The 222,338-nt window shown below is 44.4% G+C and overlaps 1 protein-coding gene across 4 annotated transcripts; it reads left to right on the plus strand.

Moving 5' to 3' along the window:
- Positions 1–100,100: 100,100 nt before the first annotated feature.
- ARHGEF4 (Rho guanine nucleotide exchange factor 4) lies at positions 100,101–219,288 on the plus strand. 4 transcript variants are annotated; one of them, XM_066193984.1, is made up of 13 exons: positions 100,101–102,941; positions 106,695–107,033; positions 112,300–112,429; positions 174,935–175,074; positions 207,299–207,478; positions 210,129–210,311; positions 211,293–211,472; positions 212,069–212,301; positions 213,629–213,758; positions 214,554–214,685; positions 215,571–215,814; positions 216,440–216,517; positions 217,699–219,288. In XM_066193984.1, the coding sequence occupies exons 1-13, from the start codon at positions 100,365–100,367 to the stop codon at positions 217,854–217,856; spliced, it is 4,704 nt and encodes a 1,567-aa protein (XP_066050081.1). In that variant the 5' UTR covers positions 100,101–100,364; the 3' UTR covers positions 217,857–219,288. The 4 variants fall into 4 exon arrangements, with proteins under 4 accessions (XP_066050081.1, XP_066050082.1, XP_066050083.1 ...); XM_066193985.1 differs by lacking the exons at positions 100,101–102,941; positions 106,695–107,033; positions 112,300–112,429 and adding an exon at positions 119,913–120,190; XM_066193986.1 differs by lacking the exons at positions 100,101–102,941; positions 106,695–107,033; positions 112,300–112,429; positions 174,935–175,074 and adding an exon at positions 190,848–191,082.
- Positions 219,289–222,338: the final 3,050 nt, after the last annotated feature.

A 222,338-nucleotide genomic window follows, 5' to 3' on the forward strand; every position in this document is an offset into this window, starting at 1 on the left:
TTTTCCCAATTTGACTTTTTGAGGCTTATGTGGTTTCTGCTGTTCTCATAAACTACAGATTTGGTCATCTGCATTTAGGTAAACCGTGGTTTAAACTCATGGAGGCTTTCATCTGAGACAGCCCCGCATCTTTCATGGCAGCCAGTTTCTTCCCTTACTTGAAAGGCGAATGTTGCTTCAATGCAAACAAAGGCTGCACATTCCCCAGAACACTGTGTGGAGATCTGCTCATCCTGGCTTTTCACCCGCTGATATTGCTGATGTATCTGCATGCATGCCTGCTACCAGATGAATTCCAGTGGATTTCTTGAATTCTCAGTGGATTTTGCACAGCCTGAGCTGAGTCTGGAGCTTTACTCCTCTGGGCACACACACCAGTTAACTAGCACCATCTCGGGTATTTTACACGCCACACCTTCACTTCCATGCAGGCAGATGTCTGCTCTTTACATCCCAGTGGAGGCTTTGTTGGATGGCCATCCAGCAATGATTAACTCATGCAAGGAACAGTTTTAAATACTCCTGTGCATTTGTGAGTAAGTGCAAAGTGCTACAAAGCTCAGAGTAGTGTTCTGGGAAATAGTCCAGCCAGATGGAAACAGTCCATCAAATAGCACAAGAAGCCCAGTTACTTACGGTGCATCTCCCCCTTGTGCAGGTTAGGGGGGCTTTTCTGCCTTCTCAGATGCTGAATTAATGTCAGCACTACTGCAGGATTGCCAGCAGGTTCAAAATAATCACAGATATCATGTGTCCTCAACTTTTTGGGGGGGATTTCTCAGACCATTGAAGAATTCTGCCTAGGGCTCCCCTCTAGTTCCTTTTAGGATTTCTTGTAGCCAAAATACATTTTTTTACTCAAAACTCTAGTGGCTTTAGGCCTACAAATAGCAACAAATCAAAATCTTTTAGCAAAAGGCAGTGAGAAAGGCAGGAGAGACAACAGCTTCCCAGTAGATTTGCTGCATCCTGTTTTCCTAAGGCATATAAAGCTTGGGTAATTAAAGGGGAGAGGGGATTGAGGCCAGATTGGAGGATGAGAGGCCCTGGAATTTCAAGAGAGCCATGAGGCAGCTGCAGAAATACTGGAAAGTGTGTGGAGGGCCAGTGTTGCTCATGATAAAACTGGTACCTCTAAACAAGAGAGATGCTGTCTTAATGCTTCCTTCTGCATAATCAAGCAACTTTTGAGGAGCCAGGGCTCTTGTTTTAAACAGATTTCTCGCCATCACAATTGTGGCAGAAATACAGAATGTTCTGAAATACAGATTGAAGAAACCCCTTTCTGATGGTGGGAGGGGAGCCATTACCCTCCCGGCTTGTGGTCACTGAGCAGGAAAGGACAATGCTCTGGCACTTAATAAAGAAGTGAAATCCTCATCAGGAACAGACAGGGTTACATTCTCTTTCATGTCCTAAGCTCTCTCCTCCTGGAAGGATTGATTTCAGTCTCTCGCCTGTATCTAAGACATCATAATGAAAAAAAACTTTCAGTTAAAAAAAAGGCAGACAGTAGAAAAATCTCCATAGTGCTAATGAAGGAATAACTTGCAGTGAGAGGTGGCATGATTTAGAGTTATTTTTTTGCAAACATTCTAGACACCATTTATATTAGTGCCAGCTTAAAAGTGTCTGCTACTGTTGTTGCTAGATCTAGGTCTGATAAAGGGAAAAATAAGTTATGATAGGACTGAAATGGGCCTGTTTGAAGGTTTTATTTATATAGATTCTGAACAGTTTATAAAGGTTTAAAATGCTGTTTATTGCCATTTCAGTGGGCCATTCAAGTGAGCATTATAGAGCCCGTGACCATTCATTACAAACCTAAAACCTGCTTATATCAGCTACATACCCCTGGTAAGTAGTGTAAATATATATAGATTATGTACATATAAACTCAAATGGTAATCTATATGCAGTTAGATATTTACTATAAATCATTCTGAACTGGAGCTTTACCATGATACACAACGCTGAGATATCTGTTTCAGCTATACAAACCTGCTGGGGGAACACCAGGGCTGAGCAGTCAGCTGGATAAAATGGAGTTAAACTGAGCTTTAATTAAGTAAAATTGCTGGAGCTTGTGGAGGTGGAAGTGTAATATCAGTGCTGTGTTTGCTTCCCCACTTCAAAAATATACCACTGTAGAATCTGGCAGGCAAAGCATAAAGTTTAAACAATTCACTCATTGTGGGATACCTTCTTAAGCTAGATGATCAGGTACACTGACATCCCAGGACTGTTACCCGTTTGTTTTTCATACGTGAAACAGCTTCTCAGCTGCTTTACATCATGGTTCCCCTGTAACAACCTGTTACCTCACATTTCAATTCATTAGCTTTTAGCAGCTTGCCCTTCAAAAATCCCGTTCTTCTGAAATTTCTTGGCTTCCTCTCTACAGCTTCCAGTTATTAGTGTGGAATTGTTACCATTTCAATGTCAAACATGTTTGATCACTTAAATATCTCAGACTGTAGCTACTGAATGCTACAGTAGTAGTGAAGGTTATTAACAGGTCAGGGATAAGTCAGGATGGCTACAAAAACACTGCCTTCAAGATTTTAAAAGTTACTTTCTGAGCTGCTTTTGCAGAAAGTCTTATTACAATACGCTTAGAAACACATGGGACAATGAGGTAGAGGTGAGGACAATAGAAATAAAACCTGTGGGGTGCTTTGGGTGTTTGTTAGGCTTTTTTGTTTGAATAGTTGAGCACTTTTGTTTTGGTTGGTTTGTTCAGGTTTTTGTTGTGGGCTTTTTTTGGGTGGGGAGGTTTGTTTGTTTGGGGTTTTTTTTGAGGGGGCAGAGTTGGTTGTTTTAAAATCTTGAGATGGGCAATTATAGTCCTATCTAGAACTCTTGCAAGCAGCTGTTCTTCAGGCTGAACAGAACTGAACAGGGAACAAAGTCTTGGCTGCCAAGAGCTTACGTGCACTCCTCTGGAGTGTAATATGCTTCTGCTATGAATCTTTTAAAATTCAAAATAGCAAAACAAAAAAGATGGACCCATCCTTCTATATTACACTTTGTACTAATGAAGCTGGGGGAGCTGCTCAGTAATTGTATCTGGCAAGAAAGGCTGTTTCCAAATGTGAATCAAGATCAACACAAAACAAAAATTTGACTTGTGACTACAGGCTGTGAAGGGAAAATTACTTATCCCAGTGTGGTGCTAAAATTAATTCTTCATAGTTGCAAAAATTTCTCATCAAGATATAACACAGAGTTATTATTTTGAATACTTGTTTTATCTTATGATTTTGAAGCCATTTGAGATACTGACAATTATGAAAAGAAGCAAACCCAGTATCTGGACACTGCATGCAGATTGCTTTTTAACTCCCCATAAGGGTTCCAGATCATGGACCCTTAAGACTTGGTCCATATCTGTGTGATTTATTGTCCTGGACTGCTGTCATGGCTTCTGCTTGAGATAGAAATGTTGGGAATGAATGTGAATGCTGACTATCTGAAGGATGTAGTAAGTGGATCTTATTTTAACTATCATTTCATTTGCACTCCCAGGGTTGGAAAATAACTTAGGCAGACTTGTCTTTGTTGGTTCATATCTCTATTCACATCATGAATACCAAGGATTAGAGAAGAAATACTAGGGTTGAAAACCTCTCATGCAGAAACTTCTTAGTGGTCAGAATCAAAGAATTGGGAGGCAACGTAAAGAGAAAATAATATGACTGTGTCAGTGTGTGGCAATGTCATGTTCTTCTGGGAACAGACTAAGAGAAAATACCTCAGTAATATATGCAGTTTTCATTGGCCTCCACCCTTGTAATCTTCTCAGCTGACACTGTTCTACAAATTTATAAGATGCCTCAGTCATCTGCTTCTTGACATTTCTTTGGTTTGACTTCTCCTTTCCTATCATTTTCTATGTCAAGTGTTCTTTAGCTGTGTCTAGAATTGGCAGCAACAGTGAGCAGGCTTTTGGCACGGCCACAGCTGCTCCCAAACAATGGCAGTAATCTTCTCACCCCTGGGGACAGGAGAGCAGGCGGGAGCTGTGCAACTTCCCTCCCCACGAACTGCTCTGCTCTCATGCTGAGGGCTGAGCGGTGCTGGCTTGTCCCTGTGCAGGGGAGCCTGCCACACCCTGCCTGCTGGCATTTGGGTCCATGAGCGGTACCCTAATCCCCTGCAGCTGGGAAAACCCGGGGACTGCTGCTGAGGATTACTCAGAAATTGCGTTATGTCAGAGTGAGCACTGTGTGGGAATTGTAGGCTCCTGTTGTTGACAGCAGAGGGATGTGGCCAGGAGAAGTGAGCAGTGGGATGCTGTCCAACTCCTTTGCAGTTGCTAGAGCCAGCTTGCCTTCAACACCTGTACTCAGGATTGCCTGCAAGAAGAGAAATGGTGTCCCACTTTTATTCTCGCAAACTATCTCAGGAAGCTTTGCCTGTCCAATTCTTTGTATTTTCTCCTTCTCAAATTTGTGTGGACATGAAAAGAGAGGGAAATAGTGGCAGCTGTACCCATCAGACCAAGCAGGTGAGCTAGACATGGGTATATCAGACAAAAGAAATGTGTATGGTTTCTGCATTTCATTTGCCATTTCTTGTGGACAGGCTGTATATTGGGTGTGTAGCAATTTTGGTTTTACCTTTTGTTTTCTGAAACACCCATTATAATAGTAATATGTATGACTCAGGAATCCCTGTTAAAGTTATTGAGATTAGGTCAAGGTGATGTTTAATATGATTAAAGATTGTAAAATTGGTTGGTAAGCATTTACTGAATAACTGCCGTGAGCTGCTTGAAGGTGGTTCAGGATGGTGGAATCTTTGGGTGTTTGATCCCCTATATGCTAAAAAGGGTGATGTTCCAAGACACTGGAACTCTTGATTAATTCTTCAGCAAACCACACTGATGTCTTCCTTTACTCCTCTCTGTGGAAATAATTTGTAGAAAGTGTAAGTTTCTGCATGAAGTAACCAGTCAAGTTAATCCTATTTATTAAAAGAATGCCTTTTAGTTGTTGGTGCTGTTGAATTTTGATAATTGAAACAATTAAACCTGAATATTAAGTCTTTTCTAACTGTCAGTAGAGTAGGCTAAAGGTCTTTGAAATTTTTCTTAACGTACAGGTTTGAGCTGTTACAAAGAGGAGATGAGCTGCTTAATGTTGAACTAAAAATTACTTAATCTCTTGCATATTTCCTTCATGTTTTGGCCTATGGAAGGCCTGTTCATTATTTCAGAATGTCTTGGCTCCCAGCCATCTACAAGACCTCATTTTTCTTTTGAAATTTGTAGTCTTCACAAGCTTGGCATCTGTGATATCTCAAACAATGAATTACTGTGGCTGGAAGTCTCTGGAATTAAAAGCCCTCCTCTGTAAGAACATACATTTTTTTTTACAGAATTGGGATTTGTTCTGAGGAAACACAGTTGACAAAAAAAAGTTTTCAAAGATAACAGATTCTTCATCTTTTTCCCTCCTCCAAAAGAACTAAGTCCTGGTGCCGAGGACTTGCTCTTTAAATAAATGGGATCTTTCTCTCCTCTCTTGGCAACAGCAGGAGTATTCTTGTGCTGTATGACAAGGCTAGCTGGTGCTATATTTGTCTTGTAGCTGTACACACATTTGGTTGTTTAATAAGAGAAAGGCAAAAAGCCAATACAGTTTAAAGAAAGTTTATTCTACCACAGCCTGAACTTTCTGGGTTGGCTTAAAGACAAGGCTACATACTTGTGGAGGATCAGGGAATATCATTACTGATATGAAATTAAAGCTTTCCTGAGTTGTCTCTGGAAAGACCAGGGCTTTGTGGAGAAGGAGGGGGGCCTGGGGGTGTGACACGACAGGCGTTTTTAAAATGGAGTTCAATAGATGTTTGGGTGCATCAGCAGAAGAAGAGAAAGGAAGACAAGAGGCTGGGGAAGACGATATTTATAATGCTGGCAGTAGTGGTGTCCATGAAGAGCTGGATTTGGGGCAAATGTACCTTACCTGTTTGCCTGAACACTATATGAGAGTGCAATTCACTCAGACAGCGTACCTGACATGCTGGCTCTTGTTGCAACTCTGCAAGGTAAGAAATTTTAGTACAAGTCTGTGATATTTTTAGTTAACTTCCTATGTGCTTAAAATATAAATTGATCAAGATCCCTGCTGAGGCATTTGAGAATTCATTACTATGTACCATGCAGTTTCCTTCATGGTTTATTAGTAGCAGGAGCTTTGTAAATGTTGACATTGCACCCAGAAACAGGTGATCCAACAAGGGAGAACTTGTGGGGGCTACTCATGGAGTACTACACAAAGCAATACATTAGTAATTGCTAGCCAGTTTCTCTCTCTACACTGTTACACAATTGCAAAGGTTTCAAGATGATTTTAGATTATTTTCTAGGTGCAATTTCTTGTCATGTGCTTCGTTGATTTACATTAATCTCTTATGTTGGATGAGCACTGGAATGTATTTTAACCCTGAAAATGTAAACCTTATGAAAGTAAAGAACTGGGTGGGGATTTGGAACATTTCTGTCAAATATAATGGAGTTTTTGAGGTTTTGGTGGGACTTATTTTAAATTTGATCTGGCCACATCTAATAAGAATACTTTTGCCTCATGTATTACTGGATAGGGAAGCAAGAAGGCAATGAATGGACCAGGTATAAATGCTATACTTCATTCCATTTCATTCCTTGCAGAAAGCTACTGTAATGTTCAGATCCAAGCAAAGAAACATTGAATTCTACAAAAGGGATATGATTTAAGGTTTTAGGTTTAATCAGAAAATCACTGAGATATTTGAGCTTCAAACACTGCTGGTTACAATGGTGTAACAATGGCTGTATCAGTAAATTCAGAATGTGTAATAGGTCTTTGTTTCTCTGTTTCTGCATTCAGATCTTACCGTGGTAGGCATTTAGTTAATGGGAAGATCACCATACTGATCAAAAAAAATGTCAAGGCAATCTTTACTGGCTGTTGTTTTCTTCACAAGTGTGTGACAGAGGACATCCGTGGTGGTGATGATGGGGTGGAGACCACAGGAGTGGCACCAGCTGGTGCCTCAGCAGCAGCCAGCCCTCTCTTCTGTGTGCATGGCAGCTTTGGGGCAGTAGCTGCATCAGGTTTTTTGACAGCATAGCTATGCAAAAATATAACATCAAAATGTAAGCTGAACACTACTAACGGTGTTATGTGTTGGATTGCTGGAGAGCTTTGTTTCCACACATATTCCATATTTGTAGTGTCTTTGCTCTTGTCTGTATGGAGCGTTTATCTTGTGGTGCCAATTGCTTGCATTAGGGGGCAGATAGAGACCCTTTCATGGGATTTTTTCCTGTTATTTTTTCTGCAGGGATCTTTTGGGAGGCTGACTGAAAAGGGGTAGGAATCCACACAGCTGTGCGGGTGGAGTGAACAGCCCCAGGGCAGATGCCAGAGCCAACCTGTGAGGCAGAGTCCTGGTCAACACACACGTCCTGATGGTTTTGAGGAGTGCTGATCCAGGGTAGGGAAGGTTGCACCTTGTCTGGTTGCTGATTGGTTTGATTGGTTCTCTTGTGGTTTGAACTATTTGCAGCCATTGAGTTTGTAAGTTTTAAGAGACATACTCGTATTACAGAAAGAGGCAGAACCTCATTTGTGGCTACAAATCTAGTAGTTGGTCTGGGTGTGTGCAAAAAACTTCAGTCCCTGGGACTCAGTGCCTGTGCATAGATTTTTTTTTGTAGATTAATTGTGAAGTGTGCACAAAATGTCGAGTGGTCTGCAAACAATGATTTTGCACAACGTGCATGAGTTATCCTGTGGAATAAATGGTTGTTCCATTTCTTTGTGGATAGTTTCTTAGATGACAGGAAGAGTTTTTAAAGTACATAAGCTAGAAGAGATGTTTCTGTCTGTGATTTTGTGTGCTTGCACATGGCCTTACATTTGCGCAGTGCATTTAAGTTTTTTGTGTTGGGAAGGAACAATTCATACTACTATAAAGCTGAGTGAGGAGAGGTAAAGTAGCTTCTGTTAAAATCACTAATTTCTTCAGAAAGCTTTCTGAGAACCGTACAATGCCTCAGCTAAGCCAAGAGGATAATTAAACCTCTAATTTATTATTGCTTCTTTCTTGCTGAGCTTTTTTAAAGCCCGTTCAGATTTGAGACCCCACTTTCTTATTTCCTGACACTCTTCCATGACTTAAATCTCTTCCAAGTCCTAATCCATTCAAAAAGTGCTAATTTTTTGCTCCTTCCCCCTCACAAGAACAAAAGCAGCTCAGTGTTGCTTTTTCTCAGGTTCTGCAACTTGGCAGAACTCAGCAATCCTGCTGTAGTGGGAGGGGAGGGAAGGCCAGCAGCACCGAAATGGTGCTGCTGTGTCACAGAGGCACCCTTTGTAACAGCTTGTGTACATCCCCTATGCATCCAAATGCTTCCAGTTCTTGGCTACAGACAGCCCCAAGGTGCTCACGACCTGGAAAATATCAGTGATTCCTTACAACTCCTTATCAATGCTCCCCCAGAAAGAATTACGTGTCCTTTGTGTCAGGGAGCTCACCTTTCTGTAAATTAACACGGACAGAATGAGGAAGGACTGTGTTTAGCAGGTGAGAAACCAATCCGAGTGTGCTCTCGTGCCATTTGACATAAAGTTTAGTTACAAAATAATCAAATTCCACCAATGTGTCATGAGAACACATGCAATAAGCATGTCAGAGTTCAAGAAGCATCTTTGTAGACTGACACCTGGGAAATTTCCCACTCATGTTTCCCTGAGGGAGGCGTCCATTTTCAGGGGTCACTGTGACCTGTGGGGAGGAGGGAAGAGACTTCAAATCTTTCTTTAATTCAGATTTAACATAAATTTAGTTGATTTGATTCTCTGTTTCAATAGTTTACAATACTTCAGTAATGTTCTGTACCTCTGAATATCAAAACCAGCTGGTGACTTTCCTGTTATTTACTGTACCTCAAGCATTTTCTGTCAGCTCACCTGGTATTTTTTAACAGTCTAAAATCTATACAAAAGGAAAAATAATGGTGAGAGATCTGTCAAGATTCACTTTCTTGTCTTGTCTCTGTATTTTTGAGTACTGGGTTCTACTGAGCTTCCAACTACTCTGGCTATGAACTTCTACATGCCATGTAAACCTATGAGAATGGATCCCAGGTGAAAGATTAAACCACTGCCCTATGGTTTAGGACACAGGGACTTAACTCTTAGCTATTTCATAGATGTCTCACTCTGTGTTCATAATCTTGCTGTCCTTGGCTCGGCTCATTGCCTGTAAAGGGGTTAGGAAATTTGTTTGACTTTATTTCTTAATTTATTTTGATTTTTTTCTGCTGATTATAAATGCTGTAGGGCTGGACTCTCTTTCCATAATTATGGGCAATGGTAAGGTCAGCCTGTGCAACAGGCACAAGGGGAAAGAGGAAACCTGGTTTTCCTATAATATGAATGAATTTTCTGCCCATCAGCCTGTAATCATATAGGAGGATTACATGTCTTCTTTTGCCACCCCTTTGAGGGAAACAAAGGGGTGCAGGGAGACAGTTTTTAGCCCTTTCTTAGTTGCTGACTTCTAAAAGATCTTCAGTGATAGTGTGGCCACTTCTGGAGGTGACCCTTGTGTTTACCATACCAACAGATTGGAAGCTCCAAGACACAGGTGGTTTCTTCAGGAGAGAGTTTTCTCTGGATTCCAAAGGACAGCCCCTAAGAAAATGATCCAGTGAAGGGGGAGAGGACTATCAGACTTTAACTATTTTATAGGGGTTAGATGGAAGTGTTGCCTGCCAAACATGCTGCTGCTCTGGTTTTAACACTCCCCAGGTACTCTGTGAGAACATTTAACTACTGTAAGTTTTAAGCATGAGAACGTTGGGTCTGAAAAACCAAATTTGAGGTTCCTCTGTCTTGTTGAGTTCTTTTTCAACATGGCTTATTATGGTCAGGGGAAGATTTTGACTACGGAAGGAGCTGGAACTTGATGTACAGAATGTGGGACATGGGTTTAACCAGTGGACAGGTCACACTTGGACCAAAAATTCTGTGAGGGGACCTGGCTGACTCCCTTCACATCTATTTTCCAGCTACCTTAAGAGTTTGTTGGAAATTACAAGGTGGGTTGTTTTCTTTTGTTGTTGTTGTTTGGTTGGTTTTGGCTTTTTATGGGTTTTTTTGTTTGTTTTTTTTTGTTTGTTTTTTTTTTTTTTTGTTGGTTGTACTGTTGTTGTTGGTTGTAGTCTTGTTTGCTTGTTTTTGTTATTTGATATGCTTATGTGGTCTTGCTGCATCTCTAACTCCTTCCTAATAACTTTTAAACATTCTGGCAAATCTCAGCAAAATTTGAATGAGGTAGAAGTAAACAGAGTTCACAAGTAGGTAGTCGGGGAATGAAAATAGACTTAGCTAATGCTCCTCCTGAGGGAAAGGCTCCTTCATAAAACTGTCCCTTATTAAACGTCAGAAATTTTGTAAAATGGTTCCATTTCCACACTGGAGAACTGCAGAGCTGTAGGAAAGAGGACTCTGTTGGGTCAGCTGCTTGCAGAAATACATGTTTTCTCAGTAAAGTGTTTTTTGTTTGGCTATTAATGGAACTCCACTGAAGCCTACTGTTTGTCTTCAGTCCTCAGAGTAAAAGCCAAGAAGTGGCTTTAAGAAGTGCAACTTGAGACAGCTGAAGAGGGATGTTTTGCAGAGAGCTTTAAATGTTCCATTCCCCCTCTCTTTGGAACACTGACTTTTTAAGCTTTCAGCCAGAAAAATCAACCTCCTTTCACTCATTTGGTCAAAACTTCCAATATTTTATTTAGGGTCAGGATCTGAGGGCAAACAGTCTGATTAGATACACTTAACTCCTAAAACATCATAAGCTGTTCTATGGGGCTTGTTTTGTTTAGGGGTAATATTTCTGAATCTGTTTTCCTTTCATTTATGCTCCAATTTTCTGGATTCCTTTGGGCCAGAAATATTTGAACAGTCTGTTTTGTATTGGAATAGTACTTGCAGTGCTGGGTAGAGCTGAGTGTTGTAAAGAGACAAAGCAATGAAAGTGGCAAACATCAGGGGGGAAATTGGAATGTATTGAACCTGACAACGAGCTCGGTTCAGATGGGTTTCACATTCTGGGCAGAGATTCAGTTCTTTTTGGGCAGTGTAAACCATTCAGCATGTGCTGAGGACTTTGACTTCTTCCTTCCCCCACTGCAAAACACCAGGAATTGAAAAATTTCCAGTATCTTTAGTATTCATCAAACCATCTCCTGGACCCAGCTCTGTGCTGCAAGCAGTGTGTTCAGAGTGCAGGCTGTGAAAGACTGATGTGCGGAACGATTTCAAAACATTCTTTATAAACCTGGGGAGTGATTGCTGGAAAAGCCAGCCACATCCCTTGTTAACATCCTCGTTCTCTTAAAATTATCACACGTTCATTTACACAGGAGAATGTGTTCTATAGCTCCTTTTTGGCAGAACTGCCTTTCTCAGCTACCACAGTTCTCAAAAACACTACCAGTCGAGGCTGCATTATTTTCTTTATGCTGTTAATTTAAGCCCAGTTCCCATAACAAACCTGCAGGATCCTGCAGCACTGCAGCTCATGAATCAGGGCAGAACTTTCTTGCTGGATTGTGACTTGATGATTAGCTTAAAAAAACCTGACTGAAATCCTGCATGACTAACAGAGAACACAGGGTGGATTAAGAACCTGTAAGCAGATGACTGAGAACAAATTACTTCTTGTGCACTCTGGAATATTTGATGCTCTTCCTAGAAAGTGTCTCATTATTACAGAAATCTAAGAAGGTGCTGTATTTTTTTTTTTTCTCCTCCTGATGTTTTGTGTTGGAAGAAAAGCAGAACTGGTATTGGAAGGAAATAAAACTTCTCACTTGATGCTTCAAGTATGGTGCTCTGAATGATTATTTACAAATCTGGATGGAAACTGGCAGATAAGGAAGAATTTGAGCTGTTAAAAGCCTTTAATAAGGTGTTGCCAGATAGCAAAATGTATAAATACCCACAAGAATGCTTGGGTAGGGCAATTTTAAAATTTAAAATTCCCTTTGCCATTCAGGAGCAAGGAGTGAAATACAATTTCCATTTCTAAATAACAACAGAAGTCTTCTTTTTGCACACTGGAGTTCGATTTTTTTGGAAAGTTGCATTTGCAATGACAAAAAGTGTGTCTACGTGCAAAAAGGCTATTCTTTGTAGAGCCATCAATTTTCAATCATACTAACCCAAATTTCTGTAAAAAATATTGTGGAGTAATATGGATAATTAAAAACAAACAAAAAGCAAGCAACTCTTATCCCTTTGCTTTGAATATGAATAGATATATTGCATTTTTCCCTTAATCAAATGTAGGTTTTGTTTTATAGCTTTGTTTTGGATCAAATTAAGTGAGTTTATTTGTAGATTACAGAAAATAATATCACTTTGATTACAGTCATTATAAGTGGACTGTCATTTAGATTCTACCATAAGAAGTCCGCACTGCTATTTCCTTTAGCCATTCCAGCTGACTCTGTGTGTTAATATGAGTGAGGCCAACTGAGGCAGACGAGGTCAATATAAAATCCACTTATATGGTCCAGGTGATGTGAATTTATCCCCTGGACAGCACCTGAAGAAGCTGGCTAGTAAGATGTGTTGCAAAGCTGTTTACTAAAACCTCATATACTGATTAGCAACATACTCTGGTGGTGTGTATGAGACAGGAAATTAACAGGATAAAAAATACATATTTTTATGGCTCCTTCTGTCTTTTCTGTCTTTTCCTGGTAATTATCTTTGATATCATTCCCCAGAAAGCAGTATCACTGCCCTATATTAAATTATATGGGAAAGAATGTCATAGTCTTTTTTATACTTTATGTGTTCCTTCAGAGCTAAACTGAAAAGAACTGGGGGGCGAGAAATCCTGGTATTTGGAAAACATTTTGTGAATGTTTCTGTGCTGCCAAAGCAGACAGATAGCTTTCATGCTCAGACACAAAGTTATGGGGTGGGGCAGGCAGAAGGGATTAATGCTGTTTCCATATGAATAAGTAGGGTTTTTTTCTGGTATTATTTGCTGTAATCCTATTAGCACAATGGACAAGCCTAGTACAGTTTGGTAGCCAGTCTCTCCCAGCTGGAAGAGGGACCAGGCTCTTAAGGTGTGGTGAGAAGTGCGTGGGTGATAAACTAGAATGTGCAAAAAATATTAATGTCAATGCTCAGGAGACAGTAACTTTTGTAATGTTGCCAGTTGAAGTTTTCGAATTGGCATTTTTTCCCTTGAATTCCCAGCTCCTGGAGGTGTGTGACTGCACGAGGCTTTGATTTAAAAAAAAAAAAAAAAAAAGAAACACATTTTCAGGTGCTATAACTGCAGAGGAAAACTGAAATACCAATTTGCAGTGGAAAGTTCTTAAACAATGAATCTTTCATCCTTGGACTTGTCAATCATCTTTCAAGAGTTTCAGGGCTAGGATCAGCCTGTAAAAGATGCTGATTATAATAGCTGCTGGATTGACTTTTTTCTTTGCTTAGCCCAAATAAAAATTCAAAATGCATGAGTATAGCAGTATTCTTCAGAAAAGTGCAGGCTTTCATTTCACTTCCCACATAAATAGCAGGCCAAGATGCCCAGCAGTGAGAGAGTGCAAGGGGACTGACATCAGCAAAATGCAATGGAACCAGGAGAAAACCTCCTAACCCCCCCCCCCCCCCCCAAACCAGAGAGAGAGATTGAAAGGGTAGAAAAAAAAAAAAAAAGAGGAAAAAAATTTGCATTTTAGCTGCTAGAAGCAGGCAAAGGCTTTCTGAGCAAATCTGGACACAAGTCATCCTGGGAACTGTAGTGGTCATAAATGGTGGGAAGTTTCCCACTGTCCATCAGACCAGTGTTTGCCACTCTCTGAAGACAACAACTGCCTGTTGAATTGTGAGGGTGACAACACAGGGTGGCACCAATTTTAAAAAAAGTGATCTCACTGTGATCCCATGGAATTTCCAATCTTGCTGAAACCAGGGCCCTGCGTACATCCTTGTTTCCATGGATGTGTGCTCTTTTTCATCCCGCTTGCTTCCAAGCATCAGTCAGTCCTGAGGGAATGGAACCTTTGGCTCCACGGTCCTGTGTTCAGAAGTTCCGTGCAGAGTGATGTTTATTTTATGTTGGGGACTACTAATGTGGATCCCCAGGGGAGCAGCAGCAGGCTGGAGCCAGTGTTTATCCAAACCCTGATCTCTGGAAGCACAGACTGGGTTGATGTCCATCCCACAGCACCATCTTCCCACGTCTGCTCAATCCAAATGTACATTTCCAATTCAGTACAGTTCATCCTTTCCAGACTGAGAAATGTGCACGCTCCTGTGTGAGCACACCGAAGATTTGGGTTCACTCCTATTCCTGCTTCAAGCTTCCAACAGGGCCTTGGATAAACTGCTTCATCTCTGCCTCAGTTCTTCATCCTAAGGGAAAACTTGCTTATTCCCACCAGGATGTGTGCAGCTGTTTGAGAGGAAAGATGTGCCTGTGTGCCTTGCACAGCAAGTCTCTGGATTGGGCAGCAGCCTGCAGCTATCACTGCATTGCAAAGAGCAGGTGGAATGGGAAATGACCTGCTCATCAGCAGGAAAGAGGAAGTGAAATTTGAATGACGCCTACAATTTGCAAGTTAAAAAACATCCCAAATTAATGGAACATTTAAGTTTTCAGATTAGATGTATTTTAGAGTTATGTAATAAAAAAAATGGTAGGACGTCGCTGAGAAGCTTATGCAAATGTTTTTGGTTTTTAAGTGCCTTTTTTGGTGGTGCTCATGCCTTGAGCAGTTCCAACCTTTAATTACTTGTTTATTAATCCCTTTCTTCCACCCACACACACACTTGTAAGAGTTGCACAGGTGGAGGAGTAGACATGTCTGGAAACCTAATTTCTGTATCACTTGCCCCAGTAAATTTTCACTTCCTTGGAAATTCCATGTTTCAGAGCACAGTCCCACAAGCAGGGCAGAAACAGGTGGGAATATTGGTCAGCTGGAACTTGCTTACACTGTCAGTGCACCAAGAGCACTGGGACTTTACCACATTTTCTTTCGCTGTCAGAAAGTCTTTCCAAGAAAACCAAACCTACCTAGACAAGGTCAGAACCTGAGTTGTAAAATATACACCAGCTATGAAAAAATTCAGGGACTCTTCTGTTAAATTATCAGAGAGAAGTTGTTTCAGTCAATCAAAGGGGAAAGCCCAGGGCCTCAGGGCTGTTTACACGTTGTGTTTGATCCTGATATTGCTTTTCTCCTCCCCTGAACACCACCAGGAGTGAATTAGCATCCCATGAAAAATGCAAGGTTAGAGGCAGGAACTATTTTTATTTGCCAGTTCTTCAGGTTAAGTACAGAACTCAAGTGACTGGCTTATAAAGATAAAGTGTGCAGAATCAAAAATGTGTTCTTCAGAAATCTGATAACTTCATTTGTTTTCAAATATGTGATCCTTGATGATGTGAAATGGTTTAGAGGACGTTAGTAGTGGCTTTTTCTTTGTTTGTTTTATTTTCATAATATCAGAGCGAGGTTTCTGAAGCTGTTGGGGTTTATTTTAATGGTTTGCTACTGCCACTACAAAATGGTAATTTTTTATAAAAAAAAGAAACAAGCTGAAAGAACAGGCTAAAAATGAGCATGGAGAAAAGTAGATAGTGTTGAAGGCTATTTTAGAACAAATTTCAGGAAACTCCATTGTTCACGGATAAACTAATTTTACTTTAAATTAAAATCTATTTATTTGAACAGGTTCAGCTTCAAGAGTTACCTTGAGTTACAGGTGGTTCACTCTCCCTTCTTCTCATTTTTATGAACCCCTTTGCAGTTTATCCTAAAGCTCCCCAGACCTGCAGTGGCAGGTCTAAGAACCTAAGTTTCTGCTAGGAAGATTTAAAGCTCCTATAACCTCTATCTACCTAGATCTCAGACTAATGAATAAAGGCACATAATGGAATCTGTGACTCTAAGGTTGGATTTACCACCACTCAGGACTGTGATCAGTTTTTCAAGTTCTTCCATTATATTATTTTCTATCTTTCTTTAAAAATAGGGAACAACTCTTCATTTGGCCTTGGAAAATCTTAAAGAATATTATCACGTTATCATTACTTAAGTGAGCTTTTTGGGATGGAGGGGTTTTACTCCTGTGAGAGAAAGGTTATGCATAGACTACAGTGTTACTGTAGCTGAGACTCTTCCTCCTCATCTTAAAGATCATAGTTTCTCTGAAACCCATGAGGTGGGAAAGGTCCATATAGAAAAAGAAACCTGGGAAAATGTGTATAAGGAATGGGGTTTGGGATCACTGTTTAGAATAGAACATCAACTGGTTTTTTGTAAGGCATCAGTATTGGAGATGGGCAAAATGACTTAAGGCAGAACCTTCAACAAGAAAGTTCTATTTTACTTTTTCCTTTCCAATGCAAAGTTCAAGCCAAGTTCACTAAAGTTTGTGAACCCTTCAGCAACACTTGGCTAAGCTGCAAGCCCGAAATTGTATGTGGTTTGGGTGCAAATCAGGATTTGATCCCAAGCCACTTGAAACAGAGCACTTCTGGCCACATGTAGCTCTGTATTTCAGCCTTCTTTGCAGCCCAGACCTAGACTTGCCCAGAGGGAAGCTGTGGCTGAAGGCCCCGTGGATGGTGCCCACTGCACTTCTCAGTGGTTTTTCACAGAAATGGTGGGCGTTGTGTATTGTCCTGGATGTGTGGCTTGGGCTCCAGTTCAGCCAGAGGGTCATCATAGACATCCCTATGTCTAAACTTCAGAGCTGAAGGGGCAACATGTGCATCTCGCCCAGTTTTCTTCGGAATAGGCTTCTTCCTGGCGAAAGCCAACATAATTCCAAAGGGTGCCCATTTGCTCTCTTCCTTGGAATTGCTAGGAATTTTTCAAAAACTAACCTGTAAAGACTTTTTGTCCTGTAGAAGTAGATTCCTTCAGATAAGTCTAAAAGTTTTTTCAGTTCTATTCTGTGTAGTGTGAGGTCTAGGGAAAATTTCTTATAGAAGTCACAAGTTGGGTTCTGCAGGTCTGAGGGATTTCTTTGTGCCAGTAGCCACAATATGGACACCTGCCATGATGGCAGGGTCAAACCTTTGGTAATCCAGAATGATCAAATCTTGTCAGTGTTAAAGACTTGAACATCTGTGTTAAATAGCTAGATAAGATGTTATTAATACTTATTAATACAGTAACTAATTGTTATAAATGCTGAGTGGACTTTTACAAAAGTTATTATGGAGCAACTGTATTTTGCTGCCAAGTAGTAGTGCATTAATTTGTGACATTGGGTATCCTTTCCTCTTTGTTACACTGAGTTGAACAACCTTGAAACTCCAGCTAAACGAGTCTCCAAACTTTCTGAATTTGTATGGAATGACTAAGCTTTGGCTGAGAGTTTTCTGACATGGAGATGACTGTTCATGTCTTTTCCTGGCTTCCTTTTTTCTCTGTGAAGGGCAAGCTCATGAAAAAGGTGACTGGGAAATAAATGCCAGCAACTTTTATATGATAACATGAGCAGTAAGTCTGCAGTTCTTATGGCAAGGTTTTAAACAGTTGCCATGTAATCACTCCTTTCAGAGCCACCTCCTCATAGAGAATTATTGGGATATGCTCTGTAAGATGCAAATCCCCAAGGGCCCAGGTGAGGCAGAGTTTTTGGCTTTCCCAGTGAGAAAGTAAGGTTACTTCCCCTGTCACCTGTACCCAGTTGTCACGGGCTGCTCCCTTATATATTGCATCTATTGTCCCTTGAGCAGTGGCTACGAAAACGTGGATGCCCAGCCCTTTCTAGAGGCTACTGTTCAGCTGTAATTGTGTAATTCACTCATCTGTGAACACTTTTCAAGTGACACAAGCCTGATAGTTTTTAAACTTTATTTAACAAGCATTCAGAAAAGAGCTGCCTGATTTTTTTCTTTTATGGTCTCTACCTCCATCGTAACTGACAATAATAGAGGCAAACTTTGGATGTGGAATAAATTTTTGGAACTAGGATTGCACAGTTTAGAAACCTTTCAGTTTGTTGTTAAACTATCCAAGTGTGCTCTTGATGTGTGCACTTTGAAACTGTTTTGTTCCACAGTGAAATCTAGCATTCAAAGCAATTTGACATTGTAAAGTGCCATTTTTAGTATATTTTGATACAGGTCAACTTCTATTATCTCTTTTCACTTCCAAAAATTGCTTCTATTAAACCCCAAACAAACCTAAGGCTCTGATTTTACAGCAGTGATAGGTTATACAGGTAGTACAAGGTAGAATTTACTGCAACACTGTCTCTTCACCAATCTGTGTTCACCTTTGCTTGCTACCTCTGTCTGTGCTTTTTTTTCCAGACCAGTCTCAGCTTCCAGCCCTTGAATGCCTACCTCCCCTGCCCACCTGGGTGTTGATTATCTCAAAGAATTTCCTTTTTCCAAGTTCTTCTTTTCACACACAAATATTTCTATACCAGGTGTGACTTACACATGTTCTGGTGGCAGATTCCAGACTTCTTAAAGCAAAGTTCTCAGCAGAAATGTTATATTCTGCTAGACTTAATTACATCCAAGACAGTGTTAGTACATTCTCACAAGATAAACAGAATTTTTCTCAGAGAATGACTTGCACCAGGTACCGCCAAGCACTTTTAGCTGATCTGCTAAGCCATAAAGTGTTTAAGACTCGCTCATGATCTGACACTAGAGTTTTCTAATGCTTACAATTTAAGGAGTTACACCTGACTTATATCACTATGAAGTCAGGGCATGGTTGGCCATTTATATAAAGTTAGCCTCAGTGAGCTTCCAAAACTTTTTGTTTTAAAAATTTCTTCTGAATCCCTGTCCAGAGTGAGATTTTCATGTGGGAGTACCACATAACATGATTACTGATTTAGAGGGTGTGTGATTTTAAAGAGGAATGGAGCGGATATTAAAGCACACATACTAACTGGGGTAGTGGTGGGCAGGAATTCTGCTCCCATCCTTTTTTTTTGCAGTGTGTATGGATAGTTTCCTCCCCTCCCTCTTATACTGAGCTCCTCTCTGAGTAACTGCTTAGGTTAAATTAGGTTTTCCTTTCCTGTTTTAACTCTTAGCCTTTCCCCCTCTTCATTTAACCCACCCTCTCAGAAAGAGTTCTGAATACATGAAAAGCTTTTGCAGTGTGCCCTGAAGCATGTCTGCTGATGAAGCACATACAATGTAATTATGGATAGCACGATGCAGCATCATGAAGTGCCTTTGTTTACAACTTCTCTATCAGGAGAGTATAATGAACGGATTCACTGAGGAAATGCAAAAGCAGATGCCTTTGGCTGGCTCCTGTTGTTTTCTTTTTGGCAAAGACAGAGGGAGGAATCTGCTCTGGGACAACCCCACTGAAGTCAGATGAGTTACACCAGGCAGAAACTGGAACTTTTTTTTTCTTCTTCTTCTTCTTTTATTTTTTTTTAATTTTATTTTTTAATTTAATTTGTTGGGGTTTTTTTTGGTTTTTTTTTTTTTTTTAAGACCACAATTTCCAGGTCTCTTTTCCCTGACTGTCACAATTTCTCTTTCCACAGAAAGCCTATGAGAAAAGACTGTCTGCTTCTAAAAAGGTAGGATATCCTCTTAGTCACTACTAGCTAATTTCCTCAGCTGTATATGTTCTATATATATATCGACCAATGGATGTAATAATAAAATTAATATCTAACAATTTATATCTAAAGAAATACTAAAAAGCTAAAATCTTGGTTAGTGAATGGGACAGTAGAAACAGGTTGTGCTGTGAGAGGGATGCAGTACTAACACACCGCTGTGCTGCTTCAAGGGCATGAGGTGTGCTCAGAGCTGGCCTAGGCCAGCGTATGGGATCACCCTGAAATGTGTACTCATACCTGGCTTGTACTGTGGTGTAACACTGGGCAAAGCTTCTGGGGGCAGATGTCTGTGAAAGCACCCCATTTCATCTCTGTGAAATCTTTAGGGAAGAGAAACCTGTGGCAACTCACAGAATCATGCATATTTGCAAGTGATAATCTTTAAAGTTTATTAGGGTAAACGTGGAATTGCACAGCGTAATTACAGAAGTTAGCAGGACTGCTGCTGCTTTCTGCTTGCTCGTGCAGTGACCATACTTCTGGGTTTTTTCTTCTGGAGGCCTGAATGGTGCCTCTCACATAAAACCTGCCATTTACAATTTGCCTTTTGCCGAGGCTCCCTTTGTGCTCACACAAGGCAGCTGGCAGGAGCTCTGACCTCCCCGGAGCGGAGCTTGCCAGCACTGGCTAATCAATATTCAGTAGAGCTGGCTGCTCATTGCAAAGCCATTGATTATCTCTGGAAGGTCTCTCCCCCTGGGTGTCACTTTTCTTGCCTGTACCTCCCCTTCGCCCCCATTCCAGGCTCTCAAGTGGAAAGAGTGCTGGGATGGAAATGAGATTCCCATTCAGGATCTGAATAGTTTGTCGTCAGATGTCGAAACAGTCTTTCCAAAGAAGGTGATTTCCTCACTGCCAAATTTTTGTTTATACCAGTTTTTGTACTTTTAATTTCTGGGATACTTTTAATGATTGCAAGCTGTGGCACTAGGGAGTTGAAGCATTAGGTGTATTTGACTCAGGGAAGTTGCACTAAGCCTTGGTTTCCTGTGACCAAAGGAGAAAACCCACATCTTTTGCACAGCTGTAGGTGACCTGTCTGACCTCTTGCATGGAAGGGGCCAGCCATGATTTCATATACCATGCTATTCAAAAGTAAGTGAGCAGGGAGACTCATAGAAATGTAAAAACTTCACACAAACCCCCGTTTGCTGGTGTGCACTGCTCAGACCATACCCAATTCCCCTTTAACACAAGAGAGCAGGCCAGCTTGATTTGTGTGGCACAATACCTACGCATTACCCTAAAGTGAGCTTGGTAAAAATCATAACAAAATCTCTCCTTTTAAATGTGAATTGTCCACTTAAAGCTGTATTCAGTCATTAATACAGCAGTAGAGAACTGTGAAATAAATATGCAAGTCTAAACACTTGAATTCATTAGGAATAATAGAGTCCAGGTATATAGGTTGATACAAAAGAGTTACTGAAGGAATAGCTTGATTTGGTAACTTTGATTATAAATATAACATTAACAATCACAGCAGAGATTACAGGTCAAAAAGGCAAGGTCAGAGGTCTCAAAGGAGGGGACTGGACAGGTGGAGCTAAGAGGCAGAAGGGTGAAAGAAAGGCATTTGGCACAAAAGAATTGTATTCCTATTTCCATGACACTGCTCAGTTCAAATCAGTGCCCTTTCCACAGAGCAGAGACTGCACTGTGTTGTAAACTGACTGTGTTAGCAGAAGAATTGAGCTTGCAATTGATGGGTAGTAATTCAGTGTCCAGCTTCCTGCTTGTAATAAGGCTATTGAAAGTCAATAGCTCTCGAGCTTTATCCTTCTTGTCTCTTCTCAGTTTGTATTTGAGGCATCATTAATCCAAGCCAGATGCCTCTGTGTGAGCAGGAATAGAGTCAGCAATGCAAGTCAAAGCACAGTGGAAGTTACTGAGCCCATGAAGGTGGGCATCTGTTCTGCTCCTGCCCTTAGCACTGAGGGAGGAGCTGTTGCTGCATGGGGAGCAGACCTGCTCTGTGCTTCTGGCTTTGTACTGAATGCGCCTGTGGTGGCTGGCAGTGTTCACTGCTGAAGGAACAACACCCAGGCCACACCTGGTCAGCACCTTGCGCTGCTGTGTGTTCATCTCACAGAGTGGTGTGGGCTTTGTCAGGTGCTGATGGCTTAGCCCATGTCTCCAAGGGCTTGTTCAGCAGCCAGCACTGTGACTGTTACCAGCAATCTGCTCCTGTCCTCTGACACAAACCAGAGAGATGATGTCAGAGATGTGAAAAATAACAAGCTGGAATTAACTGGGGTTTGTTTAGCCAAGGGGGTCTGCTGTCAGCTCCCCATCTTCCTGAACAGGGCATGTGAAACAATGGACCTGCCTGACTGCCAGAGAAAGTTTGTTTAATCATAATTAAGGGGTTAAAGTGAAAGTGGACAAGGAGAGACAGTTCCTCAGCTGACAGAGAGGGAGGTGTCCCTGACACAGCAGAGGAGTGACTCCACATGCCATCCTTTTTCTCAGGAAGTACTTTCTTTTTGGTGTTAGGTGTCAGACCTCTGACATTAGTTAGTGTTTTGGCCATTGTCTGTAAAAAGGCTGCGTTGCTACTGAAAGGGGGAGATCCCTCAGACACAGTTTTGTAATAAGTTTGGAATCAATGACATTTACATCCAGTTTGTCATTCATTCATGTCAAAGACATTCAGCTGTCTTTGACACACCTGAGACATACTTGAAAGATGAGGTGGAGGGCTAATACTATGCCATGGTTAGAGAGTATTTATCATTGTTTTACAGAGGAAATCTTTACATGGAGCCTACAGTTCCCATTCCTCTACTTGGCAGAACCTTCCTGTCCCATTTATATTTACATGACCCTGTAGCAATCGCTGCAGTGCTAGAGGGAAATACTGAATGGAATGTGTTTCTAGCTATTGCTGCTGATGGAGCAAGGTAAATCAGCATTTTGGGACCAAGCTTCACACCAACCACCAGCAAATCTATCTGATGTAGCAGGAATATCTGTCCTGTAGCTCTCCTCATTTGTGCTTTAGGATGTAGTGTTTAGGGAACCAGACTTCTCTTGGGGCTGCAGTGACAGCCTGTGGGTTAAAGAGCAGTGACCTCGTTGTGAAACACTGTATATAAAATCTCCAAAGAGACATGAAGTGCCCCTGAAGCCATCTTATGTGTTTGGCAAGTAAAATGAAATTGGAATACACTCGCATTTTTCCTTCTGGATTCTTCATTATGCTGATTATCCCTACGAGCTGCACAGACATTCAAAGTGATAGAAAAGATAGATTTCATAATGATGACTGAGAATGTATTATGTTAAACATGAGAACCCTACATTTGTTTCAAGTTTTTTTTTTTTTTTATTTTTTGGGTTTTTTTTGTTTGTTTTTTTTTGGTGGAGAAAAAGTGTGTGTTTCTGTCCTGGCAGCAAATGTGGAAGGTGAACACAGGGTTAACTGTGTAAAATTTTTTTGTAAAGTCCCATGTCAGTGTGGTCATGGAGACTAAATAACTGTAGGACAGAGGACAAGTTTGTATATTCAGTGTAACAAATGAAGCATCCTTTGGAATTCATGAGTGTTGAATAATATTTTGAAAGATCAAGAAAACTTTTACACTGGCAACAGTGTTATAATTGCATTTTTTAAAATCCCTCCGACAAACAGACGTGAAGTAATGGCTGATATTTTGGGCTATGTGGATTTTCAGAGCAACTGTTCCCAGTGGCTGTCTGCAGACTTCAGACTGTTGTGCTGTTGGTTTGAACAAGTGATTTAGTTCATATTGGAGATAGCTGCAGTCCCTGAACTCATATGGGCCTCATTTTATTACAGGACTCTATAAAAAGCCTTAATATATTACTGCCTGCAAGCAATAAAACCCCAGCATCCAGAACTGTGTGTAAGGCCAGGCTTTGGCAGCAGGTATGTTGTGTGCATACTGTTACATACCCTGACACTGTTCTGTACTCACCTTTAAAAGGACTGGGCAGAAAGTACTGTCAGTAATCCTTGCCCCCAGGCAGTGGGCTGTGTCTACTGTTAGTGCAAAAGTCAACATTTCCCATTACAAATGAAATATATTTCTAGTAGATAGAGATGAGCCTTTGTCCGCATTACCAGATGCTGTCTTTGATTAAATACTAGTAAAAAGGCCCCCTAAATAATCTGCCCTCTGTGTTTGTAACCTGAATTGTGATAACAAAGGTGCTACTGATCCTTGTTGTCTTCCATTTTGAAGTTGTGCCATTGATGAAGTGTAATGTTGGTTATTCTCTGTTTGCTGTCAGTGCAAGCTCTGCAAACAAAGAGAGAATCTGGGTTCATTTGTCTGCAGTTAGAACTTGCTTTCATTCTGGTACTTCAAGGGCTGTTGCAGAAAGAGTGCAGCGGTGGCATGTGCATCTCAGTTCACAACAGGTGCAATTGTTGCATGCATTGATTACACTTCTCGGGCATTTGCTCTGCAGTCAAGAGAATGAGTTTGTTTCCTCGGTCAAATTTAATTTTAACATGACATTGGTATGTAAAAAATCCACCTTTAGCTTTCTGATAACCTGATTTAGCTTTCAAGGTAAAGCAGCACTTAGAAGATGACCAACCACATCCTTCGCAAAGAAGGAAAAGAGAATGATAAAAAAGCATTTGCTGTTTTGCAATTTTTTATGATAAAGAATAAAACCCAGAAGATAATGCTCTCCTGACTCTCTATAAACTATGTGCTTTTCTCAAAGTTCAGGAAAGCATAGTTTATAGAGAATCTGGAGAGCATTATCTTTTCCTTTAAACATGCCTGTACTTTTTTGTATAGAGTTGTGGGGGGGTTTTGTGTAGAACTTATCACCATGGTGCCCGAGTGCCTTCTCCATGCATTCAGTCTTCCAGTATCTTTTTGTGAGGTAGCAAAAGGAGAGTGAGGGCTGAATACAGTGAATTATTTGCTCAAGGTCATTCAGCAAGTCTAAGGCAGAACAAGGAACTGAATGCAGATAACCTAACACTCATATGTTGTCTATCCTTTACTTTAGGAATGAATGAATCCCAAAGACTAAAAGAAAACCACAATATTATTTCCTATAGCTATTCTCAGTCTAGATTGACTCAGGCCCAGGCTTTTCCTTGGCATCCATTCAAGGTAGTAGATAAAAGGCAGATGCAGATGTCTTCAACAGTGAGCCCCTGTTTACAGCATGACATTTGAGCTTGCATCACTGTCGCCTCCTTTTTTGTGATAACTGTTCCTGTGCTGTGTCCTCAGTGCCTGCCTGGTGCAGAGAATCACTTTCTATAGAAACTGCCTTGTGAACTGCTGGGCTCGTGGCCAGTGAGGACAAGGGGTTTTCCTGAGGGCAGCAGGGAGCTGCTTCCTTCACACACTGCTGCCCTGGCTTCCTTCAGCCGTTTGGGACCTGCTCCCCCTTGTCACTGCGTATGCAAGTAGGACCTCCTGCTCAGGGTGCTCCTCCTGGAACCCAGGAGCTCCTCCTGCTTCAGAATGGGGGCAAAATGCATTTCAGTATCCCCGCTTCACATCAGTGTTGACATGTCTGTCTGTGGCTGTGCTGGGCACCATATAAAGAGCACTGGGATGGTCAGGAGGAGGATTTCCTCCTGGGAGATGCCTGCTTGTGGTGGTGGTTTTCTCACTCTAGAGTTTGTAGCAAGAGTGTGGAGGTGCAAACTTGTCCTTCTTTCCATTGCAGTGTCCCTCAGTGGGGGCAAAGTGCATGGCTTAAAGATCCCTCATCTCCTCAGTGCTGTGCTGGCCTGGGATACGTAAGACTTTTTTTTTTTTTTTCTTCTCCCTGTGTTCCTGTCTTTCTTCAGGTGACAAAGTGAAAGATCCCTGGGGAAGTTGTGCTCCCAGCAGATACTTGCTCCAGGATGATTTCAAATCAGAATTTGTCCACTAGTTTTGAATTTAGGTGGCAAGTCAGGATACTGAGCAGTGTGACTGCACTGTAGATGGATCCTACAATTTCTACCGTTGATGCAGTGACACAAGAATATCAGTTTCAGTTTCCTTCTAAAATAAAACTAAAAGTGGTCTATGGTTTGCATTCAGGGAAGAGCAGTTGTATTCATAACAGAGAGGAAGCGAATACTAGAAATTTCTTGGTTAGGTGAAATTGATGAATAATTTCATACCCACTCTTAGTTGCCACTGGAACATCTCATTGCAAACTCAGGATCATGACTGCGATCCATAATCTGCAGGATATATTGCTTTAAAAGTTACATATATGAAGCTGTTAATCTACTATTTTCACCAGGTTTTCCTAGAGAAACATTTTTTGAGACTTTGTACTGTAAACAGCATGTAAAAATATATGAGGTACTTCAAATTGTAATTAGGAAAACCTGAGCTCAATCTTTGGAGGATGAATTGCTAAAGCACACATTTCATATTTTATTTGCTTGTTTGTAGCAAGAATGTTGCAGTTCCAGTCTATGTAATTATTCACGCTGTGTTGCAAAGAGAATAGGGAATCTGCTCTCTCCAAGCACTGATTTACAGTCCATTGAAGACTTCTGCTTTAGTGTACAGCAGGAGGTACATCAGGAGACAAACTTTAATCATCATCATGCAGATGAAAACATTTTGAAGGGTGGAAAGTCATTCAGAAGAGCCTTAGATCTATTGCACTGTTGAGACTTTGCATTACGTTTGTGTCAGTTTGGTGTCACCATTTTGCAGCACTGACCTGGAAGATTCTGCTGCAACAAGTCTGTATCTGGTGAGCATACTCATACTTTCTATATCTTGTTGATGTTTCTTCATTCCATGCTCATGTCTGCAGCATATCAGGGTAAAAATGAATTCAGAGTGAGGTTTTGCAGTAGACACCACAGAAAATACATGAAGATATATAAAGTTAGCTCCCTCAACCATTTGACAAAGAGAATCCCTAAGAATCCAGTGCTTTCTCCCTCCAGCACCTAGATTAAAGAATTGTGTTTTGGAAGTGGCCACTGCCCAGCCTTTCTAATTCACATATTAAACACAACACACACACTTTACAGATTGTTATGCACCACTTTCTGCTCTGCCAAGCTTCCCAATCATTTATTGACACTTACTGAAAGTGTTTGAGTGCTCAGAGTTTAGTAGGATTTTATTTTCCCATGTGGGGTTGGAATAGTTTTTATCAAAATCTGCATCCCAGGAGGGTGTGGTTATGTTTCTGTCCTTATGTGCCCACCAATCCATGTAAACTCAAACTCTGCTGCCATCACAACTGTGAAAGGAATGGGTTATTGGAGGTCCTGACTATCCCAAAATGGGCACTGGGGGAATGCAATTGTACCCAGTATCAGAGTTTACACTCCGACTCCTGTAATGGCAAAGGACCATCTTTCACAGTCCTGAAGAACTTGAAAAATCCCTTTTTAGAAAGTTTTTAGCTTAATTCCTAATGAAATGAAGCAGTTGAGAGGTCTGTGTCTCTCTGTCTCATTGCATAACCTTTTGAAACTATTGACAGTTTTTAACCAAATTTAAAAGAGAGTTAGTGGAATATCAAAGCTTTCTGCAAGTTTTATAAACACTGGCAGTTAAGGAATCAAGGAATATTCAAATTAGGGCTCTTACCAAGGGAACTCTCCAAATGTATGTTTTTATTGTCAAGTCCCAACTGGTCAGTCAGCATTTATGGGTGGGAACGGAGCTAATGTGGTGAGAAAGGGTATATTAGGGGGCAAAAATCCATAGGAAACCAGGCTCCATCAGTTCTGTCTCTTGGGGAACAAGCTATTGTGTAGCAGAGCACAGAGATGCTGCATAGATGTGAAACCTCAGTTACAGTTCAGCTTTTGTCTTGTAGTAAAAGACTGTAATGTGTAGAGACTCTTTCAACATTTGGACAGTGGAGCTGAACAAAACAGAGACCATTATATGCAATATCTGTCAAGACTTGTGAATGGTCTGTGTTAGCCTGCCAAATGCAAATGAGGATTATCCATTCATTTAGTCCAAGAGAGAAAATGATATAACTTCTTTGGTTCAATTACTTTACTGTGACAAATAAACAAGGAAGAGAGGACTCCAGTATGGCGAATGGTCAATTTCAGATAGCTGTAAGGGCTGTAGAAATCACACTGCTCTCGTAGTAAGCCTTATTTTACATTCTTTGCTCAGACACAGTCCCTACATCTTCAAAGTGATTGATATGTTCCCCCCACAAGGAGAAAATCTTGTAGAAAAATTGAGACCCAAGTCTCACTTCTTTGCCTTGGACTTTTGAGGCAAGGATATATTTGTCTTGGTTGGAACATGGGGTGTTCTCAGGAAGCCTGAGCTACCCTATTTTCTCTCTGCTGTATTTTCAGTCAAAGCACTAATGCAATTTTGTACATCTCTGTCATGGAGCAGAGACATTCCACTATTTCCAAACGCTGGTCATGGGTGGGAGTGAGAGGGATGTAGAGCTGAAAAGTGCTGGGTGGTTTCCAGCATGTGAGTCCCAAGCAGTTTGAAGATGGAGGCCGCAAGGAAAGGGTTCAGCAGCTCCTCTGCACCTCAGCTGAGTTTGTGAGGCTCACCTGAGGATGGATGGGCTGAGGAGAAGCAGACAGGCACTTGTGGCTGCTGATAAGGTTGATGTCTCAGAGATGGATGTGGTAGAGAAGAGTTGAGCACCCCCAGAGCAGCAGGTTGGATGCCATGGTGGTGCACTGCCCTGGCCACTCTCTGTTGCCCAGCGAGGATAGGCCCATGTCCATGTGGGGACTGAGCTGACAAATTGTGCCTGTTCACCTACAGGCAGAGGGTCCAGCTCAGCCCAGAGCTCAACAGACTGCTACTCACCTGAGCAACCTGCCCTACAAGCTGGAGGTTTCTTGGCCAAGTGTCTGTGCTTCCTGGCAAAGCCTCACATCCCCACCAGCACCATGCTATGGCTGGTCACTCAGCACAAAACCCTCTTATGCATCATACAGTGAGCACAGACCTGCAGTACCTGTAGCTTTAAGCAGGTTTCATCACAGTACCCTTCTACTGCAACTTAGTTTAGAAAATAAAAAATGAGATTTGTCACCTTTGTCTCACAAGAATGTTTTTTTTTGAAAGATAAAGGACTATTTCGGTTGAAATAGTTATTCCAAAAGCCTGATTTGGAGAGACACTTGGTGTGTGGTTCATCTTTCTTTCCCAACACTGGTGGGTTAGTGTCTTCTCCCAGACCTAGTTCCAAAAATGCTCAGATATTTTTGAAGGAAATGAAGTGAGGGCAGCTTGCCCTCTGCTGGCTGCTGGCACCCAGGCGTTGGAAGGAACTCCAAAGAGGGACTTTTGGAGATCAACTCGTGATCTGCCTAATTCTGCAGGAATATAAACTGGTTAGACCCAGATGGGTGTCGACATAAAAGCCCCTTCTTTAAAGTTACTGCTGTGGGAAGTGGAGTTGTCTGTCAGCAGCCAGCATGAGCAGTAGTGTAATTGTCCTCTGACTTGAACTTGAACCATCAGGTGTCAGCCTAGTACTGTCTCAAGGGTTTTCAGTGCTGAGTTACACCACTTATCTCCTTTCCAACAAGCTCCCTTTCTCTGCCCCACCATGCACACAAGAATGAGGGACAGGTGCTCCCTGCAGTGAAGTCAACAGCGCCTTCATATTCCCTTGGAGAGAACAAATGAGGGGAGAGATGGGTGAGTCAGGAATGGCCAGTACTGCTTCCTGCAGGTGGCTTCTTTTACGAGACAGTACAGCACACGCAAGCTCTGCTCTCCTCCTGCTCCCTTGACCAGTTGCAGGGAAGGTGACCAAGGGTGGCACCGTGCACTCAGGATTATATACAGCTTGTGCTTCCATACTCCAACTTGTCTGCTCTACAGCTCCTCTGCCCTTGTGAACTGGTTCTTCAGCTGCCCCAAATTTGTTTTGCCATGTCCTTCTGTCAAAAAGAAAAGCTGTTTCCATAACCCTTATATTTAATGCTGTGATGCTAATCCTGACATTCTTTACCTAAATCCAAATATGCATTGCTTTTACAATTTTAAAGGAAAAATACTTATCTTGGATCTTAAATGCCTAATGGCATCTGACTAAACAAGGCCGCCTTAAAATAGACCCCAGGAGGAAAAGATCCAACTGTTGACTTGTTAAATACCCAATTAAAACAAAACCCTGAAGAAATGAAGAGGTGGCAGTCAGTGATGTTACAGTTGCATAGGGATTGATAGTAAGTGGCATACATCCAGAAGAGGCCCACAGCAAAAAGAGGGAACCTGGCTGATGTGGAGAGTGGGATAAGGTACTCCAGAAACTGATTAGTATTTGCAAATGAAATCTAAGAGACAAGTGTGTATGTATTCTGTAGTTGGAGGACTGTTCATTGAATAATATGAAAGAAAGTGAAGGAGAAAGTAATTATGATGACAAGAAAGAATGCAAAACACTACTGTAATTTTTCTTTAGCTCCCTGAAGACTGCAGGTCTTTGTGTTTCAATGCATGAGCTACTGTTTGGCATGTTTCCTGAACCACTTTGTCTATTCATTTCTTGCTAATGTGAAAGTGCCCAGGCTCCCTGGAAAGGCAGCTTTGTTGGAAACCTTTCATTATCAAGGATTAGCTGTTTGGTAAACCTGTGTCCCCTTTAACAGTTTGACGGGAAGTGGCGACTAATGAAGGGCTCATTGTGGTGGTGCTGTGAGTGTGGGACGAGGCTGTTTTATTGCTCAACTTGCAAACCAGGGTCCTTTGTGCTCCCAAGGACTGAAGGGAAACTGAGTCATGCCCTTTGATTCTGCTGAAAACATGTGGTGAAAAATATGCTTTCCTTTCTCGGTGCTCTTGCCTCGTTTGTGGTCTAAAGGCTTTATGCACCTGGGAATTTTGTTGATATGTTACAGAATTATGTGTGTAGATTTAAAAGGGCTTGTGTCAATGCCTAGTACAGCTTACCTGAAACCTCTCCGTATGATACCAATATGAAAAATGGAAACAATACAAACCACTAAGTGCCTTTATTACCTCATAGTACGGCTGAAAAGCTTTTTAAAGAACCAAATCTGACCACCTCATCCTACCTCTAGTCAGGCAGAAGGCATGGCAGGCAAATAGAGGATTTACATCTTCACTGATAAACTTCCATACGTGTTTTATTTCTCAAGAGAGATCTATTGAAATACTTTATGAAAGTAATGGACTAGAAATCCATTCTCTATGAAAAATGTCTGAGTACAACTTAAATCGTGAAGAAATACTACTGAAAATCATCATCAGAGTCTGTGGTGTCAAACAGGATTCTTTTATCTCTACAGTAAATCTTTCTCACTGAAACTCCCACACCACTCATAACCCCAAGGGTGCCCAGTGTCTGCAAATGCAAAGGAGGAAAGAAAGGCAGCTCTGTAAAACATATAGGCAAGAAAACAAAGCCCTAGCCACAGCCTCAACCAGGCTCCATGTGTTTGGGGAGGTGAGTGTGGAAGCACCCAGGGAACTCTTAAAGGTCCAGAGACAGTTCAGCACCAGTGCTATTGGGTGGGGGAACCAGGTCAGTGTGGCACTGCTCATTTTCAGCTGAGAGAAGGCCCCAGGAATACAGCTTGGAGTTTGCTCGTCCCCTCTGTTAAAGCTAAGCAGGCCAAGTGCAGGGAGTGTCCCTGCAGACCTAGAACACAGGTGACACGGGTGGTTCCTGCCAAGGGAAGCGGCTCTGGGTGAGTGTTATTAGTTTTGTCTGTGCAGGAAGGGCAGTCACGTAACCCAGGGGTGTGTATGGGATTGGGGGAGTCATGGAAGAGATTGTGATCTAACACAGACTTTTGAATTCACTACCTGTCCTGCATTCAAAGGCTGCAAGAACACTGATCATGCACATAAATGTGGGTGGTGAGAAGTGGCTGCAGAGTGGCCAACAATACAGAGGGTGCTGCAGCCCACATCTCACTGTCCCACTTCCCAAGCTGTGCCTGACCTCTCAGCTCCACGTGGCTCCACCATCCAGTCATGTGGAACTGTATGAACGCATTAGGACTGTGTTTTATTTTTACTGGTGATCCTCAATAGTTTTTCACTGTAAGCATTTTATGTCTTGATGCCGAAGTAGCTCCGCGCCATTCATAAAGAGAGGAGACGTGGTACTCCTTTTATGCATTTTTGGTGTAGGTATATACGTGAGTTTAGGAGCCCAGTTCCCAGCACAGTTCAGGGCTTTGTGGTGGTGCAGGCGCACAGGGCACCACCAGGACACAGGACAGGAGCTGTGGCACTGCTGGTGACTGCCGGCAGCAGTGCAAACCAGGCTCTCCATCTTCAAACCTAAACACTGACCTGCCTCTTTATCCTGGCAGTCTTTCTGTCCCTCAATAAACACATAAAGCATAATGCCCCATTTCTAGGATGCACCGATGATAAAAGACATTCTAGAACCCTCCAACAGCCTGTCTCTTGGCTAAGCAAGGGGAAAACAGGATAAGAGAGAATTTTGACAGACGCAAACCTCATTCCTGGGTAAAACTGTGGCCCAAGCCTCTATTTCTGCTGCTGCAAAGCCACAGGCACTAAAACCTGGCCCAGGTCTTGGCCCCAGTAGTTTCTCCAGGAGCACAGCACCTCGGGGAGCACCACGGTAGGACCCTAAAGTGACAGCTCCTCACTGAGCACCCCGAGACCATTCCAACACCGTACCCCAGCTTACAATGCTCTCCCATCCACAGCAGTTAAAGAACCAAGACTGGAGCTACATCCTGAGACAGGCCAACAGTGTCACATTTTTTTCCCTTTGCTTTGTACAGCGAAAACAAGGCACCTACTTCCCACCAATCTCTTGGGTATGATGGTGGGCAGGGGACTTGGAGCAGGGGGATCCCACTGAAGGATCCCTTCTCACAGTGGGTCTGTGATTCCTCCTGCCATGCTGAGTGTCATTTGAGCTTGTCCCTTCACTGCTGAGGCTTTTCCTCTGTCTTGCTTGGTCTTGGCTTGCTTTCTTTCGGGGTGAGGGTGGGGGAAGAGAGGTACAGGGAGGTGTTGTTGATGTTTTTCTTTCATGTTTCTAGTGGAGCGAACTTGTGTAGAATCATAAAATGAGGAGAGCAAAAATTACTTCCGGCCCCACACAGCCCAGCCCCTCAAATGTTTGTGTGCCAAGTTTGAGCCTGTTGCTTGTTTACCTGTCCTTGCTGTCCTAAATGCTCATCCCTTCACTTTTAGTGGCCATGACTTTTGCCTGCAGACCTGGTGTGCCCCTGGACAGGATTTCTATCCTGGTTTTTGTCATTTGCTCTGTTGTGGATTGAGCTTCTGTGGTCTTCCTGAGGCATGACTTCAGAACCATCACCTGTGTGCAGAAGCTGGGGATGGGCTGGTGAGGGACTCAGGCATAGTGCATCAGGCATGGAGCTGCCCAATTAAAGATTCCGTTGGTCTCTCTGGAGATGAAATAGTACCAGCATGTAGCTAAACTCAGAGAGAAGGCAGTAAGAAAAAAAATTCTATTTAATTATTATAGTAGTTACAACTAGAAAGCCCCTTTCTGATTAGCATGGAAACCTTACATTTGGGTATTGCAAACATGAACCTGGTCAGTTTTGGAAGTACTGAACAGCAAGTGCTGAAACCCACTTGTCAGAAACCTGGTGCCCACATAAAGAGAGCTGCTGTGCTAAAGGGGTGTCAACACTCGAGCTCAGCCTTGAAAAGCTCTCCTGCCTCTGGGCAGGGGGCATCTGCTCAGGGCTTGTTGATCCTAGTTTGATCCTTCCAGGCTTAAATCACAAGCTAACCATACACAACCAGCGCCAAGGTTTTCCTGCTCGGGGCTGTTCTGCAGAACCCTCCACCAGAGGGCAGCTGGGAAAAGGAATGTGATGGGCTTGCCTGGCTCAGGATGAGACAGCAGCTAATTCGATGCTAATTATTATGCTTGTAACTTCCTCCTTAACCAGATGCAATCCCCTTCAGCAATTTTCAATGGCGTTATGCTTAGGGAATGCTTCCCACAATAAAAGCAAAGGCAGTGTTCTTTCCCAATTGCCCCAAGATCCATTCTCAGATGTAATCTGAGCTAGACACAGTACAATTAGTTATTTGTGTTCCTGAATTAGCAAAAGACTAAGCTTTAAAAATCCAATAATGCCTCTGAATGATGTGTTTGCAATCAGTTTATCCCTAAGTTCCATTAATTGCAGATCTGGTATGCTTTGTGCAGTCTAAGGTGAGAAGAGGAGAGGAGTCAGCAACTTTTTAGTCAGCAAGGCATCTCCTCTCGTTATGAATTATGTGGACCCACTTTGGAGCCACTTCTAGATATAAAAAGCCTATGGTGAAAAACTATTGTAGGATCACAAGTAAAAATAACAGCTGGTGTAGTCATACATGAAGAATATAGGGAATGGAGCAAAACTACTTGTGCTAAGTACTTATTTTGCCTTTCCCCGTGATGAAAGAAGCTACTCAGCTACGAGACTTGGTATCCATCTGCACTACCATATCCCACACTCCCTGTGGCCATGATGTGTGCTTTTGCTGGTGCATGGAACAGATAATCACTGAAGATTGAAACAAAAGATTCAGTGTTTTTCAAACAGAGACAAGTAGCAGCTCTGACCACCCCCTAATGACTAATCTCCATCTAATTGTGGGTTTTTTTTCTTTTCATGCTTTGTCTTTTGCAGTTTCTATCATTTAGTGTCCCTTTTATTTATACTGTTACTTTCTCTTGGGAGAGAGATTTGCTCCTCCATCTCATGTTGAGGCTGAATTCAGCTAAAGTCAATGAGATCTCTACTGCACTAATAGCAATTCTTACTGTGGAAATGAATTGGACTTCAGAGAAGCTGGAGTTCGATGATGCTGGCAATTGAAGTATTATTTCAATGTTTTCTTGTCTCATGTTTTAAATGAGAAGCTACACCACTCTATTCATCTGTCACAAAGGTAACAAAAACCTTGTTATGAGAAATTTCTCTCCCTCCAGCGATACCACTCATGTTAAACCTGGATGTTTATTATTTCCAAAGTTTTAATGAAGACCTTGCATTGAACTGAGAGGAGGGGTTATGTGCTCCCAGAGCTGAAGACATTCTGCCACTTGTTGCCTTCTTTGTAGCTTTTGACTGGGAGCTTGACATTTATGTGTCCCTATTAATTTGTGTGGCCAGTGTCTGGTGATCATGACAGACACAGGAGACAGCTGGCGGGAACACCATCTCCAGATGAAAATAGGTTGGAGACAGATGGATTTGGAAGGAATGGGAGGACAGGAACCTAAAAGAAAGACCAGTTAACCTCAAAGGCATGCAGAAGAGGTGAGGAACTGAATTCCTGTCAGTTTTCCAGACTCAGAAACAGCAGAAGATTCTTTCCTCCTGGAAATCCATGGTGGTACCCAGATGAAGCCATGGGTTCTGCAGTGGCTGGCTGCTGGCAGGGGAGCATGGGCAATTCCCTACTGGCCTGCCCTCGGTTCTCTGTGGACACAGCACTCTTTTGGGGCCTAACACAGTTGCTTGTTCCCTCTTCTTTGTAACCCAGGCAATAATAAACTCCAGTCTTAAGTGAGCTTTGTCCGTTGCTGTGTTGAGTGAAGCATGGGACTTGTGAAAAGCCATTTATGTTACACAGTTAAAGACTCTACTCAAATACGTAGTGTCACACCAGTCACCTTCCTTCTGGTGACTCTTAGTGTTTGAGAGCCTCATTTTGCAACCAAAGTGATGTTCCTTTAACCCTCTTTTCTATGAAGAGTTTTCAGTTAAATCAAGACAGCTTTTTTTTTTTTTCTTTTCTTTTTTTCTTTTCCCCATGGGTAGGTGGAGTGAAAGCAACAGTATGGATGACTCCTTGTTTTCTAAAGGTCAAATTGACTTTTAAAAATTTCTTCCTGTGTCTCTGCACAGGAGTGCCAAGAAAGTGCTGTCAGAAGGACTGCTGGAGAAACAGAAGAGAGTACTTCTGAGGAGACACAGTGCCACACTGAGGTGAGAGCCACTTCTGTTTGAGTTGGGACTTCATGGTAAATTTAATTTCATTCAGAAGAGCTGTTTGCAGGGACTGTAATCATCTGTGTTCTATCAGTTTAAAGCAAATTCTGTCTTCTTTATGTGAGGATATTTGAGCATCACATGAAGATGTTCAGAAAAATCTAGTTTGACATGATCCATACCAGCCTTAAAAGCTGCCAGCTGTCTTTAAAGAAATTTTGGAACATCCTTATATGGAAAGCTAATTTTATAGCATAATTTTTCCATCAAGCTCTGACAATACCAAATACACAAATGTGAGTTCACTCACTCCTCATATGTATTATGATATTGAGTTATGATAGGTTTTAAATAACATGACAGTACAATAAATTTTATGTACAGTGTAACAAAAGTTAATTTATTGATTCATCTTAAGACAATGCAACTTAAAGGTGTTCAGCCCTTCCTAGGATTGTCTCCCACATAGGTACAAACACTACAGCTCAAAAGCTCAAAGCAGCAGTGGAATTTTTTTTTTTTTGCATGATTATGAGCTATGGGGAGCTAGCTGTTGTTTGCATCTGTCAAACTATGACATTCCAGAACTGACTCCTTTTTTTCATATTAAATTGAATTGGATAAGTCGGTGTCTCAAACCTTGTACCTGGAGCCCTGTTTGATGCTAGTTTTACTAGTTCATATCATTAATTTTCGTGGCATTATGTAGCCCTGCTTTATGAAGTTCATAATGCTCCCAGAGCACTCACACCTTTCTGTGTAATTTGTGTGCCTCCACTGTCATAGGAGGTAAGTGCCTTCCATTCTTTGTGTTTGCTCTTCCATTATAGCAATTCAGGCAGGCACAATTATCCCCGGGTAAAAGTTGAAGGGAGGTGCACCATCTATGATAGAGCTTGTCTCTGCTGTGTCTTTTTGCATAATTGTTTTATTTAAATGCTTGGTGCAGTTCTTCCATTTTGCTTCTTCTCTGTTTCTTATTTACTACATCTCTGTACTTCCCAAAGCCACAGAGTACCTCAGTTTCCATATGTGTATCTTTCCTGCTTTCTCTAATTTGGTGTTTGTCTCTGCTGCCAAAAGTGTGGTGTATAAACTGGAGCAAAGTTTCTGAGGTATAAAGGATACTTACAAGAACATCTTATGCATTGTTCTTCTAATTTGAAATAAATGCACTTTACAGCACACCAAATGAACGTGGTGATGCAAGTGGGACCACAAAGCACCTGGCCAGGGAAGATCCATTCTGCTATGTTCCCTTCCTGCCCATGGAAGAGTTCACACTCTGTAGCTAAACTGACTCATCTTAAAAGGCAAATTGTGCTCTCTCTGGGGAGGAGGAGGTCGAAGGGCTGCACCTGCACTCTTGTGCCCTTCTCTCAGGGGGTCTTGGGGGGAGATGTAAGTTGAGAAGTCCAATTTAGAACACAGCTAAAAATGAAAAAAGAAACCTATTCACTGAATTCTGGGTAAGGCTAAGAGGAAAGCTTACCAGCCAGGGCTACCAGTGGTCTCTTGGCCTGCTTATGGCCTTTCCTAGCGAGCATCAATTCAAAGTTATTAATGTGCAGTCTCTTCATTTGGGTGAAATTTAAACTGCAATTTTCTCTGTCAGTTTAATACATGTGAATATTTTCCTAAACTCAGGAATTTCCTGGCTCAGATGCATAAATGTACCCCCTTTCCTGTGTTCTGAGAAGAACCAGAACATCAGACAACACCCAGGACATACTTACCTTTGAAAAGGCAGAATGGTAAAACTGGTTTCATAGAGTTCCTGTCTGAGAGAATACCACTCTTCAAACATCCTGGATTTTAAATGTTTCTGCTGCTCCCTGGGAAAATAAGTAGTAAAACAAGCTAGTGTGGATGTGAAACCAGTTACAAAAGTGAGTTGCCTACATATAAACAGTCTTGGAAGTGTCGGGTTTTTCACATAATGAAGTAATTTCTGTTTGCTTTTAACATGAGAGCTAATGATCCTTTCCTGCTGGAAAGGTGTAGCAAGTGTTTGGGAAGGTGAAGGCCTCAGTGTTCCAGTAACTGAGCACCTCCTGCTCACTTCCTCTACCTGATCCAGAAGGTGCTGATTTACAGGCAAGTTCAGACCTTGCAAACAGCACTGAGGATCCCTTGAGCTCTAAAGGAATATTCACATTTCTGACATGTCAAGAGTGGAGAAGAACACCGTTTCTGGTAAAAGCTGCCCATCGTATTTAAAACCTAAACGTTTTATGAGTCGTGACCCCCGTCTGAAAGTGGGGGTCCTAAAAGAAAACTGTGAAATGGCAGCTGAGATCACCAGCCACGTCACAGAGTTTGAATAGCCTGTCTCTAGTGGTCCTGTTTCACAGTTTTGGATTAGGCTTACAGTCTCTACAGATCCTCTCTCCACAAAATGAAATTCGTTATTGATTCAAACCCACCATGGCCCTTTATGGTTTACCAAAGTTAGGACTCATTGGAAACATTGTTTCGTTTATGTTTAGGGCTCCCTGAGCAAGCAAATTTTCCTGGAGTAATGCAGATTATCAGTGGAATGTATAGGAAAATTCGTATCTCATATCCCTTTCATTGATTTGCAGGAAATGGATGGAAAGGGCTTCAGCCATAACTCAGAGATGAGCCACATAGGCTTATGTGATATACAAAAAGTTGTGGAGAAATTTAGATTGTTTTTCAATCCTCCTTATTCTAGCTGTTGTTCAAGAGGATGTTACCTACAAAACCTGGGATCCTTGGAAGCAGAAACACAAATGCTATTACTTAAAATAAGAATTGCATGGAGTTTAAATGGAACCAAACCAGTCTTGTGTGTGGTTTGACCTACTGGTAGGAGAATAATAATCCATATAAAGAGCTGTGCTGCAGCTGCAGACTTGAGAATGATCAGGGTTTAAAAATGTGTAGTACAGACCACATTACTGTTGCCTTAATTAGCAGTTGCTTACTTGGAGATAGCATCTAAGTGGAGATACAGTTTCTTGAAGATTTAAAAAAAAAAAGAGCAGATTTATGCAAGGAAAGAGCTGTCCAAAGCTAAAATGATTTACCTGAGGAAGAGTCCCAGCATTACATGATTGGAAGCTATTTAATTTAAAGAGTCAGGAGGCACAGCTGTTTTTCTGTGTGGATGTAGGACCGTAGTCAATTAGAAAATCAGAAATAATTTTCCCAGTTTGAACTGGAAGTATCTAGAATTCATTTAATCCTGAATGACTTAGGTCAAATATATGAAAGCCTTTATTTTCTAGTACACAGTGCTTCATCACAATAGTTGGGAGGAGGGTATTATTATTTTAACAGTGCTTTCAAGACATGAAGCAACCTACTACTTTCCTGGTCTGTCAACGCTGTCCTAGGAAGTGGGAACTAAAGTGAGCTTCTGTTTGTAGGAAAGATTCTTGGGGTGAGATTTTCCTAGAAACCGGCACACAGCTCAGATGAGAGAAAAAAAGGTAACAAAATATTTTTAACATCAATTTGCAGCAAAGGCAAGATGGCAGATGGAGAACACAGCAAAAAGGAAGTTGGCTGCTTTCCACAGCACTCTACAGCTTTCACTGTCCTGGGGCTGTGCAACTGGTTCTCTGTGCATGGAGCAGATGGGATTCAACAGGCTTAGTCTTGTTTTTCTTGATGTTGTGACTCACCTGAGCTTTAGTATGTGTGATTTGGAGACCATGGTTAAACAGCAAGGAAGGAGAGGACATAAGGAATGAGACTCTCTGTAAGTTAGTGGACAGTCCCTTGTGGTCTGGTCCATAGCTGAGAATACAACTTTTCTAATTCCATATGTTCCACAAGCACATGGCTGTTTTCCTGGAACCATTTTCAGTCTGTGTCACACTTTGTAGGAAAGAACTGGTTTTGTGGCGAGCCAAAGGGAGCATCTGTCAGGCTATGAAACTGGTAGCTAACCCTTAATGGCTCAGAAGAAAGCTTTGTGTCCTGCCTTGACTTACAGCTAAATCACAGACAATCAAGCTGGCTCTCAGTCCAATTACTGATGCCAGGCACACACAATGTAAAACTTGGGATGCAGTGGCATCTTCCCAGTTTGGAACATTTACATTTCTTGCCTGAACTGCACTTTATGAGACAGCATTCTCCCTTATCCTGGTCTGCCCTGCTTTTACTGCTGGTTGGAAAGAGATTTTTGCAGGTTACTTCTACAAGACAGACCCAGAGCAGTGGACAGGAGAAGTGTTGATCAAAGCAGGTTTGGGGCTGACAGATGAACCTGTACAAGCTTGAGCTTGCAAGAACTTAGAACTGCCTTGGTGCATAGGCAAAGGCAAACCAAAATATTCTCATTGTCTGATATACACACTGGGAAAAAATTGGCCTATTATTGTAAAAATGTTTTCAACTATTCTTCATGGCTGATTTTTTTCTTTTTTTTACTTATGCCTTGAACTCTCAAAGGGATCTAAAATATTCAATAGCAGTGTTTCCAAAAGTAAAACGTGATGAATCCTCTATATTTGGATTATAGATTTTCCAGATTTTCAGCTGTTTTTATAGGAAAAAAAGGGTCTAACCAGAGAGCCTCATCCTCCCTGTTTTTTTACTGGTGTTGGTGTCTGGGTTCTCTTGGCTGTGCAGACAAAATACCCTGGCAGATGTGAATTCATTCAAGTGTATAATGCTCTGCATCTCTGACTTCCTCAATTGCTGAGACCATCGAGATCCAGTTTTCCTCTCTGGAGATGTGGTAATTATTCTAGTTTTAGCTCACTGTCAACTTCTCACAGATTTTTCATCTCTTGTTATGGAAGGTTGCCATGAAAAGGTTTCCTAATGACAATGCAGTTTTTGTAGCTGCTTTGGGAAACCAAAACATGAAAGGTTTTGTAGGTTGAAAAATGAAATCAGTTTTTTAGTTTTCATGGTTTAAAACTTTTCCCTGGGTTACCCTTGAGCTCTTCAAGTGCAAGGACTCTGTTCTTGGAAAAGTTAAGACACTGTAAATGAAACTCTGTCGTGCATGAATCTCAATGAGAACAATTAGTTGGTAAACTTAGCAAATTACTGGGCTTTTTTTTTCTCCTCTGCTATGCTGGAATCCACCATTATTGTAGAACTGCTTCTCTCAAAGAACAGAAATGGTTATGATATCCCTTTTCCATTGTCCCTCAGTGTTTGTTGGGACATCCTGCCATTTGGGCTCTTCTGGACAGGTTGTTCAGGGTGTTGAGAGCCCAGCATAGCAGTTGGCATAAATCGTGTCTTACCCTGTCTTGTCATTGAAGAGTGAGCAAATAGTTGGAGTTTCACAGCACCCAGAAGAAGGAATGAATGTTTCTGGCTCTCTGGATGTAGTAATTGTCCCCAGTCAAGGTGGTGAGGAAAGCTTTAGGAGCTTTCAGGAGTTGGGGGAGAGGTTAAAATTTGAATAGCCAGGTTTGTTGCTGTATATATCCATTAGTGAACATGGATCTCTGGCAATTGCAGATGTCTTGGGCAAGACTTCCTTTATTCTGCCCTTAAAGTCAGTGTGACAAGCCTGGGTATTTGGCCTCTTGGTATGTCACTTGACCCATCTCATATGTAAAAAGTTACTGTCCAAAATACCTCAGATTCATGAGTCTGGAAAGATATTAGTGTCAATTGACATAGGTCATGAGCTCTTATGGTCACCCAAACTGTTTCTGTTCACCCAAGCTTGACAGTATTTTACCAAACCGAAAATAATAAAGGTGTCCCAGAGAGGAAATGGAGGAAGACTGAAATTCCTGGTGAGATTGAAGATTAGCAGCATTACATGGTTATGATTAATCTCTTTCCATTCTACACATAGGAGGCTTGTTAACACTTTGAGTGCACACGGACTTTGGTAATCTCCAGCCACATCACTCCAGTGGATGCACCAAAGCTTTAGGGCACAGCAGGCAGAAAATCAGCAGCACAGATCCACCTGCAATAGCAGTTATTTTTCCCACAAAGAAATACATTGCAAGTGTGAGGTACTGCTCAGTGGCTAAGGGTGAATTCTTAGGTATTAATGTAATAGGTATGAGCTGCAGTGTCATTACACACATGGTTAATCCTTGGAGCACATGTTAAATATATGATGGTGACTTGGAACTGCTCAAAAATTAGAAGCATGAGGTTTTGGAGCCTGAGCCAGAGATCCCCACACATGGTGTGGTGCAGTATCAGTTTTGCAGTTGTATCTGCAACTTTTCAGCATAATCCATTCACAAATTTGTTTCACAGATTCATTAACTTGATCTTGAATGTAGGCTTGAGGAGCTGATGGTTACAGGAGCAAGTGAGGCTGGCAGTCTGTGAGCTTGCCCCTCCCTTCTTGCCACACTCTGCAGATCCAGCCTGCAACAGCAGCCCCTGATGTCCCAGGTGTCACCTGCCTGCCTGCTGCCTCAGACACTTGCACTGAGCAGGGAGCATCACTGTTCTGTGCTGTGACCTGGTGAGGGCTGCCTGGGACTGTTCTGATGCCTGACCAGTTCAGGATTCTAAGATGCTCAAGTTAGTGTGGGTTTGGGAGCTTTTGACACCTGCCCATGGAGGTGTTGCAATTTGCCATTTTTTTTGTGGCTCAAATGCCAGGTCTTGGCTTGCATAACAACTGGGAGCACCTTGCTGGAAGGAATTAATACTAGAAGTATTTGTCTTTAATTCTTACCAAATCCCATGCCATGCTAGTGAAGGGATGTATATTTCTTGTTTTATTCTGCAACTTTCTCACCTGTATTGGACTGCTTGTGTCTGGGGAATTCACCTCTTGGCAGAGGCTGAGCAACACCTGGGTTTTGCAGTGATGGGTAAGTGCCAATGCCAGCCAAGGAGTACGCAGCCAAGAGTTGGGGTGTGCCCAGTTCTTAGACATCCAGCTTGTTCTGTGGAAGGGTGGAAACATGTATTGCTTGGTTTCTCTGTCAATAGAACAAACTGCTGAGTTCTCTTTATAAAACAAACCGATTGCAAGGCAGAGTTTTAAAGATATTTGTGAAAAAAACTACCTACTCAGAAGACCTAAATTTATCATGAAGAAGTAAAAATCAGAAAAAGCCAGGATACCATCTGGATGATATAATACTGCAGAAAGAACACATGCAAGAGGGCAGACACAGTGAGTGAATACTGGAGTTAGTCTAGGAAACGTATACTGTGATTTCTTTAAAGATTGGTGCCATATCAACAAAGCAGGAAGCAGGAAAGCGAGTTGGTCATCAGTCTCTGTTAAAGGAATACAGAGCACTATTGTTTCTTTGTGCCTGTGTTCACAACACTTTGTGCTTACAGGCTCAAAGCCTTGACATGCATTTATATTTTCACTGGAAAGTGTAGCAATAGGTGACAATAATGTCATATTTGTCTCTGACTATACAATCTATTCTGTGTTGTGTAGCTATTGTCTATGTATACACGATCTAAATACTTGTGCTAGAAGTGAAAGCATACTTGTGTAAGTGTTGACACCTTGGTTGAAAATATGCTGGTTAACAAGCACATCATTTATATGTTAATCAAAGGAATAATTGTACCAAAAGTACAAGTGCTTCAGTTTTTTTTCCTCAGTTTTGAAGTATTTCTTGGCTGAAGAACTGACCCCCTTCTTGAATAACTAACCTTGTGGTGTCACCCACTCAGGAAGAAAGCTCTAGACTTTCACCCCACACTGATCAGCTGTGGGATCTCATCAGAGAAGCAGCAGTCTGTGGGGATTTCTCTGTTGCGTGTGCACTGTCTATTCCTGGAATGGTTGCCAAAGTGCTTTTCCTACAGACAAACCTCTCCATAAGTACTCTGCCTCACTTATTAAACTTTCTGGATTAGAAATCTCCATGTCATGAGCCTTTGAAATAATAACATTGTCCTAACCAGAATATATCACCTAATAAAAGAATACTGTCTGATTCCCTGTCTTATCAAATCTTCCTAAAGGCTTTCTTTGATCAGCTTCAGAACAGTCTGGCCCTCAAAACAGGACAAGGACTCTGATCTGAAAGCAATCTTTTAGCAGCCTTGATATTGCCTGTCTTGGTTTTCAGCCTCCCATCAGACTGATAATACCTACTGCTGCTTTATGTCTCTGTGTCCACGTACCTGATGCCTTGACCTTTGACACTGCAGCATTATCACTTCTGCTGTGTCACTGTCTCTCACCTTCCTGTGGGTGCCAGCACTTCCTCTGTACCTGGGGGGACGCAAAGACACAAAAATGGATTTTATGTCCAGTGTAGGGTGGGTTTGGGGCGATGGCTGGGATTCTCATTTGTATGACAGTAATACTTCCATCCAGGCAGAGGTTTTGATGGCACACTTGAATTTGATGTTAGAACAGCTAGAACTCTGAGACAGTTGTCATGAGTTCCTGAATAATTCTGAGAATAAAAATACTTATTTTATTTTTTACTCTGCTTCCTTATGCCCTGTCGTTTTCATCACCTTCATGTGACAAACACCCCTCTGCCATTCACCTGGCTGGGAGATTCTGGAGAATAGTGGGTGGAGAAGCCACTCATGCTGCATCTTACTAGCTGACTACCAGCAGGACTTCTCTCCAGGCACAGGAAAAAATCACAGGAGCCTAATGCTACCCTGCTTTTAGCTCTCCATTTGTTTGGTTTGTTCAGAGGGTATTCGGGGCAGAATTTTAGTTTGGGATCGCAGTACTTCTACTCTGGACTTCCTCTGAACTCAGTCAATTCTTCTAGAAAATCTGTTTGGAATTCATTTCACTGGCTTTATTAGGGTCAAAGGCAACTTTTGACCAATGGCTCATTTTAGCTCTTTTCTGCAAGGGATTTTTAAATGGACATGAATAAGATATTTTCTAAACCCATAGTAAGAGCTCCCCATTGGACTAGACTAAGAAGCATCTAACTCTGTGTTACCCATGACTCTGGTTTAGAAAAGAACTTCAGAGATCCAACCAGCTCTGAATTAACCTGGCCAGATTCATTGCGAGGCTCCTGGGTCTCACAGCCTGGGCTCAGTCTTGAGTGGAAGTAACAAACTGGAGAGAAAATACCTTCATCTGCCTGATGTCCCTGTGGGTAGGGCCCTGAGGAGGCAGAGGCAGCAGTGAGAGTCCTCCTTGTGGCAGCACCAGCAGCTCCCCATACACTGACAGAACAAATTCCAATCAGGCTTTGATCCACGACTTTTGCTGCTAAAATTTCCTTTATTGTTTTTCTTCAGAAGCTTATAATTCAAACCCACTCTTAAACTGTCTTATCACATAGGTCACTATCTGAGGAGGTCTAAGTGATGTCCATAAGAAATGGGATTTTGTTGGGCAGTGGTGGCCAGTGTTGGTGTCCAAGGATTTCTGGTTTAGCGGCACAAATGTTCATCCAGCTGAGAGCTGAGGCTGTGATAAAACACAGAAATAGCTGTCTCAGCTCCCAAAAGCTCAGTGCCCCATTATAAACCCAGAATCTCTTACCTTCTGTGAAGACAGAAAACTTAAATGCTTTGATTACAGGAGGGAAATTCAGAAGGATTTGAAGAGTCCTTGAACCAACATGTTAGGCTGCATCAAGAGGTATATTTTTATGATAATGGCAATCAAATGAACTGCCTGAGGGAAAATAAGCAATTACAGTGGAGATGAAAGTGTCTGCCATGATCCTTCAGAAATCAGAATACCTGTTTGGTCACTTCAATCATCATGTGAAGACGCTTGGTGTTGGCTGCTTGTGGCATGTCCCTTCTGCCCAGGTCAGCTTAAAGTTTTCACTCTTGCAGCTTTTGATTTCAAATTGCAGTATTTCAAAACCTGAGAGTTCGTGGATATAAATTAATGTTCCACTGAGCCATTTTAATGCCTTATTTAATAGAGTATGGTTACGTTCTTGCTGACATGAAAACAATGAAACCTCTAGGCTTTGTCTTCCAAGGGAAAGGCAACATAGAGCAAAATTGCTGTTCCTTGAAGGAATCTTACAGGGGATATGGTGCTCTGAGAAGAGGCAAGAAGGCAGGCTCAGTCTCCATCCTCACTTTAAGCTCTGCACTATGCACACAAGTCTTGTCACATTTGACCTTTGCAGACATAAAGCTGGAATGACTTCAACATATTTTCCAACATTTAGTTGGTTTGGAAGGCAGCCTGACACAATCAACAGAATACCCAACTATGTCAAATTAAGTTAGTGGTACATGAAGTAATCAAGTAGTTGAAATGAGGGGAAGAAAAGCCTCCCACTAGTGCTGCAGTGGAGTTTCAGTGTCACTGGTCTGCCCTCAAAGAATCCTAGCCTCAGTTTTCTGCAAGGTTTAGACAGGTATTTTTGGTTCAGGCACTCACTGCTGCTGTTCTACTGAAGGCAGTGTCACTTTAAATAGTCACTTTTGGCTGTGGTGGCAAAAAGCAAAAAAGATATTTTGTTCTGAGTCGAGTGATAGTTTTCAGCTGCTGTTCTTTATAAAGCAGAAAAGGCATGTGGATTTAGATAGTGTATCAGCAAGGAAAACGCCAACAGTGGTTGGCCTTGGGCACTTGAGGATTAACAGCTCTGTGCCTGTTCCGAAGAGAATCAATCCTCACTGACCACATGAAGCCTCAGAATCATACACTGAAAAAAATCATTGCCACAGTTTTGCAAGTGATGGTGAGTGATAAACTCCTCACTCTGAAAATGGACTTGATAGTAGTGAGCTCCAGATTGTTTGCTTTTAATGGGAGGGGATAAAACTGTGAGAGGTTAGCTATGAAAAGCTATGAGATAGCCAGTCTATCAGCAGGAGGCTGACATTCTGGAAAATGTAAAGTTTTGGGCACCAGAAAGTTTTTAATAGATTTACAAATCAAAGTTACTATCAAGGACTTCATCAGATGTAAGATTAAGGGGGAAAGAGGATCTTTTATGTGTTTGCACAGGTTGTAACCCAGATTAAATAAGGTTGCAGGTTCTCTCTAATGCTTTGAGGTTTGTGTGTAGTCATAGCACATGGTGGGATTGACATGAGCCAGCTGCCCACCCTGCCACCCTTTATCTCCCCCTTCTCAGTAGGACAGGGGAGAGAATAAGATGGAAAATGTCATGGGTTAGGATAAAGACACTTAAAAATTACCATTATGGGCAAAACAGGGTCAACTTTGGGGGAAATGGTGAGATATGGTGAGAAACAAAGTGGAAACTTCTTCCCCCACCTCTACCTCGTTCCTCCCAAAGTTCCCTCCTTCACTCCCAGCTTCTCCACCTCCCTCCTGACTGGCCTAAGGGAATTGAGATTGGGGTTTGTGTCCAGCGCATAGCAGCCCCTTCTCCTCTCAGACCCCACCAGCACCCAACACCAGGGCACCTGCTCCAGCCGGTGTTCTTCAGGGCTGTGAAAGGACTTAGGTAGCTCCATAATGATCTGTTAATCACACAGGCCTGATTGTTAGAAAGTTTATTGCAGTTTTTCTGGAGTTTCCACCGGCAGAGTTCCAATTGTCTTCAAGGAATTGCAGGTTAAGGGAATACTGTGCAATTTGCACATCCTGTGTGGTGAATTGTATCAACCCAAGAAATGCACCAGTCTGAGGGAATGGTCCCAGCTGATTTACAGAATGAATATCCTTATTTCTAGCCCATGAACGAGGAAAGCATGGAAGAATAGGGTGAAATGGGCAGTTGAACTTTAATTTCAGAAAAGATAACCAATGGAATGGGGAGTCAAGTCCTTTGGGCAGTGGCCTGCTTTGGCATGTTGTTTGTAAGAGACATTTCTGTGTAAATTAGAAATACTTGTAGATAAAAATCAGGCAGCAAAAACCTGCCTTTCAACATCTACAGATTCTTATTAAAAACCCCTGATTCAAATGTGAATAAAGCTATATTTTCCTTTTCATTTTTGAAAAATAAATCCCAAGGCACCATGGAGCTGGACTTTACTCAGTGGGCATTTCCTTTTGCTCAGAGTCTGATGTCAGGGCTTGGGCAAAGAATGTTTCACTTGAACCTTGTGAGCATAGCCTGTTGAGTCAATACCAGGAGAGGCATGCAGGAAATAGAAGTGTGCCTGCCACTTCTTGAATGATTAGGTTTTAAAAGAGTGAGAGTAATTTCAGGATAAATCATAAAAAGTAGTCTTTCAAAATTCTTTAAACTTAAATATTAACAAATCAAAGCATTGAAAAATCATGAGTCAGCCCCATTTTCCTCCAAAGAGAATTTTTGAAAACTAACATTGAATTTTTAGCTGTTTTGAGACTTTTTACTATTTTTATCTGGAGTTTCCCTTCCATAATTTGGGCCAAGAATTTACTTAAAAAGACTGCTGTGGGTCTGTAATATTGACATATGCCTATATTTTAGAGCTAAGATTTAGGGTAAAACACTCCTTTGGTCCATTAAGTCATAAGAGTTGACAGGACCAAACTTCACTGAAGCAGCATTGTCATTTGGCAGATGAAACCACAGATGATATTGCATTCATGCCTTGTGTTGCAATTTAGAAATTATTGCCCTGGTTTCTAACAAGTTAGGTGTGCTCTTCTGTGTCGCTGTGCGTGCTTAACTCACGCAGTTCCCACAACGGCAGAAAAATTGTGTACGTGGCCAATTATGGCTTCCTGCTGTAAAACATTTGATTTTCGCATGAAAAAAATCTGATTTACATGTATTACCCAAACATCAACATTCCTGTGTGCAGTGGACTAACCAGAAGAGTGGCTGCTGGGGGCTACAGAGGGGTTTGCAGCACAGCAAACCCAAAGCAAAACTTAAAGCAAGCCCAAAGTGGGGCAGTGCTTAGGGGGGTGATGGCCCAGAGATCCTGGACTGCGCAGGGCAAGTCAAAGAGCAAATTCAACCTCAGAGCTGGTGTTGGTGAGGGCTGGGGCATCAGCCATGCTGGGGGACAGCGTCCCCCTCCCACCTTGCTGTGCTGGGGGCACTGCACATTTCTCTGTTTCCCCTGCCTGTGCCAGCAGTGTGGAGCGTCAGAAGCTACTCTGGAACTACTCCTTTAAACCCCTTTTCCTGGTGGAAGGATTTTGGTAGATCACATATAAGCCATAGCTAGATTAAAAAATACGTGAAAACCTTCAGTGCCAGGCTGTGCCTGAGAGTTGCTGCACTGCAGAATGACCCCCCCTCTGAGAACTTGCTTGCACTCTGGGGTTGTCTTTAATTCTAAGTGCACTGTGTGAGGAGACTTTGCATAACTCTCAGCCCTGGCCACTACATGTCAGTGGATTCTTTGCTACGTGACATAAGTTGCATCTCTGTGTTGCTGAATGTTACTGAAGCACAAGTAAATTTTAAGGGACTTTAATGTTAAGCGAGAAAAAAAGATGAAAGTGCAATTACATTTACTTTCCTGCACTTCAAAAGACTCGTTCTGCAAATTTTCCTTACCTTTAAAGATAGGGACTGGAAAGCTCCCAGTGTGGGAGCCTTTGCTTTTAAACACTGCAGCAAGCGTAATACTCACTGGGTGAACTTGGAGTTGGCAAAAGCAAAAGCTGGGGGGGATGTACGGGAACATGTGCTGTCCTTTGTAGTTCCAGTTCTTTTAGAAGCACTCACAAATAGCTTTAGTTTCTTTAGCAAATACAATGGCATCATTCTGGGCATGCCTAGTGGAAGTGTTCTGGGGCTAGTAAACTGTGAACAAACCTGTTTGCATTGCTGCACTGCACAGCGCAGCACAGATAAGCCCTAATTGTTATGCAACTCCTTAGCATAAGCTCCTGGCATGGCTCATATGCTTCCCTTGTACTAAGACTGTCCAAAATAGCAACAAGAAAGCAAGTAACTAAAGACACAGCAGGAGTGTAGGAATTCACCCAGGCCTTGGATGTTCTAAAGATTGAACAATTCTTCATTTCAAGCCCTCCAAAATGCTAAGCATAATGTATTTTCTTCGGAGCTTCTTCAAGGTAAGCACTTTCAAACTTTTCCTGTTTGTTTGGTTTAGTTTTGTTTTGACAAGAGAGAAACTTGGACTTGAAGACTTTTTGCAGGAGTGTAGAAAGTAGTTTTCTTGAGAACTGATGCCCAGTAAGCAAACGCACTCACCAGGTCTGCAATTTGCTTTGCTGTGTTAACATCTGATTTGTAGACGGTGCTTGTTTGTTGCTACCATAAAAAAATAAACACTTGTGGATTTGAGAGATCCTTATATGATGGAAACCATGAAATTTATGTGTAAGCTGCATCCATCAATATGGAGTTGTTAGCAGTGAAAGATGCCTTTTATTAGACAAACCCAAATCTTCACTTCCGATTCTATTAAGATTTCCTGAAGTGTTTGTTGTGTTTCAAATGTGCCAAATTGAGCAATTGAACAATAGCATCACTGAAAATATTTTAGGTACAAAATGCATTATAAACTGTTGTCAATAAGTGTAAGTTCATATGAAACCACCAGACCAAGTATCTAATATTCAGTGATGGGTCTGCAACTCTCTGGGGACAGTTTCTTTTTCTGTGAGCCTAAGTAAGTTTTGTGAGAGAGGCTGTGCTGCTGCCTGCTGTTGGGCTGCAATAGCTGTGTGAGATCTGAGTCCCAGCTGTGGCTGTCACCCTGCTCAGGGTCACAGCGTGGGCTGCAGGTTTTGGTAGAAGCGTGCACTGGGAAATGCAGAGATGATTTGGAGAAGTGTGGGTCAAAGGAATGAAAGTTTAATCAGATTAGAGAATATTGGATTATTCTGAGATCTAAAATGTTAGAATTTGAAGCTCAGTAGAGAATTATGCTAACTTAGAAGAGAAATGGTTAAGAAATAGAATAACTGTAGTGGGATGAATTCCAGATTCTCATTATGTTGTCACTTGCACATTTGCATGCCAAACTGCTTCTTGATAAAAGTGTGCTGCAGGACTGTAGCTGCACTGGAAAGCCAGCAGTGAATCTCAGTGCAGAGTTGCTCTGTGGGGAGCAAGTGCTGTTTGTAATAAATATGAGAAAAAGCTTAATTTTGGTCCTAAGATATATAGCTACAATTAGAACCTGCAGCCACCTGATTGTTCATGGAAAACAAGTAGCACCCCTGAGGAGGTGAACCCCATTTTCAGCAGCCTTCCCTGGGGACATTGTATAGAACTGATCTTGAAAAACTGCTTGCATTGGGGTTGAAAATATCTACTTAGTTTTTTCTGAATTACTTTGTTCCTCTAAACACTGAATTCTTTGAGAGGTAAAAGTGAGGGACAGGAAAAACACAACGGGAAGGTTTTTCTCTGTTACTGGGATATGGCTATTGACTCATCAAAGTTGCATTCTTGCTGTTTTATCACATGACAAACCTTGACTTTCAAATACTTTAGCATAAATCATGCTGCTAAAGTGTATGTAAATATCCTCCTTTAACGTGGGAGAGTATATACTTCTCAGCACTTACAAGTGGATTTTTTTTATAAAGACCAGTCATCTGCAGTCATCAGCTTGAGGAAAATAGGACTGAGTAAAAGTCTTAGCTGTCAGCTGTGTTACGATGATTACTGGCTTCATCCTGAACCGTTTTATTGTAACAGCTTTGTGCCACCTCTGTTGGTTTCAGTTTGAGAAAGGCCACTTTGTGTCTGTGAATTTCATTCTGCATTCATTGATTTCAATCCAACAGTCAGCTAAGTTGGTCAAACTGTGTCTGAAATGGAGGAAAAATTAACATCATTCTAATGGCAGTTTCTTCATTGTTTTCTGTTAAGTGTTCTTGAAATAGAAAGCCTTTAATTGATAGCTGGCCAAAATACCACTGTATCTAGAGCTGTATTTTAGAGGTCCTGTGCACACCATGCTGCACTCTGATGTTCTTGTGACATGTTAGAATGACCCAAATAGCTTGAAATGCAATCTAAGGCCTCAGCCATGTTTCTCAATAGGATTTTAGCTACCAAAATCCCTGTGTTCATGCCTGGGAACTTTAGAAGTATCACCCTTATCAGACTGAAAAAAACCCCAAAACAACGACATAGGCTGGGCCAAATAGCAATAAACCTGCCCTTGGCCTTGAGATAAATGCAGCTATGGGAGAGTTAATTGTGGTGCCTCTGGTCTTCCTCTGGTCTTCCTTGTATCAGCACCTTTGCTGATGGGAGGAGCAGGAAGAAGTGGAAATAGCATAAACCTGTAAATTATATTAAAAAAGAAAATTAAAAATAGCATAAACTCTCTAGAGCTGGGGGCAAGACTGTGGGGCAGAGTTGGTAGGAAGGAGCTCAGGAGCCTCTGCCTGCCCCTGTGTCTGGTTCAAGGCTTTCCTAGCATAGGACTGAGTTTGCAGCACACAACTCCATCACAGTGCCTTTCAAGCAGACACAAAATTGCATGCACATCTGATCTTAGGAGGTTGGTTGTTGCATCTTGGCCAATCAATTTTTTTGCCTCCCATAATAATCAATTTAAAGGCCTAATATTTTTATTCTTTGATTCTCCCAAGAGAAATGGAAACAGGTTGTTGTTAATTGGAGTTGTCAATGCATGACTGCATGGGTCTGAGCTGATGATTCTTCTCACTTATTTAAATAATTCTCTAATTAAAATGTTCCATGTGACTGTTCATTTGGTATGAAAATATTTGGTTTTGACTGAAATTATGCAGAAATCAAAGTGTAACTCCTTATTGAATGAAAAACCATATAAATGGCTCACATAAGCCATAATCAGTTGGTTTTTTGAGAAGTGTGACAACAAAGTTTATGGAAGCATCTTCTTGCTTCCTTTGATTTTAAAACCAGAAGATACTGATTAATACTGCTGGTTTTTTTTATAATGATGACCACAGTAGGAATTGTTTTCATATGGCATGGGGCATTTCAAAATGGGCAGCCTGTTGCAGTCATTTCCAATTCCTCTCTAATGCCACTGGTACTGCAGTAAACAAGGCACGATGCAGATTTGCCACTAATACCTTTAATGCCTCTAAAATAGTACACCTATTGTTCTCTCTGAACCAAAGCTCCAGGCCACTAATACCAGCTAAACAGTTCCTGGCCACTTTAAAAGGCCAATGTATGCCTGAGCAGGGATGGCTGTGTCACCAGTTGCACACAGAGATTTTGGGGGCCCTGCTGCTGCTGTCACAGGAAGCAGCATTGCACAGCTGTGGAACATCCTAAATTTGGATCAGATTCTGCATCCAAAATCTTGCTCATTTCTCTCTCCTTGGCCATAACTATCGTTTAATTCTGCTCAGAAGTCTGTGTCATCTCCCTCGTTAGATTTGCAAATTTTAACTTTGGATCTGAACCAAACTTTTCTGGTTTTCTCTTCAAGCAACATACCAAAGTCACATTTACACAAATTGAACTGTAGAATTTGTTCACAATTTATGTGTTTCTCTGAAGGAACTTTTGTTATGACCTACGAAATCAAGGACCATATTTGTACTACTTTCAGGTCTTGCACGGGTCTCACTGGATATTCACCTATCCTAAAACTTCAGGTTCCCACCTAAACTTTGTGGTTTAGTTCCTTTTTTGTGACCATCAGTTATTTTCCTGGGCTAATCTGTTAGTCTCAGCCTTGGCACCTCTAAGATACCTGTGAACTGAGCACTAAAATACTGTCTGGTTATTCTGCTCTAAGGAAGGGCCAGCTCCTTTTTGCCTTCAGGAGGGAAAGGGCATGAAAGAGCAGAGATTTCTAAAGAAAAATGTTCATGAAAGAGCAGAGATTTGGAAAAAAAAGTCCTAATTTTGGTTGGACCTGTGCCTGAGATTTAACAGAGGCAGGGACCCTGCTGAATGGACATGCCCCTGGAAAGTCAGAATGTTTCTCATTGAAAATGTACCTTGTTATCTGCAGAAGCTTTGGTTCTGTTGTGTGCAGTTGTAACATTTCTGCTGCGTGGGGCATGTCTTGACTGTAATATATATGGCTGAATAATGACTGTGGGTATTTTAAGTTTTGTGTGGATAATTCGGGTTTTTCCTAAAATTTAGGAATGACTGTAACATGGAGCTGTTCTAAATCCGTGTTTATCAGTTGTTTGTCATCTAATCTGTGTGATGTGGTGTAGGAATGTGCTCTTGAAGCGTGCTCAGCTGTCAGGCAGGCAGATGCCACACAGGTATCCTAACCTGATCTTTGGCACCCTGTGAGTGTGTGGAGGTTCCAATCCCCTGGCCGCTGAGGCCACCCTGTACTCTGGGACTTCTGTGCACTGATGCTGCAGCTTTCTAAATAGCAACAAAAAGTATCAGGAACAAACAGAACTTTTCAGCTGCCTGGGAACTGCTTTCTTGCAAAACTGGCTGAAGACGACTGTCAGTGTTTAGTTAATGAACTTCTTGGGGCATAAATGAAACCAAGACAGCATTGAGCTGGAGCTAAAGTGACAATCCCAGAACGATGCCTGCAGCAACCCATACTACCTGAGTAACAACTCTGCAAGTAATACCAGAATACACACCTCTTCATTGAAAACTTAAAGAGGGTTGTTAGTGTCTCATTTAATATGCAAAACAACAAATTTGAATGATTGCAGATATGCTTGTAAGAACCCCTGGGTTGTATTGGGATGTAGAATGGATATTGCAGTCAGTGCTGTGAGTATTTGTTCTTGGAAAAATACAAAATGAATTTTCCTGGAGTTTTTAAGAGCTTTTAAAAAGACAGCTGCTTTAGGAGCATAGATTCATGTATAAAATGCCTCTGTGAACATCTTGCTTTCAAGGGGACTGAAGCAGCTGTAGACAAATATTTTTCAGCTGAGGTAACCACAAACTCTACATTTTGTCCAAAGAAAGTAGCATGCCTTGACTGAAGTGCATTTTCCACTGAGACAACCAATATGGTGGCCTGAGTTAAATTTTCCATTAATACCTTTGATACAAGGAGGAATGGAAATTCACACATTTTATCCTTGCAATGGCTTCCCTCTATAAAACATTGTGTCCCAATACTGAATTAAGCTGCAGAGTGTATGGCAAATCATCAGGATTGGGAATTCCTCATCCCAGACAGTTACATTGTACTTTCTTAAACCAAAAATGCTGTGCAGTGCATGGCACTGGGCAGTTTTCATGCAGAAAAAAAAAAAAAGCTGTAATATGGGAAAGAATGTGGTATCAGATGAGGGTACAGGAGATATCCACTTCTGTGTCAAAAGCAAATACATTGGTGAGATCTGCTTAAGAGTTCACATATCAGAAGAATAAAATTAGCCTGAAAAGACTATTGACTGAAAAAATGAATGAGGTTTGGATCAATTCTGGTTATTGGGTCAGGAAACAAGATGTCAGACAAGCTCTGACTGTTTTAAGGAATGAATTCATTTTGCCTGGAAGAGGCTTAAGGACATATAAAAGGAAAGCTAGTAGTGCTTTGTATGCAAACTATCTGAATAATGAAAAGACAGAGTCTCTGAAGCACTAATGCATCTTTGAGAGTAATAGAAACTGGAATTTATGGCAGCCAGGTAATTCCTGATTAGCCTGCCTGCATATATATATGTACATTAAAAGGGGTGATGCAAACACACTGTTGCTCATCTGAAATACTGCTGCAGGAGCTGGGTTGTCTTCATCCTCCATACAAGAGTGCTATTATCAGTCTGGGAGAGTGGAAGCAAATCCTGCATCCAAATTATTAACATTTGCAATTAATACTTATTTCAGTATATGGTAATGACTGTCAATTTTAAGGCAGGACAGATCCATGACTTACACTGCAGGGAATAGCCACTAAAATATAACAGTGGTCAAAAAGGTAACAATGGCTACAATTATAATGCATCCATTGACAGGAATTAACAAATATGTACATTTGCTCAGATGTTTAACTGAGAATCACTTTGACTTCTTGGCCATTGGGATCTGCTAGATTTTGCACCTCGGTTTGTGACAACACATCTTATTTGTAGCCTCCACAAGGACCACCAAGTCCAACTCAGAAAAGTACCCCCAAACCCAAACCCCAACTAACCAGCCAAGAAGCTTGGCCCATTAAGAAAGTACACGTGAAAAGTGATATCCAAGAGTGAAGAATGGTTTGCTTACAGGTAAAGTGCAGGGAAAATCCGGAAAGCCTTGGTCAGCTTTTGTGTAATCAAAGCTTGTGTTATGTTGAGATCGAGATTTCCTGCAAGGTGACCTTTGCTACCTTTTGGCCATTGGTAGAGTTTCCCAAATCACCAGAATGATGACATTGTTGGCTGTGTTCCAAAGAATTCAGGCTGCTTGGGAGCCACACTGTTTTTTTGCCTTCAGAGATGGAATCCTGCACAGCTAGAATAGGTCTTGCTGCTGAGAAACTTCCAGTAACATTACTGAGGTCATACAGATGAGTATGTAATTACTTAGATAAACAGAGTTTCAATTAACATGATTGCAATCTGCTAGCACTTAAATAGTGCTCCTTAAGAAAAGGATTTCACCCTGTACACAGCCTATACATGAGGAATGAAAATCTGTATGATTAAACCACACCACAAAGTTAAACATTACCAGAACCTATACATAGCCTTAGGTTCAACTTTTGACCCCACAAGAGTCATTGCCTGAATGAAAATCCCAGGAGACAAGGCAGGAATTTGCATCAGATTAGTTGTCAATGACAATGTTTTGTGGTTTTATGCAAAATGCAAGAAGATTAAAATAATGAACAGTGCCTTGCAACACGCAAGCACTCCTTGGCTGGGTCAGCCTTCTTCCTGGCACCTCAGCCAGCTGGAGCTGGAGCTTTTGGAGGTGTTTTAGATAATTAGCTGAGCTGCTTCACAGCTGAAGCAGCATCTTTCAGATTACACACATAAAAATACGGTGTAATACTGATTCTCTCTTCAGACTCCTCTCTTGCCAAGATTGAAAGTGGAAATTCAGGCAAGCCTTGCTCCAGCAATGAATGACTCCTCCTCCTCCTCCTCCTTCTTCTAACACTCCTCTGTGTCAAACCCCTCTGCTGAGCCAATTTTCTACACTGATGCTAAATAGGTAGAGGCTAATGAGCAATCTGTTACTCTTGGAAATCTCCCGTGGTAGGCGTGCCACAGATACACTTGGCAAGTTGAGGACAGTGTTGAACTCTGAGTGAAATGCTACCTGGTCATATATGTGACCTTCCTGTAAAACAGAGCAAGTGCTTTTCCTCCTCAGTGCAGTCTCAAAAGCATCTTTGCTTCCTGGTGCTAACAAATTCTCCTTTAAAAACAGCTTTGTGGTCATGGAGGGCATCAGGCAAGCCTTGCTTGCAGAGCATGGCTCTCTCTACTGGCTGGGATTCTGCATTTTCAATAGACAGCTTTCTGATCAAACTGGGGATGTGGCCAGTTTTCAGTACAACTTCAACAAGTCTCCTTGTAGTAGGTGAGCATCAAGCCCTCTGTATTCCCAGTGGCTTATTAAAGAGGTCAAGCATAATCATTTCAGAAGCAAATAACCAATACTACACAGAAACCAAAGCTCTAATAAACGCATTTTGAAAAGCAGCATCAGCAACAACAACAAATATGATGTATTTTCAGATGGATATTCAGAAATTAACAAATTAAGATTGGGTTAGAAATGGGTATTTCTACAGTTCTGGGAAAGGAAGAAAATCTTTAACTTTACACTGTGTCCTATAGTGAAGGTAAGCTGCTGCAGTATGCAGAAGGACTAAATTCTTGTCTGCTTCTCACATTCTAACTTATATATATATATATCTTCCAATTTTTAATTTGACATTCAAACGGCAAATATATGTCATTAAATGGTATTTAGGGTATTCTTTATGTATTTTCATGAGAATTAAGTTCCATGAGTTGAAAGTCTTAGAGACTTCTATAGCAGGAATTGTATCAAATAATGGAAAGATATTGAGATAGTTTAACCAAGTGTAAGAGTAATAAGATCATTTCAAAGTCAATCTTTTGTGCTGTCTAATAAAAGGGATCCCTCCATTGTTTTCTTTATTCTAGATTTCAGTTAATCAAATGCCATAATGCCCTGGCAATAAAACCTTACCAGACATCCCATGATAAAAAGATTCATTCTAGCTTCAGGAGACTCTTTTGAGACAGGTGCCTTTACATATTTGTCACCAATTACAATGAAGATAATTTTGTCCTCATTGGCAGTGTCTGTTCAGGAGGTGCAGACCCTGCAGGATCACCCCAGGCACCTCTCCTGCCCACAGTGAGGGGGGACAGCTCAGGGACTGATGGCCCAGCAAAAGCTGCTCCTGTGCCTGAGTAAACAACAAAACTGAGCCTGCATGGAGCCACCGCTGCCAGGCCCGTGCTCCTGATGCCTTGGGACCATCTGGGTAGCCAGAAACTGATGCCTTGGGAAGGCTGACCTGGAACAGGGACTGGATAGAGCTGGAGAATAAAGTAGAGATTTATTGAAAGGCCTCTAGGGTGCACCTTGGGCAGGACAAGAGCCTGACCAGGGTTACACCTAAGGTGGACCCAAAATGGTCACAAAATTGCTGATGGGTCACGAGATCTTAAATTTTTACAAGTTTTGGTCCATTTGCATATTGGGGTTTAATTGTCCAATTACAGCTCCAAGTTGTGAGGTCCCATCCTTGTTTCTCTCTTCAGTCCACTGTTGTTTTTGCTTTTGGGCCTGAAAGTTGTCCTTGTCCTCAGTAGGAAAAGGATTTGTTTTGTGTCCCTGCTCTGTGAAGAGAGCTGAGTGACACTGAATGTGAGCTCAGAACTGCACCCCTGGGCAGCACAGAATCTGAAAATATGAAAGCTAAAGCTTAAGGCATCACTCCCATCCTGCTGCCACCCTGCTTTTGGCTTCTGTCTGCAACTGGTGCAAGAAAAATAAGTCTGAATTTTGAAATTAACTCTCCTGAGTCAACCGCAGGTATTTTATTTTATTTTATTTTATTTTATTTTATTTTATTTTATTTTATTTTATTTTATTTTATTTTATAACAGCTGGCTCATTCGAGACGATATGTAAATGCTACCTTGTTTCTACCTTTTGACGAATCAAATTTTTTGATTACCTTTCACTCATTTATAAAGTGAAATAGTTTTCTGATCCACAATAGAATATTTATTAATCTTACAGGTAATGCCGTGTGGTTCCTGAATGAACATGGGAATTACTTGTAAAACTCCCTTTATAAGTTTCTACCAAAGCTAGATGTTCCGGGCTGCTCTAACAACATACAGATAACAATGTATGTAAATATGTAATATACAGGACGTCCGCACTCTTACATTGCTGTAATCAAGCACTGCATCCAGATAAAGTTCAAAGAACAAATCCTGTCTGTGTGTAGGAAAGCGGGAGATGGGGCCTTGCAGTCTCCGAGCTGTTGCTGTGGAGATGAGCAGTCGTGGCCCTGCTGTATCTCCACAGGCTGGGATTTTGTCTCTGGCTTTGCTGCCAGTGTAACAGAGCTGATAACACCCTGTTAGTGGAATCACCCAGGTGCCTGGAAATTTTTGTGCCTCTCCCTCTTCTTCTTCCTTTGCTTGCCCTCCAAACGCAACGGAGAATGGAGGAATGAGCCCCGTGTAGAAATCAGCTGATCTGCTCCCTCAGCTCTTTTTTCTCGGCGCTGCCCGTTGCATTCTGCCGGCTCGGCAGGTTCCGCTGGACCCGGCGGGCTCGGGGCTGTCCCTCTGCTTTGTTCGGCTCCATTCTGCTGATGCCGCGGGGTGTCTGTGCCGGGGGACAGCAGCCTTGTGCCTCTGTCTTCTCTTGGCTCTGAGGTGTAAGCTCCTGGAACCGTGTGCTGTACACACACAGCTCGGAAAAGAGGAAAAGAAGCCAAAGTCAGCTGGTACTCCTAGAAGTCTAACCTTATGTGAAGAAATAATTTAAGACTCTTGGTAGAATCCTTGGCCTTCCACCCTGCACCTGGCCTCTGTCTGGTAATGCATCACGCAGCGGGCGGTAAGAGCAGGGCCCTTCGCCCCTGTGTTTGCAGTGCTGTTTCCTTCCTGCTCTTGCTGGTTTGGTAATTTCAGCTCTCCATCATTCAGGCACCATAATGTAATATAACAGGTCTCTGCCAGAAAGCCTGAAAGAACTGTAATAATTGTTATTGGCAGTATCTTGAACTTTTTCTAATTAATTTCCTTTTTTGTCCATTTGTTTTTGAACCCCCGTGGCATTTGTTTCTCAGCAGGACTTCTGAAATAGGCCAGATTTTACCTTGCTTGCTGTTTGTTTATCCCAATCATGATGAAGGCTTTTGTAAAAGCAATTTATATCAGATCTTGGTGTATCATTCATAGCTTTCCTAAGGCTGAGTTTCCATGACAACTAATTAATAAAGATTAGCTTTTCTTATAGAGCGTAAGACTCAAGTACATCTTGTTTCGTGATGTAGATAATCTCTCGATCTTGTTTTGGAGACTGGGTCTTGTCACAGAGATGCCACAGGCAATCTGTTCTGATTTACAGCCAGACTTGGATGACCATTAGGGGTGAAATCTTTCAGATAGTTTTTATTTTCCCAGTTCTTACATTTGTCCATTTGCCCTTTTGTTTACCTGTCCTTGGTAAGTGGGAGTTCCAAAGCCTCTTTTGGTTTGAAGGACATGGAAGGAAACCACACTTTTAAACTTTGCTAACTTTATATTAGCTGAAGAACAATCTGGATCTACAGATAAATTATGTTAAAACAAAGGTATTTAGTTGAAATGCATGAAGCTATATTGCTAATAATATAGAAAGGTGTCATAACACTGTGTAACATAATCCTTACATTTCCTTAAGATAATTCTTAACATACTTGCTATATTATTAAAAGCTATTATTGGAACTTCAAAAACAGACTGGATTTGGAATTGCTTTCAGTACTAAGAAACAAATACTTAATTTCATACTTAAACTCTTCTCAACTGTGAAGTGGCTGACACAGCTGTTATTTTCAATTCATGGGAAAAGGGAAGACAGGGATCAAAGCTTACTTTTTCTTAAGGACTTTTGTGATCAACTGTGCTTGGGCAACATCTGCTGGGTGTTTCATACACTCTTGAGTGACGTTTGCCTGAATGGGAGCCTATTTAGTTTTATTGTAAGGGTGAGCCAGGGACAATCTGATGCTTTACACTTGATTTTACTCAGATATCTGACCAAACTGAAACTCATTTTGTTTGCTAAAACAAAGGGTTTTAGCAGAGAAGGCCTTTAGATGAAATCAGAGATGGTGTGCTTCTATCACGTGAGAATATAAGCTTTATGTCCACGCATTTCTTGTCTTTCTGGATCAAAACTCAACCAAACAAATAAGAATGTCTTAAGCTTTGGGTTTGATCTCTCTTTCTGTCTGTGCCTTACCTTTTTGAATCAGTGAAGTACTTCTTGGCAGTTATTGGAGGTTATGTCAATCCCATGCCAAGCGATGAAAAAATTCTCTCAGTGGAAACAGTGCAGGGCTCTGTAAGAGTGGAGCAGCACTCCAGTGACTACTCAAGAACTACTTTCAGCAAAAGGCTTTGCTTCATCTTGACTTGTGAACCTCCTTATTGGGCAGAGCATTTTCACAAGTGAAATCCTTTTTACTGCTGACTTTGGGTTACAGACTTGTTGGTTTGGCTGCATCTTTCAGCAAGCCAGCAGGTACCTGCTGCTGTGCTCTCAGTAGACTGAGCTGCATTTTGTCCATCATAAACCCTGTGACAAAAATCCAGTCTTAATGGGGCCAGAAAAAAATCTCTCCTGAATAGATTTATTTTATCCTTCCTTTAAAAGAGCAGGTTCTCACTAGGCTTGCAAGCAATAAGCAAGACCTGACTGATAAAACACTTTTCCACGTGATCTCTCTGCAGCCATTCAGTGCTGCATCAGATTTGCAAGAACAGTGCCAAGTACTTTGGTGCCCTACAAATGAGGAGCAGGCCCTTCAAAGCTGAGACATAAGCCAAGACCACCCACATTTAGGAGGGAACCTGCATTTGCAAGCTGAAAATTAGGTGATGCAGCATATGTCATCATGGGGCAGTGCATTGGGCAGAATGGTGATAACTGGCCTGAAAGGCAGTAGGGAAGGGAACTGTGAGAAATCCGTGGAGAATCATGTCATGAACTGTAGCACAAGGATCTGACTCTTGCCAAATTCTCAGCATCTGTTTGTCAATACATCAAATTTAGTCACTTCTTTGTATCATCAGTATTTAGACACTACCAGTGAGCAACAGAGGAGTAGCCAGGGTTGCCTTTCTGCAGATGAGCACAGCTGGATTGTGTCCTGCAGGGCCAGGAGCTCCAGAAACTGTCCTAGCCCTGGGTTTTATTCGCTGTGTCAGCCTCAGGGAGGGGGGCTGATGCCAGTGGGATGTGTTGTGGAGCCTCTGAGGCCACGGGGAGGATGCCATGAAGAACAGCTGCAGTACAAGAGAGAGAGCAGGGCTGATCACACCCAAACCTGCACCCACCCCAGGGCAGGGAACAACAAATGTGCTGCTACTTCCAGCTGCTCCTTGGATGGACTGTGGTCCAGCCTGTCTCATTCCTTGCTGTGCTCTCCTTGCCTAAGCAATACCTCTAAAATCCCTAACTAACATGCTAAGTATTTGTGTGTCTTGCCAGCAGAATTAGATGTCAGTGTAGGACACAATTATCCTAGAGGGAATTTAACCCCTGATTTATCTTAAACCTTACTCGTGGAACTCCAACGTAAAGAGCGGCATACGGTCTGCCAGTCTGTTGTGTTTGTTCTGGGTTTATGACACTGGCTTTGGGCTGATACTTTGTGAGGTGTCACTTGAAAATACATGAATCTTACTTCAGCTTCACAGTGCCAGTGACTATCATCCTCCTGTTCCCCTCCCTCATGCTTTCTGTTTCTATTTTCATACATCTCTGCTGTTTTAAGGGTAAACTTTCCACATGTTTTCGACTCCAGGAATTTGGTGTTTCAAAGGAATTCACACCAGTGCTTCGTGCAAAGAACCACTTGAGCTGAGATCTCTGAGAAAGTCCAGAGATTGCTTTCCGAGTAAGAAACATGCAGGAAATATTTTTTTGTTGACAAGATTATGTCCACTGCTGTTCTGGAGAGCTCATTCCCAATATTTGGAAATTTTGCAGAGTTAGAAGTTCTGCATCAGATTAGTTAGAAGAGAGGTGTTTCCTCATTTTCTAGATGGGTGTACTTATTCTGCCTTTTCCTGTGATGGGAGATATGTAACTTCTCCAGCTTTAAACATTTTAGACTGTTGGCATGTGTTCTGCTTCTTTTTACAGGGACCTTTTTTTCAATCTGATCAGTTTCTTGAACAAAAGTAAATAAAAAGTTTTGGGCATGAGGAGCTAATGCTAGGTTGAAGTAAAGAAAGGATCTGTAGGCACGAGTCACTTGCTGGTATGAAATTTGATCCAAAGTTTGTTAAGAAAGAAGAATTTCTCCTGCTGACATATTTAGACAATTTACATATGATTTTCAAATGAGACTATTTTCTGCAGTGAGGGATTGACAGGCTTCATTCCTATGCCTGGTTCATTCTCAGCGTGAATTTTTGAACAGCCTAAATTACTTAGACATAAATAGCTTTGACATTAATTAAAATATAACAGCAAATACAAAAATTGCCATGCATTCAGTATCAGCATGAGTTATTGTCTTCTGTGGGTCTGGCACCTCACATATTATCTCACCCTTCCAAATACCTTGTGCTTGGGAACAAGTCCTGGGGTGACCTGAATGCTCAGGTGACACCCTCCTGCCCTGAGGACAGGGAGGAGCTGGACGAGCCCTTGGCAGTGGCTGCTGCTCCTGGGCACAGGGAGCACCTGAGGCCTTCGAGCACAGAATATGGGCATCTGGAGCAGGAGCCTTGGGCAAAAGGTCTTTGAGGGAAAATGTCTTTTTTTTTAATGCATTCTTGTACAGTCCTGCTAAATCTAAGCGATGTTATTATCGACGTTTAAAAATGTACTGATCATCTTTAAAATGGCAGCACATTTGCCGGTTTTCACAGGTAATATTCATAGAAAATTTGACATTGACAACAAAATTTCTCCATCCCACCGTTTTTGGTTTTTTTTTTTTTTCTGAAAGAAACTTTTAATCATGGAAGTAGAATAACCTTTGCTCTCTGAGTACAGTATTCATCCCATTCCAGTGGCTCTCATAAATGAAGCTTTCAAGAAAGAAGAAATAAGACTTTTACTTCTGCTTCAATAGGGACCTTTTTTGCCCCAAAAGTAAGGGGAACAGAATACAAGGCTGTATTCTTGCAAGTGGGATACTATTAAACCCCACTGAAGCAAGAATTCAGCCTTGGAAACAACTGAGCCTTTTCAAATCTTGTTCTTAGTCACTTTCAGTCTTTGATACAGAGGTATAACATTATTTTAAAATTATTTGTAAATATTTAGGGCTTGTTGTACAACGTACACACGATACAATGTGTACATTGTAAATTTAAGCTGATTTCAGGAGAGTTATTTTTACCATGCTCTTGGAGAACAAGTCCCCAGACACTGGAAAGGAAAACTTCAAAACTGTAATAAGCTATGGGAAGAAAGGGAAGAATTTGAGAGCTGTATTTAACTGATTAAAATTACCAGAACTGTGTGTTTCCTGTGCTGGCTTGTGTGTATGTTGCACTGCTTTGTTACCAGTTTATTGGTGTATATCCCTAAGGCAGAAGTTGCTCTGATAAGGTGTGAAGTTGGTACTTTGCCCCTTTGGGATTTCCAGTTTATTCTTGCAAACATGAACTCAGTGAGTTCACCCTCCTTGAAAAGCTTCGTCTCCTTGGCAGCACCAAAGGGAGAAAAGGTGTTGGGAATGCCTTTACAAGCAGGGCTGCTCTCATTCTGCACATTCTGCTGCCAGCCAAGACTTTGGAGTGACTGTGCCCTCTGTGTTCTTGCTGAATCATGGCACAGGCCTTGGTACTCCAGCCAGCCTTTTCCTGCATGGATAGAAACCACTGTGCCACTTCTGGCTCTTGGTGATCACTGAGATGATTATAAATAGAGTAAATGTGAAATAGGCTCTCATGTTTTGAGCAGCAGAGGACACTGAATCTACTTGTTGTTTTTGAATAATATGAAGGAGGCTCTGACTACTGATGTTTCATGATCTGGCTGTTTCAAAGCAGATCATGCTCTTCAGATACCTGATTTTTAGATCACCTTTCTCTTCTTGCTGCATAGACAAACAGCTTTATCAAAGATGACTTTTGCATGCTGCTTGTTATCAAGCATATCCCTGCAGGAGATGCCTGTAAAGGTTTTCATCTACATGAGGTCTCCGTGGCTTAAATCATAACAGGGCTGTTAAAAGGGCTCTACTTGAAGAGCAGTGGTAGTATTTGTTTTATGTCTAGATCATTGCACAAAGTGAGAAGCTCCAAAGTGCTCTCAGTGCCTTTTATTCTGTTGAAAAAAGAAAAAAAAAGAAAAAAAAAAGAAAAAGTGCTTTGTTCCTCCTCCAACTTTAAGAGTCTCAATTACTTCTTCCAAGAACAGTGTATTAAACTGCTGGCTCCTAATCCATATATCTTAAAAACAGGTCCTTAGAGGACACAGTGCACGTGTGCTGGAGTTTGATGTACCAGTTTGTATGTCTTGGTTATGCTTTTCAGAGTCCCACAGACAACCTCAGCCTCAGTTTTGCAGATCTGTGACTGGAAGGGTGTGACCCATTTCACAGAGAATCTCCACATATGTGCTGAATCTGTGTTGCTTTTTTATCTTCTTTTCTGTTGGAGTCGGGATTAAATTCTTGAGAGATGTTGTTCTGTGTTTGGACTCAGATGTTTATTAATTCTTATCTGTGTTGCAGTCTCCAAGTTGTGAGTTCTAGCTAACAAAGTAAAAAAATGGCTCCGTATCTCTTTACGAGGCCTTTTAAGGATAAACTGTCCAACCAAGAAATGACACCTAAATTATTTTTACTTTTAACTCAATAACCAACCACCCGTGGCCTGCAATGCAGATTTCTCTATCCAGTTACAAAATTCCACCCAAACCCATGAAGAAAAAGGTGAAAAAGAAGGACTGGCCTATGCCCTAAAACCTCCATCTTCCTTTATATATATTACTATGTTATAAAACCTTGAACTAAGTTTTCCACCCTGTGATATCACACACTTCCATTCAAACTACACACCCACAATCCCAGTGCTGTCCCTCAATTTTGGAAGCCTTCTCCACAGCCTCAGGTCAAACAGAGTGTGTTCTCTATTTGGTGCCTGTCAGCACCAAAAGTTTAAAATTGTCAGTGCCCAGGGTTCCAAGAAATCTGGCCTAGTGCGTCCTGACTTGTAACACAGACAAGGGACGCACGGCTATTGGCACACACAACACATGGAGGTGAATGACCTTTCCTGTGAAGTTTGGGACAGAAATGTAAGCTAACTATCAGAAAGCACTGACAGGACTTGCATCTGAAATCCCTCTTCCCTCCACTTTAAAACTGAAGAAAACAGTGGAATGGTGTGATGTTTGGATTTTCATTTTTAGATTACTCCTTGAACTGTTTGGATTTTACGGTCAAAACCAAGGCAGTAGCAGCCCAGCTGCCAGAAGGGAATCTTCAGTGGGAGGTGGTATCCTATTCACAGCTGCCTGTGTCCTTTGGGTAGAATTCTTAATTTTATCCTTTTGCAGTCATCTTCCTTGCTCTATTCCTGTTGTCAGGGATATTGTGGAGGTCTTTTAGCACAGCAAGGTGCTCTCATTGTGGCCCTTCCAGTTATGGACAGCTCCCTATGTCTGTTCCGGGTGGTTTGTGAAGTGGGAAGGTGAGAGGGGATAAGAATGGATAAGTGGACCCATGTCCAAGTATAATGAGGTTTTAGCTGTTGGAAATTGATTGGTTACAACGAAAGTTAGCTATTTCAGTACATTTCTGGGCACTCCTGGGCCTGTATGGATTTGGCCCAGGGGATTCACACTCTAACATCTCCCCCGTCTCCTTGAGCCCTGAAGCCTCCCTTTAATTGCTTTATTAATCATTTGTTGAATGCATTGGAGTAAACAAGGCATCATTATCAGCACAATTATTATGATGACTAATATGTATAAACTCATTCTTAAAAACTCTTTCACCCATGATGTTAAATTTCAATTATCAAATAGTTTATCTAACCAAATCCCATTATCAATTCTAATTTTTGACACACCCTCCCTAAATTGTTCTATGCTCTTATGGATGGATTCTCAGTGATCAGATAAATTCATACAACACATCCCTTCAAAATCGCCACACCCGTGTCCATGTGCTGATAAGAAAAATCATTAAATGCAGATTGAATTTTAAAAAAAATATGATTGCACCAGTTAATCTGATTCTGTATGTAGAGTGGTAGGAGAAACATCCTTGACCAAAGATTGACCTTTTCCTATATAGTTAATTTTGGCACAAAAGCCGTGCTTACAGAACTAAGGATGTCCAATTCTTCAGGTTCACAAGATGCCTTTGGGAAGGTGAGGAACCCACCAGTAGTAAATATTGTAGTAACATAGTAGTAAATATTAGATGGGAAGTGATTCTTGGTGTTTCTCTGGGGAGCTGCTGCTGTGAGCCTTCAATCGATAGAAGTTTCAGGGGCATGTTGGTACATTAAACTAGCAGAGGCTTCTTGGAGTAATCTACAAAATGCAACAACTGAGACGTAATGGCGTCTGCTTGGAAAAGGAGAAGCTGCCACTGAAACAGCATCACTGATGGATGCAGGAGAACAGAACTGTTTATAGGGCTGTGGATGGGTCAGACATTTTGAAGAAGGATAGACTAGAGGCCAAATATAACCCTATGTGGTGTTTTTGTTTAGCCTGATCTTTTAAAAACACAGTAGAGGAGCCTTTCTGGCTTGGTCAATATGGTGAAAACAGTGTTGGCTTAGCTGCACTTCTGGTACTCATTTCTGCATAGCAAAGCCACCCTATCTGCAGAAAAACTTAATGGGCAGCCCATTTCTGCCAGCCAAGGCGATAGATAGGAATCTGGTCCTAAGTCCTGATGGAAGTGTCCCACATGGCAGCTGTCCAGACATAATTAATCAAATAGCTAATTAGCACCATGATGGTGATCAAGCAGCTGATTTGACACAGAGCAATAGGCTTTATATTTTGAGCAATGGGCTAAAATGTTGAGTTTTGTTTTGGAGCTTAGAGAAATTGTGAAAAAGCAAAAAAGAGAATAGTTTGGAGGGGATCCAGGGGAGGAGCGAGAGAAAGGAAATGTTGGCTTTGGCTGCTGTGGGTTGAAGCCAGAGGCAGAGGTACTGCCACAGTGCCTCCTCTGTGACAGAGCGGCGGTTTGGATGTGTGTGTCAGCCCATGTCTGAGGAGAGCACTGGAGAGCTCTGGGTGAACTTCTGATTACCTGTGCAAGAAGAGTGATGACTGACAAAAATGTTGGAGTGGTTAAAATGGTGCTGAGTTGGCTTTGGCTGCAGAGCTGTTCCTTGGGTTGAGATGGAGCCCTGCAATCCCAGCCACTGAGCCTGTGGTTTGCCTTGGAGCTCCTAACTCCCTCAGGATGCCTCAGGAAATGTTTCTGTTACTTTATGACTTACTGCTGCCACTCACAGCCACACAGCTGCTACAATGGGCACAGTGCAAGAAAAGAACAAGCCTAGGGTTGCCCGTGAGCACGTTTTTGGTTTGGATTTTTCTCTAGTAATAGAAAAAGGTATTCCTGTTGCTGATAAATTACTGGAAACCAAAGACTATGTGGACTCTTACTTGGAAGACCCACAAAAGAAGTGAATCTATCAGAGAAGTTGAGGAAGTGTTTTCTGGAGTACTGTTGCATAACCTTGCATGTTTTTACAGGCTGTATTTTGATATACACTGTGCTTTGGATGATTAGTAGCCCGTGTTGAATGTCAACTTTATGCCCAATACACTTCACCTGGAGTTGAATGTTTGAGCAAGTGAAATTCCACCAAATCACTCATGACTTGCACTCCTAAGCTGTTTCCCTTCTGCCAAGCCCCATCTTTCAGTATGTCAGAAAACTTCATAATTTTTACTCCTCTGGAGGGAAAGTTATTATGTTTCAGTAAAAAACCGCTGGGGTATTTGGGGAGATACCCAACCCCTTTATCAGCTCGGACTGGGGAAGTCTGTCTTCCCACCTTTCTTTTCCTTATGTCTGTCCCCAGGTTGCAATAATATGCATCAGGATTTGAGAGCAGTGGGATTCTGAGGCCTTGCCTCTGCCATGAAAGCAAAGCTGTGCTCCAGCTCTTCTGACCAAGCTGGCTTTGGAAGCTGTACGTGCTCATCACTTACCTCTGCTAGGAGGCAGCTCCAATGTGGTGCAGCTTGGAGCTGAGGAACTCCGTGGGGACGGAGTTACCCCTGGGGTGTGTGGGTCCCTGCTCAGGCTTCTACTCTGATGTCACACCATATGGGTCAGAATTCCCTGTGAAAACCCAATGAGGGACCTTTGTTGACTCCTCCTTTCCAGGACCAGGGGTATTACAGTCCTGTTTCATAAGATCTGTAAATTTGTCAGCGGGTCTGTGAAATTTTCTGAGGTGACTGACTTCCTTGTTGACTGTGAGGGTGGTGAGGCCCCAGCACAGGCTGCCCAGAGAAGCTGTGCATGTCCTTTCCTAGAAGTGTTCAAGGCCAGGTTGGATGGGGCTGGGAAAAACCTGGTCCAGTGGGTGACATCCCTGCCCATGGCAGGGGAGTTGGATCTAGATGATCTTGCAGGTCCAACCCAGACCATTCAGTGATTCTGTAGTTCCTCCATCTAGCTTCCTTGGCCTCCTGAAGGGAGAAAAATTGTGAATTTGGGACAGGTGCTCCCTTTTCTCAGTGGGCTGATCTCGTTCCACATGTAGAGTGTGAGCCTTTATGTGTGTACAGGAGGATTCTACCTGCCTCCGTAGTGGGGGAGCCCTACTGCTCTCTTTGCCCTCTGGAATCTACTCTGGGGTTCTCAAACTTGCTATGGCCAGGGATGCATTAATCTGTTCCTATCTGTGTATGGATATATGTTGTACTAGTGATTGGTACTATTCTAATAGTGACAAAACCTGAGTCTAAGCAGAAAAAGCAAAATATAGAACAGAGTAAATTCAAGTATCTAACTTCCAGCAGGCCAAGAGCCCTAATGTCTCTGTAAGGGCCTCCCAGGACTTCCAGGTGTGATGAAAAGCTGACACTTCTCCTCAGCACGAAGAAGGCTGGGAGAAGACTAGCCTGGCAGCTGAACAGGGACTGAAGAGTTACCTGATTCACTGCAGAAGGGGGGCAAAGGAGCCTGAGGTAGCCTGGAGTGAGACTAGGGATAAAGAAAATAGAGACATATAGGGAAGAACAGGTGAAGGGAGGTCCAGAGAGCCTAGAGCAGCTCCCCCCTACCTGGGGGAGAGGAGAATAAAGAAAGTTGAGTGCCTGGTGTGACAAAAAGTCCTGTTTTCCTTCTGTATGTCTTCTCATACCCTGGAGAACAGCTCTGTCTCTGTGGGTGGACAGCTGGTTGTAGAAAGCTTGTGCTTTCCCCTGGGAAGGGAGAAAAGAGCAGGTTGAACTATGTGTAGTAGCCTCAAATGAGCAGGTTTTCCACTCTGGAGGTCTCATCTGGAGCAAGCCAAGACAGACTAAGATAGGATTGACTCTTGAGCTTTTCCATGCATCACCAGGTTGTCAGGAGAGACCCCAGCGTGGGCACACAGCTGAGCTCTGTGTGAGAGGGACAAGGACTTTCCACAGTCAGGGTTGGCTTCCCTTTCCTCTTTGGTAGTAGAGCTCAGGTAGAGGAGAGGAGGTCTTTCAGGAGGGAAATACAGCGTGCATGGTATTAGGTCTGCAATGTTCTCCAGAGGTTCTAGTCCTATAAATTTCAAATGTTTATGTAGGTGCTGGGAAATCCTCACCTAAGTATCCTGAACCTCTTATGTCTGAATTGTTGGGCTGGAGTCCCTGCAAAGTTGTTGAAGGTAGGAGCGAGATTCCTGGGGTGTCTGTGGCTGGCTACAGGATTCTTCATTCTCGGTACCACACAGTTCTAGGACAAGTAAATACAATTTTACTGTGCCCGAATGATCCAGTTCTGCACTTCTGCTTGTCAAAATCATCTGTAAGAGGCAGTGCTGAGGGAAGAGCATCATTTCCCGAGCGGGAGCTGTGGCCGGGCTCCACCTGCTGCTGGTCGGGGCTCCCTGCACGGTGGCGCCGCTCATCACACCCCTGTCGGGATGTAAAAACCACGGCAGAGAGGAAAACTGTGTCCTTCCTGCCCCTGCACTTGCTTTAGGCTTCTCTCTCGTGTGCGTGATGTAAATGTGTAGCGGTTTCTGCAGATCAGTTGTCACCTGTATGTGTTAGAAGATTTGTACCAAGTCAAATGCCTGCTCCTGAAAACTGCCTGAGCTTCGCCTGTTGGCAGTCAGTCATCAGAGTTAAATTTTTGGGGTTTCTGACACTGGGCATGGAAAGATAGAAAAGCTGCTTTCAGTGTATTTCGCAGCATGAGTCAGTGGTTTTAATTAGTGCTGTTAAATAACGTTATTTGGTCTTAATACTGCTGTAGTTCACTGCAAGTATTCTTCAGAAATGCTCATAAAACACTTGGTGCTGGGCAAGAGACACGCTAAAGAGGAATCAAAAATATGCAATTCTTGTGCTAGTGTGATTTTGCCAAAAAGGAAAACTGTCCTTAAATGTTAACTATTACTCCTTCTTAGGAACTCCATGATGCTTTCACTACAGTTCAGGCTTTGTGCCTACTCACGAGATGGGCTTTCCATTTTGATTTCTTATCAGCCCTTTCTGCTGTCTCTGCATGGAGTATCAGGGCTCTGGATTATGAGAGTCTGGAAGCTGTGTAAACTAGATTGATGCATTGAGCAATAAATGCTATTTCAGACCACAAAGTGGCAGCATAAGCAATTTTATTCTCTCCCTCCCTCTTTCAGTTTTGTTTATTATACTACATTGTGCTTTTAATCATAAGCAGAGTACTTAATGGCAGCAGACTGGGCTGTGTACACCACAGTCAGGTGCTGGCTGGACTGCTCACATGTAGCTCAGGACTGAAATATTTTCAAAGCACTCACACTTGTTCTTCCAGTTCTGGGACTTGTTTGGGCAGAAATTTCTGCTTCAGTGTGGTTCTGGGTTCCTTTCTTGATGGCTACTAGTGAACGGGATGAAATGCTCACATTTAGTTTTCTTTGAGGTGGACTTGGGCTTTGAATCCAGCTTTTAACAGAGGAAAAGCTGGTGCATTAAACTCTGAAGTGCACAACCTCCTCAAATATTGTTTTTGAAGAGGAGCATTCCCTCTCTTCCCCCCCACCCCTCACTCCCAGAACAGAGTATATGTAAAGTGGGAAAGGCTGAATGTGTCTATCGGTGGAGTTGACTTATGTTCATTAAGAAAAGCGAATACCCTTTGTTTGCCCCATGTCTTTTGTACCAACCAAATAACACATTCCAGTGTTGAGAACTAGGATATGACGGGGAGAATGGCAAACCATAAACATTCTTGTTTTCTTACTGCTGTCTGCTCCCAGTCCGTTTTTTCTTTTTCTGCTTTCTGAAGTACGAACCACTTGTCCCTGGTTAAAGGACTTTTCCTCAGTCCCCTGTGCTGTCATGGTGCATTCCAGTCTCTGCAGTGACCAAGGGCTACAGTGAAAGTTTTCCCTGGAGCTGGGGAGAGTCTGGGATGAGTGAGTGGTTCTGGTGTGAAGTGCATCACTCCCACCCCTAAATTTAGTCTTTATTTGGTGTTGAGAATTTTCCTTTCTCTCTTTTATCTTCTGATGCTTCAGCATATCTTCTTTAGACCTTCTCATTATCTCCTGAAATTGCCCTGAATTCAGACAGATAATCTTATTCCTTGTCCATGTTTCCAAGAGGAAAGGGGGCCTTCGGTCAGCCTGAACACTGTAGCACCCTGTTGGAATGGTGGTGCAGCTGATCAAACAACTACACCACAGAAGGAATTTGGTTTTCTTTCCTGCTGCACTCATCGTACATTTCCATTTCTCAACTGAACCTATACTGTTCATTTTATACTCTCCAGTTGAAACAAATATTTCAATTCAAGGGGTTTTAAAATTTGGTTTTGTTCCCTGAATAAATGAATATAGACAATTAATTATTATCATTTTTAAATAAACCACAGTTGAGGCTAGGATTGCTTTTTGTCCTTGACCAGCAAAGCTGTGTTTCTATTAATTTTGAGCCCTTGCCAGTGTAATTCTGTCACCCAAGAAAACCTAACTTTTAGAAACTTGGCGTTGCATGAAGAAGTTATGCAAAGAGCAGGTTTGTAAAAACCCATGTCAGGAGTTTATTAACCACAGGCTTTATGAGTTATTGTTGCATTTTCATATAATCTCAAACTTCTGAGGTTTCCAAGGAACTGCACAAATGTCTTTGGGTACATACCTTTACCTCAGCTCAAAAGTAAAACCACAACTGCAGTGGCTCAGAGAGAGCTGAACATCTCCCAGGGGCTGGAGGATGAGAACTGAAGGATGGCTTCCAGAGGCCAGGCAGCTGCACCTTGCTTTTGTTCAGCTCCTAGCTATGAACGCAGAGGTGGCCAAGAGCAAAGAGCAACAAAGAGAGCAGTGTATAAATGTGGAGGGGACAATGTCCTTCTCACCAGCCTTGGGAACTTGCAAAAGCCCCATTTGGAGACAAAATGCCTGGAAACTGCTGCTGTGGATAGAGCAGATTACTCCCCTGTTTCTTGAGGATGTGTAAATCAAACTGCAGGGGTGTTGGCCTTACTGGTTCAGTTGGATTAATGTAGATCTGCTCTGTGGGTACTGTTCCCCACGGCCAAAAGTAGCTCCTGGCAGGCCTCATTGCAGAGTGATGGGGAGCAGGAAGATGCCACGAGCCTCCTCCAGGGGTGTCAGCTCTCTGACAGCCCCGTGGGGCAAAGCAGGGCTGAATTCAGAGCATGTCACCTCTTGTGCCATGCCAAGTGATGACTCTGTGTCTAAGCAGTTTCCTCTGAATCATCGCTGCTTTTTCTTGTAGGCTAAAGATAGCCCTTCAAATAGAAGCTCAATTTGAAGATAAAAAGTTGTTTGCCTTTCTCTCTGGTTGTTTTTTAGCAACTGATGTTCATCTTCTAGCAGTTGTCACTAGCTGCTAGTTCCTCTCCTCTCCTCTCCTCTCCTCTCCTCTCCTCTCCTCTCCTCTCCTCTCCTCTCCTCTCCTCTCCTCTCCTCTCCTCTCCTCTCCTCTCCTCTCCTCTCCTCTCCTCTCCTCTCCTCTCCTCTCCTCTCCTCTCCTCTCCTCTCCTCTCCTCTCCTCTCCTCTCCTCTCCTCTCCTCTCCTCTCCTCTCCTCTCCTCTCCTCTCCTCTCCTCTCCTCTCCTCTCCTCTCCTCTCCTCTCCTCTCCCCACCCTTATCACTTTCCTCCTTGCCTTCTCTGAAGGGTTCACCTGCAAGGAACTCCCTTAATTCCCTAGTGCTGATTACACAGCACTACTCACTGAGAAACACAAACACATACCTAATTTAAAATTTCCATGAAGCAGCCCCTCTGCATATAAACATGAGGTACAAATGTAGGATTTTCTCTTTTAGCATGAAATCTTCCATTAATCATAGGTTTTCCTATGAAGAATCCCTGGTTCAGAGGCTCTGTTGTTTACGACTGAAAATTGCACGAGGAAACTCCTGAAGGGCACTTCCTGTGATTCAGGGCTGTGTGCATGAGTGATTGAGGGGCAGAGACTTTGGGGAGAGCGTTTGTGTGGTGTTTGTAAGAAATGGGTGGCTTTGCATATGGAATGTGGATAAAGCTGCTTAAAGGCAATGGACCGGACACAGATTTAGATGTTTGGGTTTCAGAGAAGTCATGGAAATTTGTAGCTGCAAAAAAATATGGCTTAGTGTGCCTTTATTTGAAGTAGTGGCAGCAAGAATGTAGAGGCACTTTTAAAAGTAATGTTTTGCAGAAAGATGCACTCCGAGCCTTCCACATTTGTGCTCAGGATTGGGTTATATATCTGAGGTTTCTTGAAACTATTTCTGTCTGACAACAACCTATTGTGTCTGAAGATCCTTTGAAAAATTCTGTCTTATGCAGTAAGGGTAAGTCAGTATTCTAGTAGCAGAGAAACCAAGATGTAATAAATGCACTTAAACTCATTTTTCAATGATGTTATCAAAATGGAAAGCTGCATTTTGCATCACAGGCTTCAACCTGAAAAGTCTAAAAATACAAGAACTTTACCCACAAAAAAAAAACCAACCCTAAGGAGAGCTAACAAAGACCCATCAAGCATCTTTTGAAAAGAGAAAGGTGGTTTTGTTTGTTTGTTTGTTTTTTATTTTTTATTTTTTTTCCAGAGATTCAAATGTTAGCATCCACACTGGGATAAAATGCTTTTGAAGAGATTGAGGAGTAACTGTAGTGCCAAAAAATTAATATTCCTGTAAATGAATCCTTAAGTAAATATATAAATATTAAGTATATATTGATTTAAGTAAATTTATATAAGTGAATATGTCTAAAAATATCTTGTGGCATGGTTTATAAAGTTCATGTTGTGTTTGGTTAGTGTTGTGGATTCATTGTGGCAATTCACACTGGATTACTATACAAGGTTTATAAATAAGATGTGCTTCCCTCAGTGACCTGTCCTGATTAATTACTGGTAGGGCAGTAATTGATTTGGCAATATTCCCTGTCATTGCTGAGTAGTATCCAATTTTTTCCTTGTGTTTGCATTGTTGTGGCTTAAAATTTCTATGACACAACTGGGTGCCAAGTCAGCACATGCTTTCAGTCTGCCTTTTTAACATTGTGCCAGGCTTCTCTTGCTTTTATAGGAAAGAAAAGAAATAATAGTTACATGGTTACTCACTGGGCTGGGAAGGCTCTCACACTCTTGTTTCCCAAGGCCTTTATTCCCACGTAGTCACAACTTAAAGCACAGTCCTGTCTTGCAATACTTAATTTGGTGGAGCTTTTAAGGCTGCTTGAGAAAGGTAATTTCATTCAACTCCCAGTCTGTGAGGGTCCAGCTGTCTTCTCTTCCTGTGCCATGCCCTCCCCAGCAGCAGGAAACGTTTCAGCACTTACCAATGGATCCACTAAGTTTTCTGCAAAACAAAATCTTGACTTTAATCTTCTCGATACTCTGCAAGTAGAGGTGTTCTTGAAGCCTTAATCCCTGGGCTTCTCACTCTTGCGTTAACAATGGCATTGTTAGTCATGAGGAGGGAAAGAAAAAGTATCGGTCTCTGATCACTTTGGAGACACAAATCCCCGTGCACACATCAGTCATCAGCCTTTTCCAAGCCTGAAAACTGCCTCTGGCCTCTGACTTCTCCTGGTTTGGGAATAGAAGGAATGTACTTGGATCTGCTGCTCTACAGGAAATGTGTTTCATCTCACCAACTGTTGGCTTGGCGCACAGCTAAATTTTGGTTTTTTCTCAAATGAAAAGAATGACCCTATACATTTCAGATCTGTGAAACTTCTGATACCGGAGCTTTGAAAAGAAATGTTACAGGATACATGGCACATGTCATCTTCTGTGAGTTCTGGCAAGAACTTTACAGCCAAGGACTTGTTCAAAAATCCAAAATCTGTGGAAATGAACACTTTCATCTTGAAAGTTTTATCTTAATTTCTCATGCTTGTTTTACACATTAAAGTTGATAGCACAGATTCTGCAGTTATATCTTAGATAAGGTGGGAGTCCAATGTACACTTGACCACACTGATCTCAGAATCAGCCCTGCACTAAGGATCAGCTGGATTCACTGTTCACAAGTGGCCGCTGATCTTACCATCCATCTTGTTTATCTTTATATTAATTTCCTTATTAATATAATCTTATTTTTGAGTTTGACCTCTGTCTCTCACACTATAACCTAGAGAATATCTCCTAGCAATCTACCTTACCCTCTCCCTCTTATCTTTTCTCATCTTTCTCATTCTCTTTTTCTTTCTCTCTCTTTTGACACTGTGTGTTTTTTTTCTGGGAAAACATTAAATAAATTGTTGGTCTTCAGTGTGTGAAAGCAATACTGGTTTTTCTGTTTTCTTTAATGGGACACCCAATCAGGCTGAGCAGTGATGCTCTTTTGTCTTTATTTTACCTCATAAAAAAAACCCAAACAGGAAGATCTTCAGGTTTACCCCCAAACCATTACCATTCATCAAAATGCCAGCACAAGCACATCTAAAATATCTCCCTTCTATGAGCAGCTTTTGGCACTTGAATGTTAAAATGTTATCCCTTAATATTTCAGTATTGCAGCCTTCCTGCAGCTGCTTGGAGGGCAGCTACCATTCCTTCATGGTCAGGGCTTTTTTTCAGCTTCTTGACACTTAAAGTCATATAGGAGAAATTTGTATGTATGTACAATGGAAGAAAGAGACGAGGATATCCAGGAGATCCTGGGAGCACATCCAGTAATGCTTATGTCTTTTAAAAAATTATTCTATTTCTGTTTTCCTCTTGTTTCAAAGCCAGTGAATAGCAATGGATTTGCACTCATCCTGTGTCTGTGTTACAGATAGAAGCATTATGGCATAACATGGAGCAAGTCAAGGTAATGCTGGAAATCTGGCCAAGTCCAGCTGAATTTGTGTTCTTTAAATTGCCTTGGGTCCCTGCAGAGAGTTGAACAGTGAAGCAGACAGAGCATTCTGCTTTGGAAAGAAGCCATATATTCCAGTGACTAATGAAAACCAAAGAGGGCAGGGGTAAAAGCAGCAATTAGGACATGGGAAAATGTGTGGCTCATTTCAGAGTGTGAGGCTCCACTTGTACTTCGTTCAGTGCTGTAAGCTTGGTGCAAATTTCACTGTACAGTAACAAACCTGAACATTTGCCTTGCCTGAATTGGTGATCGTATTCCTAACACCATACACATTTCAACTGAACACTTCCATAAAATTGTGCAAGGATCCTTGGTAAAAACAGGCCTCAAGCAATTTCCTCACAATTCTTTTTTGGATTTGTAGAAGTAACAGAAGGGTTTTCTCCCAAGGGTTTTCTCCCAGAAGGGTTTTTCACCCAGGAGGTGTTTCAGCAGTCCCCAGCACTGCAAACTCACACTTCTTGTAAGGTGAACTCACTTCAGAAACCAAGAAACGCCTGATGAGTAACGAGCAGGATTTTCTCAAAGCTTCTAGGTAGGACTGTTGGAGCCACAATCTGCCTGCCTCATCAAAGAGCCTTTCTAGTGAGCAGCATGCTTATGGTGATAGCTCAGTGAAGCACAGCTGGTGGCTGAGCAGTGTTTCACCAGGGCACTCATTTGCATCGAGTTTGCCATGCTGTCTGTCTCTCTGAGGTGTCTAATGACCACTTGGCACGCTGGGCCCAGCAGCCACTGAAGAACTGGGACAATCCAAGGAGGTAGGTAAAAATAGAATTAATGCAACTCCTCCTCAGCAGTAATTAGTGGTATCAGCTCTTATGCTGCCTGGGCCTGATCCATTATTTGCTTTCTGTTAGCAAGGGGCAAGAGGAAGGTGGATTGCATGTGAAGGGTGGCTGCTGTCCCCTCTGTCTGATGCAGTGACACCAAACTGAATTACTGCATTAGGCAGGTAAGCCATTTAACAGGTGCAGATCTCCACAGCAACATAACATTCCTGGGAGCCGGCTCCACATATTTGCAGTCTTAAAACTGAAGGAATTCTTGCAGTTACAGGATAGTTGAGGCAGGTTTCCAGTTCAGGCTGTTGAACTGATATGGTGCTGTAGCAGCTCCTGCATTTAAGCAATGTAGGCATTTCTGGACTGTAACCAACAGAACTGACCTCCTCTTGTGCTGTGCTTGGTTTCCAGCTGAGGTGAAACCATGACAGTCTTTTTTGTTGCCAATTGTTCCTTCCAGGAGGTTTAGATCATTAATATTAAATACTTTGATATCTTACAGGAAAATCTTTATGGGACTGCAGTAACATCCTACTGTTGTGTCATGATCCCAGTGTTACTGCTCCTCTAGTGAACATCACAATCATTTTGTGATGAAAATCATTTTATGATAAAAAAATAATTTTGCATAAAATTCACAAGAGCACATTTGGAGAAGGCTGCCATTGTACCTTCATCTCAATAAACACTGGGAGCTGGAATAGACAAACACCTCTCAAGCTCACAGAGACCGACTCTATAGTTTGCATTTTACCAGTCCCTTGTATTGGTGACTGCAGCTCACTAGGGACAAAGCTCATCTCCTGCTGAAAACAGTGGGATTTAAAAAGGAGGTTCTGACAAGATCTAGGGTGATGTATGTGTCCCTATAGAGTGTTATATGTATATTTCTAATTTAAAAACACAAATTGTGCATATCAGCAAAGCAGGATTAGTTCTTCAAGAATACTGGGCATTGGAAACTTCATCTGCAATCCCTTTGGGTTTGTCCGTTTTTCCTGCAAATCTGAGTTTCCTTGGCTTTAAGTCATTGGTTTTTCTAGTTTATATTCCAATACCACTGAGGTTTCACAGTTTACACCTGACTGAGTGTCTTTCTTAAGGAAACCTGCAGGTAGATGTGTGTCATGGCTGGCTCAGGTAACCAATACCTCTGTACCTGATTGAACCTGAAAGGACCGGATAAATGTTGCATTCTCAAAGTCTGGCAAGTACTTCACTCCCTGACTGTTGAATTCAAACAGGCAATAAATAGGAAAAGCAGACAGTGAAATATTAGTTTGTGCCTTGAGCAGAGGAGTTACATACCTCAGAGATTTTTTTATACTGTTTAAAACGAGGAAAGCCTTGATGTTAGTCTTTAGATACTGTGTCACCCTTTCACCACGGAGACTGCAGCAGTTCTCAGAGAATTAAGTACTTTGGAAGAAGAGATCTGCTTGCTGAGAACCTTGAAATGAGCATCTCTGAAAACCAACAGTTCTATTTCTGAAGGCTTAAGCCTGGCACAGGGGAATATTTATAATAATTTTGTATGGCATCCAAAAGAAGCCCCATGCATTTTTCCACATCCCACAAGTACAAGGGTGTTTTTTGTCAAGCTGTGAAAGTAGCCAATACAGAAACAAACTTTGAGCTGGGCAGAGCTTTTTTCTTTTGGTGCTCTCAAAGTACTTGGCCTCAAAGTTGCACTGATAGAAAAAGTTTATCTAATTGTAGATCCTGGTATAAATTGATACAACAGGCTGCCCAGCTTTCTGCCATCTGGAATGTTGCTGGGAGCCACAATAAACTGCAGGGTGGTAATTCTTTCAGCTAATGTTCAGTAAAGAGGGGATTTGGCCTCATGGCAAATCAGACTCTTAATTTTAGTCTGAGACTTCTTGACTGAGAAAGCTCTGTTGCTATTACAAGTCACATGGAATCCTAACACTATTCGCAGCAATGATCTTTTTAATTCCTGAGCAGGAATACATAATATTAACAGGGTTGGTTGGGAATGGGTTGTTAGGGCAATGATCTTGCAAATACTGCTCAAGTGCTTTGTCTTGGAACAAAACCCCGGGAGAGCGCGATCCCTTTCTCCATTGCTCTGAAATGTGCATGAGTGCTGGCTGGATGTGATGGCATTTGGTACTGAATCTGTCTTCCCTGAGGCTACCCAACACTGAGGGCAGAGGCACAGAGACATTTCTTAAAATAATAGGCTCAGCTGATGTGAAACCCATATTCTGGCTTCTATAATTATTGTGTAGGTAATGCAGCAAGCTAGGATGGGAAATGGCTCAGAGCCTGTCCTGCGGAAGACAAAAAGCCAGGGGGGTGTGGTTAGGATTGTCTCAGTGGTGCATTGCCAAGCCATAGGGATCCAAATGTCCTTCAGCTGTTGGCAAAGTGAAGAGCATGCTCCACAGCCAAACTGCTTGGAGGACAGACTTCTGCATGAAATACCTGGGATTACTGGGCCAGAACTGGAGAAATGCTGCTAACACTACTACCAGCCTGTGGAAATGTGCAATTTCCAACCAAAGGGACTGCAAATACATCCTGTGACAACTCCACATGGCATTTAAATCCACCTCCCAAAATTAATTTGCTGAATTGGGGAAAGCACGTGAAATAAAGGAGATGATGAAAGAGGACAAAATCAAATCAATTAAAAAATAAATGCAGAATTTTTAGTGAAATGTGCTGTGATAAACATATCCATGTGAAAATTTTCATGTCCAGGAAGTCCTGAAGATATACAAGTTAGTGCAGGATTTTCAGCTCATGTGACATTCAGTCTGTATGAGTTGCCCTTGCCTGATCATGTTATAGTCATGAGCCTTGTTTAGTATGGTCAGACACCACAGAGCTGGAAATCCTAAAAAGAAAGGTTTTGTTCTTCAATTTTCTTTCACAAACTCATAAAATCCTAGCACCTTATTTCCAGGGAGGGCAAAGAAAGAGCTGTGTTCTTGGCTGTAATCAGTGGCAGCAGAAGCAATGCACTTCTGTGTGTTTCTGGTTCCTCTAGCCCAAGTGTGATGTCTCCTGGTACATGAGTAAGTGTGCAGTCACTCTCAGAACAGGAACAGAACTGGGTCAGCAGTGACAGAGAAAACACCTCTTTATGCAGGGCAGCTGTAATTAGTGTTGAAAACTTCATGTTCAGTCACACCAATGCAGGGCAAAGTAATGGTTACAGAAAGAAACTTGACTAAAATATCATGTTTGTCATTCAAGCTGGGGTTTTTTTCTTCTTTGTAATGTACTATGTTTGTTTATATTCCCAAGCCAACAGAGTTCAGGGTATGATGGAAAGCAGGAACATCTCATCTGCTTGCTTGGGTTTGTCTTGTGGCATCCTGGTTTGTAGATGAGACATTTAAGAATGGCAGCTGTGCAGCGTTTCTAATCTTCCCCAAAGTTTTTTGCATATTTCTGTCCCATCAGGATTCTTATCATGCTGAGGCATGAGGTGGTTTAGTCATGTTCTGACATGGTCAGAGTAGCTGAGGTTGTCGCCAGCCCTTTGTACCTGGTCAGTGTTGTGGTGTCAGTGAAGGCTGATGCCGTCCCTGTGGGCTCACGGTGACACAGGAGCTCTGGGCAGTGACAGCCTGTGTCAGCTGTGAGCACTATCAGCACTTGTGTCAATGGCATTGATCATGACGCCTTGAGAGGCTGCCTAGAACAGGGGCTGGACAGTGTTAGAGGAATAAAGTGGGTATTTATTAAAAGGCCTTCAAAAGACACACCTTGGGCATTACAGGAGCCTGGCCAGGGCTATGCCCAAGATGGGCTCTGGGTCATGAGTTTTCACACTTTTATAGGTTTTGGTCCATTTACATATTGGGGTTAATTGTCCATTTACAGCTTCAGGTTATGCAGTCCCATCTCTCAGTTTTCTCTCCTCAATTCAGTGCTGTTTACACATCTGGGCCTGAAGCTGCAATGGTGTCCTTGGTTCTAGGGCTGGAAAAGGATTGTTTTGTCTGACTGAGCTGTGAGGAGAACTTGCTTACACTTTGTATGAAGTTCAGAGTTATGTACTAATGCAGTACAGAATCTGGAAAACAAGAAAGGTAAAACTTAAGGCATCAATCACATCACCAGGATGTCCAGGGATCCGGAGTCAGACCCGGGTCAGATGGCACGTGTTTGACCCACTTCAGTGCAGAGGGTGAGAGCTCTTGATTTGAAGAGCTGGTGTAGTTCACACAAGGTCACTCTGCAACGCATTTCCTCCTAACCCAAGCTGATTACTTTACTTGACTTTCCATAGTTCACAGTAAAAAGTTCCAAATATTCATTTTTATAGGCAAATTTTCCAAAGGAGGCACCAAGATTCAGGTCTCCATGTTTAAAAATCTGTCCTTAAATTTCCTAAAGGAGGTTGGTTTTTGGCGTCATCCTATTTGAACTTGTTTCCTCCTTTGTGAAGTTAGAAAAAAGCCGCTGCAGTGGACAGATGGATCTGTAGTGTGTTTCAGTTAGCTCAATATCCTGCCCAGGAAAAGGTATAAAATGATGGCAAACATATTGTGAAGGTTCTCCTGAATATTCTGTCTGCTCCTCTCCAGTAAGAGAGGGCTTTTAAATAAGGTTGTTGTTAAATGTAGGGCTGGTTGCCAGGAGCTGGGCTGGCAATACCTTTGGATTACCTTTGGACTAGAATGTTTATTTTCAGAAGCAGAGCTGGGGGAAGGCAATTGGGTTGTTGAGCTGCTGAAGGAAGGGCCATGGGATGAATCCCTAATTTCCTATCCTGGCTTTGTCTCATTTATTGTCGAAAGCAGATCATGTCTCTGAGCTCCCTATCTCTGTGTGAAAAGGAGAGTACTCACCTAGGGTGGAATGATGCATGGGGGAAAGATGCTTGGTATGTTAAAGAATGTCTTGTTCAGCTCAGAGATAGATCTGTAACAGTAGGATTCAGAGTCCATCCCCTCTGCCTCCCCTCTGTATGATTATCCTTCTAGATAATCTAATATTTTAGGAAAGGAAACTTGTCTTCATATTCCTCCAGTGGGCATGAGCAGCAGTCTCCACTGAAGGAAAATCCTTGAAAATGTATGATGTTACTGAAACTTCACAATATATTAATATTATCTAATAATATCAGTATATTTTACTGATAGTTTTGTCCAGCTCTAATGAAGAGCCATTAAGAGTTCTACTTCACGGGATTTCAGACAAAAATCTTGTGATTACAACACAACTGTACACTGGAGTGTTCTGAGCAAAGCCATTGAGGCACTCTGGTATTTTAAATTTTGTGTAGCTTTTTGGGATGCATACCTTCATCTCCTTTTTTCCTTTAGCTTACTACCTTCAAGTCAGCTGACCCCATAAAAGCAGAGGACACTGAAAATTTTGAGTGGCAGGAAAGTGGGAAAAGTTTAGGGTTGTTTTATGAAAATAACCCAAATCTGTACAATTACAGAATCCCAGAAAAAGCTGAGTTGGAAGGGACCCTCAAGGATCAGTGGGTCCAACTCCTGGCCCTGCATGGCACCATCCCCCAGTCACAATTAATCTCTGTACAGTAAATCTTATTGCTAAAAGTGGGTCTGAGACTCTCCAGATTAATTTTAACATAAATCCTCCTTTAATTAATTGCTGGGAATATACGTTTTAAACCTCTTAAAGTTCAAGTCTTTGAAAAATGCAAAAGCTGTTAAGTATTTCAGCATTCCACCTCCACCTAAGCTTGCTGTGTGACCAAGACTTTACTGGACAAGCTAGTGTGTTCCTATTATAGGACGTGGTGAGGCAGTGGGCAGGTATAAATAAATTTGTGAGCTTCTCCAGTGTTGCTCAGGAATACTTTTTTAGCCAAATAATTTTTTTTATGTTGGCATTTTTGCAAAATTGATCAGTGCTCCTGACTCGACTAATGGAGTTGGCTGATTCATTGAGAAAGGATATTTTAGAACTGTGATCAGCTTGGTCTGTGTAGGGATTTGCTACAGAGAACCATTTACTTCTCCCTGATTGCAGATGGGGTGCACAGACCCCTCAGGTCTCTTTGGCTGGGATACAGCAGACACCCACAAAAATACAAAAAAAAAAAGGCTAAAAATCATTTCTTAGTACCACACATGTTCACAAACATCCAGGGCATTGAATCCATCTTTTTCTTTCCCATCATCTTTTCTGCAACACGTAAGTTGCAGTGTTTCCTGTTGCATCTCCTACGTGATTTCTGAAAAAAGCTGCAAAATTTAGGCAGCTACAGACTCCATCCTGAGAAAGAGTTGCTCATGCAAAGGGCCTCCTAGAGTTGTGCTGCTCTTCCATGCTCTGGGACTGTTGTCTGTCACTGCTGCTCAGGTCCTGCACACTCTCCACATCTGTCCTGCTGACACGGGAGGATTGTTTTGCTGTGAACATTGTGCTGTTAATTATTGCAAGCAATGTGTGTAAAACCATTAAACCTGGGATTTATGTTTGATTTCCAGTAAATATGTGACAAGCTTTAGTTTTAGGGCATTCAACAAACCCTTCCTAGCAGGGGAGACAGTCTTTCCATATCATCTTCTTATTTCCTTCCCATTTAATTTTCTCTTTTACTCACCTGCCCCTACCCTTGCTGCCTGCATGGGAGGAGCACTGTATTTCCTGCCCTGCCAGACAGCCTGGGCTGGAAGGCAGGAGTCTTTGGGGTGGCAAGTTTCGAGGCGGTGGGAATAGCAGTGGAACTTCTGCAGCCGTGGCATTGAAGACTGGGGAGTTCCCATTGCATCTTGCTGGCAACTGGGAAATCTCTCAGGTTCCTCGTGTCAGTGGCTGATGGTGACTTTTGGCTGATACAGATGACTGAAACCTGAAAGTTCTCCAAGGACTGTTCTTTCACTTTGGATGCGAAAGGTCAGAGGATTTTTTACAACCTTGATTTCAGCTAGCTCCTTCGAAGAAAAAATGAAGAAGATTTCAGGGCACATGAAGTCCAGACAGAGCGTGGTTTTACAGAGGTTCCCATTCAGGCAGCGGGAACAAATGCCAGGTGAAACTCTTACAAGCTTTGCTTCAGCCCTGCAAGAATTGGCAGCAGTCAGTGCTTTTGGATGCTGGCAGGAAGAGCTGATCCTGGATCAGCTGATGGACAGAGCAGCAGACCGGCGGATTCGGGAGAAGCTCTTGATGGAACTCGATACCTTGACTGTGGCCCAGGCAGTGGAGCTGGGATCACACGTGGAGAGAGTGCTGCAGAAAAATTGCCTTGGGTTTATTTCAGTTCTGACAAAGCAGTGGGAAAACTGCAGCAGCAACAGAAAAATGTGGAAGATAAGAAATTATAATTGCTGTAACCAGTGGTACTGCTGGAGACAGAGAAGACCTCCTGCCCTCACAACAAAATATGACCAAGAAAAGCAAAATCACTTCATCCCATTTTGTCACAGCCCAATGTCATCTGCACCAGTTGTGAGGAGACAGCAGCCGGGCTGGCGAGTGAGATGTCCTGCCACTTCAAATACAACCCCCAGGAGAGTCAGGAACATGCAGGTAGGCTGCTGATTGCAAAGGGCCTGGGACAGAGTGACAGAGATCCAGACACAGGCACCTGGGACCTGACCTTTCAAACTATGGGTCTGTCGTTTATGCAGAACTCAGCTAAGTTGCAGTCCTCCAGGTTATACCGCAGTACTTGGACACTTAAGTGGAAAACTTTCCTCTCTGGAATGAAGGTGTTACAGTGTTACGTGCTTGACTTTTGCTCTTTCTCTTTTGCAAGACTTAAATCTTGCATGAAGACTTTTGGTGAGGTGTTAACAATTGCAAGAGCAGTGTCTGCACTGGGTTTGGTGTATTGATGTGTTGGCTGGAGGCTTCTGCTAAAGGGCCTGGCAGAGAAGTGGTGTTATAAATGGAGTTTTCAGATTGGTACTAAAGGAGGCTCTCCACTGCCTGAAGAAAATCTTCTTAACACATAGGAACAGAACTCACTCCTGTAAGATCTTAGATTTGTAGAAATCTCCATTGCTCTGTAGTCACTGTGCTCTGAAATGGTTCTGTAATGGAGCATCAGATTATATGGATATCTGTAAGTAAAGATCATAAAGAATGACATGTAGGAAGGGGACAGGCCAATGGGCAGCATAGAGTTGTGTCTATATCTGAGGTACCTGTCGAATAAGATTGAGTCAAAGAAGTTCTGCTGTAACATCTCTCTCTCTCTAGTATTCTGCTCTATTTTACTCTAAACTTCCTCCTTCTATATAGTGGCAGAGGAAAGCAGGATCAGTTCCTATTTATCTTTCTTTCTTTTAATTTTTTTAAATTTTTTTTTATGTGTGTGTGTTTGGTTTGGTTGGTTGGTTTTCTTCCTTTCTTTTTCATTAAATAAATGATTTCATCACCTTTGGTTCTGATAATCACCTTCTACTTGGTTTCTCTCTGGTAGATCAGTGGATCTAAGCATTTGTGTAAGATAATGTAACAGGATTAGGAAGAAAGGAAACGATGATAAGGAAACTTGATCGAGCCAGATCCAATAAAAGGACCAATGTGAGCAGAAATGACAGTAAAATAAGAGAACAAAAAGCGTGGTTGATGTGGAATTAGGCTCTTTTCAAACAAGGTGATCATCTCTGGGCTGCACAGAAGCAAGCTGAAATAGTTCCTCTCTGAAAGAGTAAGAGGAAATACGGTTTGTGAATGGTTTGAAGACATTTCTCCCAGTGCTCCTTACTTTGTCCTTGCTGACTTCTGCCAGGAGCTGAACAGACAAGCTGCATCCCCTCACAGCTGCCCTGCCTTCCCCGAGGCAATTATTTGTGATTAGCTACCATAATGTAATTAAATGTTTAGATTGTCCTGAACAATTGAATGTTGTACCTCTAGTGCCTGTTATTAGTGCTATTCCTGACAGGTAATGAGAACATTATTGAGGCTAAAAACGTCGGGTACTCTTTGTGTATTGAAGCAGTGAAAAGGCTGACTGAAGGGAAATGAACTGTAGTGAGAAGTACTCTGACCTGAGGCAGTGCCAGCAGGATCTTCAAAGACTTGAAAATGTATGATTTGCATCTTTTTGTTTCCTTTTAAATGTCATCTGATCTTTGTGGTTAAGAGCAAAACTGAGCTCTGTTTTGTTAACCAAAGTTTACAGCTTTTTGGATGTTCATGCAGGTCTGTGTGCCATTTTTCTTGAACTGACCTTAAGAAAATATGAAATGAGACACAACTTTTGAAAGATTTTTTTTCCTGATCTTGTGATGGTTTTAAGCCAGTGCTGGGCCAAGCAAAATCATTAGGTAGGAGGCTATAGTTACTGTATTCCTGATTCTACGGTGCTGAAAGCTGGGTTTTGGCTTAAAAGGCATATTTCTCTGATCTGATAAGCTTCCAGATCTTTCTGTGCATTCAAGTTAGCACTGGCTAGGTGGATAATTGTGGTGTGGATTGAGTGACTGGACTTGGCTGACATCTCACTCTGCATTCCTTGCTGTGTGAAGTAATTTGCTGATACCTGGGGAGATGCACAGGGCGCTTTGGGGGCCTGGGAACAGCCAAGGAATGAATGGCTTGATATAACCATACCCCCTCTGCTCATGATCTTGCTGCTCTGGATTTTCTTCTGCAAGACCTTTTTCCCTTTTCTGCATGTTGCCAAGTTGGAGAAATTGTGTGTCAGGATTTATTAGAGCTTCTCTCACATCCTCTAACCTTACAATGTGGGAAGGCAGGTCCTTCCCACTGAACCAATGAACGACATGCTCTTGTAGGGAACACTTTCCAGGGGCAGCAGTTTCTCCTCCTTCCATTACAAAAAAATTAATTACTGCTTCATTGACGAAGTGTTGGGAAGCCCAAATGAACACTTGCTGCCATCCTGGAATCTCCCTTGGTGGTACAAAGGTATGGCAGGCCAAGGAGCAGTTCCTCCCTCCTGAGGAACTAAATGCACAGAATTTGTGTTTCTTGTGAGGGATATGAAATTCTTTCTGTCAGTGTAAGAATCTCCATAATATACATTTTCTGTGACCCAGAGGCACAACTCGGACTGTAGGGCAGATGTGCCTACGTGGATTGTGCCAAAGGACTTGGGATTTGCACGATTTCTGCCCCTTTGGATGCCTTTTTTGTCACACTGCGGTTTTAAGCTTTGAAATTAACAGCTGAGGTTATGAGGACTGGGTGGGATGTGCCATTTTGCACTGGGAAGTTTTCTCTTGGCTTAGCAACAGGCGTTCAGTCTTTTCTCATGTCACATTTTCTAGACTCCACCTCTCACCAGTGGACATCCTCGGGCCCCTTCTGAGCTCTGCCCCTGATCCATGCATGTGGGTTTCCTGTCAATCTGGATGCTGCAGGAGTTCCTTGCTCATCACTGCTCTTCCATGTCATGTCTGTTGACAATAGTGTCTCCCTCCCTGGCCTGTGTATTGTGATAAAACAGATTAATAAGCATGTACAAGACACTAATTACTGAATTAGTAGGTTACAAGGAGCCAGAAAAGATCATCCCATCTGTCCTACCACTGAGTCTCCGAGTCATTCCTGTCAGGTGTGTCTAATCTCTGCTTAAACACAGAAAGTGATGCTTCCATGCTATCCTCCAGGCTACCTGTCCCAGTTTTTCATTATCCATGCTGTTGGTGGTTTATTGATTTTCTTTAACTTCAATCTTATCTGCTTCAATTGAAATCCATTAAATCTTGTTTTATCCGTCATACACTCCAAGAGAAGATTGCTTCCTTGTATCACCAGTTAAAGACTGATTTCACACTGTTCACTCTCTCTCTCTCTCTGGGATGCACACTGTACTTTCAATCTTTCCCCATAATTCATCCTTAATAATCCTAGTTCTTATTCTGACTATTGCCACTTGCTCCATGTGTCCTGATGTAGGATACACCCCAAGCTGTCTTGAAGGTTCCAGCTGAGACCTCATCTGTGCCAAGCTCAGGTTCCCCACGCCCCTGTAACTACTGTAGCTGCTGTTTTAGCCACCTGCACTGTTAGAAGTGCTGCACTGTCAAAAGACCCCTGGAAACTATTTACACAAATGAGACAGGAGTCTTGTGGCAAAAGCACAGCTGGTAGTTACACTTGAGTCACTATATCCAATCTAAATCAAACTAAGGGACAGCACAAGAAGCCATCACTGGGATAAAAGGTTCCTGAGAAAAGGCAGGATCTTGGAGAGAGAAGGGGGCATTTTAGTCACAGCTCTTGTGGATTTTGAAAAATAAGGCCAGGCTTATGTGACCTCAGTTCATCTCATGAGTCAGGAGATTTCATTCCCCTGTGCCTTGTCACTTAATCTGGAATTACAGTGCAGCTCAGAGCTCTGGAGGTGTTGCCATTGTTACGCAGAGAAGGAACAGGGGTGAAGTCAGGTATCCAAGATCAAAGGAGATGTAAGGCATTAAGGTGGATACTGAGCAGCTCCATCAGAAAAAGGCACGGGAGCCATTCCCTAAGCCCCGACAGCTGCAGAGCCTGGTCCCACAGGCAGTGAGCTGCCACCCTGGCATGAAAAGCTTACCCTGCCCTGCCCTGTGCCACGTGGGCATGGAAAGGATTGAGCCTGTGTGGGACCAGTGCACCCTGAGCCCACAAACGTCAGCTACTGATCAAGCCTGCTGCTGATGCAGCTCTTGTGCCTGTTTGAAATCCCTGTAAACAGCCTTTTTACCTTCTGTTATGTGGGAAGAGAAGTGAAAACAGTGGGCAAAAAGGTCTTTGCAAATGGCACAGCTTCAGGCAGCTGAATCCGTGCTCTGCAATAGCTAAGTTTTCCTTGGAAGTTGTTATTTTATATAAGCTGGCATGTTATTTGATCTCTTCTGCTTTGAAAAGCTCATTGAGAAGATTTCTCTACAGCCCTGGCGAGAGGAGGAAGGGGGTGAGCAGACTGTTGCTACTGGAATATCTTGTGTCCCCAGCTAGGTTAAACTCAAATAAGATGTGAGGATGCAAAGTTATGCTGGGTTCAAGACACTTCATGAGCTCATGAGCAGGACCTAGCCTGTCCTTTTCCCATGTCTGAAAATCATCCTTCTTTCCATGTTCCTTATTTTTCTGCTGGCCCCAGATCTCATGTTGCCAGTTTTAAGGAGCTGCCTTTAGCTGTAAAATCTGTCCTCTGAATTTCTGTTGTGTAACACTTGCAAGAGTCCAGAGCCCAAATGCAGGGCAAATGTGTAAGAAACAACTACTGAAGTCAGTAGGGGCAGCTGAGGAGGGGAAGCCTCGTGTGTTTTATGCACATGGAGTGACACGGACCAGGAGTCAACCTGAAGATGAAGCACACGACAACAAAAGGAGGAAAAAGTTTTATCTGACTATCAAAAACCCAGGCTGACTTTGTTAGCGGAACCCTTACTTACAGCTGTCAAGAACATGCAGTAATGACACGTCTTAGACTGAGCCATATGAAAAAAACCATACTTCTGTTATTAATAGCTCACGATAGGGGGGCACGTTTCAGTGTCACTTGGAGCCCCGCTCAAATCACCTCAACAATGCAAAGCCTGGTACTATACTTTTCCTCCCCATTTGTTCTTTCTTCGTCCTCAGTATTTCCCATTGATGCCTTCTCTCTGCTGCCTCCACTTTGACATCATGCCTCCTTAAAATGCCATAGGAAAGAGCCTACAATTGTCCTAGGGGCATTTCTGTGCTGGCAATCCAGAGAGGCTCCAGCTGATGTATATACACAGCTTTTAGTCACATCTCTTTCCTTACTGTCTTTGAGGTTTTCTCCTCTGTTTACATGGTGTTCTGTGTGAGGAGATCTCAAACCTTCAGAGAGTTATTAGACCCAACAGAGAAATTAAAAGATAAAATGAATGAGCAGGGACTGAGGTGGTTGAATGTCTGACTCTGCCGCAGGTGCTCTGGTATGACTAGAGCAAGTAGTTTACCCTGAACCAGTTAATGAACATATTACTTCCTCCCTCTCCCCATTTCCCTCCCTCTATCTTACATGATTAAACACCTTGGGGCAGACACTCTCACCATGTTTATCCAGCACTCTTGGGTCACGGGCCTTGCAGCATCTAGGAGCTCAGCAGGCTGTGCCAGAGGAAGGGTGTTTGGTGTAATCATATTGCAGCAGGGCTGATAAAAAGGACCAGCATGACCACAGAAACATTAGTTCAGAAGCAAACAACATAATGAAGAGGGAGCTGCAGTGTCTGAGTGTTTTGGGCAATTTGTGGTGATGTTTCCAGTGATGGCAGGAAAGGCAGGATTTGGTATCAATCACTGCCTTGCATTTCCTGGGCTTCATGTAGGCCCTTTCCTTCTGAGTCTTCTTTTAATTAACATTCTGAATTATATTCTGCAGATTGAAATCCTGACTAAACAAAGAAAGACTGGTTCTAAACGTGGACTGAGTGGTTAGAGTGGTTATAAGATAAACAAGTCATGTATCTCATGGCCTTCAGCTTCCAATTTCACTGCAGTCCCATTATTGAACACTGGATTGATGGCAACTGAGGGAATATCAATGGATGTCTTGTGGCTACACCTATATGGACATACACACTTGGGATTTCTTGAGCCACTCTTTGCCTTTAAGTGGAGTCTTTTTTTCCCAATGGCTTTTTTTTCTTAAGAGGAGTTTGCGCTGTCTTTAAAATACCTGCTATCTTTGTACTCCTTCAATTCAATATTCCTCCTATAATTTCTCAACAGCACTCCGAAAAAAAAAAAAAAAAGAACTGAGTTGGAAAAATGTAAATATGTCTGTTGTAAAGTGTGGTCACAAAAATGCAGTTGCAGCAGGGTTGTGGTGGAAGGACACACCATCACAGCACTTGCTGCCCGGTCTTCTAGAGCAGAAGTCTCCATTTCTTTCACCAGGAATCCTTAGGGCTCCCACTCAGCTAAGGGCTCAAGCTCTTAAACGCTCTGAAGGGAAGCTACCCACGGATGTTGTGTTCATTTAGTGCAGAGCAGCAGGGCAGGATGACCTTTTAAAGGGCAAACTTCCACTGCTTGATGGATGTCCTGAGCTGCAGAGCACAAGAGCTGAGCATGGGCCCTGTCTTTGCAGGAGGATTCACACAGTTCCTAGGTAGGACTTTGGTCTGTGCACAGCTGAGTGGTGCTTCTTCCAGACAGCTTCAGCCTCCTGTAAGTGCACCTGCCCTGCAGAAAAGTTAATGGTAAAACTCACAGAGATAGATACACATTTGCTCCATGACACTGAGGCAGCACCTTCCCTGTGGCCAGGTGTGTTAGATTTCCATTTTAGTAAATACAAAAAGCGTTTCCACTGAGGCTTAGTCCCCCAGTTCATGGGAGCAGCCGTGTTATCTGCTCATATCTCTACACTCTATCTCCGACATGAATTTCTGAATGTCTTTTGCTGGGAGAGTACTGAGCTTTTCCCTATTAAAATAAAATAGAGAAGGGGTGTGAGGGAGGAGGAATGTTGGCCTGGTTTTATAAGGCAAGCAAAATATATCCCAGTTTTCATGAAAAGATAACCAGCCATCTAACAATATAAGCTTTCCATGCATTAAATGCAGAAGCACAGTGAGGCAATGAGAAATATCTTCCCTTGGGATTTGCCAGCAGAGGGAGTGTTGCAGAGCAATGGTCACAGATTGTGTCCCCGAGCAGGGAAACTGCTGGAGTCTGTTTGTGTTCCAAATTTGATTTGACATATTATCTTGCCATATTGACCAAAAAAGGATCTTTTTATATTTCAGAAGAGTAACAATATTAATTATTGATACAGTCTATACTTTACATTTCAAGAGTGAACCTACATACTTACAGCCTTGGCTAAAATGTAGGATTTCATTTGGTACAGATCAGCTGTCAGTTTGTGAGAATAAACCTACAAATATTTTCATAATAGTTACATCTCATACTGCTGCACTGATGAAAAAAAAAATATTTCTCATGCAAACTGCAGCTTGTAAAACTAAATGGAAGAAATAAACCACAGATACAAGACACAGAGAGCCATGAACTCCATTGCTGTGCAATCATTTTGTGTACTTATCTTTTGCTATAACCTCTCTTGCACACTTATCATCTCCTTAACACAGGAAGCCTTTATGCCTCCTCACTGCCTCACCTCTTCATCTGCTGGGCGGCCTTACCTGGCTGGAAGTAAAGCAGAGGGATTTGATGATGAGGCACTGGAATGCAGCCTGTGTTTATTAGGGGAAGAGTGTTTCTGTCTGTGCGAAGCGCTCTGGCCAGGCAGCTCTGCACCTCTAGATGGCTCCCAGACCCCACACTCTGCGCTCCCCCACACCTTGGCCAACATTTCTGCCGAGCTCTGGGCGGCAGCAGGAGTGTCAGTGTCAACGGGAAGATGTTGCCTTTGCCTTAGGGCTATAAAAGTGTTTTTATGTTGGAACTGGCTTGTGGAACGGAATTGGAGAAGCTGTGGAGTGCAGCAGAGCCACTGCCTGTGGTATTTGCCTGCTCTTGCAGTCCTGTACTGATCAACACCCTGGTGGAGGCCCAGGTGACCTCTGGGGCCAGGTTAATCAGGGATGGGGGCAGAAACAGAGCACTCCAGCTGGTGGTGGGTGGGGGGAACACACAGAAGTTTGGGGAGTTATGGTGCTGTTATGATGTTCAGATATTTCACTGGTTCTGCGCCTTGTTTTGCCATTGGTTCCAACTCCTCCCTCCTGCCTTCGGCTGGCACCACCACCTCGAGTGATGGTAGCTGCCAGAGCCTTGCTCACTTGTCCTGCTGGTTGTGGACTTGCTTAACCATTTGGAGGCTTTCCAGTGAAGGCACTAAATACACCTAGAGCAGGACATGCAGTGGATGGCCACATGTTGTTTCCTCATGCCAGCGGTCATGAGCGTAGTGTGAGTTCTCACAAATCAACACAGCTGCCTTTGAGAGATTTTTGAGTGAAAAGTAACCTTTTGGGAACAATAAAAAATCCATCTTCTGTGGAAAAAGGAGATATGTTGTTTTAGTGACTGCATGTATAAATGGTTCTGTATATAAAAATGTTGCCACTTTAGATTGAGAGCCCTGCAAACAGTGCTAGTGCTGTGTATAGATGTTTAACAAAACATCTGTGTCACCAAACTGCTTAGTGCCAAAATTACCTTTGGATGCCTATACAGATCTGCACTAGAGCAAGAACCTCCTGGGAAATTGCTTTTCTCATCCATCTGTGGATTTTGTTTCCTCTTGTGCAGTTAAGATGCAAATGTTTGTGTCCTGCATGAAGAACTGAATATGTTTTGCAAGGCAAATGTCATCATTCAGTGTTTATAGAGCACTTTCGCCAGTACCTGCAGAGGGATTCATTTCTAGTGCCTTTCAGAGTGCCTGTCGAACTGCCGTTTCTGCACAGAGCACAATCAGTCTGAAGGTTCAGAACCTCTGCTGACAGCAGCATCCCTGCTCAGCAGTCGTCATCAAGGCACAGTGCTGCATCTGCTCTTCGTCCTGCTGGTTTGCTCTTTGTAAACAACGGTAGCACCTGTAATATCCACCGAAATGACAGGCAATTCAGAAAAGGTGCTTTTCTGCTGACTAAGAAACAAAAGTTCTGTCTGAAGTTAATGTCTTTCAATCTACTTCTTCCTCATTAAGTGTAACAAGGTTTGTTTTTACAAGGCAGTGGTAAATAAAGGCAATTTAACAAAAGAGCTTGGCTATCTGGACTTGATCAGGAAGATAATTTGAAGCCTCAGGGACCTTATGTGGATATTTGACAGGATGTTTTCTGTGTAGTTTCTAACTTGAATCTTTGCTGGGCCATTTTTCCAGCCACAGTTGATCAGTGCAGAGGGAATTGGGGTGGGTTGCAGCTACTGCACTTTTACCCTGCACTGTCACCTCGTGCCTGGAGTCCTTTCCCAGAGCAGCTTTTTGGGCGCTGGTTGTGTCTTCCTTAATTTAAGAGTCTTTCTCAAGTTCTGTGCTTCTGTTTTATGTGAACCATGAAAAACACAACTCTGGGCATGTGGGAGGGCTCTCCCAAAGAATTTTGTTTTCTCTTCACAGAATAAATCTTTACATGCAGATTAAATGCCACACAAAGTTCCCCTGAGGTAGGCCTGTGTTTCTTTATGTGTAATCCAACCCCTGACTGGCATCCAATTTGCTTTAAGGATTTCTGGACAGGCTTTGCATTTATTAAAGTGTGGATAAGTGTAGGTAAGTTGAGACCATTAATTCTGGGTCTGTATCTTTTCCCCAAATACATGTGAAGGGGGTTTTTTTGCTATAGCTCTGTGGTGGCTGAGGTGGTGTGACTGGTTCCTTGGGATGGCAGCTGTGCTCCATCACTGCCAGGAACCAGTTCTGACCTCTGGGACAAAACTTCGTGTGAAGGGAACACTTTTTGTGCTGTCTTTGCCTTAAATCCAAGAACATCATTTAGTTCATGAAAAGCCATTTCTGTGACTGTTCTTCTGGAAAGGCTTGGTGATCTTAGATCTTTTGAGGCATTTTCAACCTGGCAAACATCCAAGTAACATCCTAGAAGTGACATTTCCTTGGGCAACCCTTGCCAGCCCAGCTGGAGAGACCAAGGCCCTGAGGCCAGACTCCTCCCTCTCTCTCCAAGGCAGTCCCTCTCAGAACAGGGGTGTATCAAAGTCACAAAAAGGAGAAACTGGTATTTCAAATGCTGTTTCTGTCCTGGTGCTGAACATACCTTTGTTTTTTTCCCCTGTGTCCTCAGCTCAGGATATCCATAATGACAATAACAGTTCCATGACCAGCATTTTTCAAACCCCAAGGCCACCTAAGTCCCTTCATGGTTGTTGAACGATCTCAGCTTTTCGCAGCTCTCATTACACAGAGGCTGGATGAGTTTCATGCTACCATGTTAGAATATTAACCACTTAACTAGCATGAAAAGTTAAGAATTTGATACTGAGTCAGGATCCCTGGGAAGCCAAGGAGGACTTCCAGAGACTCAGTCGTTTCAGTAGTTCCGTTCAGCTTCTTTTTCAAACATACAGGACACAAGTTAAACCAGCACAAGTGACCCTAGACAGCATTACAGCTGAAACCTGAAACAGCTGTATTTGCAATCTTATATTGCAGTGAAGGGGACACTGTCATTCACTAGTTTTATCTTTCTTTCCTTCCCTGTTTTTTAAGTGGCGGAGAGTTCATAGCACGGAGCACTCTGCAGGATGAGACCTCCTGTGAATGATTCCCTCATCCCTGCCCTGGGAATTGCACATTTCCTTTCCCTGATGTGCAGGCACTGAGCACAGAGGACAGCTGGCTTGTTCTCACCTGGTAATGCGAACTGCATTTTAGTCTGGTCCCATTGCAAATCAAAGACACTGGGCTGTGCCTTTCCATCAAACCACGTGTGAAATGGAGATTTATGAAATGTGTATTGATAGCAGCTCAAGAGTTGTTACCATCACCTGTGGAGAAAACAATTGTCTGGATCCTTTGAAATATCAACTGAAAATGCTTTCATGTTGTCTTGACTTCAGGGAAAAACTGTTCTGATGTTCCTTGAGCTGGAAATGAGGTGATAACTAGGGTCAGGTCCAAGTTAGTGGGAAAGCAAGTCAGACTTGCTTGGGGAACTTGAATGCAAAGAAAAAGCAAAAGCCATCTAAATGGTCAGAGTCTTTTTGTGGTTTTGAAAATCAAGGATAAAATCCTTCATTGAAAGTCTAGTTGAAGTAACACGATTGTCTGTTTAACCTCTCTTGCCAAGTGTTAGGCAGAGAAAATTAAGGAGACACAATATCTGAGAAACTCACTATTGTGCAATATAATATTGGGTGAGGAATTTATTCAAATATCAAATCTGATCTAGAAAAAAGAACTGATACCTGACTTTCCCACCAAATGAAAAATGTTCAGAAGCCAAGAGTGACTTAGCCCATGGGAGCAAATGTGACATATGAGGGCAACCTGGATGGGAGGTAACATTTTATGGAGAAAAAGGTCTTCACTTCACACATCGAAGTCACAAGGTTTATTTTTGTGGTGACTTCAGTTTAACATGATTGTATATGGCTACATGTAATAACAGGATGACAGATCAGTAACTTCAATTTCATCCTATTTTCCTGGCACATTTCAGAGATGGTAAGAGTTGCAAGAGAAAAGCAGTCAGGGGAGTGCAAGACTGGTGGTTGGTGTTAATTGGTGCCCTTCATACCTAGAAGTTGTTTCCTTATTTCCCACAAATTGTGGAAGCAATTGTGGGGATTATGTTCTGCTTTAAATGCATCATTTTGTATAACACCCATTAAAAAGAATGAATTTGGGAGGGGTCACAGCATGAATATCCTGACATAGCTATGTTTGCAATTATAGATGGAGTGTGAGAGATTTCTGGCCTAATTTTTTTTTTAATTTAATTCAGAATTATCCTTGAGGACAGTTGGGCAACTTCATTACTTTGCTTCTACTTGCGTGAATAGTTTTTATCTCAGTTTCTTGCCATCTGTAAGTTTGTGTTCGGAGCAGTGCTGAGGAGGCAGAGCTGGTGCTGCTGCAGTGGCTGCTGTGTGAGCCAAGTGCTCCCACATTTCACCCCGAGAAACGCTGCTCTGTGCTGCTCACTGCTGGCCACTCCTGACCTTGGGACACCGGGATTTGCCATGGCTGGAGGACCTCAATTCCCTGTGTCACTGATTGCACACAGTACAGGACACATTGCTGGTTATTTGACTCGTGTCGCCACTGCAGCGCAATTTGATCAGGTTCAGAAGTGATTTTTGGACTTGTTTTGAAGTACTGAATTCTCCCCGTTGCCTCCTCCATTCAGTTTGTATTTTCCTTCTTTTGCCAAGAGAAAATACCAGTCTTCTTATTGAGAAATTCTCGTATGGAAATAACTCCTGTGTGTTTCTTTTTCCGATTTACTATGTTTTGGAGTCTAAATTCAGAAACTCTGTGACATGTCCTTTGATGTGATTTGCAATTTCTCTCCCCATATGAGGAGTCACACTTCCTCTGTGACAAAGCATCCTGGTGAATGTGACGTGCAGCTCAGGCTAAAGGATCTTGTCTTCTAGTTTGATGGATGCCATTCTCTTGTGGTGTTTTTTGGTTTTTTGTTTGGTTTGCTTTGCCTCTTTTTTTTCTTCAGAAAAGTTTTTTCACTGTTTATTATCTCAGCTTTCAGATTTTAAAATATGCCAGTCATTCTTGTGTGGACTGTCACCAAAACCTGGGTAAAGAAGCATCCAGGTTAAAGCCTGCCATTTATATTTATGTGGCATCTCATGCTAGATAGAAATGGACTGAAGCTGAAACCAGCCAAATATCTCAGCTGGATACATTTGTAGAACTTCTGAAAATAGCTGAACCTGAAGCTGACAGACAGCAAGTACTATTTTTACCTCAGGAAATTTTGAAGTCTTTGCTGTGACTTCATTTTCTGCTTCAAAATTGTACATTGGAGTTTCTAGATCTACTGGCAAGGGATGATTTCCATGTGATGTATTTGAATGTGAAAAGTGTTTTGGTAATGGGCTATGAAAGATATGGCCAAAAGTAAAATTTTGGCCTCTGCATAGTTACATATGAAACTGTAAAGAAAGGTTAATTAAGAAAAATTAAAGAAAAAAAAAAAGCAAGAAATAGAAAGACCTCAGGACCATCAAGAAATAAGACATCGAGTGTGACTTGCAAAGACCTCACTATGTATTGAATTAATTGTGTTCTGAAGTCCCTTTTCTAATAATAATTCAGGTTACCCTACTGCTGTGGGATATCATTGCTAAATCATTCTTTTTTGTTTATTCACAGACCCCACAGCCAGTTGAAAACTACATCAGTGAAGGAGAGTTTGAAGACGATCTGAGTTCTTCTACCCCCAGCACAACCGAGCTGGAGGTACGTGGATCCAGCCAAGAAACAGATGAAGATTATTTTGAAACCGTGTCACATCAGAGTGGATCTTTGTCAGATGTAAAAACTGAGCCTTATGAGAGTGCATCAGACACAGAATCCCTTTCCAGTGACATAACTGGGAATGCTTGCTCGGATTCAAACTGCCTATTTACTGAAAACCCGTCCCTGTGCTGTAATCTTCCCAAAGAAAAGGCAGAAACCTCCCATGAACTGAAGTGCTCCAGGCAACCAGAGTTCACCCAGCATGTGCAGCTAGAATTGTCCTCCAAGATCAAAGAAGAACCAAGCAAAACTGAATCTTGCATACAGTTTGCAGAGTTAGAGGGTGAAGAATTGGGTGATGAAGAGCTAACATTATCTGGTGATATTTCCATCACAGAGAGCCAAGTCTATGAAGAGGGCATTTTATCCCAGACTAAGAGAAAGTCAGTAACAGCACTGCAGAGTAAGGCAGAGTTAGAAAGCAGCGAAGTGCAGTCCTGCACCAGCTCGGTACTTACAGAAAATGATGATGCAAGACTGAAGGAACATCCTGCAGTATTTGGCATTGCTTGTTTCAAAGCAAACTCAGAAAGTTGTTTGATTTTTCCTGAGGTACAGCAGTTTTCCTTCTGGTCAGATGCAACAGCAAGCTGTAGTTTGCCTAATCTTCATTTTGAAACAGATGGACCAAACTGTAGAAGTGACACTGAGACATCTGACTGTAAGTGTGAATTAGAGTCTATGTCCAGTATAAAATGCAGCAGAAGGAATTCAGCTAACAGTGAGAACAGTACCAGTAAAAGGAAAAAATATGGAAGTACAGAGACCATGTTGACATCAGATTCACCCTTCTACCAGAGTTGCTTCAACCCAAAATCTCGGCTACCACGCACAAGGTCAGAGATTACAGAGAGTAAAACATGGCACAGTGTACCTGAAAATATCAGTGCTCCAAGTGAGACAGAATGTGTGGTGAGCTGCCTTCACCCAGCTGACAAATTTAGATGGTCATGTTCCAGAATACATCTTCAAGAGCTGGATTTTGAATGCACTTGGAAAACCTTAGGAAGGGTGGCTGTAAGCCCTGAAAAGGCTATAGAAGTAGAGGGCAAATTTGGCATAAAAAGATTTCTTGGTACTGACCCAGACTCAAAGGAGTCTCATGTTTCTCAACCAGCAGCCTCTCTCCAGTGCATTGATTATTATTTGCACTCTACATCAGAGACATGTGGCCTTAGCCCAGAGCCAGCTGGTACTTGTGCTGACAGCTTAACGTGGAGTGATGCCTGTGAGGGCAATCCAAACCAAAAGGAAACATCCTCTTCCCCGGATTGGGATCCAGTGATCATAAACACTGAGGAGCTTACACAAAACAATGAGTACAAAGCCGAAAGAGATCTGGAAGCAAGTAGATTCCCATGTGATATTGATGTTGGATGGGACACTGGTGACACTGAGAACCCTGCAGCCCCTCATGCAGGGGTTCCTGCCGTTGGGGAAAGCAGAGACTGTGATTGTTCTGTAAACTGTATTTCCAACAGTGGAATACAGCACGAACATTTGAAGCAGAATGGCCTTGAATCTGAACTGTCAGATATGGAGATTGTGGCAGGAGAAAGATGGGCAGATGATTCTTCTGACCTTGGCTTTGGTTGGAATGTCCTGGAAACTCCAACGCCACCAGATGGCAGTGACAGAGGAGCAGAGCACGGAGAGCCAGTGCAGCAAAATACAAGTTGCAATACTGGTGCCTTAAGGAGCCACTGGGACCTGGGAACAAATGAACAGCCTCCTCATAAAGGAAAGGATGAAGAGAATGTCTTTGCTGTTGAAAGGACTCCCACATCAGATTATATAGGGCAGGGAAGGGATTTAATGACTAGTCCAGAATTAAAGCCTGCCCTAATTACAGTCTCTGTAGAGGAGAAAGGATTACAGTCCAAAACACTGAATGATAACCTTCCTACTGAAGTGGCAGCTGAAACATTGGGAAATGCAGTGAACAAGGATCTGATGTCTCCTCATGCTGTCAGTAAAGCTCATGATGAGCCAGAGAGAGCTCTGAGTGAAAGCTGTAACTGTGAAGAACAAATTCTAGCCATCCACCCCATTCCTGACAGTGCAGAGGTACTCTCTGGTAGGGAGACAGCTGAAGTAAAACCAGAAATTTCAGAAGAGAAAAGAGAGAAAACAGAAGCAGTTTCACCCTTAGGGTTCACCTGTAGTAATTCTGCAGTAGCAAGTGCAAACGTGGAATTCAGGAATGTTGCTTTACCACTAGACAGCCATACAATTATTGCAGAAAGTCAGACAGATCCATGTGAAAAATCCCTTGTAAAAGGCCCCAGTGGAAGCAGCGTGAAGGTCTCTGAGGAAAGGCCCTGGAGAACGGGGACACTGGTGGCTGGTGCAGTGCCGCTGGAAACCAGCAGCAGTGTGAGCAACGTGTCTCAGGGAGATGGTGCTGGTGTCAGTTTCTGGACCCTTGAAGGGCCCAGCACTGTAAAACCACAGGGTAGAAGTGGTGTGTTGGCCTCTGGGGAAGAGCCCAGCAAAACAAAGAGAGGTTTTGAATTCAAGACCAAACAGTTAGGAAAGACAGGCTTTAGAAACCGTGGAACAAGCCATTACCAGGTGTCTAAGGAAGAGGGATTCAAAGCATATCGAAGAACAGAGAAAGGATTAAATATTACCAGTGCAGTGACACTGAAAACTGGCAGCAGTGTAAGCAGTTTGTGTCAGGGGCGTGGTGCTGGTGTCAGCCTTCAGGGGCCCAGCATTGTCTCTGAACAAGCAGTAGGCAGGCAAGGAAAGGAAAGGTGTAATGGCTCAAATGAAGAAACAGGTATCTGTGTAGAACCCTCTCGTTGGGAAAGAAAGGAGGGCTCTCCTGCAGAGCACACTTCTAGCCCCAGCAAAGACAGTGCCCTCAGTCTGGATGTGTCTGATGTCTTTGATGAGTCTCTGAACAGGGAGGCCCACGGCACTTTCATGCTGGGCCTGGATAATGTAAGTACCTGCAGCACTAACAGCGAGGAACTGGATGAGAACTCGTCCCACATCCTGGGAAGTAACAGCAGCATTCATAGAACTGTACAGAAGCCAACAAAGAATGAGAATAGCGGGAAAGCCTCCAAGTTTTTAGTGTTCTCAAAAATGACATCTCTCAGGAGAACTAAGGCTGCCTCATGGGAAAATGAGGGCAGCGGCAGTACCTTTGGCAGCAAGGCAAAGACAGAAGAACTGGATGTTGGGAAAGATGATGAAGACAGTGCAAGTTTACTGTCTTTCAAAAGTTGTTCATCTGGTTTACTCTTCCACAGGAAGGAGAGTTACACCTCTGAGTGCTCCGATGATGATGATTTATTTTATGAGAAACCTGCAGGAATATTCAACAGATTGAGCCTGAGGAAGGCCTCTGGCTCTGGTCGGATACTGATGGAAGATGCAGATCGACAAGTTTCAGGTTCATCTGAAAACAATGACAGCGAACCTGTGGAGCATTCAGGGATTAGGAAATCATTCCCTGAAAATGAACACAAAAGAAACAAAACCCCAGAGGGCAAGAAGTTCAGGACAAGGTTGGCATTGGCACACAAATCCCTCTCAAGCTTATTTGAGTCCAAATGTCCAGAAAAGGAAAACACTGAGCAAAGCTCAAAAGCATCAGTGAAAAATGAAAAGGAGAAAGCCAAACTCCGCCAGAGCACCTGGAAAGCTTTTCTAAAAAGCAAGGAGGCAGATGGACTAAAAAGGCCTGTCTTAGTAAGTTTATCATCCACACAGGAGAGTCTTCATGGAACCAGTGGCCATGTGTTAACACCAGTAGAGCAACAGCATGGTTCCAATGGACACGCTTTTGTAAAAACAGAAACAGATCATGGCTCCTCAACAGACTCCAACTATTTTGACAGCTCCGTGGAGCCTGTTGATGTCTCTTCACCTGCGCGTATGTGGAGAAGACGAGTACAGTCCCATGACTTGGGTATCAGGTACTCCCGGAGTTCAGACTGTGATGAACAGCAGGAAGTTCTGAGCAACAGTTTAAATACCTCTCTAGAGGAATACTGGATGAAATCTCCGTTTAGCACCACTGACTTGCAGTTGGCATTTAGTCAGTCAAGTCCATCATGTCCCCAGCTCTCAAGTTCTGATGGTAAAGACATGCCTTGTAGGCCCATGAGTCCCAAACCTCAGAGTTCACGATCCACTGCTCAACACAAGAACTTCCGTTATCCTGGGCGAGTGTGTGCCACTTCCATGATATTTTTTGGGAGCAGCCCTGGAGTGGAAAGCAACCTGGAGGCTCCTGAGAGACCAAAGACACTGAAACCCAGAGGAAGTCTCTTACACTCATTGGATGACTTCCAGAGGGATGACAGTGGCATAAGCAGCCAATCCCAGATCAGCTTAAATACAGCTTCTTCCATTAGTGACATGCTCCGAGATGAGGTGAGTTGTTGTCAGGGAATGATCAGGGGGTGGGGTTGGTTTGCAGTCCTTTGCTTTACTATGGTTTAGGAGCTCCTGTTAAACTCTTCAATGGCTCGGTGACTCATTGGATAGATGAGTGCACAAATATTCCTCTTGGTCTAACATGGGTGGCACTACTCATTCTTTCTGTTTCTGTTCAAGAATATATGAATTGATGTGCTCTTAAAGGGAGGATTTGCTACAAAACCCCAAAGGAATGGAGCAGTCACAACACCATTAAAGACTGTACAAACATCACCCTGCATTCATCTCCACTTTTAAGCTGGGTTTTACCCTTCTTCAGGCAGAGTTGAGCCTTGCACCTGGTTTATAGGAAATAAGTTTCTCATTGTGAAAGGCAACAAAGAAATCAATTCCTATGGCTGGCAGTCACTTTTTAAGAAGTAAAATCACTTTCTTTAGACAATGAGTAGCTGTCCTTTGAAGTACCATGTGTGTTTTGTAGTCACCATAAGCACCTTTTGGTTGCTACCAGAAGTTCTTTTCTGCCTTTTCTACAGCAGACAGGAAAAAAAAAAACAACCCAAAGTGAAGACTCAGAGTCTCCTTTTCATGTCGTATTTTGTCCTAATCCAGGTAATATATTAAATCCTTGGCATAGGCTGAATCTCATGGAACAGACTGGATCTTCAGTATGGACTTGGTGATTGGCTGAGACCTCTAAAAGCAGAGACTTCCTCCATCAGTAGGTTTTTAATCCCAGAGAGGATTTCCCAAGTTGTAAGGGGCTGGGAGTTCAGGAATCTCTTTCAGTGGGTGAGCACAACCCCCCAGAGTGACCAACACTGAGCTGGAACTGAGATCCCAGAACACACCTTGACCGTGCTACTTTTTTCAGTATTATTGCTGATGAGCAATAATAAGAACATTAAAAAATGGGAGAAGAATTTTTTTGAGCAGATTGTCAAAAGTGGCATTTGAGAGGGTGCATGAACTTTTGCATACCCCAACAGACAATTTTCAGAGGGTTCATTAATCTGGAACTGCTTGATCAATTCACAGCAGCTGAGGGCTGCTTGTGTTCAACTCAAATGAGCCTCACACAGTTTTTGCTGCTGTCCCCTTTTGCCTCTTACATCTGAGCTTATATGAAACCTTTAAGATACCTTCCAAGATGGTCTTATCCTACCCTTTTCCCATATTTTTTTTACAGAAGCTCCCTATTTTTTGTACAGAAACAAAGAAAGATAGGCTTTATCTAGCCAAGTCTTGAAAACTCCATTGCTGAAGGTTTCACTGCCTCTCTGGGAAACGTATTCCTTGAGAATTTTTTTTCCTAATGCCCAACAAGAACTTTCCAAGATGCAGTTTCTGGTCACTGTCTTGTGACCTTGTCTGGAACTACTGAGAAGAGCTTGGATCCATCATCCATGTAAATACAAAACTGTTGGTGACTGCTCTTATACTGCCTTTAGAGCCCTCTCATCATCTTGAATAAACCCAGCTCTCAACCCCTCCTCACATATTCCCAAATGAAAGTGTTTTGGTTGATTGGCTTGGGGTTTTTCTCTAAAGCTGTCTGGAATCCAAAGAAGTGTTTGGGTGGCAGTTTGAGAAGTGGGGGTTGTAGGATCAGAATTCCAGGGGAGAAAAGGGGAAGAGAATTGGTTTTATTCCCTTCTGTGCTCAGCTTTACTTGAAAATCTTTTGTTTCATGGGCACCAGCATAACCTACAAGCTTAATACTGGACACTGCATTCCAGACAAGAGAGTGCAGCCTAGGAAAAAGCAGGAGACTTGGACTATGCACACTGTCAACAGATGAAGCCTCTCGGAGGATGAATAAAATCATTGACCTGTAAATTACAGCTCAAAAGAACATCTAGAAAAGTGTGTAGAGATGAGGCGTGTGTAAAGCCCTGAAAAGGCAACCCCACATGCTATAATGTACCCATTAGGAGCAAATAAATAATTGGTTAAATTGATTGCTAGATTGAATTATTCAAAGAAAACCATGACAATTTTAAATGGTATCTAAGACGTATAAAAACAGTTTAATTTTCCTGATTTATCTGGAGGCTGCAGAATATGACATCTGAAATTGGACAAATGCAGCTGGAACCTAGAAATTAATGCAAATATCCCAGCTTTCAAAACATCTAATCTATTAAAATAGATAGGGCTTTATTTATTTCCATTTTCATGACATGAATGAAGTAGAATTGCACCCTGGATTTTTGAAGTGAAGATGCATTTTCAGAAATTTCTGAAAATACAACAGACACTGGGCAAAGTATATTTGCAGTGTTAAGTCTTTCCAAAATAATTATCATCTATATGCTAAGGATGGCCTTCCTTTTGTTTGCTGCTTCCTAAAGAGGTCAAAAAATTTAGTGTATTGGTGAATTTGAAGGGAAGTCCTTTTCTGTTCCACATGAGTAAAGACATTAGTGCACATCTGTAATAGTGAAGCTCTTGAGCTCACTTCCCATTGTGCTCTCCAGGATGGGGATTTGTATTTATTCCCCAGCTGGATATTTTTCCAGTTGTGTCAGCATTGTCTGAGTTAGTGGTGAGCCAAACTGCACTGGATCAGCCGGCCCTGGACACTCCTGGCTACCACTCAGGTAAGTAACTCACCTGAGGGTGGTGGAGCACGTACCAGCCCTCTCTCATTCCCTGCCAATGGAGAACGTTCTCCAGCTTTCATCCAGGACAAAGATTTCATGCTGAAAACAGCAAGGCAGAACCATTACCAGTGTGCCCATCTGCCAGGCCCTTCACTACATGTTTAATTAATCTGTTCATGGCACGATTTTACTTGAATAATTGTGTTACTTAGCAGGCAAGTGAAAACTGTCCTAAAATGTCCCACGTTTGGAATTCACATGTTCTTCTTCTTGCTCCTCTCCAGTAAGGTGGGGTTGGGCACAAAACACCTTTTTCACAGAATCTATTCTTTCTAGACTGTGGCATCTCTTACCAGGGGCAAAGAAGAATTGACCTGGAATTGCTGGATAGTTGAAAATAGACAGGAAGTGCCTGTGATGGTTTGAGGGTTGTTTTATTTGGGTTCTACAAATGATCTGTGAAAAATTGTGAGATACTACTGTCGGGGGACAGCATGTTTTTGTCGTGAGACTCCTGAGTTCACTCATTCCCCAGTGCTGTTATCTCCTCCCTTAAATATTATTGATTCTTACACTGATGCTACTTGGAGTAGTAGCTGGTTGATTTCAAGTTATTCAAATATAAAATCTGTAATTTTCTGCAACCACTGAAATGGGAGTGCAGGGCAAAGCTGTGCAATTCCTTACTCGTGGCCCAGCATCAAGCAAATAAAATGGATAGTGTAAAGAGCATGTCAGGGCTTAATATATCAGAGCTGCAGGCATCTACGAAGCCTTTTCACATTGTATAACTGAGGTACAGTTGGAAAACCAGAGCCAGACAAGAGGTCATTTTTCTATTTTCAGAGACATCGTCTGTCTTTGTAAATAATATTATACAGACAGAGTGACCTAAATCCTGGTGGTGATGTCAGTGTGGTATGCCATCTAAAATGAGGGTGAACAGGGCACTGTCCTGTGCACAAGGAGTGTACATGGCACCCTCAAAGGATGGCAAGTCTGCTGCTTCAGGGTGGAGCGCTCCTAAGCATTTTCTTCTGAGAGCTCTGTGGCTGAATAACTGAGCTTTGCCATCTTCTGTTCAAACTGACTTGAAGCAAACAAATTTTCCATGCAACAAACGCTGTGTTTTCACCTGCAGTTTGTAAAACAGGAGTCAGAGCAGCCATGTCAAACAGCACCTGAAAAGAGGCCAAATAAGCAATGGGCTCCCCATGGCAAAAGGAGGCCCCCACGGGTTCCACCGTGCCCACGCCCTGTCTCCACCCTGGAGAGCAGAGCCCAGAGGCTCTCCTTCCCTGCTCCAGATGAAAAAGCCAAAGAGGTTCCAGAGAGCAGGAGGAAGACGCCCAAACCTCTCTATAAGTGCTTCAGCTTCGATGACGTTTGGATGGAGAGGAATCAAAAAAGGAAATTAGAGAAGAAGACACAGCCAGAGGGAGGGGTTCAGTTGCAACATCTCCCAGAGGACCCCTCAAAAGTAAGAAGCCATACACTGACCTCCTCGTCCCATGGCACTGTCTTCCTCTGCTCCAGCTGCTTCTCTCTTCTGTCGTCATATCCCTGTCCTTACACTATGTCTGGTGCCACTTCTGTCAGCATTTCTGTGGGCCTGGTACTCTGTGCAGACTGCTGAAACACTAACCTGGTCCTTAGGTGATGATGTCTAAAGGTGGTGGGTTTCTTAGCTCCTGTAACTGAACAGTTCATGCCCTGTGAGACGTTGGAAATAGTATGCAAGAGAACCAGGTTGCCTTGTGAGCTGAGTGATAGGAAGGGCAAGGAGCAAATCAAAGTTTCCTTAAATCAATGTAAATTAAACGGATGAAATCTCATTCTGTGCCCTGTGGTGTTGCTATATAACTTTAATAATGGACTTCTAAATTAGACTTCCCTTGTATCTGAGGCCAACTCCACAATTCCTACTGAAGCAAATTCCTGCTGTGAAACACGCAAGAGAACATTGCCACTGGATTTTTAGCTATTAATATTCTCCTCTCCACTGAGGGAGACTTTTAGCTCAGCATTATGATTGCTTGTGAAAAACTTGGTGGCTGTTGTGACTCACACTGATGGCATCTGTTACTTTTGGATCCAGAGCTAAGGTCTGTTCCCTTCAGGGAGAGTCACAAATCTCTATCCACGAGCCAAAATTAGCCCTCATACATACAAAAGAACTTCTGGGGGAAAAGGACATGAGATCAAGGGATGCTCAATGAAGCTTCTCACGATAATATTGAGAAAGTTTCTGATCAAGCTTGAAATCACATAGCAGATAGTCAAATAAAAGCTTTCCTCAGGGGTTTCTGTTTTGGTCTGTTATCTGTATCTGTCTCCCTTTCTCCCTGTTGTCCTGGTTGCCTGTTTCTCATTGTTACATTAAAATGACGATTTTAATGAGAGGAGATGAGGCCTCAGTAGTCCTATCACCACTTCAGAATATGCCTGAGCTTATGTACACAGACAGTTCTGTGAGTGGTGAAGGGGAAACATTGGCTTGCCCAGAGAAAACCTGTCCACCTGTGAGAGCTCCCATCAAACTGACAGACACCTGGGACAGCAAAGGTCTCTGAAAAACTGCCCCCTGCTCTCCCCTTCTCAAGGAAAGAGACTAAACCTCTGTGCTCTTTTGTATGTGCTGGGCTCTTCAACACCAAGGGTTGCCAGTTGCTGCGTGGATGGGTGCTGGATTTGATTCTCTGATGTGTTTCCCACTTTCAGTCCAGTGAGGATGCTTCCCTGGCTCAGCTCAGCTCACCTGTGTGATGGAGGCAATGAGTAACGCTCTTGAGGCTTGTGTATGTTAGGACAAAAAAGATTTAAAAATAAATGACTAGGGTTACTTTTCTACCTTGGTGGAGGTTCTGAGGGCTTAGTGCTGTACAGGGATGAGGCAGGCCAGTGAAAGCGAATGTCTGGCTTACACAGGGTCAGGGCTTAACAGAAATCAGTGAAATGTACTAAAAATATTTCTCACAATTCCTCGACAGGCACGGGTAGTGATGGAAATCTAGCCGGTGCTGCAGGGCATGTGGGCCAGCACTGAGACCATTAAGGCTGCTAAGAGGAGTGACCAGTTCCCTCAATAGCTTCCCCTGGAGCCATCAGATTACACGCCTTGAATGCTGCCTGCTCTGCTGATTGACTGCACGTTTGGAGGCTGCCAGAAAACAGCTTCTCCTTTAAGCATTTCCACCCCTGTTTTCTGGTGCAAACTTACCTCTAAATTGCAATCAGCTGCATGATGATTTGCAGCTGCCCCTGTGCCCAGGGAGGCCTCTCTGAGCATCACCTGCCCGGGGGCTCTTGGGCTTCACTCAGTTTCCTGCTTCATTCTTCTCTGGCTAGAAGTGTGTAGGTAGGTTTGGGGTTTAGTTTCTGTCCGTTTGTGTTACGCAGGTCATTGATGCTTTAATCTTTGTGGGCAGGCCAAGAAAGCAAAACGCTTGTTTATTGAGAGGACTGCAGGGGTTCAGAGGCTCTTTTTTAATGCCCATACAACTGAATTTCTTGGCCTGTGCTTTTTATTTATAATAGTAATCACGCAGTTTCTTCTCTCTATTATTTTATTCTGTCTTTGCAATGCTCTAGTCCTGCAATAGTGCTGGTTTATTCATACTCCCAAGTGTCTTGGGAGTGCTGTCACAAGCTGCAGCGTTTGAGGGCAGTTTTAGAAGGATGTTGAATCCCTTTTAATAAGAAGGAACAAATTATCACAAAAAAACTCTGTAAGATGTTCATTGTCTGTTGTGGTTTTGTGACTGCAATGAGGCGACTGTGTGGGGCTTTGGAGAGCAGAAATTACAAGTGTGATGTTTTCTGACACGGCTGCCTTGGGATGTGTGGCTTCTGTTGTGACAAGTCACATTGTGTTAAGTCAAGATCAGGTCAGCCCACAAGGTGATGTAATGCTGCAACATTGGGGAAACAACTTAATGGGGCAGAGCAGAGAGGAATTCTTGATTATTCAAGTGCTGATTTCTGATACCACTCCATCATTTAGATCGATGTACAGAGAGGAGCATAATGGAAATATAAGGCTACTCTGAGGGCTGGCAATTGGGACAGGGAAAAATGGACAAACAATCAAGAAACTACCTATGAACTAAAATAAAAATCACCGACAAAACCCCAAAAACATTAAAAATGGAAGTTCCAAACAGTTCTATATATTGTGGATTGTTTTAGCTTAGGTCCAGTACGCTTCTCTGCTTCCTTAAATGGGAACAGCCTGTGTAAATTCCCAGTCAAACTCAAAGCTTGACCCAGCTGTCCCTTATAATGAGATGCTGGCAGTAACAAGCTGAGCAGCTTCTGATCTTGGGCCTTCAAGTCTTAACACAGCACTCCCTATGCTGCCCACCCCAAGGGGAAGAAGGGGAACATAGCTGTGGATGAATCTATGTATTCTTTTGCTCATCCATAGGCTTTGCCCTTCACATGGTGATGGGTTTCAGGCTGTAGCCTGGGCTCCTCTTGCTTGTTTTTAATGCAGAAGTTCCCTAACTGGAGCAGAGACAATGCCCCAAACCACTGACGTATGGAATGCTGTAATGGCAATGGGCTCTGTTTTGGGAATCATTTTTGCTCTGAACTGCCTATTGCCATCCAGTGCTTTCCTGTTTTGACAAAAACTTAAACCCTGGCTCTTAATCGTGATGCCTCTTGAGTGCACAGCAATAGGAGCACAGACATGGCTTCTATGTGCATTTGTTAGAGCACAGTTTGTGCACTGCCAAATTAGAGAGATTCCTAAAAGGCCCATCAGGGGGCTGTACCCAGAGGGGGTATGGTGCAGAAAAAGCTCTTTTATTTTGAAAGAGAAATCAGAAGCAGTGAAAAATAGATCTTCAGCTCATTGCCCTGAATGTGAATTCTGGAAATCTGATTTTACCCCACCCAAAATAAGAGGAAATGAAGTTTTGTTGTGTGGTACCACGATTATGAGCACTGTGATACAACACAGAGAGACTTTAAGAGGGAAATAAACAGACTTTGAGGACTTTAATGAGAAAGTCTCCCCCGGATGTGTACCTGACAAAGCATGGACATACAGCAGAGACCAGCCCCTGCCAGGGGCTGAACTGCTGTGCATAAGAGCATAGAAATAATCTCTGGAACCTCTGGCAGAAAACATAGGAGAGAGGATCTGTACTATGGTCTGCTCCCTCATTTCTCATCCTCTCCCTTATCCACATGTCACTAACACTGCTGAAAATGCTTCTGCTCCTGTGTTAGGGTTGTACAGGCCTGGCTTCCATGCTATCAGGAATCAAATGATGCCTGTACCCAAAATTTGCTCTGATGTCCCAGGAATTAATAAGAATGAAGCCTGTCGTTGTAACAGCCTTAGGCCAAGGTTCTGCTTTCTAGTCTTAAACAGAATAATTGTGCTATCATCTTTTTTGTAAATAACCTAGACTTTACCCTTGACATTTTCAGAGCTGTGGCCCAGTAAACTTGATTTTTACTGTCACCAGAAGAGCGTGTGTTCCCACTGGGTCTTTGCTGCAACTCGTCTAGAAAAAACAGGCACTGCTCAGGTTAATTTGAACACGGTTCATGCTGTCCCTCAAGAGATGGTGATTTGTGTCAAAGTATTGGCAGTGTTCTCTTTGTTTTAGGAAAGTTAAGTCCAGGAATAAAAAACCAAACCAGGCATGGAGCAGCAGCACTCACAGCTGCGTGAGCATTGTGTGCTGGTCAGTTTTGGAAGGAGGGTTTGGCTAATGGCCATCTACAGGAGAAGATTCAGCATCAAGGCTGGTCAGCAGGCTTTCTGCTGATGGGACATGCTGTGGGCTGGGGGCAGAGGGAAAGATCCTAGAGGGAATACTGGACCTCAAGATGCCAAGTTCCTGGCTCAGTGAAGGATGCCACTGAAGGTCAGTGGCAAAAGGAAGGGGCAGTAGTGATAGAGATGAAAAACTGGCTGTGCCCATGGGACCAGTGCTTACTGACCAGCTGATCTCCCAGTCACTGATGTTTTTCTGTGTGTGGCAGCCATGGGAGAGAGAAGAGAAAAGGGGAAAGGGATAAAACATACCTGCAGCATGCATTAATGACTACATTCTGTAATAGAGGCTGTGAGCTATGTGAATGTATCTGTGTTTCCCCCTTTAAACCAGTAAAAGTTCAATGAGATCCGGCAGTGGTATAGAGTTTTCAAAGTTTCCTGAAGTTCTATAAATTTAATAAAATCAATCAGCCAGGTAGAGGAGAGTGTGAGAATTCTTACTTGTATGTTTAGCTGAAGGGAAGAATGTTGTTACCACATTCTATTCGGTTGGGAACTGGTACCAATAAATCTCTGAAGGGAAAAGGTTTATTTTCATGTTAAATACCAGAAGAGGACCTATTAGTCACAAAGCTGCAGGAATAGCTCTCTAGCTGAGAGGATGACTCAGTTGTAGTGATATTATTCCCCCTGCCCCCCCCCCCCCCCCCCCCCCGAAACACTTCATAGGAAGGAGTGAAACTTTCTGTGAATGGAGGTGTGAGTGGTTGTATGTGAAATATGAATCCAGTACCTGCTTGTCCACTTCTGTCCTTACCACCTTGCAGTTTTCCTTGCCTTCTCACTGTTTTCTAACGTTTCTGGCCATAATCATCCACTAACGTGCTGCTTTCTTACACGGGCAGGCATCAGAGGTGGGAAGAGGTGCTCTGGGATGAATGCTATATTCTGTCCTATGGGGCATCTAAACTGAATGCTTGTTGCCTTCGTTTTCCCTGTCCTGTCGCAGGCTGGAATAAGCCCATCCATCACCTCTCCTGTTGCCTTTGACATCCTTCCACTGAAGCTGCACCCGTTCTCCCAGAGCACTCCCACGGGGCTGGACTGCGTGGGCTGGAAACGGCGCGTCTCCGCTCCCGGTGCGTACACCATCCTGCCGGGGGGGGCTGGGGAGAGGGCTCAGCTCTGCTCTACTGAGCCTGGAAACCACGTCACCCTAACCTGGTCACGGTGATTGCTGCATCCATGTCTGAGCAGAAATCTGCTTTAGAGTTGAATCGTTCATGTGCTTTTCATATTTGGGGTGGTTTTCTCCCTGAGCGGATGAACAGGTGGCTGTTTAAAGGCATGGTCAGCTTTCCAGTGAGGAAGAGATCACCTGTAGCAGTGGTAGAGTTCTTGATGTAGAAACATTGTGTTGTCTCCTGAGAACTCTGTCCCACCTACAATGATGTCACCTATTTCACACTCTTGAATTAGATTTCTGCAGAGGAAATAAACTCTGCCTTGTGTTCGTTGGAGAGCACTACAGTGGGTACGGTGAGGTTCCTCTCAGGTTGCTAATTAGGCACTAAAGCAACTAAATGAGCGTCTAGGGACAGAAGTTTCCTGTACTTTAAATCCCCTTAAAGAACAAGTATGCTGTGTTTTCATGAGGAATGCACAAGAAGTATCATGTCTGCCTCATTTCCGATGACTGACACTTTCTCAGAATTAAAATGTAAGTTGCGCAGATTATTAAACTGTGAGACGTATCTTTGCCAGGTTTTTAAATTCTCCATCTGACAGTGCCTTCCCAAACACTGCAGATATCTCTATCAGAGCACTTTGGGCTGGAATAAGAAAAACAGAATGCAGAGGAGTTGTTTGGCAGTTAGGAATCTAGCCAGGAAAAGCCGACCACAGTTGGGTGCCAAACTGCCGTTTCTGCCTCAGAAGGTCTCTGTACCATCGATTAAACCCTGCTGGAGTTACCTAATTAAGGGACAATAACATTGTACTAATTACATCAGAGTTGAATGGTCATAGTATTTTGTCAAGCAAGACTGGTTTGTTTTCTGACGCTTTGTGCAGCTCCTGCACAGAGTCGTGAGGCTTGATCTGGAAATAAGAAAACTATTTATTATTGTGGTGTTGAGAGCCTTGCCTTTGCTCTCTCAGCACTGAGGGCTTTGATCACTTGCTGTCACAAGCATCTGGTGCTGCCCCAATGCTTAGGACCAGCTCCCTGGCTGAATTTAAAAAGCTGCAGCTTTACTCCTTGGAAATCCCAGATGGAAACCCATCATTGTCAAGTTGTCTGTGCATCTCTGACATCAGCTGAAATCCCTGAGCACTGCTGTCACAGGAGTACATTCTGAGTCACAGCTGAGACAAATTTCATGGTAGTTCCCAACTGGGACATGAGAGAGTTAAAAAATATGTATGAATTTCTGAGACTGAATAGAGGAGGTAAATGTATGCAGACTGACCAGCTGGCAGTGCTGTAGGTGTTTATATGCTGTCTAGAAATGGGGCCTGCCACCTGAGTCATCTGTGATTCACACAGTATTCCTGAGATAGGTACAAGTGAATTTCGCACCATGACCTAGGCCCAGACCCCAAGAATTTCTGAGTAAATGTAGCAACATAAATGAAATGGAGCAGAATCATTTCTCCATCACCAAAACCATGCTCCTGGGAAATGAAACTGATGGAAAAAGGAAGCAGAGGTTCTTCTCCCACAGCTATCTCTATTAGCTGCTGCTTGTGGGCTTCATGTGAAGCATTTTGGGGGAGATGGATGTGGGAATGTGTCCTGCCTGAGGTAGGATGTGGATGAGAAGAAAACTGCAAGGTAATGAAGTAATATTCTGAAGCTGATGGATCGCTTTTAAGATTGGCTACGTCCTTGAGGCAAAAGTAGAGCAGCAGAATGCCCTCTTTGATTCTTGCACAGCTTCGTTGTGATACCTGTTGGTTTTGACTGAGCTGTAGGGCATGTAAAACAAATATAAAATAAATGGTCAATTAATTTGATCTAATTTTAAGATTTCTAACTGCAAAGCTACAACTGCTTGTACTAATGGCCCCCGTCTATGCTTTAGTCATAAAAGACACCAGATATAAAATTACTGTGCAATATCCAGTGCTACTCGATACTTCCACGTTGAAAACACGGATAAATTTCCCAGTCCCAAAGTCTGCACCTTGTGCAGGGAATACTGCAGAGACTGAGAGGAATGGAGTATGGAGGCATCTCTAGTTCTGCAGGTGTGAAACATCATCTGCAGACGGTCCCAAGAGGTGCCCTGCACAGCTCTCAGGCTCTGTCATGCACCTCCCCAGGCTCTGGCGACAAGAGCTGGGCACACACTGACTATCCTAGGTCAGACCGCGTGGTTTTTTGCTAGAACAGCCCGAGTGCGGAGAAGTTTCACTTTAATGCTGTACCTGCCGCGCTCGTCACGCTCCTCTCGGCAGTGGGAGCCCTCGCTGTGGCTGCCCTGATGCCGAGCTGGCGGGACTGGGGCAGGCTCCGAGCTGTCCCCGCAGCGGGCAGGCAGTGCCACCTGTCCCTCGGTCCGCCCAGAGCTGTCCCCGCCTGTCCCTGTCCCTCGGTCCGCCCAGAGCTGTCCCCGCCTGTCCCTGTCCCTCGGTCCGCCCAGAGCTGTCCCCGCCTGTCCCTGTCCCTCGGTCCGCCCAGAGCTGTCCCCGCCTGTCCCTGTCCCTCGGTCCGCCCAGAGCTGTCCCCGCCTGTCCCTGTCCCTCGGTCCGCCCAGAGCTGTCCCCGCCTGTCCCTGTCCCTCGGTCCGCCCAGAGCTGTCCCCGCCTGTCCCTCGGTCCGCCCAGAGCTGTCCCCTCCTGTCCCTCGGTCCGCCCAGAGCTGTCCCCGCCTGTCCCTCGGTCCGCCCAGAGCTGTCCCCGCCTGTCCCTCGGTCCGCCCAGAGCTGTCCCCGCCTGTCCCTCGGTCCGTGCCGAGCCGTGCGGCACCGGCAGGTGGCTCCGGGCGCTGGGAAACGCGGCAGGGACGGGCTGCGCTGGGACCCCGCCGGGAAAGGCTGGGCTGAGCCCCCTGCAGCACTCCGTGCGCACACACACATACACACACACCCCTAGGGCAGCAATTTCACCGTCCTGTTCAAACAGCTGGAGCTCCTAAAGAGTTTGGAACAGCTTTCTTGGCTGCACCACACGCTTCAGCAGGTGAATATCAGTGTCTTTCCCCTTTAGTTCAGCTCATGAGTATCAGTGTCGTCAGTGCTGGTGAATGTCAAGTGTCTTTCCCCTTTAGTTCACAGAATATTCTGATTTGGAAGGGGCCCAAATGGATCATCAAGTCCAACTCCTGGCTCTGCCCAGGAGCCACATCGTGTGCCTGAAGGCTTTGTCCAAATGCTTCTTGGACTCCGGCTGGCTTAGTGCTGGGACCACTGCCCTGGTGCCCGACCACCCTCTGAGTGAAAAAACCTTTTCCTAATATCCAACCTAAACCTCCCCTGCCACGACTTCAGGCCATTCCCTCGGGTCCTGTCAGTGACTGCCAGAGAGAAGAGATCTGTCTGTCTGTCCCTCTGCTTCCCCCTGTGAGAAAGTCTGACTGCACAGGGCCTCCCTCAGTCTCCTCTTTTTCTGGTTGTCTGGATACTCCCATGTCTTCATTTGTACCTTTCAGTATGTTCCTTACTGCCAGTTTAGGAAGCAAGCCACTTCCTAAAGTAGATAGAGGAATGCTTTTCTGCTCTTTTAGCAGCCTCTGAAGGCCTTTTGACACAGGAAAACCTATTTTGACCTATGGCACTAGGAAAGGGGTGGGAGGGAAGGGCCTGCTATGTACTGGGGTGAGCAGCAGCAGGATAGTGAGGCTTTGGGTTAAAGCAGTGGACCAGCATGTTTGTCTTGTCGGCTGTGAGACCTGTCTTCTCCTTCCCCATCTCTCCTGAGTCTGATATTTGTTCATCCTATAAACTGAAGACTGCCTAAAATTGGGGATGTTGCTGGGAAGCTGTTTGGACTGTGGCTGCAGCTGTGAGAACGTAGCTGCAACAAGGCTGAAGGCAGGAGATGGGCAGTTCTGGGTGTGAGAGCTCCCTGCCCACAGGCCTAGAGCAGAAGGGACATTCAGAGGAGGTGCTGCCATTTCTGAGCTTTTCCATGGGGACTTTGCAGCAGGAGGCAATCCCAAGGTGGCACAGTGACAGACAGACACAGGTAATTGTCTGAGAACTGGAGTTTGTTGACATCTCTGCTCTCACTGCTATCCCTGCCTCTCAGGCAGAGACTTTTCTGTCCTCGTGCCAGCATGCTGCCCTTTCCCAGGTATTTCCCTCATGCTGCTTCTCAGAGACTCTGGAAATTTTGGATAGGGACAGGAACACACACATGACCATAAACCCCCAGGGTCTATCATATCCTCACAGGGGGAAAAAACTGTAACCTGTGTATTACAAGATAGGTTTGTAGCTGTGCCATCTCACACCTGTATTATTTTAAATCATTATCCAAATACAGACCAAATATTTTTGGCAACTTTCCACGTGTCTTGTCAGATTAGAACAGCCTCAGATCTTTGAATTTTCTGCTATCAGATGTCTACAAGAGATGCCCTGGAGTTACACCACGGAGCTGTGGTTGGTTGTGCCAAGCAGAGAGGCTTGAATTCCCTGTGACTGATGTGTGCTGATGAGGAACATACTGGTGGCCTTGGAAATCTTGCAACAAGAATAGGCGAGCCAAGTTCTCAAGGGCTGAATCTTTTGTGGATAGGCTAGAAAACAGTGACCACTTAGTGGTACTGAGTTATCCTCTGGCCTCCCTGGTGTAGTGGAAAGTATTTCTCAGAGGCAAAGGGTCTGTTTGTTTACTCAACATCATGTGGACAACTTTCATCTTCTTTTCCCAGCTATAGATGTGCTCTTAAACTCACACTTGGCAACGGTTTATGTGAAGATGTTTGACAGCCACTGGAGAAATCTGTTCAAGAGGGAAAATATTAGCTCAAAACAGGACTTCATTATGTCTTATAAATATTTAGCAGTCCTGTAGTTCAGCAAAACAGCAAGCTGAGTTATTTATTCCATTTTTGTCATTTTAGCTCTTGAAGAAAGTGGTATGCAAGTTCCCAGAAGTGCATCATGGTAGCTGTAGCATGAAATGTCCATTCCAGCCCCATTAACTAGAGGAGTGTAATTGAATTTAAGTGGCTAAAAAAGAATCACATTGCCTCCTGTATACTTTTCACTTTGTCTCTTAATCACAGAAAGATTAGACCCACTATGTCAATCTTGGTTCTGTTTAACCACAGCCACAAACATTTGCCCTCTGTGAGGTCTTTGATAACGTGCTCACTCAAAGGTTTTCATCCAGTCTCAAAAGCAGGGCCTGGTGGTGGCTGAGTTCCTGAAAATTTATCTTAGCAAGTTGAGTTGGGTTGTGTGTATTAGCTACTGAGGTGAAAGATTTATCATACCAATAAAAACCTTCTGTGGGGCAAAGAGAGAAGAAGAAGGTCCTAGGAAATCCTGTATGGTTCTGGTAATCATTGTTCAAAGCTACAAGATCACAGGGGAAGCCAACAGAGGCTAAAAAGCCAACAGCAGGTATTTAGGATCAGGTTGTCCAAGGGTAGCTTGACTGCCTTTACCAGGCTGTGCAGCGAGATCCTTAATCTTCAGTTGGAGTCAGTTACTGCTACATCCACTTTAGATAACTTCTCTCTCTAATGTCACAGAAAAAATAAATCTCCATGTAGATTTTACAGCAAGAAAAAATAAAAATCTGTAGTCAGGGGGAACCCCTCTATGATGGGTTGCAGTCTTGAACTCTGACAAAATTTTTGCTTTCCACAATTTGGCTGTGTAGATTTTTTCTTCTTTCCACTCTACTAGAAAATTCCTCTCCAGTGCATACATACAGCAAACACCTTTGCTGCCTGAAGAGCTGCACTGACTTTCTTCTTCTCAGTGCTGTTCTCCACATCCACAGAACAGCTGCATTCATCTTTGTTGTCAATGTTTAATCTGCCGTTCCCTGATTATTGTGGTCAAGAAGAGTTTCTCTCCAGTTGGACTCGAATGCAGGCAGTTCTGGAAGAACCAGATCAATGCAGAAGAGTGGTTCTAATGCAGTCCAATTGACATTTCCATTTTTCTGTTAGGAAGTATTAGATATTTTGGTCTAAGTAGCTACATTCAGAAGATAATTGAAAGAATAATTTTGTTACAGAGCACTAGAAATGTCATCTTTGTTACTGCTGCAGAGACCTATCTTTTAAAGAATAACTGAAGTACTTAAGGACTCAAAAGTTGGCTCAGCATTATTGGGTGCTTTGTGATATTCTCGAGTGATGGCGTGTGACATTTTTTTCCTTTTAGGAAATACTCAGTAAACCAGAAGTGTTAAATTGAAATAACTCCGCTACTGCATGGGTAGTGAGGCAAACTCAAAGGGGTCTCTGTTAGAACAGGCTGTGATGGCCATATAACATGGACTTATTTACTTTGCAAAGAGCTACCTGACATGCAAATTGTAAAAGAAGTGTTTTCAGTTCTTGTGTGGAATTGGGTTTGGATTTGGGTGTCTGCAGGCGTGTTCACTCCCTGTGTGACAGGAGCAGTGTGGGGTTTTCCTTTGTGGCCCATGTGGGTGGCTGTCCCTCCTCCAGATGTGCTGGGGGAGCTCATCTCCTCCTTTGCTTTGGTCCAACCCCTACTTTCAGTCTCAGCTGGCTAAACTTTCACCTGGCCTGGGTAATCCCACGCTGAATCAAGCTACTTCTGGTCTTACACTCTTTTCTGCTGCACAGGGCACAAAACATGTCTCTGCCCTTAAGTTACTCTGATAGTCGGACAAATCTGCCATCTGCCAGGTCTTTGAGCAGAACAGCAGCCCAGAAATGTCCTTTATTAAAAAATCTCTGTGATGCCTCGAAGCTGTTGTTAAAGTGCACAGGGATTTCTAAATTCTCAGGAAACTGGTATTCTTTCAGGATCCTTCTTACAGGGACACAGGCAATCCCCAGTTAGGTAATGAGAATATAAAACTTTCTAGTAAACAGTAGTCAGTGATGCTGTTTCAGTTGGGGCTGAGGTCTCTTACAAAGATTACGCATGGAAATAGGGATCATACCAGGTCTGCAGTGTGGGAGCGGATGCTAAATGATTTTTCAAAAATCCCAGCTGCAATCTCCTCAAATCTCAATCTGTGTTTTTCTGGCTTTAATTTCATTTTGAATTCTTTTCCTGAGTACTTACAAAAATAGTTTTTTAATAGCAGCAGCCACAGCCAGTTCTAAACACGATTAGTTTATATGTTAAATCCTTTCTGAGTTCTCAGGGGAAGCAGATAACACAAGGTCTCTCTCACTTGGGCATTTTTAAAATGCATGAAATTCTACTATTTCCACTTCTTTATTTTTAATCTGACAGTTCCGCTAAATTAGGAGGAGAGATCCCTGTCTCACCCCTTGCTTTCCTAATGCCTTGAAATCGGCTTTAATAAAAACCAGCCGCTGGAAGCTGCGGCTGAAAGCGGCGGAGCTGCCTCAGAGGGAGCCTCCTTAGCGGACCCCTATGATGTCAGGATGCATCGAGGCGAGCGGAGAGCAGGCTCGGGATCCAGCCCAGAGCTCCGCCGGCGCTGCCAGGTCCCGCTGCCCCGGGAGAGCTCCGGAGAGCGCTGCCCCATCCCTCCCGCAGCCCCGCAGAGCCCCCGGCTCCCCGGCTCACCTGCCTGCATGAGGACCCAGCAGTGCCCCAGCGAGTCCAGCGGGGCACACAGTGCCGAGAACTGCAGCAGCAGCGGCAGCTCCGGGCTCTCCCCGGGCTCCGATTCTGACAGCAGCGGGGTGGTGTGTGGTGGTGGTGGCATGAGAGGCGTCCTGTCCAGGTACTGGAGCTTGGAGAGTCTTCACTCTGCCACAGGTAAGGGGCTCCTTTTCCCCTTTCCCTTTCTGCTTCTTTTTTTTTTTTTTTTTTTTTTTTTTTTTTTTTTTTTTTTTTAATTAGATGCTCTATGATATTGCACTGACCTTGAGAAACCAAACCAAACCTTCTGGAAAAAGTATGTAATTTGGAAATGAAGTCTCTCAGTCTTGAGAAATAACCAAAGCATTCGGTGTTTGCTGGCTATACCCTCTGCAGGCTTACACCTAAAGCAAAACAACACAGACCGTTCATAGACTTCTTAAGTCAGGAGGGGAGAAATAGGTTTTTAATGGCTTTGGAAACAGCGCGTAGGCTTCTACCTGATTAAAGCTGTCCTTGCCTATTGGAACATTCCTCATTTCAGTTTAATCACATAGAGCTGAACGTAGAGTTGATATTTCTCTGTGTAAATACCGGTGTAGAGTATCACTGCCTCTAGAAAATGCCCAGGCGAGTGCTGTGCAGCAGATGAGGGCTAGGTAGGGTTGCGCTGCTGTGCACTGAAGGAGGGAAAGGCAGTTCCCTGAGCCAGCTGCTCAAGTTCAATTTTTTGCTTTCCCATCCAATATTTAATGTCTTTCTGAACCATAGATTTTGGAGGCATGTTCATGTAGCCTGGACCTGCTCTGACTCGGCCGGTGTGGATCTGGCATTCTGGTTTTCAGTTACTGATGTGCCTGTTTAGGGTTTGGATGTCTGAACTGCAAGCATAGTAAAGAAGCTTTCTCATTCCCAGCTGATCCCAGCAAAGGAGCCTGGCGATGATGTTTACGGCCAATGACTGCTGAGCTGTTCAGCTGTTGCTGTTTAGAGAGATTTTTAATAGAGCTGCAGTAAATTAGTTTCTCTCTTAGATAAATTCAGACAAGTGCCTTCATGGCCACCAGTGACTGCCATTTCCTTAGTAAAAATACCCAGTGCTACCAGCTAGAATCAAGGCTTGGGAAGAATTCAGGGTGCAGTTCTGTGTAATCTGCTTTAGTCCTGTGTACTTTTAATTATTGAAAGGTTTTATCATTCCATCTGCTGCTGTAGATTTGGAGCTGTTTAATAAAACCTCCATTGCTGCTCTGGAGTCTCTGCTGAAGTGTGACTGCACAATCACACAGGAAAGGGCTACAGCAGGGTGGCCAGCCTGTCTGACTTTTCACCCTGCACACCACACCTGGGCGGCCAAAAGCACTAAACACCTACAGGACATCCTGGGAGTCCAGGGACAGGAAAAAACGCTGAGGCTGAGATCAAGCCATTGCTGCTCTGTTTTGGGGAAAGATCTGGGCTGCAAATACAAGATGATGTGCTTTTGCATTCTCAGCAGCATCTGCTGGCTATTTCCTCTTGTAATTGGGAGTGCAAATGAACCCAGCATGCTCTGACGTTGGCATGAAGTAAGTCTGGCTCGGGGTCTTTGTGCAAACTCCTGCTCAGAGTTGTGTGTGGGGTTGCAGTGGTGGCTCCATCCCCTCTGTGTCGCAGGGTTTGCTGTCAGCTGCCCTCCCTGGATGCATTCTTGGGCTTAATCAGGTCACTTGAAACAAATGGTGTACAGTGATACAGAAGGAGTGAGGTTGGTAGCAAAAGCAGGCTCTGAAGTTAAGTCTATTTTTCTAAATTTCTTTCCACAATAGTCTTGCTCCCAAGGCTGTGAGGCATGGTGTCATTTTGTGGATGATACCTGCATTTAGCAGGAATTAGAGATGAGATGGAATAGAAAATGGTATGGAGGCAGACTGAGGACAGGGAAAAACCAAATTAAGTTTCATAATTACAGTAATGATATATAAATACCATAATAAAAGCAGATCACCATTCCTTTCAGACTCCTTGCTGCCTCAAAGTACTGTGGTAGGTGTCTTCTCATGTGCAAAAGATTTCTGAGCAGTTTGCCTCTAACTACTAACAAAATTCAGGTCAGAATTAGGATTAAACTTTGAGAGAAATGGATCACTAGGAGGAATTGATTTTGTTTTGACTCTTCTGTGTCAGAATTCTTGTTTGGCTTAAACTTAGGAAGTTGTGGTAGAACTGCTCCTCTCCATCAACTTCATTTTCCTGTCTGAGGAGTGAAGCAGGATTTCTTTAAAGCTTGTGCTGAATAACATTTTTGAATGGTAAAGTTTAATATACTGCTTAAACCAACCAAAAAACCCAAACAGAAAAACCCGAGAAAAAAAAAAAAAAACCCAGCAGGAGCAGTAGCAGCTGGCAATGCATGAGAGAAGTGGTAACTAAAATGTGTGGCAATGTCCCCTCCTCGGAGGAGCAGGGAGCCTCCAGCATCTTTCCATTTGATCCATCAAGGAGTTAGGGGGAGGAAAAAGAGTACAGACTGTGTGGAAACACTCTGAAGTGCCCAACTTTGCACTGAAAATGGCCTGAGGGTTGGGTGAGTCTCTCTGTTTAAAAGGGATTCTGCATTTCCTTAAGGCTGGATAGGTGGACTTGGCAGAGAGGGTTTGGCCTTTTCCCCCTGTGTGTACATCGCCTTTTCTGTAGAGATCTTCATACTGAGCCTGTTGCTGTCTAAGACTTCAGGGGAAATTGGAAATAAGCCAGATTTAAATGACTGAAAAGTGGAGGTGAAAAGAAGGCGGGAGGTACGATTGGAATGCATCCATTGGAGTTTTTCTTTTAGATAACTTAGATTCCAGGGAAGTGTGAAGACAGAGATGAATGTGTCTCTATGTATGTATACATTTGAGAGTGTTTGATTTCAGAAATACAAATTGTTATCCCCTGTGTAGAAAAGATAATTTTCTGAGGTTCACAGGAGAAAAAAACTCTCTTTGGTTCGTTATCTTCCTCTGCAGTCAGTAATGAAGTAGAATTCCTTTTGGTTTGGGGTTGACCTTGTGATATATTGATCAAGAGGGGAAGCTAAATGTGACAGCTGAAAGAGAAAAGACCTGTTGTTACAGCATAAATTTCTGTGCAAATGCCATTTGAAATACAGGGATGCAAAAACCATGGTTCAGGCTTGTAGGAAGTAAAAAAATTATCTACTGTGTTTTTATATCAGTGCATGGCATTTCTGGTCTAAATGTCAATAAACACTACCTTCCATGAGAAGGACCTTCTTCCTGAAGCTAAATATAAACATGAAAATAGGGAATGCTTTGCTCTTCTACCAGGCTCTCCATTTGAGGATGCCAGAGGACTTTGCAAGCATCAGTGACCCTCACAGAGTGCCCAGACAACTTTCAAAGCATGATTTAGGGTGCAAAAAAGGTATAGTTTGATACTTGAACAGAAGCCTTGCTGTTTTTAAATACTTATGAGCAGTGTCCAAGTGTTTGGCCAGTGAAAAAAGGACTTGGAGCTGGGGTGGCTCAGCAGTTCTGAAAATTTGGCCGTAAGTATCTCAGCTGACCAAAAACCCACAAGGCACCCAAATTAAAAGTCAGTTGTGACAGTGCTCCAGCAAGTGATTCAGTGGCACTCTGGGCTCTCCAGCCCTGGTTTCCCAGGCAAGACTTTGAACCCCAGGGCTGCCTGTCTCCCATTCATCACTGTTGTACAACTCCACTGAAAAGTTTTTCCTTTAGACTCTTTCCAGTCTCAAGCCTGTGAGCAGCTCTCTTTGCCTTTCCAGCTCCTTTGTTGCAGGTCCAATCCCAACCTCATTAATACTTCTATTTATTCTTTCTCTTGTCCAAGTTGGGAAGGACTGGAAGAGCAAAGAAAGGTAGGGGCAAAGGAGGAATCCCAACCTGGAGGAGTAGTGGTTGCCATAGTTTCCCTGGGATGCTCTTTGTATTTGTGCATATGTAGCAATTTAATTGTACAGGCTCCCCTTCAGTGCGCCTCTGCACAGATTTGTGGCTCCTAATATGCAGATATGCTCATCTACCGCCCTTGGAAATACGGCCTTTAAACAAACAAGAAAACATGAAGCATGGGTGTGGAGGGGTTTTTTTCCTTCATTCAGAGCTTAAAAAGAAAACTGTGGGTTTTTTAGGAAGGTTTTCTCCAAGTCATTCATTTCATTGTTGTGGCTGATGAGAGAGCCTGTAATAGAGCTGTGGCCATTGCTTTGAGTCTTTCTTGTTTGGCCAGAGATTTTCTTTTGAGCCCTTTCTTTTTCCTTTTTTCTTCCCCTAGCCCTGTCTTTTTGGTGCTGATGTCTTCAGCCGTGTTCATGGACTGCAGTGCATAATTCCACCGACCCTTCTTTCTCTAGGGTCACTCAGTCAGCAAGAGTTAGAGGTCACACAAGGGGAGATTGATTTAAGGTTCAAATTGCTTCAGAACGCATCCAAAGGAGAGCAGGGAGGAAAAAAAGTGACTGCCTCAGAGCATCCAGTGCAGCATGTCGAGGTTGTGTTTCACCCTTACCTTGGCAAATCCAGAGCCAAGATATTTCAGCTGGATTCATGCTTGCACTCTACCATGTCCTATGTGTCCCCTCATATATTCCCTGTCACCTGCCAGAATAACTTCCACTCATCTTCTGAATGAATAATCAATTGACTTAAAAGCAAACAAACAATAATCCATGCTAAATTAACTTTGATTTTTCTCTCTGTGTGGATTCATTTGTAATGGTGACTGGTATGGTTAGGTTAAACCTAAGGGCGATCCTGAACTTTTGAGGAAGAATTACAAGGTGAACATCTCTTGGTTGAGCTAGTGAGCTGCCCTAAAGCTTAAGTAAATATTTCTTCGTTGAAAGTACATCTTCCAAATAGTGTTGAGTGTTGCTGAACTGTGACTTGGCATCACATTCAAATAGTGAGGGCATCTATATTTATAAGTGGTTGAGTTCATTCCAGTAAAGGGAATCTCCGTCAATGCTAAATGTGTGTAAACTTGGCCACCTAACTCTTTCAGTACACCTACAGAAATGTTTTATCAGTGTAAACTATCCTCTAGCATCATGATTTTTCATTAAAGGGAATTAAAAATAGTGTTAATAGAGGTAGGAAGTCTAATCATGTTTCTGTACCTCTGTTTGCAGCAGAACCAGATTTTGTAAGTTCAGCTACTTTGGAGTTTTAATTACATGTTAATGTGTGGGGGGTGGTTCTAGTTGACTTTCCCTTGAGATTTTTTTGTTTTGTTTCAAAAGGAGTAAATGCTTATTCTCATGTCCCCGTGAGGCACAGATTAGCACCTGTGCCTACCAGAGATAAACGTTCCCATCTTTCCCGATGCTGTGTTTGCAGCAGGGAAAGATAAATCTTTGGAGCACTGCCTGTGATACTTCCCCAGGTGTCACAGGTACACCATCTTCATCCTTTTCCTTCTCTGCCTTCAAAACAACTCCCGTGAAGAACATTTAGATTGTAATCACTATTCCCTTTGCTGAGGAATATGACGATTTCTAAGGCTGGATTTTCTCAAGGATTCAGTTACCTTTAGAGCAGCCCTTCAGACCAACACTTCTCTGGGATATATCCAGGCTTCAATTGCTGCTGTTTTTCTGCGTGGAAGTGAAACACCTTTAAGCCGCTCATTTCAATACTGCCAGCATCACAGCTCTTGCAGCAGGAAACCAGCATGGTCCAAGAGAGTGAGGGAATGCAGGAATGAGGTGGCACCATGAAGCTTACCTGACCCTTCCTTTCTTCTCAGCCTTTAGGCAGACACACAACGGCTGGCAGAAACTTGAACGTAGCTTCTCGTTTGCATTATCTGGGTCTAGTTCATGTAGGTTAAAAAAAAGCAGCAAAAATAGACTAGAACATGTGCTGGCAAATAGTGCCTATGCCCGGTGGTCACAGGGAATGTGTGTGCTTGCTGCCTACACATGATGCAGCTTTGCTGTGGCTGCTTAGCAGTTAGTTAAGTTCAACAATGTAGGGAACAATCCTGTCTGTCCTTCACCATTGAGATGTAGCCTTTAAATTACTAAACTGGTCTGTAACTGAGCTTATTTCCTGCTAAGGTCTTGTTCTCCAATTCTTCTAAATCGTGAGAAGTGTCTTTGAAGGATTAGAGGAATATAGCCCTTTTCTGAGTGTCGTAATTATCTGTGGAGGCTTCTAATTTAATTAGAATTCTGTCTCATCTCACAATCCTTTTGTGGCCTGATGTTTGTTAAACCGACTAACTAGTTCAGTGATTTGCTTAAAAGTGCCAGGGACAGCTGAGTGTGCTGGACTGAGCAGGATACTGGTCTGAGCAGCCCAAAGTCTGAACATGAGCTGTCTTCTTGGGCACTGAACGCCTTCGGTGCCTGTGCCATTCTAAAAATGCTGCTCCGAAAAGTGGTGTGTCTGCACATGAAAGCGAGACGGTAGCCTGGGTGTAAAATGATAGGAACATGCTTTGCACCTGGTTAACTGTCTTGGATTACATTGTGTGAACATCCAAGTGTTGGCAGATCTCACTGCAAATATCCCCCGGGGTGTATTTGCCTAAACAGGTAGAGAGCTTTGCTGCTGTTATTCTCAATCCCTGGTAATCAAGGAGCAAGAGATTTCCTGGACTATGTTTTTTTTTTTTTTTCTTTTTTTCCATGGAGTACAGAGTAATTGCTTTGCTGGAGTAATTGAGCCATTTCCAAGTTGTGCCGTATCCCAGGGAGTGCTTATGGATGCTCTAATGCATCAGCCCACGTGCAGCTGATTCCTGCATCCTGTGACCTCCAGCAGGATGGAGGCTGGCTAGTGGTCCTGGAATAGGAGGGAAATCAAGGGCTAAAGGCAGCTGAGTACGCAATTGTTTTGAATATCCTCCTTGTTCTTACTTTGTTGAATTATCTTTTTACCTCATGTTTGAGTGGAAGTATATATATGCACATATATACATATACACACACACAAGGTTATTAATTAGTTAAGTTTGCAACATTCCTCAATGAGGTCTCTCAAAACCAAGCTTTTCTACATGTGAGCTCTAATTTTTTTTTTTTTTTTTTTTTGTCTACCAATGCATTCAGAGCCCTTCTTAAAGGATCTGATAATAATTTGAAACCCATTCCAAGTGCACTGTTAAGGTATATGGTATCATCCTCTTGCTTTGGAAGGTAAATTACATGTGTTTATAAAAGAACTTGAAAAACAATTTTTTGTGTCTGGAACATGAGGTAAATGCGGAGCTTTGATTTTATTTTTATTTTCTTTAAAATAAAAAAAAATCATTATAAGAGCTTTGGAATGTTTCATGTTGAGAATAAAGGAAGCTAAGACTAATGATGTTTTCAAAACAGCTGGCAGAGATTTATTTCTATGTGGGAGTGAAATTGGAAGAGTTTCCCTTTTGGCTAATGGAAATGGGTTTCATGAGGAAGTTTTGAATTAGGCTCTTTTCTTTCTTTTTTTTTTTTTTATTTAAGTGTGCCTAAAAATGCAGAAAAAAGTCAGTGGGTTCGGAGATTCAGTGTTAACACAAAATGATCTATTTGAGTGGGTAGGATTAAGCTACTCTGCTCTCCCCTGGCCAATGGAATCTTTCCAGGCCAGGTGTGAAAAGCCCTCAGCTCTTTATGAACCAAGATCTCCACTGGGATATACATGAGAGAAGACAAACTTGGCATTTGGAACCTGCAGTAGTGGAGTGTTCTAAGAGGCAAAGCAAGATCACAAGCAGGGCCTGTGCACCTACTGGCCACAGCTCCCTGTTCCTGGAGCTGTCCTTAACGTTATTGCTTGCAGGGATCCTACAGATGTCCAGGCACACACGAGTTCAGAGGAGAAGCTGTCTGCATAATTACAGAATCTAAACAAACCCAGCCCGGGCTGTTTGGGAGCTGAAGGCTCAGCTGCAGCAGGAAGGTGCAGCAAGCACTGAGGGTCCGTGTCATTTTTGGATCCCAAGGGCTGCTGGAGCTGTTCCTGTGCTGTGACTTCCCTCGCTGGCCCTCAGGGAAGTGACCACACTCTGTGACACTGCCTGGTGTGGGGCACAGTGCAGCTCTGGAGAATCACAGGAGCTCAAGTGGCCTGTTCAGAGTTTGTCCCACCTGCAGTGTTCAGGTGTGAGCTGGGTTCCAGCTGGGAAGGGTCTGCAGCTGGGAGGTGACAGCAGGGTGCTGCAGGCAGATGTGCAATCCCAGAGTGAGGCACTGGGCTCTCCCCAACCCTACAGCAGGCAAACTGCCCGTGGAGCTCCTGTGCACATTCTGTAGTGTGGCTGTATCAAAATTGTCTCAGTTTCTGACAGGACAGAGTGACCTGGATAAGAGACTCTCAGTCTGCATGCTGGAGCTGTTGTTGGAAGCACTGGGTTGGCTCAGCTCCTGCTGACTCTCTCCCTGAGCAGAGCTGTGTGTCAGCTTGAGGTCACTGATGGTACATCCTGCTCAGGGCAAAAACCTACTCTGCATGCCTGAAAGAAGCTTTGACAATAAACCTTTTAAGAGAGTTTATTATGAAAACACAGCGTTACTAATACCCCAAAAACAGTGGATTTGGATCAGTTGGAAATGTGGCATTCTTATCAGCCTTAAAAGCCTGAATAAATTAAAAATATGCAGAACCCATCTGTACTGAAACTTGTTGATTGGATCTGTCATTTTTCTTTGGAGAGCTCAAAATAATTTAATTTGGGCTATTTTTGGTCCCAATTCTGAGCTTCACCACAATCTCTATGCTGTCATAAATCTAGGGCCTGGCAGTCCTATTTCGTGCTGTCAGTGCTCTGCACAGGCTGAATTCTGGGGGCTTGGTCAAGTGTTCTTCTGTGAATCTAGAGTCCCAGTTGGTGGTATAATGCTCACCTGTGTTCATGCTGCTTTTTCTGGCTCACTTGAGAGCACACACTGCAGAGCTGGGACTTCTGCTTGGCCCCCAAATGCCATTTGACCATCATCTTTGAGCCACTGGAGGAAATCTCCAAAGTAATTGTATGCAGGGCAGCTTATGCATCTTTTAGGCAGCCACTTGTGATTGTCTACACCAGACAACTCCTCTGATCTGGAGAACTTTGCTTTCAGAAGGAAAAAAAAATACTTCCAAGGGTAAGACAAAGAAAACTCACAGTGTTTCAAGCCTGTGACTTGACACTTGAATGGAATTATTTAAAAATACACTGAATTAATTATGGCCAGGTCGTTAGTCTTGACTCATCTGAATCATTCAGATATCTCTGAAATCACAAATGTAGATGAGTGTGAGCACTGCTGTGTCAAAGTCCTGAAAGGCTGCTTGGCCAAGTACATGGAGGGTTTTTTTTTTTGTTCTGAAGAAAGATGGGACCTGCAACCTGGTATTCTGTCTTCCTCTCAGGTGCTACCTTTCTTTCTTTCAGTTTGCATTTTTGAAAAAGGCACCTTGATTCCAAAGACTATTCCAGTTGTAATAAGAAAAACCAGAGGATGATTTATGATTTTTTGGCAAATATAGGGAAGAGGAGAACGCTTCTGCCCACTTGTCAGAGGACCAGGCACCCATTCCTCTGCTTTAACTTCTCTTGAGGTGTTCACTGACTTTCAGTGGCGCCAGTGCTTTAACTTTGCAGCTGACTGTGTCCCAATTCCTTTATCATACTTAGCAAAGAAGGGGCAGTTCAGCAATTCCTGGGTGCTCAGAGGAAGATGAGTCTTGGCTAGGTGCAAACTGGAAGCAGATTAGAGCAGGAGTAACTTCTTTCAGTTACTCCCCAACCTCGTGACAAATGTTTTCAATGGCACCTTGGCTTGTGTGGTTTGCTGTGCTGGCTGGAGCACTGAACCTTCTCCCCCTCTGACTGGGCAGCAGAGAGCTGGAGCATCCTCTGCCGTGGGCTACTCCTGAAAATGTTACCTGCTGTAGAAGTTTCTGGTTTTGCTTGTGGGCTTCTAAACAGGTTTTCCTCCCAACCTGAATGTCAGAATGCTTTGGGCACCCCTGGAGACTGTCTAGTCCTACTCTAGTGTTCTCACCAGTCACCTGCATGAGCAGTCAAGTTTGAATATCTCCAGGAATGCAACCTCTTTCAGGCTATGGCTACCCTTAATGTAAAAAAAGTTTATATTTGAATAGAAATTACTTTACTTTGGTTTATATCAATTTCTTTTTGTCCTTTTATTTGCCGCCGGATCAGAGCCTGTCTTCTACCCCGCCCTCCTGAGGTACATTTACACATTGTTCAGATCTCCCTGAGCCTTCTCTTCCCCAGGCTGAAGAGTCCAAGCTCTCTCAGCCTCTCTGTGTATGTCAGGTGCTTCAGTGCCTTAAACACACCTGACCTTTGGCTGGACCCCCTCCAGGACATCCATATGTTCATTTGCACTGGAGTCCTGGCTGAGTTTAATGTGTGTTTTCTGGACTCCTAACCACCTTAATGATCATCTGGGATCACATCTGAGGCTTTATCTGTCCAGTGCTTTCTTTGGCAAGGCAAGTAGGGAGATTAAATTTTTCCTGCCTTAGTCCTGAGGGCCAGGGTTTGCTGACAGTTGGATTCACAAATCCCTTCCTATTGATCAGCTAAGCACAGAGCTGGAGAGGAAGCTTTGAGAAGCCAAGACAGGTCAGAGCTGCTGGATTGCAGCAGATATTTTAGGTGATGGTTCATTGGTGACACGTGCCTGTACACACTGTGTTTGGTGCCTGAATCTCTGAAACAACGTTTAATTCTTTTAGGGTATGAATTGCATGGTGTGGGATATTTTGTTTGTTCGTGGTGGGCTTTTGTGGCCTCTTGCTGCATGTTTCTGCACTTGCAAAGTTTTTTTTTTTTGTGGGGTGTGAGCACCTGATCAGCGCTGCTTCTGTTTTTCTGAGAGTAATGTCAGATAGCAGGCATCAGACTTTGGTGCACACGTGGGAGGGATCTGGTTGTACAAATAGTTTATGTGAAGGTGGAGCCTTGTCTGAAGGATCCTCAGAAAGCACTGAGGCTGTGTGCTCTGCTATCCAGCCTTGTATGTGGTTTCTGCACTGTGTGGGACTCGTTCAGTCCCCCTATTTATAGCACTCTGTAAGTAACAAGCCATAGCACAGAAGGGACCTGCCATATTGGGCACAACAGCCTACAGTTTTGTGTGCAATACCCTAATTATTAATCCCAGAAATCTGTGTGAGAGGCCAGTGTGCTTGTTAGAAGGAGCCCTTGTGAGTAAATTCCCTGGATAACTGCATTTAAACACAACATCCCTTGGTTGTGAATGTCTTTTGTTGCTCAGCTTGTTGTGCTCAAAGGGTTTTGATCTGACAATTTTCTTGGACAATTGAAAGCATCGCCATTAAAACAGGGCTTTCTCCTGGAAACACTGATCTCAACTACCTTCTTCTTGACAAAACACCCGAGGTAGCAAGACTTTGGGAGACACAGACTCTGGAAATAGATAGGAATGCCGCGAGGACAGAGGCTTTTGCAATCGCTAACTCTGTGTGCTCTCTGTGGCAGGCAGGCACATTACCTACATTCCTGCTCTGTTTTCCTCTCCTGTAAAACCTAAATACGAGGGGGTTGTGTGGGTTGCTAAGTGCTGTCTGTAAGATAATCAAAAGGCAAACAGAGCTGGGCCATAGACCAAAACATTGCTTCAAGTACCTTACAAGGGCCACAGAAAGAGTTTGAGCTCTGCTGCAGGTTGAAATTTCCTGCTCCCTACATAGCTCTGATTCAGGATCTCAGAGCCCTGTGCTGGAAGTGTTTTAGTGGGTCGTTCACTGATTCACTCTTTTAAGTGGATTGATGGTAAAATCCTGGGCAGTTCCCAGTGTGCGGTTCTAGATCGTCATTGTGCTGGAATGATGTTTAGTGCAGCAAGAAGAGCAGAGTGCCTGTGTTTTGTCTTATAGCACAGAGTGTGTTCCAGGCCGGGCTGGATGGGCTCCTGGGCAGCCTGACCTAACTGGTGGCATCCCTGCCTATGGCAGGAGGGTGGAGCTGGGGGAGCTTTAAGGTCCTTTCCATCCCACCCCATTCTGTGATGGTTCTATGGTGAGGCAGCAGCTGACAGAAGGACCTCAGGTCATGTTCAGCACTGTGATGGGGTTTCTGCAGTGAGTGAAGCTGTTTGCAGTGCTCTACAGGAGTCCTTCCTGCTGTGTGAACCTCACTTGGCTAGGAGGAGGAAAATGCTGGTGAATCCTTCTGAAGTGACTTCAGAAGTCTTTCTTTGTTTATGGCAGTCTTTTATTCTTAAAGCAGGGCTAATGAAATAAAAGGAGCGTATGAACCTCAGCTCTTTAAAAAACGAGGGTAGGAAACAAAATTTAAACCTCTCTTCATCAGCAGTTGATGCTCAGCTGTGTGGCTGTGTTGGAGAACTTAGGGGGAAGTTGGCAGCTGGTTCCCTGCCTTCTGCAGCAGCAGAGGGCACAGGGGCAGAAATGAGATTGAGAGCATTGGTATCCCAAAGGGTCCCTGTTAATTCTTCTCTGTGTGTTTGCCCACAGCCATCAGGAAGGAATTGGGTTTAAATGCAGAGCAGCAGAACACCCTCTAGTCATGTGTCTCTTCCTTCTCTGTTTGTTGAAGTCAAATGTCTATATTTGGCACATCCTAGGCTGTTGTCATGGAAATGGTTTTGTATTGACACATCCACAGCAGAGCAGCTTTGTTCTGTTCTGAAGGATCAGAAGGACGATGGGTGAGAAAGGAAGAGGCCTCTTCTCAGCACTCAGTACATAATATTTGTTCTTCAGCTTCTTCACTCCAGTTGGAAGGCACAGAGCTGTTGGATGAGTTGTTTTGAGCTAATATTGAAAGGATTGTGTAGGGCAATACCCAGTTATGGGCAGAGAGCATTACTGAACATCACAAAAGACAGGATCCCCAGCTACAATAGCTGCCTCATATATAGCTGTGTGCTACTGATTAGCACCAGTGCAGAGCAGTAACATCTCTGCCCAGTCTTTTTTACCCTGCATTTCTAGTTCTTGGGAGATCTCGTGTGTACCTGCTATTTTGCAAATGGCAGGAAAGAAGACTTATCCATTTGAACATTGTAGGTGGAAAAGTCAGGGATGGAAGCCAGATATTTCCCACCAACTACAGGGGAAAGAGGAGTATTTGAAGAGTTAATGGAGATGAACTTCGAGAGAAGAAGTGAGTAATATTGGCAGATTTCACTCCTGGTGTCCTTTCTGCTGCTGCCAGGCCACCCCGCATTTTCCCCAGGACAGGTCCTCTGCTGTGAGAACGGGAAGGAATAGAAGAAAGAATGTTGGATCTGTTTGCCTCAGATCAGAGTGTTTTCACAGCCTGTTGCTACAGGGAGCTCCTCAGCTTCATGCCAAGAAGAGTCAGAAGATAAGGAACTTGAGAGCAGTGAGGGAAGGCGCATCCTGCATCTCAGAGCTGAGCTCTGCAGGGTTCTTTCCTCTGGTGCCTGGATCTGGGGGAGGAGTTCCTCCCCCCTCCTGTGCATCTTGAGCGTGCTGGGAGATTATTTCAGTGCATTTCATCAGACATTTGGTGGGGTTGATTCCTCTGTTAAACGTGCACATAGAGGCTGGTACGTGCTCAGTAAAAGCCATGCTGTTTCTAATGCAGTCTGTGTATCCAGCATGATCCCAAAATCACCCCAGCCTGACTGCAGGTAAGGAAGGTCTTTTCTGGTTGACAAAAAGCTCCACTTCTCACAATGGCCTGGACACAATGGACAGAGTGCAATGAAAGGGAGCTCCTGTCCCTGCCCCACAACTGAACCAGGCACTCCAGGTCCCCCTGAAGGAAGGCAGGACTTGCAAGAGTCCACTACTTTCAGGAGTTTTGATGGATTTAATCTTTTGAGATTTCCTTTATCAACTTCCCAGATAGTGTCGTACATGATCAATACATGTAAGAGTCATAAATGTAATTAGTGCTTCCCAAGCCCCAAGCTTTCCAATTGTCCATTGCATATTTGAATTTTGAAAATATAGTCAAGCAAAACAAAAAAATGTTGATTTTCTTTTTTTGAGGTTTGATGCAAACATCTGTTTCCTGGTGCTTTTATTTTGTGTTTGTAAGAAGGGAACCAGATGGGAAGGATTTTCATTTTGTGCAGAAATTTGCAATGTTAAGAACATCATCTTAATATTTTATCTGCTTATATCTGTGCCAGCTGTTCTGCCTGAGAAAGCTGCTGCTCCCTTCAGGGTTGTGTGGCCCTAGCACAAACTGGTCACACCGTACATAGAGGCAGATTAGAATTACAGAACCTGGACTCTTGCTGGTGTTCAAAGCAGAAACAGCAGCAGCAGCAGCAACTGGTAACTTTCTGTTTATCTCTGATAAAGCCAAATGCTGAAAAATATTCCATAAACTTGGCCTTTAATGGTGACAAGTGAAAAGAAAGATGGTCAAGATTTATTATTAGATGCCATTATCTAATTATTATTAGATGACATGATTTATTATGAGATACCATTTATTAGATGAAGTGCATCCTAATTTCTTCTCCTTCGCAGGAAGGGAGTTCTCTTGAAGAGTGATAGCAAATCTCTGTTGCTGCTCTGGGCACAGTGGGTACAAGCCTTGGATGGCTTTCGCCTGCAGGATGTGGTTATGGTTGAATAATGGAATAAACACAATATGGGGTATAATTAGAACAAATTCCCAGGCAGTTTTTCATGTCATGTTAGAAACTGGGGGATACCTTAAGAAGAAATATCTTCCCTTAAAAGCCATTTTTACATACATTTTCTCGGAGCAAAGGGACTTTTGCAGATAACCCTAACCTGAAGTAGTCTTTCCAGATCAAAGAACTTCAACCAGGGAAGAAGTGTTGGTTACTTTCAGATCATCTCTCTGGTGAACTTTTTCTTTTTGTATCTCACAGTGGCAATATAGAGAAAACAAAAGTATTCTTTGTTGATTGGGACCACCTCTGAGGCAAACGTCGAGCTACAGCAGAAAAGGTGAAGGAATCACTGGAAGCTTTGATATATATTCTGTTGAGCTGTACATTGCCTTTAGTAAAAAAATGAAGACAGTTGGCAAGCTAACCTTTTTATAAGGATAACAAAGGTATAGAACTGCTGTCCTTATCTGGCTTCTTCCAGTGGAAGTAGAGAGAAATCTCTCCTGACACCACAGTGGAAAATTTGATGTGGTGTAGAAGCAGAAAATGCCAAATGCGAAAATGTCATCATCCCCATTGTAGGATGCCAACTTGGCTAATACAGGGAGTCCAACTCTTACTTAGCAGCATGAGGTGTTTGACACACGAGCTTCTTTGTCCAGGCAAACCCAGCCCAGTTCCACATTGCAGCTCCCAGTCCCACACAGCGTGTTCACCCTGGTGCCTGGGGTGTCCAGCTGGCAGGTGTGTGATGGCTGCAGCTGTGCTGGGCATCCCAAGTTGTGCAGAAACATTTCCATCAGCCAGAATTTCAGGGTTGGGCAGCCTGTCCATGAGGAGAAATATAAAGCTTTGTAAGCAGATTCACATAAGTGATTAGTTCTGCTTAAAACAGGCAAATGTTTTCCTGTCTTGTTTTGGTGTGAGCTCCCTGTCCCCTGGCTTCTGAGTAATAAATTGCCATATTCTGCAGCACCCACAGCTCGTGACGTGAGTGAGAGAATGGGATTTGGTGTCTGGTTGGTATTCCCGACTGAGAAATTAAATGTGCTGAAGGTGTTGATGTTTTCAGGTGGGTGCTCTGGCTGTGTAAGAGTAACGTGTCCTGGTTCATTGTCAGTGTCATGTTCTCCCCTGCATTATCCAAAGTCTGCTCCTTCACTTGTGCTTCCACCTTTCCTGCTTGCACAGCCACTCTGCAGTGAGTGGATTTGCAGGTGTGAACCCAGCTTCTTGAACGCAATGATTTCTTCATCCTGCCACCCATACATCACCGGCTTCAATCAGCTCTGTTCCCCTCCCAGACTTTCTCCATTGTTGCTTTCCTATTTCTAAGCAGCATTTCATGTGCTCCCAATCCAACCTGTCATTTTGGTTTGATTTGTTAAGGCATGTGGGAAGAAATCCTCCAATTTTGCTGGACTGACGAAAACTTTTGACATAGAGATGTATTTTCTCTGTTCTCCAGAAACCTCCACCTCTGTTGGAGGCACCTTAAACTCTGTAATAAACCTATGGCCTGGACTTTGCAGGGCTGCAGGGCTTTGACTTGGGTCACCTTTCAGCACTCTGCCACTGGCCTCTGCTCCATGAACAGCACAAGGCTGCACCCTCTGTCTCTGCGTAGCTCCTGCAGATTCAGGTTTAGCTGACCTGTCAAGAGGGTGGAACTGAGATTTGCTGGATGGAGATCATCAGACCTTTGTCAGCACAGAGGTGTTGTGTGCTCAGAGTGGATCCAGTCCTTGTGTTTTACAGCTTCCAGGGTAACCTGCTCCTAGTTGACTTCAATTAGCTTCTGCTTTTCCAAAGGGAAACCTTAGAAGTGTGCCTGGAATTAAAATGCAGGTATTCCAGTGGGTCTTATTCTGCTTGTGAACTGAAATCACCTCCTGCAGGAAAGAACAGTATGCGGGTGAGAAGATGTTATCTCAAGGAAAAAGAAAGTTTCCAAACCAGTTGCATAATATAAAGTGACATTGAAAATTAAAAGCTAATTTGCCTGCAAAGTTAGCTCTGACTCACTAGACCTTGATCTGCTAAAGTCTTAAAACTATCTAAAATAGTGATTTTCACATCAGGTGTCTCAGTTGCATTCTGAGAGCCACATGCTCTGGAAGGGGATTTTGTAATTAGCTCTTCTTATGAGTGATTAAATCAGTTTTCCTCCTTCAGCTGCTGAATACAGTAGCAGTTGATAAGTAGCAGTTGTGATACAACAGAAGCTGGGAGTGTCTCTTATCTGCACTCACTTTCTTCTATATGCACTGTTACTGTCCATAAAACTATTCATGCTGTCTTTGATATTCCACTTGGAATCTAATTTTAATGCCTTTGCCTTTATTTAGATTTATAACCACAGGAAGTAGACCCAATTATCTGTTTGATGTATGGATCTCCTATGGATCTCCTGGCTTTCAAGGAAAAGCATTTGAAATTGGTGACTTGCTCTGTGAACAAGTAATTAGTCTGAGCTATCAGGAAAATCAATTAGCTGCATTTCAGTGCACAGAAATGAAGACTTTCTGTGGCATCAACAGGAAATACCAGTGGTTTACAGTGGGCAGCTTCTCAGTGTTATTTTAATGCAAATAAGCATGAGCTAATTGGTCGGGGTAGAGGAGCTCCTAATTGGAATGTATAAAGAACAGGCAAACATGCAGAAGAAAATTTCCACTAGAGCACTTTTCCACTAGGGAGGAAACTGTGCGATGTTAGCTAGGCTATACCTGGGCCACAGCTTGGCCTGCTTCCAGTGAAGAATTTTGTAATACATAGATTTGATAGTCAATCAGTATTTTTGCAGTTAATGCCAATTTACGACTTAAAATAATCTTACCTCTGCTGTGTGACAGCTGTTGCCTGTGAGACTGGGTCAAGTGAGGACAGACCAAGACAGGCAGGAGGTTTGTGTGACCCAGCAAGGGTTTTGTGACTAGGATGGGAATGTCTCTCCAGCGCTGGAGATGTGTCTCCATCCTGTGCCCAGGTTGAGCGGACATGGCCAAGCTGCCTCTGTCCTTCCTGCAGTCTTGCAGGCAGAGACATATCGCTTCTGGCAGTGCTCATGCAGAAAGGAATGCAGGGAGTGGTGTGGGTATCCATTTCACACTTGACCAGGCAATAAATACAGGAGGCAGCACACAAAGCTGTAAGTTCCTGAGGGGGCCTGTGCTTCATTTACATTGATGCTATTTTCTGATGTCAAACAAAAACTGTATCTCGTGTCTAAAACCAAGCATCCACTTATGGGTTGAATAATTGGAGGTTTATTAGTGATAACAGGAGATTGATGCCCTGGGAATTCAATTCTGCCCACTTGTCTCATATTCCTTTGCTGGACTTCTGCATTCTGTGCATTCTCTCAGAGACTGTGAGAGTGAAAAATATGGGGTTTGGTTTTGGGAATTTTTTTTTTCTGAAGACTTATAATGTCATGTTTAATGTAATTGCTTCCAAATTGTCAATTAGCCCTTACAAATTATGGAATTAGCTACTCATTAGCTTTTCCTGTTGCCAGAGGAAGGACATAGTTCAGCCCCTGGGGTCATGAGCCAGTGGATGGCTCTTAGGTGCACTTCAGCTACATCACAAAGACTACCACTCGCCATGGAAAATCCTCTGGTGCTTCCTGGCAGCTGGCCACTAGCGAAGGCCTTGAGCTATATCGCTTAGGAGCTTTAAGTAGAATGAAGTTAGATGAATCTGGGCTCTAATCCCTGTTTACCTCAATGTTTTCATCTGTGGTTTGGCAGCATTAATTACTGTGCATGCTAAGGCTGAGGTCTTGCTCATTAATACTGGAAGAGATTGAAGACTGTTATTTTCCATGCATGGTCTTCCACAGGTTCCAGCGGTCTGGAGACTAAAAGAATTTTGGTGCTCTTGATAAGGTGGTGGATCTCTGTGTTCGGTTCTGTCTGTGCTGGGAGGAGGTTCTGTCACTCTTCCTGTTTGTGTTGGATGACCTTGGTTGGTGGGAGGCGTAAACCCACCTGCAGATGTTTAACCTTTCCAGTGCTTGCCAGGAACAGAAGCGGGACTGTAGCTGCTGAGGGGAGCCCATGTTTGGAGTGAAATCTATTCCATCTGTGACTGAGAACATCCGGAGTGCCTTGCCTTCTGTGCGTGCTCAACACATCAGACATCAACACTTGGTTGTGTTCATGCTCTTGCTTTGTTTGAGACCATGGGCTGCCTGGGCTCAGCCCTACAGGACAGACAGACAGACAGGAGGAATGCAAAGGGCACTTGGCCAATCAAAATGGGCATCAGAACTTTTGTTGCAAATGGGATTTTTTGTCTAAGCAAGAACAACAATCTTTGGTGCCTGTTTTTATAGATGCCAGCTGAACTCTTGAATTATTCTGTGCAGTTCTGCTTTCAGGGGAATAGGAATGTTTAATGATAATGACTCTTACCTGAGGAACTGAATTTAGAGCATCTCTAAAATCTTAGCTTGATGCCTAATATGGAATGCAGAAAAGGGCTGTAATTCCTGAGCCCAGAGCAGAGATGAAAGAAGCTGGAAGCATTCCTCTCCTAAGCCTGTGTGACAGCTTTCTCTATGTTATTAATATTTACTATAGAAACAAAGATGTACTTGCTCAGTTTGCTCATTTTCTGAGATTAATTTATGTTCTGAGTTCAGCCATACTGTTTTCCTTACTGCTGTGGAATTTGGTTGTGTTAACCAAGAAAGAAAGATCCAGAGGGTTGATCTAGAGAGAGGCATCATTTATGGAAGGCGGAAGCCCCGTGAGATATCTTATCATGCCAGTTTTCAGTAGTAGGAGTGAGCTACTCAGCTCTTTTGCCCAGATGACATGGCAGACAGTCCTCCAGAACTCTGGCTGCAACAGCTGCAGAAAACATTTAATCCCTTTGGCACCTGGCAAGCTAATTTACTACTTGACTCTGAAAAATAGGGAGCATGGGAATCTTTATGCAAAGTATAATTAGGAAGAAATTATTGTAATGAAGTAAAAATTAATCAGCTGACTCAAACCTGAATTAAATTAATATTTTTGAGCAAATACTACAGACCTAATGCATTGTTCAAACATTTCAGGAAGTGTAATATAAATAAAAGGCTTTTACTTTGAGGAAATTTCATTACTGCATAAGAAACCCATGTAGCCCAAGGTGACAAATACCACTTCTGTTTTCCCCACTTTTCTGAAGAATCTGATCACTATGAAAGCTTTTCATTTTTCATTGTTGTTCTACCATGACCTGAGAAGAGTTAAGGGCACAAGAACATGAGAAGTTCTGGACCCAGTTTGTACCTCACAGAGGGAGTTACTTTAAATTTAGAAATTGGACAAGCTGTGTAAACTACTTCTGCATTTTTGGTTTTGGTTATTTGGTAGGTTTGCTTGGATTGCACAAAAATTGTTCCAAGTTCTGCCCTGCTCCCATCTGTTCTTGGCTCTGGTCAGCTTCACTGGGAGCAGAGAAATCTGCAGTTAGATTCTGCTTGTGCAGAACACATCACCAGAGCAAGCTTAAAGCTGGTTCTTAACTCAATTGCCTTTAAATAGAAAGACAAGATTCTCCTGTTTGTATTTTGCCCACGAGCCTGGTTCAGGATAAAGGACAGTTTTTATCTGCCTTGGGTCTAACTTGGTAAAAACCAAGTTTTTACTCCTGACAAGGTTGGCTAACTGGAAGAAGAAAGCACTGCACTTGATTTTAGGTTAAAACACTGTATTAGCCGATTGTGTTTTGCAGCTACAGAGTATAATTGATATACCCAGTCATTGCAACATTACCACTGACCAAAATCAACAGTAAGCTGACCTGAATGAAGATTGGGAGAGTTCAGTGCTGGTGACTGTGGTTTTACAGCAGGGTTTCAAAACGTGATTAAACAAAGATACTCCCAATGTTTGAGGTGGCAATGAAGGTTTGGAATGTGATCATCTGCTGGAAACATTAGTGGATTTCTTAATGTGTAATACATATTAATCTCCAACAAATCACGACAGCGTTAGGCCCGTAAAATTAACCAGGAGAATATTATCTTCTAATTAAAAAAGATCAGACCTTTCTCATTGGAAGGGCTACAAGGGTGCAGCTCTTAGAGGCAGAGCAGGAGCCCGTGTTTTTGTTCCCTGTGGCTGCTGCGGGGTCACAGTTAGCTCTGGGGCCATTTATGGAGCAGTCAGTTGGGTCAGGTTTTCAGGTGGATAAGGAAGCTTTATTTAGCCATTGATGTGGAGCCTGCTCACTGTCAGCCCTACCCTCAGGAACAAGTGTCCACGTCAAGATAAACACAAATGGGGGGTTCTTCTTGTCAGCCTCCAGGGGACATTGTTCAATTCTTCCCAAGAGGTTCCTCCCTAAATAGGACCAAAGAGCTTCAAGCTCCTGTAGACAGCTCAGATGGCTTCTGCTTTTGCTCCACCTGCTCTCGAAATAGATGATGAACCCTTTAAAGGATTTGGCAGCCTACGAATGTTTCTCAAGTGCTCACTTCCCATTGGAGCTGAAGGTGCTGTGTGGGGACATGCTCTGGCTAACCTCGAATTGGAGTGATCACAGCAGGAGCATGAACTGACTCATTTTACTTCTTTGTGTTCTGTGTGAACTCCCTGCGTCTGTGGCTAGGCAGCAGCTTGTTGGCTCCGTTTCCCGTCTTGTCTTTTATCTTTTCATCCAGATTCACCCTCTTTCATTTTTAAGTATTTTGGTTTTGATTTCTGAAAGAGAAAGAAAGGGCTCTCTGATGAAAGAGGTGGGCATGACCATCCTTTTCAGAGGGGGGGAGAAAGAAAAAGTGAAGTATTGTGTGGTATGAGTGAGCATTTGCTGAAGAACAAATGGTTCAGTGGCACCAAGTACTCATGGTTTTATTGTGAAGCAGAATGAAATTCCCAGTGGTCACAGTTCAGAGCAACAGCAGCCCTGATAGGAATGTGGGCTTTTTTCTGAGAATTCTTCTGTATGAATAATTTCAGTTTTCATAATGGAGTGAGGAATACTTTTTTTTTTTTTTTAACTGACCTCTTTTTGGCTTCTCAGCTTCTTTCACTGTCTGCTAGCTGGAGACGAGTCCTATCAGAAATTCCTACAGTTCTTTGCCCCTTTCATTCTCCAGCCACCTAGAAATCACTTGCTATTTATAGATTAGAAGTTATCTGGGGAACTTGAGAATAAGAGGGTGCATTCCAACCTAACCTCTGGATCATGCTGCATACATGTGTATTGTCCAAAACTACCAAAATCTGTTCTTGTATCCTGGGAAATGTGCAGAGGGCAAGAAACAGTGTCGGCAGATATAGTATAAACCAAATATAATCAGATTTATGGCAATTCTACTGGAATCCTGGGGTGAAATCAAGATTTGTATTTTTACATCTGTAAATATACTGGAATGTATGTTTCAGGAAGAAAGCAACCAGCCATTTTAAACTGGGTTCTGATTCCTGCACTAATTCCTCAAGCTTTCAAGAATCATACCTGTTCTCTTTAAATAATGAGGAAGAAGATGGCAGAACTATGCTGTGATCTCTCTTCTACTGTTGGTGTTGTGTCCCCCTCCTGTCTGTGTTTCCCCTGGCCTTGATCTTTTGGTGAGGCACAAAAACAGAGAGAAAGAAGCATGTGGTGTTTGAGACCATATCTTATTTTCTGAACATTCAATAAATGTTTAGTCTTCTTGCTTTGTTCTTTTTTTCCCTCCAGAAAGCCTTTAAGTTGGTCACGTTTGAATCCATTTGCCAAGACCAGTTCTTTGGCACGTTTCAGATGTGCCAAAGAAAAATACATTGTCTCATCAGCCTTTGCTCATTCCCAATCTTTAATCTGGTGAACGGCCCTTCGCTGCACTGCATTTTCCATGAGACGGTAATTTACCTCTTGAGTCACTTATTACTATTTTTTTTTTCTTGGAATGTATGCTTTGGCTCTTACCTTTGACAGTTTCAATCTGCAGTGTTGTTCTGTAGCCAGAATGTTTTCATCCTCTGCTGGGTGACTGGTGGTTCTTGCTGAGCTTCTTGAGAAGTGTTTTGGAAACCAAGTTCACCACCGTGAGTCCAAACCCAGGCTGTGCCTCCTGGGCTGGTCCAAACAGGACAGTCCAAACTCCTGGTGCTGCTTGGCACGTTTTCCTTGGGACTCACCAGATGAGGTAGCACACAATCCGATTTACAGTGAGGATTTGAGGTATTTTTTGTTACTCTGGAAATTACACGTGGAATGTAGGTCATGATTTCGCAGAGATAAAAATGGGTCAAAAGTCTTGCTGAAACAGAGAGGGTCCCCTGGTGCTGTGGGTGTGGAGAAGTGATTTATCCTGCACATGCCTATCATGGGTTGTGCAGCTCTCGTGCACACAAAGTGTGAGGAGATTGGGGTTTATAATTGGAAGCCCTAACCCTGTGCTGTCCATACCCGACACTCTTGATGGCCTCAGGGGAAGTCTGTGATGCACAAGGAATGTGGGTTTGCTGCCAAGTGTTGTAGAATGCAGAGATGACAGCTCTGTTGCACAGATCACAGTCTAGGAAGATGCAGGGACATCTTTTACATGATGCTGGTGTCCTCCTTTTGGGCAAGAAGACAACTCAGGCTGGGAAATCCAGTGCTAAAGGTGGCTGAAGGGTTTTATTGTCTTAAATATAAACTTATATCTTGCCTTTAAAAAAACCCCAAGTGTGGAGTGTTTGTGTAGTTTTCTGGTGGTGTGATTCTGCCTTGGTGACCAAGGCTTTCTGCTCAATGGAATTCTTGACTGTAACTTATCAAAAATCAATTAACATGATGTGTGAGCTTCACAGCTCCCATCCCTTAGTTACAAGCACTCTTTACTTTTTTTTTTTTTTTTTACTTCTAAATAACCTGGGCTTCTCAGCACAGACTGAGTTAAATTGATTAGGCTGTTAATCACTGAAGTGATTTTGAGTTGGAATAATTTGAACCAGTTTCCCAGACAGACTGCTTCATCACCAAGTCTTGAACAAAAATCCATTAATATCAGAGGCTCTGGTAAAGCAAGGACAATGTCCTTCCTTGCCGCTTCTCTCTTAGTAGGAAAAGAGAGTTTGATGCATAGAATGGCTGTCAGTGGTAAATGAAATACACAGAGGGGTCTCACAAAGCAGTGAGATTTTTGGGTGGCTGTTACAGGCAGGTCAAACCAGTGCTGACTTTCAGCTGAAACAGAGTTCCTGGAAACACTGAGGCTAAAATTGCCATTTTTTCTTGCAAGAAAAGTTACTGGGGAATAATTTTCAAGTCTGTCCAGGTATTTGTGACCTTTCGGTTCTGGATTTCGTAGTGACTATGGAAGCAGCACACAGAGTATTCCTGAGGGCTTATTCTGCAAAACCAAGCTTGGGGCTGGTATCCATCTTTCAACAGGGTCCTTCTAGTGGTGGAAGCACTTCTGCTCACAGTTGTGATGAGTGGAATGAGCGGTTCAGTTGGAGGCTGGGCGCTGAGCAGGCAGATTTAGTGCTGCTTTGGGGGCAGTGTGGCTGTGTGTTTTTGGGGACAGTGTGGCTGTGTGTGCTTGGGTATCCTTCTCTCCATCCCTGGCACAATCAGCCTGAGCCGTACCTCGAGGGTTTTTCCTGCTCACATCACTGAAAACACAGCTCCAGAAGCTGACTGCACATCCCTTGTTTGCCTGTCAGATGCTAAGGGGAATTTGTGGAATATGAGCTTCCTCTGGGACAGACCTTCAGGCTGAGCATGCTAATTAGTACTGCAGGAAAGGGAGGTCTGAGGGGAGCAGCTCAGAAGGAGACACTTGAACTAGGCTGGCTTTGTGTTTTGATTCTCTGGAAAAGAACAGCTTTTCATTTTATCATACTGTTGGTAGGGAGAAGTCATGCCTGTGCTGCTGTGACACTGTTGGCAGTGATGTCTCTGCTCTACTTCAAACAAATCCACGTTTTTGAAAGTGGTGTCCAACCCACTGGAGCATGTTAATAAGACTGATGGTGGGAATGGAAATTGTTCTGTTGTCTACACAGGCTAAAAGAGAGAGTCAGTTTGACTTCAGACCCTTCCTTTCTTTGCACTAAACAATTGCTCAGCTTCACTGGCTGATTTCCACACATTGGCCATGAATCTGTCATTTTTTGTGCTGACCTGAAAGCAACAAATTGCTTTTTGGGCTGTCTTAGAAGTTAAAAATTAATTTAAACAATCTCGAGTGAGTATCTGTGTGGCTGCTTTCCCACACTTTTGCCTGCATCACAGCAACAGCCTGCTGCAGTAATTGGAGAAATTCTTTGCTTGATGAGACTGAAATGCTGTTGCAGGTTGAACTCTTTTGCCAGGTGGTGTGTGTGTGAGTAACTGGCAATTAGAAGTTGTGCATCAATGTCTGTGCTGGCTCCATGGCCAATCTCGGTGTCACTCCAGCAGTACAGAATCCAGGGTCTCTTGGCAAGGCTGTACACAGCTGATGGGCTGGGGGATAGATGTACCCCTCTTCTGTTTCAGAATGCCTCTGTGCTGATTGGTTTGTTTTAGCGAACTCACAGATCTCCTAACATAAATCTGAAAACTTGTTAACAGCCTTTCAGCTCAACTTGAGCACCTGCTACCTTAAAATAGAAAGAAAAAGGGAAAAAAAAAAAAGAAGAAAGAAAAAATGCATTAAAACAAGAAACTCAGTAAGAAAATGTAAAGTCTTGCCTATTGAAAACAATTATGAAGATTTGGACAGTGTAAACTTTTTTAAAAAAATAAATTGAGAGAGAGCTTGCTTTGAGATATTAGTACTTAGTGAAGAGCCAACTCATAATGTGAAGACAAGCCCAGTGCCAGACAGCTAAATTCAGGCTTTTATTTTTCTTTTATTGTGTCACAGCTACCTCAGCCTGGAATTCCTCATCTGAAAAGGAAACCTAGATATGGTCTGGCCCTGATGCAATGCCAGATTACATTTCTTCCTCAACTAATCAAGGCTCTTTATGCCACGTACTCTAGTTAGGCCTTGGTTTAGTGTTCTGGGACTGGCATACCTTTGAGCCCTGAATTACAGATCCATCAAAAACCTGTTGGTTTCGGCAAGAGCAGGGTAATGCCCCGCAGAGCACATCAGGACAAGAGCTGGTGGGGAAATACTGCTTACCACAGTGAAACATTTGTGAATCAAACTTATTTCCTCTTCCCCTAGGTGGTGGTATCCAAGATGTCCACAGGGAACAATTTAGTAGTTCATCTGTAACTGACATGAACGTTTAGTGCAAACAGGATGCCTAATCCGATAGCAGGTTGGCCAACAGACTTGAAGAGCCGGTTGGTCAGCCGGCAGAAATGAATACCAGATATTTTCCTTGCTGCCTCCCATATTTTTGGAAACTTTAGAAGCCAGAAATGTTCAGTGGAAATGTACATTAAAATGATCCCCAAAGTGAATTACTCAGCCATTTCTGGAAGAACATTGCAAATTCGCTTCTGTTGTGCTGTTGGCCTCCTTGAATCACTATTAATTAGGAAATTCAGCTCTTTAGCAGGCTGCTAATTAAATTGGGCTGCAGTGATACAGACAACTAAAGGACCTCTATCCATTCCCTGCCAAGACAGTCATATATCCTGGGGTTGTCATGAGGAAAATCCAGCCAAGCTGCCAGTTTCCCTTCCTCTAGGGATGACGTGTCACATTTCATTTGACTACCTGTCTGTTACAGTGGATCTCTCCCTCCTTTGCTTTTAATTTTAGATTTGTTTATCTCATCCTTTTTCAAGGCGGGAGTTCAGCCCGACAGTGCCTTTTGACTTGGTTTGTGGGCTCTTAATCAGTCAAGTATGTAATTCAGTTCTGTCCTGAAGGCAGTGCTGGCCAGAGTGTGGAAACTGAAGGCAAGGGCAAGAAGTTACCAGCAGTAGCATCTCTGTAATCATAAACACTGCCCCAGTTCTACAAACCTGCTGAACTCTGATGTTTGTTTGTTTTTTTTTTCCTGTGAAACTTCTTTAAGCTAAAGGTGCCTTAACAAAGTGCTTCACTCTCTCCAGACACAGCCTCATTTCTCTGACCTCATTGTGGAGAGGTGATGAAGGTAATACTGCACTGCAGTACCCAGTTTGCTGTTTGTTTAGCTAAGGTAACATGATGATGGAGAAGGAGTTCTGCCCTATCACTTCACTCTGTCCTTTTTTGATGACAAAGAGATGCTGAAGGAAAAGAAAGTTTCAGAAGAGCAGTTTTGTGGCATCTTGGTAAGGTTAGCTACCAACTGTTGGCTGAGGTGCAGTGGGAGAGGATTTGCACCCTGCTGTGGGATTCTTTGGGAAGTCCCTTCCATATTCCTTGCTGGCCTTTTGCTAGGAAACCACAGCACAATATTTCTCTGCCACTGCCTTCTCAGCTTATTCTCTGTGTGAAAGAGAACAATGAAGAAAAACTGATGTTTCTGTGCCTCAGAGAGAGTAAGGGTTGTGTGGTCTCTGTCTGCTCCATGTCCTCCTGGGCACCAGAGGAAGGCTGTGTTGGAGAAGTGAGAAGACAAACTCAGGGCTGCAGTGAGCAAGGAGTTAACTTTCATTTCCCACCTTCCAAGTGTTGAATTCCAAAGCCCTGTTTAACAGAAACTGCAACACGTTTACATTTTTGCTAGCTAAGCTGTTCTGATATTGATCAAAATCTGTTCTTGCATTCACCAGCTTACCTAAAGAGCTGATGTGTTATCTCTGAGATGGTAATCTTTTCTACCAAGAAAAATCCCCACAAAACCATTTAACTTTTCATGTTCTCTTGTTCTGATCTAGATATATTTTTCCTGGAAATTTAAAGCTCATCAAGCAGGTTCTGTGGGTAGGATTTTCCAGCTGAAGAATATCAAGGGTGTGGTGTGCATGTGACCTCCTGGTTCAAATCACAATTTAAAGTGTATTAAGGGGATTTGAAACTTGGTTAGTACAAAAGGATCTCATCAATTTGTGGCTTACCCTGTTATCACTCTTACATTTGCATCACGTTTACCTTCCGTATATGAGAAGCATATTAATGAGTATCACCTTTTCTCTCTGAAATTCATTATTTGAGCTTTCTTGTAATTTTTAACTTGGGATAACATTGGGATTTTTGTCAGATTTTCTTGTTTGACTTTCAGTCTTTGAGAGATACTGGTATCTTTCCTTGCCAGACTGAGGTTGTTATAAACAGCTGATCAGACACTGGAATTCTTCATAGGATAGGAAGCCAAAGTCACAACACTGATTTGTGCTTTCCTGTTATGAGACATAAAAATGCCTACAATGGGATATTGAAATTAAACATAGTGTGGATTAAAAATGCTGTGAATTAAAATCCTCTGTTTAAAAAAAAAAAAAGCCTTAGAATCCTTAGCATGAGGAGATTGCATAGTGTTCTTTAGAGAAATGCAGCCCTTCAGTGAGTTTATTATACTGAGATCACAAGGTTAGCCAGTGCTGAGCACATGTGAATAAAAAACAAGCTGACCGAAGAAAATGCAACACAGGGTTTGAAATAAATTCCGAGTTACCAGCCTAAAATACTGTGAATTTTTCTGCAAAATTGGGACAAAAATTTCCCTGTCAACAAGGACACTGATTAATCCAGGCTATATAACATGCCTAAGGAAGTAATGTGTATTTTTTCTGCTATATAACATACCGAAAGATGCAATGTATAGCAATATTTTTTTTCCAAGCAAGTTTCAAGTCTTTTCAGACAGCAAGTTCTTTAGTCTTCCATTTACTCCATTAATTCAGTAGATGATCACCCTATTCAGGAAGGGAAATCTCAGATCCTTGGAAAACAGGTGAGTGTTTCCAGTCCAGCCTCTAGCATGGAGGTATCAGGGCTGCTTTGTTTCACAGGAAGGACTCTGGCTTCAAAGACCTCTGCGCATTTCAGATGCATGAGAAGTTTCTGCAAAGCATCTTCTCACCAGCATTGTTTCACATGAGCACAACAGGCTGATCCTGGCAGATAGGTGATGGTTCTCCTGGGACAGGAAGAGAAGCAAGAAGCTGTTTCACAGGGCTGGTCTTTAAGTGATCAGAGGGATTTTTCTCCTGGTGCCAGAGCTGGGCTGTTTATCATTTGTGTGGATGGGGCAGAAAGATCCCTTCAGTTGTTTCCTAGCAATCCCTGTGTAACACTGAGGGTTCAATTTCAGCAGGGGAAATTCTGAATAGATTCTGCCCCCCTCCTCAGCTGTGTCATCTTGCTGCCTGTTGCTTTCACACCAGTATGGGGAGAAAACTATCATCAGACTACTGACGTTAAATCTTCAGTAGCCACTTCTTTGTGTGTCTGGCACTCCTGCTTCCTCCTGTCTCCTGTTCATGGTTGAAATTGCAGAGTGGTGTCTGTTGCCTGCTGGCTGTAGTTGGCTGCCCAGAGTTCTGGGCATTGCTTTGTGCACCTCCAGAACTCAGCATTGCATGGCTTTGCTATTCAGGGCAGCATGGTGGATAAAAGATGATGCTGTGCCCTTGACCAAATGATGCAGAGCAAAACTCTTCAGCTAAGACTCTAGAGCTGAGCTTTGCCTTTCTTTTAATATTCATATTGTCAGTTCTTATCTGGCGTTTCTTCATATTTCCCAGTGTAATCAATCACCTGCTGTGCTCATCTGAGTTTGTTACTTGGTAGGTGAAGCTCCAGTGTGTAGCTCCACGTTGTGTTTGTGCTGTACGCGTTTGAGTACCACATGTGGGCTCTTTGCAGGCTGCCTGCCGTGGGTGGGGGTGTTTGGTTCAGCCCTTGGTTAGCTCTGTGACCGGCTGCAGACTCTGTTCATCACTCTCTTCTCCAGACGCTTATCAGCTGCTCTCAGACTCCAGCCCTTGTTTGGCTGCCCAGCTGCAGTAATTAAGGCTCCATTGTTTCCCGTTGCTGCAGCCCACAGGTGGGAAGCCCAGAGCAGCCCGAGTGTGCTTCTGTTTGCCAGTGCCTCCCACTCAGGGTTGGGAGGCAAGAAACTCACCCCTCTTGTACAGTTTAGGAGAAGTCTCCTGGCTTTCTGCCCTGCTCTCTGGGGCGAGCTGTGACCCTCAGTCAGGAGCCTCACAGCAAAAGACCACCAACCCCAAAAGAGTCTTCAGATGGAGCTGGGAAAGCCGTGCACGAGGGACAGGCAATGGGAGTGGGACAGAAGGATTAATTGTCCCACTCTGTGCTGTTGCAGCCTCACCTTGAGTGCTGCGTGCACTTGTGGGTGCCACAGCAGAAGGAGGAGCTGGAGCTAGTGGAGAACGTCCAGAGGAGGCTACAAAGATGCTGAAGGGCCTTGAGCAGAAGCCATGCAAGGAGCAGCTGAGGTCACTTGGCTTGTTCAGCCAGGAGAAGAGTGAGGGGAAACCTCATTGCAATGTACAACTTCCTCCTGAGGGAAAAAGGAGGGGGAAAACTGATTTCTTCTCTCTGGTGACCAGCAACAGGACCCGAGTGAACAGCATGGAGACGTCAGGGCAGATTTAGGCAGGATGTTAGAAAAAGCCAGAGGGTGGCTGGGCACTGAGCAGGCTCCCCAGGGCAGTGCCCACAGCACCATGCCTGAGTGTCGCAGCTCCAGGAGGGTTTGGACATCCCTCAGGGCCACGTGGCGGGTGGCTCCTGGGGTGTCCTCTGTGCGACTGGGAGGTGGACTTCTTGTGGCTCCCTTCCAACTCAGGTTATTCCATGATTCTGTGACAATGGATGATTGGGACTTTTCCCCCTCCTATCCTTCGCAAGGTGGAACTCTTCCAGTTTCTTTGAAGGAAGCAAGACAGAACTTCTGGGTTTGAATCAAACCACAAAATGGCTGCAGCAAAAGCATTTTGAACAAAATGTTGTGGTGCAGGCAATGCCTCACAAACTTGGATGAAAAGCTGAGAGAGATTCCAGTCTTGCACCCCTTAGTCAGCCAGAAATATTGTACCCTAGGGCGTGTTAAAGGATAAAGCTGTGCAGGCAGGAGTTACAGCCCTTCCTGTAACTTGCTCCTGGATGGTGAAGGGTTTTTTGAAAGGAAGTTTGATCAATTGAATTCAGACTAGAGAAATAAAATGGCAAGAAGCTTTTTACTTCTTTCATCTTTATTGAATTCTAGAGTTTGTTTCCTTACAAGACTTACACGATTGTAACATTTTATTGCATTGTATGCAAAGTAGTTAAAAATATTACTTTGAAAGGATCTGGAGCCCTACCCTGGCATTTGGAAGCATCCAGATCCCCCTGCAGTTTAATGAAGCTTTGCTGTCCATTGGCCAATAACCCCTGAGTGATAAGGGAGTTTCTGTGCCTGTTATTTGGGGGTGCCAAGACGGGCATTTGAACATCTTACAGACAGAAAGGCAGCCCAGGTACAGCTGAGCACAGAGTCCTCTTGGAACCCCCTGCCTGTACACTGGCTCCTCAGCACTTCTTCCTGTGCCCGTGGGGTTTCCATCCTGACAGCTCTCTGGAATGGTCTGGAAGATGCAGCAGAGCAGAACCATCTCCTCACAGGCAGCCGTGTTCAGCACAGGGCGCTGACTGCAGTTCTCTGTTTATGAAGGGGTTTTCTTGTTTAGTTTTTTTTTTTTTTTCAGTGCTGGCTGATCCTTAATTTGTCATCTTTAGTTAATTTTAAAATAAAATACAGGACCATCAGGGACTTGCTGAGCCACTGTCTTAGAGCCTCCAGTAAGAACAGTCTTTTTTCTCTTATAGCTGGATCTGCTCTGTTCTGTAACTTATTTTCCAGCAGTGCCTGTAAATTGACTAGATTTGTCCTGCTTTTATCACTCCTGTTTAGGAGGCTGTTCCAGGAGCTTACTGCTCTGAGACTTACAAGCCTTCTGCAATAAAATTGTCTCCCCAGTCTTAAATTCCCTTACAGCAAGTTTGTACGTGTTTGTCCTTGTGCCGGCGTTGTCCTTCCAGCTGAAAAGCTTCTCCCTCCCCGTGCCCCAGCTGTGTAGGTGTCTCTGTCATGGGTTTTGTATCTAAACCAAGACAGTCTCTCTTCAAGACCCCCCCTTATGACTCTGCTTATCACAGGGGCCTTCTATGTGCCACAAGAGCTGGGCTTTGTCCTTAAAGGTTATTTCCTCAAACAAGGATACTTGTGCTTTGTGAATTTTATTCCTGCAGTTGAAAAGAACCTCAGCTCCCTCTGACCCATGGGAGTTCTGCGCACAGCGCATGTCCTTCTGAAGTAAAAATCCTCCATGTGGGAATGCTCAGACTCCTGTGAGTGTTTGTGTAGCAGAGAGAATCCTCAGGTAACACACTAGCCAGATGTTTCTAGGCAAAAAAAATGCTTGACTGCCTGAGGTTTGGGGATGTCTCAGCCAAGCAGTAATTAGAACTGCCGCCATTTAGTGATCCTTTTACCCTGAAAAGTCTCTTACCCTTGCATTTACATCATAAGCACAAATTTCTGCCAGAAACACTGTGCACAAATGAGGTACTTGTGTTAAAATATCTGGCATCCTCTGTCTTGCCTGTTTTTCAGACAGTTTATGTCAAATTGAAGATTTCAAGCTCCTGGGCCCTGGATTAATGGCCATGTCTAATTCTTTACATTCCTTGAAATTTGTTTATGTCTATGGAGGCTAAACAGAGTTGATGATTAAAGAGACTATATTGTAGCTTCAGCTGTTCAAGGAGAAAACTGAATTCCACCCTTCCTGAGCAGGTCTTTGGTTACTTGTGCTGAGATCAGCATGGGACTAACCTTGCCTAGGAAGTCAATTTGGAACGAGTAACTCTCAGTCAGTGATCAAGATTTTGCTATTATTGTTTCAGCCATCATGTTTAGGTGATTTATTTGAACACTTGGACATAATTTTTGCTTTGATTTTTGAAAAAAAATAAATTAATATGTGTATCATGGTTGAAGCAAGAAATCCCCCTTAGCAAGAATGGGATGTTGAACTAATTGTTGGCTGATATGTTTGCATTCCTGTCAGATAAGAGCTAGATTTACAGGGTCCTAAGTTCTGTGGACAGATTCCTCTCTTGAGACAAACTGACTTGCATTTTGCTAAAAAACTTGAGGTTCAGCTGAAATGTAAAGCAAGTCTTTTGTGTCTTCCAAGGTAACATGACATTAACTGTGACATGGATGTTATCGGCTCTATAAAATACCAGGGTTTGGGCTCCTTTGTTTTGAATTTCCTCAGTGTGTGTATGCTGTTGAAGGAAATCTCTCTCTTTGTTCTCGCTCCCATGTTCCTCCTCAGAGGAATGTTTTTATAGCCGGGATACTGAACATCTGAAGCAATGTCAGAAAAACAGAAAGCACAGGCTAAAAATCATCCTAAGCTCAGTGACGGCCTCAGCCTGAAGCTCTCTGCTGCTACTGCTCTCAAGTGCTCGCTCTGTTTCTGGTTTTCAGGCTCTTTCCCCACCCTTGGTTTGCAGGAGAGGCACTGCTCCTTTCAGTAGCAAACACAGGCGGTGTCTGCTCCTCATGTGTGCAATAAAGTTATTTATCCACAACAGGTATAAGGTTTCTGTTTTCCATACACCAAGAACTCCCACAGGAAAAACAGTCTGTTAAATTGGCTTGGAGACTTCTGTTGTGAGCCCAAATCTTTGCACATCTACAGTAAGGCAGTTTTAAGACCAGACTTTCTAAGATAAATTTTGAGTTTCTTTCATTGCCTCCCCTTCCCAAAAACCCACGGGTGAGATCTAAAATATGATTTAAACTATTTGTTCCCGATGAGTATAATAAAGTCCTATAAAGTAAAACTTCCACACTTTTCTGTTACTCTGAACTTGAATGTTTCTACAGTCCCTTGGTGCATTTACTAAGTCTAGAAAAGGGTTCTCCAGAATTATTTTTTCTCTTTCATGTTTTGTTTTCTGATTCATTCAACGTTGCCTAAATAGTTGGAAATGAGGACAGCACAAACTCAGCGATGCTGAAAGCACTTGGAGTTTCCCCACAGTCCATCCATAGCTGAGCATGGATGGAATCACAAGGCCACAGAGGGCTGTGCCGTGGTCTGATGCTTGTTCAACATCTGTGAGGCCTCCAGGATGGAAGGATTTGAAAACTGGGAAGTATGAGATTCCAACTTGGAGAGCTTTCTGTGGGTTTGGGTGGAGAGAGGACTTCTTGCCAGCGTGAGTCCCTGAGAACAATAACATCCTGGCCTGCTGCTGGTGGGACAGCAAGCCTGGTGTGCATGAGGAAGCTGGTGATGCACGTCCTGAACGTGGCTGCTGGCAAGGCACTTCCCAGCAAAACCTACTAGGAGGATGGGCTGAAGGAGTAATGTGCAGACTGAATTACAGAGAGTTGATTCCATGGGTATTTTGAAGCACAAATGTGTGTTCTTCTCTCATCCCACCGCTTGATTTGGGGTATTGTCTTTTTCCCCTGCGATTTTCTTTCTCCATTGTAATTACTGCTGGCAGTGTGACCCAGCTTGCTGGCTTTGGTGCCATGCCCGCTTCCTGTGCAGATCGTGGTGCAGGCAGCCATTCTGGGATGGTGATTAACAAGAAAGCAAAGCTGAGGTATGCCCAGCGATGGAAGGACCACCAAATGCTGCAAGCGCAGATTTTAAACCTTTTTGCGAAGCTTGAGTTCAGGGGTTTGCTGCACTCTTTCATTTGGGCAGACCACGTCTATGGATAGTCCCCCATGTGGGCTTCCTTCTACAGCTTGAAAAAGTGCAGCCAAAATAGCAAATTTCAGTTCATTGCAATTGTTGTATTGCAGTAGCAGTGGAGTCCTGCCAATCCACAGCTCCGTTCAGCCTATGCAGCGCAGGCACACAGAGAGGAAAGTCTGCCCTGAGAGGACAAATCTTCTCTAAATAGTTGGGCTGTATAGCAGGAATGTGAGTCCTGCTGCTGAACTGCTGCTGACCTGATCAGACAATAACCAGATCAATAATAATGTAATCCTTCTGGCCAGACTTTGCACAGTTGCCTTTTCATTTTATCTATAGCAATAAAGTCAAGTCTTTGCCTAGGTATTTTTATTAATAGTTTTACAAGCAGAAGAAGAGTAGCCTTAGGCAAGTTTTTGCTATCTGCATGTCTCAGGACATTATAATCTGAAAGGATGCTGTCATGGCTGATAGCAGTTGTGTAAGATGATTACAAAACCAAGGGAGCTTTCAGGCCTGTTTACAAAAGCTGTGCTATTGTGTCTTCCTCCCAAGAGCTCCAGCAGTTATTTTACCGTGGAGCACAGCGGGGAATTGGCAGAAATTAATATTTAGTCCTATTTGGGTGTGATTGCAGGTAATGACACGGGTGAGTTGGTGGTGCAGCAAAACCTGCAAAAGTAAGAATGAGGAGATCTTCCTTCATTTTCAGAGAGATTACCAGCAAATGGCTTTGCCTGGCTCTGCTTTCTACTGTCAGCCTTGTACAGCAGCCTGTTCCCTCGTGTACTCCCACCTAGCAGAGAGTTTGTCCTTAAACTGCCTGGCAGAGTGGTGCTGTGATCAGTCTCTTTGCATGCTAGTAATACTAGAAACTATTCAAAACTCTTTTTTTGGGGGAAAAAAAAAATCCCCATAAAATTCCTGTTACGGTTTTGGAACACGCTCATACTGAGCACCTTGTGCAGCAAAAAGTAATCGTACTCTGGCAGTAAGCAGGCAGTAAAATTGTTTCCAAGGGGAGGTTATAGACAATGACTAAGATGTGACTTTGTGGAGCTTTGTTTTAATGACAACATATTGCTGTATATAAAACACAAACCTTGAGGTAAATTCATAGCCTCTGGCCTCTGAGAGGTTATTGCATGTTCAGTGTAACCAGACAGGCACAAAAATTTTTATCTTGAGTTGGCCTGTAAGTAGCTTTGGGATTATTTTGCAAAAAGCTCTGTGATGCCTGGATTTTATGCATTTACATTAAACCCCAACAATTCCAGGAAGCATCTGAGTTCTTGTGCTGCTGATCACTTGAGTTGCTCTTCATTAAAGACTATGTGGAAGAGAGAAAAGCTGCAGTAGTGGCATAAATCATATGAACAAGTAGAATATCTTCCTCAATTATTTTTAAAATTAGTCTGCTGCCTTTTCTGGCACATAACTCATGTTCTTTCAAAACACAGCTTGCTTGAGCAGGAGCACAAAACTCTAAAATACCACATCTCCCAAGCTCACAGTCCCCACTTGCTGTGCTTGGTTACATGGCCATGGTGAAAATGGGAGTAAAGTTCAGGACATAGAGCAAAAGGGGGCAGCTGAGGTTGTGCTTCCAGGAGCTGGGGCAGGCAGGCTGGGTTTTGTCCTGGACTGTGCTGTGGCACAGTGACAACTGGGATCCACTTACTTGGGCTGCTGAGCTCGTACTTGTGACATGTCACTGGTTTACAACACACAGCTGCAGAGAAGTTTTACATACTGAGGTGAGCAAAGGGTTCACAGCTTTTGACATTGGATTTTGGTTTGCTCCGGGCCCTGACTTCCAAGAACTTTAAATGGAATTAGGCATTTCTTTCCTGGAAAAATCTGTGGATGGAAAGCTCAAAAGTTAGCTTCTACCTGTCAAAACCGAGCACTGTGAAAGACTTCCAAGGTAGTTACACATGAGCAGAGATGTCTGTGTGAGTTAGATCTTCACAGCCAGGTTGTAACAGGGACCTGTCACAGCCTGGCTAATCAACCTGCCTGAAGCACTGAACTGATGTATCCTTGCTCCTTCTGGAGCTAGGTCATTGTGGGCTTATTTGGATATCGATCCTTCCAGTCTTGAATTAAAATTTTAAAATCACCTTGTGCTTCCTGATGCATATTCTGTGACTGTAAGGTGAGCTACTCCCCTGAATTAATAGCTTTGTTCCTGGCCTTGGCACGGCCTTCCTGTTCTGCTGGCCACAAGATATTTGGTGTGATACAACCCCAAAATGCATTCTGTTTGCTGCCTGGCTGCTCTGCCCATCCTGGGGTTGAGGAGAACATTAAAATGTGTGCGTGCCCAACCAAACTCTTGACTGGTCCCAGTTATCAGCAGCAGCTCAGTGGCTTGGATAGAAGTGGCTTCAGGCACTTGAATTCTCTGGTCTCTGCAGACATGTTGCTGTCAGAGAAAAATCAACAGGCAGGTTTATTGAGAGATTAAAATAAAAATTGCAAATTTTTAAGAGCAGTTTCCTAATGGTGCTTGAAGTGAGGCTGGAAGTCACGCTCTGACTGCAAAGGGCAGCTCTGGGGACAGTTGGCTGGTGAGCAGCCACGAGCTAATTGGAGCAAGACAGCATTTCCCAGTGCAGCTGTTCTGTCCTTGTTTGCACAGATGAAAACCACTCCGAGCAAACCTTGCTGGCCAAAGTCTCTCAAAATCCAGTGAGAGCAGCAGGCTTGGGAGTGTGGTGCTCTGCTCCCTCCAAGGGAGCTGCTCCCTGTTCTCCTTGGCTGGAGCCAGGCTGAGTGGGAGGATTGTGCTCAGCATGAATTCCTGCCCTGAGCATTCCTCCCTCCCTGCTGTGCCCCAGTGAGGCTGCGCTGCTTCAGATTGTCCTAATCCCTTCTTCCCATGTCCTCTTCCCTTCGGGGGCTGGGCACCTCCCTGACAGCCCCTGCTGCAGCTTCATGCAGAGCATTAGTGCTCCTGTGATGGCATTTGACAGGCCTCGCTTCTGATCTAGAGGGGGAACTTTCACCAACACAAATAATAACATCTGAAATTTTGTTGCTGGTGACTGAGGGCAATTAAAAGCTAAATGTCACACAGCAGCGTAGGCTGCACTTTCCTAGTGAAAATATTACATGGTGATTTGGTGACAGCAGTTAATTAGTTTGGGCAAATGATCTCTTGCTGTGGATGTTTATCAGTGCAATCACATTTAAAGTCAGGCTAACGGGGTAGAAAAAAGGGAAGGGAAAACTCTGCCCTTTCGCATTAGGGAGAGCAGATCATCCAGCGGTGTGACTCTTGCAAGACAGGGACCTGGCTCTGTGCTTTTTTCCTCAGTTCTCTGCTGAACAGAATGCTCAGCAGCAAGACTGTCTCCTGAAGGTCACTGAGCTGCACACAACAGGAGCTGACAGGTCTCTTTCCAGGATCTGCCTGAGCTGCAGTAACTAAAAGGAAATGAGAGACATCCAGGTTCAGCAGAGCTCTCGGGAGGGGTGTTCAAAGTTCAGACCAGAATGGGTACCAGAGAGGCACAGCGAGTAAGAGGAGTTCCAAATCAGAGCGTGGTTGTGTCAGGACACGTTGTGCTGGCTTTGCAGAGTGGGGAAGTGTCTGGCACCCTTCTCCAGAGCAGCGCTGAACTCGGGTGAGGACAGCAACAGCTACTGGGGCCCAGAAACACAGTGCCCTCAATTTAACTGGCTTGGAGTGAGTTCATGGCTGATGCATCCTTGTTGCCCGGTCTAGTCTAAAATGCACTACATCAATCTTCTAATTTAAAATAAAACTGTTCTGAGCTCCTAACAATGTCATTTGAATATGCTTAGCTTGAAGCATGAAACCGTGTGTAGGCTGACTTGTTAAGTGTGTGTGTAGTGGTTTAAAGGAGATACAGAGCATATTTTTGGGCACCACAATAAGAGTACTGTGGGACGAGTTGGAGAGGATCCAGAAGAAAGTAATGAGAGTAATCTGGGGCACATGATCTGCAGAAGTTTGGATGATTTGGGGGTGTGCAGTAGGGGAGAATGGAGGAAGACATGAATCCTGAAATGCCTGGAAAGGCTGTCCTGTAGGTGACTGTTGGATACTTATTTATCTGTCGAGGTTAGTGAGGGGGGAGAAGTGGCAAAGATGTTTCTGACTGGATGCTAGGTGAAGCCCTGGAAAAAGATTACCTGGAGAGACTGAGAAGTCTCGGTCGGTAAAGGTCTTGAGGAGAAGGTTGGGGAAAGCTTTCTCAGAAACTTCTACTGCTGTCGATTCAGCTTCGGAGCAGATGAACCGGCAAGAAGATTTTGTGAGGGTCCCTTCCAGTCTTGCCTTGCGTAGACAAGATCAGAATGAACGCTGGGCTACCACCTGTGCTTTGAGCTGCAATTCAAGTAATTGGCTTCACTGATCTTTTTATTTCATTACTGCACAGTAAATCACTTTGGCTCCATTCCAAAATTCCTTTACTCGAGTAAAAGTTGGATGAAATCCTTTCTGCACAGTTAGGAGCGCGCTTATGTTTCCAAGATATTTATTCCCTGCTAATTTATGTATTTAAAAGCCCCCCGTGTATTTGTCTAGAATGAAGATGATTTCACAGGCCCCCTCTTTCCACTTCCAGTGCCATGGTGTGTAGATGTTTGAGTGGTGACTGTTGTAGACTCAGGGGGGTACCTGGCAGGTCCCACAGGTAATTCAAACTATGTGAGTCATGTAGGCAGTACTAGATGGAGTTTGGTGTTCCAGGCAGCTCAGTACCCCCATCTTGGAGAACTTCTCTGTGGTGACTCTCCATTCTGTTTCAAAAATGAACTAAAAAAAAAAAACCCCAAAAAACCCAAAAAAAACCACCCAAGAAGAATTCAGATCTGATGGTGTTTAACTGTTTCACTGACATTGTCAGTTCCTGGTTTGTGGACACAGAATCCAGATGCCGCACATTATCAGGGCCTGCTTTCCGCAGCGACGTGCTGAATTCAGGCTCAGTACTTCATGGGACGTGCAGTTTTTGGGGGGCTGTCTCACACTGTCTTCTGCAGTGCTGTGCTACATCTGTGTTTTCTTGCCTTTCTGACCCCATTCTTTTGCTAACACAGGTCAGCCACTACTAAAAATGGTACTGTATACCCACTGGGAATGAGAATTCCAGATTCTGCTGTGATGCCTCCAGGGCCAGCTCCATGTCCTTGTTAGCTCCAAGTAGCTGCATTTGGCTTCACCCTTGGTCATCTTAGAGCAGAGATAACTGGGGAGGGATTGAAGGAGATGTAAATCAAATGCTGGACCAAGAGAAAATCCAAGCAGTCAACATCTTTCTCAGTAGAACCCAGCATAAGAGTTTGTGGGCCATGGGAATGCAATTTACAAGTTGTTCTCTCAAGCCCAAATTTGCCTGTCACTCCTTGCTGGATAAATGCAACCCATTAGTTAGAGGCTTTTTCCGCTGGTTGAATTGTTTCAACCTGTTTCTGAAACATATTTATGTGGTTTCATATGTTGTTTTAAAAGTCCAAATCCTCTCTTATTGCTGCAGTGGAGATGAATATCCATGAGGCTGAGTGGCAACAGGAGGGGATCTGCCCCTTCTGCACAATCCTAATTGTGGCTCTGGGGCTGGGGTCTGGACAGTCCCTTCCTGGAATGAGGGTAGGAAAACAAGCTGTGTCTTGCTGGCATCACCTTGTACAGGGCTCTCTGTTTGCTTTGCTTGTCCTCCTGTCCCTCTTGGTCTTGCTCAGCTTTTTCCACATCACACAGAAAAGTGAGCTTATTTGAGTGTATGGGTAAGAACAGCTTCAGTCATTGATGTCAGAAGTATAAATTAGTACCTGGGGGGGGGAAATGTTTTGCATCATGGGTCTTATTTGGGCAAGATAGATCTGTTCATGAGATGAACATGCCCTTTGCTAATATTACACAAAGATGGTGCTGCTGATGTTCTACTGGAAGATGAGGTGCTCGGCTGAGCCCGCTGAGCAGGCTTTCTTCCCTTGCTGCTGGCTCCTGGTGTGATCTCACCTTTGTGGTACCTTAGTGATAGCGTCTGCTCTGGACTCTCTTTGCACACTGTATAATTTGGGGATTTGTTGTCTTTTTGACTGTGGTAATATCTGGAATTTTAATGTGAGAATGTTTTTTGTCCAAGACTCCTATTTCCACATAACCATTTCTGTGAGCATGATGAAATACTCCTGACTGTATTTTGCTAGGCACTGATCTTTGTGCCTAGCAAAATACTGTCAGGAGACTGAATTAGGTGCAAATTTCTCCTCTTCCGCAGGTGTTTCTGAAAGGGAGATCTAACTGAGATTATTCTAGGGGACAAAATGGATGCTTAGTTGAGGAAGTAGCATCAATTGTGGTGAGATTGAGTTCACATTATTTCCATTCCTCAGAAGGGAGAGAAAAGTACTTGTCAAGTCCAGAAGCTGTCTTCACACAGACCAAACTCAGCTCTCCTTTGGGTTTGACAGATGTCAGTGGTCCTGGCAATAGCCAAGGCCACAGGAATCAAATGTGTTCTGTACACAGTGATGCTGCAATGTTGTCACCAGCAGTGTAGAAACCTTCTCCTTGTGATTTCCAGATCAGTTCTTCAGCTGTCATCGTTTCGGAACTGAGAAAACCTACTGATTTCTTCATCAGCCCCACCCTTATTTGTGAATCCCAGACCCCATTGCTCAGAAGAGTAACACCTTCCCAATGCTTCTCTGCCTCCCAAAAGACTGGGTTAAACTGGAGTTGGCTGAAATGTGAAGCTGTAGATTTAGTGGTGCAGTCATTGGAGCTGTGATGATCCACGACCGTGGCATCTGAGTGCCGACCATTGGAGCTGCCTGTCCCCAAGCCCTCTCCAAAGTGACAGCTCAAACCTTTGGTCATCCCAACCACTGCAGAACACGAGGAGAAATGATGGCTACAAGTGAAAACTTGTGTTGTGCCTACAGTATCGAGGAGGGCCAACAACAAAGGATGCTATTTCGTTGCTTTAGACTGGGAGTACTAATTAGAATGGAGATATTAATTACCCCTTTTATCATCTCTCTGCTACTACCTTGTTTAGTTGTGAATTCACCTGTTCTTTTTTGTCCCTCCCATCTAGGATCAGTTGTGAATTCACCTGGTTTTTTTGTCCCTCCCATCTAGGATCCATCTGTTCCCCATTAAAAGGAATTTGTGCACGTGGAGAGCATTTTTCTCTCACCCCTGAGAGAGCTCTCTAATCTTTATCGGACTGGAAATGCTATTCTGCGCTGAAATCAGGCAAGCACCGTTGTGCCTGTTCTGATTGTTTTGCCGTTGACATTTTTGAGATTATGCAAAGAAGGATCTGTGCAGTGTGGTGAAAAGAACAAACCCAAACCTTTAAGGTTGCTCTGAGGCTAGCAATGAAAATTCATGTAGCTCAGAAAATGTGCCCTGGAACTGATTGGAGACAGGGCTGTGTACGAAGCAGTTATTCCCAAGAAGGACAATTTCCAGTTGAAACGAGCTCAGGCTGTATTTACAGCAGGGGGATACTGGAGTCAAGGGCATTGTTTAACTTCTGATACACTTTGATGACATTTGCTACGTTTCCAGCAGGGAAGATAAGCAGACGCCAGGAACATGGTGTAGGAATGGCAGTTTCCTGCCCTCAGTGGAACTGCACCTGCTGAGTTCAGACACAGGCTTGAGGGGAAGAATGTCCCACTTTTGGAGCCTGGCCTTTGCATTTGTGTTGGAAAGGAAAGAAGGCAGACAGAAGAGTAATTAATCAAGGAAACAAGATCGTGAAGAGATTTATGTCCCTCAGCTTATACATATAATGGCTCTGTCAGCTGCATGATGGGCTCTTGGAGGGGCTGCTCTCTAATGGGGTGGGATTTAGAGCTCTGCAATGCTGAGACAGCTGAGGGTGGGAAGGTTGCTACAGGGTGATACTACCCGTCTTTTCAGAAGAACAATGGGGAGAAAAGATGGTCAACACGGTTTGTTGATACAAGCAAAAAGCTGATTTGTCAAGATTTCTGAGTTTGCTTTGCTTGTGAGTAGAAGAGTCACACCTGAATGGCTGAAGAGTGTCCTCTGCACCTGTGTGCCATGTCCTGTACAGTTGGTGCAGTGCTGGCTCTCTCCAGGGTGAGGGACAGCTCTGTTAATCGCTGTGTGCTCCCTGCCATCACAAAGGCTGCATTGCAGCATCCTCCCCAAGCCAGGCTGACAGGAGAGCTGCACTTCAGCCACACACTCACAATGCAGCATGCCAAACACCACGGGCATGGTGTGCATGGGGTGCAATACCTGGCATTGCTGCACCCAAATGGCCTCCTGCTCCAAGAAAGCATCCTCAGTTTTTTCATGGATTTTACAGCATGCTAAGCTTCCATGGTCCTCACTACATGCTATGTGCCTCACTCACTGATTTTAAGCACTGGAATAGGTCTCTTTGAAAGCTCCTTTAGAATAAATTAGCAACACTTGCTGTTCTCACCTGTCCCTGAAAATTCTGGATTTTACAGAAACTGAGGAGCAGCAGACCAGTAAATTAGGAACACTCACTGTTCTCACCTGTCCCTGAAGATTCTGGATTTTACAGAAACTGAGGAGCAGCAGAGCAGTATCTCCCATAGCTTTTGGGGAGCAATCTGTGGCTGCTGAGGCAAGGCAGTGCAGCCCTGGCCTGGCGTGCACAGCAGCACCGTGCAGGGTGAGCCTTGCCCTGCTGCTGTTCCCTCCTGTCACGCTCTCCAGCTCACTCTAACACCCCTTAGTTGTCAAGCAGAACAAATGTTTTTGGTGCTGAGAGCCCTGGTCACTGTCACTGCAAAGATGGATGGCTTTCCAGGATGGATGGACATCATCTGGGAATTTGTTTTAGAGGCTGGGGTAGGGTTTTTTTCATATCAGAGGAAGAAATTTATATCTTTTGACAGTAGTCTCCTGAGGGCCTCTTTCCTTTATTGATACATCAGTGTTGTTCTTTGATGTAATAATCCTGCATTACATAGGCTGTCACTCAGAAATTATGAAGTTGGGCTTTTGGTGCAGGGGAATACCACCAAAGCAGAAAATAAAAATAATTATTTGAATTTATGAGACAGAGACAGCTATACCTTAACTTAAAGGAAGATGTTTCTGCCCAGAACAATTCATGATGAATATGAAAATTAGCCAGGAGCTTGGTCTTACAGAAATATGATCTAAACTGACAGATTTTGTGTTTACACTTCATCCAGGCCATGTCCTCAGCCAGTTTAAAATGCACAGATAGCATCCAATAGCAGTGGCACTGTGGAATTCAATGTTTTAAAAGTTGGCTGAACACGGGAAAGATCACATTTGACATACCTGCCCTTGAGTGAAAGGATTATTGTGCTTGTTTCATAAATCCAAACAACTGATAAAGAATTGCTGGTTTGTTCACCAGGGCAGTGTATTAGAACGCACAGAGTCTTGCTCTGGAAGGGAAGTTTTAGCCTGGGTGTATTTTGCAAGCAAGTTCCACACTGGTGTCAGATTTGCAAGGATGACTTTAACTGCTGCAGCCACGTCTGGAGGAGAATGTCCCTTTGCTGACCAGAGCCTCGGATACAGCTGCCTTTGGCTGGACTTCATTTTTACCATCTCCAGCTGGGGATGGGCTCAACTTCTAAATCAGTTTCCAAAGCTTCCAAGATACTCTGTGCTGCATGCAGTGCTGTGGAAGTGGCAATGTGTCGTTTGGAATTCACAGCTCGAAATGCACACTTAGCATCTCAGGCTCACGATTTGCTGAAATGCTGATCTGACCAATTCTGCTGTTCTGAATTCCGTCTCAAAGCCCACAGCAAACATCCTAAGTGATGAATTTAACTATGAAAGGCACCCTGGCCAACGTGACCTTGACAGAATGTTTTTTTCCTTTTAAAAGGGTGATTAATAACGGCTTTGAATCGAATACTTAAAATATTTCAAGAGGAATAATGTTTTCCTTGGAAGAGTTTTCTTGCTGTAGGGAGAGATTGCATCTGACACATCCAGCCACGATTCAGACCTGGAGCTGAATGTTGTGGAAGAACTCAGAAATGAGGCACCTTCTCACGCCAGTTTCCTAGGAAACTTAATTTTATTGAAAGCAAAACCTCCTTTTGTTCCTATGATATTTGAAAGTTTATTGAGATGCATCAATCAGTAGGTTCAGCGTCTTGAGGATAATTCCTTAAATCTGATTTGCAGTAATCTATCATATCCACATCCCCAGACTCCCAGGGAACAAACACTTCACAGTGGGCAGCTCAGTAAGAACAGTATCAGATGCATACAGCTGTAAGGCCTGTCCTTGAGTTCTTCAATGTATTTGATAAGAAAATCACTGTCCGTGTACAGTTTGAAATGATTTTGGTGCAGAGTCTTTCACTTTCACATGCATCACAGGCAGGGAAGTCTGGAGTCCCTGGGGAGGAGAGGTGTTGGGGGCTGAGTGGTGAGGGGTGCAGCTGCATCTGGTGTGAAAAGTCCCCACTTTACCCCAGCCAAGCCCTGAGGGCAGGGGACTCACCCAGGGCACCTCTGGGCTCCAACCTTCTTTCCTTGGTTTGTACTCCTGCTCTTCAGCACAGGTATTGGTTATTAAAACAGCCAGTCCCGTGCTCCGGCAGCAAAGTTTGTGCTAACAAAAGTTTAAATATTCCATGGCTGAGTGGGTTTAAATTCCCACCCTGTCTCTGTCTGTGAGGTCCCTGAGCTGATGTGGTGCCCTGCCGTTCTGCACCCATCTTCCAGTGGCAACGCTCTTGTGTCTTTTTCTACTCAAATATAAAAACTGGATTACATTTGGCCATGTTCAGCATCTGTCCTGCAGCTTGCTCAGAGCTGATCTCCCAAATCTGTTCTAAATAACGCCAAAGAATTCCCCTGACTAATTCAGAGCCTGGCTTTGACTCCTTCGTGTAGCATCGTGTGATTCAAATGTCTGCTGCAAAAAGTCTGATCCCTGAGCTATTGTGGCAGTTGTAGTTAGATAATATTAATCCTTGGTTTTCTGTTTTTCCCTCAGAAATATTTGGTAGCCTGACCTCAGGGATTTTCTTAGAACTCAGATTAAAATATAAACTGGGACAGAGGGATTTCCCATAGGTAAAGCAGTTTTAACAGTATTTTTTAATGAAAATTTTGTATCCCCAGCATGAAATCAGATGTGTTGCGTGTTACATGAAGACTGGTCATGCGAAATAATGTCAGCAAAACAATCCTGCTGCCCCTTGAGACTTATACTTGATAATGCACAAGAGCAATTGAAAGTCTTCTCATGGCATTCATTTTTAATTACTTCTGTGGTCCAAGGTCATAGATATAAGCCACTTGTCAGCCTGGATAGCTTCACCAAGATAAAGACTAGATTTATGGCATTTATGCAGAATTCTGGGAAAAACCAAAGGTCACATTTTTCAAATGGAAGTGTTCAAAGTTAGCCTCTTAAAGCCGTGCTCAGACTCTTGGATAAACAGCCTGCCTTTCACAAGGGCAGCAAAGGCTCTTGGTGCTGACTGTGCTGCAGGCAGCCCGTGCCCAGTGTCACTCACCGGCCCAGTTTGGGGCTTGCAGGCCTCCTCCAGGCTCTGCTGTTGGTTTTGCCTTAACCAAAGTGGCCCCGTTGTCAAGGCTTCAAACGATTATGAAAACAATTCTTCATTTTTAATCCTTCATGTTGTAATGTGGGTGATGCCATCATAAGAAAGACCTTGTCTCTTTTGTTTCCATGCAAAGTTGGCATGACCAAGTGGAACATTTTAGAGGCTATCGTGATGTGAATTGTTTTACATCCTAGCGGCAATTCTTCATAAAAATTATCTCAACCGTTCTTTCCAGGGTGTTTTTTCAGGCCAGTAGCTAAACTTTCATGTGTAGTAGAATTTTCTTAAGAAAGAAGTGACTTAAGACTGAAGAAGTTTTTTTTGCTTTTTGGCAACAAATTCTTTAGCAAAGGCTTAGCTTCCAAACTCTTGTGCTTTTGAGGATGTGGCTGAATATAGAGACAGAATAGAAATGCAGAATCTTTGGAAATATAAGTCAACCAGAATTTTCTACAGCAGGTTTGTGTCCTTTCCTTTGTTTAATAAAGTAACAGGTACAAGAAAGGAGGCTCTGTGAGAGCCCATGGTAGCGTGGGTTCCTACCACTCTCCTGCGAGTGCTCTGAGGAACTTGTTTTAGAGGTGAAGCAAATCATCACTAGATCAATAGAATTGAAAGAGACAAGTGTGAGATTTGGGACATAACAGCACTTGCATGAAGAAATCACCAATTAAGTCTTTGGAAAGTAGCTGCAGAGGCAGGAACAGCAACAATTCCTGAGAGAATGGGGGAACATTTTCTGTTGAAGGTCTTTATTTGAGGGCTGGTGATGACTAGAAATATTGTTTCTGTCTGAATTGTTTAATGGTCTTTCATTTGCATTCTAGAAGACAAAAAAAAAAAGGATTAAAACACAGATTTTGAGAATGCTTGAGTATGCACCAGGGCTTTGGTTCAGGTGAACACAGATTAAGTGAAGGCAGAGCAATAAGAGCTAGAATCAGTAAGATAAGTGTGGCTCCTTTGTTTGTGCATTCCCACAGGTAAGTTTCATGTATTTGTGCAAACAAAAGCTGAGAGAAGCCCAAAGGTGATTCTTGGAATGATGCCACATGTAGCCATGCACTGAAGCAGTGACAAAGTGTTGAGATCTTATGGGGGAGTCTGTGGGAACAATCTTTTAAATAAACACTACGTCTCTTTTTGCCAGATTGCTGATCTTCCAACTTGTGGGATGTGCCTATAAGGTTTTGAAAATCTGGATCTGATGCTCTTCTAAAAATAAACATATAAAACCAGATGAAAACAAATAAATTCCTGGAATCTTATTGACAAAATCTCTTCCAGTCCAGTTTTGTCAGGCTTGTCAGCTGTACTAACACTCTTTGATGCAGCTTTTACCTCCTATGTTTGCTGAAGTAGGTGTTGCCCACTGTAAATAACTATTGTTCTGGTTTCCTGGCCCGTTTGCTCGAATTTCCTCAGTTTTTGTTACACGTCTGGATAAGAATGGGTGGATATGGACACAGGAACGTGGCATTTTCAGCTTTGCAGGTGAGCTGATGGCTCACTGAGGACTCTGCTGATCTGAAGTGACTCTGGTCACGCTCCACCAGGCAGTGTCAGATGTGTTGTTCCCCAGCCTGGCAGGATTTTGGGATGCAGTGCTCTGATGAAAGGACAGCTTTGGTGCTGCTGGTGGTTTTCCCATCAAGGCAGAGCAGTTTGGTCTGGGGTTGATTTTTACTCAAGACGTAGCAGGCACAGGGCTAAGCAGCAGAGTAAAATGGACAGGTGAGAATTCCGCACGAGTTTGGAATGTCAGTGCCCGTTACCTGTTAGAAAGGAGAAAAGCAATCATTTTAGTCTTTCATAGAGGAAGCGTTCAAAAAATGACTGCAGATTGTTCCACCTCCACACACACACACACATCCAAACTCCTTTAAATTGCAACCACTTCAATGAATAAAACTCCTTTTTGGGGCAGTAAATGACATGCCAGGTATTCCAACCTGCACGCCCTACCAAGGACATGGTAAAGAATGTGCCTGGGTACTCTAAAGGTTTTGTCTGCTGGCTTTGATTGCCGCCATTGAGTCCATGCTTAGATTGTAACAAGGCTTAAAGCACTGAACTCAAATTGGCCCCCGTTGTGCTCACGGTTGTCCAGACATAAAGTAAATAGCATTTCCAGAGACGTTCATCTGCAAAACGAGAGCAAACAGTCACTATGGATGAGTAATCAGACCTGAGCAAAGAAACAACAAATACACGGAGGAGGAGGAGGACATGCCTGCTTTTTTCCAAGTCAGTAGCTGTGATGGGAACAGGGCCAGTGAATTAATAGTTTATGTGCAGTACAACAGAGGGACTTTTCAACAAAGGATCGGGCTATGGATGAAGAGAGTATATTTATGTGCTTTCCTCTCTGCTTTTCCCACTATGTCCACTCTTCTTCAAAACCAGTGAAGTCCCTCCCCCTCTCCCAGTTGTGCCATCACCCACCAAGCCAGGAGGGGGCTGGGGGCAGCTCTGTGCCCTGTGTGTGCCGGGGCAAAGTGGGCCAAGCTGCAAGTGCAGAGCAAGTGCTGACGTGGGAGTCAGAGCTGCAGAGCCATTCATAATCCACCTCTCTCTTCCCCATAATTATCTCTGCTACCCGAGAGAGTTGAGAACTCCCTTAAGCCTCCCTGCAAGTCATTTCGATTCTAATTGGGATTTAAAAACTCTTGAAACCTGAGTGGGTGGCTCAGTGCATTATTGCTGATGAATGGTACCCTGGGTGATGTGCCCGGCAGACCTGCAGAGGATCTGTGCTTGGTTTTCCAGTGAAGAGCTGTCCTTTTTGTTTTCAAGCACAGATTTGCTCTTTACCTCAGCTAATTAGGACCTGGCTCCATTCACAAAAGAAATTCTGCTTGTGGCACTATACCAAAATGTTAATTCAATTTTGTTATGTTGAATCCTTTCCCTTCTTAGTATTTCTTTAAAATGGAGGGGATGAAGCTTGCTTTCTCCACTTAAATATTTTCTGTCTTTCCTTCCCAGTCTGTGATTTCTCCTTCAAAGATTGGCTTAACATGGTTTCATTCCCTACTCAGAAAAGTCATCGTAATGACCTCAGCTCTCTAGGCCTGGTGTCTTGGTTAACAAAACCCACGACACTTGGTTTTGAAGGACCATGTTCCTGGTGATTTTCTTTTGGCTTTTGGGTGTTTTCTTTTGGCTTTTTCTCCTCATGAAGCTCATCCTAACCGGTCATTGTTCCCTTGTTGCTAATTCCCTGCCTGACTTCCCTGTTCCCGTTAAACTGGCCCACAGGCATAAGCAGGATGATGGGAGAGGGTCCGCGAGCACGGTAAGAGCTGGAGAATTGCACTGCTGGGCCAGGAGAGGGATGACATCACTGATGGATTTCACTGTGGCAGCTGCAGAGGGACCTCCCTGTACCCGGCATCTGATAAATGAAGCACGTAATTGAGAACAGGACTGATGGAGGCTGCAGCGCTATTTCCAAGGAAGCAAGGCTTTAGCAATCCCAAATGGGTGAAGAGGAGGGTAGAGGGGCTCTTCTCACCTGGGCCATGCAGTCTGGGTGGCGTTCCCAGCCCCATGAACACCATTCACTTGTTTATCATCTTCAATCTCTTGAAGTGCTTCCTCCAGCAGCTGCACCGTGCTTTCCTGTGGGCTGCACACAACCACAGCAATCTCTGCTCACTGAGGCAGAGGGGATGATGTTGTTAGCTCTGAATTAATTTGCTCTGTGAGTGTAAATCAGCCTCCTACTGTTGTTTTGGTGAGCTATTTGAAATGTAAATGCTACAGAGACAAATGAAATGTGTGGATGTGGGAAAAAAAGCGCACTTGAAAGAGAGAACTCAAATACAGAAAAAAAAAAAAAAAAGAAAGAAGTTCCCTTTGTCAATATAATGTGCTTTTAATAAACTATGGATGCTCTTGGCTTTCCAAGCTGTCTGTAATCATCATGGATTCCTGTCCCAGCCTTACCCCTAAAAGCTGTAGACTGTAAGTCAAGTGAAAACAGATAACCAACATTTTGGGAAAATGCCTCTGGCCCATTTTCCTTCAGTCCTGGGTCATTGTTCAGGCTTGTGACCCAGACACACGTCTGGAGCTCCTCGCCACTGGGGAGCTGCTGGGGCTTATTCCAGCTGAGACATAAACCTCTGTGAGTTTGAGAGAGCTCTGCTAAGAGGCTGTGCTAAATTTAGGGCTGTAGTGTCCAGATCCTCTGAGGAAACTATTCAAGAAATTTATTCTTTGAGAATAATTTTCCAGTGAGAGGGTGGGATTATATTCCTATAATTTTTTTTTTGAATGGTGGTAGGTGTATGGGGGGTTTGGGGCTTGGGATTTTGAGTTTTTTATGTGTTCGTTTGTTTAACAGCAACTTGTATTCACTAATTCCTGCACCTGGAATGTATGAGGCAGGTCCGTCCTTTGAGAAAGGAGCAGAGCACAGATGTGTAGAACTGCATGACTTGTACTAGGTGACATTAGTCCTAACTGAACTCTGGACTACAGCTAACGTTTGTTTTCTGAGAGCTCCAGTAGATGATCTAGTTCCAGCTTCATCTTCTCACCAGTTTTGTGAACAGCACAAAACCTTTTCTCTGTGTTTTCTCCTCCCTGCTATCTCTGTTGGTGGTGAAGATCAAGGCTGTCCCAGTGCAGCCCCACTGGTTTATTCTCCAGTGTCACCTAGGCCTGATAGTGAAAATCCCACCATGCAGGCAGCTGCCTTCCAGTTATCCCCATTTCCCTCGAGGCAGGATGCAGTTGCACTGGCAGGGTGGCAATGAGGTGTTCAGCCGTGGTTTGTCTCTCCCTCTGGGCACAGAGTGCTCTTCTCTATGAAGCCACAGAGCTGGTAAGAGCTCCAGAGGCTTTCTGGTGATATGGAGAGCTCTGGAACTGTGTGCAGGTACCTCTTGGAGTAGCTTGGCATCACCTTTCAGCAAGGTGGGGGCACAAGCAGAGCCCAGCCAGGACCCTTCCCACTGCTGCCTGCTGATTCCTGCATTCCAAACTCTGCAGGGAGGTGTAAGCAGGGCGAGCCCTTCCCCTGAACCATCCTGATCAACCTTCACTTGATTTGCACAGAGCCCTTCCCTTTTGTCCCTGAATTCAGCCCACGTGCTGCCTGCTCAGGCACTTGGACAGACCACCTGTGCCCCTCACTGGTTCCAGTGATGTGTTTTGTATGAGTTTGGAAGCTTCACATCCTCAAGATAATTCTTCATGGAGTCAGGTTTTTGACACTTTATCTATATGGATGCATTAGAAAGGAGTTTGTGTGGCATTCTGTTGTGAGCTGCTCTTGCTAGAATTGTCTATGTGCCTTTGTACTGTGATGACATAAATCCCAAGCTTGGGCTAGGGGCAACAGCAGCGTGGAACAGAGTTTAATTCCTGCACATATTGGCTGTAGCACTAAATGTTGGTACTCCCCCTCCCTCTGTTCCTGTGTATGGGATTTGGTGCCATATTTAGTGAAATTTATCAGGACAGAGGTATAAAATACGAAAAAATCTGCTGGAGTTAATTGATGCTTGGCTTTGCTTTTTGACTGAACATTGTTTCTTGGTGTGGCCTGACTGCCAGGGAGGGACAGGTCAGGTCAGTGTTTCAGAGAGGCCAGGCATGACTGTGCCACTGAATTTCAGTGCTAGACAGAGATGAGCACTTGGAGGTGGCAGGAATGAAGCATCTAAATTAGGCACCGCGCAGTTTAACAGTGGCTGTCCAGCCTGTGCTGTGCTGTTGGGGAGGCTGATAGACTGTTTCAGCAATCTCTGCTAACTTGTCTTTTAAGATTTTTGTATAGTGCTTGCTGCTTTTCTACTTGACCTAGTTTATGCTTTGCACGTTAAGTCAGCTCCTACGCTAAAAGCCTTCATTCTCCTACTTCCCTGATGGTTTTCTAGTGCATTGGGTCACCATTCCGGACTACTATTTTATTTATTTGTGGTCATGGCTTTCATCTAACCTGCTTCGGAGCAAATTCTTATTTTTCATTAATTGAATTCCTCCCTGCGGCGTTAGTTTAGGAAAATGTGCAATGATTACCGCAGGCCATTCTTCCTCAAGGATTGAGAACTTTCTTCATGCTTATCAAGTGTAGTTTTGGTGCAATATGTCCATAAGGGTTCTTTTTTGTTTTTTGCCAGGAGAACTGATCCCAAATGCAGTAGCAGGTCTTGAGACAGCAGAGAATTGATGAGCTTGGTAAGATCAGAGAGGAAAACCAGATCTCTGGTAAAAGCAAGCACAGCTCTGCACTTAGCAGAGCAGAGGTATAGAGCATTTTAAGTAACACAGATAAATACCTCCCTGGAGCTTTTGCTTTTTCATCTAAGCACAGATCAGAGAAAAAAAAAATAGGAAAATGCGGGGGCAAAAAACAAAAGCTTTAAAGATGCCAATGAACATTTTTCAAGCTGAAGGTTACTTAGCAGTGAAAATAGCAGAAGATGTGTAAGGGAAAAGCAATGAAGCCATTTGTAAAATAAGGGGAAAGAAGGAGATCAGAGGGCTGCAGAAGAGTTTTGGATTAAGTGACTGCTGACTTGATTCTTATAAAATATTTATTTTTATTTGTTCTTGAAAAACATTTCTAATTTGTTTCTGTGCTACAGTAACACACTGAAAATTGTTCATTACTATCAGACAGAGGTTTTTCAGACAGTGTACGAGCAAAATCAGATACCTTTAACGCCCTAAATTTAGTTTCTAAAGTTCCAGCCATGGTAACTCTGCATGAAATTATCATATCAGTGGTATTCCAGCTGGTTTTGAGTTTTATATTAGTGGACTAGATCTTGACCCCAGAATTGCTTTATATGCAATTTATACTACTGGCACATACTCAGTGCAGAATTTCTGTATAATGAACGATGTGAGGTGTCAGAGCAAAGCGAGGGGAATGCTTGATTTTTGTGTGAAATGTCGCTTAAAGTTGAATGGTTGGGTAGTTCCATACTTGTAGAGAAAATTCTGCTTTAATCATAAGCTCATATGCACCTCTGTGTCCTGAATTGCCATCAATATCAAGTGGAGTTCCAGCTTCAGACAATCTTCGCTGTGCTGTGCCTATTTATTGAGCTCAAAGCATAAACAAGCAAGTATTTGGTTTAAAAATAGCTCGTGCTCGTCATTTTGATGTCAGGTCACTGCATGGAACTGATAGCTGCTACACTGAATTTACACCTCACTGTTGATGGGAGTGATCAGAGGGTGCAGCCTTAACAAACCATCCCGTGTACTGGGAGTGTTGATGAGGATGTGCTCTGCAGGTCTGGCTGGAACCTCTGTCAGCACTTTGTTCAGTGCTAACGTGATGCAGCTTTGGTTTCAGGTAATAATAAGCTAATCAATCATGGGGTGCTTTTTTTTGACCCAATGGCACAATTAGGTGCAGAAGATGCACTTGCACTATGAAGGGAAATGAGGGCTCAAGATCAGCTTTGTGAGTTGCTCCCTATTAAAGCTCTACAAGGTCAAGCTCAAAAGATTTTTTTTCACCTGCTCTGCAAAAATTTGCAGGGTAACATCATGTAATTTGCACAGCCAAGACTGTTTCCAGGGGTGCTGATAGTAATGTCTGTGTTTTCATTCAGTTCTACTCCTGTAGCCATGTCAAGTCCATTGAACTAAAATTAGGATTCACATCAGCTGTTCTCTGCATCATGTCTGTGTAGGTACTTGCTTCATGCACAGAAATCTTCATGAAGCCCACTGCTTTGTCATGGAAACTGTTGCCCTAGCAGTTGCTAATCCAGATGAATGTGTCACCGAGTGTTTTGTTTAATCACTGCCATTTTCCCCGATTTGAGAACAGAAGGCTCATGTTCAGTAACCAGTACAGGGATGGGATGAATGAAACTACATGCCACTGAAGGGTATTTGCTAATACCTTGAGAAAGGTATTTCCTAATACCTTTAGGAAAAAGATCCTGCCCGTGAAACAGATGAAGTGACACTTTCTTCTGTGCAAGGAGTAGAAATGCCACATTTTTATTTCTCTCAGGCTTGAGACCTCAGTGTTTGTTGTAGCTGCAGACTGTGAACCCTCCATTATCTGTAGCTTGTTTAGGGCTGTGCTGAGCAGCATGGCCTTCCTGTGGTAATAATGGATAATTCTGGAGCAAACACCCTCTTAGACATCAAAAAGGATTCTTAAATAATTCTGTGGACAGAGAGGAAGGTGAATGTTTTTCCCAAAGGCTTCCCTTTGGCCTGACAGGATTTGGTAAATCATATTCCTCAAGGTGTGAAGTGGCAGACATGAGCTGCTTTTTACCTACTCCAGTTTCCTGTCAACACAGCAAGGTCCTAATAAAATCACATTTGTGCCATCATAGCCCTGTGCCTTTTTTCAGACCGTGTTTTCCTATTCTTGCTTCATCTTTTCTTTGCAACACGCGGCAGTTGTCAAACTTTTTAAAAATCGTGTTTTCCAGTCTAGAAAAAGACACAATCATTTATGGGGGTAAAACATAAGTGAGAAAAATTCTTTGAAAACGAGGCATGCATGAGAGTGGACTTGTGTGAGGTTTCTATCTCCTTTTCTTCGTGTTAGAACTGGGATTAGTGCACAGGAGTCGTAGTTTTGTGTTTGGACTCAGTGTTTATTAGTTCTTATCTATAGCACAGTCTCACGAGTCGTGAGCTCTAACTAACAAGGTAGAAAATCTAACTGAGAGTTAGTCTCTAACTCTTTCCAAGGTCTTTTAAGCGCTAATTATCCAATAACGAGATGACGCCTATATTATTTATACTTCTAACCCAATAACTGATCACCCAAGGTTCTCAGTGTGGACCTTTTTCACCCAATTAGAAAAAAAACACCCAAAACCATGAAGAGTAAGGTGGAGAAGAAGGACTTAGACAACGCCTTAAATCCTCCATATTGCCCCATATATATTACTATCTACTAAAACCTTAAATTCTAAGTTTTTCACCTTTAGTATCGCACAATACTATCCAAACTACACACCCACAACCCCGGTGCTATCACTCAACTTTGGATGCCTGTTCCACGGCCTCAGGTCAAATGTAGTGCTTGCCTGAGGGTCAGCGCCTTTTAGAACAGGAAGCCTGAAATTCTCAGCTTCCAGAATTCCAACAGTAATGTGTCCCAGGAGAGTGACACAAAATTTCCTCTTGTAGTTCCCTTGTCTTTTTTCCCCTTATGCTGCATTACGGTGCCCCGTCAGCGAGCTGCTCTCCTGGCTCAGTGCTGCTGAGGCTCCTGTGCCGATTTGTGCCTGTTGCTGTTGCAGTGATCACGGACGGAGCGCTGGACAAGACAGCCCTGACGGACGATGTGGGCAGCGAGGAGGATCTGTACGAGGATTTCCGCAGCTCCAACCACCGCTACGGCCACCCCGGCGGCGGCGGCGAGCAGCTGGCCATCAACGAGGTACGTGCTGCTCCTCGCCGGGGGCTGGGGCTGCCGGGGGGACTGCCAGGGCACGGCCCTGCAGGAATCCACCACAGGCTGTGAGAGTGCCTCATGACTTAGGGGGAGAGAAAAAAGCCTCCCCCAGAGTGCTCTGGGAAGGCTGACCTCGAACAGAGACTGGACAGAGCTGGAGAATAAAGAAGATATTTATTGAAAGGCCTCCAGGATTCACCTTGGGCAGGACAAGAGCCTGACCAGGGCTACACCCAAGGTGGATCCAAAATGGGCACAAAATGGACCACAGGTCATGAGGTCTCACAGTTTTACAAGTTTTGGTCCATTTGCATATTGGGGTTTAATTGTCCAATTACAGCTTCACGTTGTGAGGCCCCATCCTTCTTGTTCCTCCCTCCAGCCCACCCTTGTTTGTGCTTTTGGGGCTGAAAGTTGTCCTTGGTCTCCATCAGGAAAAGGATTTGTTTTGTGTCCCTGCTGTGTGCAGAGCTGAGTGACACTGACTGTGAGCTCAGAACTGCACACCTAGGCAGAACAGAGTCTGGAAAACATGAAGGCTAAACCTTAAGGCATCATCAATGTTAATCTACCTCAGTTTTGCTTTTCCCATTGGCCCGTTGGCCTGTCCCACGTCTATTGTTCATATATGTCCCAGTTCTAGAGGCTTCTCCTTTCCCTGTTTCCCCCTTGGTTGTGGTATCACTGATTGTCTGTCCCCATATTCCCTGTAGGTCATTGCCCTTTGCCCTGCCCTTGTACCCCCCCTGTGCCCTCAGACCATTGGTCCCTGACCCCATCCTTAACCCTGGGCACTCCATTGAATTGGCTCTTCTGTCCCTGGTCTCCTCCAGCGTGAGGCTGCAATAAACCCTGCTGGAATTCTGTCCTGCCTTTCCTTCACTGAGCTATCCATGGGGGGTGTGTGTGTGGATTAAGTGACTGTTTGTGTGCCCACCCCAGCAGCTTCTTGGGAAGAGATGCCTTCAGGAGCGTAGTGGCATCTCACCATCCATTGCACACTGCTGCACCCCATCTCGCACACGGCATGAAGAGCCACGCTGGTGGTTCTGGTTAACCACACCAGGCTGATAAAGGCACAGTGGAGGGGGCTTTAAATGTCATCTACTGTGGGCACTATATACAGGGGCTGGATCATCCATCAGGGCAATGCAGAGCCATAGGGCCTGGACAGGTGACTCTCCTCTTGGGTGGTTTTGACTGAGAAGTTTAAAAACATTCATGAACTTCTTAAAAACATTCACGAACCTGTTAAAAACATTCACGAACCTGTTAAAAACATTCATGAGCTTGTTTTAAACATACAAGAACTTGCTAAAAACATTCAGGAACTTGTTAGTAGCATTCTTGAACTTGTTAAAAACATTAATGAACCTGTCAAAAACATTAATGGACAAGTTCAGACTTGGAGTGTGTTGTAGTGAAGGCATAACGGAAATGTTGAAAACGTCCCTGGTCTTGCTGTTTCTTTATTCATAGATAAGAAGGATGCAAAGTTTAATACAGGGTCTTCACTGTTTCTTCCTGTTCCCTAGTACTCCAGGGATGTGAAAGACCTGTCTTTTTAGTCACTATTTTTAGCTATTTTCTTTTATGGTGCTGATCCTGATTCAGTTGACATCAGCAGTTTAAAAAGGTCCTACTTGCTTTAAGCAATGCAATGAGAACTAACAGATCTAAGATGTTTTTCCTGTGAAAGTATTATTTTGTATCTTGTGCATTAGAACTGGCATCCTGCTACACACAGAATGCTTCTTCTGTGAGGTGAACTTGAAAGAGTAGAGCATGTTCACGAGTGATCTCTTGAACTCCTACACCTTCTTTCTCTATTTCCTCTACTCTCTTAAGTGTACGTGACCTTCCCAAGATGAGAAGGCAGGGATGAAAGAAGCATTATATTTTCTTTTGCTAAGCTATAACTGAAACTACACGGCTCTCAGTGTGTGTGTTTGAGACACCCAGTGATGGTGCTTCTGGGGTCTGAAAAAGCTCCAGAAAGCTGCACAGCTTTTCTTCAAAAACAACAGCAGCAAATGCTCTTGCAGCAGTTCTCCTGCTCCCACTGCTCAGAATCCCCACCTACAGCCCTGGGTGCCTGGGCTAAGGAAGGGAGTGGGTTTATTTTGTTCCCCTATTGCTTACATCCAGGGGTTATCAAACCATGCTCAGAGCTCTTTAATTTAAACTCAGCAGTCTAGGCCTGTTGTCACTGGCAAGAAAACATGAGCAGAACACCAGAAAATCTCGTGTTGTGTTCTTCCACGTTTACCTGGTGTGTTCATGAGAGTCCCAGGCACCACAGGAGTCAGTCCCAAAGCATCCACAGAGTCTGTGGGAGAAGGATTCTGCTTCCCTCCCACTCAGGTGAATCAAACAGAATGTTCTCAGTCCCTTCCCTTCCCTTCCCTTCCCTTCCCTTCCCTTCCCTTCCCTTCCCTTCCCTTCCCTTCCCTTCCCTTCCCTTCCCTTCCCTTCCCTTCCCTTCCCTTCCCTTCCCTTCCCTTCCCTTCCCTTCCCTTCCCTTCCCTTCCCTTCCCTTCCCTTCCCTTCCCTTCCCTTCCCTTCCCTTCCCTTCCCTTCCCTTCCCTTCCCTTCCCTTCCCTTCCCTTCCCTTCCCTTCCCTTCCCTTCCCTTCCCTTCCCTTCCCTTCCCTTCCCTTCCCTTCCCCCTCATCTTTAGAAGTCTTTAAAATCAGAAAAAAAACTTGCCAGCAGGTCTCGCCATCATGCACATGGTGGTTTTTTCTTTCTTTATTCATTATTATGGAGAACAATTGCTTTTCTTTCATTTCTTAAAAGTTCATTTTATTGGAGTAAAAATCACTTGTAATCAGGAAAGCAAATGGATGTGTCCAAAGCAGGTGTAATTTGTATAATCTGTGAAGCATATGTGGGGTTTTGTTGGCCAGCAGACATGAAAGAAAAGAGATTATTTTTGGCTTGTTCCCTAGAATCTTGCCTGTTCAGGAGCCAACAAAACTGTAAGAACAAACAGTTCATTATTTACTTTGTCAACTGGTTCCTAGGGGTAATTAATCCATCACTTGGTTCCAGTGAGCCTTAGCAAAGCGCTGCCTACACAGTCGCTTCCCGGAACAAGAGATTACGGAAAGTACAAAATCTCTGCAGTGAAACACTCAGTCTGTGAGATGGGAATTCCACCACAACAGACATCTGAAGTGTTGGAATGGAAATATCTCAAATAGCTGGAAGTTGGACAGACTTATCCTCATCTTCCCTGCTGCACCAAAAGGTGGCTATTGATAAGTCCTGAGCGTTTTCCATAGTACTAGGAGTGATGAGGGGCGAAGATTTCAGTGTTCACTCATTCAGTCACATTCTGTGACTAGTCTCAGCTTTCTTTTATTGTGTTCCAAGTTGCATTTTATTGGTTGTGGATAAGGAAACTATGGTAACCACATTATTCTTAGCCTTCATGGAAGAAACAGCTTTCAAATAAACAGAGGAGGCTGAAATACATTTTTAAGGCAGTTGGCAGACCGAGTGTTGCATTAAAGAACAAAACAGCCAGCCACTGAGTTGTAGTTCATTTTGGATCAAGAGAAAATGATTATGGAATAAAAAAGAAACCTTTCATAAAACTAGAATAATTTATTGGCAAGAACACTAGAGAGATAAAAGAAAGCTGGGAAGGTTGTATAGAGGCCCACCTAAGAAGATCAGCATGAGAGTGTGTGAGAGCCAAGAAAAATCAATCAAAAAGTAATAATAAGGGTTTGGGATGAGAAAAGAGGCAGGGGAAGTAATTTTCTTGGGGCATCTGTTTGACATTCTTTCAAATGCTTTCTCGATGCTCAGGAAAAGAGATTTTTGTGTTTAGATTGTACTTGGTAGAGTTTACTTTGTGTTTGCTCCAGATAAAATCCCTCTCCTTGTATTTTATTGCACCCAGGGTATCACTGGGTGAAAATGCAGCAAGAGAAAAATCTGTACTGCAAATGCATTGTGATTCTGTCCTCCCAGTTCTCTATAAATGTTATTTATGGGACAGATCCAGCTTCAAGCTTCATTAAATGTGTTCCATGCAGTCTGAAGTGGAGAGCACGAGGGATTAGGTGGATAAAGACCTGCCTGCCTGGCTTTGGAGTCACCATGGTGATGGGAAGCTGTCTAGTCTTCCCCACTAAGTGACTGGCCTGGGTGAGGAAGCTTAGACCTCTTGGTAATATCTGAGGTTCTCCAATATCTGAGGGTTTGCTGTGTCCTGTGCAGCTCTGTGCTTTGCAAGGAATGAAATTACAATTCAACACAGCCCTTGCAGCCCTCCATGAACAGCACCGTGCCCATCTTGTGAAAGCAAATCTCTAAGTGTTCAGAAAATAACAGCAATAACTCCCAATTTTTTCCTTATCTCTTATGCCTCTATGCCTGATAAGTTTGGAATCTGGTATGTGAAGTCTCATTCCTGAGGAGAGGCACAATTCATTGGCTTAGGCAGGCCAGGATTTTATCTAAGACGCGTGCCCACTGCTGCCTTGGGTTTTAAAGTGACAATATCGTAGTGTCTTACAGATGTTTGAGCTAACTCGTGCTTGTTGGCAAGCTGCAATTAAGCTAATTGGTTCCAACATATATGTTTCTGATTTAACAAAGTAATTAATCCAGAAAAACGTTCCAATGCGTTTGCCACGTGCCCAGGGCAACAGACACTGTAGCAGTACTCACTCCATCTTACTGAGTCTCTAAAACATTACTCTGGTACTAAGCTCTCTGATCCTGTGCTCACCCAGTGCTTCTCCCAGACCAATCAATTTTAAACAAGACAGACTTATGAATTGTTGGGCTTTTTTAAAGGAAAAAAACCAAAACCAAATCAAAACAGCAAAACCAAATCAAACCCCCAAACTCATGAAATGTTAATACGGATGAAGTCAGAACAGCTGATTTTAATTTTGTTAAACATAAATAATCTCCTTCGTAGCCTGTTTCACTTCATTTATCTTCATTCTAATTAATAGAAATCTCTTGTGTACTATATGAGGGCAAATTTCATAGGACAGAGCATGTTAAAATAGTGCCACAAAATATTGCCATCCCTTTTCTTTAAAGGAGTACGGAATAGATTGCAAAATCTGTGGTCACAACGTATTTCCAGGCTGAAAACAGAATTAGAATTATTGATCATATGGAAGCAATATATAACATCCTTGTGTAATCTGGGACAAAAGATTTATTATCACTTTTGCATCTTAATGTGAGTATACTGCTAAAGCAAACAGAAACCAGTTAACAAACACCTGCCAGCACCCATTGAGTTGTTTTGGGGTTTTTTTCCCCTTCTGGAAAGCCTAATTCCTGCTTTTGTGTCCCACGTATTCCTGCAGCCAAGGTTGACAGCTGTGCTCCAGAAGCAGCAGATATGATTTATTTGCAGGATACAGTATAAAGCTCAGTGCTGTCAAGGACAAGAAATAATGTTCCCCTGTGGACATAAATCTTTACTGGACCAGGTTTAGTCCCAAGTGCTTGCATAACGTTGTGCAGGGCTTAAATATGAGTGTTCAGAGTATGGGCTCACAATTGTAACAACTTTTACTGCCTGGTGGATTTAGTTTTTAGGGTTTTCTGGTCTGCAGACTTTTAGGGTTGTTTCAGAGGGCTTTTCGCAATGGATTTAAGGCGAATCAGTCTATTCAAGTGCTCTATGGCAATTATGTCTCATCAAACATGAGGATCAGTGGCTAAGTGGTCCCAGGGGTTTCCAGAGCCGTATTTCTGCCTTCTACCGTGGGCAGCTGGGGCTGCTCTGAGCCATTTTCTCATGTCATCCTTAGCACTGGGACTTGGGCACCCCCTGAGCAAGGGATTCAGCTGGCTGAAGATGCAGAGGTTGTGATGGAAGGCAGTGTAGCTCACTCAGCACTGAGGAAATGCTCTCTTGTGAGTGAATGTCAGGGTTTTTTGGAAAGGTGGGGGAAATGGGACGTGCTTTCGCACCTGCATTGGGTCCTTATCCATCCAAATGCTTGTTCTCAACCATGGGAGATGAGGGCAGGCAGCTCCCTTGCCGTGGGGCTGTAGCATACACTCCACCAGTTCAATCCACAAAGAAGCATTTCTGGAAAATACATTTTCTTTTGCTGGACCATGTTTTCTCTAAACACCCCGATTAATCTGATACTCGTTAGGAACAAATAAAAAACCTCCAGGCTTAGCTTGGTTTTGGGGATAAGAATAATGAGGAGCTGTTAGAGTTCTAACTCCCAACCCAAAACTCTGTGGTGTGACAGTGCTGCAGATGCATTAGGGGATGAGTGGGTTGTGAGCTCAGTCCCTCAAGCAGTCTAACTCCTCCTTCCAGGAGCCAAGCTGGAACAGCAGGACAGGAGAGGCTTTCACCTCCCTGTGGGCACGGCTGTGCCCCCACATGTACACAGACGTGTTTGAAGAGTGGGAGGTGCTGCCCAAACTTTCATCCCTGGCTGTAAAACGGAGTTAAATACGTCACTCCAAGGAGATAACTGAGACAGCTTGATGGCTCTGGAGTTCTTACATCAGCCCTGCCAGCTGTTGGACTGTAAAGACTAACAGCTTCTGTTAACGCTTGTTAATGATCTCTTGCGAGTATTAGGGCACTGAAGAAAATGTCTGGGTTTTGTCGGCATTAAATGTGTTCCCAGTTACTGGGGTGTGAAGAGGGGCTTGGCTCCTCAAATAGTATTCCCTTTAGAGAAAAAAAAAAAGATCCAAGAACGTTTTAACTCCTGAAGTTACCTGTGCCAAATCACCTCAAAGTCTGCCTGCATTTTATCCAGCGTGTCCATGGGTTCCCAGAACTCTGTCTGATGTTCCCCACCGCTTAAAGACAACAAGATGTGTTTGTCTCTTCATCCTGAAGATAAAGGCTTTGGCATCCCATTAAAAGGGCTCCTTTAACCTGTAGCAGTGCCACTGTGTCCTGTAGGGATAAGGGCTGTTCTGCAGAGGCTCTTGGCTTCCTGCCTGCCACTTTTATCTCACGAGGGCCACTTACCACAGCACCACTGAGATCTTCAAATCCTCCCGCGGGGCAAGGCAGGCTCTGACCCCTCGAGGTCCTCACGGTTCTGCCTGCTGAGGCCTCTCACCTGCACCTAATCAGGGTCTGTGCAAAGAAGCCAAGGAAATGTGCTGGTGAAGGGGAAGGATTTCCCCATCCATGTGTGAAGTGAAAACCTTTCAAGCCTGCGCTCTCCCTGATACAAGGACGGCATTTAGCCTGTCCTCAGGAGCTCCTTGTTTGTCTTTCAGGGATCCTTGGTTTGGTACCTAACTCTCCAGTGCTGTTTTAGGGAGGAAGAGCACTAGAAGCACTGCGATATTTGCAGCCCTACAAAGATTTTAGTTCAGAAATGTAATAAATTGCTGTTACCACTGCTTGAAATGGGAGCCTGATGGTGTGCAAAGACAAGTCTGTTTTGCAGAATCTTGCATTTACATTTTGCTCTGCCAGTGCCTTTCTTTTAAAATTCGGTTTGGGGATGTCCATGCCCCAGTTTACCAGTTCAAGAAACACCTGGGATGGATAACAGTGCAATAACCAAGTGGATATTGGAGTACAAAGATTTACTGAGTGAAGGGGATAAAGAAGGAATGTGAGAGAGTAGGCATGCTGGGTAGTGTAGAGGTTATTGCAGAGGTTATTCCAGGCTTAAGTGTTTGCATGGAGACAGGGAAGTGAATATCTCTCATTTTATATCACACTTGTGTCTCAGGTTCCTCTCAGCATGGTTTTGATATCAGAACATTTCTTGGATTTGTTCTTCTCTCCAAACCCTGATTTGGAGCAGCTTTTCTCTGCAAAGAATTTTCCTAATTCTCGGAAGACAACTGATCCCAGTGGTGGAAAAACAAAATCCTTCTGACTCTTTTGACCCTTCAAAGAGCACTGTAAATCCCTCAAGAGGTCTTCCCCATCAAGTAGGAGCCCAAGGCCCCTTGTCCTACACTTAGTGAGTTGGGGACTGAGTTAGCAAAAAAGTTTGGCCGTAGTTTAAAAGAGTGAAGGCACTGGCATATTCCTTGCGGTTTTGTATTCCCACTCTGGTGAAAGCAGAAAGATCGACAACAATAACCGAGCCGCTCAAGTGCCAGCCGCGCTCCTCCTGAGGCTCGTGGGAAGGCTCCCCCTCCCTCTGCGGCACTTGGGGCCGGCTCTCCGTGGTGCCCTGGGACAGCCACTGTTCAGTCAGGTCACTCAGCCTCTCCTTGCAGCAAAATGAGGAAATGTTCCTGCCCTGACCCCGTTGTTCCCGCCGGGAACGCTCCACAGGCCGGGAAGAGCAGCCTTTGTCCCCAGCAGTGGGCCTGCCCCGCACACCTCCTGTGTCCCCGGGGCCTCGGGGGACATCGAGTTCAGCTTCTTCCTTCAAGTGTTGGATTACAGGGAGCAGTGACCTAGAAAGGTGTTGTGGGGGTTATTTTTTTTTTTTTTTTTTTTTGCAGTTCTCCTTCTGGCTGATGTTATCTGTGATCTTTAGAGAAGATCCTGTTTCTGGCGTTTCCACTGACTCGCTGTTGGCAAGTCTTCACGTCAACAGGTTTTATGGAATGAAAGCAGGGTGTGTGAGCTTCCAATACAGACTGAATGTCCTGGTTTCTTCACATTCCTCTGTCCCTAATGGATGCTTTGCTAGTAAAGCAGAGGGGACCTTGTTCATTTACTGCTGGGGCTTGAAAACTCGTGCTCACCTTCCCGATTCTCTGGACAACCACTTACCAAGTTTGCTTCTGAGCTGTATCTTAGATTCTTACTGATTTTTGGGGCAGCTTCTGGAGAACAGCCCATCAAGGTTTGATCTCCAGGGTGTGTTGTTCTGCTGCAGGGTTTTGGCCTTCTGGCTAAAACACAGGTATTGGGGGAGATGTCACCTTGGAAGGCTGCTTGACCAATGAAAATTTCTGCCCTGCTTTTTGTCATGTAGGACATAGGAATGCCAAGCCTGGTTCTTATACACAACTTATGTATGTCTTTTATCCTCTTATGGCTTTTCTCATTCTCACGGAACTTGTTCTCATCCACGGAGCTTATTCTTCTCTCCAGCCTTCCTGGGGCTCCTTTACTTACATCAGAAGGCAATGAAGGAGGACTCCCAAATTAACATTACCACAGACCAGCCTGGAAGAACTTTAGAGACCTGTCACTTGTAAGCAGTTTTCCTGTTTTCTGCCTCCACAAGACTGGTACATTTTGTAAGAGGTGAGGATGCTGAGCAGTAAGAGAATGCTAAATGCAATATTTTTAGGATGGCAGGTAAAGGAAAGCTGTATTTGTAATTTTATAATGTGTGGGCTCAACAGAATATCTGAGGCAGCCCAAAACTACATTGCTCTCTTGTAAACACCTGTACAGTCAGAAAGAAAGGGGGTCTAGTGGTCTAGAAACAACCAGAAAAATAAAGCTTGGCCCTGTTCCCCCTCTTCTTCTGTTTTCCTCGTTTTATTGCAGCTTCCTCCAACCTCACCTGCTTCAGGTTCCCCAACTCTACCTGTGCCTGTTTCCTCTCTTCTTTCCTTGACTTTTCTAGGAGTATTTCTCTGACTGTTTTTCCCTTATTTCTCTGTTCCAGCCCACGTAGTGCCCAAATGACCGTTCCTTGTTATTCTCTGTAACCCCTGGCTGTCAAATTTTCAGGTCAAAAACAGGATACCACAAAACCAAAAAGAATTCAAATAATTTCAGGAGCCCAAACACCTCCTCTCTCAGTCACTAAGGGTGTCACTGCCAGCATGTCTGTTCCTCAGCCCTGTAACAAGAACGGTAATTTTCCATTCTGACCCCTTTCTAGATATTGCATTCAGGCTCTTAATCTTGCTGCTCTCCAAGATGCAGCATTTCCTTTCTTTCCATCTGTCTTACTACAAACCTCATTCAGGCTGTGTTTCTTTCAGAGCATCATTATTGCAATATCCTTTGCTCTGCCTTTGTCCAATTTGTACTGAAAATATCCACCTTCCTAGGAATATCCACTGCATGGGCTGTGCCAGCCTCTATTTGCTTCTCCCCGCTTGTTCCCTGCTCTGCCACATCTATCCTAACATGCTTAGATTTATTTCCCAGGCCATTGCTGTCTGCATCCCTCTCCTGCCATCCCCAAATCCCCAAAGCACGCCCAGCTCCAGCCCAGCACACCCTGGAGCTCTCCTCAGCTCCCAGGGAGTGTGGGATGTGTCGTGCCCGCACGTGGCTCGTGGCACCGACACCTTCCTTTGGCACTGGAGCTCCAGGCCATGCTGGTAATTCCCAGATGCTTCAAGTTAACAGTTGCTGTCGCTACTCTTGAAAATAAAACTTGCTTTAGGAGAATTTGGAATATTCTCTGCGTTTAGTAGAGTCTGAAAGCAAAAGACTGGTTGCTAAGAAGATTGTCTCTTTTTATTTTCTTTTTTTTTTCTTGTTAATTAATTGTAGTCGAGGGTGGCCAGTCTGAACAGCAGCTTTTCTTGCAGACTCCCAGAGGAGCCATCCTTAATCTATTCACTCCATAAGGAAATGGTCAGGCCCATTTTCCTTCCATTGAGAGTTATCTCGTGAGTCTTGGTACTGGAGCACAAGAACAGCTTGTAAAGTTTTGGCAGCACTGCCTGAGTAATCTGCCCAGGGAAGCACTGGCTGTAAAAGCTGAGTGGGCTCAAAGCATGCAGTACGAGCTAGAGAAAGATGCAGTGGGAGTAACTGTGCTCTAGTAACACAGTGTTACACACTGTAAAAACTCAAAGCAAGCTCTGACAGACTGTTTTCCAATTTAGAAGTACATGATCATATGCAGCTGAAAAAGCTACGCTTGTTCTGATGTTTTCTGGCCGTGGCTCAAGAGCAATGCTGTCCTTTTGGGAGGTGTTATCTGCAGTGGCGCTGAGAGTTAACTCTCTGCATAGCAAGGTTGAGAGTTGCTTTGTTTGGATGCTGGGAAAAGTGTGACTGTGGGATAATTGGGACTTAAGGAAACTTGGTTTCCATGGATTGATTTGCAGGTACAAATGCCTGCCCCTCTCACAGTTTCATTGTCAGCCTTTTCAGCTGCTGAGCTGTCATCCACTGAACATCCACTCAGCCTGGATTCTTTTTTAAAACATGCATTTGAAATGGTTCACCACACCAGTGTTATAGATAGAAGTATTTTTATCACCCAATTAAAAAAAAAACTTAAAATCAACAGAAGCTTTTTTCCCTAAGAAGTTCTTCAACCGCTCTTTGTAATGGAAAGGGCAGTAATAATGAGGTGATTTTTATGTCAAAGAAAAGTGGAAAAGGGAAAAAAATCCAGTCATGTGGACCCAGGTGAACCTGGCTGTTGCAACATTAAAGGTTTCTGCATGTGCTGAATGTGTTCTCTCCCTCTGCAGTTCTTTATGCCCAGCATTCCAACAGCCAGTGCTGCCAGAGGGACAGGGGAATTCATTTTTGTCTCTGTGGCTTCATTGGTGCAACAACAGAGAGAAAAGCTGCCTCAGAAGGTATCCTCTTTAGGAATGCCTATGGGGAAACTTGCAAAGGGGTTCACATTTGCGTGCTCCGGGCTGTGTTTGCACTCACAGAGCCAGCAAACCCTGGAGCTGCCTGCCTGGTGTGTCCATGAGCTCTGCCCTGAGCAGGCAGCTGGGGCAGGAGGGGGCTGTGTGTCCAATCCAGGCTCAGTTCTAGCACTTCTGGCTTTGTTAATATTTAGATAATATACTTTTCACCTTGTTGGAGGGAGAGTGTTGATAAATGACCCAGTAAAAGCTCTTTTTCTATCTAGGGATATTCAGAGCACGGTGTATTTGTGCCTACAATAGTGAGGGATCCTTGCCTTTAAGAGGAGTTGGATTGTGTTGTTTCTTGTACTTGTAGCAAGCACATTCCTATTTGTGACAAGTCAAGAATAGGAAGTCCTGGAAATGTGCTCCAGCATGGTATGCAGTGTTCTAGTTGGAACTTGGCTTTTCTCTGCTCACCAGGAGAGAGGAGAAAGGTGCTGAACGTGGCCTTGCTGTGGGACACAGAGTGGTGGATCCTTCAAGCTTCACTGTTTGTCTCCTCGGTTATTTGTCTGCCTGTTCTACTGGCACACCTGTGCTGCTTATTTACAGCACATTTATTTATTCACATTTATGTGTGTGTGCCCTTCAGTTCCCAGTTCAGCTGCTACAATATTGAAACATCCTTTTCACTGGTAGAGAGTGGGTTTGTCTGTGTACTCCTAAAAATGACACCAACAGCAGTCTTCAGAAGCTTAGGCCTCATGTGCTGCATGGTGATGAGTGAGGACTGGGCAATAGTTCACATCATTTTGATGAAAAAATGAAGGTAAATCTTTCTTCTTCTATTTCATCTAATATTAGACTGGGGGTTCTTGAATAACTCCTTCCCCCTTGGTCACTGAGCAGCTCCTGGGGCTGCAGCAGGGCTCTGTGTGTGCCCAGGCCTTTGAGGCTGTGCTGTGCTCACTTCTTGCTCTGTTTGAGTGGCAGCATTATTCCCATGGTGCAGTCCTGGCTGAGGATGGCTCTTAGACGAAGGGTTGAAAGGAAATTATTACAATTGCAAATCAGATTCCAGTGGAGATTGTGCAGCAATTATTTGAAAATATGCTCCCTCAGTGATAGTTATACAAAGTGAGCCCCACTGTATTACAAGCCACGAGGTAAAACTTTCTGCCATTTCATCTCTCGCTGATGCCACCTACCACAGAAGCATGATCTGATCGGTGAGGAATAAAAATGAGGCTTTATTTCCATGCTGGGAAAATGCCATATGATGTTTAGCAGAGTGCAGCAGTAGCTGGAGAGCCCCCCCAGTGCAGACACTTGGAGTTACCATGGAAGTGACTCCCCCATGCAGGGTCCTTGCCACAGACCTTGTGAGGGGATTCACTGTGTGGGGGTGGAAACAAAAGCCAGGTCACAGCTAGAGTCACCCTGCAGCTTTTGTCCTTGTCCAGATCACTTTCTCTTCACTGAGGGCTCAGAAGGGTGAATGCCACTTAACATTAATTGTGCAATGCTCCAGGATGTACACGAGGCAAATATGTTATTTGTGCCCAGGCAATGTAGTGCAGGGGGCACTTGGGCCTGCACATCAGAAGAGCAAAGGAATGTAGCTGGGGCTTGGGGTGTTTCTTAGACACCACAGAGTTAGATGGAAATGTACCTTCCACTACAATTTTGTACCTTTTTTCCCCCCCGGAGCAATTTCTTTCTGGCGTCAGTTTCCCCTGGACTTCTTTTTCCAGGGGGGCTCAGAGCAGTGTCCAAGAAGTGAACTTCTTTCCCCTTTCAGATGTCTTCAGACAAATTTTCTGTGCTGTCACCTTCGAATGTTTTAGCGCGTTCATAAGTGGCAAAGATTTCAGGAGACTAGTGGAGAATCATGGATTAATTAATCATGGATTTTAGAAACTACCCCGTATCCTGCAATACCAACAGCGTAGCTCTGCCAGCCTTGTTGAGTCACTGGAGTTTATCCATTTCTTTTCAGTGTAACTCTGTGCTTAGAGAAGATAGTAGTTGCTGTGCAGGTTTCAGAGAAGTGGGTGTGATCATGCTTTTCATTCACCATAATTAGCTCCGCCTGAAGATCTACATCCCACCCAAATCCTGCTTGGTGGCTTATGTCCAAACTCAGTCAGGCATAAAAAGCCTTCAAAGCCAGACCAGATTTGCAGAATGCCCAGGAGTTGAACAATGCAATGATGCAAGTCAACTGTGGACTTGAAGAGCTTTCAGTAAATTGAAGTCTGGAAGCTATGAAGTGTTCTGCTGCGCTGCACATGGCAGGGAGAAATAGGTTTTTAAAGCCATTAACTCATTGCAGGCCAAAAACTCAAACACTGGTGAGCTTGGGCAGCCTGTAAATGCCAGCAGTTTGCTCTGTTTGTGAGGTTCTTCCTATGGGTCTTGAAGCTGCATTGAGAGCACAACACCTCATCCTACGCACCATTCTCCTTGTTCTATATTTAGGCTAGAGACAAGGAGATTTGCAGCGTCTTTGTGTTCAGAAACAAGAGACTGAAATAATTCTTGATTTGATTTTATTATGACTAAGAAAGACAGCTATCTTAAACATTGCAAAAGCAATGGAAGTTTTGACTGCCCTTTCTGTATAGCCCCTGCTGTGGCTGGTGCGAGTTGGGGAAAAAACCCTCCAAAATTAAAGGAAAGTACCAGTACCCATAATTCTTAAACCTTTCCCCATTTAAATATCTAACCTGCTGTTTTCCAGGATGTATACAGGAGCTGTACAGACCCCCAAGAAGCATTGGAGGCATTGATGTGCTAACACCTGAAAAAAGGCAGCTTTTTTGTTAGTTTGTTTCTCGGTTGTGAGAGAAGCTGAGAGCGTTCCATTTGTACCCGCATCCTGTGGCTGCTCCCACATGGCCCTTCCCAGAGATGGAGGCTACCAGAGCTGTTTAACAGTTTGGTGTTTAAGCAGGAGGGGAACGTTGTGCTCCTGTTCCTGCTCCTAGGAATGTGTGTGGCCATGTTGGAAACTTCTGTGTAAAGTGCAGAGTCATCCTCTTGGATAACTCCATCCTCCATCTGCAGCTCCACGCACAGCTCCAGTATCACCGAGCCCTAAACCCAAGGTCTGGATTGAGCTGATTTCACTGTCAGGATTGCTGGATTTGCATCCCTCGGTTTCATGAGGGGGAAGGTGTGGCGTAAGTGAGAACTGGAAGATGTGAAGCTGTCTCCTGTCAGGGAAGGATTTGAATACTGAGTCCTCCTCCTCCTCTCCTGGGAAGTGATTGCTGCTGGCTATTGAGTGAGAGGTGGGCTCTGCTTTGCTGGCTAGAGGAAACAAAAGGGCTGCAGTGGAAGAGCCTGTGCTAAATGCTCTCCAAGGTCTCTCCCTAATCCTTCCAAGGAGGATTTTCCCTTTCCCCTCTGCTCCTGACCCAACACGGGTGGGAGATATGCTTAGCTGGGGCATCTGTGGGTGTACCCGAGGCCGCATGGTGAACTTGGCAGTCCAGCAGCAAAAGTTCAGCTCATAAAATCATAGTCAGGGCTCTGCAGAGCTGAATAGAGGTTTTCTGATTGCAGAGATTTGGAGATTTGCAGTGACTCAGGCCCACGGAGGCGTTGGCAGAGGGAGCCAAGTCCTTTAGACTTTCTGGCTCCAGGATGCTGCCGGGAAGCGAACGGCAGAGCCCAAGACAAGCCTCTTCTGCTGTGCTCCCGGGCAGAGCCGGGGCTGCACCTCCCGTCCCTCTGCCAACACCCGCACCTGTTGCTGCTCAGGTGTGCGGGGCCGGCCCCACCCGAGCAGGGGTTTCCTTCTGGCAGGAGTCGCCTCTGTGGCCGGCACGCTGTCAGTGCGGGTGGAGGGATTTAGAAAAGCAGGCGCCTAATCCCGTGCTGACCCTCCTTAAGAGGCTCCCGCACACGGCGGGCTGCGCTCCGCGTTGCTAAGGCCCGGTGTATCCTGGAGACGGAGCGCAGCAAATCGCGGCGCCGCTCTCTGGGAAGCCGACATCGCAGCCGGATTGCAGAGCTCCGCCACAAGGAACCCATGTCCTCCTCCTGCCGGAGCGATGGCGACGGCTCCTTGGGCACAGGAGACGAGGAACCGCGGGGATGTGCTGCCGAGCTCGCCCTGAGCTGAGGGGGCGTTTGGCACACGTGCTGCGGCTGTGCCGAGCCGGGCTTCTGCTTTGAGAGCTGCAAACAGCTTTTGCTCACAGCGCTCTGCCCCATCCTGCCCTGGCGGGCACTTAAGCCTTTTTATTCCTTTTTTTTTTTTTTTTTTTTTTTTTTTTTTTTTTGGAGGGGGGCTGAAGCCATGGCAAAGGTCCCCGACAGAAGCAGGCACAAATGGAGCGCGCTTCACACTTTCCTCCGCTGCAACATGAACCCGGAGACCCAGCGGGTCGTGGTCTTTGTCATCCTGCTCTTCCTCATCATCGTCAACGTGGTGCTGATGTTTCTTTTGGCATTTCACTGAAGGAGGACAGCCGGTAGTGGTGTGGTGCATGGGGGTTTCCAGGAGTGGCCAACAAATCAGCAGGTCAGCTTGTCGTTGTCTGCCTCTGGTCTGCTTGTCTGCTGTCACGGTGACTGTGTGTCTCAGAGTATTCCTCCCGTGTTTTCTAATCATCAGCTCGTTCCCCACCCCGCTCCCCTCACTCTCCTCCTGTCATCACTCGTGCCTTGCGCTTTGGATCCCAGGTAAACGAGAGAAAGGGAGAGAGGTAACGGAGCCAACCTGCTTAATGGTACCCGCTCTCCGTGGCACTAACCAGCCCTGATTGCCAGCCGTGACGATGCCGTGCCTGCACGTAGCACTCCTCAGCCCTGGAGAAGCCCCAGGTGCTGCTGCTTTGTTTGCAGAGGGACGGTCGTGCTGTAAGGAGCCCTTACACAAGGAGCAGCTACACGTAAACACCTGCTGTAGGAGCTGAAGCCTGTACGCCTCCGCTGCTCTGTCACCGTCAGCGCTGTGGCATGAGTGATGCCCAATTAGCCAAAGAGATTGATTACTAGAGTCCGTCAGGAATTCAGGCTGAATAAACGCTGCAGCAGTGTGGACAGAGCGTTTTGTTGGCTTTAACGCCGTTTCCTTTATGACACCTCGGTGCTTATCAGCTCTGTGTATCAAAATGGCTGGCAGGGCCACAGCCCCGGACACGGACTGTCAGCCCCTGGTCCCTGACGGGCACGGGCAGTGGCTCCAGGAGTGCCCCTGTGGAAGGGCAGGAGGGAAGGGCAGCCAGGCCGCCCGCCCCATGCAGGCCTGCTCACCTCCCTGATGTTCTCAGCAGCCCTCACGTCACAGCACTCCCACACTTGGCATTGGCACCCCAATGGAGCAACCCTCGACTGGATGGCATTGGAGGAGACACGTCCCTGCAGGAAGACAGACTGGAAAGGAAGCCACAGTGCGCTGTGCTCAATGACACTGCTTGCTTTCGTGCAGAAGACTGCAAAAGATGCAAGCCCTTAAAACTCAGCAGGATCCTTCATTTTGTGTGTTAGGTAATCTGCAATTTAAGTACAGCTTTCACAGGGGCAGTGTGTTTGCAGACAGCTTTTGGTTGAGGCTACTGCAGTTCTTTCAGACCTGAATATTTATGGCTCCTGGAGTCTGATCTGGTGTTGAGAAAGGCTGGATGGTGGTGTTGTCTCTGTCATCATGAGTGATGTACTCTGCATCGGTTGTTTATGTGATTGTGTAATACATTAGTGTCGTACAAAACCACGCCACTTTAGCACGAAAGAAATGGAATTTGTACCCGTGGAGCTCCTTTCTGTTACACCTGGGGTGCAGAACATCTTTTCCCTGAGAGAGGACTCTCTCTTGCACTTCTGGGTGTGGGGCAGCAGCAGGCCCCAGCTCCCTGCAATTCTCTGGGAATCTCTTATGCAGGTGAACAGTTTCAAGTTATTAAAAACCTCAAACTAGGCTATAAATTCTATTATCTAGCCACTGTGATAAACAGCCACCAAAACCATCCAGTCTATGTTGTTTTCTGAAGTTACTATGAAAAAAAAAAGCTAACCACCGCTCACAACTTGGCTTTCAAACCAATCTGTTTTCTCTTGCCTCTAAACTTTACCTGAGGCCTTAGTTTCTGTGGGAATCAGAACTGAATGGCATAAGGTGGAAAAAGGATTGTTTCTTGGAAAGTACAAGTGGATGATGGGAATGTGTAGCTCAGTCTTCAAATGACACGTGAGGGACCAAAGTACGGCTTTGGGGTCACAGGTGTCAGGGACAGAAAGCTTTTGGTAGCTGCCTATTGAGGGCAAATCCTGTGCAAGGTTTGAGCAGGTTCTGAAAGTGCTCGAGGTTCAGAAGCTCCCACCTCTGTTCAGTGGGAGCAGTGAGGTGCCTCAGCACCATGGCAGCCCCTGCACTGAGTTTGCACTGTCAGGTGTTGCTGTCGTGCCTGCTCCGTGTCTTGAAATACTGCAAAACCCCCTGATGTTAGATGAGAAGAGCAGTCATTCACATGCACGTGTGGCTCTGAAGAGCTGGAGATGAGCTCCATTCATAATCCCAGGGTTTGGCTTAGCATGTGGGAACCGTGTGGGGCAGCTGGGAAGCTGAGCACCAGTGTCTCCCAGCCTCGAGCGAGCCTGGATTCACCAAGTGACTCATGCTCTTGTTCAGCTCGGTGCCATGGCCCTGAAATGGTCCTTGGGTGGCTTTTGTCACTGAACTGGAGACTGCAGCTTCCTGTTCCACTCTGCCTAGGAAGGGACTTCAGGGAAGTTTTCCAGGAACTTCTTTTTATTAAGGGTCCTGTAAAATTGGTTGGCATTGTGCTGGTCTTGTGGTGATGATGTGATTCACCCTCTGCTACTGCTGCATGTTCAGTTTGGGGATGCCTTATTCCTGCTGCTTGTTGGAGGGCTCTGCTAGGTTGGGAATATCAGACCTGGGAAGGCCTAGGAATGCTGTGAGTTTGGGCAGTTTGTGCCCCTGGGGTACAGAGCTGCCATGCTGCACTCCTCTGGGAAGCTCTGTACTTGCTGATGGAAAGACCCAAGCTTTCCCCAGGAGAAAACCGGCTCAGTGCTAGAGAACTAAAGGAAAGAATTGTTTCTTTCAAGGGCTATGGGGAGTGCAGGACAGCGAGGAAGAAAAGTATATTACAGGATAGAAAGGGTTAATGTGCCCTCTGGTGAAATTGCCTTCCCCTTCCCTGCTTGGGACAATTTGCATTACTCCTGCTTAGGACAATTTTGTACTGGAGCAGTCGGGAGCAAACAAAGTAGAACTGTTCTTGCACTTAAAATTCTGATCAGAAAAATATCAAGATTACAGAGAAGCTTATGGAAATACGTGTTCCAACACTGCCTGCACAGGTGTTAGCTTGGGTTGCTATGAGCCTGGGAACAGTTTCCCACTTACTATTTAACGTTTGGTGAATCTTAATTTCCTCTTTCCAGTGCTTGTCTAGATTCTTGATACCTGACTAATCCTGAAGTACCTGTGTCAAGTTTTGTAATGGGGAAGTCAGTGTTTGTCTCCTTCCTCAGCTTCCCCTGCAGCTGTACACATTCTGCTGGAAGCTGCAGTTGACAAGCAAGTGTTATTCAGTCTGGTATTAGTTGTGACTCACTCAATCCTGCCTCACATCTTGGCTGAAGAAACTGCAATGGCCAATAAAGACCGGGAAAAACAGAGCTGGTGAAGGATCCCTGAAGTGTGTGCAGAAGCCGTAGATGGTGACGGAAAGGCAGTGGGGAAGGAGAAGGAGAGAGCGCTGGGCAGGAGAGAAGAGGCTCGGACATTTCTGTTACATTTTTGCTGTCTGCACTTATTTGCCAGCAGAGCTGGCTGCTCTGCAGAAGGGCTGTGGTTGTGCTCTCTGCTGTCACCTGAAGAGCAGGCCCTGCCCTGGCACTGGGGAACAGCCCTGGGAGGGAGCAGCACTGCAGGGCAGGGGGGAAGGCAGATGGGGAGCTCTGTGCCCGCGGCTCCCTGTGCCCAGGGCTCCCTGTGCCCAGGGCTCCTGCTGCAGAGCAGGGCATTGTGTGGCAGCCAGGCCTTGTGTGGCCATGGACAGCCCCTCGTCCTTCCCCTCATCCCTGCGTGCAGAGTGAGGCTGTGCCCGCACTCTTCCCGTGCCCTGGGGTGCTCCGTGAGACAGGGACATGGATGTGTCCTGAGCCCTACAGGGACACAGACAGGGGTGTCCCATGCCCTAATCCCTATAGGGACAGGGGTGTGCCATGTCCTGAGCCCTGCAGGGACAGGGATGTGCTGTGCCCCCTGCGTGGGGCAAGTTCACCAGAACATTTAACAGGCAAGAGCTCTGCTACTGCTCCGCTTGGAGCCTTGTGAGAGCAAAGAGCATCTGTGAACAGGAGCACAACCTAGACATCATTTCCAAAGGGAGAGCTGGGCTTTAGATTATATCTTTGCTTAATTTGTTCTCCCAGGCTAAACTCATTTCTGTGGTGATATGTGGTATCTGCTGTCTTTGTGATTTATTCTTGGAATTCAAGGCATGAGCTGGTCAGATAAGAAACACAGTAAGCATTTAGGATGATACCATCAACAACTACTTTTAATTACTCCTTCCAGTGTTTTGATTTAAAATAAAACGAAAAATTAACACACAACAAAAGAAGCCACATTACACAGGTTAAAGAAAAATTTCTAGAGGGAGAGCACTTGTTATTGATGCTGTGTCACTGGCCTTGTTAACTAGAGTGTGCTGCAAACTGGAATAAAATTATTTATTATGTGAATCTCTGTATGAGTTCTTTGGCCAGGATTACTCCAGGCAGGACTCCTGATGTCACATGCAGTGCACCCACTCTGTGTCTGCATCTGGCGGTGGCAGAACTAGGGCTCAAAGAGGTGGCATGGACCTGTCTCACACCACAGTGGCTTTCCCTGTCCCGTTGTGTGCGCGCAAACTTTCTGCATTTGTACTGATAAATGCGAGGGCTCACCTGTTTTGGAGGTGCTAAAAGAAAAACGTCACCCAAAGCACCAGGAGGATATTGGTCAACCTTTCAGCAGAGGAGTCAGCCAGGTGTGAAGGACCAGAGAGGGAAATTTGGGAGTTTGCTCTCTCTTGCAACAACCCAGGAGACCTGGCCCCTCTGGAACGCTGTGGTCCCACCCATCCTGCAGCAGCACCGAGTTCTTGTCCTGTCTTACCCTTCTCCCTCCCTGGAGAGACCCTCCAGAGAGCACCAGTTTCACACTGGACACCTGAATCTCTGCTGTTCCTTGGTGCCAGAGCAGATGGAGCCTCCCCCAGCTGGGGGACAGGGGCTGCCTTCAGCCCCCTCTGTCCTTCCTGCAGCTGCTGGGAAAAGCCAGGGGACACAGGGCATGGAGCAAACAGCTCAGGGCCCACACCTGAAATTCTTGTGCTTGTCCAGTGCTGTGTGTGTTTGGGATATCAGCTCAGGAATGGGATCAGTGGTCGTCTCCTGCTGAGCTGTGCTGGTTTTAGGGGCCACAGTGCAGGGGCAGTGCATGAGTGCTCTTTGTGGGGCTACAGCTCCAAGCAGCACAGGCACAGCAGGGCTCCACTGCCTGTGCTTGTTCTGAACCGTGATCTGATCCGTTCCTGGCATGTTGAGTATCTGCAGTGTTGTGGAAAATGTTACATAGAACTACAAACATTGGATATAGGCGTTGTGTGAATCCAAGCAGCCACACTGGGATCTCTCAGCAGCAGTCCAACACAGCTTTCCTCACCACACCAGATGAAATACTTCTAGCAGGAGATTAGGGAAAGACAGGCTGCTAAGGAGTCATGGCTTGGTATTTTTAGCGTCCCAGTTCACACTTGTAGGGCCCAGGAGCCAGCACTTGTTATAATAAGCATAATCTAATTACGTAGTGAGAAGATTTGCACTGGATGCCAAGAGAGGAGTACTGGGAATGGCAGGAGCCATCGCTTCCTGACCTACCAGAACGTGCTCAGCTGAAACTGAGCTGCCTCTGCAAAACGGCTTGGTCCTGCTGGAGAGCTGTGGCCACTGTGGGAGGGTTGTGCAGGGAGTCAGGGCGGCAGAAATGAGAACTGGTGCACAACAGGAGCTGTGTGATTGATTTCCTGTCTGCACCAAAGCTGTGTCCTGCAGGAGGAGCAGCAGCTGCTTCGGTCTCCTGCACTTCGAGGACTTGTTTGCAATGTGGTCTTGGAAACAGGAATGTGGTTCTGGTTTGAGGCCTTAGCTTTGGTTAGGCCATTAAGTCTCGTCATCCAGGTGATGTGGATGTGAGACAAATGAAGAAAACGGATATATTCAAAAGCAGAATAGTACAGGGCCTCAGAAGATCCCAGGAAGCTGCTGCTTCCTGGACATCTTCTGTACCTAGCACAGGACACTTCCCATAGGAAAAGGTGTTTTTTTCTAGGGTGTACATAACTTGAAGAAACTTTTGCAGGGACTACAAAAGAAATGACTCATTTTTATATTTACCGATACTAACCAAAAACAAAGGCTGAGGCAGCCTCCTTTGCCTGACAGTGAGACATTATCAAGGTCTTTTTTTGTTCTTCTCCTCTATCTGTTATTCAGATTTTTCTCTGCCCCATTTTCAAACAATAGGACCAACAGCAATTCTTAGTTCTGTGATGAAAGGATGCAGCCCAGTGTGTGTACAATGGGAAAGAGATCACCAGAAAGGGGATGGGTGGTGGTGGTAGTGGTGGAAGATGTAAGTTTTATGTCACCAAAACCCTGCAGGGTTTCTCTCTCAGGAAGAAGTGAAGAAAGTAAATAGACACTAAACTGTGCATGGTTCTTTTGAGGCAGGGAGAACATCTTTGAGCCACGTCATGGAAACTGATAAACATTCTGTGCTGGCCCAGCACGCCTGCCAGCACCTGCCAGTGTTGTACAGGCTTTGGCACAGTTCAGTGCAAGGGAGATCTCTTCACAGGAGGCAGGAGCAATGAAAATGATTTCAGCATGGTTTTTGCAGTGTGTTCCGTTGCAATTAACTCATGCACACACATGAGAAGGAAAGCCATGAACTGTGTTTCGGGCTTGATGCTGATGTTTGGATGGTTCAGAAGAGTTTGTTAGCAATGCAGTTTGTATCTGCTTTTAAATGTTTTCTTTAACCTTCTTTGTAACACAATTTTAGATTAATTTACCTTCAAGCTATAACTGATTCCATAACTTGCTATTTCTTTTGAGGGAAGAGTCATCAGGAGGCAGAGAGCCTGTGACTGGCGTGGTTCCTTTTCCTTTCCTTCTTCAAGGAGCCAAGATGCAGCATTTATCCTCAACAAATCTGTGTGTCAGAATAGCCACAGCTGAGCTGGTTTGGACACATTATCTTGAGGGATCTGTAGAGTATAATCCTCACTTGTGCAAAGAAATAATGATGAAAGAGAAAGCAAAAGAGGAGATGGGTAGGAAAAAAATCCAGAATTAAGTCATGAGAGAAGCGGTGGAACCAGGAGCTGTCCTGCAGAGAGGCCAAAGGAGAGGAAATATCCCAAGGGAATGTGCTGGTGGCAGTGCTCAGAGGAAGGGTAGCCCTGCAGCTGCAGCAAGAGGAAAATGGGGAAAGCAGAAGTGACACAGAAATATGTTAATGTAGCATTAAATAAAATTTTCTGATGAAAATAGTTTCTACTTGGGTTTCTGGGAAACAGCAGTGTAAAAACGATGCAACAGCAATCACTCTAAAACGTGCCGTTTCCATTCCAGTTAAAATCAGGGCATCAGAAAATGCCAAAATTGTGGTAACTTCATCCTCTGCAGTGAGTGTAGACTTCAAAACTCTTGATGAAGTGAAGTGGGCAGTCAGGCAGCCTGACACAATTTTCATCTGCAGCCAAACTGGAACCAGAAACTACAAACTCTGTGGATGTGTGAGCCCTAGGTCGGAGTCTTGTTCAAACGTGAGAGTTCAACCCCAGGCCTTGCACCTTTCCAGAAACCAAAGGAAGCAGGAGAAGGGTGTGTGGACAATTTCCAGGTGCTGTTCTGGCAGTGGGGCTGTTTGGGGTACCTGGGGCTGTGTGCCTCAGGTGAGGGGTGCCACAGCTGGGAGAGGAATGAGGACTGGCTGAGCCAAAAGTTAGAGATGCTTAAACCACTTTTAAGCCTTCGAGTATTTCAAGCTCCTTAAGCCACTTTGAGGCTTTAGATGGGTTTAAAATGCTTAAAACACTGTAGGGCCTTAGATCAGTTTAAGCTGTTTAAGCTGATTTAGAGCTTTGGAATGACTTAAGTTTTCTGTCTTTAAGGAGGGTTTGAGGTCCTTCGAGCTCCTCCTTGCAAAGGGCTGGTGGACATTCTGAGTGAGGAAGTGGCACACACCTGCTCCTGTGACCTGTGTTCAGGGACTCTTTCTCCCAGGCACTATGTCGACAGCCAGGTTTCCCTGGCTACACTTTCATCCTCCTTTCTGGAGGGAAGAAAAGCGTGCCAGGAGTTCAACATCCGCGTGTAGGGGTGAATGGCTGCTCCACGTGTGTGTGCCTGGTGAGGGCTGCTCGTGTAGGATGGAGTGTGTGGGATCTGTTCTACTGAATGCGTGCAAGTGCTGAGGAGTCCCAGGCAGGAGAGGAACAGCCCTGCCCCAGGGGACATCCTAATGTCCCTGTAATTACTGCTAATTTTCCACCTGAATGACAGTGTTGCTGTACCTCATGGGATGTAGCTGTGCCTGCCAGGTTAACATTTTCAGGGCTCGCTGCTGTTCTGAAGAATTATCTGTGGGTAATACAAATAGTCAGCATTTCTTTCCTTCTGCGCTTTTTGCTTCCCTAATGTCCTAATGCTCTGTGGGATAAATTTACTGATCTGATGCCCAGATCTGTAGGGCCAGCCAGTGACACTTTTACCTGTGACTTGGGGAACTGCTCAGGAGCAGAGGCAAGTATGGCCTGGCTCTTTGCCTTCCCAGGTGTGTTTAGGGTCCCTGATGGGCTATATCCAGACAGGATGTGTTTAAGTGTCCTTGAAGGACATCATTCGCTTAATCTTTTTTAAAATCACCTCTGTGCTTGGCTGTGGGGCTTCCTGTGGCACAGCTTAATTGTGCACCACAGGGAAAAGGTGCTGCTTTTGTCCCAAGCTTCTTGCCTGGTGGTTTCACTGGGCACCCAGCAGCCTGGATGAGAAAAAACCTTTTTGTGAGCCTTCAGCTCATGGCCACCCTCCATCCACCTGTCTCTAAACAGCTTCAAGGTCTCTTTAGCTTGTTCTGGCCTAGAAACTCTTCCCACGTTTGATTCATGCTGCTCTTTGTGCCTTGCCTAGTTCTCCTCTCTCTTTCTGAGTCATTCCTGATATTTGGGCTTCTGACCCTGATGGAGAGGGCCAATGTTTTGTTAAATGGGTCTGGCAGAGCCCTTCCTGAGGAGCAGCTCATTTAGTCAGTCACTTGTGTTAGGTATTGTTTGTGGTACCTTTGTCAGCATAGAATTGCTGTTGCTGTTTTGTCACTCAGCGTCGTATCCACTTGTTTAGAAGGAATGAAAATACATTTGACTCATGCCAGAAAATAAGCGTGTTATGTACAGGAGTTTTCAACAAATGTCCCCTGGAAAGGTGTTTGACAGGTTAAAATGGAAGCTGCTTTACGGCTTTTCTTACTGCACGTGTTACCAATGACTGCAAAGTGCAGCTCTGCAGTGTGACACAAAGACAGCCTGCTGCACAGTTACCCAGAGGCTTCAGAAGGGCTTTGCCCCTGGTTTTTCCTTCTGCCAAAACTCAGGGATCTTAGTTCCCCGAATTTGCAGACTCCCTTGACAGACAGACCATGGGAGAGTGATGGTTGGAGTCCCGAGGGCACTGACAGGGTCCAGGTGATTTAGGTGTCCTCCTCAGCTTCAGGTCACTGTCCCCACTCCTTTGTAAGAACTTTCCTTCGTAATTTCAGCCAAAAGTGAAATGGTTGAAAGCAATTTTCAAGTTGTTTCCTCTTGCATTGTAATAATCAGCTCCCACATTTTAGGTGAGGAGCTGGAAGGTTCTTGCATCACTCTGGGGCTTGAAGGATCACATTTAGTGGCACCCAGGGTCATGCACCCCTGGCAGGCTTTCTCTTCACACAGAGGTTCACCCAACATGCAGCACAGCTCTGCCTCCTCCACTTCCCCCACGGGCTACTTCTCCCCTCCTGCAGCCCTGGAGAAAGGGAGATTTCACAGCCTCGCCTTGCCTGCTGCAGAGGGGACCCTCCTCCTCTTCCCATCTGTTTAAATCACTTCTGAGGGGGAATCAGGACTCAGATGATATAAATAAAAGGGAATAATGTGATTAATGCCAGTCGGAATGGTTTTGTGGAAAATAGTTCTTACCAAATAAATGTGATGACAAATTTTGAATGTTTGGTAAATGGAGGCAGCTGTACTGGATGTCACATGAGGAGTTTAACTACAGGCACTGATTAAAAAAGCAGCAATGTGGAATATCAGTGTAGCACACTTAGCTGGATTAAGATCTTTGTTGACTGACATTTTAAATTTGTTAAGGAGAATACTGTCAAATTAAAATATTTTGAATGGAGATCTGCAGTGCTTGGTAAATGCCTGAGAGTCCTCCACTGTCCTTAATCAGTCTCAAAAATCTGTGCAGAAAAACATGCAGCTCACAGCGCAGGCAAAAGGGCAACAAATGCCAAGGCATGGCTTGTCAGGGGCAGCGTGTGTGGGCTGTGAATGAAGCGGTGCCACCAGCACTGCCCTCGTGGGGACACGTGCCCGCTGTCACTGCCACGGAGGGCCTGTGTTACCCTGGCTGTTGGGCAGAGGAGCAGCAAGGAGCTCTGAAGGGTTTGCTGTGGCTGCAGAGCTGTGTTGGTGCTGCTGGCACCCTGCAGCCAGGCAGCAGCCAATCCAGCCTAGCAGAGCCAGCCCAAATCCCTGCCTGGCAGGAACCCCAGGGCTTGGTTGGCTCATCATGCTGAGAGAGATGCTGAAGGTGGACCCTTCCCTGGGGCGCTGTGTCCCCACGAGGGGACGTGCTCCAAAAAGCCAATCCAGATAACTCAGACTCAGTGCCTGCTGCTCAGATGACAGAAGTTCTGTGAGATCAATTTCATCTCTGTTGTCCATCATTTGACAGCGAAGCTCAAAGTTTTGAAGGAAACAAGAGCAGGCTGTCAGGACAATTTCAAAACTATCCCATGGCTTCAGCTCAAGGCAGAGGCCAGTTTTGGCTTCTGCTCGTGTTCAGAGAACAAAAGTATTTGTGTGAATGAAGCACAACTTTGGGGCATGTGTGTCAGTAATTTATTTTCACTCCTCTGCTGCACCTTGCATGAGAGAGGCAGAGGAGAAGCTCTGGAAGCAAAGTGACTGCTGAAGGAACTGGAGCCGTGGGAGGGCTTTGCCTCTGGGGTCAGGACTGCTGCAGGGTTGGATGTTTGGTGTGCTGGAGCAGTCCAGCTTCAGTGTGTGACACACAAGTTCTTGGGGTCAGGCAGTGAGCACAGGATTCATGGCAATCATTTCAGCTCACCAGGAAGGGCTGGCTTCAGGTGCTCTGTGGAAAATGTCTGTTTTAGCGTCACAGAGCTGAAAAATAAATCCCATTCTATTTGCACCTTCTCTCCCTGATCTTTCCCTTTCCCAGTTCTTTTGATGCTCCTGGGTTTATTTTTTGGCTCTGCACGATCCAGTGTACTTGGCGTTGTCAAGAGAAAGATATTCAAATTTTATTCAAATAGAAACGAGTAGCTCAAAGAGAAATATTTCCTAAAGGCGTCTTCATCCCTCCTTCTGTAAATTGCTGAGATCTTTTATCTCTGTTCATACTGCCTGGAGGTCCTGTCCAAACAAGACCAGGACATGTAAGGTAATTATGTCAAGGTGTCCAGCCTGAGACAGACGGGGACTGAGGGGCTGCAATGCCAACAAGGAACAGGCCTTGGCACGCCAGATCTGTTTGCCCAAACTCATGGACTTAATTAATTAATGGACTTAATTTGGGGCAGCTCTGTGCACCAGCCCTGGCTGTGTCTCCTCCTTGGCAGCCTCTGTGTAGACACTGCTCAGAGGGGCCATGGATCAATCTTCCCCTCCATCTGTGCCACGGGAGGAGCTGTCCTGATGCCTTGGGACTTTAGCCTTTACATTTTTCAAATCCTGTACTGCTTCAGTGTATGAGTCTAAAACTCCATGTAGAGTGTTAGTTACTGTCTTCATATTTTGGTCAGACAACAATTCCTCTCTAGGCCTTAGATCCAAGGACGCCTCACTGCCTCAGGCCTCAAAAAATATAAACAAAAGTGAATTCGGGAGAGCAAACTGGGAGTAAATGACTTCATTACCTGAAGCTGTAATTGGAGCAGTCACCCCTGATATGGAAATGGACCAAACTTAGAATTGTCTGAAAAACTCGTGACCACCGTCCACCTTGGGTGTAGCCCCTGGGAGGCTCTGGCTGCCCAAGGTGTGTCTATTGGAGGCCTTTAATAAACACCAACTTTATTCTCAATCCTGTCTAGCCTCTGTTCTAGGGAGCCACCCCAAGGCAGCAGCGCCTGTGCCTTCCCCTGGCAGCAGGGAGGGCTGGGACAGGAGCCTGGGGCTGCACTGGGACACTGCAAGGCCAGGGCAGTAACGGAGCTGCCCTCGATTTTCGGATTCAAACATCTGGGCCAGTGCTGCCTTGGGGTTGCAAATGCTGCTGTCTACAAAATTAAAAGCTTTTATAAACAAAGAAAAAAAGTTGATTTCTGATTGTCTTCCCCACTGCCAGCTGCAGGAGCTAGAGCAGCTGTGGGATGGCTGCTTTGCTTTCTCTGTCTTCTAACTTTTCTCTGCTCTACACTTGTTTGGGCCTTTTCAAGAACATGTACCGAGCTGTCCTTGACGTTACAAAGCCAGCACAGAAATGTTGTTTCATATGGAAATTACCAGTTGTTTTTCAAACTTTGCTTTAATTGCAAAAGATCAAAGTGTGGAGAGCTGAGCCTTTTGAGCCGAGGAGGTGTTTGGCGGTGGGGTGAGCATTCCCTTCCATCCGTGCCCCTCTGAGAGCCAGGCAGCTCCCTCAGCAGAGCCGGGTCACGGTGCCACCCCAAACAGATTTTGCCAAAAGCCTTTAACCTGCTGGTGTTTTATCCTTGCTGGGGTAGGGAGAGTCTTTTCCCTCTTTCCCCACGGCAGCTTGCCCCCGGGGGAGGATGGGGCAGCTCTCCCTGCTGCAGTGACAGGTGGCACCGTAGGTGCTCCTGTGCCATGGAAATGCCAGTCCTGGCTCCGAGCTACCCAGCAGTAGCTGCTCTGGCAAAGGGGCTGGCTGTGCTGGGTATTTTTGTATCAGCCCAGCAGCTGGACTGGACACAGTGCAAAATACCAGTCTAAGGCACAGCCTGAACTGGGGGCAGAGCAGAGCAGAGCCCTGCCCAGGTGATCACTGCCCAGCATCCAGGTGTGGCCCTGCCCTCCCCGGGAATCAGGGCAGGGGGGGAGCAGGCAGAGCCTGTCAGCCTGAACACCTGAAGGTGTCCTGAGTGCTGCTCTAGTACATTACCTGAGCTAATCCCAAGAACAGATGAATTTTTTTTTCCTCTTTATGTCATGCTTTATTCCATATAGATCATTCCTCCCTAGAAACATGGTGTTTGTGGTCAGTTAAACAAATCCTGGCTGGTTGTTCACATGTATTTTATTTATTCCTTTGCATGAGAGCTGGCAGTGTCTTGCCGGCCTGTTCAGCCAGGCTGGTCATCCCACAGTTGTGACTTTCTGTATTTTGCAAATCATACCCAGAGTATGGCTGTTGTTGAATAGAGAAAATGTAAGGTATTAATATTAATGGTGGATTAAAATAGCAGCTGAGGATTCTCTACTCAGCCCCGTGGCTTTCAGTGACTCTGAGCAGAACCATGTGTCTCTGTGAGCGGAGTGTATCAGCCCCCTGTGCTGTTAATGCTACGTCAGGCTTGGTCTCTTGTCTTCTCATCTCGTTACCAAAATGTGACAGCGCGGTACTGTGTGGTATTAATGCCTTCACATCATCAGTGCTCTGTTTGTGTGATCATCTCAGTGCTAGAGGAAGTCCACTTGGTCTCTGGTAATGGCCACGGTGTGTGCACCAGCCTGCACATCGCACTCAGAGCACTGATCCAGGCTGGTGCGTTTCAGCACACGGAGAAGGAATTTTGTCTGAGAGGGAGCCTTGTTCTGTATGTGCTGGTCACAGTTTGGATGTTGAAAAGCCTGCCGGGTGCCACCCTTCCCAAGGCTTAGCAGCTTCTGCCCATTGCCTGAGCAACAGCCATCCCTTCCTGCAGCGGTGTGTAACTCAGCTGCTGGGACCTGGTGTGGGGCTCACCCGAGTGCAGCCGCTGAGAGTGAGATCCGAGTATTCCATCAGCTCCCTCCACAGGGAGTGCTGGGCTCCGGCCCCCCTCACCCTGGTACTGCTCTCCCTCCCTGCAGCAGGAGGAGCTGGGCTCTGCTGGCTCTGCACAGGCACCAGGCCCTGCAGTCCCAAAGCAAATGGATGGGCTGTGCACCAGCATTGCCCAAAGCAGCAGCAGAGCTCTGTGTGACAGTGGCTACTCTCGCCCTCACCCACGGCCAGCTGCTCCTCTGGGGCTGAAGTATGATAGCTGGAAAAATACACCTTTACATCAGCTCTCTTCCCTGCTCTAGCTGTCACTGCTTTATGGTAAAAGCTAAAACCTCTGAATTACTGAGGGTGCACTCAATCCCTTCATCCATCCCCATCATGGATAAATATATTTAAAGAATCATAGAATATCCTGAGTTGGAATGGACACGCAAGGATCATCAAAGTCCAATTCCTGGCCCTGCACAGACACTCCGAGAACTCCACCCTGTGTCTGACAGCATTGTCCAAACATTCCCTGAGCTCTGGCAGCCTTGGGGCCCTGATCCTGGGGAGCCTGTTCAGTGTCCCACCACCCTCTGGGGAAAGAACCTCTTCCTGATATCCAACCTAAACCCGCCCTGACATGCCTTCAGGCCATTCCTGTGGGTCCTGTCACGGGGCACCAGAGAGCAGAGATCAGTGCCTGCTCCTCTGCTGCCCCTCAGGAGAGGGGGAACACAACCCTGCCCTCACCATCATCAAAACACTCCCTCACACACGGGGTTCCCTCTCTCCCTCTCCTTCCATGCCTGTTCCTTCTGAAGGATTTATGGCCACCCACTGCAGCCCTGCAGTTTGGGAGAATCATCCCACCATGTTGCTGCGGTGGCAGCTGTATCCCAGTTTTCCTTCCACACCATAGCCTTGGGCTCCTCCTGTTTCCCATCCTGTGTGCATTAGTGCACTTCAGTTGGGCTGATCCCACCACCTTTCGAGGGGGGGAGAGGCTCTAATTTCTACATGACCATTCTGAGGCACTTCTGTTGTTTTTAACACATCAATAACCCTTTTGTTTTTGCTGCCACATGGATCCATCCCCTACTTTCACAGAGATATACACAGCATCACTGCACTGAATCCCACCCAGCTCTGGCTGCACACTGCCTGTGTAGATCAGGGGGAAGCTCTCACCCTCTCCTTCCCCATCATCCTATTATTTTTGTCAGAGTGGAAACACTGCATTAAGCTGTTTCTGGTTCAGTGAAGGGTCATTTGCTGTCCAAAGGCAGACTGCATTTCAATTTTCTTTCAAATGCCTCGTTAACCCTCTTCTGATTTACTCAGTTCACGATTATGCTGACGTTCTTTTCCAGCGTGCATCTCCCTCCTTTGTGGAGAGGCAGAAGCAGTGACCAAAGCAGGGGATAACTCTGGGTGACCCAAGGGGTGGGGTGGCCCGTGCCCTGTGCGCTGTGGTGACACTGCTGCAGTGCTGGGACACCTCCCAGGGACAGTGGCTTTCCTACAGCTTTTCTCTTTCTCCGGTGTGCCTCGCAGACTGTCCTCCTGTTGCCCTCCCATAATTCATCATTGCACCATTTTCCTGGAGAAAAACGGGCCTTCACTGCCACTCCACAATGGCCAGGTCCTTTTTAGCAGAACTCCAGAATGCACACATTCTTCTCAGGAAATTCTTTGGTGTTCAGCCAGCCGCGGGAACTCCGTGTGTGTGCTCTGTAGTTGTTGAAATCCAAGGGAGACTCTGCCCTGATAAACCAGTGGCATCAGGCTCTCCTGCTGTGCTGGCCAGCAGGACCACAGAGACAGCAACAGCCCCAGGGGTTCCCTGGCTACCCCACAGCTGATGTGGGAAGGGTCAGCAGTGGCACCAGGCACAGCATCGCTGTGCTCAGGAGCCCCTTGCAGCTTCCAGCCACACGGGCTTTGGTTTTGGTTTTGTTCATTGTTATTTTTCCTAGAGTGGGGCCTCTATGGGGCTTGTAGTAAATAACTGTTGTTCCTCAGTATAATTGCTTTAAACTCTCCAGGTGTCTTATTTTAAGCACCTTAAGTGCTACGTTTAACAACCTTAAAGGCTTCAGGCTCTGCCCATTCCAGAGGAGCTCTGAGGCCTCTGAATGCTTTCTTCTCTGAAGTATGTCTCTAAATATTGATGCTCAAGGTTTTATTTCAAGGGTTTGCAAAGCAGAGCTGCACTGGCAGCACCAGAGCATCCTCCACAAACAAGGCACCACCGAGCCTTGTTCACTGGCTGAGGCAAAGCCAGTATGAAATATCAGAATTTCTGGTTTTATGGTAGTAAATGTAGCAGAGTGTGCAAGTGACTCTGAAGAAATGCTGTTGAGAGCAGGGTCACCAGCCTGGCACCAGCTCCTCGTTGCTCACGGGGGTGCTGAGTGAGCAGCACGAGGTGGTGCAGGGAGCTGCTGCAGGCAGGACTGACACTGTGCCTGCTGTGCCCACAGCTCATCAGCGATGGCAGCGTGGTGTACGCGGAGGCGCTCTGGGACCACGTCACCATGGATGACCAGGAGCTGGGATTCAAGGCCGGAGATGTCATCGAAGTAATGGATGCCACCAACAAGGAGTGGTGGTGGGGGAGGATTCTGGACAGTGAAGGCTGGTTTCCAGCTAGCTTTGTTCGGGTAAGATCTTGTTTTCCTTTGTGCCCTCTCCGTTAGCACCAGGGGTTTGTTCTTTTTCTCCAGGTTTAATGCTCTGTGCTGACTCCTAAGGACTTTCACTGCTAGAGATGGTTCAGCCTGTCTTGTTAGTATTCCTCTACAAGTGGCTCCAGTACAGGGTGCCCTCCTGGCTGAGCAGCCACCAGTGTGGAGAACTCCCTCTACATGAATAAATCAGGGCAAAGGGTTCAGCTCCAGGCTGGAGCAGAGCTGAGCTGTGCCAGCTGGGGAGCCGCTCTGTTTGGTGCTTTGCAGCCTGGCTCCTGCTTACCCATCTGTATATTGGCCGATTTGTAACCAAGCACATGGCGTCCACTTCCAGGAGCAGGCAGCACTCTCCTGGAGCATTCCCCGATGCAGCTGGCAGAGGTCTTCACTCCAGTGTCCACTCAGACAATAGAGACGAGCACGGCACCAAGGGCTCCTCTCTGCAGCTGCAGGAGGGGCAAGTGCAATGCCAAGGTGCACCAGCCGACTCACACGTGCACCTTCGCAGCCCACCAGGCTGCCGCGCTGTCACTCAGCACTGTATGACGGGCACTAAAACATGGAGGAGAAAAGCACAAGAAATGTCTCGGGGGTTACCTGGGGCAGTGTGAGACACTCAGCGCTTGTGGGCCAAGGCTGTCCCCTGGTGCCAGCCACAAGGCCACACAGAAGAGCTGTGCAGACCGGCCCAGACAGTCCCAGCTGCACCCTGCAGAGCCTTCATTTCCAGCAGAGCTCTCTGAAACACATCTGAACTCTCAGGGCAAGCAGCGGGGAATCCGGGAGTTTGTGCTGTGCTCTGCTGTCCTGCTGTGAGGAGGAAGGCTTTTTTCCTTGCTCCTGACTGTGACTGTCAGGTGTGGGTGCCTGACAGCTTTCACCACCTCGGGGCAGGCTCCTCAGCGCTGCAAAGGCAATTAGGTGCCCAAGGGCAGAGATTCTCAGCCCTTTAGCTCTTTATCCAGGTCACTTCAGATCACAAGTGACCTAAAACCAGCTGAAGCATGTAAGGAGGTGACACGAGGTCATCTGGTGTCTGTAGCACAAGTCCGTGGAGAAGTGGGGCAGTTTTGAAATGCTTTGTTATAGGTTGCAGGAGATGATCTCAGCTGGATAATTATTGCAAACAGTGGAATGTTTTACAAATAAGATTACCAAGACATCAGTACTGCTTTTTTGTTGTTGTTGTTTTTGTTTTGGGGTTGTTTTTTTTTTTTTTGTTCAATGAAAACACGAAATTTTTTCTTTCATGTTACTGATAAAGTTGAATTGTCCTGGCTGGCAAAAACTTGTAATATCTTAGAGTAAAGCAGACTAGTACTGGGCATTAGGGACGCAGAGGAAGAAATTCTTCTAACAGAGGAATCACAACACTCCTTCAAGCATCCAGGAGAACATTTGCTGCTAATTTCCACTGGCTCTCAAGCTCACTGCAGGGAGGGCTGGTGTGCCTGCAGGCTCGGGTCAGACTGCAGGACTCTGTCACTGCACATGAGTTTCAGGCCGAGCTCTGAGTTTAAATGTTGCCGATGTCCTGCTGACAGTGAAGGAGAGCCAGGATTGCACGTCTTGAGGGCTGCAGCAGTGAGTAAATGTAATCTGGGCCTGTGTTGACAAGGGAGGGGTGTGCACTGTTTTTTATATGTAGGTGTATTTGTACCGAGTGCTAAGTCACAGAGCCTAGAAGAAACTACATGAAAAGTTTACAGCAGCTCCGTGTCGTTGTACTAAAAATTCTGATAACCGTGTGTGTTTTAACTTCCTATCTTTCACTCCTTCTCTGTGCCGGGACAGATCCTTTGAGTCAAGTACAAAGTATCCCCACGGGCACTCGGAGGGCCACAAGAGCACCACGACAAAGCAAGCTCCCCAGTGAACTGCCCCAGTCGGCGGCAGCCTCAGCTCGGTGCGGAGCGGAGCCCGCAGCCCGGTGCGGCTCCAGCCCTGTGCTGCCATCTGATGGGGACCGAGAGTCCCGCACAGCCCAGCCCTGCCCTGCCCTTACTGCCCACGGCAGCTGCAGCTGCTTTTACCTTAGCAGTGAACTCTCTTTAAATAATCCCGGGGATTATGTAAATAATTTATGATTTTATTGATTTCAATAATTTATTGCTAATTTTATAATTTATTAATTTAAAAATAATTTATTATTCTTATCATTATGTTTAATTTAAATAATTTAAATATTATCGAGGGGCCATCTGTTACCGACAGCATGAGAACAATAAAGTCGATAAACCCCCAACAATTTAGTGGTTCTCCCTCCCTCCTTCAAATACTTAAGAAAATTTCACTTGATAAACCATTTTTGTCCTGATTTTCTATGCATACTTCCTGAAGGACTCCGTATTATTCCTGTGACTTCTTTCCACAAGAAATGCCTGCTTAAAACCACCCACGTCACGGTGGGAGCAGCTGCCAGGTGGCTTCAAAGTCCGCTCCCCGAAGTGACTGTCTGGGCTCAGCCTCCCCGCGGGGGGAATGTTTCCAGGCAATACACAGCCCCTCTTCACACCTTGTCCCAGCTCAGGCTTTGTCAGCCGGCCAGTGGGCTGTCCCAAACTTCCCTTGGCAGAGCTGCGTTCGGCAATACAAACAGTGAACATCTTGTGTGCTTGCACAGCTGCGAGTGAACCAGGATGAGCCCATGGAGGATTATCCCCTGAAGGTGGAGGGGGGCAAAGAGGACGACTCCCGACGCTTTGGGATGGGCCAGACCACCAAAGACCAAATGAGGACCAACGTCATCAATGAGATCATAAGCACAGAGAGAGACTACATCAAGCACCTGAAGGACATTTGTGAGGTAAGGAATAAAGGGGGAAGGGACTGTAAGAACTTGTCTGAAGGATGACGGTCTGTGTCCCATTCTTGCCCAGAAAAGGACCCTGAGCAGGTAACTTTTCTGAAAATGAGACTGTGTTTTCATCAGTTCTGCTGAATGCCATTATATGCTCAGAAGACAATTCATTACAGCAAAATCCCAAATGCCTCTGCATTTAGAGCACTCACTTGTGCTCTGATTAAATGGAATTAATTGAATTTCCCAAGCCAGAGAAAAGTAAATGTCTAGCACTGCTGTCCTCTCTAATATATGTTCTGGGGTAACATAATCAGCAACTCCAGCCTTCAGGCAAGTCATGCTCAGATCAAAACCACAGGGGGATGCTCAGCCAATTGAGTCCTTTACTGTCAAATATGCTGAATATTGTGACACCTCTTCTAAAAGAGATCCATGGTGTACACTGGGGGAGTGAAGGCAGTTGGAATTTTTGCAGGAACAGAATCCTCCACTGCAGTGGTACAGAAGCGTAGTGGCTCCCAGCAGAGGCAGCTGGGGCAAAGAGCACACACAAACAATCCTCTCCTGCTGCAGTGTCCCCCCACCTCTGGGAGCTCTCCTCTGCCTGGAGTCAGTCGGGCAGCTCCTCACACAGGCACCCAAAGCAGATCCACAACTGGAATTAACTGGTCTGAATCCACCAGTGCTGGGCTCAGAGCGCCCCATTGCCTGCAGACACAGTAAGGCTTTTGCAGCAAGAGAGAAAGCAGCTCTGTGACCCCCTCAGGTGTGAGCTGCAGCATCGCCCAGGGCTGCCACTGCTCTGCGGCAGCTTCTATTTCCACCATGTTTAGGGTAACATTAGAGGAAATAACAGCTAAATATGGGCACATCTCTGCAGGAAGGGAATACAGGAACCTGGTGCACACCTGGCTGCAGTCCTTGAGGCTTTCTGTTGGCACAGAGCAGATGCCCAGGAAGGTTCCCCATTTGGTTTTCTCCTAGGGTTACATTAAGCAGTGCCGCAAGAGAGCGGACATGTTCACGGAAGAGCAGCTGAAGACAATCTTTGGGAATATTGAGGACATCTACAGGTGCCAGAAGAAATTTGTTAAAGCACTAGAGAAGAAATTTAACAAAGACCACCCACATCTGAGTGAGGTTGGCTCGTGCTTCTTGGAATATGTAAGTAAATTTGACTTCATGGGAAAGGGGTGGCGGAGCATGGATGAAGCCAGAGGATTTAGGAATTTATCTGACAGAACTGAAGCTTTCTTTAAAAAGACCCATCCAACCAAACTCAATGCCACCACCCCCCACCCCGGCCCTGTTCAACCCCTCCCCACTTCCCAAAGAAATATCCTGTAGCTCTTATGGCTGTGGAAAGAGCATTTTCAAAGCACCTTATCTTCTGAACACTATAATCCCTGCCAGACCTTGGTGCTTCAGGGAAAATCTAGGAAGATTCCAAACCCTTGAGAGGGAAGTTTGCAGTGATGGCATTTTCAGGTGGGTGCAGGATCAGCTGTGGCTGGTGTGGGCACTAAAAGCATTCAGCTGAGCCTAGAGCAGAGTATGTGGGAATGTCTGGGTCTCTCAGATGAGCTGCAGGTGCTGAAGCTGCAACACACCCTGCCCACCCCAAGCTTTAGGTCTGGAGAGCTTGAGGAGGATACAAACCACTTAAAAAGAGTTCCAGTGACAGGATCCAAATCACCGAACACACAGAGGAGCCTGTGCCAGGGGAACGTGGGCAGTAAACCCCTCCCTGTCCCTTGCAGCAAACAGAGTTTCAGATCTACTCCGAGTACTGCAACAACCACCCCAACGCCTGCATGGAGCTGTCGCGCCTCACCAAGGTCAACAAGTACGTTTACTTCTTCGAGGCCTGCCGCCTGCTGCAGAAGATGATTGACATCTCCCTGGATGGCTTCCTGCTCACCCCCGTGCAGAAAATCTGCAAATACCCCCTGCAGCTGGCCGAGCTGCTCAAGTACACCAACCCCCAGCACAGGTAGGTCACTGAGGGAGGGAGCCAGGCTGCTCTCATGGGAATGGGCTCGTGATGAATCTTGCATGGAGGGCAGTGGCCAAACTGCAGCCAACACCACAATTCTTACAGGTTACCTCGTAGAAATTGGGGGAAAAAGGTATATTTATGTTAAATACGTAATTTTCCACTACAGCAGCTTTCCTGTCTCAGATTGAGAATTAGAAGGTCTGCTTTATAACAGCCCTTTTCTATTTTATTTGGCTCATGTATCTGTGATACCAGCATATGCACACTTTGGAGCTATGTGGAATCCTTTGAATTCCTCAAGGGAATCCCAAAGGCTTTGCCCTGGAAAAGATCTACCATAGAGTTTTACCACAGAGTTACATGTTTCTGGTGGTGGTGTTGGGAACTTTGCCTCCAAAAGCTTTGGTTGAATATATCCCAAAATGTCCATACAGCTCCACTTCCCCAGTGGGAAGTTGTGCCCTGCAGCAGCCAAGCCATGCACACTTGGTGCCCCGTCAGTGCCAGCTCCAAAGCCTCCACATCCATCACTCACTTTCAGGGTGAAGGCACTGCCTTTGGCACAAATATCTGTCACTTAATTGTCTGAAAACATGAAAAATCTGTATGCAAGTGTTGATATCGGTCCATTGTGGTTTGACTTGATTTCACCTTCCTAATTGCAGCCCTGGTATTTCCCAGAATGGTTTTAAACATGTGTTGTTAAATCTCTAAGCATGTTGTCTGAAGCTGACCTCGGAGCAGAAAGCTCCTTAAGGAAGTGCACAGATGTTTTGAGAGTTGCCTCAGAGCCAAGTTGTGCAGCTCAGCTCCTTCCCAGCCGCTCTGAACTCAGCAGAAGGAGCTGGTGGCCACAGATGGTGTGTGGGGGAGGGCAGATCAGCCTCTGTCCTACCCTGCCAGATAAACCATCAGCTCCTGTTTGAAACAAGCCAGCTACTGTTGAACCGCTTCACCTCTGCACCACAGACCAGCCCCTGCATGGGAGCAGCAGCATTGTGAATATGTTGTATCATGTTGCAGAAAGAAAATGAGAACCTGGAGGTTCTTCCAGCGATTTGTATTTACACCTCTGGCGCTAAATTAGATTACTTACCCCCTTCCCCAGAGGTGGCCCAGATTTGTTACCAGATCATAATGTTGCTCCAAAGCAGCGAGTATCTGAGAAGCTGCCCCAGGAGCAGGAGCAGGTATGTGACAGCAGCACAGATCAGTTGGGACAGACCGCAGGTGGAACTCCTGGTTCCATCCCCAGCTCCGTGCCAGGCTGCTCCTGTGGAGTGCAGGGACAGCAGCCATGTACCCCTCTGCCCCTCCCCAGGGATTTCAAGGACGTGGAGGCTGCCTTGAACGCCATGAAGAACGTGGCTCGGCTCATCAACGAGAGGAAGCGGCGGCTGGAGAACATCGACAAAATCGCTCAGTGGCAGAGCTCCATAGAGGACTGGGAGGTAGGAGAATCCCACCTTGTTCCTCTTCTGCCCTTCCAACAGCTCCTCTCTGCAGTGACGCCTCCCTGTCTAGCCCCACCTCAGTTCTCTGCCCATCTTTATGGAGAGTCTTCTTTTTTATTTAAACAGTTATGATCTTTGAGTACAACTGAGCAGGTCTGGTGTATAACCCGACTAGACCAGCTGCCTTTACATGTTCCCTGGGATTTTTGCTTCCCTGTTTTTCCTTGCAGAATGAAATCAGCATGTAGGTAGGTTAGTGAAATTCTATTTTATTTTTTTTTGCCCTTCATTTTATCTTGAGTGACTTCAAACTCTCGAGATGAGCAGAATTGCCCCTCAATTCTTTACAAGCCAGGTTATTGTCGCAGAAAGGCAAGTTCTGGCATAGTGACAGAGGAAAGCAAGGTTCCCTGCAGACTCATGAAAAAAAAAATTGTTAAATAAAAGAAACAAGATACTAATTTTCTAAATCCCACACTGTCTCCCTGCCCAAGGATGCCAGGCTAAATTCTTAGCTCCCTGCTTATGTGCCTCCTTTAAGTCTGGGATGGAGCAGCTTTCCTGAGCAGGCTCCCTGGAAAAGGAGATTTTAAAAATTTAACGTGCTATTGTTTCAATCAAATTCACTTCCCATTCCCTGGGTGCCAAGGGCACAGTGTGTCCCTGATGTGCCAAGGCCTGTCCTCCAGCACAGAGGCTCTCTCTCATTCCCAGATGAATTCTGTCAGCAGGAATTCAGGCCCCCACTTTCAGATGAGGCTGAGACCAACCTGTTCTTTGTGCTGTTCTCAGGGAGAAGATGTCCTAGTCAGAAGCTCAGAGCTCATCTATTCTGGGGAACTAGCCAAAATCTCCCACCCTCAAGCCAAGAGCCAACAGAGGATGTTCTTCCTCTTTGATCACCAGCTTGTCTGCTGCAAGAAGGTAACCCATGAATGCTGCTACTGCTGTGCTGATGGATTTAAGTGAACTCCCTCTCCACCCCTTTGTTTTCTCAATTCTTCCTGGCCTGGTGTGCTCCTGGCACTGAGCCTTCTCTGGGCATTCTTTGCAGTCTTTTCTTTCAGCTGTTTTGTGCACCTGAGCACAGCAAAAGAGGAAAGCACTGCACTGCTTCTGGGGTTAGTGTAGGGTTATTCTATATAATTCAGTTATGAGTACGGTCACACAAGTTCTTTTAACTACCTTGTTTTTCAACTGAACTTCCACCTTAGTGCTGTATTCAGCAAGAACTGCAGATTTGATGAACGGCTGTGGGCCTTGGCCATCAGTAAGGCCATGCAAACAGCACATGTAAGTCTGTAAGTACAGCTCATGCTGTTTTTCATAAGCTGAGTAATAAAAGAAATCTTCCCTCCTGGAGCCAATGAACGGTACCTTCCTCTGGAATTTCAGAACTGAATGTGCCGGTTGTTTTTTGCACATCCCACAGCATGCAGGTAGCTCCAGGTAACTTAGGCATGAAAATCACTGCTCTCAAAGTTACTTTTTATTGTCAATAAAAACACCAAGAACTAATTAGTATTATTTTTGCTTTTTAACTGAAACTGAAGGATTCAAATAGTGTTTTGTGTCAGAGGCTTAACGAGGATTTGGGATCATGTGTAATACCCAACTTCGGGGCAGCAGACAGGCTCCAACACAGACCCCAGCGCCAGAACAAGCCATGTAGTTCCCAGCAGTGCCCACAGCAGCTCAGCAGTTCCACCCGCTCAAATCCAGTGCTCATTTCTTTTACAGGATATCAGGAAGGTTAAATGTTCCATCATATCCAAGAAACAGCAACATCTGCTGTGATCTCTCTTACAGGACCTTCTGCGCAGGGACATCTTGTATTACAAGAGTCGGATCAACATGGATGACATGGAAATACTGGATGTGGAAGATGGGAAAGACAAGGACTTCAATATCAGTGTGAAAAATGCATTTAAGCTGCACTGCAGAGACACTGAGGAAGTCCATTTATTCTGTGCAAAAAAGCCTGAGCAGAAGCAGCGCTGGCTGAAGGCGTTTGAGAATGAAAGGAGGCAGGTGCAGCTCGACCAGGAGACAGGTATGGAAAGAGCAGTGCTGGGAGATTGTTTGGTTTTTCTTTTATTATTATTATTATAATTTTTTGGTTTTCATCTTTTTTTACCCATCAGCTAATGCCTGAGGAGTGAAAGGGTGGGGAAGCCAGTCCATGCTCCAGGGCACCTCTGGGCTGCTGAATTACACATTCTGAATGAATCTGTGCAATTAAAAAACTGCAAACCACCACAAACCATCACTGCAGTTTGTCCTCAGGGAGGCTGACGTGTCTTAAGGAGTTCAAGCAGGGCTGACAAAATAGTCAATACATTACACACAGGGTCCAGAACAGTGTAGAAGAGGATCAGTCAAAGGTTTTCACTGTACAAGAGGGTTTGTGTTGTTTTGTCCAAATCCATCTTAATTCAGCCCAGTTTCAGCCACCACTGGCCTGGACTGGTTTCTCCCCCCAGTGCAGCATGGGCTGAGGGGCAGCAAACCCTGCATGGGGGGATTGTGCAGCACAGCACAGGCTGGGGGAGCAGGCTGTGCCCCTCCAGCCTTAGCTGGAATTGTGGCCTCTCACCTCAGGCATTTGCCTGCCCCAGTCTTCTCCTGAGGTACCAAATGACGACCTGCTGCTGACAGAAATCTGCTTTATCTTGCAGGATTTTCCATCACAGAGGTGCAGAAAAAACAGGCAATGCTGAATGCCAGCAAGCAGCACCATGCTGGGAAGCCCAAGGGTGAGTCACACCTGAGCACGGGAACACTGGGAGAATGGGGGATGGCTCTGTATTTACTACATGGGAGAAGTTCCAATGAAGTGGCACTAACAGACTCTTGAGTGGGCCAGATGGTGACAATTTGCACTACAATCCCTGGTAGATTCACATGGCTGGAGGCAGGATGCTTAACTCCAGGAGAGCCACTTTGCAAATAATCAGCACTCTGCCAAAACCCAGCACCTTCTGCTCCAAGGCCAGTGCGCAGCCTTAACCTTCCCAGCACTATGGCATTCCCTTTGGCAAAAGACAAGTTTTGTAGTAATCCTCATGGTGCACAGAGGGTCACAGGGGTCACTGCAGCAGGGACTGTTCCTGCTGGGCAGTTGTGCCTGTGGAAGATGCTCTGAAACCTGCACCTTGGGCAGGGGTAGAGGTACCATGCTTGAGCAGAGCTCTTCCTTCAGCCTGTCAGAGACAATTAGCAGCAGCCAGGGGAGAGGGAAGTCAAGCAAAATAAAGGTTCCTGTGCTCACAGCACAGTTGGCTGAAGACAGCCCTGTGGATGCCACCTTCCCCTTCTCTCTGCTCACAGGAAGAGGTGTTGCTTGGTTTCCTCTGAACCCACAGAGGCAACCACTTCCTCTTGGTGGTTCCAGCAGGCACTTAGAGCCCAGCCACATCTCCTGAAAGAAAGCTTGGCTGAATGTTAAAAAGGGTCAGAAATAAGATTTGGCTGCAGAGGGGGAAGTTTGGAAGGAGGCCAGACCACACTAACAGAGCAAAGCCCTTGGGGCACTGCATTAGAGGAAACTGCACAGACCAGCCTTGTCCACCATGCAGGCACTGACCATTCCTACGCAGAAATGCAGCCCAGGAGGCTGTAACAGGCACCGGCAGCTGCTTCTCCCAGCACAGCCAAAAGCACCAGCTAAGTTTGTCACCAGTCATGAGCTGCAGCTCTCTCGCCCTGCTGTCATGCTGGCAGAACACCTGACACCTGTGCAGCACCTTTCCGGGCCTTCCACATGAGCTCTAGTCCTAAAAGGCACTGCTGAACGTAAGGATGAAGTAGAGTAACGCTAAGACAGACCCAATTCACAGCCCTGCAGCTTTAACGGGGACTGGGGGAGGCGGCAGAGGGAGGGGAAAGGAGCCGTGTTTAACTAACGTGCTTCCCCATCGCCTCCTCCTCCTCCCAGCTGTCACCAGGCCCTACTACGACTTCCTGATGCGGCAGAAGCACCCCACGCTGCCCACCACGCTCCCTCAGCAGCAGGTGTTCATGCTGGCAGAGCCCAAGCGCAAGCCCTCGAACTTCTGGCAGAACATCAGCAGGCTGACGCCCTTCCGGAAATAGGGGCAGCCCCGTGTTTGTGCCTGAACCCCTTCTGAGAAAGCACTTTATCCGTCAGTCCTGGCCGGCGGAGCCCAGGTTCGCCCAGCCCTGTGTTTACAGAGGATGGCACGTGTGCTCCCGCCTTCCCTATTTATTTTGCAGCCCGCCGGCTCCGGGGTGAGGCGGCGTGGGCGCCGCAGGAGCGGTGCGGCGGAGCCGGCCCTGCGCTGCCCGCCGGCAGGAGCTCCAGGAGCGCGCAGCGGGGAGCGGACACGCTGCAGCCGCGGAGATCGCGCTTGTCAGCTGTACTCGGACTCGCTCCTTCCCGCTGTGCCCAGCACTGCTGGCCGGCAGCTGTCCCAGGGGCTGGCAGCTGATGGAGCCGCTGGCCCCGCGGCCACTGCCGTGCTCAGAACAGCGGTTCAGAGCCCACGATGAGGAGGGATGAACCCTTCTGCTGTGCCCGGCCCCATCCTTGCATTTCTCAGAGCTGTGATCCTCCTCCGCGTGTCCAGCTAACTCAGCAGCCTCTGCAGGCACTCAGAGCACAGTGAGCACTGCACTGTGACCTCCTCCCTTCCCTTTGGTCCAGCAGCACCGCTGAACGGTGTCCTACATCAAACTGTGCCAACCTGCAGCATGAGTCAACTCGAAGAATCTCTCTAGTGGGTTTGAGTTACATAAGTTAGAGAAAAAATGTGCCTAATTAATACCATACTCAATTCTTTAGATTCTCGTCTCTCCATCATTCTGCCATATTTCCTGGCCAATGAAAATGCTCATTGTTTGTAATGTGTTTATTTATGGTAAAAATCAGAACTGTGTATTTTGTAAGTCTGTAATTGTTCTTGTCAGATGTTGTTAACTTGATGCCTGTTTCGTCTGTTTAATTTTTCTTTTCCTTTTTATTTTTTTTTCTAAAGAAAGGTCAATATTTGCAAACGTAGCTCCCAGAAGGCAGAGTCTGCTGTTCAACTCTGCAACGTCATTGTTATGCAAACTCCCACAGACCCTCAAATTCAAGGAGTGTTACTGACACTTTTAAAAACGGAAAACCGCTTTATAAAGGCCTAAATTTGGCATTAAGAGCCTCACTTTAAGTACCCAAGTTTCAAATGGTGGCCAAAAAGAATGAATTTAAACCTTGGTTAGCAAAAAGAAAGATTTGCCTTACCATAGTGAGAGTTAGAAGCCATACTGACTGAATTCCCTAGATTAGGAGACATCCTGTGACAGTGGAAGGAAGACACCAGCTCATTCCAGCTCAAGTGTGGGTGAGCACTAACTGTCTGCAGAGCTCAGAAATCCAGTGTTTGTTGATGCTGTAGCTGACCAAAGTCTGGTCACCCAGGGATATCTGAATTCAGTAGCATGTACAAAGTCCTTCTTGCACTATATCTTCCCCCCAGACCAGGGGCAACATTTAATTTCATAAAGAAACTTGTAAAAGTGACTCTCGGCCTGTGTTTGTCTCCAGCCCATCTATCTGTGTGAAGCTGTTTCTTTTCCAAGTCAGTGGGGGGATTGTGCTCTTGCAGCTCCACGAGGGGCTGCTCAGAGCAGCCATCCCATGGAGGGACAGTGGGGACACAGGGACCTGACCAGAGGGGTCACACTCTGCTCTGGGGAGGACACTGGGTGGGGGGGAAAAGAAAAATCACTAAGAAGCCACTGAGAATAGGCAGCTACAGCAGTATTAGCACAACATACACACACAGAGACGTGGGGACACTGAAAGCCACCCAGAGCCACACGTGGCCCAGCAGACACACTGAGGCACTGCCAGGTGTGTGCAGACACCAGGGGGGACACGGTGACCAAGAGACCCTGACACACACAGCTACTGTCAGTTGCAGCCAGCACCACTCAGTAACAGAAGCCAATTGTCATTTCTGTGTTTACCCTAAGTGTCTGCACCCTCCTTTCCTTATCCATGGCATGTTTGTTTTGATTGGCCAGGAAGAAAACCTGTTGGCACTAAAATTGTCAATTTTCTGAGCTTATAATCAGCTTTGTAGTAAGTGGAGGGGGGTAGAGGGGCAGAGGACAATCCCCTGCCCAAGACAGATACAGGATCACACCCTACACCCCCCCACACTGAGCATGACCAGCTGTGACAATGCATCGGGTTGCTCATAGTCTTGTCCAGTTGCTATATGGGTACACTCAAGGATGGAGATTCTCCTAAAACCTCTTTATATCCCTGCTCAAAACCACTCTGTGCCCAGTGTGAAGGAAGTGGTGACATCTATTCAAAGCTCCCCTTGCTGCAGTGTCTGATCTGGTTTTAGGCAGAACGTTGCTTAATATACTCAGCTTTACATCTGCAATGAAGTCACTCTGGTAGAAATTCTCACCTTCTCTCCCAAGGGAAATGGGGTGACAGTGGCACAGGACCATGGAGTGCAGTGGCATGAAGTGCAACAACCCTGCCCCTGCCCTTCTTCCCCTGCTGAAACACACACAAGAATTGGCTATTACTGATTACCTGTGTAGCAATACTCTGAACAGTAAATTTGCATCGAGTGGTTAAAATAATCACATCATCGATCAGCTCTTCCAGAACTTCATCTCTGACCAGTGCGCACAAAGGATTTACAGAGACACTTTTTTACAGGAATTTCTGAAGTGCCAAACAGACTTCTCTGGCCAGACAGCATCCCAGTCAATGGACAGCTAATCACTTCTGGAAGAATTCTAGTCTCCACTTGACTATCAGTACTCTTTCTAAAAAGTGTCCTCAGTTGGGATTCTAGTCTTGCACATCCCATTTGGAGCTAGGATCCAATCCCCTATGCAAGACTGAGATCAGGTGAAAAAGCTGATCACACAAAGTGGTGGAGGGACAGCAGCAACACAGAAAACAGGTAAGGTTCAAACCCATAAACCCATTTTGCTCAACATACCCACCCCACAGGCTGCTCTGAAGAGGATTTCATACAAAACACAGTCCTTTAACATCCAGCACCACTTCCTGATTCTCACCATAACCCTCCGTGTTTCCTGAACCAACCGTCACAGATCACGTGCAACCTCTTTAGGTTTTTAGTGATTAGACACTCAAAAGTCATCTCATCCCCCAAGTTACTCATTAAATGGCAAAGTGTACCTGTGTGTGAGCTGGTAACAGATTAACCAAGCCCACATTTCCCTCCCGCTCCCCCTGGCATCTGGATTTGGGCTGGAGTGACTCCCACTGTTCTGCCAACACCAGGGTGAACGTGTGCAGCCTGGACTGGGGGAGTGCACACTGCAGATCCCATTGTGAGATTCTCACATTATGAGAATGGGGCTTCTGGCTGGTCAAGTACAGGCTCTGACAAGCTCTCTGAGCTAAAGGGACAAGACCATCGTGCCAGTTTCACAAGAAGTGCCCATTTGAAACATGAAGAATCAGAGCTGTGAGACATCAGCATCCTTTTCTCTGGTGCTGAACCTTCAACCGGGGCCAGAAATGCAGATTTGCCTACAAATCAAACTGAAGCTCCTGACATGAGTCTGAACACCACCAATCCTTCTGGATTTTAGGGGAGAACCAGCTGAACTGCTCAGAAAAACAGTTCTGCATTGAGTTACACAAAGAGGACAAAGAGATTGAGTCAGGGGTGGTTTGAGGGTTTTTTTAGGGGTGTTGGCTCTATCTGTTCCTCTCCCTCTGTAGATATCCTTTTAGAAAGCTTCTTGTAAGAACAGCCATGTTTCTTAATGACCAAAACCTGCCCAGATTTCATTTGGTCAAACAAAACACAGAATTATGTAAAGCATGTGAATCAATTGAAAGAATGATTTCCTGAAGCTACCAGTCAAAGTGGACCAGTGGCTGCTAAATTATGTAGTTTCTACTGTGACCAAAAAAAAAAAAAAGGAAAAAAAAAATCTCTAATTTGAACTATTAGTTTAGAATATCTGATTCAGACACTGTGGGTGTATAGACTGTTCAAGTTCTAACAGCAGCAAAACCAGCACAAACTGTCTTTGTGCTAACTCAAAGTAAGAACTAGGTCAGTTCCCATGGAGAGGAAAGCTCCCCCAAAGCAGCCTTTAGTATCTTTCCTGTTTTGTCCATTCCCTGAAGGACAGTGGGGTGTCAGCTGGAGAGGAGCCCCATCTGTGTCCAGCAGAGTCCCTGGCCTCACCCAGTCCACTGCAGGAGATCCCCCTGTGCAGGACACTGCTCTGCAAAGCCAGCACAGCACTCTGTCATCCATGTGCCAACCACCTGCACCTGGCTGTCCCAACAGCTTCCCAAAAACACCTGGAAACCTCACTGGCACCAACAGGGCTAACTCTGAATCGAGGCACCTGGGAGTCACAAAGGAATGTCAGCTCAGGCTGGGAATGCTTCTTTTCTTGGGATGCCAGAATGACAGAAATTAGCTTTTCTTAAATAAAAAGGCCTTTCACCTGATGTGTCAGAATATCAGGCTGTGCTCCTCCAGATTGACTGCAGTGGAAGCACATCCTCATGTAACAGCATCATTCAAGAAGTCTGTGGCAAGACTG

The sequence above is a fragment of the Chamaea fasciata genome, unplaced genomic scaffold, assembly GCF_029207755.1.
Source record: "Chamaea fasciata isolate MVZ Bird 193981 ecotype frontalis unplaced genomic scaffold, bChaFas1.0.hap1 SCAF_11, whole genome shotgun sequence".
Classification (NCBI taxonomy): domain Eukaryota; kingdom Metazoa; phylum Chordata; class Aves; order Passeriformes; family Sylviidae; genus Chamaea; species Chamaea fasciata.

Coding starts and splice junctions, on each gene's coding strand:
- ARHGEF4 (XM_066193984.1), top strand. CDS start 100,365: ATGACTAGTCCAGAATTAAAGCCTGCCCTAATTACAGTCTCTGTAGAG. Junction 207,479..210,128: donor TTCCAGCTAGCTTTGTTCGG/GTAAGATCTTGT, acceptor GTGCTTGCACAG/CTGCGAGTGAACCAGGATGA. Junction 214,686..215,570: donor AGCTTGTCTGCTGCAAGAAG/GTAACCCATGAA, acceptor TCTCTCTTACAG/GACCTTCTGCGCAGGGACAT.